At 39.8% G+C, this 229,911-nt stretch overlaps 3 protein-coding genes across 6 annotated transcripts; 2 read left to right on the forward strand and 1 right to left on the reverse strand.

Moving 5' to 3' along the window:
• The first annotated feature begins 6,427 nt into the window (after positions 1–6,427).
• On the forward strand, positions 6,428–144,825 carry ST8SIA1 (ST8 alpha-N-acetyl-neuraminide alpha-2,8-sialyltransferase 1). Of its 2 annotated transcripts, XM_084877253.1 has the most exons (5): positions 6,428–7,139; positions 58,682–58,826; positions 88,249–88,358; positions 96,396–96,488; positions 137,065–144,824. In XM_084877253.1, exons 1-5 carry the CDS (start codon positions 6,904–6,906, stop codon positions 137,549–137,551), a joined length of 1,071 nt encoding a protein of 356 aa, XP_084733379.1. In that variant the 5' UTR covers positions 6,428–6,903; the 3' UTR covers positions 137,552–144,824. The 2 variants fall into 2 exon arrangements, with proteins under 2 accessions (XP_084733379.1, XP_084733380.1); XM_084877254.1 differs by lacking the exon at positions 88,249–88,358 and having other exon boundaries at positions 7,018–7,139; positions 137,065–144,825.
• Positions 136,910–176,200, forward strand: LOC311619170 (sulfotransferase 6B1-like). 3 transcript variants are annotated; one of them, XM_084877260.1, is made up of 8 exons: positions 155,792–155,867; positions 156,265–156,298; positions 161,490–161,564; positions 164,061–164,245; positions 166,368–166,494; positions 171,762–171,856; positions 172,003–172,189; positions 175,316–176,200. In XM_084877260.1, the coding sequence occupies exons 2-8, from the start codon at positions 156,289–156,291 to the stop codon at positions 175,432–175,434; spliced, it is 798 nt and encodes a 265-aa protein (XP_084733386.1). In that variant the 5' UTR covers positions 155,792–155,867; positions 156,265–156,288; the 3' UTR covers positions 175,435–176,200. The 3 variants fall into 3 exon arrangements, with proteins under 3 accessions (XP_084733385.1, XP_084733386.1, XP_084733384.1); XM_084877259.1 differs by lacking the exons at positions 155,792–155,867; positions 156,265–156,298 and adding an exon at positions 136,910–137,035; XM_084877258.1 differs by lacking the exons at positions 155,792–155,867; positions 156,265–156,298 and having other exon boundaries at positions 161,297–161,564.
• A 14,437-nt stretch (positions 176,201–190,637) lies between these two features.
• On the reverse strand, positions 190,638–206,755 carry CMAS (cytidine monophosphate N-acetylneuraminic acid synthetase). The gene is made up of 8 exons (XM_084877898.1): positions 206,395–206,755; positions 201,833–201,975; positions 201,529–201,684; positions 196,695–196,828; positions 194,977–195,071; positions 194,428–194,599; positions 193,559–193,712; positions 190,638–191,240 (listed from the first exon to the last, which is right to left on the reverse strand). The coding sequence occupies exons 1-8, from the start codon at positions 206,652–206,654 to the stop codon at positions 191,050–191,052; spliced, it is 1,305 nt and encodes a 434-aa protein (XP_084734024.1). The 5' UTR covers positions 206,655–206,755; the 3' UTR covers positions 190,638–191,049.
• Between the last annotated feature and the right edge of the window lie 23,156 nt (positions 206,756–229,911).

Here is a 229,911-nt window from a genome sequence, read left to right on the forward strand (position 1 = left end):
ACGAGTAGAAAGAGTAATAATGTGTAGACAGATGGCCTTTTATTGGTATATAATTGGTGCCTACCCTTAAGTGTAAAAGCTGAGGAGGCAAATCATGCAAATCTAACATGCAGATAATAAAACAAAGTAAGACTCCAAATTCATTATGTTGCAATAGTTCTAGAAGCACTGCTAAAAGAGGTTCATAGATATTGGCATGAAATCACTAGGAGAAAGACCACCATGGCCTCCAATGGTGTGGGGGGAAAGAAATATACAGAAGAAACCCTCAAAGATGGGATCTGAAGATGGGGGAGATCTGAAGTATAGGCAGAGGAAGGGAGACACAATTTCAAATGAAGAAGCTTACATAAGTGGAGCAAGCAAAAGAAAGGTAGGGACATGGGTGGAATGACTTGGTTGGAGGCACTTGTTTGCACGGGGATGTATGACTGAGCATAAAGATTGGTAAAATTGTGGTACATCCTGCTTGCTAAGCTATGGATTTTAGATACACATATGAAGGTAATTAGGAGTCCTTATTTAAGTGCAGGATAGTATGATTAAAAGAGTTTATTATAAAGAAAAATATGTCAGTGGTACACAAGATGTATGAGTGAAAAGACTATGGGCTAGGACTATGTTAGGAGACCAAAAGAAATCAGAAGCAGAATTGAGATGGTAACAAAAAGGGAAGATTAGATTCTAAAGACATGCAGAGAATTGGCAGAATTTAGCCAATTGGAATAAATGCTTCCTTCTCTCTACCCCAAACCTAGGGACCTGGGATTTTTAAAGTTTAAAGTAAAGATGAATATTTTAATAAAGTTAATCAATTCTTTTTAGTGTAAAAAGATTAACACACTTTTACGAATTCCTCTCTGAATATGTGGGAAGAACAATACCCCAAGCCCCTTCAATTCTGTGGCTTAGGGTTACTCTGTAAGGGACCCATCCATTTGTAAAAGGTTTTTCTCAAGGTATTTTTAGACAGACCTTGATAAAGAATAAAATGATGTAAAGTGTTTAACCTCTATCTGCCTCAAATTGCTCCTTTGAAAAATTGGCATAACAACACATGTCCCAGAGCACTTCTGGGGGATTAGATGAGTTAGAAGATGCTAAGTGTTAGACTTTGTGTCTCAGTAAGTTTTAGCTTTCCTCCTCCTACTCTTCCTCCTTTTTATACTTCATGCATCTGAAGAAGCCTTTTGGGAAATCATGGAACTGTTACTATACTCCAAAGGACTCATTTCCTTCCCAACATACTTTGCTAACACTATATATTTTCAAAATGATTAACTATTCACAAAATTTTGATATTCTAACCAGACCATGAACAGACTCCTTGGATCACCTCAAAAATACACAGAAAATGATGGGGAATAATATTTCCTTTTTTACACCATTGATTATGTCTTCCCTCATTCAGTATTTTATTCTCTTACCTTCTGTGGCACCTTACTCTCTGGGTTTTTATTCCACCTCTGAGGCCTTTTTTCAACTCTTTTGCACATGAATTTTCTTATATCTGGCCAACTGTATGCTGGGTATGCATAACTCCGTCCTGACCACTGTCCTCTCCTTCCTGTGTTTTCCTTCACTAAACAATTTCATCGATGTCACCCACCACCTACAGGCCCATAATTTCCAAATATACACAGGTGTCTCAAAGATATATACACACTTTAACAGCTGATAGCTCCACTCTGACAATGAAATGTATTTTAATAAACACTGCCTTTATAATTTTTCAAAGTGTGCGTATACATGTTTGGGGACACCCTATATATTATGCCCAAACCTCTCCTCCGAGTTCCAGATACAAATAGCTCCCTGCTGAGGTGACATTTCTACCTGAAAGCCTCAGAAGCCCCTCAAAATTGTGTGTGTCCCATTCACTTGGTCATTTTCTGGTGTTCTCTCTCAACATTTCAATAAAAGGTGATGCTTCTCCTCTCTTCTCCCTGGCTTCAGTGCTGTGGTGGTTCTATCTCTCACACCAGCTTTCATTACAACTCTGATATCACAAATTCACTGCCCATCAAGTTTACTTATGTAATAAAGTAACTCTGTACATTATGTTTACTAGTTCAGTAAATAAACATTTATAGAGTTTTAAGTTATATAGTTCCTAATACACTGCTGGTAGGAATGCAGGCTGGTGCAGCCATTATGGAAAACAGTATGATGCTTCCTAAAAAATTAAATATGGATCTGCCATTTGATCTAGTGATCCCACTCCTAGGAGTAGATCCAATCAGAAGGAATATATGCACCCCTATGTTCATAGTAGTGCTAAGCTCAGGAAACAGCCCTAGTGCTTATCAGTAGATGAATAAATAAAAAAGCTGTGGTACTTTTAGACCATGGAATACCATGCAGCAGTGAAAACGAAGGATCTGTTACCCTTTGAGACAGCATGGAAGGACCTGGAGAATATTTTGCTAAGCGAAATAGCCAGTCAGAGAAAGACAAGTATCACATGGTCTCACTCATCTGTTGAATCTAATAAACAAAATAAACTGATGGAAAAAAAATAGATCCAGAGACATAGAAGCATGGAACAGACTGTGGGATCTCAGAGGGAAAGAGGGATTGCGTGGGTGAGTGGAAAGTGATCAGCCAAAGAGCTTGTATACATATATGCCTAACCCATGAACACAGACAATAGTTGGTGAAGGCCTCGGGGGGGCGCTGATGTGGGCTAGAAAGGATCAAATGGGAGAGGAAAAGGGGGACATCTGTAATACTTTCAATAATAAAAATTGAAAAAAATTTTTAGGTTGTTTAACTCCTGAGCAAACCCCGTATGTATACTCAGATGCAGAAGTATAAAACAATACATAAATTGTCTACTAGAAGTTATATAAACCATATAGCTAAATATTTTATTTAAAACATTAAACTGTGGGAGTGTATACTTTTTCTTAAACAGTGCTGTTTTAGTAATAGCCTGCATAAATTTGAGGCCTTCAAATATATCAAGCAAACAATCAAGCAACTATTATTTGTTGAATTACATATGCGCATAAGTCCAAATTGGAAGCTGGAGGAATATGAATAAAATGTAGAATATTGTTTCTGCTCTTCCCTTAGATTTGTAGGCATGTCATGTGGAGTCCTCATTTAGGGAAAAAAAAAAAAAAAGCAAAAAAAAAAAAAAAAAAGCACAGTCTTGTTCATTTGAAATAAGAGACCAAATACTTTTCCTGCCCAGTTGATGAGATAAAATTACATATGAACAATGCTAGTAACATAACATACCTAAATGCTTTATCAACTGTCAGACCAGCAAATACTATTGACATTCAGAACAAAGGTCAAAGGGAATAGAAGCAGAATCCACAAACACTTATTGCGTTCCTATCCCATAAAGCCTGTGCTTTTCTTGGTTTGGGAACACATGGAGAGAGAGATGCCTAGCTAGTTGGGCTGGTTTTGAATGATGCACTGGATTTGTCTGGAGGGAGAAAAATCATCCCATGAAAGGAAGAAGGTGTACCACCAAACAGTGACAAAAGGGGACTTTGTCCTTGAAGGGGACAGGCAATGGCTTGACTGGATTCGGTGAGCATGCTAAGGAACAGCAGGAAGGAGGTTGGATTTTAGGGTGGGGCAAGAATCCACAAGAGTAAAGGAATTTTAGTTTTCAGAAACAGCACTTTCCATCACAGAAGTCTCTCGGTTTAAGACATGACTTTGATGTATTTTTATAATTTTTAATGGGGAAACATTTACATAGCCCCTTAATAACTGCAATATGTCTTACTTTTGGTTGTGATATTTGTTGTTTACTCTGCAGGTGCCCCTTGAACTTGGAGAAGAAAAGAAAAATATTGGGGTGGTTTGTGTTTTATTCAAATTATAGGAATAAAGGAGGCAGATGGTTTATCCATAGCCCTGGCAACTAGGCAAAAGGTTTCCCATGTCTCTGACTCCCTTCTATGTCCAGAGCAGAAGAGGTTGGGTTTGTTACTAGGACTTTTCAGGACTTCAGGTGATCTTCATTTCATTTCATTTCTTTTCTTTCTTTCTTTCTTTCTTTCTTTCTTTCTTTCTTTCTTTTCTTTTCTTTTCTTTCTTTCTTTTTTTTTTGCCGTATGGTAAGTCTATGTCTAAGGTTTTATTAAAAAAATTTCTTTATTGATTAAGGTATCACATAATTGTCCTCACCCCCCATTCCCATCCCAAGCCCTTCCCATGTGTGCCCACCCCCTGTTGTCCATGACCACTGGTTAGGCTTATATTCATGCACACAAGTCCTTTGGTTGATCTCTCCCCTTTGCCCCCACCCTCCCCTACCTTCCCTCTGAGGTTTGACAGTCTGATCGCTGCTTCTCTGTTTCCAGGTCTGTTTCTGTACATCAATTTATGTTGTTCATTATTTCCCCTAGATGCGTTAGATCATGTGATACAAGGAGGTGATCTTCATTTCAAAGAATCTTTATTAGGTCCAACTGTGGCTAAGATATAATTTGGGAACTTCAGGATTTCCCCTCTCTAGTGATCTATCTCCATAAGAGAGATCTGTGGGCAGTGCTTCAGGTGGAGGGCCGTGGGTTGCATGGGAGGTGATAGTTCCCCCTTCCTCTCTTGGTTCTTAAGACTGGCCCACCAATTAAAATGACATAAGACAGATTAACAGGAGAGAAAAAAAAAAAATTAATACCCACAGGAATTCACATAAGCATGAGAATACAAAGGCAGCAAGGCAATAGGAGGCATATGTGTCATTCCGGACTAAGGAGAAGAAGACAGGGGTCACGGGAAGGTAAACTACTATCTGTGGTGGTAGCTCCTTCCTAAAGCCTGGTATCAGCCTCCCATCCTAAATTCTTGTAGCAGTTGGAAGGTTGAAAGTTCTTCACAGAGCTTTCTGGGCCTTAAAAATAACCAGTTTAAAATAATCAATATCACAAAGAGGCATATTTTATGGTTGCAAACTTCTGCTTTTCAGTGTCATGCGCCTGAGAGAGCATGGTAGTGTTGGAAGAATGAAACGAAGGTGTTTTTTTTTTTTGTTTGTTTGTTTTTTGTTGTTTTGGTAACTAACTTTCTTCAGTGGCACTTCTATGTGGTGAAAGATGCTGGGGAAAGAGAGCAGGCCGCACAGCGGTCAGTGCAGGTTGCACTGGGCGCTGCGCAAATGGACCTCAGGCCTCAGATTCTGGTTTCGCGATGACAAGCCAACCTGGCCCGTAGGCAGCCGCCTTTCTCCTTTGTCCTCCTTGCACACTTGGCGCCTGACAAGATGCTTAACCAAATGACATAAACAACCGCTAGGAGGTATCCGAACCGTGCATCGGCCGCCTAGGCAAGCGTACACCGCTAATGATGGGTCCCTCTGCTCCGCGGGTCCGGGCGGGCGGCACTTTTCCAAGGTGGCGATGAACTAGTGCGCGGGGTGAGAAAGACATCTGAAAACAAGGGACCTTCCATGCAAAAGTGGAGCTGACGGCCGCGCCTCCAAAGCATGGTCCCGTCGGGAGGGTGGTCTGCGGGCTCGGCCGCCAGCCGCCTGCACATCTGGATGCAGCAGAGCTCCCCCCTGCAGGGCGGCGGCGAGGCGGAGGGCCGCGATGTGCACGCACCTCCTCGCGCGCTCGCGCGGGCCCGGGAGCATCGGTGTGTGTCTGCGGGCACGCGCGTGCGCGCACGGTGGCCGGTTGTAGCTGCGGCTCCCGGACCCTAGTACCAGGGGTGGGGGCACCAGGGTGATAAATCTCCTCCGGCCTTCTCGCATCCCACTTCGGGTATATAGGCAACCAGGTAGAGAGAGGCCAGGGTGACAGTCCCTGCGTACCGGCTGCGTGTCCAAGGGCCAGGTTATCAGCCCGTCTCCGGCACACTGAGGAATATATATATATATACACACACACATACATATTTGGGGGGGTAGTGGTGTTTTTCATATATATATATATATATATATATATATATATATATATATATATATATATATATATATATATATATATATATATATATATATATATATATATATTTTGGGGGGAGATAGTGGTGTTTTTGTTTTTTATTGTTTGCCTCTATCTTCAGAGCGCAAGGGCAGGAGAGGGGCGCGCGCCCTAGCCGCGCATCGCGCATCCGAACGGGTCGGAGCAGGCAAATTGGCAGCGGGGGCGGGAGGGGACCTGGATTTCCACCAATCCCCGGGCGGAGTCCGGGCGCCGCGGAAGGCTGCGGCGGGCGCGCTGCTGAATTCACTGATGAGAGCGAGTTCTTTTCTTCCCGGGGAGGGGCGGGGAGCGGGGGTCCCGGCCAGCGGCGAGGCGGGGGAGCCCGGGGCTGGATAGGATAGCGGTCCCGGGCCGCCGCCGCCGTGGAAATTTCCAAGGACTCGGCGCGGCGCGGAGGAGAGCGCGCTGGGAGGGCGGGGGGCGAGGGGGCGCCGGCGGCGGCGGCGGCGGCGCAGCGGCCAGGAGGCGGGCAGAGGCGGCGGAGGCGCAGGAGCATCTCTCGGAAGGAAGGGGACGCGGCCACGGGGCCCGATGCCCGGGAGGGAGCCGCGCCGCCCCCCGGACCCGCGCCGCGGGCCACGGTGATGCTGCAGAGCCCGCGGGAGCCGCTCTCCGCGCGGGCGGAGGACCCAGCAGCGCCCGCCTTCTCCAGGGGGAAGCGACCATGATCGTGGCTCGTGACTTGCCGCCCGACCGCTTCCCCTAGAAAGAAATCCTTGAAAAAAAAAAAGTTGCATTAAAAAAAGAAAAGAAAAGAAAAGAAAATCCTTAAGCTCTGACCTTTGGGGCCGTGGGGGCCCGAAGAAGCGTCTGTGCAAGTGCAAGCAAGAAAGCCAAAGGTGTGTGTGCATGGGGGGCGCACTTCGCTCAGCGCTGTGCTGAGGCTCTGGTCGCCGCCCCCCTCCGCCCCTGCACCCCCCGCCCCCGGGACCCTGGGGCTGCGATGAGCCCCTGCGGGCGGGCCCGGCGGCACTCGTCCCGAGGGGCCATGGCTGTCCTGGCGTGCAAGTTCCCGCGGACCCGGCTGCCCGTGGGAGCCAGTGCCCTCTGCGTCGTGGTCCTCTGCTGGCTCTACATCTTCCCGGTCTACCGGCTGCCCAACGAGAAGGAGATCGTGCAGGCGGTGCTGCAGCAGGGCACAGCGTGGCGGAGGAACCAAACGGCGGCCAGACTTTTCAGGTAACTCCTGCCCTCCCGGCCCCTCCCCGGATGGTGTCCTTTCCTCCCAGGGCGCGGAGGAAGGGGTCACTGGCGAGGCCCGCCTCGCAGAGGCATCCCTCTCATCCCAGTCCTTTCTTCCTTCCTTCCCATCCCTAACCTTGGACCCTTGAGTCAGGAGCTCTGACCACCCTTGACCTCCAGAAATAGGCAGACACCTGCTTTGCCTGTACGCATTTCTGCCCAAGTCTGATGTGTAGTCTACGGTTTGGTGATACCTGGCGGGAAGGGGGGACCCGGGCGAACTTTGTGCCTTGCCCTTAATGGGAATTCCTCTCTTACGCTCTGCAGACATCTGAAGCTATAGAGAACTAGAAGCAGGTAGGCTCTGTTTTTAATGAGGTGAGGTGAATGGTTGGCAACAGAAATCACTGATTGAAGGAGTGGTGACCAAGGCTTGGGCAGTGCGAACATGCCCACGCAGCCAGGACCCCGTGACTTTGTGCAGCGTGCCTATCACAAACAGGGCACTTCCTGAGACCCTACTAAGAGCCGGGACTGTGTGATTTTGAATGGTAAAGTCTCAGTAACTTTCCAATAACAGCTATTACCCCCAGCTTACTAACCGCAAACTGAGTCTTGAGGACGATCTTTCTCCAAGGTCAGCTACCTTGGGAGTGTCCCTGCTGGGCACTTCATCACACAAGCTCTACAGCTCCCAGATCTTTCTCTGGGCTTAGCCTGGGGAAGCCTTCTGAAGGACGGGAGATTGCTTTAGGGAGTGGCTTGACCTCAGAAAACAGACCGAAGAAAAAACTAACAAATTATAACCAGATTGGATACCAGAACTCTGAGGATCCCTCAGAGGTTGTAGTTTTCCTTCCGTGCTGGGGATTGCAGTTTAAGAGTCTAAAAATAAGTTCTTGGCAACAGGGGCTGCCTGTGGATTGGAGGGAAGACAGGACTGCTTTCCACTTCCCTTCCGTTCCCCAAAGCATGCTGGAGGACACAGGGGTGCCCCCCCCCCCGCCACCCCCCCCCCCCCCCCCCCCGCAGGTGCCCCTTTCACCTTCAGTCCCCTGGGCTGAGGATGCTGTAACTAGCACTTCCGCTGACTGTTGTGGTCTGGATGGGGAGTGCTTTCCTCTGCTCCGAGCAGGACCTTTCAGGCAGTTCATGGGCAGGTGAGAGCCAATTTAAACATTTGTCACAACTGTGCCAAATGTTCAGAAACATCTATAAATTTTTTTTTTTAAAAGCACTTTAAAAATATACGGTTTCCTCCCTCATCTCAGGCCTGGTTTTGGAAAGAAGGTCAAAGAATTAGGCAATTCTTTCAGGGAAGGCTGTCAAGTTCTCCTTTACACTGGGAAGGGGAGACTTTTTTTCTCTTCTCTGTTTAGACTTCATTAAGTTTAAAATCACGCCTCTCCCTTAAAAGGGTATGAGGATTTATCTTCCTTCACCTCCACAGTATTGATTGTTGGGCTCAAGAGCACTCAAAGGGATAGCACCCAGCAATTCTTTTCTCTAAAGATAGAAAGCCTTTCATGTAATATAAGGAAATGAGGTAAGAGCATCTCATTGGTTTGCAATGAAAGAGTGCATTTTTTTTTGGGGGGGGGGGAGGTGTAGGGGGAGGAATAATGAAGCTCCATTAGAGAATAGATTTCTTTTGGAAAACATAATCAAGTGGAAAATACTTCATATTCTGAGACACACAGGCTGATAGTTTTCTTAGACACATTTGCCCCTTGCTATCTGTAGCCTGGAGTAATCTTTGGTTGTTTGGGTGTCATTTGGTCTTGTCTCTACGTGCAGAGAATCACTTACTGAAATGCATACACCGTACAAACTGCCTAAACACGTATCCCTCCAAGATAGTGCTGTAAAATGGTGTAAGGGGCACCACTCCTTATTGAAAAGCATGTGTGCTTCAGAGGAGAAGCCTGGATTTTTAGACTGACCATGCCATGATTAGATAAACAGCAGAGGGTCTTTGTTAAGTTACTCTATCTCTTGGAGTCTCAGTTTCCTTATTTATAAATGAAATAATAACATACCTAGTTGGTATAAGGTTTAAATAAAAAAATCAACCCTGATGATAAATAGCAGTCCATAGTGCTATAATTTTTATAAATTATATAAATGTTATATGTTACAGCTTAAATAAAAACAGCTTGCCAGCCTATATGAATTTGGAATATTTCACCTGCCAAATTTGTAAAGAAACTCTATTGGTCCATATTCTACCCACACTCCCTTCCACCCCTTACATTTAAGTGAATAAGCAGGTACAAGGAGTTTTAAACAATAGTAAAAGTATCATGGTTTAAGTTAAATTGTTTTTTACTCTCACGTTTGCGAAAATCCATTGTGTGTGCATGTGCATGTGCATGTGTGTGCGTGCGTGCGTGCGTGTGTGTGTGTATTTTACCACCTGGATTTTTAGTATGCAAGTAGTAGTGTATGTTTTCTAAATATTAGACAGAATGTTAGAGGTGGTTTCTGTGCACCCAGTTCTTGCCTTGCTTGTAGGAAGGAATTCAAACAAGAGACAGTACCAAATAGCAGCAAAGCATGCAAGAGTTTACTTGAAAGAAAAAGAAATACACCGAGACATACACAGGGCAGGTTAGCTGGTTGACGCAGAACCAAGTGCCCTGCTCCTTTGAACATTTAAAATTTTATACCCTGGAGTTGGATTGTGGAAAAAGAAAAGAAAAACACCTTCTCAGGTTTCAAAGCTACCTCGATGTTACTCTCTGTTAGAGGAGGTTTCCAGTCTTCGGCTTCCTCACTCTTGGGTGTGCGTAGCATAACTCTTCATGCTTGTGTAAGCACCTCCCGTGCCTTCCCCTTGATTTTAGCCACCTATCCCCATTCATGCCCGTCTAGCTACTAACATACTAACATTCCGCCCTTCGACTGATATCGGTCAAATTCGTTTGGGAAGTTGAGGGACGGTAGTCTGGCTTCTGACTCTACTTCCGCTGAATTGGACATGGAGCTGTGTTGGCTCGCTGTCCCTTGCTCTGTCTGGGGTGGCTAGATTGGGGTGGAGGGCCAGTGCCCTGTAGCCCGGTCCAATGGATTTTGATGTATGAGCTGATAGCCTTATTGATGTATTGCCTGTATCTGGGAGGGAAGAAAAGTTGTTAGTTTGTTCATTATGCAGGGACCGAAGGTGCAGAGAAGTATGAGAGTTATTAGTCGATCTAACAAGGGTAAGAACCAAGTTAAATTGGGAAATGCCTGCTTAATTGTATTCCACATAGTGTCTTTCATGCCTTCTAGATTAAAATCCCCTAGCCAAGCGGCATGTTTTAAAATGGCCTGAGCGGTCTGCTTCAATTTGGCCAGTTGTATTCATGTAAAAACAGCACGGAGTGTTTGCTGGGGTACATACCCTTCCTTGGGAAGCTAATAAGTAATCTATGTGGTTATCAGTGACCATCTTGGCTATTGAACTTATTGATTGGAATAATTATCCTAAGTCTCTGCCATTAGTAGTAGCAATCGTGGTCATTGAAGCAGGGATATTTTAGGCTGGTACAGCACTGTAGGTAATGCTCCCTGCTAGCCTAATTAGGCTTCCAATTAAGGCTGCTAGGCCCAGAACGAGTAAATCTCTGGCCCTTTCGCACCTTCTGTGAGGACAATAATTCTGAACAGCTTCTCTGGGGATGTGGTGTAGCCTGTTGTCCCTGTTCCTGTGTCTGTAGACGGATTCATGTATTGTTGAGCTATTCCACTTTGGGGTGTTTGTCCTAGGAACCTAAGTCCTTTGGGTAAGCAAAGACATCCATCAGCATCATTAGGTTTGTGGGGTCTAGGGAGATATGACTTAATCAATTAGTGATTGATGGCAATGCTGATGTATTACATCCAGGGTAGTGTCTTCTTGCTCTTCCCTTAGATGGGAAAAGAATGGCTCTGCTGTAGTTTTGTATAGTCTGTATCTGAAAAGTTGTATTGCAGGTACTAGAGCTATTTAGGGATTGGAAGGTACCGTTAGTACCATTTGGTTCTGCTTTAACAAGGGATCCGTTGCAAATACCTGCTGATGTGTGTGTGTGTGCGTGCTTGTGTGCCATTTTTATAACAGCAGGTAGCACTTAGGGTTGTGCTACAATTCTAGGAAGTTTTGTTTTCTGTCTGAGAATTTTAAAGTGAGGCCATCCTGGTCACAATGAAAAACACCTCTGTCTGCCCGATGGGAGAAATTCTTGTTAAGCTTTGCATAGAATATGGTGGTCAAGGGTTGAAAAATCTAAGGTGTTACAGTAAGTTTTGGAGTAATTAAAAAAGTTGGGTTGTGCTTAGACAAGTTAACCTGATGGGGTCCATGGGATAGGATAAGAATTAGCCAGGAGTCCCACTGGAGCATGGTCAATCCTTGTTCTGTGGCAGATCCAACAGACTTCAGTTATATTGGGAGCCTGTAAAGTTAGCCCTTGAGTAAAATAAGAAATAGCTCTTGTTTCTCCATTCTAGGCCTAGCACATGTGTAAAGGTTAGAGGTAATAATAGGAGTTTATTCATTGTGTATGATTATAGAAAACACCAAAACAAGTTTTAAATGGTGTGTCTGGAAGTGCACAGGCAAATGAGCAAATAAGGAGAAAAGTTATATAGAAGAGCGATTCTGAAAAAGGAGGCATTCCAAGACAACAAAAGAGCAAAAGACCAATCCAAAAGAATATTAAGAAATTTGTAAATAACAGTATAAATTGAGACGTGGGTGATTGGGGACTTCTACCTCATTGGTTTTCTACAGATCTTGAACAAGTCTGTTCAGCTTGTGTGTTGCCTGACAATGTTGGGAATATATGTGTGCGTTTTTTTAAAATTAATTTTTATTGTTGAGATTATTACAGAGTCTCCCCCCGCCCCCGCCTCCCCAGGTCCCACCCTGCCCAGGTCCCCACCTTGCCACCCTATTGTCTGTGTCCATAGGTAATGCATACATCCATATAAGATCTCTGTCTAATCTCTTCCCGCACTCCCCTCACCTCTTTCCCTCTGTTCCATTTCAGTCTGTTCCATTTCCATGCCCCTGATTGTATCTCATTCACCAGGTATTCTGTTCATCAGATTTTTTTAGATTCAATTTTTAATAGATATGTATTTGTTCCATATGGTGGGGTCTCTTTTCTGCATCCAGCACGGAAAGAGAGATGAACTGGTTCTGAATAGAGATGGCTGGGGATTGAGAAATAAAAGAAAAAAAGAAACAAGACACAGAGATAGAAGGAAAAAAGCTGGGACTGGGTGGGAGCACAGTCCTCTCTGATGGAGGGACAGGGACCCCAAGCCGATAGAGTAAGTTTATTTTATACTCTCAAATACCAGGAAGTTTCACCGAAAGTTAGGATCAAAGGAGTTTATTTGAATTCTTGAGGAGGACTGAGCATTCCTGGTACAAGCATTCCTGGTGCGAGGCTGGATATCAAAGTCCCACTACCCAACCCCTGGGCAAGGGTAAGAGTCAGTGCTGATAACATATCCGCTTTTTTGGTAAATGTGTATCCAAGATGTGGCTCTGCCTGTGACCTTGAATTCAGCTGACAATAATTTAAAGAATGCCCATGTGCCTTCCCAGGGGGCCTTCTGTATTGTTCATATATATTTTTTATCTTTTTCTTTTTCTTCTTCTTCCTCTTCTTAAAGAATACTCTTCAACATTTCATATAATACTGGTTTAGTGGTGATGAACTCCTTTACCTTTTTCTTGTCTGTGAAGCTCTTTATTTGACCTTCAATTCTATTTTATTGATTTTTTTTTTTTTTTTTTACAGAGAGGAAAGGAGAGAGATAGAGAGCTAGAAACGTCGATGAGAGAGAAACATCGACCAGCTGCCTCTTGCACACCCCCTACTGGGGATGTGCCCACAATCAATGTACATGCCCTTGACTGGAATCAAACCCGGGACCCTTCAGTCCACAGACCGATGCTCTACCGCTGGGCCAAACCGGTTTCGGCTGACCTTCAATTCTAAATGATAGCTTTTCTGGGTACAGTAATCTTGGCAGTAGGTTCTTGCTATTCATCACATTGAACATTTCTTGCCACTCCCTTCTGGCCTGCATAGTTTCTGTTGAGAAATCAGCTGACAGTTGTATGGGCACTCCCTTGTGGGTAACTAACTGCTTTTTTTCTTGCTGCTTTTAAGATTCTCTCTTTGTCTTTTGCTCTTGGCATTTTAATTATGATGTGTCTTGATGTGGTCATCTTTGGGTTCCTCTTGTTTGGGGTTCTTTTTGCTTCCTGGACTTAAAAGTCTATTTATTTTCATCAGGTAGGGGAAATTTTCTGTCATTATTTCTTCAAATTGGTTTTCAATAACTTGCTCTCTCTCTCTTCTTCTAGCACCCCCATAATTTGGATGTTGGTGTGCTTGAAATTATACAAGAGGCTTCTTATCTTCATATTTTTGGATTATTTTTTCTTTTTGCTCTTCTAGTTGGGTGTTTTTTTGCTTCATTATATTTCAAATCATTGATTTGATTCTTGGGATCCTCTAGTCTACTGTTGAATACCTGTATATTATTCTTTATGTCAGTGTATGCTTAATTTCTGACTGGTCCTTTTCCTTTTTTTTTTTTTTTTTTTTTTTTTTTTTGCATTCTCACTAAGATCTTTAAAAGTTTTACCACATCCCTTGAAGATTTCTAGAAGTAACCTTATAACTGTGGGTTTGAACTCTATATACAGTAATTTTCTTTCTTCTGTTTCTTTCATTCATGACATGTTTCTTTGTCTCTACATTTTGGCTGCTTCCCTGTGTTTGTTTCTATGTATTGGATAGAGCTGCTAAGTCTCCTTGAGTTGGCCTTGTGTAGTAGGTGTCTTATAGGGTCCAGTGGCTCAGTCTTCCCAATCACCTGAGTTGGACACTGTTGATGCACCTCTTTGTGGGCTGTGTGCACAATCTTGTAGTTGAGCCTTGATTGCTGTTGGTGTCACTGGGAAGAATTGACCTTCAGGCTAATTGGCTGTGAGGACCAGCTGCAACCACAATGAGAGAATTGCTGTGCAGGAGATACCCTTATGGAGCAGGAATTACTTCAGTGGGGCTTTGGTGCTTACTAAAGTCTGCCCATTGAGTGTGTCACTTTTGGATGTGAAGAGTTATAATCTGGTATGGTCTCACACTGACCACTGGGTATACTAGCTCTTGAGTCTCCAGGGAGGTGCAAAGTCAGCTGCTTCCTGGAGCCACTCAGTAGGAACTACAGAGAGATCTTTATATTTCTCCTCTATGTTTAGGGTTTGGAAGTAGCTAGATGAGACCCAGCAGTGATGCAAGGCAGGCTGGTGCTGGGTCTTGGGCCTTTAATTAATAGGTTTGGGGCTTCCTGACCCAGTTGCAGCTTGTTTGACAGATTTTTAGCCTGAGAAAGGACAGGCCATTCATATGCAAAAGCAACTATGCACAGCTTGGGTGGGGTTGTAAATTTGGTGGGGCAGGGTCTCAGTGAATCACCAGGGAGGAGCAAACAGAATGGGCTGCCAGTCAGTCCTGAAACCAGGGAGGTCCCTGCATGGAAACAGTGACAGCTGGGAGCACCTCCATCTGGAAGAAAGCCACCCCCAAGTTCCTGCCCTGATGCCAGATAGTCCAGTTTCTCCTCCTATGTGTCTGGCTTCCCCAGAGCCTCACCCAGCACTGGAGCTCAGAGGAAGCAGGAGCTTGTAAGTTCAGTTCATGGTGCTGGCCTTTTAAGATGAGCAGCTGGGTCTCCAGCACTCAGCCCTAATCCACACTGGTTTTTACAGCCTGTAGGGACTTCTTTTCCCAGCTCTGGGAGCCGGGACTGGGTATCTGATGTATGGCTGGGACCCCTTGTTCCTCTGGGCAGCCTCTTCAGAGGCGATCTCCCCTGTGATTAAAAAAGTGGCACCTATGCACACGTGGGTGCTGGGCCAGCCCTTCCATGCCTCCGTGCCTTCTACCAGTCTCAGTGTGCTTTCTTCTGTAGTTCTCTAGTTGTAACACTTCCATTCAGCCAGCTTTCCAGTGATTCTGTATTTTATCTGTAATTTTTTTCAATATTATTATTATTTTATTTCATTTTCATATACAAAAAAGATAAAACTTGAAATAGTTCTAGGTTTTTCTTTCTCTTCTGTTGGGGTGTGGCTGCTTCTTCACACGTGGCTGAGGGGGAGGAAGGGAGCTACATTCACATCGGTTTATTTGAGGACCCAGTGCAGAGTTCAAGCAGCAAAACTTCCTAAAATTACCACAGGAAAGAGGGACAGAGAGCCACTGCAAATGATTGAACTATGACACAATGTTCTTTCCAAAATGTCTTCATTTTGCAACTGTAATTACATGGATGTCTGCTTTAGGCCATTTTCTATGTGTGTGTGTGTATATGATATATTATATATATGTGTGCGTGTGTGTGTGTGTGTGTGTGTGTGTAACATATATATCAGCACACATTGAAACCCAGACAAGGTAACAGCAGCAAACTTTACTCTGTATACATAGATAGATATAGTTTTAAAAACATGATACTTCAGTACAACGTCTATTAATTCAGGAATACAAGCTATTTCTGTCCTACAAAATTTTAATGTTATAGCTATGAGGGTGAAAGTGACCTATTACATTTACATCTCACATATCCTGGTATACAAACAGTACTTAACCAAATTTGAGCCAAAAACTAGAAGTCTTTCGTTCTAGCACTTGAAGAGCTTCCTCGGTGCGAACAGCCTTAAGTCACAGACTAGTCACATTCCCGGAGTCTGCAATTACTGCTTTTAAAACTGCAAGGAACAGGTGAATCCAAACTTTTAATGACAGTGTTTTATCTACAAGTTAGATAACACAGCTCGGTAAGACTTCACTATCATCCTAAACCCCCCACACACATTCTCCACTAAGTTAGACAAGACTTAGGGTTTCCCTTCTCCTTACAGATAACGTACAAATTGAGAAGTCGCTGGTAAGACTGATATTGAAGATGGCAAATGAGAGGGGACACTTCTCTGGTTCCAAAACTGGTCCAGCAGATTTTGTGCCTCGCTGCTGTGTTCCTTTACGAGTCTGTGACCTGCAGGAGCTCTTTTCACAAGAATTGACATCAAACTCGATGGAAGTTAAGTATACAGTACTGCAGTATTTCCCAAAGTGTGGTACGCGTACCTCCAGGGGGGAAGAGTTTGGTGGGGGTTTGCCTTGCACCGGCATTTGGTGGGGCTATGCACTGCACCGTGCTTAGCTGCCCCTAATTCTATGTTCTCATGAGTACGAGGGGTACTCAGCGTTACGAAAATTATAGAAGGGGTACACATATGTCAAAAGTTTGGGAAACACTGCGAGTACTGTATAGTTACTCAGATTCAAGGACAAATGTGGAGAAACATTAATAGGTGAAAAATTCGGCCTCTGACGCTGCCCTTAAGATCACGTCAAATCCGTAAGCAGACTCTTGTACAGTTGAAAATGGCATCGTGTTGACTTGCGGCGTGGAACTGAAACCTAGAAATATGTTTCCAATCTGCAGTAACCCTCACCCTCAAATCTCAAATACCACTCAATGTCCTTTGCCTTTTTACGGAATTCTAGGGGGGGAGGGAACTTGGGGGGAAGCCACTGTCATTTTCACAACCCTCCCCCCTTTTATCTGTAATTTTGATGTGGTTGTGGGAGGCAGTGAGCACAGGCATTTGCCTACACCACCATCTTGGTTCTCAAGAAAACATGTTAAAAGTGGAATCTCATTAATGTCCTCAGGGAAGAATCCTTAGAACATCTCTGTCTTGTGATGTTTCCTTCTAGCTCTTTGGCAGATGCAACATAAACCCAATTTCTATAATACATGGAGAGACCCAAGAATGTAGATGCAGGAACGGGTCGGACAGGCCAGGCACATCAATTCATGGCACTTCCTATGGGCCAAAATAATATGCTGAGAATGTGGGCATGAGCAAGTCATAACTGCTAGCAGAGTTCTCAGGGCTCAATGTAACGGGTCAAAGTGTGCTGCTAGCAGAAGGGGCTCCCAGAGGCCATTACACCATTGGCCATCTCCATTCCTCTTATATGTCCCCTGCAGGCTGTCTAGAATAACTTTGGAGACCCTGAGTGCTGGAAGCCAGCCTTTATGTGAGCAAGTTTAAGTTTAATTACAAATGTGTTCTGAAGTCCCTATTAGGCCCTTACTTGTTGCAAGGAAGACCCTCCAATACCTACCCAGAAACCCTCAGTTGCCTGAGAGTGTCTGCTTTATATTTTTTTAAAAAAAGAAGAAGCAAAAGCAAAATAGCCCTCTTATCTTTGTGCCGGTTCATCACCAGGCACTCATAGTTACTTTTGTTTTCCTCTCACAGTCATTTCTCTTCGATTAACTGCAATTGCTGCCTCACCCTCTTGATTCTGGATAAGAAGCAAAAGCAGCCTTAACCAGTTTGGCTCAGTGGATGGAGTGTTGGCCTGTGGACTCCAGGGTCCCAGGTTTGATTCTGGTCAAGGGCATGTACCTTGGTTGCAGGCACATCCCCAGTAGGGGTTGTGCAGGAGGCATTGATTGATGTTTCTCTCCATTGATGTTTATAACTCTCTGTCCTCTCTCTTCCTCTCTGTAAAAAATCAACAAAATATATTTAAAAAAAAAAAGAAGAAGCAAAAGCAAAATAGCCCTCTTTCCAGCCTCCTGGCGAGAAGACTTACAATTTGCAAAATTTAAGTAATGGCCCTAGTATGTTAGAGGTGGTCTCTGCACCCCTGGTTCTTGCCTTGCTTATAGGAAGGAATTCTAACAAGAGACAGTACCAAATAGCAGCAAAGTATGCAAGAGTTTATTTGCAAGAAAAAGAAACACCCTCAGATATAGCTTAGCTGGCTGAAGCTAACAAAGTGCCCGCTTGTCTGGGCATTTGAAATTTTATATCCCAGCTCACAACTTGTTAAGTACTGACTTCTCAGAGGGTGACCTTGGCAAATCTCATAGGAGAGGGCAGCAAGAAAGTAACAAAGCTCTGAGAGTTTTGAACCAAATAGGGAATTTCCCTAACACCCTTAAAGAAAGTTTTGATACGACTCTTGTTGCTTTTGATTGAGTAATCACGTAGTGGGGAAATGCCAAACCAAAGGGACATTTGTCATTTTGGTCCTTATCCATTTCATTTGCTTTTCAGAAGAAAACTTCAGTTCAGAATTTGTGTTCAAGGCTTTCTTCTTGGTCCCTGATGTAGTAACAGCCACCACCACAAATTATTTGGCTCTTATTATTATGATGGCACTATGCTCAGTGCTTTAAATGTATTGAGCAATTTGATTCTCCTAAGAATCCTGTATAAGTGGAACATTATACATTTATAGATGAATATGCCCTGGTCCCCTGTCATCAAGGGATTTGCTGTAGGCATATGTTTGCAGTGAACTCACCAACTGGAAATAGGGCCACTAAAGAGAGGCAGCAGAGCCCTGCAAAAGATGTGAGGATCAAGGCGCTGTGAGAATGGTTGGAATTCTGACTGTATCCCTTTCTCGCTGTGTGATCATTGGTAAGTTCAATTCAGAGCTTCAGTTTTTCCCATGTGTAACATGGGGTGGGTAATCATTTCATACAGGTTTAAGAAATTACATGATAGTACCTAGAATGATGCTCACCAAATACCTGTTTGTTTGTTTATTTTTTATTTATTAAAATATTTTTATTGATTTTTTTTACAGAGAGGAAGGGAGAGAGATAGAGAGCCAGAAACATTGATGAGAGAGAAACATCGACCTGCTGCCTCCTGCACACCCCCTACTGGGGATGTGCCCACAACCAATGTACATGCCCTTGACCGGAATCGAACCTGGACCTTTCAGTCCGCAGGCTGACGCTCTATCCACTGAGCTAAACAGGTTTCGGCCATACCTCTGTTTACTATAAGGTAGTTGTAAGAATAGAAACACAAGCAAAGAGTTGGGTAAGTTTGTGGCACATGGCATTTCATTCTGTCAGAAGGAGGGAAGTAACAGAGGTGCTAGTGCTTGTACTAAGCCTTGAAGGCTGGTGAGATGGGGCGGAGGCAGGAGGTGGGGGCAGAAGGATGCTCCTGGCAGAGACAATAACAAAGGCCAAAGCAGGACGGGGTGGAAGAGCCTGGTGTGCAGCCTGTATGGACAGTGAGTAAGTGGCCTTCTGAGACTAGAGTAGGCAATGTAGACTGGTAGACTGGAAGGTAGGTGGAAGCCAGGTGAGAATCTCCGAATGGTCTTAAGGTTGGGTCAGGGTAAAGGGGGGTCAAATATATGGTAACAGAAGAAGATTTGAATTTGGGTGGTAAACACACAGTGCAATATAGATATGATATAGATGTGTGCACTTTTATTAACCAATATCACCTCAATAAATTTAATAAAAAAGTAAAAAACAAAACCAAAAAAATTACCAGTCCCTTACTTTATATGAGGCACTATGATAACCCATTAAATACATGATTTCATTAAAAAAAAAAAAAGAAATGAACAAATATCAAGTATCCAATGACACTGACTGTATGCCAGTGTTATTGGTTGGTTTGGGACAAGGGTAACACACCAAAGTACTTTGAATATCCTGTCTATTTACTGGCTGGTAACCATTACTCTGAGCAGCGGTGTTTTTCTTTCCTTTCCCATATTCTGAATGAAACACTAGTGCAAACAGTTCTAGACTTGTGTGGCTTCTTTTCTGTCCCTATTTTTGAATCTATGGATATCAGAAGCTTCAGGTATTTCCACAGTTGCCCTGCTGGACACAGAGGCAGACATCCTTAGTGCGAACATCTTTAACCTTGCCATGGAGGCAGGAGAGGCTCCTGCCACCGCTACTGTGCTTGCCTTTCCTGTGAGCCTGACTTCTGGGCTTCTGGCTGAGCAGCACTCCCCCTGTGGAAGTGCACTGACAACCAGGGGCAGCTTCTGTGTTGAGCGTCTATCCCCTGCTGGTCAGTGTGTGTCAAAATGACAGGTTGTTCTGCCATTTGTTCAATTTGCATATAACCCTTTTATTATATAGGACATGGATATATATATATATATATATATATATATATATATATATATGATGTAGGTTTTATAGTTGTGAAGTTGGGGAATTTGTGAAATTCACTTTAAAATTAATTAAGGAAAAGGATGGTTTAATAAGTTGTGATGCTTGAGAAAATAAGCTTTAATTATGCTGCAGATTTATAAATATGAAAATCTTCATTAACAGCAACCACAATGACAAAAACAAGTCATTAATATTTATTGGAATGTTTTCCTTCAAGGCCACATCTCCCGCTCTTTACCTAGCTAATTATTACTCTCTTTAACATGCAGAGTGGAGGTTAAGAGCAAAGGTTCCGAAGTTAGCTGTGCTGAAATCCTGATTCCACCACTGTGCTGTGTTCTTCAGCGAGAGAGCCTTTTGTTATCCATTTTCCGGTCTGTAAAATGTGGCTGCTTTTAGGATTGCTGTGCACATTAGAATAGATAATGAGTTAAAATGCTTAGCTCTGTTTCTGGCACATAATTAGAGCCCAACCCATGTTATCTTTCCCGCAGGCAGCATCCCTTACTCCTTTGTTGTCTACCACTTTTACCAGAGAAGATACCGGAACTATAATAGTGAACTTAATTCTTACTTTCTTGAAGTTTATTGGCTAATGAAGGGAGACATAATGAACAGAAAAATATACAAATATTAAATACCTGCTAGTGACAGGTGCATTTTTCATACTGCATCAAGAGTACTAGTTTGCCATCCCTTTCTGCTGATTCATTTAGATTCGCATTCCCAGATTCATTCAGAACTAAGCATAGTTCCTAAAGTTTTAAAAATTACTGCGTAGGGTACGTTTTAGGAAAGTTTGGGGCCAGATCGCCTGTCTGCCAGGCAACAAATGCTTAGTGAGGTTCGTCACTCTGCTTGGCCATGTGGGGAATCAAAGGAGTAAATGGCATCCTCTCTCTCTACGAGTTTTTTTAAAAACATATTTTTATTGAAAAAAACATATTTTACTTCAGAGAGAAAAGGAGAGAGAGAGAAACACACACACACACACACACACACACGTCAATAATGAGAGAGAATCATTGATCGGGTGTCTGCTGTACACCTTACATTGGAGATCAAGTCTGCAATCTGGGCATGTGCCCTGACCAAGAATCAAACTATGATTTCTTGATTCATAGGTCAGCACTCAACCACTGACCCATGCTAGCTGGGCCTTAAGAGTTCTTCAGAGCAGTGCTTCCTAGCCTCTGCACTATTAAGTCTCAGCACTACTAACACTTTAGGCTGGGTGATGCATTGTGAAGGGCTGTTCTGTACACTGGAAAATGTTTGGTAACATCTAAGTCCTCTGCCTACTGAGTTAAATAACCATACATGTCTCCAGGATTAGCAAAATGTCTCCTGGGGGGCAAAATTGCCCCTGGCCGAGAACCCCTGCTTTAGAGAAACATAACCAACCCATTTGAAAGGATTAAAAATCCCAGAAAATATCATGCAATTAAAAGACAAAACTGGAGACTACACACTGTAAGTGCTTGGACTGCAGGAAGGGGAGTGAATGAATTGTACTTTGGTAGATGGCCAGGCCTTGGTTAGGGAGGGGTAGGGAGAGGGATGCATTTAGAGAGATTTACTACTCTAAGCAGCTGTCTATATTGAAATCTGTGTGGCAGCTGGGGCGAGTCCTCATCAGTGCCCTCCTCAAACCCTGGCAAGAGGGGCCCATACTCTGTGCTCTAGTTTTTTTGGCCTCATTCTGCTGCTCCTGTGCTCTCCCCACTTCTTAAGAGGGCAAGGCAACTGTGAGGCTTTAAAAAAAAAAAAAATATATATATATATATATATATATATATATATATATATATTTTATATTATTGGGTTTTTACAGAGAGGAAAGGATAGGGATAGAGAGTTAGAAACATTGATGAGAGAGAATCATCGATCAGCTGCCTCTTGCACACCTCCCACTGGGGATGTGCCCGCAACCCAGGTACATGCCCTTGACAGGAATCGAACCCAGGACCTTTCAGTCCGCAGGCTGACGCTCTATCCACTGAGCCAAACCGGTTTCAGCCAGTGAGGCTTTTGTTGGCCCTGGAATTCCCTGCCCAAATGATCCAAGCCTGCCTGCCTGCATGGGGCATTTCCCCATCCCTCACCCTGAGTATGGCTTGCCCGCTGCTGTGGACACTCCTAGGCTCAAGGGGTGGGCAAGGAATGTCTCTTTGTGGGAAGTGAAGGCTGTGGAAGGAACTTCCACGTGGGATTGGGGAGTCACATGCACACTTGGGGTGTTCTTTCTCTCTGCGCTACCATGTCTAGTACTAAACTTCCTGGAGTTTGAGAAGCCTAAATATGAATGTGGCATTCCAGGTGTTATGCAGGTATATTTGGCCAGGGAAAAACATAGGGGGATGGAACACATTTTTTTATTTGTCTATTTGATTGTAACTAAAATATTTAGATACATTTGTACCTTTGTCCTTTGCCTTACAAATGGGAGTGGTGCTTTACAATTTGGGCACTTATTACTCTTCATTTTGGAGAGTAGGAAGGTTTAGGAAGCTAGTTGGATCAATTGAATAACCTATACCAATAAAAGGATAATATGCTAATTAGACCGGGCCAACCGGACATTTTCTGGACATCTGACATCCTTATGGACAAAGCCACGGTGGCGGAGGATGAGGCAGAGGAGGTCAGGGGCGATCAGGCTGGTGGGGGAGCAAGCAGTTAGGGGTAAGATCAGGTCGGCAATGGGGAGCAAGGTTAGGGGTGAGATCGGGCTGGCATGGGGGAGCAAGTAGGGGCAAGATCAGGCCCGTGCAGGGGAACAAGCAGTCAGGGGCATGATCAGGCCAGCATGGGGGAACAAGCAGTCAGGGGTGAGATCAGTACCGCAGGGGAGAGCTGTTAAGGGGCACTCAGGCTGGCAGGAGAGGTCAACTGGGGGCAATCAGGCCAGCAGGGGAGCGGTTAGTTGGCAATCAGGCTGGCAGGCAGAGGCAGTTAGGCACAATCAGGCAGGCAGGTAGAGGCGCTTGGACATCCCCTGAGGGGTCCCAGACTGGAGAGGGTACAGGCAGGGCTGAGGGACACCCCCCTTCTGTGCACAAATTTCATGCCCTGGACCTCTAGTTATATATGTTAGTGTAGAGTATGGCCAGTTTGTCTCTTGACAGAGTTGTGAGTCACCTTGGAAGTGATGCTGACTATACCAGTATATCATGAATGCAATCCCTTATGAGGGAGGTGATAGATATCCATTAAGAATTCTTCTCAGTTTGTCATTCCATTTTGGCTCTGTTGGGAGCTGTGTGCACCTTGGGCAAGTTGCTTAATCTCTCTATTTCATTTTGTCACCTGAAAAATGGCATACTATGCCAATCCACTTCCTAGGGTTATGATGAGGATTAAGTGAGATAATTAGCGTAGAATCCATAGCCATCTGCTTCTGACTGGGTGAGATGACAGGATGCTTCTTCCCACCTAAGAAGAGTTTGGACTTTTGGGTCTCAGAAAATCAGGTTTTGATCCTGGTTCTGTCGTTTGTTAACTTTGTGACCTTGAAAAATTTACTTGGCCTTTCTGATCCTTAGCTGTGGGTAGCATTACTTAGCTTTAGAGGATTAGGTGCTGAATAATTGCCAATTAGTAAGCCGTAATGATGAGCAAAGCTGCTTCCTGGGACCTATCCTAGGCCTATTACTTGTACCTTCAGTAATGGAACATGTAACAATGAAACGTGACCTTATGACACACTTTCTTTTTCCACAGTGGTAGCAATAAGGATGCTATAAAATGACCAGCAGAATTTTAAGGAAGAGAGCAGAGTCCAGCCATAAATCGCCTATTCGTTCATTCATTCGTCCAGATTTACTATGCCTATTATGTGCCAGCTAGGCTCTGGGATACAGTGATGAAAGTAGGACATGGTTCCTGATTTTATAAAATTTCCAGTCTGGTCTAGTGTCATTAATTAAGGCAGGAAGAAATGGAGTGATGTATTATAGTATACATTCCAAAGTTTACAGTTTGCCTGTTTCAGATGATTATGCTGAGTTTTGAAGCTATTGATTTTTTCCCTTTCTCTTGGACTGTCTGGTAGCTCTACCATTGTGTCAGAGGGAAGTAGCCAAGTCCATAAGAGCCGTGTCACTCCTTTAATTAGGTGTCAGGAGAAGCTGAAATGAACTCAGAGCTAAACGTGCTCCATTATCCAGGCTTAAGTAGCAGAGTGCACTTCCAGAGATTTCCAAGTGAGTGTAATGAGAAAGCACGTTTTAGGAAAAGTGCCTGTTTCAGTTACTGATGCAGTAGATATATACGTGATTTTGTGTTCCCTGTGCTTATTTGAAATTTTTATAGTGCTTATTATTTGTCTGATTTGGGAGGTAATAGTTACTAACTGTAGAAACATTTAACATGTAGATAAAGGGAGGGGGAAAAACCCTTCGTAATTTCAGCCCTCAGGAGTATTCATTGTGAACACTTTCTTTTGTGCAGTTTTGTTTGCTTATGCGTGTATTACTAAATTGTGTGTATTTTGTATATTTAGTTTTATATCCTCTTTTAGCCATTCAGTGTTATATCTTTAACATTTTCTCATATAGTTAAGTCACTTTTAACTTTTAAGTTTGTGATAAAATACAAATATTTATAGTGAATTTTAAAATGTTACTATATTGGAACAAATAAGGTCTTGTGAAAGATCCTTAAAAAGGATATTGAAATTAGATTTTTTTTTAATTAAAAAAATTATCCAATGTATTTGGTAAATACTGGACATAGGAAATCAAATAGCCTTTTAAAAGAGTTTTACTTTCTCAAAGTGGGGCATTTTAATAAGTGCAATTCTATTTCCATTTGTAAAAAAGACTGAAAATTAAACTGGTGTATATTTACACAATGGTAAATAAACATTGTTAATAGTTTGGTGTAGAGTCTTCCAGACCATTCCATGCCTCTGTGTGTATGTATAAAGCAAAATTATAATGAGTCCAACAGTACATTGTGAATAATTTTCTGGTAACAATATATGTATTCCTACATCATACTTTTTTAATGGCTGCAAGATTTTCCTTTGTTGGGATAGTTAATTATTTAACTAATTCACTATTACAAGCGAGTCATATGTTATAACCTCTCACCTTTATAAATACCCTGTTTCCCCGAAAATAAGACAGTGTCTTATATTAATTTTTTCTCCCAAAGTTGTGCTAGGTCTTATTTTCAGGGGATGTCTTATCTTTCCATGCGCTAGGTCTTATTTTCGGAGGATGTCTTATTTTCGGGGAAACATGGGTAGCTAGAGGCCTGGTTCATGAAAATTCATGCACTGAAGGGGGGAGTCCCGTTAGCCTGGCCTGCCCCCTCTCACAGTCTGAGAGCCCTCAGGGGTGGAGGAGACCCGGCGATCAGGGGAAAGCGATGCCCCATCACACCTCTGCTGCTGCCACTGCCGGCAGCGCAAGCCTGTGGGCATTGCCATCTTTGTGAGGGCGTGATGGTCAATTAGTATATTCCCTCTTTATTAGATAGGATGGTGTGATGAACATCTTTGTGTATACATCTTAAATGCTTATCTGTTTATTTTCTTAGTTTAAATTTCTAAAATTAGTTTCTTTTTAAAAAAATATATATTTTTTCTTGATTTCAGAGAGGAAGGGAGATAGAAACATCAATGACGAGAGAGAATCATTGATTGGCTGCCTCCTGCACACCCCCTACTGGGGATAGAGCCCACAACCCAGGCCTGTGCCCTGACTGGGAACCAAACTGTGACCTCCTGATTCATAGGTTGACGCTTAACCCCTGAGCCAGGGTGGCCAGGCTAAAATTAGTTTCTTGACAGTCACCCCCTTCTCCCCCCCAACCTCCTGCCACCAATGCTTAAATCTGGTTTCTTTGGTTATTATAGAAAATCTTTGACTTTGGCTCAGGGCAGATTTGAGGTTTCCTCTTTTTCAGTGTGAATAGTGATTATTGCATACAAGGCAAACATACAATGATTGTTAACATTACGGGTGAAATTCCCCTTAGGGAATTCTCAAGAGGCCAAAGCAACAGAAAGATTCCCAAGCAGCTGGATATGTACAGTGGCAGCCGCCCTCACTGAGAATGGAGGAAACCTAGCTGTGAGGAATGTACCTAGTCACTGGGACATATGCCTTCATCTGTCACGATTATCCTCTCTATTACCATGGTGTTTAATTGACATTTAAGAAGCAATGCCTTTATAGGACCATTTGCATCATTTTTCTAGGAATTCAGTAATTAAGTAAAAATGTAGTTTAAAAAGAAAACTGAACGTTTGCTTCATCATATGGTAGACATTTCAAGGAAAAAGAAACAGTCTTAAATAAAACAATTGCATTTTCTGACTCTGTTATTTTAAGAGTTGTTTTCCTGCCCTAGCTAGTTTGGCTCAGTGGATAGAGTGTTGGCCTGTGGACTGAAGGGTCCTGGGTTCCATTCCTGACACAGGCACATGTCCGGGTCGTGGGCTTGACCTCCCAGTGGGGGTGTGTGCAAGAGGCTGCCGATCAATGATTTTTTTCTCATGATTGATGTTTCTATCTCTCTCTTCCTCTCCCTTCCTCTTTGAAATCAATAAAAACATATTTTTTAAAAAAGAGTTATTTTTTTATTTACTGTAATTAAAAGTCTTGGGCTAAATTGTAACCACCTAGGTCAGTGGTCGGCAAACTCATTAGTCAACAAAGCCAAATATCAACAGTACAATGATTGAAATTGATTTTGAGAGCCAAATTTTTTAAACTTAAACTTCTTCTAATGCCACTTCTTCAAAATAGACTCATTCAGGCTGTGGTATTCTAATACCACTTCTTCAAAATAGATTCACTCTTCCGTGAAAAACTGGAAGAGCCACACTCAAGGGGTCAAAGAGCTGTATGTGAGACGCAGTTTGCCGAGCACTGACCTAGGTGGAGGGTGAGAGTGCGGTAAAGGCTCAAAAATCCCATGATGGTAGTTTGTTGGGTTGGTTTGTGTCCCTCTCCTCCCTTGCATCTGGCTTAGATCCTTCATCACAATCTTATTAAGTATTTAATAAGTATTTGCTATATGAATACAAATATTAGATTGTCTGAAAGGCCTATAGGCAGCTGTCTGAACACCTCTCAGGGGTAGTTTAATTTATTGCCTAATATTAAGACTCCATGCTATACATATTCATTTCCCATTCATTCATCCACTCCTCCATTCATTCTGTTCAGTGCCTTCTGCGTGCCAGGCACTGTTGCTAGGTGCTGCTGGCCAGGAGGACATGCCCTTGCCTCATAGAAAATGTAAGCACACAGCACACATTATTTATAAGAGCCGCAACAGTCTCCAAAAAGTCTCTCAACTCCTTTTTTATGGAGGAAAAACAAGCCAGAGTTTATCCTCAGTTTCAGGATTTCGCTGTGTATGTGTGCGTTTGGTGCAGCCCTGAGAGTCCCCAAGTGCCCCTGATCCTTTCAGCGTTTGGCCTACATCGTGACTGTGAGATGGAGGCCTTTGTTCAGTGGAGTGGGATAATATCTTTGGACTCGGGTTAACCTATGCAGCATGGGAAAGGTTAGAGAGAAAAGCCCTTTAAAGCACTGTTAAAAGTTACATGAGTCCGTGGGGGAAAGCAAAGCTCCATTACCAGTAGAATAAAAGAGACCAAAGGCAGGCCAGCCTGGATGGGGATTATTGCTGAGTTTGTAAGCAACAGGCCTCTACTCCACCAGCCCACCCGCCATAATACGGCAAAGAGCAGGAGCAGGAGCTCACCAGCAAGGGTAGGGGCGGGAGACAGGTCATGGACATTGTGGATTGGGGTAGAAACACCATGGCATGGTATTGTTTCCTAGTTACTGCTCCCGCTGTGCCTTGTCAGTCTGCTTCCCGTCCCCACCTCTACTCCAGTTTGCCGACTCTAAAGCAGTGGCTCCCACTGTGGGGACACACTCCCTACAGGGGGTCAAATTGATTTTTATTTTTAAAAATATATATTTTATTGATTTTTTACAGAGAGCAGGGAGAGGGATAGAGAGCTAGAAACATTGATCAGCTGCCTCCTGCACACCCCCCCTCCCCACGGGGATGTGCCTGCAACCAAGGTACATGCCCTTGACCAGAATTGAACCCAGGACCCTTCAGTCCGCAGGCCAACACTCTATCCAGAGTTTCGGCTCAAATTGATTTTTAAGGGGGGCAATTCAAGAATGAGTTATTAACAGTGAATTTTTTTTTGCATTTCTTATGGTTCTAGGGGCCTCATAAACAGTATATGGATATATATTGTGACATATTTATGCATTTCAGTTCTCTTATATGTTTTGAAACTTTATTTGCTATTTTTTCATATCACTTCTTATTTTTTAAAAACAATTTCTTAGCAATTTCTTCCTCAGTACTTCACCTGTACTTTCATTCTCTTATTTTTCTCTTTCATGGATGCCATGTTCTTTGGAAGCTTGTTTAGCCCAGCTTAATGGCTTTTTAGGCTTCCTCCATGTGAATAGTTCACTTTTCGAGTAGTAAGAATTATATGTCACAGAGGGGGCATCAGGATTTTAGAGATGCTTACGTGGGGCCTGGCCAGAAAAAGGTTGGGAACCACAGCTCTAAAGGATCTCTGATCAACTTTGTCAATTTGCATCCACCTTCATTTTGGGACAGTCTTATTCTGGTGTTTAGCTCAGTTTTCTTGATTTTAGAGCGCCATGAAAACTCTTGAGTCTGTTTGCTTTGGCACCACGTCAACCTCCAGCAGCTCTGAGAGGGCCTGTGAAGGGCATTCTGCGATGCAGAGCCCCATCCGTTTAGCGTTTAGCAGCTGCTGCTTCCCCACTGGGCAGCGAGGACCTGAACATTCCCAGTCCTTTCTTTTGGTGATTGAAGCCACTCAGGTGAACAGGGACAGGCTGTCCATGTCCTCTGAGAGCAGTCATTATTCTGTGTATTATATCCCCAGGACTTACTATTTTATACTGGATGTTGGTTAACTTTTTACCACCTTCACCCATATTATCTCCCATCCCCCCACCTCCGACAGCCACCAATCTGTTCTTTGTATCTATCAGTTCAGCTTTTTTCCATGTTTAAATTGGGTTGTTTTCTTATTGAAATTTAAGAGTTCTTTGCCTATTTTGGAGAATTATTTCTTTCATGGATTGTGCCTTTGATGTTATATCTAAAAAGTCATACTTAGCTCTGTCCCGTGTCGCTCAGCGGTGAAAGCATTGGCCCTCACACCACAGGTCACAGATTCGATTCCCACTCAAGGGCATATACCTGGGTTGCCCTCTCTGGTTGGGGCATGTGCGGGAGGCAGCCAATCATGTGTCTCACATAGATGTCTCTCTCTCCCCTCCCTTCCCCCCTTCCTTCCATTCTGTCTAAAAATCAATGGAAAAAGAATATCCTCGAGCAAGGATTAAAAACAAGAGCAAGGAAAAGTCATCCTTAAAAAGCCATCTATGTTTTTCTCTTTATTCTATCTTCTAGGACTTCTATAGTTTTTACATTTAAGTGTATGATCCACTTGAGTTAATTTTTGTGAAGGGTGTAAAGTTGATGCGTAGATTTATTTTGTGTGTATGGATACCCATTTGTTCCAGCACCATTTGATGAGAGAATAAGATAGTTCTATCTAATTGATAGGAAACTGAAACAAAAAGAGCTTAAAGGGCCTTGCTCAGGGTTATGCGGATAGGAAATGGTCTCTCTGGCTCTAAGGCTCATGAGCTCATGGGCTCTAGGCTCCTTACTGAGCTGGACTGCTCCTTTGCAGTAAGACTAACCTTGGCATTCAGGGCTTCAAGTTACAGCCTGGTATCTCTTTTTGCTGCAGTATAAGGAAATGATCTTAAATAGTTAAAGTTCAGTCTGCGAAGGTGAATTAACACTTGCTGAACATTCAAGGCTGTTTTAAGGGTCCTACAAATAAAGCTCTGAACTGAAGTCATGAGAAGGCTGTCTCTTCTCTTTCTGCCTCACATCTCTGATTCATCCCAGTGGCATAGTTTTCGTTGTTCCTCTCTCCCTTATCCAGCTGTCATGATTCACTTGCTAAATTCCCACTTATATTTGTGAGATGGATGCCAAGAAATGAAACAACTATGCTACAGTCAGGAGAACTGAAACCTGTGCAACTGTGAGAATCAGGAGTGGAATAGCCACCTGGGGGAGACTTTTTCTGTCCCTTGAAAAGGGAATTTATTCTTTCTCTTCTCTCCAGTGCTGAAATCCCTGGGGGTTTTCTTTTGTGGTCAGTTACCGTCTCTGAAATGGAATTCATGTGATAATATTTGAGTTATTCTGAAAGAGAATCTGGACATCAAATGTATAATTTCTGCTTTTAAAAAAAATTCTTTATTAAGGTAACACATTTTTATTGTGTTAAAACTTTATGAAAGTGTGTATCAAGCAAATATAAATATTCTTAATTTTATTTCTTAGAGGTAAACAATGTTAATGTTTTGGTGTGTATGCTTTCAGACATTTTCCTATTCAGTGTGTAACTTATTATCCAAACTGGGATACATGAGGTGAAATACTACCATGACTCCAGGGCACTAGGCATTAACTGGGACTATTTCAAATAATCCTCTTGCTGAATTTGAGTTTTTATATCTACATCTATGTAAACATCTAGATATACTCTCTATATATCTACTAGAGGCCCAGTGCATGAAGTGCTTGCACGGGAAGGGTCCCTAGGCCTGGCCAGCAATTGGGGTCGATAGGGGCCTTCTGGCTGCTGGCCAGGGCCTTCCTTCCTCTGGCTTTCAGCTGCAGGCCGGGCCTTCTTTGTTCCATGCCACCCCCTGGTGGTCAGAACACATCATAGCAAGAGATTGAACTCCAGGTCTCCCGGTTGAACTCCTGAGGGGACACTTTGTATACTAGCCATATTCACAAAAACCATACACTTACCTTTCTCCATCTCCTGTATCCATGTCATCCGTCCCTTTGAGTGTAGGCAGGATTCAGTGACTTACTTCTAGAGTAGAATGGAACCCTATGGAAGTGATGGTACCTCACTGCTGAGATTAGGTTATAGAGACCGTCGCTTCCATTTGGGGTGCTCTCTCTCTCTCTCTCTCTCTCTCTCTCTCTCTCTCTCTATATATATATATATATATATATATATATATATATACATATTATATATTGGATCCCTTGTTCTGAGTGAAGTCAGCTGCTATGTTGTGAGGAGTCTTAGGCAGTTTACGGAATGAGGTAAGGAATATGTGGTAAGGAACTGAGGTGTGGGGTCAGCAGTCAGCAGGGATCTGAAGCCAGAGGCAGCCAAGCAGGTGACCTGGCCAGGGGATCCTCTGGCTTTGGGCGGCTGTAGCCTCAGCTGACAACTGGTTTGCAACTTCCTGAGAGCCCCTGAGCCAGAGCCGTCCAGCTGAGACACTCCTGACCCTCAGAAACTCTGTGAGAAAATGGGCCTTGTTTGGAGCTGCTGCCTTTTGGAGTAATTTGTTATATCGTAACAAATAACACATATTTAATAAGTAATGAAATCATATAAAAAATTGTTTTTAACAACATCCTTCTTTTTCCACCCACAACATATCTGTCAGTAGCTATCCTGTTTTAGGTTGCACAACACAAAGCAATACTATCTCAAAAAAGATGGGGAGAATATAAAATTCCTTTTTAGGGTTGAACATTGTGTTTTTCTTTTCTTTTTTATTTTTAAAACAAGGATGATTTAACTAACATCCTAGAAATACGTTTTTCTTCTTCTGCAATTATCTCCACAGGAAACCTTCCTAAAGAGAACATTTCTGGGTCACGAAGCTACATGTTTCATTTTAGGTTGATATTTACAGATTGTCTTGCAACTGAAGTCATCTTCATTGTGACCAGCAGCCTGTTGGCTTTCCAGTGCTGAGTATTACTCATTTTAAAATGTTTTGCTAGTATATAGGTGAAAAAGGGAGAGGGAGATTGAAACATGAATGGTGAGAGAGACTGATCAGCCGCCTCCTGCACACGCCCCACCAGGACAAGCCTGCAACCTGGGCATGTGCCCCGAGTGGGAATTGAACTGTGACATCCCGGTTCATAGTTCATAAGTTGACAGTCAACCTTTGAGCCACACAGGCCAGCTGGACCTCTCTTCTTTTTTGATGCCCAAAGAGTCCTATATTTGTTAAAGGAGTATAGTTGTAGTTTGTTTTTTTGTCATATCTGTAGCAAATATTTTCCCCAGTTTGTCTTTTACTTTACTTACGTTTATTTTATTTTAATTTTTTTTTTGTATAAATAACCAGGCAATCACTTCATCAGTTTTTTTTTTCTTGATGGCTTTTGAACTTTTGTGTCATAATTCCTATGGCCAAAGATATTTTTATCTGATATTTTTATGATTTAACCTTTGGCATTTAAATTTCAGTTCTATCTGTGATTTATTGTAGTATAATTAGGTAGAGATTACATATTTCCCCTATTTGTTCTAACGTCATTATTCACAAGACCCAAACACTTACCTTCCTCCAGTGATTTGAAATGCCAAGTTCACCCATGCTAGATAATCCAATGTGTGTGTCTATTTTTGGAAGTCCCTTTTTTCTTCCAAAGCTTTGTCTTTTAGTTCTATTCTACAGCCATACTGTCTCAATTACTGTAGCTTTATAGTAAATTTTAATAGCTTATAATGCTATCTACTGTTCCTTTGTTATTATATATATATATATATATATATATATATATATATATATATATATATATTTGCTATTCTTTCATATTTTTCTCTTTGGTTCATTTTCAAGTTCAAATGATTCTTGTTGATATTTTATTGATCGATAGCCTATATAATAAAAGGGTAATATGCAAATTGACCCTTATGAAGGAACGAATGGGAACGACTGGGAATAACCTGTCAATATGATGCACACTGACCACCAGGGGGCAGACACTCAATGAAGGAGCTGCCCCCTGGTGGTCAGTATGCTCCCACAGGGGAGCTCCTCTCAGCCACAATCCAGGCTGACAACTGCGAGTGCAGTGGCAGTGGCCGGAGCCTCTCCCACCTTCTTGGCAGCTCTAAGGATGTCCGACTGTGGCAGGTGGACATCCCCCAAGAGCTCCCGGGCTGCCAGAGGGATGTCTGACTATCGGTTTAGGCCTGATCCCCTGGGGAACAGGCCTAAGCCAGCAGGTGGACATTCTCTGAGGGGTCCCAGACTGCGAGAAGGTGCAGGCCAGGCTGGGGGATCCCCCGAGTGCACAAATTTTCATGCACTAGGCCTCCAGTATTAGAAAATTGAGAACTTCTACCCAAGAATAAGACATGCTGACTTAGATATTCAAAACTAAACAGAATATTTAGATTTTGCTCAGATCCTACACACTCCTTTTTCTTTTTTGTTAATCTACATCTGAGATATCTTTTCCATTGCTTTTTAGAGAGAGTAGAAGGGAGGGAAGAAGGGTGTGTGTGGGGAGAAAGAGAGAGAGAGAGAGAGACAGAGAGAGAGAGAGAGAGAAACATTGATGTGCGAGAGACATATTGACCTGCTGTTTCCTGCATGCACCCCCAGTCTTAGGGGTCAGGAAACAAAGTGGCAGCCCAAATAGTGCCTTGACTGGTAAGAACACCAAGACCCTATGGTGTGTGGGCTAATGTCTTAACCATTGAGCTTGCTAGCCAGGGCTCTGCACACTTCTTATTGAGATTACTCTTAGATGTTTTATATGTTTTTGATGCTTCTATTTATACTAGAGGCCTGTTGCACAAAGATTCATGCAATAGACCTTCCTTCACCTGGCTGTCAGCACCAGTTTTTTTCTGGATCCGGGTGCTCAGGCCTTGGCTCTGGCCACCGCCTTCTGCCTTCTTTCAGGGTTCGGGCTTGAACCCCAGGGGCAGCGCTGTGGGGCGGGTGCTGCCGGGCCCCACACTACCATTTGAGATTGGGGCACAGCCGCCGCCCAGTCCCCTCAGTGAGGGGAGACAGGGTAGCGTGTGAGGGCCACCATCTTTGCTGGGTTAATTTGCATAGCTCCCCTGGTTGGCTGTGGGTATAATAAAGGAATGGTCAATTAGCATATTACTCTTTTACTAGATAGGATACCCAGTAGCATATTGTTTTCATAATTAGTTATGTAATTATTGTTTATATTTTGGAAAGTTATTTTTTATTTATAGCAAGTCACCTTATTTAAATTTCTTTTTAAAAATGTATTTTTTTTTATTGATTTCAGAGAGGAAGGGAGAAGGAGAGAGATATAGAAACATCAGTGATTAGGGAGAATCATTGATTGGCTGCCCCCTGCATGCCCCACACTGGGAATGGAGCCCACAACCCAGACATGTGCCCTTGGCCAGAATTGAACCCAGGACCCTTCAGTCCGAAGGCTGATGCTCTATCTACTGAGCCAAGCTGGCCAGGGCTTATTTAAATTTCTTAGAATGTTTTTTTTTTTTTGGTTCAGTTTATCCTCTTAAGTTTTCTAGTTTCACATGTATATTATATATCTTATAAATAATGATAATTTTTATTTTTTCTAGTATTTTGTGTTGTTTAAGGGGAATGCTTTTTTAAAAAATATATATTTTATTGATTTTTTACAGAGAGGAAGGGAGAGAGATAGAGAGCTAGAAACATCGATGAGAGAGAGTCCTCAATCAGCTGCCTCTTACACACCCCCCACTGGGGATATGCCCGCAATCAAGGTACATGACCCTGACCGGAATCGAACCCGGGACCCTTCAGTCTGCAGGCCGACACTCTATCCACTGAGCCAAACTGGTTTCGACAAGGGGAATGCTTTTATTAGTGCTGGGTTTCTTTCTCCTTCCTCTTCTCCTCTCTCTCCCTCTTCAGTTGAATCTTATTCCTCATCAAGTTTCCACTTTGACCCCGGGCAAGCTACTGACATAAGAAGAAATAAAGCTTAGAGAGTTAGTGATGAGAGCCAGGATGCAAACTCGGGAGTGTCTGACTTCAGGGCTCACACTCTAAGCACTCTCTCTTCTGGTCTCAAAAATGATTTTAGACACTTGCTTGTTTCCAGTATCTCTCTTCTTTTCCCTTGTCAGTTTGTTTATCTCCCTCCTCCCTTCCTTCCTCCTTCCCCTCTTTCTCTCCTTCTCTCTTTCTTGTTTTAAATTTATTTTTACCTTCCCATCTTCCCTTCTCCTCCCTTTTCCTTCTCCTCCTTCTTCTTTCCTCTCTTTCTTCCTCCTTCCCTTTCTCCCTCCCTATCCTCTATTTTTTCCTCTCCTTTTCTCCCGTCCACTCCACCTTCCTCCCCTCTGTTTGTCATTTATCGATTTTCTAAATCTAGTCACCCAACCTCATCCCAGAATGCATCATGTTTGAGTCATTGTGGTGGAAATCTACAATTGATATAATAGGCATCAGCTATACCATTATGGTGACTGGAAGGAGGTATGGTGGACCTCTGGCTTTAAGAACAACGGATTTCATCATGGAGCACATGTCTGTGAGGGGATTTTGTTGTTGAGGGCTTTCTGAATTGGTTGTTTGTTTGCCCTAACCACTTTCATCTCTCCCAAGTTATTCCAAGTTCTTAATTCCTTCACTACTTCAAGGACTCTTGCCGCATATTCTCCCCTTACCTTTCACCACCATATGTCTCCATTTAACGGGAAACACAGCTCACTGTGAGAGTCTTAAATCAAATGACTCTGATTTCTGGAAATGTCATTATTTTAGGAGGGAGCACAGGAGGGAGGGTAGGAAAATAGTTTAGATTTTTGTGGGGAGATGGAAAGCAAGAGGCAAAATAGAAGTTCTGTTGAGAAGACAAGAAACCAGTGATACGTTTAAAAAAACAGTGTGTGTTAATTCTACTATATTTTCTCCACATGATTCTTACATCGGAGAAAGATTGACTGCTTTAAACCAGGGCTTTTGTTAGTAAAGCACAAGTTTATCATAGGTGCTTGAAATGGGGATGGATGAGGAGTAGGAAAAATGACAAAAGTAGAAACATCTTACTTGCACATGATAAAATTTACAACTCTGCTTAGCGCAGGGGAGATAAAAAGAAAGCACAGTCCTTAACCTCCAGTGTTTGTACCCAATGAATCAAACAGCTGAGAAATGGCACTTGGGAATAGAGAGAGTGGTTAACTTGTTCCTAAAGGCTCAATGGTGTTGAATTGGCACATTCTGAACCTGGTGAAAGAGCATGAGAAATAGTTTTGGGGTTTCAGGTTAGTCCTGAATGGGTGGTTTGAGCAAAACATGCGAGGGTGAGAAACGAATGAAAACCTTGGACAGGGTGAGGTTTAATAGAAGTTTGAGAGTCATGGTAAGTTCTTGGGCACAGAAGTAACAATCATTGGTCCTGAGTCAGAATATGGGCTGTGCCAATTGTGCCAGTTATCATTTCATTAAAAAAATTTATTTCCAGTTGCTAGATGGGAATCTTCATGCATTCTCATAGATCTTTCATCAGTGTGGAATGGTCTTTAAGTGATCTTCAGTATATGCTTCAGTGAGTGAAAATCAGAGCTAGCACCAGGATGGCATAAATAGAGGAGGGGGTGAAAACCTGTGTCAAGAGACATACTGGCTGGCTTCCTTCTTTCTTGTAGATAACACGTGATAACTGTTTGAGAGCTCATTTATGACTATCTATCTACAATGAACGCTGGTACTCATGAGCAGGGAGGAGGCAAGGCTAGACCATCTCCACATTAGCCTCTTGGCCAATCCCTCTGTTCTCTCCCATTCTGCAGTGGATGCTGGTACACCAGGTGGGACTGAGCCTGTGGGGGTCTGGATGGATGGGAGAGGCAGGCTCCCTGACATACTTATCCCCTTCCTTTATCCCTCCTCAGATCAAACAACGCAATGCTTCTATGACCACAACATGCTTATTTCAAGTGTACCCCCTGCCCTGTAACACACCCAGACATAGGCACTCCTAGTGGAGCAAATACAACTGAAATATGTTTCCAATAGACAGACATTTTAAGGAAAGAAGATCTCCAAATTTGCAGTATGAACAAATACCAAGGTATAAATAGAGTATATCTGCTGGTGCCAGGTATTTGACCACTGAGTGGTCAGCCCATATGGCTAGAGACAGCTTCCTGCTGGCAACACATGCTCTTGGCTCCGTGGGCATTCCTGGCATATTCCAGACACAAAAGCACCTGTGCAAAAAGCTTACCATAAATTGATCTTGTGCCTACATTCATCACTATTGGTATAATTAAACGTATATTCCAAAGAGTCTCTTTTGTCGTTGAACATCAGGGGTATCTCACATAGTTCTCCGGGTTCACTGAAATAAGGTGACGTTTGCGGACAAGTGGTTACCCAAGCCGTTTGGCACATGCTGGAATCCTCTTGTTTCTCATTTTCAGCTCACTTGGAAATCGTTTCACTTTCTGTCCTTGCTGGTTTCTGTCTGGAAATAACTCTTCCAATATTTTTTCTGTGCTTCTTTTGTTTTCTTTGTTGACAAAACTCAAGTGTGTTTATATGGTGGCTTTAATATACTGAGTTTTCTTGGCCTCCTTAGTTCACCTATTTTTACTTTACATTAACAATGAATTTAGCCGAAACCGGTTTGGCTCAGTAGATAGAGCGTCGGTATGCGAACTGAAAGGTCCCAGGTTCGATTCCGGTCAAGGGCATGTACATTGGTTGCGGGCACATCCCCAGTAGGGGGTGTGCAGGAGGCAGCTGGTCAATGTTTCTCTCTCATCGATGTTTCTAGCTTTATATCCCTCTCCCTTCCTCTCTGTAAAAATTCAATAAAATATATTAAAAAAAAGAAATATTCACTATTATAAAAAATGAATTTAATAATAATGATAATGGCTAACTGAAAAGTGTGACAGGTTTGACGAAAAGGGATTTATATGTATGATCTTATTTAATGGTCTCTGCCAACCTATGAGGCAAATACTCTTTTATTTCTATTTTCTTTTTGAGAAAATGAGGCTTACAGAGTTTTATGAGACATACCCACACACATGTTGTAAGAAATAGGGGCAGAATGGAAATTTATGATGGTTTGTTTCCAAAGCCTACTAACTATGAGCTATTATTATACCAGCACATTTATGGATGATTCATAGTTGTACTGTGACTAACAAGAATATACCTCAAATTTAAGTTGTTCAAAAATTATTGCATAAAGTATTGGTACATCATACATCATCTGTACATACCAAAGGGTTAATTCAACAATGCACCAAAATACTAAAGGGTTTATTTTTTGCTAAATTAATAAAAATATAATATGGTATTCACGATTTAGCAAAGTTTTTTGAATTTGCCCATAAGGACTACTTCAAAGCTATTTAGGAATTCAAGTATCAAATTATTAAAAATTTGTTTTGGTAATTTCTGGTTGGTATATCAAATACAAGCATAGTCTACTTTTTAGTTAATTCAGCCACAACTAAAGTGATTTATATTTACACAAAGAACAGCAGCAATTAAAAATCACAGCCAAGTCCCCACAACACTGATGATGCACTGATAAAACACATCTTTCCTAACAATCATGGGAATTTTAAAATAACAAAAATGGGAATTTCAGGCACAGAGAAAGCATTGGTTTGCAGCCAAGTGTTGCATGGTAGCCAGGCTTCTCTGTAGAATGCTGAGCGAGAGTCCTCAGTAAACTCGAAAAATGTGGCCATTCTAGTATTTACATACGAAATCTTAATAATTCTTAAAAAATTACAGATTCTTAGGAGGTCGTCCTTTGTCACAAATAAAACTCAGAGTCTATGTGGAGACATGCATTTATCTACTAGAGATCAGTAAGTATCTTACTGTTTTCATCAATTCTAGGATCTGTTGGCTTAGCATCCTGACTGAAAGCGATGAGGCAAAAAGAGCAGGTGATGAGGTTTTAAAAGCTGGTTAGTTTATATATTTATTTAGAGGAGAGGGAGGGTCTTATTGATAGAGTAACCCTTTCCCTTCAGAGTATACACTAGAATTCACGGAGTAGCTCATCAACTCCGCTTCATTTTGATTTAAGCACCCATAAGTCTGGGAGGTGGGGTGATTGCCCCCATCAGCATTTTACATATAAGCACCAGAGAAAGAAAGTGGCTTGCCCAATAAAAAACTTTAGTTCTACACCCTTTCGAATGCCTCTCCCCTCCTTTAAATTTTTTTTTTCTTTTTTTACAGAGAGGAAGGGAGAAGGAGAGGGAGAGGGATAGAGAGTTAGAAACATCGATAAGAGTGTGCCCCCTGCACACTACCTACTGGGGATGTGCTGGCAACCAAAGCACATGCCCTTGACTGGAATCAAACCCAGGACCCTTCAGTCCACAGGCTGACCATTATCTATCCACTGAGCCAAACTAGTCAGGGCCTTCCCCTTCTTTTTGCCTACAGAACAGACTAAACTTCTTCACCAGCCATTTAGAGTCCTTCACAATCTGGTCTCTGACTACTTTCTGAATGTAATCTCCTTTTAAACGATTGCATACTTGTTTGCCAGGTGTATCCTTCCTTCTAACCATGCCAACTACTTGTGGCTTTATTGCTTGTATTCAGGACTTGCCAAATTTATGATTTTATGGGTTAGAAAATTACCAAATGGACAACCGGTTCATTAAAAACTTTATAAGTGGACATCCAAATGTGGAAAGGACATCATCTTGGGGGGGGGGGGGAGGGGGGCGGGGGGAAAGGCTGCTCATTAACATAAAATTTGAAAGCCTCACTCATTGCCTGTATTTTCCTCTTTTTGCCACAGACTGATGAAAAAAGTTGTTCTGGACTGGCATTGGCATTGCGGTGTGTGGGGACTTTGTGTTTTTGCACACACGGTTTTCTCTGATGGGAATTCTTCTCTTTCCTCAGGCCACTAGCCTTTGGCCAGTCTGACTGAAATCCTCTGAGTCCTTCAAGTCTCAATTTACACGTTGATCTTAGGAGATCTTTTCCCATCTCCAATCACCTGTTCTCTCTCACCCTACCCAGCCCTCCAGTTACCACTTCTCGGTGGTCTGTGCATCCTCTCCCATACACCAGTCACTGTCCAGGGTTATATGCTGCTCTCTCTAGCCAGAGGCCACGAGATTCTAGAAGACAGAGAATGCATCTTATTTACCCTCACCCTCAGAGTTTCACATATGTCTTTTGCACATACTCAGTGCACAATAATAGATTTATTATTTAATAGATGAATGAGGGAATGAGTGAATGAACAAAGGAGCGCGTAAATACTTGGGTGCTCTCTATGCTTTGTTTGTGTCTCGTATGTCCTCTCTGACCTGCAGTTTGAAGCACAGACAATTTATTCAAACAAACACACTCACTGAATTGAGTTAATTTATGAGCTTTGACCTCCTCGTTTCTTCTATTTTTCCTTGTCAGGGAAAACTAATTACGTTCTCCATTATCAGAGTGTCTGGGAACAGTCTGCAGCTGCTGTCTGAAAAGCTTCCACGGACAATATGCTTCTCTCGGCTCTTCTGGTCAGCTTGCGTTTTCCTTCTAGTCTGTTCGCTTTTGGTTCACCATGTTGATTTTCACATTTTTATTTATTTTTGAGGCAGAAGGGATGTGAAGACATGCTAAAAAGTACATATGAAGAATAATCAGCATTTTCCGGTAGTCTGATCTTTCTAAATACACAGAAGCATATTTGCTTTTTTGTTGCTTTTTAAAAACATATACACATTATAAAAATATATTTTTATTGATTTCAGAGAGATAGGGAAGAGGGAGAGAGAGACAGAAACATCAGTGAGGAGAGAAAAATCATTGATCGGCTGCCTCCTGCATGCCCACACTTGGGATCAAGCCTGCAACCCGGGTATGTGCCCTTACCTGGAATTGAACCATGATCTCCTGGTTTGTAGGTCGATGCACAACCACTGCGCTATGCTGAGCAGACAGTATAGACATTTTATCTTTTGCCTTTAAAATGAAGTTGTCAAAACATCTTATCTGGAGAGGATAGCCACAGCTTCTCATGAGAGTCAGTGGTGATAAGAGCACCCTCACTTGGGGAGATGATATGAATTATGGGGTTGAACATTTTCCCAGACAGCTATGACTCATGTCACCCCACTGACTTTTGCTCAGTCACCAGGGGACATGCTTTATTGCCTGTCTTACAGAGATGTCCCCTGCAGACATAGATTGCTGAGAGCTTTTCTCTAAGGTTGTACAGCCACAAGAAAACAACCCAGGCACGCTTCAGTCTGGGCTTGGGTCTACATCTTAGAAGAAACATGAATCCCTCTTCTTGAAGTTCTTTCTTTGCCTTCTGTAGTCTTCTCTCTTATTATGACACTAACCTGGTTTTTATAGCGTCAGAATAATAATCACCACAACTCCTTAGGAGCACTAAGTACGAGTTGTGCTGCCTCTTATTTACAATGCTTTCATTTGCTATCAACTAATGTGGTCCCCATTTTACAAGCGAAAAAGCTGAAAACCAGATGTTCAGTGGTTTGGTGAATGCCACGCAGCAGTAAGTGGAGGAGTGAAAGCCACGTGACCCAAAGCCTCTGCTCTTTCCATTAGATTACCACATGTGTCAAACACAAGGCCTGCGGGCCAAATCCAGCCCGCCAGGCCTTGCAATGTGGCCCGCACCGCGCTGTCATCACTGCACTCTGCTGTCAGTTTATGACATTGTTAGTTTATGACTGTTCAGTAAACCATTCGGCCCGCGATTTAGGCTGGATTTTAGATTTTGGCCCCTTCTCTGATTGAGTTCGACACCCCTAGATTAGACCATGCTGCCGCTCTTATCAGGCAACCTCCATCACAGCTCTGCAGTTTTGTGCTTCTGATTAACTCCTGTAAAGATAAAAGTGTCCGATTCACAGGGTTGGGCTGAGAACAAAATGGGGTAATATATATGAAAGAGCCTGGCACGGTGTCTGTGCATAGCAAGAAATGACTATTTTTCTTAATTTCTTCCTTTTCCTCGGTGTCTTCCTTTTACGACTGACTCAACCCTCCCCTCCCCCCCCCCCCCCCCCCCCAATTTTAGACATCTCCTCATGGTCCATCGAGGTCTGTTCTGTTTTTGGATCTCTTCAAGAGACAGTATTAGTGTTAATCCTTACTTGAAAATATTTTCCCATTGAATTTTAAAGAGAGTGGAAGGGAGGGGGAGAGACACACAGAGAGAAATATCAATGTGAGAGAGACACATCAATTGGTTGCCTCCTGCATGCACCCTGACCAGGGCCGTGGATTGAGCCTGCAACTGAGGTACATGCCCTTGACCAGGAATCAAACTTGGGACCCTCGGTCCACTGAGCCAGACTGGCTAGGGCTTTATCCATTTATTGACACACTCCTAGGCTGCTTCCATATAATGCCTTCTGTAAATAGCTCTGCATGAACATAGGGGTGCCAGTATCTTTTCAACTTAGTATCTTCACTTCTTTGGGTATATAACTGCATCATAAGGTAGTTTTGTTTTAAAACTTTTGGGGGATCCCCATACTGTTTTTTCCCCCCATAGCAGCTGCACCAGTTTACATTCCCACTAACAGCGTTAGGGCACCCTTCGCTCCTCATCCTCATCACCTCTTGTTATTTCTTGTCTTTTTGGTGATATCATCTTGACAGATGGGAGGTGATAGCTCATTGTGGTTTTGATTGGCATTTTTCTGATGTTTGTGATGTTGAGCATCTTTTCATATGTCTTATGGCTAACTGTATATCTTCTTTGGAGAAATGTCTATTCAGATCCTCTGCCCATTTTTAATCAGATTGTTGTTGAGTTGTATAAGTTCATTACAAATTCTGGACATTAACCCTTATCGGATACATCATATGCAAATAACTTCTTTTCAGTAAGTTGCCTGTTATGTTTTAAAACCAGAAAACATTATTGGAAAGTCACAAGTAAAGAAATTAAACTGGGGAAGGATAATATCACCTGGCATCTGATTTTCTGACTCCTTTTAAAAGACTAATAAGATTGTAAGAGAGGCATATACACAGGAATGAACTTGTAAGAATGGAGGGAATGGAAATGAGACAATAGCCGGCAAAAGACATCAATAATATTTTAGGAGATGAAAAGCAGATGGCCAGTGATTTCTCAGTAGGAGAGTACATAAATCTAAAACTTCGAGTGCTTGCAGCAGGGAAAGCCAGCAAGAAGGAAGGCAGTGTTTGTTGCAAAATTTCTGAAAGACTCAGCAATTAGAGGTGAGTGCTAATGAGACTGAAAACAGGAAAATTGGTTAGAAGCGCTCCGAATCTTCCCCTCTCTGCAGACACAAGGAGTTGCCTTTGCCGCCTGCTGTTAGAAGCTTGAGATGAAACAGAGAGACTCTGGACCTGGGACATCAGCTGAAAACAGGGGAATTAAGAGAAATGTTGTATTCTGAGGAGTAAGGCCTAAGTCCTCCCCCTCCTCCCCCGTGCACGCACACGCGCGCGCGCACACACACACCACTCTATTTTCAGTTAGCTCTCAGAATGTTGTGACTAGGTTTATACCTTATCAAGACAGTGGAAGGTTCCTCTCTGGGGAACCTGACTAATGCAAGAGAAAAGGCCGTGGATCCTTCAGTGAAAGGGCGGAGTCCTGGGGGATCACACTCTGATGAGGCCCAGCAGTAGGTTAATCACTACTCCAGCATAAAGAGCTTTCATTCAGCTGTTTAGTACCTCATTCCTCAATGTAAACGGACAGCTGTGGATCTGTAAATATTTCTAGGAAGCCTCTAACAGAGACCAAAACAAACCAACAGAAAAGGCACACACAAAACAGACAATGCAGGAAGGAGAAGAATACCTCACAAACGCTATCATTGTGATTTTCACTAGAAAGCATATTGCATTCATTCACAAAGGCTAGGAAGCTATGAAAATAAAACTTTTTTGAAGATACAAGAGACCTTTCTGATTTTATAAGTGTGGGAATGGAAATTAAAAGGTCAATAGATGGATTTGTAAAACAATGCTTAGGAAGTAACTCCCCCAAAGTAGAAAAGGAAAAGAAAGAGGGGAAAAATGGAAAAAAAAGTTTGGTTAGTAGGAATTTTATAAAGAGAAAAATTAAAGAAGGGGAGGCTAGAATTTATTAAAAAAAAATAATAGAAGGCTGTTTGCAGAACCAAAGGACTTGTCTCTTCATTGTAAGAGACCACCAGCTGTCCAGCACAGTGAGTGCAAAAAGACCTCTCCAAGGCTTATCATTATGAAATGTCAGAATCCTTAATTTAAGATTTTAGAAACTGTCTAAGGTAAAAACTGATTATAATCAAATGATTAGATTTAAGAGTGAAGCCGGATTTGTCAACAGAAACACTGCAAGTTAGAAAACAATGGACAATGCCTTCAGAAACCTAGAAAAATTATTTCTAAACTAAAATTTTGTGCTCAGCCAAATATTTAAGACTCAAAACATGTACTGTGCTTGCACCCCTTCTTAAAAAAAAGAAATAGAGTATATGCTACACCTGAATAAGTAAGTACCAAATAAAGACAAAAAGTGGATAGAGGAAATGAGGCAATACAATTCAGAAAAGGGGTGAAGGCAAGTTCCATGATGACAGGTGTGTACCGAGGCTAGCAGTAAAGCAGCCCACCTTAGAGCAGTAGGTCAGAAGGATCTGGAAAAGAAATTGAGCTGACATTACTTGATGTGTTTGATTGCACTGAGAAAATTTTAGAGTTCTTTGAAGGAGTAGAAGGGGAATTATTGAAAAGTACATGACAAATGAAACAAATGAAAAAAGACAGTAACTAACTCCAGGAACAGCGAATTTTAGAAAGGCTACATATTGTACAGTGATAGTACACTGTATGACTCGGCTATTAAATAATACTTATAGAGACTTACCCTATATCCTATATAATAAAAGTATAGTATGCAAATTGTCCCCTCAACCAGGAGGTCATCTGGGAGTTCGACCAGGGGGTGGAGCCAGCTGGGGGGAAGAAGGGAAGCCCCGACCAGGAGCCAGCAGCCAGCAGCTAGGGATCCCACCGGGCCTCTAGTCCTATTATAGAATAATTGCTTTAGCTAAAAGTTTTTATGTGATTCTGTAGGGAGTGTGGCGTGCAGAAAAGTCTGTTCATGTCTGTTTGGGGTAGGATGAAAGTGATATCTTTACCTTTCATAGCAGTAAGTTGTAAGATAGTACAAAAATTGGAAAATCAAAACAGTACTATTGAGACCTTAGTCAGAAATAAGAAAGCCATTGATTGCCTTTTTGTTCCAGACAAGTGGGTCAGAATATAAAGGGAAGTTTTGTTTGTTGCTGTATAAGAGTTTAAACTCAGTACCTGTTTTACTTTGCTAAACATAAAAAGGGAATCAAAGATAGTGTGAACACCATTAGTATTTACTCTTTAATTCAGCAAATACTCATAAAAATTTATCCCAGTAAAATAATCACGATGTGTTCACAAATCTAAGCATGAGAGTGTTTACCCGAGAGTTATTTATAGCATCTCTAAATCATAAACAGATGACATTCCCACTTCAAGGGTGCAAGCACTGAGCCTGTCGTGTTTACTGCTGTTCTTCAGTTTCTAGAATTGTAAAAAAGACATGCTACATGTGCGATAAATATTTGTATTAATGACAAAAGAAAATATACACAAAACAATAATAATAATAATACAAAAGAGGAGAGGACTAGCAGTCCATGGATTTGAGCCTGAGGTAATTTTATAAATATACTGTATTTACCTCTGAACTCCCTGACGACTCAGACCAGAGGAATACTTATAGAATGGGTCAGAATAATTTTCATTGGTTGATAAGTAGAAGTGTACATTTCTATGTAATTATAAAACATTTTCCTGTCACTCATTCAAGGAAGAACTTATCATGCAGATAAATAAGACTGTGGATACTTATACATTATCTTCAACTTCATTTTTATGGAAAACTGAACGGTATTCTTCATGTAGCTGTTTATTTCACTGACCCTCAAGAAAAGCATAATTTTATAGTGTAACTTGGTGAAGGTGTTTCACTAGTATGGTTAGTTAATTCAGAGACTTTTCAACTTTTATATAGGTTACAGTTTCAAAAGTTGTTTTTAAGTCTAAAATCACCCAAATAATTTTTAAACTTGCTTTCCCCAATACATTTTTATTAAATCAATCATGAGTCTGTCCTTTGAAAGCATGCTATTCTGCTCTCTGTTTCATAGCCAATTAGATAAATTTCCCCAAATCGTTAGGTTTTGTCTACATTGAGGCAGCTAAGCACTTCCCTTGATCTCAGATGTTGGGAGGGATTCCTCCTCATTAGGAACTCCATGAACATTTGCTCAGTCCCCTCTGATGGGCAGACTCAGAGGGACCTTAAAGTAAGGGAAGCACCTGTAGCTCACTCTATATTTTTATCAGCGGTACGTGTACTATCTCCTTTCAATTTTTTCATAATGCCTGTCATTACCCTGAATTACTGTTGGGTTAATAGGCATTTGACAAGTATGCTTTTTCTTCGGCAGTAAACTCAACATGTTTGTACTTCTCCCAGTCTTGTTAGTCTCTGAGCACTGCAGCCATCCTTGTAGGTTTATCTGGTTTCTAGTTTTTAGCCTCTTCTAATCCTTTATTGACAAACTAAAATATTACCCATTTAATCTGTCATTTTCTTTCTTTCTTGCATATTGTTTCTTTATTCACTCTTGTGTCAAATGACTCATTCCATCCACCCTTGTAAGATCCTTAATTTTCTCAAAGCTTTTAGTTTTGAAAATTCATCTCTATTTTTGTTTCAAAGCCGATGCTTCTCTGTAACGGTTGCTGTCAACTCTCTCAATAACTCTTCACTTTTCTGTCACGATGGGGGTCAATGATATTGATAAAACAATTCAAAGCCAAGTACAAACGTAGCAAACATAGCAAGGAGGTGAGGGATGCTGCCTGGTTGTTTTCACATGTTGGTGGTAAGCTGAGTTGACATACTTGACTTGAAGAACAGCTCTGTTCTCATCCATGAAAAGTTCATAGGATGGACATTTAAGAATGCAATTTGCTGACTTGCTCATGGTTTGAGTTGATATAAAGAAAGAATGTAAAGAATCTAACTCCTAGGAGGAAATCAGCTAAACACATTCCTCTCTCCTAAATACCCATTCCTTTAACCACACATTTAATGGAAACTAGATTATAGTCCATTAAGGGTTGTTGACAACTTGAAATGCTGATATTCTGTTCTGAGTAAAGAGAGAACCATATGTTTTAGACAAGCAGGTGGCACAGTTACTATTCTGTTAAGGAAATTGAGAATTTCTGGCTTGTGTTGTCACACAGAATCCCTTCCTGTGGAAATGGGTCATAACGCAGAGCCAAAATCTTTCTCAGAAAATAATTCTGAATCTGTTCAAATACTGGAACAGCTACAGAAATACCAATCGTCTGTACCGTAAATCATGAAAGAGGCAGTCGGGGTCTGAAAAATATTTGGGATGAATGCCCCAGTCTAGCATCTATCTGGTAGGCAGTGGAGCTGAGCCAAATCCAAGGAGCTTGACTCCTGGACTTCACCTTCTACACTTGACCACTCCCCTGTTCATCTCATGTTCATTGGCTCGGCTCCCTATTTTAGAAACATCTGTGTTATTTGGAAAACTCATAAAGCAGTTTCTATAACCATTGTCTCCTCCTTTTATTTGCTTTTCCTTCCACTAACGTCTGCTCATCCTCCCCAGAAATCACCTAAGACCATGGTGCCCTTAGAACAAGAAAGATGTTCCTGAAGAGGGTGCTTCGTTTTGATGCATAATGTCTTGGCCCCCTACTGCTATTCAGGAGCACCGTTGATTATAATGACATAAAGAAATCCTGCTGCATCCCACCCTGCTGTGTAAACTTGTGTGTTGGAGAAACAACTCACTCGTAAATCAATGTAATTTGTAATTTTTGGAGTATCTGCCACTTGGGCACAAGTTTAAAACTTAGTGGAGTATGGGGGTTTACTCATCAGTATGGACTGATGCTTCAGATCTGTATCTCATTTTCAGGACGTCATGTTCTCACAGATGACTGACTGCCCAACTATTTCTCTCAGTGGATGCACCTGCCTCGTCCCCATGCTCCTACCTGAGCCTCCCGAAGTGAATTTGTTACATTCCCTCAAACCTGTGTGTTAGATTCAGGCCACTGAAAACATACCATTCAACTTCGGTATATCCATTTATACTCGTTCTAGTGTGATCCTGTGAATAGACCAAGAGAGAAGTAATTTTATTCTTAAAGATTAAACAAACATAACTGAACATTTTTTTTTATTGTCTTTCGAATTCTTTCATTCTCCAAAAGAGAAAAAAAATCCAAAAAGAGTTTGTATGGTGGGTTTTCTCAACCTGTGTATGATGCTAAATGATTATGAAGGGAGTCAAGATTAGAGAGCCTAATAGAATAAAATTGCTCTGATGAAAGGAGATGTGATGGAGAGAGGGCGGGTTTGGGGATGGTTAGAGAAAATGATAGAATTGTGTCCAGAGCAGAGACAGATGTTCACTGGGAAATTTTATGAAGTTTCTGCCAAGTTTCCCCATTACAACTTCAGTGAAATCCAAATGACTTTCTGTGGTTTTGGAGCTGGATTTATTCCTGAGGGCCTGCGGATGCTGCCACAAGTAGGTTGGTGATGAGTGCCGATTTTATTCCTTCCCTTGGAGTCAAACCAGCCCTCATGATCCAGCAACACATCACCCCACACTCTCTTCACTCCAATTGCCTGGTTTCCTGAAAGTTCTTTCAATGTTTGCTCTTGCTCCACCTGAATGCTCTTCTCCCAGATAGCCATGCGGCTTACTTCCTCACCTCCTCTGATCTCTCCTAAATGTCCCTTACCCAGTGAGGTCTGACTTAGCCCCCATTGAAACTATACGCTTACCCTCTAGCCCACATCCTTTATTTATCTTGTTTATCTGACTTCTCCATTAGAATTTAAAAGAGCAAGGCATTCCCTATCCCTCTCCTACTCCCCCATCCTAGTGCCTAGTACAGCCCTGGACATATAGAGAGTGCTGGTTTTACTCAGTGGATAGAGCGTCAACCTGTGGACTGAAGGGTCCTGGGTTTGATTCCAGTCAAGAGCACATGCCAGGTAGTGGGCTCAATCCCCATTATGGGGCATGTAGGAGACAGCCAGTCAATGATTCTCATCATTGATGTTTCTCTCTCTCCCTCTCCCTTCCTCTCAATAACAATATATTTAAGAAAGAAAGTGTGCAATAAATATTGGTTGAGTGAATCAAATAGTGAGTGGTAACTAAAACAGCAAATGTGATTCTCAAGGATAATAATAGAATTTTTCTAGCTACACAGACAAGTGAGCATAAACAAGATGACTGAAGATAGGTATTCATTGAACTATTTCCTAGAAACATTTATGTTCTTTAATTAAAGTAAGCATGTACGCTTGTGAAGTATATTTCAAAATAAATATGTATGAGGGAAAACAAGATCATCCTTGAAGTACGGGAGTTATGTTCTAAAGAGTTCTCCTTTCAGTCTACTCGGCCTCTTTGGAGAAATGCAGAATATACCTGGCATTGATCTACCTTTCTTTGGAACACTTTTCCTTTATTACGCAGTCACTTCAATGTGATAAATAAAATGCTGCCAAGTAAAAAGATTACCTGCTATCTTCTTGAGTAGTACATAAGAGCTACTTTTCTCTGTATTTTTTAGTCCTGGCACATTATCCAGAAGATTAATCTTTGAAAAGACTTTTTACCTGTAGAAAACATTATTTTAACCAATAATTCTCTCTTCACCATTCCAGAGAATTTTGTGGAAAATGAGGTGAAATCAAATAAGTCAGTCAAAGAAGGACAAATATCTTATGATTTTACTTATATGTGGACTCTAAAGGATGAAATAAACAAACAAAATAGAAACAGGCTCATGGACACAGAAATCAAACTGATGGTTGCCAGAGAGAGGGGGATGGGGTACTGGGTGAAAAAGATGAGGGAATTAAGAAGTACAAATTGCATTTACAAAATAGTCAGGGATGTAAAATCCAGTGTAGGGCATGTAGTCAGTAATACTGTAATTACTATATGGTGTCAGGTGGGTGCTTGGAATATTGGGGAGACACGTTGTAAAGTATATGATTGTGGAACCACTATGCTGCACGCCTGAAGTTAATACAAAATAATATTGAATGTAAACTGCATTGAAAAATAAAATAAAAATTAAGTTAGATGAATACAAAACTCTCCCCTATTTTGAGTGTATATTTTGAATCTCTTAGGTCAGTGATGTAAACCATTTGTCCCCACTGCCTCACCACGAGCAAGCCTAGTGCTTGTTGGCTTCAGGGTGAATTCTGAAAGTACTTGCTGTAAATCCTGGACCCTCAGTCAACAGTGACTGCTGGTCTTCAAACTTCTTTCAAAACTGATCATTTAAGACCAAGGTTTCTTTAAGTCAGGGTAAAATAACTTTGTGATGGCCCACTCTTTACCTTTCACCATCTCTTGTCCCAAGTCAGCCATTTAGAGTATGAAACTGCTCTGATTTCTTTGTAGGCCACCACATTCTTCACTTAAAGAAAAGCCCCCTCTTATTGGATGCCAACTGTTTAGCTTTTACTATTAAAAGAGTAAACATAGAATCTATCATCCAAATGACATATTTGGGAATGGAAGAGGGTAGCTATTTTAAAAATCATATGTAGTAAAATAATAATAACTTAGAGTTCTGTGAGGCAAGCAGAGTTATATGGTTCCTAACTACTAAAGAGAAGGAAATGAATGCTTATGAAGACCATGTAATGTGCTTAGGGGCTTTATATGTATTATTGTCTCAATTTAAAAACCATCTCTGATGTGGAATGTGGGACCATTTTCAGCAATAAATCTGAAGCTCTGTGACATTAACTCAAGAAGTTAACATGTAATAGTCTAAAAAGGAATTTTAGGAACTCTACTCAGGACAGTTTACAATGACTATTGATTTGGCTATTTGGAGGAAGTGCATTAGATACACATTTGGCCAAAAGCCAAAGGTTAAAATCAATACTTGATGGAAATGATATATTAATGGAATAGAAAGAAGTTTTTGGAGATGAGATTCAATCTGAAACCTTATCAAACATTGGAAAGCCAGATTTTGAAGGTTTGACACTTCGGTGAAGGGAACAATTTATCAGCACCCTCAGCTGGTGGACTGCTCCTGAGGTCCCTGTGTTGCAGGTCTGCGATCTAATGGATGCTTGCTTTAGTCAGGCTAAGGTTTAATACACCGTATAAGGAACTTGGGACTCACCAGGCAGCAAATCCAAAAAATCCTGGGTCTGCTTCTACTGGAAATGTTTACTAGTCTGTGGCAATTATTTTGACAATCTTTTGGGGTTTTTTGGTCTCCATAGGCTAGAACTATAAGGAATTGACTTCTTCAATTTGAATTTTGAATAGTGAGAACAAAATGTGCATTGAGATCCTCTTGTTTCTCTAATGTTTTCTTCCTTCTTTCCTACTTGTTATTTATTTGTTCAACCAGCATTTATTAAATTTCTGTTCAGTGTATCAGACACCATTTCAGGAGGTGGGGATCCAGTGGTGAGCAGAAGACAAAAGTCCCTCTCCTCATGGAGTTTATATTCTGGGACTTGGGGAGACAGATAATAAGCAAAACTATAAATTAAACATAGAACATATAAACAGTGTTCAGTGCTGTAGAGAAGAATAAAGAAGATAAGAGGGCTAACAGGCATTAGTGTTAAGACTGGGTCACGATGATTTCTCGTGATATTTTTAAGAGCTTTTTTTTTTTTCCTCATGAATTTTTTAGGGGCAAATGTGACATTTAACTTTTAATTCCTCATAACAAGATATGAAGAGTTCCCAACTAGGACATTCCCCTGCCGAACATCTCATTATCTTAATAGAATTAAATAACTGAAAATTAAATATAGTTTTTAAAGGTTATTTTCTTTAATATTTTGATAGCTAGTACATCAAATAATTCTGTAACTGTTATCTGCCTTGTATTATTTTTTTAAATGTTAAAAACATACCGGTAATTGGCAGAAAAATATAGTATCTTTCCTAAGGTTATCTATCTTCCATTCTCTCTCTCTCACTCTCACTCTTGCTCTTTCTCTTTCTCTCCCTCTCTTCTGAACTGAATTTACTTTATTTATTTAGTGAATAATTACAATGTACCACCTATGTATAATAGGACGTAGAGGCAGGCACAGTTCTAAGAACTTTACTCATAGTTGTCCGGGATAGCAACGTGGGAGCGAGGAGACACCTGGAAGGGAATGAGGGAGGACAGGAGACGCGGAGAAATGGAGGCAAGACAGGGTTCTGATCAAGCCTCAAATTTTATTGTTAAAGCTGCAATATATATATATATATATATATATATATATATATATATATATATACACACACACACACACACACACACACACACACACACACACAACACACACACACAGGCTGCAGGGCAAACTATGGGAGGGAGAATCAGGGAGGGGACGTTGTAGGGATCTTCTGGAGCAGGATGTGTCATTAAGCGATAAGTTATCCTTAGCTTCTGGCCAAGCCGCAGGGCACCACGTGATCTCTGCTAGGAGGAACTAGAAACTTAATTCCAAGATGGAGTTGTATTTTCTAAGACGGAGTTGCTTGTATCAACTCTGATGGCTCCCAACACATAGTCTCTTCACAATCCTATGAAGTAAGTTAACCATCTCAAGGATGAGGGCTTGAGAGAGGTTAAGGAGCTTGCTCCAGTGTGCATACTAATAAATGAGACAGCCAAGTTTCAAACCCAGGCAGTGTGGCTCCAGGGTCCATGCTCTTAATCAGGATGCTACATTACCCAATATTTTTCCTTGGCTAGGCACATGGGGCAGAATCTACTACTAATTGAGTTGGCAAGGTTCATCAACTTGGCCTTTCCTTTCAAAAGATGTTTATAGCTTTTGTTAGTATTGCCATTTTAACAATATTAGTTTTTCTCATCTGTGAACCTGGGATACTTTTCCATTTATTTGTGTCTTCTTTGGTATTTTTTCATTAGTGTCTTGTCACTTTTAGAGTAAAGATCTTTTACCTCCTTAGTTAAATTTATTTGTATTTAATTGTTTTTTATGCTATTGTAATTGAGATCCATTTTTCTCCCCAGAAAATTTGTTGTTAATGTAATACTACTGATTTTTTGTGTTAATTTTGTAGTCTACAACTCTAGTGAATTCACTGAGTAGACCTACTGGTTTTTTTGGTTGAGTCTTTAGGGTGTTATTGATGTCAAAATCATGCCATCTGCAAATAGATGTTTTTACTTCTTTCTAATTCTGATACATTTTATTTCTTTTCCCTCCCTGATTGCTTTGGCTAAGACTTCTAGAACTATGTTGAGGAAGAGTGGTAAGAGTGGGAACTCTTTTCTTTTTTTTTTTTTTCTTCTTTTTTTTTTAAATTAATCTTTATTGTTCATATTGTTACAAAGGTTCCTCATTTCTTCCCCCCTCCACCAGGTTCCCACCCCACCCTCCGCCCCCTCCCCATCCCCCATTGTCCTCATCCATAGGTGCAGTTTATGTTCAGTCTCTTCCTCCCTCCCTTTCCGCGATAGTAAATCTCTTTTCAGATAGTAAATCAGTTACTTAGCATTTTCTCATATCAATAATACCACCACATGCCCAATGATACATTTCACACAAAAGACATTTCCAAATAGGTTAACCAGCCTCATCCAGGCCCCACCCAAGGCACTCACAGATCAACACCCCAGCCCTATACTAACTCAACACATCCAGATCTAAGCCTTCATCACTTGATTCAGCAGACCCTCAAGTTCCCACAAAAGTTTCCAGCCATGTCTGAGAGGCAGCCGTGGGGCAGGGGCAGGTGAGGAGCAAGCTGTTCCGGGCCTGGCTGCTCCGGGTCTGGCCTCTGTTGCTCTGGTTCATTCCACAACCAGCTGCTCCAGGTCTGGTCACCGCCGCTCCCGACCTAGTTGCTCTGGACCTGGCTGCTGCTGCTCTGGGCCTGGCCGCACCCGACCCGGCTGCTCCGGGCCTGGCCGCTCCCAGCCTGGCAGCCGCTGCTCCGGGCCTGGCCGCACCCGACCCGGCTGCTCCGGGCCTGGCCGCTCCAGGCCTGGCAGCCGCTGCTCCGGGCCTGGCCGCACAAGACCCGGCTGCTCCGGGCCTGGCCGCTCCCAGCCTGGCAGTCGCTGCTCCGGGCCTGGCCGCTCCCAGCCTGGCAGCCGCTGCTCCGGGCCTGGCCGCACCAGACCCGGCTGCTCCGGACCTGGCTGCTCCCAGCCTGGCAACCTCTGCTTTGGGCTTGGCCGCACCAGACCCGGCTGTTCCAGGCCTGGCCGCTCCCAGCCTGGCAGCTGCTGCTCCGGGCCTGGCTGCACCAGACCCGGCTGCTCCGGACCTGGCTGCTCCCAGCCTGGCAGCTGCTGCTCCGGGCCTGGCCGCACCCGACCCGGCTGCTCCGGGCCTGGCCGCTCCCAGCCTGGCAGCCGCTGCTCTGGGCCTGGCCGCTCCCAGCCTGGCAGGCGCTGCTCCGGGCCTGGCCGCACCAGACCCGGCTGCTCTGGGCCCAGCTACCCCAGGCCCGGCCGCTCCGAGTCTGGTCGCTCCCAGCCTGGATGCTCTGGGCTTGGCAACTGCTGTTCTGGGCCTGGCTGCTCCCAACCCGGCTGCTCTGGGCCCGGCCACTCCGGGCCTGGGTATTCCTGGACTGGCCACCCTGGGCTTGGCTGCCTCCGCCTCAGGCCTGGCTGCCACTGCTCCAGGTCTGGCTGCTCTAGTGCTGGCTATTGTTGCTCTGGTTCTGGCTGCTGCTGCTCTGGGGCCTGGCCGTTGCTGCTCCGGGCCCGGTTGCCACTGCTTTGTGCCTGGGCACTCTAGGCCTGGCCGCCACTGTTCCAACATTCTGTCTTTTTTTTTTTTTTTTATTTTAAAAATGCATTTATGTTGCAATGTTGGCTGGTGAGTTGAGTTCTGACTTAGTCTTTGATTTTTCAAGATCTTCTTTGTATTCTTTCTTAAGTAATTTTACTATCTTTTGCTCTCACTTGATTTCTTCACATTGAGAACTATGGTTTCTTCCTCCTTGTCCTGGGAGCTCAGCAGGTTGGCCTGTGGCACCCCTTTGTTCTCCGCGGGCTCCCGCGCTGCTCCAGCCTGTTGCCGGGGTCGGTGCCACCCAGGAAGCAGTCCAAGGCCTTGGCTCCGTTGCCCGCACTCAGAGGTCGAAGGCTCAGGGGCACTCCCCCCCCCCCCCCCCCGGGGGCCCCGGCGCCCGGCTCCCTGCCGGCGCCCGGCTGGCTGGTGTCCGGCAGGGGCTCCTGCTCCCTGTCGCATTCCTCCAGTCTGGAGCTTTTTTTTTTTCTCCTTCCCGCTAGGGGAGTCTAGGATCAGAGTCAACAGACTGTCCTCTGCGCACAGTGTGCGCGACTCTGGGGGCTTCGCTTTTCGCCACTCCCCTGGGATTCCGCCTCACAGCCCCATCTCTCCCTGCCGGAGCCTGGGTCCCCAGGGTCTGGTCCAGGACTGGTGTTCAGAGCAGTCTGGACTGAGGCTCAGCGCCGCCGGAGGCTTTGTTTCTTCCCGCTAGGGTAATCCAGCATCAGAGTCAACATTCAGTCCTCTGCGCGCAATGTGCGAGTGACTCCGGAGGCCCTGCTTTTCGCTGCTCGCTTGGGATTCCGCCCCACAGCCCCGTCTCCCCCGCCGGAGCCTGGGTCCCCAGGGTCTGGCTCATAACTGGGGCTCAGCGCTGCCGGTTCAGGGGGTTTAGCCCAGGCTGGGGGTTTTATTTCCTTCCTGCTAGGGAACGCCAGGCAGCACCCAACCCTCTCCTCCTCTCTGGCCTCTCCGCGACCTCTCCGCGAGCGCGTGCGTGCGAGCGTGCAGCATGTCTCCGTACCTTAGGCTTTTTTTCAGCTCCTCTGATTTTCCTTCTGGTTTTCTCTTTCCTTCTTGTAGAATTTTCAGTCAGTCGACTACCTGTAGCTCTGGGCGATGTCCACTCTACATTTTAGTTGTATTCCATTGAAATTGTTGTGTGCTGCTGCTGTTAGGTGTCTACCCGAGCAGCCATCTTGGATCCTCTCTCGGGAACTCTTTTCTTGTTCCTGATTTTAGAAAAAGGGCTTTCAACTTTTCACCATTGAGTATGGTGTTAGCTGTGGACTTGTCATGTGTGGCCTTTATTATGTTGAGATATGTTTCTTTTATGCCTGATTTTTAAAGAGTTTTTATGTTGAATGGATATTGAATGTTGTTGAGTGCTTTTTTGTGTCTGTGGAGATGACTGTATATATTTTTTCCTTTCATTCTAGTCAATATGTAACACATTGATTGATTTGCATATGTTGAAACATCCCTGTATCCTAGGAAACATCCTACTTGACCATGGTGTGTGATCCTTTTAATGCATGGCTGAATTTGGTTTGATGGTATTTTATTGAGAAATTTTGCAACTGCATTCATTTGGGAATTGAGCCTGTACTTTTCTTTTTTAACAGTAGAGTCTTTTTCTGGTTTTGGCATCAGGATAATTCTGGCCTCATTTTATGAGTTTGAGAGTGTTCCCTCCTCATTGATTTTTTGGGAAGAGTTTGAGAAGGATTGGTGTCTATTTGTATTTAAATATTTGGCAAATTCACCAGTGAAGCCATCTGTTCCTAAGTTTTTCTTTGGGAGGTTTTTGATTACTTTTTTAATCTCATTACTAGTAATTGATCTATTTTGATTTTCTGTTTTTTCTTGATTCAGTCTTAGTAAATTGTGTGTTTCTAAGAATTTTTCTATTTCTTCTAGATTATCCAGTTTGTTAGCATATGGTTGTTTTTTGATCCTTTGATTTATGTGGTATCAGTTGTAATGTTTCATTTTTCATTTATACTTGGTTGGTTTTCCTCCTCCTTCCCTCTTGGTTACTCTGGCGAAGGGTTGTCAATTTTGTTTATCCTTTTAAATAACCACACCTTAATTTGGTTGATATTTTCTATTGTTTTTGTTGTTGTTGTTGTTGTTCTCTATTATATTTATTTCTGCTCTAATCTTTATTATTTTCTTTCTTCTGCCAACTTTGGGCTCACTTTGTTCTTCTTGTTCTAGTTGTTTATGGTGTAGAGTTAGGTTGTTTATTTGAGGTGTTTCTTGTGTCTTCATGTAGGCATTTATTGCTATGAATTTGCCTTTTAAAACTGCCTTTGCTACATCCCACAAGTTCTGGTATGTTGTGTTTCCATTTTTGTTTGTATTCATAAATTGTTTTACTTCCTCTTTAATTTCTTTGATCCAATGATTGTACAAGAGAGTGTTGTTTAATTTCCATGGATTTATGAATTTTCTAGTTTTCCTCTTATTGATTCCTAGTTTCATGCCATTGTGGTCTGAGAAGATACTTAGTATATTTCAGTCTTCTTGAATTTGCTAAGACTTGTTTTGTGTCCTAACACTGAATCATTTTATTCATCTCTACAATGAGGTTGAGGTTATATAATAACAACAACATGTATTGAACTTTTACTCTGTTTTCCACATGTATATTCTCAGAAACAGTCTCTGAAGCCCGTTCTGAAGCCCAGTAGCATTCCCCAGGTAAGGAGTTAGTGAATGGCAGAGCCAGGATTTGAACCCAGCACTCTACATTACTGTTTCCTTTCAACTCTAAACTTCTGTACCATAGGCAGCTACAATGTCTGAGTGAGCATGTCTGGGTGGGGTTGCCATTCTGAAGGTTCATGTTAGCAGGTCCTCTCAGAGGTGTCACTGGAGAATTAAACTCTTTTACTCAGGAAAGCTGAGTGAGTTAATGGAATTAGTTTCTGACAAAATTTTTGATTAGAGGAGAATATAAAGACTTGCCTATAGAACAGTATCAGGGCTTACATTGGAAGGACAGGCAGAGGATCAGCCTGCACAAAGGGTGAGGTGACTCCGGAGACACTGGTGTTCCAGGCACTAAGGGAGGGAGGAGACCTTTGCAGAGGTCAGGGTGCTCAATTGTGTTGAATACTGCTGAGAGTTCAGACAAAATTCGAACCGACAAACCCCAGGAGATCTATCAGTAGAAGGCCGGCTGCTTCCCTAGTGTCTGAAATCACATCAGTCATCTCATTTTGTTTCTATTTAAAAAGGTTTCCCAGGAGTTATCCTTTAATCTTGTCCACAGACGGGGAATTCACCCTCTTTTGGACCCCCGTGTGCATTTCCTGCTCCACATGGCTCATGGAAAGTCCCTTGTCACTGAACTTAACTACCTGAGAGTTAAACCACCGTAGAAATGCTTTTCTGCTGCTGCTGAATATCTCTAGTCTCCACAGTTAGCCACCTTCTGCAACTGGATGTTTAAATCAATCAATAACTCTGCAGTTGTGATGATGCTTTTTGCCTTTGGACGTATTTCACCTGCCTCTGAGAGCTGATGTATTTTTTCTTAAACTTCTTTTTATTATAAAAAATTCCAGTCATGCATTCTGGTGGCTGGAAGAGTGAATTAATAGTAGTCTAATCACCCTGGAGACACAGATGCTTTTGTGAGTTGGCACTGAGGTAAGACTGCACATCTCTGTGGGGATGACAAATGAATGAGTCTGCTGCTCACTTAACCCGGTGTTCTTTTCTCTCTCTATTTTCTCTCCTAGGAAACAGATGGAAGACTGCTGTGACCCCGCCCATCTCTTCGCTATGACTAAAATGAATTCCCCCATGGGGACGAGCATGTGGTATGATGGGGAATTTTTATACTCCTTCACCGTCGACAATTCAACTTATTCTCTCTTCCCCCAGGTTAGTATAGAGTTTGTTGCCTCCCAATATAGTCTTTTACATGTCTTGATTTTATAGGGAAGGTGTAATTGAATTTGCCTATCTAATCAGGTATATTTTTCATCTTTTCTTAATTTTAAATGTTTTCTTATAGTTGTTATTTTTGTGTGTGGGAAGGAATCACATGGTATTTTGATGCAAGAGCAGAGTAGGATACTATAGAGTAACATGTTCTCTTCTGATTTGAGTGATATGAGTCTGAAGGAAGAAGAGAATGAAAGTAAGAAAGGGAGTTGTGGTATTTCAGAGTTGTGAGGTCGGCTGTAATATGGTTTCAAAGATGTGTAGTATTGGAATGCTGTTTTCGGGTTGATGTTGCTCTCAGGGAGTAGGGACCATAGGGTCAGAAGTTTGCTTCTTAGAGCTCTTGAACCTTCACCCTGTTGTTAGGCTTACTGCTGTGGAAGTAGAGGAGTGGTGGATAAGGGAGAGAGAGAATCTGACCACACTCGAAGTGGTCTAAAACAAGCTCTGCCTATTTAATGTTCTTCTTCTTGGTTTCTTGAGCATTGAAATTAAATGTTTTACTAAATTATATCTATGTAGCCAGTGGGGGGAAAGGAAATCTTTTTGGGGAGCCCTTGTTGGAGAGAGAGTGGATCTTAGGTGAAATGGCCATCAGGGAGAAACGGAGAAATAAATCTTGGCCTCTCCAAGTCTTCTAACTACTCTTGGTTTGGCCAGTATGGTTATGCAGAAGGAGCAGTCATGGTCAGAGTTGGAAAATGGGACTGAATCTCTCATGTATCTGTATTAACAGCAAAGCGTCTTCAAAGGGAGGGGATCCTGTGAACTTGAGGCACAGGCTCTGCTGGATCCAAAGCCACTCTTTGTGAAATAGAGTGGCTATTTCGTCCTTAGGTGTTTCGGTTTACTTTAATGATATGATTTTAGAGTGTAATGATGTTTTATTTTTCAGTAAGAAATAGGAGGTTTGACCATTGCTAGCATCTGTGTGCTCTCTCCCCTCTTCGTTTACCCTTGGGAGGCTTTCTAGTGTCAAAGGAAAGGATTAAGAGTCATAACCACAGGCTGTCCTTGAAACTAATAGACATGTGAAATGTAATTTAAAAAGAAGAGTTATAAAACTTGGGGTTGAGTTTTGTCTCCATCTCTTACTAAGTAAATGTCTTGCTGAGTCACCTAACTCTTCTGAGACTCAGCTTTCTTATCTGTACAATGGGGAGAGGAGCCCCTGTCCCAGCACCTCTCAGACTCGTGGTCAGGATTAATGTAAATAATTTATGTGCATATGCTTTGTACACTGCAAAGCATTGTGTAAATGTTGGGTATTCATGCTGTTCTGGTTCATATATTGCATCATCGGATGAGGGAATGGAGACTATAATTATATTAGTCAAGGTTTAGGCAAGGAACAGAAATCTTCCTAGCTATTTTTGCAGAAAGTTATTTCATATGGAGAATTAGGCACTTAAAAAATCATTAGGAGAATAAAGATGTGGGAGTCACGAGTCAAGGTGTGGCTCCTGAAATTGCTTAGTTCAAGAACCTGATGCCCTAACTTTGGGTTAGGAGTTAGAAAACACCAGCTGCTGTTGCCATTCCTGTGGCCCAAATTGCCTCCAACAGAAATGGGGTCAGGTTGATGGGTTCTAACTCACTCCCTGCTTTCAAATCTCCCTCAAGGGCATCTGATGGGTAAGATGAATTTGCATCTGGAATAGCAGTTGCTTAGCAGTCCAGGAGAGGCAGTTTTAAAGGAAGCTTCAGCAGGGAGCTAGGAAAAGGGTGGAATAGAGGACAAACAAGCCAATCCACAGTATCCCCTGTTCATAACCCGGTATCAACTGGCTATGAAATGAAGAGGAATAAGGAAGCAATTGCGTTAACAGCTCATCAAATAGAATTAAAGGAGGAAAAGAATTAAAGAAGTCCAAAGTAGGCTTTGTGTACATGAAGGCTTCTGAACCAACTCCACGCTGGAAAGCAGATTTGAAGAAAAGACGGTTAAAGAAATAGAAACTAGTCTCCCATCTTATCTGTCAGTTGCAGCCGTAGGATAGTAGGAAACATTTCCTTTGTAAAGTGCGTGCACAGAATTCTGTGCCTCTTTGTGCCAGTAAAACCATTTCTTCTTTACTTAATTGAATTTTATTTTCCATCACCATTTCTTAATGATAAAAAAAATGCTTTTTTCTTAGAAAGCAGAAGTTATGACATCACTGTGTGTGCTTGCTTTCAATACAGTGAACCAGTTCAATGAGTAGATTTTTAAAATAGTTGTGTGTATTTTTCTGCTGAGATTCTAAAAGGACTAATTTATAGAAATCCTGGAAAATCATTTTGCATCATCAGAAAAAAATGGTATATACTCTCAGCACGTTATTATTTCTTAGAGAAATATTTCTAGTTTGTTATCAAGAAGCTAAGTAGCCAGTTCATTGATGTGTTTTCTTCATGTTCCCTGTGGGAAGGAAGTTGTATGTATGCCCATCAGATAGAAAGGCAGGTGAGTGGGCGAGGCTCAGCGTTGTCAGTTGAACAAAGTGTCCCTTCTTGCTACGAGTTTCAGCAAAATCGTGCCATATCACTCATTCTCTAAATCAGATGTATAATTTTATAGTACACCTTTAATTATATATTTAAATGTATTTATTTTAATTATATGTTACACTTTTCCCCTAAATGCTCAGTATATATTAGCCATCATCATTATTGTTTTTATTGCTTTGCCTACATTTATCCACTGTTGTTGTTATTGTTGCCAACATGCAGTACAAGATGCTCTATGGGCTGTGGAAAGTTAGCAGGTGCTGAATCAGTGCTGGAGGGGCCAGGAGGGTCCCACTGAGATGATGTGCACTTGGAGATGCTGCACTGAATCTCCAGAGTTGCATTTAGTAGCTCTTATTTGGATCTCTCATGACTTCCCATAACTTTGTTACTAAACTTAGTCAATTCTGCCTCATATGAATTTATCTATGTTAACAACATACGATGGTTTTCTTAAAAATCCTTCTCTGCTGATCTCCATACCTCTTGTGAGCTTTTGAGAAACAAGAACAACTTTTCATTTCTAAGCCTAATGCAGTGCTTCCCACTGAAATAGATGTTCATTTCCAGGGGCTCATGTTTGCCAAGGGCTCTTTTTCATGGCCTGCCTGGGCTGGACACACTACACAAGAGGCCAAGCAGGACAAACAGATGCAGTTGTTTCCAAGAGGGTCTATCTTTTGATGAAATCCTATATAATAAAGAGCTAATATGCAAATGGTCTTCATGCCCTCACTCCATCACACTATAACTGCTCAGACACTCAACACTGAGGAGAGAGGAATGGGACCAGCCAGGCAAAAATGAGCGCGATAGAGAGGAATGGGGGCCAGCCAGTCTGCAGCCTGAGAGAGAGACAAGTCTCCCACCTTATGGTCTCAGACACCAGCGGCTGTGTCTGCGGCCCGGGAGAGGGACTAGCTTTCTGCCCCATGGTCCCAGGTGCCTGCAGCTGCGGCTCCAGCAAAGCTGCTTGCCCACGGTCCCTTGTGGCTGTGGCCAGCCTGGGTGAAGCTGGCCTGTATCCTGGGTGCCTGTGGCTGGCAAGAGGGAGGGAAGCCCAGGTCCTGGGTGCCTCCGACTGGCCAGAGGAGGGAAACCTGGATCTCGGGTGCAGGGTGAGGCACAGGCAGTTAAGCGTGATCAGGCTAGCAGGAGAGCAGTTAGGGATAATCAGGCAGGCAGGCAGGCAGGCGAGTAGTTAGGAGCCAGCTGTCCTGGATTGCAAGAGGCAGTCAGATATCCCCCGAGGGGTCCAGATTGGAGAAGGTGCAGGCTGGGCTGATGCCCCCTCACCCCCACCTCATGCACCAGGCCTCTAGTATTTGTTGAATATTATTAGGCATGAGGGCAGAATTTTAACCCTCAAATAGGTTTTCTAGAGTATTTTGTGTTTGTTTGGGGGGGTGAGGGAGGGGAAAAATGTGATGATCTTTCTACTTTGAGACTCTCCCCATCCCCTGGGATGGGATCAGCTCCTTCCTCTTTTGCTAAAAACAGTCCCTTTTAAGCCTGCATGGTCTCATGTTTGTAGATATTTCTGAATAAATGGTATTTGACCTAAAACATTTATACTCAGAAAGAGCATAAATTATCTTAGAAATGAGTGCGGGAGGAGCAGGAATGTTAGGAACCACAAGAGAGCTGATATAATTTGAAAAATATTTCCTTTTGGTGTAATAAAAACACAGTTGGCTCATCATTCTCTTACATTTTGCTGAATAATCATGTGATATAAATCATAAACTAGCAATTTTTTTTATCAGAATAGCTATCTAAGGCCATGTATAAAGAATCACAAAACATCATTTAATGCATCCCAAATGGACACTCACTTCCAGCTCTTCTGGTTGCTATAGCTCCCTGATATATTCCATTTAGCCTGGACCCACAGTGCTCTTGGCCCTTAAAAACCAAGCAGGAACGTTTCAAAGTAGTTTTTGTTGAAGTGATTTTGTTATAATGAAAATACATATTTTCTCCCCTTCACAGTGATGTGCTCTCTAGAATCCTTTCACCTCCTGCATATATACCTGAATCACACAGCAATTTTTTTTTTCCCCTAAGGAAATTTGGATCATCTATATAATAAAAGCCTAAGCAACCATTATGGCAGAATGACCAGAATGACCAGTTGTTATGATGTGCACTGACCACCAGGGGCAGATGATCAACACAGGAGCTGCCCCCTGGTGATGAGGGCACTTCTACAGGGAGAGCAGCCACTCAGCCAGAAGCAGGGCTCACAGCTAAAGAGTGTAGCAGTGGTTGCGGGAGCCTCTCTGCAGCAGTGCTAAGGAGCCATGAGCCGAGCCATAAGGAGCAAGGAGGCGAGCAGTAAGGAGTGAGGGATCTTGGATTGTGAGAGGGATGTCTGACTGCCGACAGTTGAACATCCCCTGAGGGGCCCAGATTCCAAGAGGGTGCAGGCCAGGCTGAGGTCTCCCTCCAGTGCACAAATTTCATACACTGGGCTTCCAGTACTATATAGTCTCTACAGCATTTGGTAGCTTGCATTTTAACTTATTGATATTATTGAAATCATCTTCCCAAACAAATACCTTTTTTGATTAGAAGGAAATTAATGGGACTAAGGTTTGTTAAAGATTGTTAACGTATTATCTTTATAACTGTGTGTTAGGTTCACGCTGTCAAGTTAATATTTAGCTGCTTTATAACAGACACCTGACACAGGGGCTTGACAAATAGTTGCTTATTTATCTCAATAATGAAGGAGGATTTGAGAAGTTCAACACTGGACAATAGCTACATGGTGCCATCAAGCTCCCAGGCTCCTGGTTTGCTGCTCAAACGTCCTTAGCTAATGGCCAAGGAACCTCCCGTGTAGGTGAGGATTCCAGTAGGAAGAGGAAGGACACAGAAGAGGAAATTACCTTAGAATTGGTGATGTGTCATTGGCCAGGACTGAATCACACGGTACGTCAAGCTGCAGGAGAGGCTGGGACTTTCAATATTTCAGCTTTAGGCAAATGCACTATGTGTGTTGACATGTACTATCCGCCTCAGTTTCTTCACATGTTACTCTATCTGTACAACAACTCTGTGTGGTTATCAATATTGTTTTCATTACATGGATGAAACTGAGACTGAAAAGGGTTCAATAACTTATTGAAGATTTTAGGGTAGGAAGGTAGAAGGGCTGGGATATAAAACGTGAACTGTCTGATTTCAAAACAGTTATCGTTACTATTTTTTTAAGAAGACATGGGTTCTAGTAGATCCATTGCTTATTTTTATCAATCAGTCACCTTGAAACCATTTTAAGGTTTTTCACCTTTCTTATATGAATACTCTCAGAAGAAATTTCTTTTGTAGATATTTGAGAGGAAAAAAGAGTAGATAGGCAGGTTAGAGAGTCCTATATGGCATTATAGTTTCCTTAGTTTGACTTTGAGCTCCCTAAGTGGTTCACATTTAAAGGACAAATAAGACCAGTTACATTTTGATTTCTGTAATAGAGAATTCCAGGTTTTCAAAGGAAAGTATATTATCCTTTGCTCACTGTTTCTGTATTATAGGAGTCCAGAACGGGTTTCACTACCACTATATAATTCAGGTCATTTACTCTATCATTTTTGGCCAGATGCGAACATTAGAGGAAAATGCAGAGAACAGAGTCTAAAGATCTGGGTTTTAGACCTGAACTTTCTATGATGACGTGTAGGATTCCAGATAAGCCACATAACTGTTTTCAGCCTGAATGAGTATAGAGTATAAAGATACAAATGAGTATAGAGAATATTTGCATCTATTCGAGTCAATTCACTTTTTTTTTCTTCTTCCCATTGGCTTCTAGTCTTTTTTTTTTTTTTTTTTTATCACAAGACAGCATGATATTCTTGATATCCCTCGTGGCCTGACTAGTCATACCCTGTAATCTGCAGGGTTGAAAAGTTCTGTGCAGACTTGCCCAACTGATGGAGGAAGAGTGGGGTGGGAATGAGACAGAGGAGTGAATTTAGCTGTACAGGCTAAAAGGAAGTCCAGTCAGTCACCAGAAAGGGTATGTATGTTCTCACCACAGGCCACCGTTGGCAGTAACCAGAAGATAATAAGGTCTAACAGGATGTGCCAATAGTGTGCACAACTCAGAAATGAGGCGTGGGGAAGGATGGAGCTATACCCAATTTAAGCAGCAATTGACTTCAGATTCCTACCCACTAGCCTGATGGTTCTAACAGCTGACCGCCTCTGGGAGTGACTGGTCAGAAGAAGGCAGGGCCCTCCCTTCTAGAGGCTTGGAACTGATCAAGTCACAGCCTCAAGGGAACAAAGTGGAGGTCCCCAGCATTGGGGTTAAAATTAAGGACTGTTTTTGAGAACAAGGCTGAAGCCAAGTTCTAGAAGGGCCTCCTGGAGCTATGTTTTAAAAATAAGACAGAAGCCAGATTATCAGAGCCTCACCTCAAAACCAGGGCTAGAAGAACGCAGGTGTCATTGGGGGGTGAATCCCACAGCTTCGGATGATTCCCTAAATCATTCCCTAAATCATTCCCCTGAAGCCAGGATTGACCCACACTTCCCAGGGCTCGAGCTGGACCCAAGTTTGCCCCAGATTTGGGCTCAGGATGTATATAGAGGTTGAGAATTCGGCCTGATGAAGTGGAGTGTCTTAGACAAAAGCAGTAGGTTCTTACCCTCTCCTGTGACTAGCTCGGTGGAGACGGACAGTACGGAGAGAGCAGAAGCTAACGAAAGAAAGAATCTGTGCAAAGTTAAATGACACAATAGGTTAGCGGCTTTGTCAGAAAGATAGAATAAGCGTCGTGGAGAAATTTAGGATAGATGGGGTGTGGATCAAGATCTGCTGACCATAATGGAAACAATTGGCCCTGCCTTCTTCTGACCAGTACTTTTTGAGGATAACCAGCATTTTGTGCTCTGAAAACTATAAAAATGCATAGGATTTTTTCTTGCTAAATTCTATTTTTCCTGCCTAGACTCAGAGTTTTAACTTTTTGCTAAGAAAAAAAAAAAGTGCTGAGAAAAAGGCAATTGCAAATTAAATTATTATTTTTATTTATTTATTTATTTAACTTATTTATTTATTTATTTATTTATTTATTTATTTGTACCTAGGTGGTCTGCTATTACTAAAGCACTGGCTAACAGCTCCTTATAAATATAAAATATACATCATCTGATTATTTCACTTAAAATTTTCTCTTCCCAGCATTCAATCTACTCTGAGTTTATATACATTTGGGGTCTAATCTATTCCAATGATAGTATATTCGCAAAGTATTGTCAATTCTGGACCCATAACTTCTGAATTTCTTTTTGTTGTTGTTGTTTTGTTTTGTTTTGTTATAGCCTGACAGACTCTGTAATACGCCAAGTCAGTAAGAACTGACGTGTAACTACAGTTTACAGGTACTTCCAGATGCCTGAGATGGGATTGTTGGAGGGTTTATTTAAACTCAAAGGCCAGTGAGTGATATTTATGAATTCAGGAGAAAATATAAGAATTTTTTTAAATGTATCTTTATTGTTGGAAAGTATTACAGATAAAATGTAGTACGTATACATGAGCCATAACACTTAGTTAAATAGAAAAATCTACAACATAAAATCAGAGTTGAAATTAAAAGTAAAATAAGGATTTATACATCAGAAATTTCCTTTCATATTTGTTAGAGTTATTGACCAAATGAATATATTGTGCTGCCAGCAAAACCATGCTTCCCTAAAATCCTGATGAGTCTTTATAAAACAAATGTTCAACCATTCATTCATCCATCAAGTATTTATTGCGTAGCCACTAATGTGTGCTAGGAACCGGGCTGATTTCTGGGGGAGTAGGGGTGAGTGAAAACAGACCCAGTCCCCTTTCCCATTTTTCCCATTGGGTACTGTCTTCAATGTCCCCCGCTGCCAATATTGTCGTTATAAAAACCTGTTCATTTAAATTCTCGTAAGTCACTTCTCACTATTGCTTATGCAACCAAGAGCAGTGGCCAAACAGCACACACACCACGTCTGCTGGAGCGGTACTCCCTGGAGAAAACTCATGGAAAAGGACGAGTAGCAAGCAGCAGGTACTCTGTAGCTTTTTCATGGTTAGAAATGATAATTCTAGATCTAGACTCCAGGAGAGGGATCCTGAAATTGGGTTGGGCTTTTGAAGGATACACCAACTCCTCCGCCAACATAATTCAAAGGCTGTGATTTGATAGTACTAAAATATGGCAGAGCCTTGGCTTCAGCCTGGCTTATTAGCGTTTCTTTACCATTGCCTTTGCAATGACTCTTTCAAAGGACAGTGACCCCTTACTTAGAAATCTATAATAGTCTTTTATTGACCTTCGTGTGTCTAATCTTGTGTCCACATTGCAGTCCGAGTTATTGTTTTAAAATGCAAATGAGAGCCTTAGCTGGTTTGGCTCAGTGGATGGAGCGTCAGCCTTCAGACTGAAGGGTCCCAGGTTTGATTCTGGTCAAGGGCACATGCCCTGGTTCCAGGTTCAATCCCCAGTATGGGGAGTGTAGGAAGCAGCTGGTCCATTATTGAGGTTCCTTTCTTTCCCTTCCTCTCTGAAATAAAAAATACATATATTTTAAAAATGTAAATGAGGTTATGCCATCACTTTGCTTGAAACTCTTGATTTGCTTCCCACTGGTTTCAGGATAAGACAAACTTCTTAAGGCCCATAAGGCTCTGCTGGGTCTGATCCCTGTTTGTGGCTCCACCATTAGCTTCCACAGTGTTCCCTCTGGCTTTCTTCACTTTCCCTTGCTGGTTTTCTTTCAGCTCCCGAAAGAAAACCTCTGTTTCTGTGGGACTAATCAATATATTGTTCTTTACCCAGGAAGACTTGTCTCCTTTTACTTCATTTATGGTAATCCTTCAGGCCCTGTTTGAAGAATCATCTCCTCAGTTGGGCTTTCCTCACAGCACTGTACTTTCCATTTGCAATTTGTACTCAGTTGTTTAAGTACTTAATTCCGAGTTCTCTCTCTCCCTAGCTGGGACAGTGTTTAATTTGGGGGGAATTGGGAGCTATAGGATCTCAGTTATTATTCAGTGAATTTTAGTGGAATGAATGACCTACTGACTGACTGAATGAATGAATGGAACTGCTTGTTTTTGCTATATAAAATCACCAGTTGTGCCGAAACCGGTTTGGCCTAGTGGATAGAGCATCGATCTGCGGACTGAAAGGTCCCAGGTTCGATTTCAGTCAAGGGCATGTACCTTGGTTGCGGGCACATCCCCAGTGGGGGGTGTGCAAGAGGCAGCTGATCGATGATTCTCTCTCATCGATGTTTCTACCGTAACTCTCTATCCCTTTCTCTTCCTCTCTGTAAAAAAAAAAAAAAAATCAATAAAATATATTAAAAAACAAAACAAACAAACAAACAAACAAAAAAAAACACAGTGTGTTTGCTTTAAAAAAAATCACAAGGGTAATCCTGTTAGGACTACCTCCCCTCCCCAGCCAATATTTTGGTATAAATATAGACTTAGAAGCTGACTGGCGTGGCTCAGTGGTTGCAGGACAACCTATGAACTACCGTGTTTCCCCGAAAATAAGACCTAGCGCAACTTTGGGAGAAAAGATTAATATAAGACACTGTCTTATTTTCGGGGAAACAGGGTAGGAGGTCACAATTAGATTCCCAGTCAGGGCACATGTGTGGATTGTGGACTCCATCCCCAGTGGGGACATGTAGGAGGTAGCCAATCAATGGTTCTCTCTCATCATTGATGTTTCTCTCTTTCCCTCTCCCTTCCTCTCTGAAATCAATAAAAATATATTTAAAAAAATAAATATATAGAGATACTTGGAGCTCATTGTCAGAGAGTGGAGGGGGAAATCTCTACATTGGAAGCAGCCCACTTGGTCAAATGGGGTTACAATGAGCTCTTTTTGTTACCACATCTGTGTCTTGCCCCGGTGCGGTTATTTATCAATACAGGGTTTCTGGTGTTGCAATGAAATCAACCTTACAAGTCATCACGATGGAGAAATTGCTTCCCTTTCTGAAGATTTAAAATCACTGTCAGAGATGTCAACTTGGCCAGTCTCTGCCCTCTGTTCAACCAGAACTTAATGGCAGAAACAGTGATAGAATCAAAGAGGGGATGACTCTCGAGTCTCCTCCCTGTCACGAAGTGGCACTCCCTTATCCCCCCACCTCCCTATCAAGGCCTTGATGCATTCTTCGATCTCCTAACCATGAGATATTCCTGCACCATTTCCCCCCTGAATTTGTGGGATTTGCATTATAAACCACAGTCTTTCAAATGAACGTACTGCTTCCTCATTTATTTTCAAGTCATCCTGGCTTGGCTGCTGACTTGATTTTCTAGTTTGTAGCACTTTGGAGCCAGGATGTTTAGTAAGCAAGCCAACCAATGCCTTCCGAATAACCTCTTGCCAGAGACAGTAATAATTTTTTAACCCTTTGGAACTCTTACCAGGAAAAGGATTTCAGCCAGAATGACACTAGGTTTGTGTGTAGTGTGGGAAGTTAGAACAATCATCCTTTAACTTGAAAACTCTGTGACTTTTCTGGAACTTGAAGAAAGGACATGAATAAAGTAATCCTCTAAGACTTGTTTGTCATATTGTAATCACATTCCATGGAAACAGCCTGGAAACAGAATGCTCTGCAAAATCCAGAAGGAAGAATGTAACATATCAAAAACTAAAAGCAAATAACAGTCATCAAATTCTGAAGGTATGTTGTGATTTCATTGTTGACCTTTTGCGTTATGAACCACTAGAGGTATGGGAGGATTTAGAAGATAATTTGGGTTTAGGGAAATGACTCAGCAGGAAGAATTTATAGGATGTGAGGCTGATGAAATGAGCTCTAGGAAACCTTAGGGAGAAAGGCAAACTATTATCATATTAATAAAAATAGTGGCAATAAAATGTCATAGATAATGTCGTGTCTTTAAAAAGCTGGTGCCTGCGGGGAATACAAGTTCTGTTAAAAAACAAAATTCAGCCCTGGCTGGTTTGGCTCAGCTAATTGAGCCTCGGCCTACTGACTGAAGGGTCCCCGATTCCATTCTGATCAAGGACAGGCACCTCAGTTGCATTCTCTTCTCACATCAATGGTTTCGATGGTTTTCTTTGTCCTCCCTCTCCCTTCCACTGTCTCTTAAAAAAAAAAAAAAAAAAAAAAAAAAAAAAAAAATCAATGGAAAAATATTCTCAGGTGGGGATTAACAACAACAAAAATTCAACTTGCTGAAACCAGTTTGGCTCAGTGGATAGAGCATTGGCCTACGGACTCAAGGGTCCCAGGTTCGACTCCGGTCAATGGCATGTACCTTGGTTGCAGGCACATCCCCAGTGGGGAGGCAACTGATCGATGTTTCTAACTCTCTATCCCTCTCTCTTCCTCTCTGTAAAAAATCAGTAAAACATATTTTTAAAAATTCAACTGAGTAAATTTGAAGGTCTAAGTGACTTTATTAAGCAACTCATGAGTCGGCATTCCTTCTAGCAAGTAGAAGGGCACTTTGATGGGTTGAACAAAATGGAAATGTTTTATAGGAAGGAAGGTATGGCCGAGGAGTTACTAGTTACTAGCAAAAGAAAAGACAAGATTATTTTAGACCAGGGCATCTTTTTTATTTTTCTTTGGGGGGAGTAAGGGCGGGAAGGGGCGGGGACAGCAGAGGCTTCATCATGCAGATGACCTTACTAGTGTTGATTAGGAAATTTCAGATCGCCACACCTCATATTCCTGGGATCGTTTGAAAGTACATTAGTTTTGGTTTGCTATCATGGAGCAAAACACTCCATTTGGGCCTGTTATTTCTTTGTTAACAGTTGTATTATGTTTAGTATAATTGAAAGGAAATCATTCTAGCCTCGAAAATCACCTTGTCAATGCACATTTCTCTTTCTCTCCCTGTGGCAGTCAAGGGGTGTGTGAGCCAGCTACATGGTCCATCGAAGCCACTGCTGACCAAACAGTGAAAGCTGCATTTAGTTGAGAATCCGATTAACAAGTGCAAAAAAGGAAAAAGGAAATGTGTGTATCTCTGGGAAAGGCAGACACCATGAAACTGTCCCGTAGCCTGGGAGGGTGGAAGGATGCCGCAACTGCAAGAGAGACGGGGCGGCATTGAAGAGCGGTTGCAAGTGAATAGGGCAAGTAAATAGGAAAAAATACATTTTAAGGAAGTTTCAAAGATGTTTCAAGTTGCTAACTATGATTCTGTATTAATATAAGCTGCCAAAACTGGTCTCTGATTTAGCACAAAGTTTTCACAAGAAAGAAAATAAAAAGAATGAGTAGAAATCAGTTTGGCTCAGTGGATAGAGCATCAGCCTGCGGACTCAAGGGTCCCGGGTTCGATTCCGGTCAAGGGCACGTACCTTGGTTGCGGGCACATCCCCGGTAGAGGGTGTGCAAGAGGCAGCTGATCGATGATTCTCTCTCATCGATGTTTCTAACTCTCTATCCCTTTCTCTTCCTCTCTGTGAAAAATCAATAATATTATATATTATAAAAAAGCAATAATATATATATTGCTTACAACTTCTATAAAAGCTTATTGATTGAAATATTTCTATTTAGAAGAAAAATTATATTGAACACATTTTTTGTTCTAACTCAGTGTTTTTATTTTAAATTAGAAATAGCAGATTAAGTTGATTTAAATAAATGACTTCCATTTCTAAAAATGTAGCCTTTTAGGTAAAATGTCTAAGAAGTATTAATGCAAATAAAATATATTAGAGAAAAATCTACTGAAGAGTGGTTTAATTATGTTTTCTTAAAATTTGATTAGATTTTGTGAAAACACTCTAGAGAGCTATAGGTTGCCAAAAACTCAATGTGCTTTGCATGCGTTACCTGATAATTCAACATAAAGGCTGGTATTATTTTCTCCATTTTATGTGTAGAACCTGAGGCTGAGAGATGTTAAATGACCTGCTCAGATCTCCCAGCTAGAAACTGGTTCCACGCTGGGATTCCAAGCTGAGCCAGGGTTTGAATGCAGGCCCGTTGAAGCCAAACTGTGGATTTAACCACTTAAACTGTCTTGCCCTTTCCTCTCAGATTATGTAACACACCACTGAGTGATTACAGCGCAGTAGAGTCTCTGCCCTCATATATCTGAAATAGCTATCATAGACTATAAGGAGATTCCCATTGTGTGTTTTGTTTTTTATGGGGATGGATATTTGCTCTGCTGCCAAAATTTATTGATATGATCCAGGTTGTTTCCAGGTAGTCAGAGGAAGAAGCTGGGAGGTAGGTGCTCTCAGGCACACTGGTGCCAATGAACCCGGTATAGTTTTTCTGGTTGAGTCATAGCAGTGTGTATCAAAAGCCTTCCATATGTGCTTATGATCTGTCTCAGTAATTCCACATCTAAGGATTTTTCTTTAGAAATTAGTTGGACAAATGCTCAAGGTGATGTGTATCAGGTCAGTGACAGTGTGAGGAATTCTCTGTGGAATATGTTAGAGATGGCAATCTTGTTGAAAGGTGGTGTTGCTCTAGCCCAGTGGTCGGCCAACTCATTAGTCAACAGAGCCAAATATCAACAGTACAACGATTGACATTTCTTTTGAGAGCCAAATTTTTTAAACTTAAACTTCTTCTAACACCACTTCTTCAAAATAAACTTGCCCAGGCTGTGGTATTTTGTGGAAGAGCCACACTCAAGGGACCAAAGAGCTGCATGTGGCTCGCGAGCTGCAGTTTGCCTAGCCAGTTTGGCTCAGTGGATAAGAGCATTGGCCTATGGACTGAAGGGATCCAGTTTCGATTCCAGTCAAGGGCATGTACCTCTGTTGCAGGCTCAATCGCTGGTCCTGGTCAGGGTGCATGCGGGAGGCAATCAGTTGATGTCTCTCACATCCATGTTTCTTTCTCTCCCCCCCTTTCTTCCACTCTCTCCAAAAAAAAAACCAAACATAAAACAAATAAAACAATGGATAAATATTCTTGGGTGAAAATTAACAAAAGAACCCTAAACAAACAAAATAGAAAGGCAGTATTGAGGAAGCTCTTGCACAGTGCTTTGCATAAAATGAAGCAAACTGCATTGTTCATGCCCAATGAGGAAGTGGAGTGGACTGATCCCTCCTTCCCCTTCAAACTCCCTGGATTAACCATAATCCGAAGATGTCTATAGCAGTGTGCTTTCTCATAGTGAAAAAATGGAGAACCACTTAAAATAGTCACCGTAAGGATTTGGTTAAACAGGGAACCACCTATTGAATCAAATAGTATGCTGATATTAAAAAAACATGATTAAAAGGTGTCTGTGCCTCATAGTCAATAAAAATGCATGTTGCAATATCATGGATAAAGTGATCCCATTTTGTGGAGAAAACAAAATGTTTAGGATAAGAGGCCTCAGCCACAAAGGGCTTAGAAATCAGTATGGGTAATATTGGAATATTCATTAATGTTATTTTGAACTGAAATTAGGAATGCTTTTCAATGACCCCTTGATCTGGTCTCTTAGAATCCTGAATTTTTCACAAACAGCCTTATGAAAGGATCTATTATTTAATTTGGGCCTGGCAAGGAGAAGAGAGTCTTTCTAAATCTTCAGCTAAACATTCCCTAAAGCATGTAATTTTCTTATATGCTTTTGAATAATGGAAGATTTACACTCATCTCTAATCTTCCATTCTGAATTAGTCTGCCAGGGTCCTGCCTGGGTTCTGGAATAAAAGATGCAAACTGGTAACAAGCAAGCACAAACTGGCCCTCAGATATATTTTGAGGGCTCCTATTGTTTTTAAAAAATCATTTGAACTATATTTGCCAATATTAAAAACTAGGAGATTTCACATAAAAATCTCTGTTTTGAGTATCACTTGGAAAGAAAAACCAGAATGTGTAGCAGCTCTGGATCCCATGCCTACCAACAGGGTATGAGCAGTTCCTGATCTTTTTGATTTGCTCATGTGTCCTTTCTTTCTTTTTTAAAAAAATTATATATTTTATTGATTTTTTTACAGAGAGGAAAGGCGAGGGAGAGAGAGAAACATCGATGAGAGAGAAACATGGATCAGCTGCCTTCTGCACACCCCATACTGGGGATGTGCCTGCAACCAAGGTACATGCTCCTTGACTGGAATCAAACCTGGGACCCTTGAGTCCGCAGGCTGATGCTCTATTCACTGAGCCAAACTGATTAGGGCTCATGTGTCCTTTCTTAACCACAGTTTTTAGCACTTCCTGTTGTCTTCCTTCCACTCACTTATGCTCTCTGCCTGTATTCTGTAGGTATTTGATTTTGCAACTCTTGTGTTCTAGTCTCTTTTAGCTCAGTTATGTATCCTTAATCTTCAGATCAGTGGTCTGAAAAAGTTTACAGATTTGCTCTATTTGCTTATATCCCTGGCATTTCTGGACTAATCAATTAATCTATCAATGAAAACATCTATGTACTTACTGTGGCCATAATACATAATAATTGAGGACATTAAGAGTTATTGGACATGGTTTATACCCTTGAGCAGCTAAGTCTCCCTTTGTGGGTGCTGGACACATACATAAAATGGTAGCTAGCAAATGGTACCAAATGTAAGTGCTTATAGTATCTGGTTAGAGGGAGTGACAGTAGAGCTGTAGGTTTTTTGTGTGTGGCAATGGCAGGATTGAGGATGCTGATCCCAGAAGATGAGATTGGTCAGGGAAAGTTCTTGGAAAGGGAGGACCTTGGGTTGCATTCGAGAGTTGGCAGGACCTGTGGGTCACAAACTTTACCATGCCCATGAATTATGTAGGGGAGCTTGAGTGTCCTGAGCTCTTCCTAGAGTCTGTTACAAGAGAGTTGAATGGGACCAGGAATATGAATCTTTAATATGCATCTCAGAGTGATTTTGATCTACGTGGGTATAGTATGCAAAAAGGGGCGAAGATAGTCCAAGCAGGTAGGGTGAAATAGGTAAAGTGCCAGTGTGAGTGTAAGATTTAAAGGCTATAAAATCCAGCTGATTGGAGGCTCGTACGGGGAGTCCTAGGAAACCATTAAGGGGGCAGTGCTGGAAGACAGGGCTGGTGGGCCGACACCAAGGGCCAGATAGTCTCAAAGAGAATATTCTCTGCTTGATTCCTTCATTTTAAAATAGAATGGTTACGTGAGAGACAACACTTTATGTTTGTGTCTTAATTTAATAGTTAATTAACAGGCGGTTTATCCTGGTCCTATTAATTCAGGTTTTTAATCAGTTAAATCGAATTAACAATTTAACAATATTCTGCTTTATTGTGTAATTTCACACTGTTTATAGCTGAAAACAATATATATAGTTAAATTTATTTTTATTGTTTAAAATATTACAGATATTTCTTTTCCCCCCTCCTCCATTGACCACCTCTGTCCTGCACCTAACCCCACCCCCCACCCCCACCCCACCCCAACCTCCAGGCCTTCATCACACTATTGTCTGTGCCCATGGGTTATGCATAGATGCATATAAATTGTTTGGTTAATCTCTCCCCACTCACCCACCCACCCCTGCCTTCCCTGTGATATATCTTAATTCATAATTACATTTTAGTGGAACAAATCTTAAGCTGGGAGGTCATGGATTTTGCCCCAACACCTCATGTAGTTGGTTGTCACTCAGTAAATATCTATCAAATGTTCTTAACTGAAATCTGCTTAATGTTTGTAGTTCTTCATTTCTTGGGGGTGGGGGGAGTTTGATTAAATGAGTGGTTTTCTGCCCCATTAAATCCCTTCAGAGTCTAAGTATCACTTTCAGAAATAAGGGGGAGTCCAAGAGATTAGGGAGGAGCACCCACCTTCTACCTCAAATAGCATCTTCTCATCTGTTTTCCTATTTTTATTGATTAATGGATTTTTCTGTATATGCTCTTGACTTCCATTGCTAAACAAACAAAATAACACCAACGATAATAGGTTTGAAAGTCTCTGAAGTATTGAGGAAATGATTTGATTGAATTTCACCTATACTTACAAGTCACAGGGCACAGCTTAATATGTAATTCTCATGACTTATTAAGCATAAGTGAATTTTAATGTTTCTCTGATCTGTTTCAATTTTTTGAGCACTCCTTGTAGGGGACATGGAGAACTGGTAAGTGATCTTACTGAACACAATACTTGCAGACACTTTACAGATCTTAAGAGTGAAAAATAATTTGGTAGACAAACAATGGAGTTGGGAAAGTAAGGGGAAGAAGGGTAGGAGTTATTATAGCAGCCTCCACAAAAGTAGGGAGACAAAAGGTTCAGATTGTGTTGGAGTAAACACAGGTAAATAAAATGATGTAGAGGGAATATTGGGTGTGAGCACAGATAATGTGTTATTAGAAAAGAATGAGCAGGGAGGTTAGAGTGTTGGTGTGTCCTGGGTGCCTCAAAGACGATTGTAACCTTTTTTTTTCCCCTCTGTGGAAAGGAGTAAGCATGGTACATTTTACACATTTTTTGTAGGTTGAGTGACTTGTACTAGCTTTTGTTTATTTAAAGACTAGAGGCCTAGTGCACAAAATTCATGCACGGGAATGTGTGTCCCTCACCCTCTCCAATCTGTGACATCCCTCCTATAATCCAGGAATGCTGGCTCCCAACTGCTCACCTGCCTGCCTGCCTGATTGCCTCTAACCGCTTCTGCCTGCCAGCCTATTCACCTCCTAACCACTCCCCTACCAGTCTGATCGATGCCTAATTGCTCCCCTGCTGGCCCAATTGCCCCAACTGCCCTCCCCTGCAGGCCTGATATGCCCTCCCTTGCCAGCCTGGTCACACCTAACTGCCCTCCTCTGCAGGCCAGGTACCCCTAACTGTCCTCCTCTGCAGGCCTGGTCACTCCCAATTATCTTTCCTTGCAGCCCTGGTCACCTCTAACTGCCTTCCCCTGCTGGCCTGGTTGCCCCCAACTGCCCTCTTCTGCATGCTTGGTCCCACCAACTGCCCTCTTCTGTAGGCCCATTTGCCCCTAACTGCTCTCCCTTGCTGGCCCAGTCACCCCTAACTGCCCTCCCCTGAAGACCTGATTGTCCCCAACTGCCCTCCTTTGCAGGCCTGGTCCCTCCCAACTGTCCTCCCTGTAGGCCTGGTCTTTCCTAACTGCCCTCACATGCAGGCCCCCCCAATTTCCCTCCCCTGCTGGCCATTTTGTGGTGACATCTTGTGTCCAAATGGGGGTGGCCATCTTGTGTGTTGGAATGATGGTCAATTTGCATATTACTCTTCTATTAGATAGGATTTATTGAGGGATAATTGGTGTATGAAGAACTGCACGTATTTAATCTGTTCATTTTATGTGTTTGGACATTTACAAACACCTGTGATACCATCATTGTTACATTTTAGAAGAATAGCTGGTATATGGGAGTGAAGGATGGATGATAGGCAAGAAGTAGAAGCCAACTAAGTTGTATGCCATTTTTCTAAAATACAAGGTGGGGCAAAAGTAAGTTTATAGTTATTCATATAGAAAATAATACAAGAATGAAATATATATTTCACATACTCACAACTGTAAACCTTCTTGTTTAAAAAACCCTGTATTTGCATTGAAGATAGACTCAGGAGAACGGAAGAGCCTCTATAAGATCGATGTTAGTATACTATTGAGAGATGAGAAAAAAGGACTCCAAGATCTCTGGGCTGTATTGCTAAGAACATATTGGTCCAGTAAAAATAAAAATAGCCGTTATTGATCACTTACCTTGTGCCAGACGGAGCTCATTTAATCCTCACAACAACTATGTGGTGGGTGCCGTCAGTACAAATGAGAAGGCTAAGCCACTAAGGTTACATGAGTTGCTGGTGGTCATGGAGGAAAGATAAGTCGGCGGAGCTCTGATGCAGGCAGCCAGGCAGGCAGGCTCCAGGCTAGTCTTCTTCAACAGGAAGATGCACGGTATCTGCAGAAAATGATCCCCGGTAGCATTTCCATCTCTGGGGTTGAGAATGCAAAGTCTAGCAGTGTCATGAGGCTTAGTCCCTGCTGATATTATAGCTATTTTTTTGTTCCCCTACTAAGAATGACTGGCTGCCACTTTTGAAATGTGCATGTTCTTCCTTTTCATTTCACAAACAAACAGCCTGCTGTTTGGAGGTCTTGAAATGTGGCTAACCTCTGGCCTAACGTATAGTCCTTACTGTCCGGGCATTCATAGGTCAGAAATAACATCGGTAACAAATTTTAATTAACCGGTAATGGATTATGCAATCCTATATAATAAAGAGCTAATTATTATAGCTCTTTATTATTCTAGAAGGTCATTCCAGACCTTCTAGAATAACCAGTGGGCAGGAGTGGGGCTGTAGCCAGGGTGGCCGGGGTGTGAGACCTATCCTTGCACCAATTTTGTGCATCGGGCCTCTAGTGTTTAATAAATCTGCTGAATAGTCATATGAACTGTTGTTTTATTTGACTTCCAGAGGTTATATACAGAATAACAGATTATGTATGCAAAAGTCACAATACTCGTCTTGTTATTTTTATAATGGATTGAGAAATAATGTTAATAGGGAAATACTACCCATTATATGAATATTCACATCATTCAATTTTCAGAGATGCATCCTGTGTACAAAGAATATTAATGCTGCACTTATCCTTTCAAAATCCCAATTTTATTAGCGGGATGTGGAATGCAAATCTAAGTAGCAGTGTTCGGGAAATTTGTTTTCATGTATTTGAAAAGCAGTCAAATTTTCTTTGAATGGTAGGGATGTGCAAATATTATATAATTAGTACTTATAAATATATCTCCCCAGGCAAAGTTTGGGGTAATTTTGTTAAGAGTTCAATAGTATCTGTAATGAGAAGCATTTGTCTCTTAAGTAAATTGCTTACTGGATATTTTCACCATAAAAATGCTTATACATACAAAGGAAGAAAAGCAGCTGAAATTTTAATTTGGACTTCCAAGGGGCTAGTTCAGTGACCAAGAAAGCAAGTACATATTTACGTACTTACTGGAAAGGACTAAATCTGCGTTTGATCCAGCTGCATCTTGACATTATGTTGCCTGTTTAGCTGGGTGCCATGCCTACTAGGAATTTTCTTGTGGGAAGTTACCAATCCTTCATTGAAATAATAACGTGAGGCTCAGAGACAAAGAGATGTGCATCTGAGGAATATTGTCAAAGAGTTGGGGGCTTAATTGATACACTGGCTCTAATGTAAGTAGGTCCTTGAGTGGGCATTGCAATTAAATATGTCAAGGAGGCCATAATTAGATGGGTGGCTGAATGAGGTAATTACATTCATAAGAGGGGGGCTGTAATTAGATGTGAGGCAGGGGGTGTATCTAGATGCCTAGGTTGACGATATAATTACCATATGGGCAAGAAATTAAATTATGTGTGTGGGTGGGGCATAATTATGTGTGGGAGTCCCTGTGGATATGTGGGGGAGGGTACATAGAAATGAGTGGGTTGAAGTGCAATTGGATGCGTGAGGTCATGTTCTTATGCACCAAAACTTGAGATTTCCATCAATAAGGGCAAGCATGTGTTTGACATTGTGACTAATGACAGCTGGCATGTAGCGACAGCTTTTCAGGCCACTCTGAAAGGCTGCAAATCAAAATCTCTGCTTTTCCATTAAGACTTGAGACCCACGTCTAACATGACATTGATCCCTCTCCTTAATAGTGGCACTTGATAGCGTTCTAAATATTGAATGGCATGGTAATTTTGCTAGCTGTAAAACACAACTGCGTGTCAATGAAGACTTACTCCCTCTCCCTGTCAGAGAGAAGAATTTGGAGGATGTAGTAGGGCAAAACAAACAAAAACAAAGAATTTGCCTTTGGATTGTGAAATGTGAAAATCACAGTGCCAACACTTCTAGCTAAGAGGTGAAGTTACATCTGTAACAAAATTAGCAAAATTTAGCTTGAAAGCCTCACTTTAAAAAAAAGGTGATGAAACGATGTTTATTCGGAAGTATTTATGGCATTTCTCCTTTTCCTCCAAGAATAAAAGCACCAAGGCATGAAATGTAGATTAGATGTTAAACAAGAGCAGGGAGTGGTAGAAGGAAGGTAGAGGAAGAAGAACCTAGAACAAGGTAGGTGAAAAAGTTATTCAGCGCATCTGAGAAATAGACATTGAATCAGTGAAGTATGGTGAATTCTACTTGATGTAATCTGATAACTTTAAAACACAGAGTTCTTTGTTGTCATCTTCAAAAAGCAAGAGAGAATTTAAAAATGCTTAGATGAGTTCTTGGAATTAAAGATACTGAGTTGGCCACCAGTTTGCTTACTCTGATTCAGACTATTGTTCAGTTCTCATAAAGTGGTGTGCCTTAGCACCTCCTCCCATCTGCTCAGGACTGCGATGGTTTCTAGAAGACGGTCACTATGGATAGAATCATAGTGGGCTGCTTCTGGAGTTTCAAAACTTTTTGGCTTCCTTGTGCTCCCAAAAAGCTTAGATTTAAGGTTGCTTTTATAACTTGGATGCAAGGACATTATAGCCTGCCTCATAATCTCTGCTCTTATTCTATATAACATTATTCATTATTTGTTTCTGATTTTGTATGAATGCATGATGCTAATTTTTTGCATCGTAGACATACCTCAAAGGTATTGTCTTTCTTTTTTAATTTAAAAAATATTTTTCATTAATTCAAGAGAGGGAGAGGGAGAGATAGAAACTTCAATGATGACAGAGAATCATTGATCGGCTGTTTCCAGCATGCCACACACCGGGAAATAACCAGGAATCAAATTGTGACCTTGTGGTTCATAGGTTGACACTCAACCACTGAACCATGCTGACTGGGCAAAGGTGTCATCTTTCAAAGACTATTATAACTTTTTTTTTTTAATCAGAGCTGCTTTTGTGGAAATGATGCGTATTGCTGTGAATATAGTTATTATGTCATTGTTTAACCCAATTCTCTGTCTATTAAGTGGTTTCCATTTTCCTTTTTCTCCTTGCACCTCCTAACTTCTCCCCTTCCCCCAAGGCAAGCTCAAACTCTTAGCACAGTTAGTGATTGATGGCGGTGAACTCAGTTGCTTCGAGGGGCAGTGTAATCATTCAAGACATCTAGTTATGTCTGCGGGGTGGGAGATGAGCAGGCATGATTGTGCTGGTGGTGAGGTCACTGCCTCTTAGTGCTGTGTTGTCTTGTCTCTGGCTTTGGAAATGACTCTGTTAAATAATACTTCATTCACTTAATTATAGTAAACATTCTGGGATGCTCAGGAATTACTTATATATGGCACACAGAAAACGAGGTTTAAATTCTTTAGGTATTAATAATATTCTTCCTAAAGTCATACAATCAATCAGAAATGTTTTTGCAGTTGGGTTTGTCTCCAAAAAAGTCTTCTAGCCTATAACAAGTCCTTTTACCTTCATTCACACCACAAAACAAGAAGGGCCCTAATTTATATTCATTCATGCCATAAAGGATTAAAGGCTCTAATTTTTGTTTGTCTTATTTTAACCTTCCCAAGGGTATCTATTAGAATAGAAATTTCAACTACTTTCCTTATGTCTAAAAACTTCTGAGCTGAGATCTGTGTCACTTCCTCAGAGATATTCCTTAACCCTGCTACACTCTGCCCTTTTCTATCATATTTGTTAAATCCCGCCTTTCCTGTTAAAATGTGAGCTCACAAGTAGGGTACATGTCTATTTTGTTCACCGGCCTATTTCCAGGATCCATAACAGCTCCTGGTCCTTAAAAGGTGACCAACAAATAGTTGTTGAATGTATAGGAAAGTTAGGCATGAGGGCTATTTAAGAGGCACAGGCAGTGTAGTCTGTGGATGATGATATGGATAAGAAGTACCTCAGAAGCAAGAATCTGAATGGCTTTATTAATTAGTGGTGAGACTCAGATTTTTTGTTTAAGTTTGGGAACTAAATTATACATTCATTATGAAATTAAGGAAGTGCCATATTGCTGAAAGTCTATTAGATGCTCAACATTAATCTGCTGATTAAATAATTGACTTACTGAGCAAATTGTTATAGGTGAAAACATTTGGATAAAGATCCATAAGATGAATTAGTGTTCAAGCAGTATTTTTAGCTCATTGCTATAGTCAATATGCCTAATTCATTCTTTCATTTAGAGCAGAATTTTCTAAGGTTAGCAGGGAAAGTGTACTATATTCTTAGATCCAATATATATTTTCTTACATGGATGCATGAAATACATTTGAAAAGAAGGATGGAGTGTTTTAATAAAAGTACTCCTTGCCAAAATCATAATATTCATGTGGAAATGGGTGATCAAAAGTTCTTCCTATGTAGTATATCCCAAAAGGAGAACACCTTGTTCATACATTATTCTGGTAAACATTGACCATTGTCAAGTTGAGATATGGTATGTTCTAAAATAGAATAATGATATTATCTCAATCAGTTTAAATAAGTCCACAGTGTTTTCTTAATTAAATTTTTTCTTTTAGCGATCTCTTATTGTCCACTGGTGTATTACCAATGCCCGGAAGAGTGCATGCAGGCACTCAAGAAATATTTATTGAAATGAAATTGCTTGTGTGAGGGCTAGCAATTGATCAAATGAAGCAGCAAACAAACATTGCCAGAAAAAAGTCAGAAATGGCTTTTGTTTTTCTGGGCTTTTGTTGGAGGGCTTACAAATATTTTTTATAGTTCATAGTTTATTGATTTAACAGTTAAATGTTCTGCTAATAAAATTATTCTAGTTGTTAAGACAGAGTTAAATAAATCACTATTTTACCCATGGATTTTACGTATTTCATGGCTTGAATGAGTCAGTAAAATTTGCTGGAAGGAAGAAAGGGATGAGAGAAGTGAAGGAAGATCAGTGGATGATGATGATGCCAGTGGCTTTGAGATTTGCCTTACGTACATCATCCTATATAATAAGAGGCTAATATGCAAATTGACTGAATGGCAAAACTACTGGGCACTATGATGTGCACTAACCACCAGGGGGCAGACGCTCAATACAGGAGCTGCCCCCTGGTAGTCAGTGCGCTCCCACAGGGGGAGTGCTGCTCAGCCAGAAGCCCTGAGCTGGGCTCACTGCTGTTGAGTGCAGCTGCCGTGGCAGGAGCCTCTCCCACCTTCGCAGTAGTCAGACATCTCCCCTCCCCTTCACCGAGGGCTCCCAGCTGAGCTGAGAGACACCCCTCCAGTGCACAAATTTTGTGCACGGGGCTTCTAGTCTCATATAATCTCATGAAATCATATGTGATTTTATCTCCTTTTAGAGACAGGAAATAGAATGCCAAAGGGTCTGACAGCCTGCCCCACATTCCCCCACCTGGAAGTCAGGGGGATTGTTTGTACTCAGGTGTATGCTGCTGTTGCTGCTGCTTTCCAGATCTTGTTCTGGGCCCAGATTCTTGTCTGGAAACTAGGGATTGCCAGTCAGTCTGGTTCTGGAAGCTCTCTAACAACAAAGAGGGGGCTTTAGGTTAGGTTTTACAAAGCAGACTAAGAATTAGTTGAGGATGAGTGATCCCCACTTTTCAAATAAACAATAGTATATTAAAATAGATGTGCAAATATACATGTATAACTCACTGAACTCAGATCAGTCTTCTGTCCTCACTACTGAACCTAACCTGTCCTTATTAAGGTTGCCAGTGACCTCCATGTTGCTAAATCCAGTGGCAAGTTTTAGCTGTTTTTTTACTTAAACTGTCAGTAGCATTTGATGCAATTTTCCTCCTTCCCTCTTGATATATCCTATCTAATAAAGAGGGAATATGCTAATTGACCATCACACCCTCAAAAAGATGGTGGTGCCCACAGCCAATAAGGAGGGAATATGCTAATTGATTACCATGCCCTCAAAGATGGTGGCACCCACAGCCACATGATGGCGGCGCCCAGTCTCCTCAGCCCTGGTGGGGTGGCAGGCATGCAGCACAGCTGGGCTCGCCTTGCGTGCCTGTCTCCAGAGTCTCCAGTCCCCTTAGGCCCTCAGCCCCACAAGGCTGGCCCAAGGCACAAGCAAGTTTCGGATATTGGCTGCCCAGCCACCCAAGACCAGCCCCAGGTGTAGGCAAGCCTTGGATGGTGGCTGCCCAGCAGCCCAGTGTTTCCTGAGACTCAGATAACCAGGGCCAGCTGAGGCTGTGGCAGCAGCAGCAGCAGCAGCAGCAGCAGCAGCAGCTGTGTGATGGGGACATCACCTTCCCCTGATCGCTGGGTCACCTCCCACCCCTGAGGGCTCCTGGACTATGAGAGGAGGCACATCAAGCTGAGGGACTCTCCCTCTAGTGCATGAATTTTTCATGCACCGGGCCTTTAGTGTGTGTGTGTGTGTGTGTGTGTGTGTGTGTGTGTGTCTTAAACCTGGATTTTAAGACACCACACTTTATTTCTGTTATTTCTCCAATTCCATTGGTCACTCTTCCTGAATCTTCTTTACTGATCTCTCGTCATTCTCCTGAGGAGTGCCCCAGGATCCATCCAGATCTTAGACCTCTTCTCTTCTCTGTCTACATCCATTCACCAGCTGGTCTCCTAACTTTTTATCTATAGAGAAGACTAGTTTTCTAACTGAATTGTGAAATATCCAATTGCCCACTTGACATTGCCACTTACATGTCTAATGGGCATCTCACACTTGACATAATTAAAATTAAGGTCCAGATCATTCTCTTAAAACCTGCTCCTCTCATAATCTTTCATATCTCAGTCAATGGCAAGTCCATCTTGACAGTTGTTCAAGCCAAAAACCTTGGCATGAGTCTTGATTTCTCTCTTTTTCTCTTACCCTGTTTCCACTGCATCAGCTCTTCTTCCCAAATATCTCCAGAATCTGCTTACTTCTCACTACCCTGCTGCTGTCACCCCAGTCCAAACCACCAAAATCTTTAGTCTTTTGTTACACGAGACTCCTAACTGGTCTCTTTCTTTATGCCCGTGACATCCTAAAGCCTGTTCACACAGCAGCAAGTGATGGTCCCAAAATATGGAATACTGTTATTCTTTTGCTCACCATTCAGTGACTTGATTCTCATGCTTCATAATGGATAAATATGTAAATTGTCTGTTACTCCATAACAGTTAGTAGGCCGAGCTTGTAGCAGGCTCAGGTGGGCGGGCCACAGCATCTGGGGGATGTGAGCCTGTGGCCTCTATTCTATCTAATAAAAGAGTAATATGCAGATTGACCATCACTGCAACACACAAGATGGCTGTCCCCATGTGGTCAAAGATTCTGCCCCCAGGGGAGGGCAGTTGAGAGGGACCAGACATGCAAGGGAGGGCTGTGGGGGTGATCAACCTTGCAGGGGAGGGCAGTTAGGGGTGACCAGGTCAGCAGAGGAGGGAAGTTTGGGGTAAACAGGCTGGCAGAGGAGCAGTTAAACTGCATGGGAGAGGTTAGGGGGTGATCAGGCTGGCAGGCAGAAGCAGTTAGGGGCAATCAGGAAGGCAGGCAGGCAAGCAGCTGGGAGCAAGCAGTCCTGGATTGTGAGAGGAATGTCCGACTGCCCATTTAGGCTCGATCCCAGTGGACATCCCTCAAGGGGTCCCAGATTGGAGAGGGTGCAGGCTGGACTGAGGGACACCCCCTCCCCACCCCGTGCACAAATTTCGTGCACTAGGCCTCTAGTTCTTAGAATAAAATTCTAAGTTTTTACCATACCCTACAAAGCCCTACAGAATTTGTTCCCCAACCTCTTCACCAGTTAATTCTCTGATCTCCTCTTCTACTTCTGTCTCCCTTGCTTACTCATCACCAGACACAATGGGCTTCTTGGTTGTCTACACCAGTGGTTCCCACCCATACTGGTAAGGTTCACTCCTCATCTCCTTTTAGGATTTGCTTACATGGCTCCTTTGAGTTCTTCCCCAACCACCTGTTTAAATTGCAGTTCCTCTTCAAAAGCATGTCCTGGTCCTCTAATGCCAATGATTTCTTTCCCTCCACGGTCCATGCCACCACCTGGCATACTGTTCATTTTACTCATTTATCTTTCTGTATCATCCATTTGCCACTAGAATATAAGCTCCAGTGGAACAGTGATTATCACTTTCCTGTCACCCAGGACAATTCCTGAAATCACAGGCACTTAGAAAATCCTTGTGCAATAAAGAAATAGCTATCTTGAACAAAAAGACACAAATCTATATCTAACAATTTGTAGATCTAACTAATGTGTTTTGAGTGTTGGTTTCAAACCCTCCTCTCAGGAGTCACTGAGAAAAGTACCCCAGATTACCCTAGGTATGTGAGAGAGCTGGCCTCTCCCATTTCTCCTCTGTGTATCCAGCTCTGGAGTCCCCTGCACTGGTCTTTGTTGTGTTCATGGAGGGAATTCTTAATTCTGCGGGCAAATGCTTAGACTTTACACTTTGAGCATTGTATTGTTTTAAAATATATTTTTATCGGTTTCAGAGGGGAAGGTAGAGGGAGAGAAAGATAGAGACAATGATGAAAGAGAATCATTGATTGACTGCCCCCTGCACGCTCTACACGGGGGATGGAGCCCACAGCCTGGGCATGTGTCCTGACTGGGAATTGAACCATGACCTCCTGGTTCATAGGCAATGCTCAACCACTGAGCCATGTCTGCTGGGCTGAGTACTGTATCTTTATTAACTGTATATCCATAGCTCTGATTGTTCCTTTTACATCCTAGAAGCCAGGGAAGGGAAACTGTCTTCTTGTGCTGGGTCTGGAGCCTACCTCAACTACCAATAAGCACAAAGATGTCTCTAAATATTTTCTTGTTTATTTTATGCCTAGGCAAGACCTTTATAGTATACATTTATGTATTTATTCCATTTGTTCTTTTGGTATATAACCCATATTATTTACTTCAGATTCATCCAGGATGGCCTACTTAATATCACTATTGCTGTTTTATGTGTCAGTTATATATAGTAAGGTCTCCCAAAGAACTCCCATCATTATGCATTGTTTCAGCCAGCAGGAAATTCTGTATCTGGTCGTTCTTGCTGATCTAGCTAAAAGAGACTGCAATGACGCATTTCACTTCCAAGGGCTATTGCTGGGTTTGGATATTCCCTGGTACTATTAATAGTGCTGCAGGGAACACTCAGGTACAGTGAACATTTTTTTTTCCCCCAGTCCATGTTTGCAGAAAGAAAGTCACATGCTGTCTGGTTCAGTTACAAGTAACTTGCCCCTCGGTGCCTCCTAAGTTCTATTAATAAACAGACCCGCTCAGAGCGATCAGTTGCTCATAAACACAGCACTGGCTCTCAGCATACTTTTGTGCCTTTGTTTATGCTGCTTTCCCTGCATGGCCAAACCGCTTATCCTTTAAGATTCGTCTTGAGTGAGAACCCTTTTCCCCTGAGTCGACGTAGCCGAAATGCCTTCTTGTCCTTCTCTAGGATTCTCCACAATATTTGGAGCTTGCTTCTCTCTCCTACAGCAATTTCAGCGTTATCTTAGAGTCTGCTGCCGAAGTATATATGTCATACTCCACTGACGTCACGAACTGTGAATCCCGAGGCATATGACTTTTGTATCTTTGTATCAGTCAGCAACAATCAGCACAGTAAATGCTCAGCAACTTTTGTTGAATGATTATGACCAATTACATGAATGAATGAAATTGCATTCAATTGGGGGAGCATAATTCATTTGCATTTGTTCCCGGCTTATTGCCTTAAAAAAATATGTCTGTGTGTAGCTTGGATTTTCCCTTTTTCCTCAGCAGACACTATGTGCATGGCCAATTTGATGCAGGGGGAACAAAAAAGGAAAATATACTGCAGATAGTTGTTTTTTTTTTAATTTTAAAGGAACAGGCTAGTTTGTTCAACAAACTTCTTGCATCTTTCTTTTTACATGTTCCCTTCGCTCTGCCCAAACTTCGGTCAAATTCCTCCAAAGGGTCTGCTGTAAACAATGATGTTGTGAGTAGTTGTGTGTTCTCTGCAGTGAAAAACCGCCTTGTTTTCTGTTGCTAGGCAACCCCATTCCAGCTGCCCTTGAAGAAATGTGCGGTGGTGGGAAATGGTGGGATTCTGAAGAAGAGTGGCTGTGGCCGTCAAATAGATGAAGCAAATTTTGTCATGCGGTAAGACAGAGCACCCACAGCGTGGCCCTTGCCTTTTCTCTCCTCCCCGCCCCCTCCCACAAGCCCTGGGGTCTTTGGAATCTAGTCGTTTGTGATTAATCAGTTGTAGTTGCTCTTTAGCTTCTCTTCAAGTCCATACACAAGCGAGTTCACAAGAGCAGTGTGTGCCCCAGAAAGTACAAAGCTGAGAAAGTTTCAGAGGTCCTGACAGACCCCCCAGAGTGGGAGCAGGCAGATTTCATTTTAGATTACACAGTCGGGTGCCTAAAACTTTAAAAATTGTTCTGAAGACTAACTCTGCATGCATAAATATTTTAATGTATTCATGTCATTCTATACCATTTTTCTCTGCTTTTCACAAAAGCATCTGTAAGTAGCAGGTGGGATTTGAAGAGGGATTTGGTCTGAGGAGGAAAACGGGGGGAAGGCGAGGGGATAAATTTGGAGCAAGGAGTAAGCTTGGAATAAAGGACTGAGCAGCGTAGTGATGTGAGCATTGCTTTCAGCAGAAAACGGGAGGCTTCTGGAGCGCGAGTAACGGAATCGCTGAGGCACATCCCGCCAAGGGTACAGACCACCACACTGTCCTGGCACCAACCTGTACAGTCGGGTGATTTTGACCAGAGTGAGGACAGCAAGTGATTGGATTGACACAGTTGGGATTGTCTGAATGAAAGGAAAGAGGGACAGAGAGTGACAGCATGGAGGGTCCTGGCTGGAAAGCGTGTGAAAGTGACATACTTAGAGTCTGGGCTGAATAGGAAGGGGGGACATAAAGGAGAAAGGAAGGGAGGAGCCAGATGGGGCCAAATGATAGGATCATTCAGAGCCTGGTGGGGGGTGTGGCCAGGATGAGGGAGAGGTGGAATGTAAGAGCTGAAGCCAAAGAATGGCCTGATGGAGTGTATGAATTTGGAGCTCACCTTCTCCTGGGATGCTCAGATGTGTTGTAGAAAAAGGAGACATTTGTTATTGTAAAAAATGAAGGCACTCAGAGGGTGGAAAGCTGAGCAAAGGAAGGAAGTGGATGTGGTATTTGTGTTTATTTTGAAGGATAATGGGTAATGGTCTGAATAGGAAAAGGTAGCCAAGAGACCACCACACCACCTCTGAGCTAGGCAGAGTAGGGGAGAGGAAAGACTCTTTGGGAGTGTTTCAGGAGAAGCCATATTTGTGGGCAGGACCCGATTTCCTCCCGGAGAACGAGAGTTGCGCGTCTGGAGAAACTTAATCTCAACGGTGAAGCCTGCAGCAGAACGGGGAAATCTCCTATAGCCATGTTTCCTCCAGGCAGATGTCCTGCCACCGTTTTTCCAGGGTAGAACTGCATTTTTCTCTCCACTGCAATCATTATTATTACTTGGGCAATATATGCAAACAATAGGAACGTGGAGAAGATACAAATATAGTTCTCTTCATTCACGTCAATATGACTTCTGTTTATGGGGTACCTTAGCCGGGTCTGGAAATGGTATGATGAACCGTTCTATCATGGGCTTAGAACCTGGAGGCATGCTGGTGCTCTGGTGGGGGTAATTCAGAGATAGACAGGGTGGGGCTGGGGGGCTAGGGGAGAGAGGTTTAGAGAGAGCTGGGACTTTCTGAGGAAGAGCCATCCCATCCTGGGCACTCGAGCAGCCTTTTGGGAGACTTCACTGTGGGGAAGACACCACGGGCTGTGGCAGTGTCCTGAGTCATGAGAGTATCCCCGGGGTGGGGAGTGGGGTGGGCTGTAGACCTATTTAGGATGTAGGAGTGGAAACAGTCGTCTGGAGAGCAGAGAGAGAACAGAGACCCCGGGTCAGGTTCAAGTACTCACTTCGGTATGCTGGCATTCAGGAGAGGCTGAGAAGCCAGTGAGGAAAACAGAGAGGTGGAGGGCAGGCCCTTGCCACAAACTAGCTGTGTAATCTCCAGCAGGTCTTTTTTCTTTGGCTGGGCCTCGGCTCTCTAATGTATTTGAAGAAGTGGAAGCAGACAATTCCTCAAGCCTTACCACTGTAGGAACTCCCAATCCTGTCTGTGATTGTAGGAGTATTGTGTATTGTAACACAGTTCATGGAGTCGTTTAAACCTTCAAATTGCTCCCAATTATAAATTAATTTGCTCTTTCCAAAGACCATGTAAGGAAGAAAGAATGGATCATATTATACTCACAGATTCAGGAAAGTTAAGTGGTTTCAAGAAGTCTTAATGCGATGTAGAAGGAGGCAGTGCAATCAATGTCTTTCTATATTCTCAAGTGCATGTGTGTCACTATGTTTAGGAAGATGAATATTTTAAAGGTTACATCTCTATCCCTCTCACTTTCTCTCTGTAAAAAAATTCAATAAAATATATATAAAAAAATAAATGGTCCAAGTTTAAATAAAATAAAAAGAACATAGTACATCTGTTTCTAGACTATAAGGTATCTGAATAGTTACAGTTACAGTTACAGTTATGGCCTTACCTGTTCACAGTAATATACCAAAGAACAGTTGAAAATGTCTTTTAGGATGGGAGTATAGCAATGCTGTAATTTTCTTTGGTTAGACATTTTCAAATACATCTCATGCCAAAAACTAATTTCCCATTTTTCAAAGTGAACATTGGCTCTATAACCAAAAATAAGACTTTAAAAAACAATATTATAGAATAAAATTTATCTGAAAGGTCTGCAAGACAGAGATAAGAGAGAAATTGGGTGGTTCAGGGATACATAATTGTGATGCCTTTGAATATGCTAAAATGTGCGTGTTTTGCATACTTATGTACATAAAGTTTAAAAAGTGATTTATCCACTGTTTGGCTCAGTGGATAAAGCGTCGGCCTCTGGACCAAAGGGTCCAGGGTTTGATTCCCGGCTAAGGGCACATACCTTGGTTGCAGGCTCTTCCCTGGCCCAGGCCCTGGTCGGGGCTCATGCAGGAGGCAAACAATTTATGTGTTTCTCTCACAATGATGTTTCTCTCTGTCTTCCACTCTCCCTGAAAATCAATGGAAAAATATCCTTGGGTGAGGATTAACTAAAAAAAAAAAAGTGCTTTTAGCATCTTTCTTAAAGGTTGAAGTCATTTTGATTTTTGCCAAGGACATGTTTTCATTTTTGTTTGTTTAGACTGACTTCTTGCTGTGAAAGATGAGTTTGTTGGTCCAGCCACACTGGCATGAACCCGCAATTCTGAAAATTCTGAGGCTCCTCTGTACCAGTTAGTAAATTCCAGCCAGCCACTGGACTCTCCCAGGCCTCTCCCTCTCTCCTGGCTGCCCCATCCCACCCAGGACCAACCCCAAACCTCATCTCTCCGGGACCCAGAGCTACAGGGGAAGGGCTTCTGGTCCCTCTCCTAGGCACCTTCCACAGGCACCACTTCGCCCCAAGCAGCTTAGTTTCCATCTGGTTTATATAATGACCCTCAGGTAAGGCTTTGTTTACAGAAAGGATTCCTTGTCAAAACCTGTGCTCAAGGTCAGCCCTCAGGCCCTTGCAAGTTTGCATTAGTCCAGGATTTCTGAGAATGAAGGCCTTTCTCCCAAACACTCAAGCTCCTTATGAAGTCAAGTGCAGGTCTGCATCCTGGTGTAATTACCTTGCATCCAAATAGGCAACAAACACAGGCTGTGGGTATGGAGGCGACACCTGAGCCGGCTCCAAATCAGATGAGGCAGAAGGTGCTGGAGCCCAGGCTCAAGTGGAGGCAGCTGGAAGGGAGTGGGCTTTGCTCTGTGCCCAGCCCTGTGCCTTGCGCTCAGGGTCCAGACCCCCTCCAATCCTATGAGAGGTGTGTCCTTTGCTCCTTTTCTTCCTCCCTCATTTCCTTGCTTCTGGATTTACTGAGCACCTGACTGCGCCAGGGGCTGGGGTACAAAGGCAAAGCTAGCATCCCCAAGGGTGGTGAGAGGGTCATCCAGAAAACAGCTGTGATTGGGGTGGGTGCAGGGTGAGCCCCACGTGACTCAGGGAAGGTTCTCCGGTGGAGTTAAAGCTGAGCTGGGATTTGAAGGATGAGGAAGGGCATTCAAGGTGGAGGGAACTGCATGTGCGAAGGCAAGGAGGCAGGAAACAGCCTGCCTGGTCTGGGAACTGTGGGAGGGTGATGTAGCCCAGATCCAGGAAATCTGCTCGGTGAGGTTGGGGTCCCAGAACCCACTACCTGGACCCTCTGCCTCCCGGACCTCCTTTGCTGAAGAGGCCCCGCCTACCTGCACAAAAGGAGGCTTGGAAGCTGGAGAGGAGTGAGGAAGGAGGGGCCAGCTGGTGTGTATTTTTGGATTGCTTCTCAGAAATCCCCTCCTCCTTCTCCCCTCTCCCTCCCCCCTCTCTTCTTTTCCTTTCCTCATCTTCCCCTCTCCTCCCCTTGCCCCTCCCCTCCTCCTCCCTCCTTCTCTCCCTTTCTTCTCTTCCTCTGACACCATGGCAGCTGGGGGAACCGCCTGTGAGCTGGGCTGAGTTGAGGGGGAGGTGGGCTGGGGGTAGAGACCTCTGCTCCTCCTCTCTGAGCCTCAGTTTTGGCATCTAGAATATGGGCATGACAACCCAGTTGCTGGCTCCTTTCAGCCCAAGTGCTCAAGGAAGAGGAAGCCCAGGCTGGACTCATTAGGGGGAAGGCCTGGGAGGTCAGGTCAGGGCGGGGCAGGGAGTACCCTGCGTCATCCTGCAGCTGGGGGCTTGGCAAGGTGGTGAGGAGTCACATAGCCTGCATGTCCCACCAAGCAGCCTGCCCTGGTGTGCCCACTGCACTGTCACTCTCCCGGGGGAGCGGGAGACAGGGCGGGGCACAGACACACGGATGGATCTCCCTGTGAGCCCTGCAGTGAGCAGTCTAGGGGGTCTCCCCTGCTGGGCACAGGGCTCAGCTGTTCCCAGAACCCGGTCAAAGCCCCAAAAGGAGGGGCAAGGAGGGGTCTAGTTCCTGGGGCTGCTGCTCGGATGACTACAGACGGGCCTACACAAACAGGAACACGTGCTTGCCCCGTTCTGGGGCTGGAATCTGAGATCAGGGTGTCTGGGGCTGTGCTCCCTGGGAGGGCTCCAGGGGAGGGTCCTTCCTGCCTCTTCAGTTTCTGGGGGCTCCTGGCCGCTTCCCTTCAATCTTCACATGGCCCCTCTTCCGTCCTCACGTGACTTCTTGTGCCGTAGGATTTTTTTTTTTAATTTAAAGATTCCTCGCCACCCTATTCCTCACCCATCTCCACTCCCCAATTCAAATAATATTCCATTTTTCATCAGTTCTATGATCACATCTTTTAGGTTCGTGAGCCAAGTTGCTAAGAGACTTAAGCCAGTGTTTTTCAACCTTTTTTGGGCAAAGGCACACTTGTTTCATGAAAAAAATCACGAGGCACACCATTAGAAAATGTTAAAAAATTTAACTCTGTGCCTATATTGACTATATATAAAGTAATTCTCTTGAATAGGAATCAAATAAACACAAAGAAAGTATTTTATAATTACTTTATTATGAAATATTAAGTAAACAAAATAGTGAAAAATTATAAAATTCTTGTCTTGTCTGCACCTACGGCACACTAGTGTGCCGCGGAACAGCGGTTGAAAAACGCTGACTTAAGCCATTAATGTCTGTTAATTGTGACGGCAAGCAATAGCCAATTTTGAAACACTTTTACACAATTATGCCTTATTAGAAACAATTTGTCTGTCTTAAATGTGCCTTTTATGTAATGATCAGTTTAGGAGTTGAGCAACTAAAATTATAATGTGCTTTTTCTGAGAAAGGAGCTACAGGGAGGTGTCAGAGACATTGCACTTGAAGAGAAAGTTGTCCCAGAACTGTGGTCGGCAAATTGCGGCTCGCGAGCCACATGCGGCTCTTTGGCCCCTTGAGTGTGGATCTTCCACAAAATACCACAGCCTGGGCAAGTCTATTTTGAAGTAGTCTTAGAAGAAGTTTAAAAAAATTGGCTCTCAAAAGAAATTTCAATCGTTGTACTATTGATATTTGTCTCTGTTGACTAATGAGTTTGCCTACCACTGTCCCAGAAGAACTTAAAGCAGATATTCACACGAAAATATAATTTCATTATTTTACAGGAATGCATTTATAAAAGGTTATCCTTATTGCTTTAAGCATTTCCCTCTGCTGTAGGATTTGGCAGTTGGTACCTTCAAGTGTCTCTTGAGCGTTTACCCTATGGTAGGAGGTATGAAGGAACCTAGACATCTGAGGCATGGATCCACCCACAGGGAGCACACAGAAAAACAAAGTATTTGCTTCCTTTCATAACGACAAGGCAGGTTGACAGCACTCTTCAGCAATATTCAGATTTGCTAGTTTTAATGTAAACTGGTTGATTTTCAAATGGTATGAAGGACCATCAAGATCAAAGCTTCTTCAAGAGACAAATGTCCAGATTTTAGCCTGGGTTTGCAAAGATCAATTAAATCACAAGCCCACAGTCAGCCCACTGCCGGATGAACCCGGTTGCTAATGTATAAGCTCACTCCCTCAGAAGGGTCCTCAGATACCATGTGGGATGTCATGTGACTGCTAGGCTGGAGATGCTTCAAGAGCAGGCTCTGTGACTCGGGCTTCCCCCCGGGTTCCCACAGTGTTTGTTCTCAGGGGACACTCAGAAGTCACTGACCAGCTGACTAATCTGTGGGTAGCTGCCACAGAAACCAGTATCTCATAACCAAAGAGCAGATGAAAGGAAGACTCTAAATCAATGGAGACAGGTTTCCACCTAAGATGCCCTGATGTGGGAGGAGTCACAGGGTAAGTAAGAGACAACACCAAAGGAACTTGAGCTGATCAGCTGAGTGGATACCCAGAAAATTCCATGTCCTGGGGAAAATTTGTTTGGGAAAAATGTATTAGTTGGGGAACTGCAGAGACATTCATATTTGTAAGACCTGTTACCTACAAACAAACAATGCTTTAGTTTGTTGAAGTAATAAAAGTTAGTGATGCCCTAATGTTGTAGAAGTCAGGTTAAAGATATGGGTAGATAGGAGAAACTAGGACACAGTAATAAAATAAAACCTCGTGGAAACTAGATTCATTTGAGATTGTCATAAGTAATAGATGTGTATTTAATTACATTGACATGCTATTTCTGATTGGTGATATTTTTGAGCTTTTACTATGTGTGGGACATAAAGGCAGGGGCTGTTTATATATTCTTCCTTTTAATCTTAACAACAACCTTATTGGAAAGGAAGACACCATCTTTACTTGTCTAAAGGGGAAACTGAGTCCAGGCAGATGAATTAACTAGTCTAATTTCCCACTGGCAGAAAGCCATGGGATTTGGATTTGTAATTGCCATATTTTCCTCTGTACACATTCATAAAACATGGCCACGCAAAGCAAACCAGAGTGGTGTATGTGTGTGTGTGTGTGTGTGTGTGTGTGAGAGAGAGAGAGAGAGAGAGAGAGAGAGAGAGAGAGAGAGAGAGTTATTTCCATCACCAGGAAAACATACTCTTTTCCTTGGCTGACCTGGGATGGTGGAGAATCATTTCATTTCTCTAGGTGACAGATCACTATGACTTCATCAATAGTCAACCCATACATTGGTCACGTACACAAAAGGGGGACCTGCATTGATTTAGCACATTATAATGGTCCATTCAAGGCAGGTTTTGCCCTGAATGTACTATTATAATTTAGAATTTGGGAAAAACACAAACAAATACAACTCCTCCCGGTCTCTTGAGGTTGAGAGGTATGCAGAGTACAGTGTAGGCTCTGTGTCCTCTCCTGTCCCACACTCCTGAGCTGCAATTTCAGGTCTAACGCTCCCTGTCCTCCCACTTCAAAAATATTTTGAGTGGAATAAATTTATTCCAGTTATTTCTCTTTCCTTTCATAGATCATTTACTTCTGCAGCTGATGTTTTCTTTCTTCTAAAACAGGATTCGTTTTTATGACAGTGTTTTGAAGGTGCTGATAGTCATGATGTCCATTAAAAGGGAGAGGTGATAAAAGTTATTTGTGAATTGAGCTAGACTTAGTAAAAGTCCTGTTTGTTGTGATAACTGACAGTGAAGATGGGTAAACCATTCTAAAATGTTTGTTTTTGTTTCCCTAGATGCAATCTTCCTCCCTTGTCAAGTGAATACACTAAAGATGTTGGATCCAAAAGTCATCTAGTGACAGCTAACCCCAGCATAATTCGGCAAAGGTAAGCATTTATGACTTCCGTTGGTGAGGAACTAGAGAGGAAGGCTTTTAAAGCATCAAACATCTAAAGACAGTGAGCATAACTCAGTTTAAGGAAACAAAGGAGGACACCATCTGGACAGGCAGGAAGGATGAAGAAGGGAATTGTAAATAAACTAGCCAGGATTGTGGGAATCCAAACACCATCTCATGCTTCTGCTGGGATTCTGTTTCTTGCCTTCAGAGAGGGTAAAAATAACATGAGGACCCATTGTTTTGCCCAAAGAAGCAACACAATATCCTGCTTACTCATTACTACTACTTTCCAATTTGTTAGCTTCAGTCCCAACTCATTGATTGGCATTGATTGTTGAACTGAATTAACGTCGGTTTTAGTAAGAATAAAGATAAATGGTCAATCTAATGCATATGTGTGCATAAAAATAACAATATTGTCAGAATGTATAGGAGTGTATGATGATATTATATCCATCAGATATGGGAAAACAGAATGGAAAATTCTTGCTCTAGTGTTGATTCCAGAAATCTTGGCAACTGCCGTAGGAACTTTTGTGTCAGTCTCTAGTTGATGAAGCCCATCAGTAGGCTGTTTCTCCAAGGACTGTTCATTGTGGAGAATGACTCGATCTCTGTGAAAAGAGGAGTCAGACTTGCCTTTAGACTCTCTTGTGTAGCTAGCAATTCAGAGTGAAATATCCAGACATCTGGGCTCTGGTGCTTGTCATCTAAGGAGGTCCTCTGCAAGTGGCCAGCACTTGTGTGTCACTGTTTAAACACTGTTGCATTACTTGTTTTGGTTCTTAAGTAAGTATTCTCCTAAAATAGAAGTCTAGAAATACAACATAATTTTTAATTTTGAGGGATATTGTGAAATTACCCTTCCAAAATGTACCATTTACTTCCTCTTCAGTCAACGGGTAAAACTGCCTCTTTCCTAATCCTAATTATGTATTGTTAACCTTTACATTTTTGCCAGTTTGTTGGGTGAAAAATGGTACATTATTTACTTACTTAATATGTATTTTTCTGAATACAAGAAGGGCTGAGTGGGCATTGGCTATTAGCACTTCTGTGAATTGCCTATTTGTATTTCTTGTTTATTTGTGCTTTTAAAAATATTTTTTCATTTGATTTAGAGGAACTTTATAAGATAGATATTAAATCTTTGTTTGCTACTATGTAACATGTTTTCTCCTAGTCTGTCACATATCTTTTAACTTATGTCCTATCAGAGCTTAACATTTTTTGTATAATTTAACATTTTTCTTTATGGTTTCTTTTTATTAAAAAAAAAAAAATCTTTCCTTGGATGATCTTTCATATCAACATCTCCTCCAATGAGAAAATATTATATTGCATTTATCTAGTAAATTTATAGTTTCATTTTTCATATTTAATAAATTTAGTCCATGTGAATATATTTTTATAACAATAATTTTATTGTTTTCAACAAAGACTTGTTCATTATCAGAATTTAAAACAAAAGAGAAAAATACAAAGAAGGTAAACAACAAATCATCCTAACCCAGTCCATATGAAAATAATGGTAATTAATATCAGGTAATTTTTTTTCAGATATTTTATATGTGCTTCAGAACTTTGAAGTTATTGTTTTGTTATCTTCTTAAGTTCTAGTGTTGCCAATCAAAAGTCTAATAGAAATATATTTTTTTGTTCGAGGGAAATCTTTTCTATCTCCACTGATAACTTTTTTAAAAAATTTATTTTTATCATTTAAATTCAGACAGTTTACTAACATTTATCTCAGAATAGGTCTTTTTAAATTCATGTTGCTTAGCACATTAATGAGAGATTCTTTTAGTTGGGTGACTTGAGAATTTAGTGGTAAAGATTCTATACGCTAAGATGACTTGGGTTTACTCCCTGTTCACCCACTTAGGGACTGTGTGAGCATGGCTAAGTTACTTACCACTGTCTCCATCAGCTTCCTCTTTTGTAAGGCAGGGATAATACTTTTATTATAGTGAATTACACTGCATATGTATATATATGTATGTGTATAAATACATAGGGCATCCCCCAAAATGTAAATACATACTTTGAATAAATATAAAGTCTGTGTGGATATTAAAATACATTTTATTTTCAAAATTGAGCTATCAGCCGTTAAAGTGTAAGTACATTTTTTGGGCCCACCCTATCTGTGTATGTGCATATATACCTATATATTTTAATTATATATAATGCTTAGAACAGTGCCTGGTATGCTGTAAGCACTATATAAGTGTTACCGTGTTTCCCCGAAAATAAGACCTAGCGCGTGGAAAGATAAGACATCCCCTGAAAATAAGACCTAGCGCAACTTTGGGAGAAAAAATTAATATAAGACACTGTCTTATTTTCGGGGAAACAGGGTAGCTATCATTAGTGTTACCTCTGAACATTCTCTCTGAGATTTGGAAATATGGAAGCATGGAACAATTAGTTTTTAAAATGTCACCAAAGCCCTGACTGGTGTGGCTCAGTTGGTTGGGTGTTGTCCTGTGCACGGAAAGATTGCCAGTTTGATTCCTGGTCAGGGCACCTGCCCAAGACTGTGGGCTCAATCCTGGTAGGCAGCTGATCGATGTTATGCTCTTACAGTGATGTTTATATCTCTCTTTCCCCTTCTCTCTTCTTCTCTCTCTAAAAATCAATAAACTGGTCTTTAAAAATATGTCACTGAAAATAAAAAATGACAGTCAGCTTTGTAAATCAATAAATTAAATGACCAAAGATTAGCTTGATTCTTACTTTTGAGGGTGATTTGTTTTTGATGTAGCTAATGTAGGAGAAAATAAAGCATCACTCTCTTAAAGTTTAATTATTGACTCGTATTCAATTCTTGAATGTGTTTGTTTATTTGTTTGTTTGTTATTTTTCATGGGGGTCTGATCAGAAATGATTATAACAAAATTATAATTATAACAAATATTATAACAAATGATTATAACAAATCACCTGTGATGATGGTGTCTCTTTACTTCAATTAAGCATGCTGGGGTTTTGGGGACCCTAAGGATGTGTAGTTTTTAAATTTGGGATGAGTTTGTCCCAGGTTCAAGAGAATGAACAAAAAGGCAAGAGAACTTACAGAAGTATTTTTTACAAATAATTACAGATACAGAAGAAGTTCCCCCAAAAGTATGGGAAGTTCCTAAGTACTCTTCATTCAGTTTTCCCGCAATAGAAACATCTAGCATCACCATAATATATTACTTTAACTATTATTTTGATTTGGGAATAACTTTTAAGAGGGAATAAATGTTCTTGTGAAGTGAAATGAGACATCCAAAGGTAAAAGATTCATATTTCCCTAAAATATTTGGAGTTGAGGGGAACTTTAAAAGGAAAGTGAACAAGAATATTTAAAGCAACATTTAGAGAAAGATGAAGGGACAGAGAAGGAGAGAGAGAGATTGTATTATTGATAAAAATTATGAAAACTACAAGAGAAAGGATAGGGTAAACAATGCTTAAGAGGAAAAATAAACCTGTTAAGACTTATGTTCAACATAAACAATTAATACAAGGCAAGCAAGACTCATTATGATTACAAATCATTATAATTAATCATTTAGTCAGCATATCCATGTGCTAGATTATGTGCTACTTACACACATTGCAGCATTTACTCCTCAAAACAATTCCAGTAGGTAGAATATTTTAAATATGTATTGACAGAAAAAGGAAATGTGATGTGGTAAGTTTAGTCACCTGCTCCTATTCACAGTTGCTAGCAATCATTCTGGGACTTCACCCAGACATAGCTCAATCCAAAACCCATGCTCCTAATCAGTGACCATTATTACTCCAGGTGATCTTTCCAGGTGATTTATGCATTGTACAAGGAAACAACTGCGTTTTCATAAGTGACAAGTTATTTTGGAAAGTGAAAATTTTTTCACTTAAATAATGTATTCAATGTAGCAAGGTATTTGGATTAAAAATCAAAATGAATATAAATATTGTATTTTGTGAAATAAGGAAATGATATACCATTACAATAGCATCAAGTAATATAATGTACTTAAACAAAAAAGCAATAATTCTATGAAAATATTTTAGAATTTTATTGAGACATTTCAGACAACCTGACTACATGTATGGATATACCATGCCCATGACTAAAAGACTCAGTAATGTAAAGGCATCAATCCTATCCAAATTGGTCTATAGATTCATTGAAATTCCAATAACAACCTCAATACTGCTGTGTGTATGTAACTTGACAAGTTGAAATGCAGAGCCAAGAATATCAAAGAAGCTCTTGAAGAAAAATTGGTGGAAAAGTTGCTCTATCAGATATTATAATCCAGGACCTATATATATATATATATAGCTATTATAATTAAGACAATGTGATATTGGTACAGAGATAAACAAACTGATCAGTTAGACAGAACAGGAGCCCCTTAGATCCACAAACATAGAGAGACTCTTTTTTTTTTTAATATATATTTTATTGATTTTACACAGAGAGGAATTGAGAGGAACAGAGAGTTAGAAACATCGATGAGAGAGAAGCATCAACCAGCTGCCTCTTGCACAACCCCCACTGGGGATGTGCCCGCAACCAAGGTACATGCCCTTGACCGGAATCGAACCCGGGACCCTTCAGTTCACTGAGCCAAACCGGTCCCAGCCATAGAGACTCTTAATATATTGTATGACAGAGGTAATATTGTAGATCAATGAGAAAAGGAAAAAAAATTCAAAATGGTGTTAAGACAGTTAGGTATCTATTTGGAACAAATGAAATTATATTTTTCAAAATATAATTATCAAAGCATTGTTTCTAGATGGTGGAGACCTGACCTTGAAAAGCAAAACAAGAATCTTGTAGAAAACAGCACAGGTCTTGTAATTTCTTAAGTAAATAGTGCTAATTGAAAGGAAAAGACTGTTTAAGTTTGATTTATTAAAATAAGGAACTTTCATTCATAAGAAGACATTTTAAAAGCAGAGCAAGTACAACCACATTATAGAAGAAGATAACTAATGAAGGACTTAAATTTAGAATATATGAATAACTCTTTTATATTTAATTTAGAAAGAAATTAATATGAAAAACAGAAATCCCAATAAAATATGTCAGAACCAGACTTCAAAACACTAGTCTAACTAACAAGTAAATGAATGAATATATATTCAAACTCATTAATATTCAGACAAATGTAAATAAATATTCTAATGAGGCATTATTCCATATCCATCAGGTTGGCAGCAATTGTTTCAGCTGTTGGTGAGGATGTGAAGCAACAGACAGTATCATATATGCTAGTTGGAGTGAATATAGTTACAACCACTTTGGAATGCATTTTAACATTATCTAGTGGAGTTAAAGATGTACATACCCCATACCTTAGCAGTTCCATTCCTAGAAATATACCCTAGAGAAAAACAACAGTAACTATAAGAAGAAGTGCATAATAATTGTTTATAGTAGTTAAAATCTAAAATAATTATGACACTTGCCAGTGTGGCTCAGGTTTTGGAGTGTCATCCCACTCACGGTTCAATTCCCAGGCAGGGCACATGCCTGGATTGAGGTTCCGTCCTGTTTGGGGCATGTATGAAAGGCAACCAATTGATGTTTCTCCCTCTGTGTCACTCTCACTCTCCCTTTCTCTAAAGTCAGGGAGCATATTCTTGAGTGAGGATTTAAACAAACAAACAAACAAACAAAATAGTTGATTCTCCTGCTGTGCATTAGTGATAGAATGAATAAATAGGAAAATGTTTACCTAACAGAATACTTTATAGCAATGAACTACACAACTACCCATAATAAAATGGATGAAATTCACAAACCTAATGTTGAGAGAAAAAAGAAGTGAGTCATACAAAATACAGTAGAACTTCATATAAAGGTAAAAATAAAACTAACAGTATGGGGTAGGGACACATACAGAGCAAGTAAAACTGTGAAGAACAGCAGTGGTCTTTCCAAAAGGAAAGAGAGTACTGGACTGGGCAAGTTTTTTATTCAAGTCTTGTACAATCTTCTCTCAAAGCTGTTCAAACCCAAGATGTCGGCAGTGTCTTGCATTTTCATGTGACTGAAAATTAAACTCATTGGGCAAAGCTGTGCAGTGGAAATGCAAAGTACCACTAATTTTTAGCTGTCTTCCAAAGCCTTGATTCTTATTTAAAAAATTCCACTGAGATTTATAAGCACTATGAGTTTCCATTACAAAATTCTCTTTAAAAATATCAGTATCAAGATCAAACAGGCTTTCCCAGCCGGGTGGTTCAGTGGTTGAACGTTGACCTACGAGGTCATGGTTCGATTCCCAGTCAGGGCACATGCCTGGGTTGCGGGCTCGATCCCCAATGGGTTCTTGTAGGAGGCAGCCAATTGATGTTTCTATCTCATCAAAGTTTCTATCTCCTTATCCTTTCCTTTCCCCTCTCTCTAAAATAAATAAAAACATGTTTAAAAAAAGATAAAACAGGCTTGAGAAAAATTAAATATATATGAGGCCATATGAATGGTACAAAAAATAAGGTTAGAGAACTTAATATTTGTTGATGAATTTAACTGAAATTACTATCTCTTTTGTTAGGATGCTTGTTTCAATGCATTCTTTTTTGAAAATCAGCTATATTGAGGTATAATTGATATTCAAAAAAAACTGTACATGTTTAATATATACACTTTGATGAATTTGGGCTTATGCATATATCTGTGATAATGTAATCACAATTAAGCTAATAAATATATCCATCACCTCCAAAAGTTTCCTTGTACCCTTGTTTGTGTGTATGTGTATGTGGTGTGGTAACAACACTTAACATGAGGTATATCATCTCAGTAAGTTGTTATTCAATGGGTGTAAAATGTGTTCTTCCTGACAGTGCCCAGACACTAGGATGCCAGTGACACAGAGAAAAGGTTCTGATTGCATTTTTATGGGCTGGGAGGAGAGAGGCTGTTCTAATATAGCTGCAGAGTTCTCTGTTGGATGTTCAATCACTGTTGTCCTCTTCCTTTCTTCACTGGAGTTTGCAGGTGGATGGCAGCAAGGATCTATGCATAAAGCTACACTTTATCAACATACCAACTAACCTAATGGGCTTTAAACATTTTTGTTCAAATATGCCTTACAAGAATGTTTTAAATCCATCTTTATTTCATTGATCATTTTTAAATCACCTGATTTTTTTGGATACAAAGATAAATTGCTGTCAAGAATGCATGTTCAGGGCATTAAATACATACTATCACATCTGAGAAATACAGATTTAACTCTTCTGATGTTCCATATCCTCATGGCAATGTCAGTAATCTTTGTCTAATTGATTCAGTAAATAGACTTTGTGTCAGGAAAGGCAGACTACTTTTTAATTCAATTACATGCTAAAATGTAACCCCAGAGAATCATCTCATTTATGAACTCTAATTATTGACTCTATAAATAAAGTAAGAAAATTGACAAGAGTTGGTCCCCTGAATAAAATAAGGCACAGTCTCTTTCTGTTTCTTTTCTTTTTTATTTTTTTAAAAATATATTTTATTGATTTTTTTACAGAGAGGAAGAGAGAGGGACAGAGAGTTAGAAACATCAATGAGAGAGAAACATTGATCAGCTGCCTCCTGCACACCGCCCACCGGGGATGTGCCCGCAACCAAGGTACATGCCCTTGACTGGAATCGAACCTGGGACCCTTCAGTCCCAGAACGACGCTCTATCCACTGAGCCAAACCAGTTTCGGCTGTTTCTTATTTTTTTTAAAGATGTTTTTGCTTTCTCTCAGGGACACTGCCTTAGGAGCTGTGTATCTGGGAAATATTTTTTTTTTTTTTGGCTTGGTGGTCTGATGGTTTTTACACTCTGGGGAAATGCACCCCTGTAGTATTTGGGATAATAAGAGGTATGCTTTATTTTGTAAAGTGGAAAAGGTAAAATTATGAAAGCAGAGTTTGGAAAAGAGAAAGCTGATTAGATGGTCAGATTAGTCCCCAGCATATGATTTAGAAAAGTATCTAAAGAAAAGTGGAAGATTTGGAAATTCCTCAGGGAAGAGGGAGATTAAGATTCAAGTGTCACAAGAACCAAGATGCAGAAACACTCATTCAACTCATACCTTTTGAAATCTCTCTGGAACAGGGAATACAAAGTTGGGTAAAACATGACTCACACACTAGGTACACTCAGCAGACATTGCCAAGGTCTTGGGGTATACCTAAGAGGCTTTAGGGCTTCTTTGAACCCCTTCTATGATTTATGCAAAATTTTCATGGTGTGCATGTAAGCATCTTTAATTATACAAAAAAGGCTTAAAGTTGATTGGTCCAGACTGAGTCATTCTATGATAACATGATCTAAAAGAAGAAAACAGAGTTCTCAAAGCTTATTTCTCACCAAAACTGGTTTGGCTCAGTAGACAGAGCATTGTCCTACAGACTGAAAGGTCCTGGGTTCGATTCCAGTCAAGGGCATGTACCTTAGTTGCGGGCACATCCCCAATTGGGGGATGTGCAAAAGGCAGCTGATCGATGATTCTCTCTCATTGACGTTTCTAACTCTCTATCCCTCTCTCTTCCTCTCTGTAAAAAATCAATAAAATATATTTTTAAATAAAGCTTATTTCTCAATTTGCAATAGAGTTGAAACCTCAGTAGCCATTTTTCATATTATAGCAGTTCTATACCTATTTGGGCAAATGATTGAAAAAAAGATAAAAACTTGAACTAAGTTGACCTATCATGACATTAAGAATTCATTTTTAAATATGAAGGCTCTAACTTGGGAAAGATTGTTATTTGCAGCCACTAAAACAAAGCAGCAGGATTCTGAATGTGTGTGTGTTTCTATATAGGCATATTAGAGAAAATACTATGGGTGTGACAGCTTGGGGTAAGAATCTCTTACCTGTGCCCTTGAGGTCCCAGCAAGTTTTTTGGCACACAGGACATGCACAGTATATTTTTATGGAATGAATAAGTAAATAGATATATTTTAAAATCTCCAAACCGAATTTCTGGTTTAATTTGTCTTATAAAAGGAAATTCAATGATTTATTTTATTTTATTTTTTTGGTGTCAGTTAAAATGCATTTCGTATTTTAAGCTGAGGAGATGAATGTTTTAGTAATAGATATTTCAAAACAGTATTAGTGGAATGCTTAGCAGGGAAAACTTGATTATTTAAAAAAAAAAAAAAAAAAAAAGGTTGACATGAATTGGGAAATAAAAAAGCTCTCAGAACAAATGCAGTATAAATCATGGCGGAGTTAGCCTTTTAAGATTTAAGCCTGTAGCTTTTGATTCACTGGGTGAACGATACGAGACCCTGATACTTGTTTGAGGTTTCTAGTATCCAGGAGAGCCTGAATAGTCTTTCTCATACAAGTGGAAGAGATTTATCCCATAGCTATTGCCTCTATTTACTATGGGCAATTGGGAATGTGGACATATTACCAGGAAAAACAGTGGTTTATTTTGTGTATTTTTTATTTTATTATTTATTTTATTTTTTTCTTAATTAAAATTTTTAAATGTTGACACTATTGCAGCTGTCCCACATTTTCTTCCCCTTCCCCTTGGTCCATCTCACCGACCCCTCCCACCCCCTCCCTTTGTCTTCACCACACTATTGTCCCTGTCCTTGGGGTCTGCATATGTTCTTTAGCTAACCACTTCACATTCTTATCCAAGTCACCCCTGCCCCCCCCCCCCCCACCGCCAGTCTGTTCCATGTTCCTGGTTCCATTTTGTTCGTCAGTTTATTTTGTTCATTAGATCCCACATATTAGTGAGATCAATGGTATTTGTCTTTCTCTGACTGGCTTTTTTTTTTTTTTGGTTAGCATAATACTCTCCAGGTCCATGTATGCTATTGCAAAGAGTAAGAGTTCCATGCTAAAGGTCACAAATCATCAGAGAGATGCAAATTAAAACCACAATGAGATATCACCTCACACCTGTCAGAATGGCTGTCATCAATAAATCAACAAACAAGTGCTGGTGAGGATGTGGAGAAAAGGGAACCCTAGTGCACTATTGGTGAGAATACAGATTGGTACAGCCACTGTGAAAAAACAGTATGGAGTTTCCTCAAAAAATTAAAAATGGAACTGCCTTTTGACCCAGTGATATCACTTCTGGGAATATATCCTAAGAATCCCAAAACACAAATCAAAGAATATATGCACCCCTATGTTCATAGCAGCATTATTTATAACTAGAGACCAGGTGCACAAATTCGTGCACAGATGGGGTCCAACCAGCCTTGCCTCCAATTGAGGTGAGGGTGGGGGGCGATCAGGGGAGCAGCCACGGATGGTTGGCTGGCTCCGCCCCCTAGCCAAATTCCTCATTGAGTGGACAATTTGCATATTAGTCTTTTATTATATAGGATAGCCAAGATCTGGAAATAGCCCAAGTTCCCATCAGCAGATGAGTGTGTGCTTTTAAAAAAAATAATTTGAATATTAAGGAAAATAATTTGGATCCAAAGATTATAGCAGTTTGTCTTTAAAATTCTGTATGACTCACATCTCAGCTTATGTTTCTAAAACTTCCATATCTACTCTGCCAGCTGACTCTTTTCAGACTTGGAGCATCTTATCAGTGTTTGCATTAAGGCTTGGCATCCATTGATAGTCTTCTGTCTAACACCTGCCATAATATAAGGGAATTCAGAGGTGGATGCTAAAACTGGAACTAAAAAGAGTAAGTAGAAGAGAGAGAGAAGGGATACTTCTAAAAGGATATAGATCTGTGTGGAGTTTGTGTCTGAGATGCAATATTGCTCAGTGGTGGAGGTCTTGGTTTTAAAGAGATTTATGTTCAAATTCTAGTGCCACTGCACAATGTTGTATTGGTTGTTTAACCTCCCACCTGTCAATTGAGAATAAAATTATTTACCTTGAGGGTTGTCAAGAGATATAAATAAAATAATGTGGCTGCATCCAGTAAAACTACTCTGATTGATATTCAGAATGGCTACTCACGAAAATTGTTCTGTTGGAATACATTTTGTTCTTGGCTAATGCATTTTTAAATCCATTAGTTGGATCATCAAATTTAGGAAATCTCCATAACTTCTCCAAACAAAAACAAACAAACAAAAACACTGCCACAAAACAGAAAATCATTGATTTAAAACCAGACCAAGCACTGTGAACTATACAATTTGGATATCAAAGATGAGAACAGGAGACCATGTTACCATATTAATGGGTGTTTCATATTAAGCCATGATAAGGGACCTAATGTGGTCTCAGGTCATTAGCAGCCCCTAGTTCCCAGTAGAAGAAAACACATTTTTTCTAAGCTCTTGGAATTCCCTTATAGCACTTTCAAACAAATACAAGCTCATAAGCAAACACTGAAGTTCAAACAAACCATCAATATTGAGTGTCCTCAGAGACAAAAAGCAAACAAAAAGTTACATTTGCAAATGCCTAAGAATGTATTGGAATTATCAGATGTAGTATATAACTAAGAATAAAACCATTATAAAAATAATAAGTTTCCCTAACTGGTTTGGCTCAGTGGATAGAGTGGCCTGCAGACTGAAGGGGCCAAGGTTCGATTCCGGTCAAGGGCATGTACCTTAGTTGTGGGCACATCCCCAATCAGGGGTGTGCAGGAGGCAGCTGATCAATGTTTCTCTCTCATCGATGTTTCTAACTCTACCCTCTCCCATCCTTTTTGTAAAAAATCAATAAAATATATTCTTTAAAAATAAGTCAATAAGAGAACATCAAAATTACTAGTAACTATGATAGATAATTTTGAAAAAGAACTTCTGGTAATGAAAATTGTAGTTGTTTAAATCAGTACACAATGATTATATATAACTGAAGAGAGAATTGGTAAACTGAAAGATAAGCAAATAATTTTCCAGATAAAAGAATATAAAAAATATGAAGATAAGCTAAAAACATATCAATAGAATGAGAAGGACTACATTAAATTATAATTGGGGGATTATAAAATAGAGGTAAAAGTTGAGACTTATTCAGAATTGAAGAACAATGTAATCCATAATTACAACAGAAAATATAAAACATAAATACATTTTTAAAAATGGCAGACCTAAACCATGTTAGTAAAATTAAAGAAAGTAAAACACAGAGAAACCAAGATGGCGGCAAAGGTTAACAACTAAACTGTTGCCTCACACAACAATTTCAAAACTACAACTAAAAGACAAAACGTCTATCACCCAGAATCATGGGAAAGCTGGCTGAATGGAGGTCTTATGATTAGAAGAAAAGAGAAAGGAGCACAAATGCTGAAAAGCTGAAGTACGGAGGCATGTAAATCGGGCTGGTGGTGGGTGACTGGGCGCATGGCTTTTTTTCAATCCAAAGGGAAACAAGCTCCTGATCACTTTGAAATCCAGTTTCTTGGGTCACTCAGGGGGACCTACGGGAAGAAGCTGGACTGTCGGCCATCGGGTCCAAAAGTGAGGGTGACTTTTTTGCAGAGGTGCACGCAGCAATCATTGTTTACTGTGCTGGAGCGTGGGATGCGGGGACTTGGAAATGCAGAAAGGCAGAGAAGGCTGACAGCAGCCATTGCTGTTTGCCATGCCCTAGCCTAGTGAAGCCCTGAGGCCCTGCCCCACCCTGAGACCCCACCCCACACATTCTACAAACCCGCCCAGGCTCCACACAGGGGCTTTGCATATAAGTGGCCTTTCCTGGGGCAGCTTAAGGAAATAAACTGTAGCTCCAGTCAGACTACTCCAAAACTGCCAAATCCCAAGCAAAGAGGAGAAAACTGTAGTTCTTGCTATAGCTCCTGCTGGGTGGCCTCAGACAGTAGCTGACCTGCACCCCATTGGAGATCTAGAAACTAGTGTATCTAGTGGTCGGTGTGAGACAACACCAGATTTCAACTACTCTCATAAGGGTCAGATTCAAGAGTCAGACTCAGTGAACACCAAAGCCCTACTGGAACAAGTCCTGCCCCATAAACATGTCTCCAGCACAGCAATTCTTCCATTATAGACTCAGTGGGTCCTCACAGCCAATTGGCCTGGAAATCAATTCCTCTCAGTGATATCAACAACAATCAAGACTTAACTACAACAAGGCTGTACACACAGTCCACTAAGGGGTGCACCAAGAGTATCCACCTCAGGTAACTGGAGAGGCTGACCCAGCACACAAAGCTACCTTACCAACTCAGGGAAACAGTGAAAATGAGGAGAAAAGGAAACAGATCACAAACGAAAGAAATGGAGGAGAACAAATGACTGGACATAGAGTTGAAAACCATGGTTATAAGGTTTTTCAAGAATTTCATTGAAAAGGCGGATAAATTTAATGAGACCCTTGAGGATATGAAATAGGACCATCTAGAAATTAAACATACACTGACTGAAATAAAAAATATTATACAGAGACCCAACAACAGACTAGAGGAACGCAAGAATCAAATCAAAGATTTGGAATACAAAGAGGCAAATGACACTCCTCTGGAGAAGCAAGAAGAGAAGAGAATCCAGAAACTTGAAGATAGTGTAAGAAGCCTCTGGGACAACTTCAAGCATACTAACATCAGAATTATGGAAGTGCCAGAAGAAGAGAGAGAACAAGGCACTGAAAATCTATTTAAAGAAATAATGACCGAAAACTTACCGCATCTGGTGAAAGAAATAGACTTACAAGTCCAGGAAGTGCAGAGAACCCTAAACAAAAGAAATCCAAAGAGGACCACACCAAGACACATCATAATTAAAATGCCCAGGGCAAAAGACAAAGAGAATCTTACAAGCAGCAAGAGAAAGTTAATTACCTTCAAGGGAGCACCCATACAATTATCAGCTGATTAACAGAAACTATGCAGGCCGGATGGCAGTGGCAAGAAATATTCAAAGTGATGAATAGCAAGAACCTACAACCAAGATTACTCTACCCAGCAAAGTTATCATTTAGAATTGAAGGTCAGATAAAGAGCTTCACAGATAAGAAAAAGCTAAAGGAATTCATCACCACCAAACCAGTATTATATGAAATGCTGAAAGGTATTCTTTAAGAAGAGGAAAAAGAAGAAAAAAGTAAAGATAAAAATTATGAACAACAAATACATATCTATCAGTAAGTGAATCTTAAAGTCAAGTGAATTAAAAATCTGAGGAACAGAATAAACCGGTGAATATAATAGAATCAAGGGCATAGAATGGGAGTGGATGGATAATTCTCAGGGGAAAGGGGTATCTGTGGGGGGGTATGGGAAGAGACTGGACAAAAATCATACACCTATGGATAAGGACAGCAAGGGGGAGGTAAGGGCAGAGGGTGGGGTGGGAACCCGGTGGAGGGGAAATATGGGGGGGAAAAGGAGAAACAATTGTAATAATCTGAACAATAAAGATTTATTTAATTTTTTAAAAAAAGAAAGTAAAATGCTGTTAAAAACAGCCAGAGAGAAAAAACATCATTTGCAAAAGATTGATAATTAGACTAAAAGCAGATACCTTCCAACAATAATATTGATAGTGAAAAAAATATTTTAAAAGTGCTAATATATAAGAAACTAGCAACATAGAAACACATACTCAGCAAATTCCTTTAAAAATAAAAAAAAAAATTCTTTAAAAAATACGTAGAGATTATTTATCATCAATAGACATTCACTGAAAGAAATTCTAAAGAATGTATATCCAGGGGGAAAAAATTACTGCAGAAGGAAAACCTAAGATGCAAAGAAATCACTAAGCAAATAAATCTAAACAAACCTCATCTATTTAAAAGAATAAGAGGAGATAAGAAAGCAAGAAGGGCTGGAAAAGGGAGAAGTGGTGAAGGATTAGGAAAGAAATCTTTGAAACCCTAGGCAAGTTTGTTAGAAAATAACTCGAAATCAATTGTAAATTATTTTTTCATAAATTATGAGTTCTGAGATTATTTCCCCTTGATATACCTCTCACCATTTTCTCTCTTCAAATTTCCAATAAATCTGTGCATTTTTGTATATGGTATCTATGTGTGAGCACTTGCATATAAATGGTGAAGTGACTTTTTCATCTGAGATCAGCATGGGTTTGTGCTGTGAATAATGGCACCTCCTGGGGAGAAAGGGCCTTGAAAATGTAACCTTCCTGGGATCTTCAGAGCCGTCTTCCTGGCAAGTGCTTCATTTGTACTGACTGCATGAACTTTTTGGAATGTAGGCGCTCTCTTGATTCACAAAAAGATTTTGTTACTTGTGCCCCAGCTTAACTGTGGGAGTCAACATTACAAGTGAAGCCCGAAACTCGCTAATTATCTTACTAAACTCCTTATGTGCTCAGAGTTTCTTCGGGCAAGATGGTAGGCGCCCATCTGTGAACGCTTCCATTTCACACAGTTCATTGTGGTTCAGTGATTTCAGATTGTTCAGCTACTAATGAGCTTTCCTAATATCCTCAGAAGCAATAACAGGATATGAATAATTATTAGTATGTATATGAATGTTTCTGTAGTCTGAAAATTAAATCGTTAAGTTCATATGTGTAAGCAATTTTACTGGCGAATATGAGCCAAGTTGAGTAAACAGAATATAGTTTTAGAAATCATTAATTATAATTGTTTTGGTTGTGTACTGGTTAATCGGTTATATGTTCTTACTGAAAAATGTTTGCTTTCCAACTTGAAATATAGGAATGTCTGTAGAGAACAGACATTATATTATAGAGAAATGTAGATACATGGCCTCTGTAAGTTCTGTTACTAAACTGCTTTAATTTGTTTAATAGGAAGATTTTTTTGGAAGGCAGGAAGGGGTGGGAAAAGATTACCCAAAGAACTTACTTATATGCATGTATGCATAACCCATGGACACAGACAATAATGTGGTGAAGGTTTGGGGGATGGAGAGGGTCAATGGGGAAAATGGGGACATATGTAATAGTTTCAACAATACAGATAACATTTTTTTAAAATTAGAATTTTAGTATTTGGCTGGCCTCTAATATCCATTTTAGCTTAAGTTCTCACTGTTATCTTTTATATCTGTAACAACCAACATAACAAAAATCAGAGTCTTGATATAAGTGATTGACAAGGGTAGAATATAAATTGATGAGAAGATAGCATATTTGATCAATACAATTGCAAGTACTTAGGAATGGAAAGGCAAAAGGAAGGGATGCCTACAAGATAAAATTACATATTTTATTGATTATGAGATATACAGTTTTCATATTTAGCATCTTTAAGACTGACCTGCCTTTTACAGCTTCTGTTGACCAAAGGGAAGCTGAGGCATGGTTGGTGCTGCCTGAGCGAAGATGACCTTGTTCATAGCTGCTCCTGTATTGTCATCTCAATTGAGGTTTGTGCATCATTGGTTCTGTACATACTGAGTTTGATAGGCATTTAAAATATCTCCAAAAAGATGCCAAAACTAAAATAATAAATGTGTAATATGCTACTTAGAGCAGACAGCCTTCCAGTCATGCTTCCGTCCTTCTAGAGCAGGGGTCTTCAAACTACGGCCCGCGGGCCACATGCAGCCCCCAGGGGAGTCTGATCCTGCCCGCCAGGTTTTTTGGGCAGTGAGCGCAGCCAAGGTGTTACAGTAGGAATTAGTAGTTCATATAGTCCGGCCCTCCAGCTCTCTGAGGGACCGTGATCTGGCCCCCACTTTAAAATGTTTGAGGACCCCTGTTCTAGAGGAAGCGGGGGCTACAAGGAAAGCCCAGGTCCTGGGTGTCTGCCAGCCGCCTCAGGGAAGCCCGGGTCCTGGGTGCCAGAGGGAAGCTGGTGCTGGCAGCGGGGGAAGGAAGGCCTACTCTTGCATGAATTTCTTGCATTGGGCCTCTAGGTGCATATAAAGAAAGAGATGGAAACAGAGCAATGGGAGGCCAATTTGATTTATAAGAAAATTATTATTTCAGAGAAATGATGGAAGCATTCTGTATTTTCTTAATAAGCAACAAAATAGGAAGAAAATACCCATAAGTAGATGAAGCTATATTAGAAATAGATACTAAAATGTGTGCAGAATAATTGTCTATAGCACATGCCAAATAATGTAAGTGAAAGCAGAAAAAGCCTGTTTCTTAGAATGGATGAAAGAAATGCCAGAACAAGAGGTAAGTGCAAGATTATCCATGACACTATTGTAAAAACATTGATTCATAGTTCTATTGGCTGTTTTCTTTTTATGTGTGTGTGTTACTGGAAAATAATATGATGTCATCTTAGATTTGATTGAATATGATTTATTTTAAATAAAAAATACCTGCCAATTACTTGTAAAGAAAAATGATTAGTTAGAAAAGAACAGGCTGAGTGGTATGGCTCAGTGATTGAGCATCAACTTATGAACAAGGAGGTCACGGTTCAATTCCTGGACAGGGCATAGGCCTGGGTTGCTGGCTCGATCCCCAATTGGGGGTGTACAGGAGGCAGCTGATCCTCTCTCATCGTTGATGTTTCTATCTTTCCCTCTCCCTTTTCCTCTGAAATCAATAAAAATATATTTTAAAAAAGAGAAAAGAGCCAAAACCGGTTTGGTTCAGTGGTAGAGCGTTGGTCTGCGGACTGAAAGGTCCTGGGTTCGATTCCGGTCAAGGGCATGTACCTTGGTTGTGGGCACATCCCCAGTGGGGGGTGTGCAAGAGGCAGCTGGTCAATGTTCCTCTCTCATCGACGTTTCTAGCTCTCTATCTCTCTCCCTTCCTCTCTGTAAAAAATCATTAAAATATATATTTAAAAAAAGAGAGAGAAAAGAATAAATGTTTGTAGGAACAGAGAATGAAAACAATAAGCATTTTATAACCTTTAGGTACATAGAACTGACGCATGGAGAGGCAAGTAATGCAGGTGGTAGCATTATCCTGATTTTTTGGTGAAACGTTAGTGATAGACAAGGTAAAATTTACCTGGTAAATGACTTGCTTCAATCAGATATTAACTGGCAGAACTTTCTTGAACCTAGGTCTTTGGACTCCTTTTTAGGAAAGTAGTTGAAGAGAAACCAGCAAGGGGTTATGGTTGGAATCATGGCTTAGCCGTGTCTCACTGGGAGAGAAGAGAAAATTCAAGAGGCCAAGACTGAGTTTACCACTTAGAAAGGAAAGGGAAGATTTGTTGATTTAAAAATAGATGGGGAAATCACTATCTTGGAGAATCCAAGATGGCTGCTCGGGTAGGCAACTAGCCGCAGCCACACACAACAATTTCAATAAAATACAATACAACTAAAATATAAAATGGACATTACCCAGAACTACAAGAAAGTCGACTGACTGGAAATCCTACAACAAGAAGCAAGGAGAAAACCAGAAGGAAGCGCGGAGGAGCTGTAAAAGCCTAAGGTACGGAGACATGCAGCACGCGGAGAGGACGGAGCTGGAGAGGAGGGAGGCTGAGTGCCTGGCTGGCGTTCCCAAGCGGGAAGCAGAGAAAAGCTCCGATTGTGCTGGGCCCAGCTCCAACTGCTCTGAACCCCAATTCTAGGCCAGACCCCGGGGACCCAGGCTCAAACAGAGGGAGCTGGGCTGTAAGCCGGAACCCCAGGGAACGGCGAGAGGAGGTCCCGGAGGCGCGCACAGTGCGCGCAGAGAAGGGCTGGCCGGCTGTGCCGCGGGATTGCCCTGACGGGAAGGAGACAGGGGCTCCAGACTGCTCTGAACGCCACCTCCAACTCCACTTCCAACTGAACTGAACCCCAATACCGGACTCATTGGGGGAGAGCATAGACAGTTTGGCAGCAGGCGAAAATCGAGGGCACCTTTCTCTCAGAGGCGCTTGCAACAAGTACTGAAGGACCCTGAGTCGCATAGGGCGGGGCTGACGGAAGCCAAGGCTGTAGGCTCCAACCTGAAACCCCGCCCCATCAGGAAAGCTGCCTGCGAAAATGCCTAAACCAAATAGATCACAAACGAAAGAAATGGAGGACAAAAAGCGACTGGATATAGAGTTCAAAACCACACTTATAAGGTTTTTCAAGAGTCTCCTAGAAAAGGCCGATAAAATAAATGAGACCTATGAGGATATGAAAAGGGATCAACAAGAAATGATAAGGGATCAACAAGAAATAAAGAATACATTGTCTGAAATAAAAAATATTTTACAGAGTCCTAAAAACAGAATAGAAGATCGCAAGAATCAAGTCAAAGATTTGGAACATAAAGAGCCAGAAGACACTCCTCTGCAGAAGCTAGAAGGCAAGAGAATCCAGAAAATTGAAGATGATGTAAGAAACCTCTGGGACAACTTCAAACGATCCAACATCAGAATTATGGGGGTCCCAGAGATGAAAGAGAGCAAGATATCGAAAACATACTGAAAGAAATAGTGACAGAAAACTTCCCCCACCTGGTGAAAGAATTGGACTTACAAGTCCAGGAAGCACACAGAACTCCAAATAAAAGGAATCCAAAGAGGACCACATCAAGACAAATCATAATTAAGATTCCAAGAGCAAAAGACAAAGAGAGAATATTAAAAGCAGCAAGAGCTAAGCAGGTAGTTACCTATAAAGGAACACCTATACGATTGTCAGCTGATTTCTCAACAGAAACCATGCATGCCAGACGGGAATGGCAAGAAATATTCAAGGTGATGAATAGTAAGAACCTACAGCCAAAGATAATCTATCCAGCAAAGCTATCACTCAGATTCGAAGGCCAAATAAAGAGCTTCACTAATAAAAAAAAAAGCTAAAGGAGTTCATCACCACCAAACCAGAATTATATGAATTGCTGAAGGGGGTTCTTTCAGAAGAGAAAGTAAATAAAGGTAAAAATTATGAACAACAAATACGTAACTATCAACAAGTGAATCTAAAAACCAAGGAAACTAAAAAAAAAATCTGAGGAACAATATTAACTGTTGAATATAATAGAATCAGAGGTATGGAAGGGGAGTGAACTGATGATTCTTGGGGAAAAGGGGAGAGGGAGATGTGGGAAGAGACTGAACATAAATTGTGCACCTATGGATGAGGACAATGTGGGGTGGGGAAAGGACAGAGGGTGGGGTGAGAACGGGGGGGAAAGTAACATTTGTAATAATATGAACAATAAAAATTTATTTAAAAAAAAATAGATGGGGAAACTCTTGAAGAGGCAAACAAGAGTGATTTTATATTATTGCATAATCATTAATTCCATTTTATACAGTATTACATATTAATGAATTTAAATAAATACTATCTATGTTCTGATGACTCCTAAATTTGTCCTCCATCTAGTATTGGGTCGGCAGCTAAGTAATTGCGGATTTTTTAAAGAAAATCAAAGACAATTTTTTCATGGAACTAAATAACTTTATTCTTTAATGTATTGCCCATTTTGATCAGTGACCTTTTGCCATCTTTCAGGCAGCATCATAATCCCACGTCCAAAAAACTTCTGTTTTTTATTAGCAAAAAACTGAATCAGGTACGATTTGACATCATCATCATTATTGAAATTTTTACCATTCAAGGAGTTTTGTAAAGATCGAAACAAAAAGTAATCAGATGGTGCAAGGTCAGGACTATATGGTGGATGTGGCAAAACATCCCAACCAAGCTCCATTAATTTTTGCCGAGTGACCAAAGATGTGTGTGGCCTTGCATTGTCATGATGGAATACAACACCTTTTCGATTTGTCAATTCGGGCCACTTTTCTTCAACTGCATTGTTTAATTTCATTAGTTGTTCAATGTAGACATCAGAATTGATCGTTCGGTTGGGTGGTAAGAGTTCAAAGTAGACAATTCCTTTGTAATCCCACCAAACTGATAACAAAACCTTCTTTTGATGAATATTAGCTTTTGATGTTGTTTGAGTTGGTTCACCTGGCCTGCTCCACGATCTTTTCCGCTTGATATTGTTGTAAACAACCCATTTTTCATCGCCAGTTATCAGTCGTTTTAAAAATGGATCATTTTCATTAAGTTTCTTTAGCAAATCGCAGCTGCTAATGCGTTGCGTTAACTGTGATTCTTTCAGTTCGTGAGGAACCCATGTATCGAGTTTTTGAACATAGCCAAGTTGTTTTAAGTGATTTTCAATGCATGTATGTGATACATGAAGCTTCTCTGCAATCTCACGTGTTGTACTGTGACAGTCCGAATTGATTATTGCTTTGATTAGGGCGTCATCAACTTCAACTGGACGACCAGAGCGTCTTTCATCTTTGAGTGAAAAATTACCAGAACGAAATTTGGCAAACCAATTTTGACACTGCCGTTCTTTTAAGGCTTCGTCACCATAAACAGCACATAACTTTTTATGAGCTTGTGATGCGTTTTTCCCTTGCGGAAATAAAAAAGCAAAATATGACGAAAATGTTCCTTTTGATTTTCCATTTTTCAACGAACGCCAAACAAAAACTACAAAACAGATCAAAAAACTTTTTTTACTGATTAACAGCTGAATAGCCAACTATCAAATACAAAATGTGTTTTACATTTGTACTACGTCTGCAAACCTAAAAATTCAACTGAAGCCATATATGTGTGAAACCCGCAATTACTTAGTTGCCGACCCAATATCTATTTCCAGACTCATATATCCAACCCTCAGCTTGGCTAACCTATTTGGATACCTAATGTGAGTATCAAACTAAAACTAATCAGAAGTCTTAATCTTCCCCCACCCCCAACTCCCTGCCCTCTTTCCCATCTCAATAAATGGCAACTCCATTTTCTAGTTGCTCAATTCAAAAATTTTCCAGGTCCCCTTGACTTATCTCTCTTTTAAAAATATTTTATTGATTTGATTTTTTTACAAATCAATGAAATATTGATTTGTAAAAGGGAGGGAGGGAGAGGGTAGAGAGTTAGAAACATCGATGAGAGAGAAACATTGATCAGCTGCCTCCTACACACCCCCCATTGGGGATATGCCCACAACCAGGGTACATACCCTTGACTGGAATCGAATCTATGACCTTCAGTCCACAGGCCGACGCTCTGTTCACAGAGCCAAACCAGTTAGGGCTCCTTGATTTATCTCTTTCTCTCACACTTCACATTTGATTAGCTCCACTGCCAAATGATTATGAACCTACTTTCAAACATTGTAACTATTTCTCATCTCCACCACTACCTAGGTCCAAGCCTCCTTCTGTGATTGCAGTTGTCTCCCAACAAAATTTTATGCTTCCACCACTTATGCAGAAACCTTGACTGTTTTAGAGGTGGGGACTGGGAGTCATTTTAGGTGAAGAATTGGACAGGAATCTTTAGTGTTATTTAGAACACACCAATTTATATGGCCATTTAATCTAGGGCTGGTTATCCTGCTGCCAAAGATTATCAGTCACTTTTGGAAAACTAATGGGAAACAGCCCCCAGTGTCTGTATTATAAAGTCCCATAGAGTATAGATTCAGAAGTCTACTGCTCTCCTCTAAGACCAGAAGCTCTTAAAAGGGTGTCTCTATTTGGGTTACACCTCATTCTCACAAATCTGTGAAACAGAAAGGCTGCATTTTTTAGAATATTTGCTAAATAATAACCTGTGGCTGATATTACTAAACAGCACAGAAGACAGAGTTTCCGTAACACTAATTCTCATTGGGTAAAAAGGTTTCCTGGTGAAAAGCACTTGTTATTTTGCGAGAGCTTTCGGTTTTATTTGTTTAAGCATTGTTCTTTTTAAAAAAATTTTTTTAAATTGATTTCAGAGAAGAAGGGAGAGGGAGAGAGAGAAAGATTAATGATGAGAGAGAATCATTGATCGACTGCCTCCTACATGCCCCACACAGGGGATTGAGACTACAACCCAGGCTTGTTGCTCTGACCAGGAATTGAACCATGACCCCCTGGTTTGTAGGTTGATGCTCAAACCCTGAGCCACACCAGCTGGGCTGCTCTTATTATTAAATGTTTGCAAATAGAGATGTAATAGAAGACTGACAATGGTGATTATTAGTACGTATATTATTTGACCTCTGCTGCATTTAATACTGTTATTTCATGCTTCCCTGAAATTCTTTTCTTGAGTCACACCTCTTTGTCTTATTTATTCTTAGCTTCCTTTGCTGAATTTTTTTTAAATCTACCCCCTTACTGTTGCTGTTCTCCAGTGTTGCCTCTGCTCTCTTCTTTTGTCACTATAGTTGCCTTCCCTTGGGGAAAACATCTTTTAGCTTTCTCACTCAGCCATTAGCATCATCCCCGGCCTTGCTTCTCTGTGCTGCAGACAGTTATCTGTCTTCTGGCTGTCTCCATGTAGACTCCCCACAGGCACACATTGTGTCTCCGAAGTGAATTAATGATCTTTGTCATCAAACCTTCCTTGTCCCAGGAGTCCCTATCGCAGTTATGAGCACCATCCATCAAATCACTGAGGTGGCTGGCTTTTGAGTCATCTTTGTAACTCCCCACTTTATCATCTACATCTACTTAACTACAAAGCCCTATCAAAGTTACTTTCATATTATTTATTAACTTTGTATTATCTCCACTACTGTTGCCTTTATGGTAGTCATAAAAATCTTTTGCCAGGGCTCAAATAGTGTCCAAAAATCTTCCTTCAATTGGATTTTCCCCCTATAATACGGATTTGTCTTCTAAAAACCAAATTAAAATTTGTCACTGGCTCCCCATTACTTTCTAACTGAGGTATCAGCTTATCATCCCACATTCTCTCATTTGCCTCAAATGCCAGCATCACTCTTCACTCCTCAAGACCATGCTCACCAACACCTCTGCATACATGCAGTGCCCTTGGCCTAGAGTGTTGCCCTCCGTATCTCTTACATGACTTAGCCGTGACTCTGTCTTTTTCATCTTTTTATTCCCAGCACCTTCCAGAGTGTTTGACACAGAGTGAGTCTTCAGCAAGTAGCTGGGTTAATATATGTCATTCTGATGAAATGTTTTATTCTAACTTTTATACATGGACCAAAATACTTATAAGAGAAATGAAAAATAAGGAGAAAAGGAAGTTGAATGCTAAAATCTTCAAGAAATTTTTACTAACTGCAGTGAGGAGAGAGTTGAGAGTCATAATTTTGAACTAAGCCTGCTGAACAAGAATAGCATAGAAATCTCAGAAGAAGATGGGGAAAGGCTGTGACTCAACCCCATTCTACCCATGGGCAAAGAAACACAGAAAATGCCCAGGTTGTGTGAACTAGTCTTAGTTTGAAGTCATTGCCCTTCCTTCATCAGTTTCTCTCTTTCTTCATTCACTTGGAAACCACCCTTCACAAAACATAATATGCATGGGTAGAGAGTGACAGGTAGAGGCAGTAGCACTTTGCAGGCTAAATTGTTTGAAAGCTGGAAAATGTTCAATAAGGGAAGATGAAGATGAGAGGAAGAGCCCTAAGAATAGTGTTGGTGGAGGTAAAATTTTTACTTTTATCTCTGACTGGAGAAGAACTGAAGCCTACATATGACTCCCTAGCAGTCAGCCATCAGGCTAGTTGGAGTGGAAGATCCTCCCTTAGTCCAGCAGAAACATGAGGTAAATGTTTGCCAGACATCAGAAACTAAGGCTCTGGGCTCAGCCCTTTAGTATTCTGTCTAGGTCTAAATCCAAAAAAGAAAATGTGCAACACCTAAATGATTAGTAAAGATGGATAAGAGGCTACCATTCAGCCATGTAGCCACATATTGTTTTGGATCAGTGTGTGTGTGTGTGTGTTTACTATTTAAGAAAAATTAAAACATATGCATTTGGGCCTAGTTGGTGTGGTTTAGTAGTTGAGCATTGACATGTGAACCAGTAGGTATGGTTTGATTCACAATCAGGGAACATGCTCAGATTGCAGGCCCAATCCCCAGTAGGGGGCATGCAGGAGGCAGCCGACCAATGATTCTCTCTTATCATTGATGTTTCTGTCTCTCTCCCATTCTCTCTTCCTCTCTGAAAGCAATAACACACACACACACACACACACACACACACACACACACAGAGAGAGTATAGATCCTACAAAACATTTTGCAATACAAGGAAAAGTAACTTAAAGACTCAGAGGAAAAACACAAATAAAAATTCTTTTCCAGAGGGAATAGAAGAAAATCTTTCAAAGCCTTCGCTTTATGTACTTAATACAAATTGACCCACAGGGTGCCAGAAATGTTTAGAACAACAGAGAATGAGTTGAAAGTGGAGAGGCAAAGGGAGATGACTGAGAGCAGGCAGAACTACAAAGAGAGTAATACTTAAAGAGAGCAATACATTCCTCATCAGATGCAGCAAAGAGCAGAGTTAGAGTGCAGAAAACAAACTTTGTAATATTTCAACTTTATAAATGTAGAGCAATAAAAAAAGAGGTACATGACAAGAAACAAGATGGAGGAAAAACAAAGGAGAGTCAATGTATATCTTACAACTTCTCTGAAAAATTTTAAAAAAGAATAAAAAATAAGTAATCAGCAGGCCCAATCAGGAAAGAAAGGCTTAGAAAATATCTTTCTCAGATACCCTTCTTGAATGACTTATGATATATTCTATGAATATATGCATTAGAGCTGTGTACCAAATTACTCAAGATTAAGTAATTTGCTTTTTAAAGACCTAATAGTAAATTTAAAAGCAATTTAAAGTGTAGGGATCACAGTATGATGATTATAGAAGGAAAAAGAGGATAAAGGGGATCAATGGTGATAGAAGGAGACTTGACTTAGGGTGGTGAACATATAGTATAATATACAGATGATGTATTACAGAACTGTACACATGAAACCTATGTAATTTTATTAACCAGTCACCTGAATAAATTCAATTAAAATATAATTATAAATATGTAAAAATGTAGGGAATTAACAGTAGTAAATATTTTAAACCCAGTTTAGGAGTGGAGAGTAAAGCCGTTACTTGTAGTTTGCCCACTTCTATGGTTGAAGTACATTGTCACTGTGGCCAACTTCCAGCTGCCAAGGTGAAGTCCTTGTGGAGTTGGAGAGAAATGTGCACCATCGAGTCTCACAAGCCCTCTCTTTAAGGAGCAAGCTTCGGGTAGTTCACAATTTGAGAAAAACAATTTAAAATTTTTATCTCATACTGTGTTACAAAAATCAACTGTGTACTAATTATATTCGTTCCTTAGAGTCACCATAAGAAATTACCACAAACAGCCGAAACCGGTTTGGCTCAGTGGTAGAGTGTTGGTCTGTGGACTGAAAGGTCCCAGTTTCGATTCCGGTCAAGGGCATGTACATTGGGTGCGGGCACATCCCTGGTAGGGGGTGTGCAAAAGGCAGCTGGTTGATGTTTCTCCCTCATCGATGTTTCTAGCTTTCTATCTCTCTCCCTTCCTCTCTGTAAAAAATCAATAATTTTTTTTTTTAATAAATTACCACAAACAGGGAGGTTTAAACTAGCAGAAATGTTAAGTCTGGAGGCTAGCCAACTGAAATCAAGGTAGAGTGGAGGGCATGCTTTCTCTGAGGTTCTAGGGACAGATCCTTATCTCTTCTTAGCTTCTGGAGGTGGCCAGCAATCCTTGGCATTCCTTGGATTACAGACTCATCACTCCAATCCTCTTTACCTTCATTGTCACCTGGTGTTTCCTCTGATTGCACCTGTCTGTTTCCTTATAAAGATGCCAGCCATTGGATGAGAGCCCATATAATCTGCTATGACCTAATTTTAATGATTTACATAAAAAAGGCCTTAATGCAAACTAGATTATATTTTGAAGTTCTGGGTAGAGAGGATTTATAGAAGACACCCTTCAGACCAGTATAAGGATTAACACATAATATGTAAAACACAAAAACAAAAAATAGCATCAATGTGAATTCTTATGTGTCTAAGGATAGAACACTTTCTACTGGAAGAATTCACAAAAGGTGATGTATGTATTTCACATTAAATATATTTTAAATTCATTCTTGTCAGTAATATCATCTAAATTTAAAAACTCCAACCATAATGTAGAAAAAAGAACATCAGATATACAAAAGTAGCATATATAAATAGATAAGAAAAATATTTCAGTCTGAGGAAAAATTGGACATAGAAGTAACAAAATCATGAAGAAATAAATACAGACAGCTTACGAAATTTGTAAGTATTCAGCTATACTAATAAAGCACAATTACATTAAAACAACAGCAAACTATTTTTAACTAATAAAGAGTATGCAAAAATAAAGAGAAAAGATAACAATGATGGTGAACATTGTCATGGGAGAATAATGGGAGAATAAATAAGTACAACCTTTCTTCTAGAAAAACAAAAGAATTGACATGTATCAAGAACCTTAAAAACGTTCCTACCTTTTGAATTTGTAATAACAGATCTAAAAGTCAAACCTAAAGAGATAATCTTGAGATCAATGAAGCACAGAAATGAAAAATTGGTATTAAAGAATTAGGTATTATCTTGAACTATTAGAAACACTCTATTGTTGAGCATTTATTGCAGAGAATGTAATCCATTCTAGTTCGTTTTAGCATAAAGGGATTTGTTTAAGTGGGTTTTAGAGTTGGTGGGAGGGAGAAGAAACGCTGAGGGATCAGACATCAATTCCTAGAGCCACACAGCAGACGCTGAGGCAGTCAGTGGAGTGCAGAATCAGGCAGCCGCCTGCCATGCTGGGAAGCCGCAGCTCCTGCTGCTCGCTCCAGATTCACGCTCTGGCTTTGAAAACAGGCCCCTGGTCTCTCCTTATTTAATTCAGTTCAGATTTCAAGACACACAGTTACATCTCAGGCTGAAACTTGCCACACCACTGGAAGCCTCCCTGTAAAGAGTTCAGGAAGCGCAGTTAGCTTTCCAGTTTCTGGGGAGAGCACGTCACAGAGAGAGGTGGAAATGGACATTGTGGGAGCCCATCCCTGCATTTGCCACACCCCAAACATCCAAAAATAGGAAATGCATTTGATGGCTTTAAACGACTTTGTAGATGCTTTTGATTTAGCTGTTTACTTAAGGAGCATGAGATGGAAGCATATGTAATGCATGATCTCAACTGTGTGAAAAATATATAGGGGACAAAACAATGTGGAGAAATGTGCCAGTGCACATGAAACTAAGGGAGATTTTCTTTCTCATAAGTATACCTTTTCTACAGTGATCTTAAATTAACTGTAGAATCCTCATTTCCCATGAAAACAAGCAAATTCATGTTTGATAAATAAATGCAAGAATTAGTGACATAAACAGAAAATAAGTACCCATTACTATTTGTTCTGCTGTTTTAGGGTTTAAAGAAATCCAGGAAAAGCTTTCTCATTTACCTCTAAACTTGGCTTTTTCACAGTAGCCTTGAGTTGTGGCTGCTGAGATAATAGTATAGGTAGCACAGTTTAGCCATTTAGATATGCATTTAGGTTTTGTGTATATGTGTGTGTCTTAGGCAATATATAGATAAATATATATAAATATCAATCTATAATGTTCATATGTATAACATGCAAATATATAATTTTGTATAAATATAGCTATATATAAATACATATTATATGTAAATACATAATATTTATGTTAAATTATATGACTAGTATATTAGTTAGTGTTCTCCAGAGAAACAGAACCAAAAAGAGATATACAGGTAAATAGACAGACTGAATGACAAAACAATTGATTTGTTATAAGGAATTAATTATGGAGGATAGGAAGTCCCACCATCTACGGTCTGCAAGGGGGACCCAGGAAAGCTGGTGGGCTAGTTCCAATATGAGCCTGAAGGACTGAGAACCAAGAAAACCATGGTGTAAGTTTTAGCCCAGATCCAGAGGCCTGAGAACTGAGAGTGTAAATTATGGTCCGAAAGCAGAAGACTGGTATCCCAGCTCAAGTAGGCAGGTAGAGGGAGTGAATTCTCACTTTCTCTGATGTTTTGTTCTATTCAGATACTCAAGAGATTGGACAATACATATCCACAGTGGGAGGGCCATCTTTCTTACCCAGTCCACCATACAATGCTAATTTCATCTGGAAACGTCCTCATAGACACACCCAGAAATACTGTTTACCCAAATATCTGGGCACCTGTGACTTAGTCAAGTTGACACTGAAAATTAACCATCATAACTACACAGAGTCTTAAGTTAATGTTAATATATAAAGAAACTAATTTTATTTATTAATCATAATTATAAATCAATAAGTAAAATAATTGCTTGTAAAGCAAAATGAAACCCAGAAATGCAGTATGTATATATGGTCTTTTCAAAGTTAACTGGCGATATTATATACTTTGCGTTCTCATAGAATGCTGCTTTTAATTAAAATTCCATTGGTAGTTTGGAGTGAATAATTTTTATTGTTTAGCAACTTTGACAAATTTCACTCATTGTTCAGTGTCTTTTCTCTTCCTTAGATATTAGAGATTTTCTTTTTGGAAAATTAGCAATTTTCTAATTTAAATCATTTCCTGGAATAAAACTATCTTAGTAGAGCGAACGTTATTCCCCCCTCCCCCCTATAATTATTCCTTGTGAGGCAGCTTTTATTGCTAAACAGCTTTCTGGACCACGCTTTCCAACTTAGCATATGACCGAGCATGTGACTTTCCTCAGCTATTCTGGGGGAATGACTTAACTGCCCCACCATATTACAAGACACCCTTGCAAGGTGATGCCAAAAAGGTATAGACTATCATATGCAACTAAAAATAACCCAATAGATAGAAATAAACTCTTTTCCTTAATTCATCTTCATATATTTGGCCTCCTATCCTAATACCTAATGGTTATAGGGCATGCTGTTAAGAAGGTTCTAATATATGCACTGTTTTTCATTTGTTTGTTTTTTTACTTTTCCATTTTTGAACAGTGAGCAAAGAATGGTGTTATTAACCATATTTTAGAGAGATAGGAGAATGACTGCTGTGTATATGTAACATAAACTGTGTTACTCAAAATACTTTTTAGTATAGGCAGACAGTGATGGAAGACAGATAGAAATGGAAAAAATTGCCATGTGCCTTGCATCTAATGTAGGTGTAAGTAGGGAAAATGGTTTACTTTAAAAGCTGATGTAATCTACTTGGATCACAACCTGAAATGGAAATAGATGCTCTGTGTTCAACAACTGTAATATAATTAACTCTTGGGCTCTGTTTTTACCTAGCCACAGGATCAACAGCTTTGCAGTCTCCTGAGGTTTGTTAGGGGGTGTTTGCAGTTCACGACTTGAGAGAACTGGAGGTGAAATGAAATGAGTGTATGATTAGTCCTTGAAGTTGAAGAGAACAAGCGAGACACATCTCACCTCCTTCTTTGCTATTTTCTTCCCTTTGTCGTTTCCCTCTCCATCTTTGTTCAGTGCGACAGAAAATAATGGGATCAGTGATTGGGAGGAAAGGGATTTTTGTTCCTTTTCTCTCTTTGTAGCTCAGTCTCTGTGTCACACAAGCTTCTGATTGCCTGATTTTGTCTTCCCTTTTTTTTCTTCTTTTTAAATTCACATTCTCTTCCTTTTGTTCCTTTATTTTCTATTGTCGTGTTCTCTGTCTCTTTTCCTTTTCCTTTCCATCTGTCCCCACTCCTCCTTTTTCCCAGGTGATGGGATAAATTGGAGAGTTAGGGCAGTAATAGTGTGATGAGCAGGTTGGGTGTCTGAAAGAGCCAAGCAGCTCAGGCGAGTCCGTCTAGGTTCTGGGAGGTAAATTAAATATGGCTGAAGGGATTTCCCAGGTGTAGGCTTGAGATGGTATCTCCAGTATATGATCTAGCCTGCATGTGATATTTTGGGAACCATGACATTTCCACACTTCCAGTAGAAGATACAAAAACACTGAAAGTGCCAGTGGAGAAGCAGGGCCCCAAGGTTGGGGAAAGCAGCCATGAGTTACTGAGACAAGAGAGGGAGCCACTGACTGCAGCAGTGGTAGCCAACTTGGTGTCCAGAAGAACCAGAGGTACCAGCCACACAGTTCATGGACAGCAGTGCTGGACCCCAAGGACAAGACAAGATCAACCACATTAGAGACAACCTAAGGGTCGGCCATTTCTAGGAGGAGCCAGAAGGTGAGGAGCAGGAGAGAGCTCCTGAGAGGGAAAACCAGCTCTGGTGGAGTTTCCATTTTAAATAGATGTGCTATTTACCCCAAAGACTGTTTTACTTAAAAGACACTGCATTGCTTTTAATTGACAAATGTAAGATGTTTTTGTTGTTGTTGTTGTTGTTTTTTCGTGCTATTAGCAAGCATGGGAGCACCAGAATAAGATGAAGGCACTGTAAGGTAGAAAAAATGCTAGCCTTTTCAAATGGGAGTTGTGTATAAATTTCAATCCTACTACTAGGTGTGTGTGTGTGTGTGTGTGTGTGTGTGTGTGTGTGTAAGATAAAATCAGTATGTTAATAGAGGTCAATGCTGAATGGTAGAATTGGGAGATTATTGATTTATTTTTCCTTCTCTCTCTCATATTTAATATATATTTTTTGAATAACTACTATATGCCAAACAAACTTCTTTGTGCTGATCTTTATGTTTCAGTTGCTCTATATTTGTACAAGTACAATATTTTGCTTTTGTAAAGAGAAAATTATAATTCAGTGTTATTTAAAAATTATCCAGTTCTCTCATTGTGGTATTTGAATGAATCATATGTCACCATGTGAGTTATAAACTAGACCTTGGAGTTGACCTTCTGCTCTTGAGTATGTGCTTTTGAGGTTGGTTAATTGTAAATTCAAGGTTTTCAGGAATCATTTTGTAGAACTTTTATAGAGCTTAATTCTCATGCAAACCTTCTCAATCATCATTTGAGGCTTATCATGTTGTGATTATGTGCAAACTGGCATTCTGACTTGATCTTCAGAAGTAGAGTACATTTGCCAGTTAGCATGATACCCTTGTACTCAAATGGTCATACCCAAAATGGGTTTAGGAGCTTCGTGTGAAAGTCAAAGGCAAGTCTAGCAGTTGATTCTGTTCTTGAGGTAATGATCTCTCTGTACCAAACCAAATACAAGGGGTTTCTGTGCAGGTAGATCATGGACACCCTAATAGGCCATGGAAGCCTGCACACACACACATGCCAACTATATCCTGCCTAGAAAGTGTTTTTTTTAAATTGTTTACTTATAACTTGCATCCTTGGAGATAATGTTTATTTCTGTAGAATTCTTTAAGAATTTCTTCCTCATCACTTGTTTTTTCACAAAGGAGAGGAATGGTGATGATGATGATGGTGGTGATGAAGATGATGGTGGTGACGTTTTAGATGAAAGCCAAAAATTATAAGACTTCTTATGTGCCAAGCACTGTTCTAAGTGCAGCAGCACACATATGAAGTCATTCAGTGCTCACAACAACTCTGTAAGTAGGTGCTCTTAATACCTCTGAGTTTTTTCAGATGAGAAAATTGGGGCATAAAGAGATGAAGTAACTTGCTGGAGTTTGTAGTTTGCTTGTGGAAGAGGCTGAACATACAGTCTTCTCAAAGTACCTTCTCTGTTATTGAAAGCCACATTTTGAGACCATCATGTATGGTATATTAGAAAATTTTGTAAGATATGTGGAAAAATCAATGGGCTTCTAATACGCAATCTGTTTTTTAAAATACAAGGTGATAGCTTTTGTCAACATTGACATAATTTTTTTAAACTTAAAGATTGAAATTCACAGATTAGAATATACCTCACTTAATTTTATTTCTCACAAGGAATTAATATATGATTTTAAAGTTTAGTATGCCTTAAGTTCATATTTAAATTTAGGAAAGTAAGAATAATTGCTATTTTGAGAACCTCAAAAGTGAGAAACCATAAAAAAAACACCTATCAGAAAAACAAGCATAACTTCATTTGTCCTGGAAAAAATAAAATTAAAAATCATATGTAATCCTTGGATGTTTGTCAAAAATTACCATATTCTGTTTACAAGAAAATGAACTAGTATCTAGTGAGAGATTTATATTTCAGAGTGCTATTCAGTTTCTAATTACCCATTTTCTGGTTAAAGGCAAAGAAATAGTTTGCATAAAAACCATGGAAAGAAAATGTTGCTTTACAAACAAGAAGGCAATCAAAAGTGTCTCATATTATCTTATTATTCCTAAAAAAATCATTTTTTGTTTTTTCCTGTGGCATATTTTGAAATGAAATGCATTTTATGAAAAATTACAATGATGTTTAGAAACTCACCCATTCCTTTATGCATTTATTCATTTCACAGTGAATGTCTTTACTGTATTAGGTATATTGTTATGCTTAGCAAACACAAAGATAAAGGACATTAGTTTTTTCTGAAGGAACTCAGTAAATGAGCCATAAAAATTAAAGAGATAATTATATTCAGTTCATACTTATCCATCTCTGAAAGGATTGTCTCAAGTTCTTATCCTCTTAGAAGCATCCCAGTTTAGTTTGGAATGCCCATCCTATAAATATTTTAAAAGTTTGCACTCTTAGGACGTATATTAACGTGAACTGTGTATGAATGGAATAGTCTGGTATGATGTGTGTGGTTTTTTTGCAGTCTGGTAAAATATTCTCCTGTGGAAGAAATACTCCCACAGGATAAGAAGGTACAGAGGAGGAAAGATTTGTAAATCAACACAAAATTAATGTTCATTGACAGAGGAAAAGGAAGCAACAGCTGTGTAAACAAACATCTGTGCAAAGACAGAAAAATAACAGTGAGCAGCCATGAACACGGCAAATGGTCTAAAATATGAGAAAAGCGAGTAAATAATATGAGGAAATGAGTTATACCACTGGAACTTACTGAAAGCTTTGAACAGGAAGAGTACATTATAAGGGAAGTGTTCAAATATGAGTTATTGTAGAGGAAAAATTAGAAAATTATTTTATGTAAAAGTGAACTTTAAAAACGAAATACACTTAAAAGATGAATTAACTTGCACGTTTGTGAATCTTTTGTAAATGTGCTTTATATGATACAAGCAACAATATAATAATATTAAAAAATTAAGGCCTAGCCGAAACCGGTTTGGCTCAATGGATAGAGTGTCGGCTTGGGGACTGAAAGGTGGTCCCAGGTTCGATTCCGGTCAAGGGCATGTACCTTGGTTGCAGGCACATCCCCAGTAGGGGGTGTGCAAGAGGCAGCTGATCGATGACTCTCTCTCATCGATGTTTCTAATTCTCTATCTCTCTCCCTTCCTCTCTGTACAAAATCAATAAAAATATATTTTTTTAAAAAAAATTAAGGCCTAGAGAATTTGGCTCAGTTGGCCTGTGGACTGAAGGGTCCTGGGTTCAATTCCTGTCAAGGGCATATGCCCGGGTTGCGGGCTTGATCCCTAGTAGGGGATGCTCAGGGAGCAGCCGACCAATGATTCTCTCTCATCATTAATGTTTCTAGCTCTCTCTCCCTCTTCCTTCCTCTCTGAAGTCAACAAAAATATATTTTTTTTAATGTAAAAGAATAAAATTACCACATGTTCCTAATTTATTGTGTTGAAAAGAGTAAACTCAAAACTCACAATTATTTTGCTTTGTATTTATGTGACTACTAAGGTGCCTGACTTTTCAAAGGGAAATATTTAATAACACAAGTAACTCATAAATGTATTCACCTTCTAAAAAATGAAACCATTCCAGGTGAAGCTAAAGTTTCCCTTGACCAATTAAGCCAAAGAACATAAATGCAAAATCCATGGACACAGACAACATGGTAATGGTCTGAGGGAAGTCCGAACCAGGGTTGGGTGGATGGGGGCAAAATGGGAAAAATAGGGACATCTGTAATAGTGTCAACAATAAAAATAAAGACAAATAAATAAATAAAGCTTCCCTTGGCCCTTTACCCCTCCCCCATACTTACTATTCCCACAGGTTGGCATTATTTTCAGCTTAATGTGAATCCTAACATTTCCCCATGTATTTATAATACATACATATGTGTTACTATAGAAAATATATACTAGTTATCTTTATCTGGTGTGATAATCCACTATACAAATTGCAGTAGTAATTATGGAATTTCTTTGTTTTTCATAGAACATCTTGCCTTGGAAATATTTCCACTTCAATACAAATAGAGCTGTCTTATTAAAACAACTGCTTTGTATCCAGAGTCTGGATACAACTGTCTGGATACAACTGTTTTACTATTCCCTTCCTGATAGACTTCTAGGTTGCTTCTGATTTTCTGCATCCTTCAGCAAACATTTGTGCATCTTTTCTTGGTGCCATGTGCCCAGTGCCCTTTCTGGTGCTGTGGATTGAGCAGCAAATAAAGCAAAGATCTCCCTGCGGACATTCAAGAAGACACAAACAATGCACATGTACTAAAATGTCATGTAGTGATAGGGACTGTGAAGAACTGCAGCAAAGGTGAGAGAGGAGGTGGGTGGCCAGAAGAGGCTTCTCGGAGGGCTTTCTTTTGAGTCCAGCCCGATGAGAAGTGAGGGAGGTTGCTCTGTAAATAGCAAGGGTACCAGGTGAGAAACGGAAGTGCTGGGTCAGGAGGTGTGTGGATTAAAAGTGCCAAATCACCTTTGGAACTGTCTGTGACAATTCATACTCCTGTTTGAAGCACGGAAGTACCCATTTCTCCCATTTTTTCTAATAATTATTGACATGCTTCTTAATTTTTTACCAATTTGATGTGTGGAAAACTGTTCCTTTGCTGTACTTTTAATTGGTATAAATTTCATGCTTGTGATTTTGCATATTTTATTTTTATTTTTTTATTTTATTATTATTTTTTAATATATTTTATTGATTTTTCACAGAGAGGAAGAGAGAGGGATAGATAGTTAGAAACATCGATGAGAGAGAATCATCGACCAGCTGCCTCTTGCACACCCCCTACTGGGGATGTGCCCGCAACCAAGGTACATGCCCTCAACCGGAATCAAACCCGGGACCTTTCAATCCACAAGCCGACGCTCTATCCACTGAGCCAAACCGGTCCCGTTGGCATATTTTATTTTTATTTATTTAATTTATTTTTTTTCCAGTGTCAATTTTAAAAACAATCTTTAGTGTTGAAAATATTACATAGGTTTTTTTTCCCCCCTACCCCCGACAATAAACCTCTTCCAGCCCACTCCCATCCTCCTTACCCCTCAGGCACTCACCACCCCATTGTCTGTATCCATGAGTTATGTATATATGCATACAAGTTCATTGGTTGATCTCTTCCCACCAGCCTCCCCTGCCTTTTGTTTGAGATTCAACAATCATGTTGTATATATTGGCTCTTTGAATGTGCTCATCTCTGACTTGGCAGTTCTAAATTTATAATGTATCTTTGTTTTATTATGTATTTCTAAAATATGATTGCTGTTGTGTAAAGAAGCTATGATGTGTTGTTGTTTTTTTAAGACTATGTTTTTAGAGCACTTTTCGGTTTGCAGCAAAATTGAGAGAAGAAAGTACAAAGATTTCCCATATACCTCATACCCACATGTGCACAGCCTCTGCCATTACCAGTCTCCACATCAGAGTGGTACATTTGTTATAATTGATGAACCTACATCAGCACATTATAATCACCCGAAATCCCTAGTTTACAGTACATTATGGGTCACTCTTGGTGTTGTACATATTGTTGGTTTGGACAAGTATATAATGACATATTTCCATCATTATGGTATCATGTAATTTCTTTTCACTGCCATAAAAACCCTCTGTGCTCCCCACCTATTCATTTTATTATTCCCTTCCAACCGTGGGTAACCACTGATTTTTATAGTCTCCATAGTTTTACCTTTTCCAGAATGTCATTAAGTTGGAATCATGCAGTATGTGGCCTTTTCAGATTGACTTCTTTAACTTAGTAATATGCATTTAATATTTCTCCCTGTCTTGTCGTGGCTTGATAGGTCATTTCTTTTTAGTGCTGAGCTATCCATTGTATGATTTAATAGTTTTTCTATCCATTCACCTACTAAAGGACATCTTGGTTGCTCCAAGTTTTGGCACTTATGAATATGCTTGTGCAGGTTTCTTTGTGGATATACATTTTCAACACCTTTGGGTATACCAAGAATTGTGATTGCTAGATTGCATGGTAAAGTCTAATTTTGTAAGAAACCACCAAACTGCCTTTCAAAGTGGCTGTACCATTTTTAAAAAATATATTTTATTGATTTTTTACAGAGAGGAGGAGAGAGGGATAGAGAGCTAGAAACGTCAATGAGAGAGAAATATCAACCAGCTGCCTCTTGCACACCCCCTACCGAGGATGTGCCCGCAACCAATGTATATGCCCTTGACCAGAATCGAACCTGGGACCTTTCAGTCCGCAGACCGACACTCTACTACTGAGCCAAACAGATTTCAGCATGGCTGTACCATTTTGCATTCCCATCACAATGAATGATGAACCCTGGCTGGGTTTGCTCAGTGGATAGAGCATTGGCCCATGGACTGAAGGGTCCTATGTTCAATTCTAGTCAAGGACACATGTCCAGGTTATACCTCAATCCCAAGTAGGGGTGGGGTGGGGCTTCAGGAAGCAGCCAATCAATGATTCTCTCTCATCATGGTTTCTATCTCTCTTCCTCTCCCTACTTTTCTGAAATCAATAAAAATATATTTAGAAAAAAATAATAAATGATGAGCAACAAGGGACTTATATATGCAAAAAATATAACTGGAATGGTACACATACAGGAATGACTGGAGCATAGGATGAAGTCATGAAGAGTAACTGAGTTATGAGGCTGGAAAGATAAGCTGGACACCACTCTTACAATTCTGATTTAATTTTATAATAATTTGGTAAAGTTCAAAACCATTTCTGTTAAACTCTTGATTAGGATAACATTAAATATAACAAGTATGCCATAAATAGTTATTAAGTTGCATTAAATAATTGACTTAATGTTATTTATTGAAAAATGAAGTAGATAAAAGTAATACAATACAATGTATAGTATGGTCTGGCTTTTAAACAATAGTAATAAAATTAAGAGTATAGTAAATCCAAGATGTGTGTTCCTTTTCAAAGTTAAAACTCAAGGAAGGAAGACTACCCTCTTTAAGAATAATCAGTCAGCTTTAAGACAGGGAACAGAAAATCAATTGCCTTGATTATACTGGAGCTGTCTCTAATTCACCTTCGTATGTGGTCCACTACAAAAATAGGGAAAGTTCCATCAGCCAGCAGAGCCCTGTGGAATAGGAGTCACTTGGCGCAGCAATAAGGAATGAGTTGTTTAAGGAAACAAAAGGGAACAACTGGAAGAATACTAACTGCTCTGGAATGTTGCTGGTGGAATGAGACCTAGAATGTAACTCTGAGAACAGAATGGACATTGGAAGAATTTTCTCTTATAAGGTCCAATAGTGTTTGAAAGACAGAAGGGGGTAATTCAGTACAGGTGGAGAAATTGGAAGTTTTAAAGAGGGGAAACCCACTTTGAACAAGAGTTCTTTAGAAAATGAATGTGAAATAGCTTGTTCCATGACACAGTGGGGAAGACGGAGCACTTCTTCTTCTTAGAATTGCAACAAGGATAATATCCTATATAATAAAAGGCTAATATGCAAATTGGCTGAACAGTGGAACAACTGGTTGCTATGATGCGCATTGACCACCAAGGGACAGATGCTCAACTCGGGAGCTACCCCCTGGTGGTCAGTGTGCTCCCACAGGGGGAACACTGCTCAGCCAGAAGCCAACCTCCTGGCTGGTGAGCACAGAAGTGGTGGCAGGAGCTTCCCTTGCTTCCACAGCAGCACTAAGGATGTCTGACTGATGGCTCCAGGACTGCGAGAAGGCACAGACTGGCCTGAGGGACCCCCCAAGTGCACAAATTTTGTGCACCAGACCTCTAGTTGAAGATATAAAGAAAGCGGTGTTGAGGAATAGATGCAGAGAACTAGACAAATTATGTTAATGGCTTTGATCTTCTAAATAAGTATATCCCCTGGACACTTATATAACAATCACTGGGGAGTGCTGGATAAAAATTTATCTCCCTGGACAGCTCTCATCAGAAAGTGACATCACATCATTCCAACTATAGTTTGAGAACCACTGTTCAAACTAAGTAGAATACTGTCTGCAGTGTGTGTCTACATTATTGAGAAAGAATTACTGTTTAGGAGGAGAGATAGGGATGGGCAATTAAGAAGGATGAAAGATTGCCTGGGCAATATGGCTCAATGGTTGAGCCTCGACCTATGAACTAGGATATCACGGTTCGATTATTGGTCAAGGCACATGCCCCAGTTGCAATGCCTTGTAGAGGTAGTGCAGGAGGCAACCAATCAATGATTCTCTCTGATCATTGATGTTTCTATCACTCCTCTCTCTTCCTCTCTTAAATCAATAAAAAACATTTTTAAAAAGGATGAAAAATTTGATATTTTCTAAGCAGAGCCTATTTGGAAGTTGGGAAATGGAAATTTCTGCTAGAGAAGCTAGCTCAGCTCCAAAACATGGTTCAATGGGCTTCCCTGACTTCTTCTATGGTACAGTGATTCCACCTAAAAATGCTGTGATCTCTTCTCTATTTGTCAGAGCCCAGGAAATATTGCTAAAGCAGGCTGCCGAATCAAGGACATGAAGAAAACTCGAGCAATTTTCCTTCCTTTGGGCTTGAGAAACACCCCTTTCATGGCAGGCAAGGTTAATAACACTGGTTGCTGCATAACATCCTGTGGATTTGTGTATTCATAACTTTGGTTTCACATAATTATGATGTCAGGCCAGCCTCCTTCTGCTAGCTGTGGCTCAGTTCCATTCTCAGATGCTGCTGCTCCTTCTGCACATAACCTGAGAGTGGCTCCCCTTCCTGTGGAAGAAAACGAAGGTTGCAAGGCCCTAGCCTACTTCATTGTCTTTCTTTGTTTTCACTTGAGCTACTCCAGCAACTTCTTAACTGGTCTTTAGTTCACCAGCCTCTTCCTTCTCCAGAACACCTTCTCAACTGCCAGAGTTACCTTTCTTGACATGGACTGACCACTAATCAAATGATGAGATATTTTGTAACCCAAATAGTAAATCCTGTAAGTACTTACTGCTGTGAAGACTCCCCAAGGCCACAGAATGAAGTCCAAACAAAGGAGAGATGCACAAGTTTTTTGCCACATGCCTCATCCGTCACCACAGCCTCCGTCAATTCCAGCCTTGCTTGGTACAGGAGCACTGAATCCTCATCATTGTTTTAGTACACTCTATACCCTTGTCAGTGACCAAAGTGTCCAAAAGATTGTGTCATTAAATTTTTAATTCTTCTGACACATAGGATGCATACCATAAATTTTAGGTGCACATAGTTGACCTTTCACTTCATATAACCCAAAATTAAAGAAAATAGGAAAGAAGTGTTCTTTGGTGCAAGCAACATGGGCAACTCTTAGCATCATTTTATAACAAGTTTTTTAATGTAATATTATAGTTATAAAATAGCATTGATTGATCTGAATACTTGCAGAATCATAGAATTTCAAAATGAAGAAGCATTTTAGAAGACGTTCCTTTGATTTGCAGATGTGGAATCAGTCCTGTGCTGAGGTCAGACCACACAAATAGCTTTTATCAAAATCTATTCAATAACCAAAACCTTTTCAATTCATGGGTATTAAACCATCCTTACATTCCAGGCAAATGAAATGTGGAAGAGAACAAAATGTGCAATTCACTTTAGTTAAGAGAATATCTCATTAAGGACTCTCAAACTGAGTCTAGATTGCTGAGATGGGGGAAAGCCAAGCTACATGATGAGAGATAATTGGAAGTTCAAGGATATATGAGCAATCAAGTCCATCAGAAGAGCAGCAGAGTGGGTGTTGATTAATGTCTTTTCTCCAGGGTAATTGAGCCTCTTTTTCTCTTTAATAGGTTTCAGAACCTTCTGTGGTCCAGAAAGACATTTGTGGACAACATGAAAATTTATAACCACAGCTACATCTATATGCCTGCTTTTTCTATGAAGACAGGAACAGAGCCTTCCCTCCGGGTTTATTATACACTGTCAGATGTTGGTGCCAATCAAACAGTGCTCTTTGCTAACCCAAACTTTCTGCGTAGCATTGGGAAGTTCTGGAAAAGTAGGGGAATTCATGCCAAACGGCTGTCCACAGGACTCTTTCTGGTGAGCGCAGCCCTGGGTCTCTGTGAGGAGGTGGCCATCTATGGCTTCTGGCCCTTCTCTGTGAACATGCATGAGCAGCCCATCAGCCACCACTACTATGATAACGTCTTGCCCTTTTCTGGCTTTCATGCCATGCCGGAGGAATTTCTCCAACTCTGGTACCTTCATAAAGTTGGTGCACTGAGAATGCAGCTGGACCCGTGTGAGGATACCTCCCTACAGCCCACTTCCTAGGGACAGTGGGAAAAGGAAGAACTAATATTCACTCTGAAATAAAGCATATGCGCGCGCACACACACACACACACACACACACACACACAACTAAACAAAGCTCATTTCCATGAATCCACATGACTGGTATTTCAAAAATCTGTAACAAGTATTGGAGAGTTCCAAATGTATTATGTACCTACCCAGCACACCCTGATATAAGACAAATCAGCTTACTGGTTACTGCTCATAAAGCTTATACCAGCATGAGATGAAAACCTTACCCCCAAATGCTTGCCACAATTGAACAGAATTGTTTTACTCATTCTGACTCTCTCCAACATATTGTGAGTGGATCCTGTGTTGAGTATGATCATATTAGGTAGATTCATACAAGTAAAGGGGTGTGAATTAGTAGCTATCTATTCTCATAGTCACAGGTAGGACTATTTTGAAAGCCAAACTCTTGACAGACTACAAGCAGCCAGATGTGTTTACATATAAGAGAAAGGTAAAGGAAGCCTTTTATTATCTTTGTTCTTTGAGATGCCTTATTCTAAAAGGAGATGCTAGAAATCACTATCTTTATTTTTTTAAGTATCACCAAAATTTAGGTAAATTGTGCCAAAAATTTGTTTTATATTTTAATGGTAGAAATTCAGTACACAATATAGATGAAAACAGGTGGCATTTTAGGTAGGTTAATATAAAAGTTATTAGGATAATAATGGCATTGGGAAATTACATCATTGAAACAGGTAACTTCTAAATAAGATTGAATATCAAGGTTATTATAGAAATCATCAGTTGAAATGTGAGTGGTTGATAAAACATAGATTATTCTGAATCTCAGAAAGTTAAAAATTTTAGAGTATTGTTTCTGTGCAGAACTGATTTGCTATTTTTATGCTATATGGCAGGAAAAATGTAGTAAGAATGTACTATTGAGTGAGCTGTATTAAATATGTGCTATACATGCAATCCTGAATATAGTTCCCCTTTTGAGCTGTTGTTATTATTTAATAATTACCTTTAAAAAGAATAAATTTAACCTATACACTTATTCAGAAAGATAAAAGGGCTAACGAAAAACACATAGAAATGTTAATAAAATATGTCATTCAAATTAGTGTTTAATTGTTAAAATTGTTAAAATGTAATTAATGTGTCCCATAAAGCCAGTGAATCACAGTTCCATTGAAAGTACTATCTAGAAATGTTTCATCTTGTTTTGATTCCTGGGATAGATTTGTGCAATAGATTTGTACAATGTTTAATTATAAATTTGTGGTTTCTGAAAGGCAAGACCGATCCCAAACTCATAACATTTACTTGGACCATTGCTTCTCAAATGGGGTGATTTTCCTCCTCCATCTGGTGGCATTTGGCAATGTCTGGAGACATTTTTGATTGTCATGATTTGGAGAGAGCTACTGGCATCTAGTGGGTAGAGGCCAGGAATCCTGCTTAACACTCATGATGCACAGGTCAGATTTTCCACTAGAAAGAATCATGCAGTCTAAAATGTCAGTAGTGCCAAGGATGAAAAGCCCTAGATTAGACCAAAACATTTTGATGGTTCCATAGTGTTTTCACTTAGGGATACATACACCTGCTCATGTCATTGAAAGTGTGGTGACAAGTTAATGGGAATATTTTCTTAGAGTAGATTAAAGTTTGGCCTTACTTTAGAGGTATGCCATACATATTTCTGTGATTAGTTAGATGTATCTAAACCTAAGCTTGTGAGTATATGTGCTTATGTGTGTGTGTGTGTGCATGTATGTGTAGACTAAACTTGTGCATCTGTCATTTTAAAATACACGTGCTCCCAAGTAAGGATGTCTCTAGAATTATCTTACAGAATACTCTGGAATTCTCTATTACTATGAAGAAATTGAATTCTAAACTCTCCTTATTTTGTTTTTCTGAAATTGAGGACTTTAGAATTGTGCCTCACACTTTGCCAAATTTAGCCAATTACATTTTTATATTACTGGCTCTTAAGATTCATCTAAAAAGATATTCAAGTTATGGTAGACACATTCAATAAAAAAGTATTTAATCACTTTTAATGCATCTGCCAAAAGAAGGCATTACTACTTCTAAGTTTTAAAGTTATTTAGTGAAAAATTAGGTGGCTCCAAAAGGGCAAAAGAAAGGGTGAAAAAACTGAAAATAAGTTCCGGATGAGACTTTTTATTAGCTATAATTTGAGAATTACGTTGAGGCTGATGATCATGAATGAGGATGATCTCTGTTTAATTTTTATTGCACTTCATAAAATTAAGATAGGTGAAAGATTAAGTCATTACATAGAGAAAATAATTTTTTTAATTTTAACTTTTTATTTTTATTGAATTTATTGGGATGACACTAGTGAATAAGTTTATATGTTTGAGATGTACAATTCTATAATACATCATCTATATATTGTATTGTGTGTTCACCATTCTAAGTCAAGTATCCTCCCATCATCAATTATCTCCCCCATTCCCTCTCCTACCTCCCCGTCTGATAATCACATACTTTGTGCATATGAGTTGGGATTAAGAAAAAAAAAGCAAAATAATTTTATATGAAAGATTTTTATATCAAGAGGACATTAGACATGACAAGCTCTATATAGAATATTTGACCAACAGTTTATATGACACTATGCATCTAACCTGAAATTAGCACAAGAAGTTGAAGAGTGCTTCCTGGATTTTGTTTCTGTTTAGTTCACTTTTAGCTATTTTAACAAAGGCAAATGATCTAGATGATCCTGAATGGCAGATGTTCAGTCAATCTATGTTTGGCTTTGTGGTGTCTCATTCCCTTCTTTTGGCTAAGAAGTTTGTTTAAGTTAAATATAAATTACACCTAAAGCAAAGGACAACATGGCTTAAAAGTCTACTTGGGCCACCTGGTGTGGCTCAGTGGTTGAGTGTCAACCCAGAAACCAAGAGGTCACGGTTTGATTCCCATTCAGGGCACATGCCTGGGTTGCAGGCTTAATTCTCAGTGTGGGATGTGCAAGAGGCAGCCCATCAATGATGTTCCTCTCTCTCTCATTGATGTTTCTATCTCCCAATCCCCTTACCTCCCTCTGAAAATTAATAAAAGCATATTTTGTAAGTCTACTTGGAAAATAACTGAAGAATTCCTAGAATTCTAAATTTACCCAAAATATTTTTAATTAGTCAAAATATTCATAGGAGTATTACAGATCATTTCAAATGGAAATGATATCAATAACATTCCTTTTGTCAGCAATGATGGTAGTTGTATACTATGCACAGCCTCTTATTTCTTTGTGTGGAAAACTGATGACCTGTCATTTTAATTGGTATATTTAAAAATATGGACTTGGTGAAAATGTTTAACTGAGAAATCTTGTTAGGAGCAACCTAAGAGGAAGAAATGTCACAGCCCATTTAAAATTTTATAAAACTCTTATTGTGTGTTGAATGAAAAATTTCTCACCAGAACCAGGGAGCATACCTGTTCTATTATGTTTGCAGAGTTCCAGTGATCAAAGCTATAAAGATTTTTGTGGGAACTTGAGGACAAGTGTGTGGAGAAGTAAGGGCTGAGTGCAAAACTGTGCTTTGTCTTTCTTCATCTTCCAGTGTAATTAGAGGTTGACTCTCTGAGTATATGACTCCTGGTGGGTACGTGTCAGGGCTGGAAGTGGGTAAATCACTCCCGGCACCTTCAACTTCGGTCAAGCTTCTAACACAGTCAGCAGGAACTATAAATATGACCAGCAGTTTTGACAACTTCAGTCCACTGTGTGCCAGGCAGTGGATGAAGCAAGTGGAAGGAGGAGACAAAAGGTCAAGCTTTCAGGAGACAAAGGGTCAGAGAAGTCTCTGTGCTTGACCTTGGCTTTCAAGCACCACCTTCCTCTGTCCAATCCCATGGCCTCACTGTCGAGAGGAGCTAGTAGCCTTGTGACTAGAGAGCTGGTGTGGAAATTTGCTGAGAAGCTTAAAATGTTACACTGTCTTATACAAGGTATTCTTTTTTTGTTGCTGTTAATTTCCCCCCCTTAAACGTGTGCTCTCTAAATTTGGGTGTCTTGTGACAGAGTTCTAGTCACCCTGACCTAATTATGGCCCTGCCAGTGATTATTAAAAGTGGAGCTCCCCTAAACCCCCACTTTCAGATGGATTTTCTGAGTCTTTGAAGATTGGGAGATGGTAATATTCCACCAGTTCCTACAGAGCCTCTTTTAAAGCCCTGGAGATTAACCCAGAAAAATCCAGAAGCCAAGAATGTCTGTTTATAAACTCCAAAATGTGAGGGCATATAATACTGAGGTTGAATAAGTAGATTTCGGAAAAACATATGAATCTACAATTGCCATAACCTTTGCCCTTCCTATCTTAAGAAAATGGTAACTATTGGCATTACCCTCATCCTATTCTTGTCCTTTGAATTTTTACATGCATCTTAGAGGTGAGAGATTGAAGCACGTGCATGAATGGAAAGCTCATTCAAACACAACACCACCTCTGCTTGCCGTTACCATAGGAAAATATACGGTTATGTTTCCTTCTAAGTTTCTTCCTTCTGGCGCCTGCATTTCTGATTTATTCTATCTCTAACGAATAAGTAATAAGTAACTTATTATAAATTGGCTTATAATACCTTTGAGCATTTGTGTGATAGCCAAAGACTATAACTCTATAACTTTTTTAAAGGAAAAAAAAAGATGAATTATATTTTGTTGATGCTTACTCATTTACCTACCTCCTCTGTGTTCCTATTGATCCAGGACTTTGTGGTGAAACTCTTTCTGATTTTGCTTTCCTTTTGAAGTTGTGGGATATAACCAATGTTGCAGAGCTGTCTAGGAGTTTTATAAAATAATACCCCAGTATATTGATCATATCTCTTTCTGCTTTTATGTAATTCGATTTTCTCCAGATATTTGCCACTTTAAAAGCACATGCTTCACACGATACCGACAGATAGCTACAAGATGTGATTTTATCCAGGGTATAGAAAAATTCAGGACTCAGATATGTCTGGTTTTCTCTGCACAGCAAGAGAAATGGATACTTATAATGCTAAAAAGAGTATAACCAGAATGAAAAAAAGGAATATAAAATCAGGGTTTTAATTGTGAAGGAGGATTAGAAGGGATCTTACTAGTAGAAGGATCTTACTAAGCAGAGAGCACAGAGGCTTTTGTCCTTCAGTGCAGTTTCCAAAATAGAACTTTTTCAAACATTTTAAAGGAAACGTACTGTCATGCAGTTGTTGTGACTAACGACGAAAGATGCTGGAGGAAGCAGTGTGAGAGCCAGACTGTGAGGCCCATAGGGAAGAAAACAGAAGACGGGGACCTGTTTGCTTCCTAGGACCATCACAGTTTATAGCTTCCCCACTTCTGGCCTCTCTCCAGCTGTGCTCTCCTTGGTGTTTGAGCCTAGACATGCCAACACTCCCATGTTCACATTCCTCTTTCATTTCCACTGTGACACATACTTCTGAAATAAGATTATTATTTAGATCTCTGTCATGATAAGGGAGCAATAGGAGGAAATTGACACCTTGATACCTGGTTGCATGGCCATCTGATGCTGTGCATAGTGAGTTTAAAATCTCTATAGTCCCCTGCTCCCACTATTACTTCAGTAATAGGCCTTTATATTCATCATTATGTAAGGAAATGTAGATGGATTTTCTCCCTTACGTTCTTGTGTACATACACGTACACACCCACTTTGCATTATGTATGCCCATTGAAAAGAGAAAGATGGTTGACTTGGTGGGGGGGTGGCGGAGGGTACCTTCACTTTTTCTGGCTTGGCTCCCAATTTCTTATCTATTTTCTTCATGTACTCCAGTCACTTTTAAGATGTAACCATGTCTGTTCCAAGTTGTATCTTTGCCATCAGCAAGAACTCTCACGAATGTAGTGAATGTGACTTTTATATAAATACACCATATAGTATTTAGGCCTTGAAGACCTCTGATAACAGTGTGTACATATCCTTTCTTGAAGCTATAGAACCTTCTCATTGAGAGCTATAGGTGATAGTTACAAGAGGATGCAGAGATATAGGTGATAATTACAAGAGGATGCAGAGATTAATAATGTTTTCTCCAGTGAATCCTAACATTCTTGGAAGCAAAGAATCAATTGGCTTTTGTTCCTCATTCATTCGTCAGTACTCATTCTTTGGGCTTTCTTGTTGGTAGGTTGGTATAGATATTCCTTCATAATATACAGGATTGATAATTTGGGATGATTGATGGCTATAGGGGTACATCAGACTGAGAGATGCTAGCAGGAAGTCAGAACAGACAAGGGTAGCTCCATTGCAACGCTTGCTTAATTTTTAAAAAGTCTGGAATATTCTAGAACTCTAGTTACCATATAGCATAGTTGTCTGAAAAGCTTTGAAAAAGAAAGTTTCTCTAAGCTCTCTAATTCAATGATTGCACATTAAACATTATTCCACAGGTGTGCAAGCTGTTTTTTCAAGAGCAAATCTGCAGAGGCTAGAGGTAAGAGGCAAAGAGAAAAGTTCCTCTCCTTTCTCTAACAGTATATAGGCTGACTACCAGTCGATGGATACATTTATTCTGTAAAAGGGTTTAGCTTAGAATATGAAATGAAATCACCCTTGAAGTGTACATGGAAATACTTCTTTATAATGAAGCCACAGTCTGCTGGCAGGAGGTGTAGGGAAAATCAGTACTCTTCATTCCTTCTTTCTCACGTAAAATAGAGCAGGTAAGAAAAAAACTTTAATTGGTACTTTTTATAGTTTGACTTAAAAAACACACACACACAGTACCTATCTCTGTTGGTTCTGCTTGAGCTATTTCTTTCCACAGACTCTAAAGCAATGTCATAGGAGGAGGTCTGCTGTAAAAACATGTCTTTTCCTTTGGTGTGTTCATTATAATTATGGCTGGTAGTGAGAAGGTTCACTAAGTTTCAATTTCTCTACCTCCCTTACTTGGAGAAAATCTGGAAATGTAACCTGTGAATAAAATATTTTTTAAAATACTTTGTGAAGTCTTTTTATTTCCCTGAAGTGAATGGGTAATCCTATTTCTTTTTCTATTCCTCCTTTATTTCATATCCATATCAGCTAAACTGATTTTATTCTTTTCTTCTGGATGAAAACTCATGCTGCTTAGTGAGAAAAATTACTTTAGAAATACAGAATTATAGATGCCATAAATAGAACATAAGAGCACTACTGGTACCTCTTACATGGCTGAAAGAAACTATCTATTAGGCAAATTAAAATAGAAAGAATTGAACATTTATTTAATATGACATGTACTCGAGCCTACTTTTTATAGCAATAAAATGTTTCCCATATGCAATGAATCAATATCTGTATGTGTGTCCTAGAGGTACTTTAATAAGTTCCTAATAAGATTTAAAACATTTAGATTCCCTTTCTGCTCACATGGGTGACTTTGACAAACCCAAGTGTACCTTCTTGACTGAATTACTTAGATAATTGCCTCAAACTCCCATTTTCCTTGGACTCTAGTGGCCCAATTCTGCCAGACACTTTCTCAGAGGGAGGACATCAGGAAGAGTGACCTTGGTCCATTTTTTATCATACATGTCTCCTCAGATATTGATCAAGATGTTTATGCAGATATTATTAGTTCTTTGATTTTATTCTCACATAACAGCCTTTTGGGCTACAGCTATTTTAGGACAGGACATTCTATTACCTAATGTTAAAACTTCATTATGTTAAATCTGAATCATTTGGGAGGGGAAACACAGCTCTAGTATAAATGTAGATATCCTAATCTATTCTCAGACCATATAAGGGAAACATATTTAACTTGTTTTTAACAACTATCATTAAGTTAAAAAAAAATCTAAATATTGCTGAGTCCTGATGTTCTGCTTTGTTTCGATTTAAGCATTCAAAAACAGATATTAAGAATCCAAAGGCATTAATTACTCAAGAATTCCTAAACCTTAAAGGATGGTAATTATAAGTCACAGACTATATTTTTACTTGAAAACTGATTATTTTGGATACACAGATTCTTGATGAAATGAAGAACTAAACATACAGGCTGATTGAGTTGAATCTTGATCAGGAGTCCAAGGATGAAGTAGAGGCTATATCTAATTACATTTAACATTTGTAATTCTAAGATATATTATCTTGTTTTGGAGATTTTGAAAATATGAGGAAACAAGTCCTTTGTTATTTCTTTCATATAGAATGAAAGCTATTTCTTTCCTTCTCAAGAGTTAGTTTCCAGACATGAATTTTAAAAACCTCAATATATGGGAACTTTTTCATAATAAACAATGCAACCAAAAGCTATATTACAAACGGCTTATTGGTCTTGCTCAGCCGGCTCAGCTCAGTGGTTGAATGATGACCTATGAACCAAGAGGTTATTGTTTGACCTCCATATCTGCCACTGTGTATAGAAGTCCATCGAGAAAGTGGTGGAATGTTTGATGCGTTGAGAGATCAAGAGTGGTTATCATAGAGCATATAGCAATTTCTCGCTGAAATGCATTTATTCTGGATTTGCCTTTCTCGTCCTCAACTCTTCTGCCAGTATCACCATCTATGAAGTTACAGAATGACTTCTTTACCATGTTGTGATCATATTATTACATGCAACATACTTTTGACCAAGGAACACATTTTATAGAAAGGACCTATGCTTATGGAATTAACAAGTCTTGTTTTTTATCATATCCTGTAAAGCATTCATTTTCAATGGGAGTGATATTGTCTCCACAAGAAAAACAATGGTTTTAGGAGGGGAAACATCTTAGACATTATAATGATATCTAAGATTTAAAAGTTTCATTTCGGGCAAGGATAGGGGAATAGCGAGAAAAAAGGTACACAAATGGGTGAAATTTAAGAAAGAATAAGTTGAATAAAACATTTTTAATATGGTAAGTTAGCAGTTAGGCTTAGTGGCTTAATCAGATTCAGGTTAAGATAACTTCCTAAGTGGTGTTCTTTAATTTGGCAATTTTAAATTCAGAATTGACAGAGTGAACAGCTTGTGTACAATAGAGATTTGGGTTTTTAAAACTCCAATTTGAAGGAATAAATGACACCAAAAGGAACTAAATTTGTGGTTTCTTCATTCCCTGGACATCATTAATAGAGGAAGCGTGATTCTATAAAATGACTAAATAATCTCGCAGGCTTGGTCAGATCTTCTCAAGTCCACCAACTAGGAAATTCAAATACCATAGATACTCCTTCACTCATGTTCTCATTCACTCAGTTATTTAATTCATTGAATAAGCAGTTTTGAAGCTAGGGGCTCTGTATTTGAACAGGCCTTTGGAAGCCTAGAAACATATTCAAAGGATCACATGTTTTTTTGGTAAAATTTAAATGAGATTTTAACCACAACTGGTTAATGACTGTGTCTCTTTCACTCTATCGTCCCCTGTGTCATACTCTCCTTGTGTTCAGTAGTGATGAAGTGGTCACAGGCACTTTTAGGATCTGGCCAAGGGAAATTGAGATGGAAGACCTATTTAGTGAGGGCTTCCTAGGAGGGGAAAAAAGTGAGAGATGCTGATCTAAACGCAGCTGCCTCACAGGAAGTTGGCAGGGTCTCATTTAGGAGGTTGCGGTACATTCTTACAAAATGTGGTATATGTTTCAGACAGTGACCAATTTCTCTCATTATGATATCTCTGGGGACCAAGGGATGAAAGTAGAAGAGACTTCCACAAATTAGGATATTTGTGCTTTTGTTGTTGTTTAATTCAAAATATTTTTAAATTACCTTGTGATTCTTTTTTAACCCATCTTTCTAGAAGTTTGTTAATTTTCAAATATAGAGTGTCTCCCCAGGAAGTATTCAGACAATGTATGTAGATTCTGATACATTTTGAAAATGAAATGTGTCTTAAATTCTGCCTTTATAATTATTCAAAGTGTATATACATTTTGGGGGACACCCTGTGTACAAAGGTGATTCTCATCTTTTTATCTTTCTTTTTTAAAAATTCTCATCTTTTTAGATTTAGATTCTCATCTTTAGATTCTCATCTTTTTATTTTTATTTTTTAAAAATATTTTCTAATTGATTTCAAAGAGGAACAGAGAGGGAGAGACAGAATCATCAATGATGAGAGAGAATCATTGATTGGCTGCCTCCTGTGTGCCACCCTTTGGGGATCAAGCCTGTAACCCAGGCATGTGCCCTGACCTGGAATTGAACCATGACCTCTTGGTTCATAGGTCACACTCAATCCAGCTGGGATTTTTATCTCTTTCTAATATAATTCTGTCATGATCAGAAAATATACTATCATTTTAATTTTTTTAATTTATTGAAACTAGTTTCATGGCCCAGCTTCGATGAGTACTTCAAAAGGATGTACATTCTACAGTTGTCGGCAGCAGGGTATTGAACATGTATATCCTCACTAACATTTTATCTATTCTTCTATCAATTCCAGAAAAAAAAGTCTCCTAGTATTATATTTCCATCTCTCCTTTAATTCTATAAACTTTAGATTTATGTACTTTGCAATTCTGTTATAAATTACATACACCAAGACGTCTGACTTTATGCCAAATAACTATGTGTGGTCCTTCATGCCCATCCACAGGCAATTTGACTGGCAGGCCTCATGGGGAAGGATTTGTACACAGCCAATGCGTTGGTTTTCTGGAGTGAATTGCAATCGAGGACTCAGGACCACCTGGTTCAGCCATTCTCATATGCATGCCTACATTCCTAGCCCAACACTTTCATTTGAAGTATCAGAGGTCTCAGCTAAGGCACTTTACTCCGACTTAGTACCTTTCACTCCCAGCCCTTCCCTCTCACCTTCCTCCTGATCCACGCATCCATACAGATGCAGGATCCTTTTTTTTTTTAGGCCTCCTGGGCAGGGAGAAGATTTCCCCATCTACTCATCTACTCTGCATCTACCTGGCTCTCACCCAGTGCCATTCCATGAGAAAAAACACATCCCTGTTTCTTCAAATTTTATTTTTAAATTACAGTTTACATTCAATATTATTCTGTATTTGTTTCAGGTGTTCAGCAGTGTGGTTAGACAATCCTATACTTTACAAAGTGTTCCCTACCTGGCACTGTGCACAGTTATTACAATATTAATGACTATATTCCCTAACCTGTACTTCACATCTTTGTGACGTGTGTGTGTGTGTGTGTTTATTGATTTGAGAGAGAGAAAGAGAGAGAGAGAGAGAGAGAGAGAGAGAGAGAGAGAGAGAGAAACATCGATTTATTATTTCACTTATTTATTCAGTCATTGGTTGCTTCTTGTTTGTGCCCTGACCGGAGATGGATCCTGCAACCTTGCCATATGAGTATGATGGTCCAACCTACATGGCTAGGGCCTTCGTTACTATTTTGTAACTATCAATTTGTACTTTTAAATCCCTTCACTTTCTTACCCAACCCCCTGTGCTCTAGCACCCATCAGTCTGTATCTATGAGTCTGTTTCAATGTTCTTTGTCTATTTTGTTTTTTAGTGGTGCCTGATTTTGCTTCTTGCTTGCAATATCACAATAAGTGAATAAGGCTTGATTGTTACCTTAAATTTGGCTCATTGTCCTAATTGACCACATCAACACTTGATTGCTTGAAATACACACTTATGACATATTTTCTTCACGAATTGACCATTTTATTAACATTTATGAGAATGTAAATATTGTAATATAAATAAATATTAAGACAAATACATAAAATTCCCCTTTAGAAAAATCTACTTTGTCTGACATTAATAAAAAAGAAATCCATGAGATTTCTTCTTATTATTTTCATGATATATCTTTTTTCAATTTTTAAAATTTTATTTTTGAAATGCATTTCTTATAAACTCAACTATGCCGGCCCCCTAATCTCAAACTTCCAGGCTACCCAATGGCATTTTTGGAGATCTCATTCTTAGGTTTCATATTTAGGCTTAACATTAAATATATGGAGATAATTGTCCTGTCATCAGTAATTATGCAAGTTATCATAGTGACATGCTGATTTTTATCATTTGCACTCACTATCATGATCACTTTAACACCTTTAACATTGTCAAGATAATTTTGAGGATGTTTTTGCCTTAGAGTTTCACCAGAATTTTCCACTTACCATCATTACTGTTTCTATTTTTTTCTCAAATGAATCATGTATCATTGCAAGTAAACAGCTTCTATTCTAAATTGTCAGGAAGGTGCTGACAAATTAACATCTTATTGGCAGTCTTGCACAATGCATGAATAGATTACATCAGTTTGTCATTGCTCTGAAGTTTCTTTTATCTATTCAGAAGGGCAGATGCAAATTTTCCTCCCTCTGGTTACATTGCTTGACACCTGATAAGTAATCTTTTTGCAGGAATCTCAGTAATAGAATATAATACAGCTCTATCAATTTATATGTATCTTAGTTGTTTCGCAGCACAATCTTGAATTCTCCCCCAAAAAGAATCAGTTTATACTAACTAATTTATATCCCACAATTTCTTGCCGTTTTGCATAGACAATAGTTTTATGTCTTAATGCCAAAGTATAGCTCTCTCTATATGTATATGTACACACATGTATATCTACATATGTAGATATGTTTCTATTAAGACTAGAGGCCCGATGCATGAAATTCATGCAAGTATAGGCCCTCACAGCCCCTGCTGCCTCATGGCCCCATGGCCCCACCCTCCTCCCACTGGTTATTCTGGAAGGTCATTCCCCCTTCCAGTCAAATTAGCATATTAGCTCTTTATTATATAGGATACCTCAGATGGCACGTAAAGTTTATAGAAATGGTATAAACAATGCCCATAACTCAACTGATGCTAGATTAGAGATTGAGAAGTGTTACAACTGAGTTTGCACACATGTAGGCAATGACAACTGTCATGATTACTGCAGAACTGAGTATGATAGTAAGGGGCATCAATTGTAAAGTGAAGTTTGATGGTCCAGCCAGCATGGCTCAGCGGTTGAGCACTGACCTATGAACCAAGAGGTCATGGTTCAATTCTTGGTCAGGCGGGTTGCAGGCTCGATCACCAGTGTGGGGAATGCAGGAGGCAGCCAATCAATGATTCTCTGTCATCATTGATTCTTCCTCTCTGAAATCAAGAAAATAATCTATAATAATAAAAGAGCAATATGCTAATTAGACCGGACATCCTTCCTGACAAAGCCTGGGTGGAGGGAAGCAAGCCTGGGTCCTGAGTGCCAGAGGGAAGCCTACGCTTGCACTTTTCATGCATCGGGCTTCTAGTATATATATTTTTTAGTAGAAGTCCAATGCAGTTTGACTAAAAGATGCAGTTTAACTTCAGGAATGTTAAAATGTGAAAAGGTGTGTCTTACAGTCAATGACACACTTTATAATCCATCACTGGGGTGAAAGGAAAGGCTTTTTGGAAGGAGGCTTACACACAAGTCAGTCGTGAAGAGTTAATGAGTTCTAAGATTCTAAAACTGATCTTTCCCCCCTGAAGAGGAAATCTGGGAGGTGATAAAAGAAAAGGATCTTGAATAAAAGGAGTGATTCAGAGAACTGTTAGTTCTTGTTTATCCAGGCTCTTTCAGATAGCTGTTTTTGCTCACTAGGGGGCTCTAAAACACAACATGTCAAGTGAAAATATTGATCACCTGCTTTTTCCTTTTTAAATGTCATTTTCTCGACAAATATTTATTGAGCGTAAATTTGTAAGCTTATACTGTTCTTTGTGAGGAATATAAAAATTATTATGAGCTGTTCTCAGCCTATAAAAGATTTATGACCTGGTACAGGAGATAAATCAGGTATAAAGATTAAAATAAAGGGAGGCATAAAACAAGTGTTGGGAAACTAGAACAAAGAATTCTAAAAATTCCAGAGTAGTGACTCTTTTCTGAGATCAGTGCAAACTTTCTTTGATTTGGGGGGGGAAATTGAACATTTCCCTAATGAAGTGGCCAGGCCCTATCTTTCAGGGGATCCTCCTGACTGGGGTTTATAGGAGGGGTAAGAGCAGAAGCAGCCACCTCTTACAAGTGCCCTGGAGGGTAGCCAGGACATATGCTTATTCCACACCACAGCACTGCTGGCTTTTCTCTCATCTTCCTCTCTCCCTTCTTCCCTTTTTTTCACAGAGTTCCCTTCTTTCTTTGTCTTTTTTCTTGGGATGTTCCAGACCATCATGATCTGGCAATGACTCTTATGTGTAGTCTTAGTCTTGCCGCTGGCCTTCTGGACTAAAGAAGTTGCCCACCCCAGTCCCACGGTAAATTCTGCGACACGTTTTTCTGCCCAGGAAATCACTGTGGCTATCAACACCCTCACTAAAATTACTGCGTGTGTATTTTCCAATGATGCCAAAATAACAATAGAATGTTCATACCCCTCTGAATTAGGGAGGCAACTTGGCAAAGCAGGAAAAGAAACAGGGCTACAGAAATCCTGACCTCTTTCCTTTACCATCACAAATATAGATTTTTGCCCACTTTCTGCCCAGGCTATATCCTGGTCTTTCTGAGCCCCTAGCCCACTCACAGGTACAGTCTTTGGGACATTTCAGTCTTTCCCAATAGTCCAAGGACTCTACTCAGTTCCAGGATCCCAAGGCAAAAAAAATTCTCGTTCTCATTTTTACTTTCCTTCTTAATAGAGAAACAGCAATGTGAAGATTATTGTTTATTTATTTAAAGTTATTAGTTTAAAAGAATCATCAAACTTAAAAGTTATAAAAATTGCACTCTTGAATTACCTTTACTCAGAGCCATACATAATGGATATTTTGCAATATTTGGTTTATTTCTCTAATAATTATTGATGAAACATTTATTTGAAAGTTATAGCACCATAATCCTTTACTCCCAAATGCTTCAATGCATATTTCCTAACAAAGATATTTTCCTGCATAGCCATAGTATAATAATAATTTCAGATATTTAATGTTGACATAATATTATCTAATATAAGCTCATATTCAAATTCTATCAATTACCCCATTAATATTATTTTTTATTTTTCTATTAGAGTTGATATTCTATATTATTTTACATTAGTTTCATGTGTATAGCATAGTGGTTAGACAATTATATAAATTTACAAAGTGCCATTAATATTCTTTCTAACTTTTTTTTTTTTAGTCCTGTCCTAGATTCTCCAATCTAGAATCACAGATTGCATTTAATTGTCACATCTCTTTAGTCTCTTTCATTCTGGAACGATTTCTCATCTATCTTGATCTTTAACATTGAAATTTTTTAAAGAGTTGAGGTCAATTGGAAGTCTCTAAATTTGATTTTATCTTATATCTCCACATGATTAGATTCAGTTAATGCATTTTTGGCAGGAATTCTGTATATTATGATAACATTACATCAGGAGGCATAAGATTCCCCTTCTTAGAAAGAGAACCACCTTTTTATTCCCCAATCTATATGAGTACCTCAGCCTCACCAACAGAGTGTGTTGTCAAGGTTTTTGATTTGCTGCCAATGCGATAGGTGAAAAATTGCATCTTAATATTGTGTTCTTTTAATTACCTTATTGAAGTAGAACTCAAAAACAATAACATGAATTCATTTTAAGTGCACAGTGTGATGAGTTTTGACAAACCAGATAAGACAGTCTATTTATATCATTCTAAAACATCTCCTATTCCCCTTTTCTGTAAATTCTTCCAAATCCTGGCCCAGGAAACCACTGAAATGCTTTCTAACACTATAGGCTAGGTTTGTGTAATCTAGCACTTCGTATAAATGGAATCATATGGTATGTGCACATTTGTGCCTAGAAAGAAGAGGATACCATATGCTGGTATATATAGGGTAGACTATAAAAAGACAATTAGATGTATTAGTTTTTTGGTTTTTTAAAAAATATATTTTTATTGATTTCAGAGAAGGAAGAAGAGGGAGAGAGAGATAGAAACATCAATTATCAATGATGAGAGAGAACCATTGATTGCTGCCTTCTCTGACTGGGAATCGAACTATAACTCCTGGTTCATAGGTCGTTATGAACCACTGAGCCATGCTGGCTTGGCAGATGTATTAGTTTTAATATGATCCTATTTGTATGCACAACCTAGATGGCCTTTACATACATAGATTATAAATAAAACTGAATTCCTCTAATTTTAAATAAAATATACTCTCCATTCTAATTTTTCTTATTGTTCTTACTATGACAGTCTACTAAGCCCTTAAAAAATGGCAGAATTTAAAATGAGAATAAAAAAAGGCAGACTTGTACTATGTATAGGAGTCTCATTTTTATGAGTTTTAACCTTAGTATCAAATAACTTTTCATAAACGTAATGTGACAAGGATTCTGTATCTTCCAAAGAATTTCCTCTCCATTTTAGTAAAAACTTCCCATACCATCTTAGCTTTTTCCTTTTTCAAAGCTCATGAGAAAACAATGAAACTTGACAGCTTTGATTCTTTTGTTAGCACCAACTTCATTAGGTGTCAGTGCTGCTTTTAGCAATCCTTCACAGTGGGCGTGAGCAAGGTGTACAAACTGAGCGATGCAATAAAGCAGGATCTGCTTGATTGAAACATCTAATACTCTCTCCCAACTCAGTCCCAACACTACTTCATATTCATAGCTGTGCTTTTCCATAGCCATGAATCAATATGTGTGTGAGATTCAAAAGAAGAAAAGCAATTAATTTTCAGTACCAGAGAGAAACACTCACAGTCCGGGTATAAAATAGTTTCCAAAACCGAATCTCATTTGCCTAAGGTATATCTCTGAATCAAGAGCTAAATGAAGAAATAAAGTCCTGATATTAAAAGTCTGTAATGTTTTGGTTGAGTCTGCCTTTTGACATGGTACTTTTTTTTGGTTGGTAGAAATGGCACACAGAAGGGCATGAGGCAGAAGATGGAAGTGGCAGATACGGAGGGTGGAGAAAATAGTCCATATTTAGCCACTGAGAGGACAAACAAAAATAAAATACTTCTGCAAGAAAGACGCCAAAATAATTACATGCTATTCCCAATAGTTTTGCATTATGAAGACTACTAAACAATTTTATAACTAAAAAAAAAATCTAACAACTTACAAAGATAAGTAATTCATTAGATAATTTCAGTAACAATATCCAAGACCCACCTTATATTGAACACACACACACACACACACACACACACACACACACACACATTAAATAGCCAAAAGTGTTACATAGATCCCCAATGGCCAGGTTTTGGAATTGAAAATTTTTCCTCACTAATTTTAACAGCTTCATTGAGGTGTCATTGGAATGCAATAAACTGCCTGGATTTAAAGTGCACAGTCATCATTTGTACACACCTGTGACGTCATCACCACTGTCAGTATAGTGAGCATATCATCACACCCAAGAGATTCCTGGTACCACTTCGTAATTCTCTTTCCTGCTTCTCCCCGCCTCCTTCCCAGCCCTAGGAAACCACTCTTCTGTCATTACAGACAAGTTTACACTCTTTAGAACTTCCTATAAATAAAATCACACACTACGTATTCTTGTTTTCTGGCTTTTTTTTTTAACCAGCTAAACTATTTTGAGATTCATCCATGTAGTTGAATGTATCAATTGTTCATTCCTTTGTGTGTGTGTGTGTGTGTGTGTGTGTGTGTGTGTGTGTGTGTGTGAACATTATTCTATCATATTCCATAAACTATTTATCTATTTACTGGATGGTCTGGATGGTGGACTTTTTTTTTTTTTTTTTTTTGGTTTCTTTTATCACAGCTCAACTTGCTATGAGCTTTTCTGTACCAGCCTTTGTGTGAATTATTGTTTTCATTTCTCACACCGAAGAGTGGGATGGCTGGATCATGTAGCAGGGATATGTTTAACATTTAAGCTATCCTTAACATTATTCCTTTTTTATTTTCCCTCCTGTGGTTATGAGAGTTCTAATTCCTTTACATTCTCACTAAAACTGAGTATGGATGGTCTTTTTAATTTTAGCTGTTTAGATTTAGTCATTTAATAAAAAATATGTGGTAGTGTCTTTAGGATAAACTATCATTGCCCAATGTCCAATGTCTTGAATAACATTGTCTTTATATCTTCATATATACAGGGTGTCCCCAAAAATACATACACACTTTAACAGCTGATCAAAAATACATACGCACTTTAACAACTGATAGTTCAATTTTGAAAATGAAACGTATTTTAGTAAACACTGCCTTTGTAATAATTCAAAGTATGTGTATACATTTTGGGGAGACACTCTAATTTTTTATTGTTTTGTTTTTTAGTTGTTTCAAATTAGGATGTAAGCCAGCTCCCCATTACTTCTTCTTTGCCAAAAACCTCACTCAATATATAGCAAAGGCGAGGAAACACTCCATGAGAGAAAAATAAAACAATGAGGTAAACAAATTAAAAAACAAATTTTCACTCACTAACACTGCATTTTAATCATGGCTATATATATACATATTTGTGTTCAGCTGAGAATTTGCTCTCCTGGTGAGAACAATTTAACAGAATCAGAGCTCTCTTAGCAAATTCTTTAATATCTGTATTTTTGGCCTGAGGTGATATTCTTTCCACTTGCTTCTATAATACACGCTTTTGCTCTCAGTGAGGACCAATGAAACCTTCCCTGACCATTCAAACTAAAGTAGCCGCCCTGTTCTATTTTGCATCACCATGGGTTTGCTTTTGCTATTTTATGTATCATTACTAGATATTTTCTTGTTGATTTTTTAAAAAAATTATCTATCTCCCTGAACCATGAAATCATGTCCCTGTCTGTCTTATTCAGAGTCTATTTCCTGTAGCCAGAAGAATGGCCCATGGTAAGTGTTCAATAAAGTATGTTAAAAGAGTATTTTCTAGTTCTGGCCTTGGAGCCACTATTCCTTCATTTAAAAAAAAAAAAAAAAAAGTGTTCTAAAAGGAAAATAAATATATGAACATATTAGTATCACAACATTGCTACATGTTCACTTATATCTACTGTGGATAAAAAAAAGGGGGGGGGAGGTTTCTACTGAAAGTAACCTCAAAGAATGATCTGAGCATAAATTTCTAACTGGGCAGGGTGTGGGGTAGCCATGCACCAGGCACATAACATTTTAGGGAAAAGTGTGAAGCAAGCCCTGCCCTTTGTTCTGGTGTATCTGAGTTACAATGCCTTTGAAATGCCAGAAGTAACCCTCCTGAAATGCAAACCACCCTCAGGAGAGCACCTCATTTTGTTAAATATTCTGTAATCCAATCCCTCATCCCTGCCTTGCTTTAGCTCACTTTCATGTAACTTTTTTTTAAAAATTCCCTCCTAATTCCAAGTACATGAAACAAAGGAAAAATTGCAAATTGTGGTCCTGGAAGCATTTGAAATCTTGCTTCCCAATAATTGACGTCAGTTTTAGCTCAAATAAACTATTAACAAAAATTCCCTACAAGTTTAGACATTTCTTAAGTTGACACACTGACACTGCACTCTTTATGACTTTATTGTTGGCATTACCTATGAACCTTTCCTGATATTACCTTCTTATCTGATTTTTTTTTCCCCATGCTGATTTTCATTCTTATTTTTTCACATTTCCTGTTCTGGAATCTGTTTTATCCAGGCACTTAAAGTTACCATAAAGAAAAAAAAGAGCCGAAACCGGTTTGGCTCAGCGGTAGAGCATCGGTCTGCGGACTGAAGGGTCCCGGGTTCGATTCCAGTCAAGGGCATGTACATTGGTTGCGGGCTGCTGGTCGATGTTTCTCTCTCATTGACGTTTCTAGCTCTCTGTCTCTCTCCCTTCCTCTCTGTAAAAAATCAATAAAATATATTAAGAAAGAAAGAAAGAAAGAAAGAAAGAAAGAAAGAAAGAAAGAAAGAAAGAAAGAAAGAAAGAAAGACTACATGGAAAAAATACCTTCTTTCCTTGAGTTTATTATTTTTATAAAAAATGCTGCACATCATGTTGGGATATTTTTCTTTACACCCCACATCCTGATGCCACATTCCAAGCATTCTTTTGTCACAGTCCTATATATTTGACTTCCTACTCTGTTCAAGCCCAGCTTTTTGAAAGGTGCCTTAACTGGGCTTCAAATGAGAACAGCTGAGCCCAATAACATTATAAAACCAGGAGATAGCATACATTATTAAAACACTAATTTTAGGAGTGGTGTGTTATTCAGAAAATAGATAGTGAAAAAGAAATTGGTACTGTATATAAGGTGTTTTTGTAACAAAACCCTAAAATGTTTTAGCAAAAAAAAAAGGGGAGAGGGATTCTATGGAAATTACAAGGTGATCTGATCATAAATTCTTAATTGGGCAGGTCATGGGTGGGCAGTCATGCTTTAGGCATATAATTTCATTAGTAAAGATTCATCTTTGTCTTAAGGAAGCCCTGTCCATTGTGTCTGTGCATCCAGGTGAACACACCTTTGACACATCCTAACCAATCTCAAGATAATATATAATCTTAATTGTCCTGTAATACCTTTTCCTACCTCTATGTTATCTTCCTAGTTCTCTTCTTAATTTCAAATGCATAAAAGAAGCTGCAATACTGTTATTCTCTAGAGTAGGGGTGTCGAACTCAATCAGAGAAGGGGCCAAAATCTAAAATCCAGCCTAAATCGCGGGCCGAATGGTTTACTGAACAGTCATAAACTGACAATGTCATAAACTGACAGCGGAGTGCAGTGATGACAGCGCGGTGCGGGCCACATTGCAAGGCCTGGCGGGCTGGATTTGGCCCGCGGGCCTTGTGTTTGACACATGTACTCTAGAGCATTTGAGATCCTGCTATTCATCATGGGTCATCAGTTTGCATCCAGTAAGCTCATAAAATACAGGTTTGGACATTTTTATGTTGACACAGGTAAGAATGACTTTGAGACTGGATGTGAGGAGAAGCTTGACAGGCCAGGAGGAAACTTTGCAAACTCTTTTGTTTTTATACTAATTTTTAAAATATGTTTTTATTGATTATAAGAGAGAGAGAGAGAGAGAGAGAGAGAGAGAGAGAGAGAGAGAGAGAGAGAGAGAGAGAAATACATTGATGTGAGAGAGAAACATCGATTGGCTGTCTTCCGTACTCACCCTTACCAGTAATTAAACCTCTTGGTATATGCCATAACATGAAATCTAACTGGAAACCTTCTGGTGCCTAATAAAATGAGTCACACAGACCATGGGAGAACTTTTCAAACTCTTAATGGTCATTGAGAAGGTGATTATTGGAGGCCGGATGAAAAGGGGTGTGAGTTATGTATGGGAGAGCAATTAGCAACACCAGCCCTTGAGTAAGTATGGAAAATGGGAAGAGTACTAAACAAACGTGGCTTTGCTAAGGAGATTTTCAGGCAGAATGTTGAAAATGAGAACTGACCTCTCCTAGTGCCCATAAACAAAAAGAGAAGAAGAAAGAGTTTGATAAAGAAGGAACTGTTGAGTTTTGTATTAGAATTTGGTGGAAATAGGGTCCAAGACAGTTTTTTCTAGCTAGCAAAAGGTTCTCAAAATAAGAAATGGCCCCAGAACAAAGATCATATGCATGGCACTTCCAGCAAAACATGGTGTCAGGGTAAAGATGAAGTCGAGGGTGTGGCCATAAGATCCTTTATTGACATATCAGAAAGATTATAATATGTTTGGGCCTCATAAGACCTCATAGGCAGGCAATAGGCTTTTAAGAATACTAAGGCATGTCTGTCAGATCTTATCTGCTAGACCTGTGGTCGGCAAACTGCAGCTCATGAGCCACATGCAGCTCTTTGGCCCCTTGAGTGTAGCTCTTCCACAAATACCACAGCCTGAGTGAGTCTATTTTGAAGAAGTGGCATTAGAAGAAGTTAAAAAATGTGGCTCTCAAAAGAAATTTTAATCATTGTACTGTTGATATTTGGCTCTGTTGGCTAATGAGTTGCTGACCACTGTGCTAGATGAAAAGTTTCTAAGAATCTCAAAGCATCATCTTAAAGCTCCCTGATCTTCTTCCAAAGGAGACTATGTCCTATCCTGAAGCTATTTATGGATGTGGCTTTTGTCTCATAGAGGGAGCACCAATAATATTCACAGAAAACCTATACCATTTTTTAAAGAGCATTATGTTGGGAAAAAAGAAACAAATAAGAAAATAAAACAAAACCCAAACCAACCATACAAACAAACAAACAAAAACAACCACTCACTTATTTGGACTTAAATGTTTCTAAAATACAGAAATACATTTTATTCTCATGTATAAACCTCATAATTCAGCAACCAAACTCAATTTACACATTCATTCTAATTATTTTTATTTTTTTAATCCTCATCTGAGGATTTTTTCCATTGATTTTTAGAGAGAGTGGAAGGGAGAGGGAAAGAGAGAGAAACACTGATGTGAGAGAGACACATTGATTGGTTGTCTCCAGCATGCCTCAGACCAGAGCTGGGAGCCTGCAACTGAGGTACGTGCCCTTAACGGGAATTGAACCCAGGACCCTTCAGTTCACAGGCCAATGCTCTATCCACTGAGCAAAACCAGCTAGAGCCATTCTAATTATTTTTAGATTCTTTGGAATTTTCTATGCTGTCAGCATAAGAAATGTCCAAGCCTGTAGAGTCTTTTTATAAATATTTATTTGAGTCAAACAAAGGATACACCTGGAAGGAAGACCTCAGCAGACCGAGACAAATGTTTCTGAGAATAGCAGTTTCTTTTATGCATTTGACATTAAGGAGTTAAAGTAGGGATGTTCACACCTAGGTGGAAGGAAGTAACAGAATACTTATTATGTGCTCTTGTGGGGTGATTATGCTTATTTCAAAGGTGTGTTCATATAGATGCACAAAAACAATGGGCAGGGTTTGCTTAAGACAAAGATAAATCTTTTACTAAAACAGTATATGTCTGGGGCATGACTGCCTACCATGACTTGCCTAGTCAGGGATTTCTGATCAGATCATCCTGTGAGGTTACTTCCCATGAAACCTCTTTTTTTGTCCACAATATGTAATCATTCTAAATTTCATTTCTGCCACTAGTAGGTATGTCTTTCTTCTTCAGTTATTACTTATATGGTAGACCTCTACTTTTTTCGTGCTCAATTAAGATGCTGATCATTTCTTTGTTGGTAAATATGTGTGTGTGTATATATATATATATATATATATATATATATATATATATATATATTTTTTTTTTTTTTAATGGCTAGACAGAAAAAAGAAGAAAAAAAGACTGAACTGTGGTTCACCGAAGAAAATGGGTACTTCATTGCCATATCTAATTGAATCCAGATCATATTAGTGACAAAAACTAAGAATGACTCAGACTAGTTTTTTAATCCATCAAAAACTTCCTGTGTGCATCATAGCTGTATATGTCTCTTTTCTGGCATGAGTTTCCTGATTCTCAGGTTGTCTTTTGTTCCTGTAAGGTTTATGTTAGTCACAGATTTGTCTGCCAATTCCTAGAAGAATTTATCTGTCTTCTCATTCTATTCCCGAAATGCAGTGCTAGCTACTTCCTCTAGTGTTAATATTAACAAGAAGTTCAATTTTCCCAATCATTTCCACAGTGATATAATCTATGATAGCCACTAAAAGTCTTTCCTTATTTAGGCCAAGAGATTTAATTAAGGTCATTCCCCTAAATGACTACATTTTAGTAGGTTAAAAAACTGTGCATGTAAATTACTCTTAGAGACAAATGGAGGAAATATTTGGTCATCTATGTTATCAGTGAAATTCAGATAACATCATTTTCACAGTAAACCATAAACTGTTTCGGTTATGGTTTAAAAGTTACACCTGTGAAAATTGCAAAAGGTATATATATGGTTCTCCAGTTGGAATAGCAGCTCAGTAATTCTAAGGTTACATTGCTACTGAGCTAGGATAATCAAGGCCCATACTTGCTCTGTGCCTTGTGTAGAGTTAGTGTTTAGCGAGTAACTTGTGCTTGATTTGATGAAAGATGTCCTCCCGGAACCAGCCAGGAGTGCTTCATAAATTCAAGGAGACCCTCTTTTCTACTTTGTCTTCAGAAGAACTTCTGAATTCCCTGGATTCTTTCCACGCAAGAGAAGATGATGTGTTTCTGGTGTCCTACCCAAAATCTGGTAAAGTCTATTTTAATATATTTTGTAAATGTAGGAATACAATAATAATTATAAATACAATAATGGTTTTTATGAAACATTTGCTTTTTTAGAATTTTCCATAAGAAATTAAAATGTCCTAAATGCATAGTCTAATGAAAAAGTTTGACAATAGAGAGGCAAAAAAAAAAAAAAAAAAAAAAAAATGCTTCGAAAAAATTCAACTGGAGAAAATAGAGCATCACTACACTCTTGTTTCTATTTTATTCATGAAGATGAAGACATATAAATGTTGACCTATATAATAAGCATGATATCTATGATGTTATAAAATTACCTTTCTACTTGGTACCAGGCATGGTGACAATGTTTGCTCCTTTTATAGTTAATAATTAATTTATAAATATTATTTTTCTGGGTTAATAATTACCATAAATGCTTTTACTATTAAAGTTATGCCATGCCATTTAAATTAATAATATATTACTAGGATATTTAATATCTAACTGCCTGTTGCTATGTCCAGAATAGTGGCTGGGTGTGGATGAGCAAATACCTGCTCTCCTGGATTCAGCAAGTAAGAGCCAAGCTCCCTTTGAGCTGGGTGTGTACTAAATCCTTCACTGGATTGTAAGTCAGGCCCTAGAAACCCTTCCTTTGGATGATGCAGAGCTCACACAGGGATGTTTTTGAGAATATCTATAAACCATATATTTATATATCTTTTATTGGAAAATATTGCTGCAAATGGAAATTAAATTATTGCCTTCAGAGTACTTCAGTATTCTCCCTATACAAAGGGTTGCTCTGTGAATAAATACATCTTAAAATGATATATTAGTTTAGAAAGTAATTAGTGATACTTGTAAGATTCTTGGAACAGGTGGTTAATTTATACCATACATAAACAACCACATGTGGGACTTCCACTGTACATACTGGTGCCCATAAATTGACATCTTCCCACCGGCTGCTAGGTGGTCTCTTTAAACACCACAAAACTGTGTGGTCTTTCTTCTTCATTAGAAGGAATCAATTTATTTTGTTAAAATAATACGATTTTCACTACTATATGAGTCACATTTATCTGAATGCTATATGTTTAAATTTAAAATATATACCCCTACCAGTGTGGCTCAGTGGTTGAGTGTCAACCTATGAACCAGGAGGTCATGTTTTGATTCCCGGTTAAGGCACCTGTCCAGGTTACAGGCTTAATCTCTCTCTCTTTTCCATCCTTTCTGAAAGCAATAAAAATATAATGAAAAAAATAAATTTAAAATATATAATGCAAATAAAAGTTCTATTTCTCCTATGAATATTTATTTATCTGTAAAATTGTAATGAGATAAATGGAAACTAAGGCAGATTTAAATTCTTCAGGAACATTGCTTTCAAATTAGCAAAAATCCTCCCCACCCAAATTTCTACTTCCCTGCTTCCACATACAGTGTCTACCCAAGCATGTCAAACTCGCAGCAAGCCGTGAATTTGACATTTTTGGTCTACACCATTGGAACACATCTACATTTACTTTATGTTAACACTACAGGCCTGATGCACAAAATTTGTGGCCCGGCCCACTGGTCATTCCGGAAGGTCATTCTACTGCCCGGTCTAATTAGCATATTAGCTCTTTATTATATAGGATAAAGTGGTATTCCTTCCAGACTTTGAGGTAGCAGACTTGCATCTCTATGATTTTTAAAAAATATATTTTATTGATTTTTTACAGAGAGGAAGAGAGAGGGATAGAGAGTTAGAAACATCAATCAGAGAGAAACATCAATTAGCTGCCTCCTCTACACCCACTACTGGGGATGTGCCCGCAACCAAGGTACATGCCCTTGACCGGAATCAAACCTGTGACCTTTCAGTCCGCAGGCCGACGCTCTCTGTCCACTGAACCAAACCGGTTTCAGCTCTATGATTTTTTAATATATCATTTGTTCATTGTTCTGATGCTTTGTTTGCACAATTATTTTGCATTTACACACAAACAAAAGTAAGACCAACTGTCTCTCTTCAAGGAGGAAATGGGAAGATAGACATAAATACAAGCAATGGCGAGTATACTCTAGGGTCTGTTACTTTGGAGAGACTTGAAGGGTGAGCAATTATTCCAGGGTTGTGGGGACTCAGGAGACAGTTTATAAAAGAACAAGATGCATGTGCTTATAGGACTAATAGGAATTATGTGTAGAAAGATTTTTGTATTTGTGAATTAGAGAAGGTGTTAGAGGTGAGTGGTAGCATTAAAAGAGTATTTCAAGCTGAGGAAACAGCATACACAGTTCTCATATAGCTTCATGTTTCAAAATGTGAGTTTTTCCCTATATAATGAATTAACATCTTAAGTATTTCAACAGGTTTCAATGGGTGTCAAGAGGTAAAACTAACTAGCATAATAAAACTAGTGCATTCATTGCCTTTATAACCTACTTCTAATTTTCTAAATTCATTTCACCAAGAGGGCCATTTAATTAAAAGTGAGTTTTATTTTATTTTTATGTGAAGGCACACACTGGATTGCAAAAGTCATTGAGAATATTCCCAACGCTGAAATTACTCTAACATCTCCAATTGAATTGGGAGACATTTCTAAATTTGAAGAGCTAAAAATGTGTTGTAAGAGAAGAGTCATTCCCACTCATTTGAGCTATAACATGCTACCAGTGGATGTTAAACAAAAGCAATGCAAGGTAAGTTCAATGGTGAAGGGCAGGAGCCTGGGAATACCACAAAACTGAGCTTGGGTTCCTGCTCTGCCACTTTCCAGCTCTGTGACCTTGGAAAACTGCTGATGCTCTCTAAGCCTTAGTTTCTTCATTTGATACAGGAATAATGGTATCAGTCTCACACAGTAATGTACAAATTAAATAAGACAATGCATGTATAGGTCTGACCACAGTATCTGGTTTATATAAATTTTTTTAATGATCTGTCGGTAATGAACTATAGTTACACTAGACAATGTCTTATTCCATTCTATATTTGATTTTAATCTTTTTACTTTAAATATTGATGTCTAGGAAAAGAAAAATTGCCTTAATTTTATTTTAATTACTTTAGTACTAATTACTTTAGTATTTATATAGGAAGGGAATAAAAATATTGTATATAAAAATAGTTACCTCAAGCTATTTTAAAATAAAGTTACCACATTGTTATTATTTTAAAAGTTAACTATAATTTAAAAGAATATTTTGTACTTTCATATATTTCATATTCTAATTTTTGTTTTCATGGAGAAATGCTTATGGAATAAGATTAAATATAAGACATGTTTTAAACACCTGTATACTGAATAATCTCAATTTAATTAAAATATACATATACACATAAAAAAGATCTAGATGTAAATATAACAACATGTCAAGTGGTTTTCTATGATATGACATTACAGTTGGATTTTATTTTCTTTACAAATGTCTACATAAGGAGCATTTTTTAAATTCTGTTTTGATCAGAAAAATAAATTTGAAAAGCAAAGGCAAGATATATGTGTTTATTGTAACAAGATCCCAGTACTGAAGCCTCTTTAGACAATGTCAGCCATATTCCAAAAATAGCGAAAATTACCCAGCAGTCAATGAGCACAAACCAAAAAGCTCTTCCTACGATTATAGCTCTATGACCACAATGCACCTATGCACACCATCTCTTCTTTTGCTCAAAGAAAAGTAAATACAGTCAACTGGAGGCAAATGGGATAGTTTGTCTGTATTCCCAGCAAATCTATCAGAACAGGTGACGGTGTACCTAACTTGATTACACTTTCACTCAACCGAGCATTTTCATTTTAGACAGTCTTTGAGAGAGAGAGAGAAAGAGAGAGAGAGAGAGAGAGAGAGAGAGAGAGAGAGAGAGAGAGAGAGAGAGAGAGAGATGGGGGATAATGAGCCAGGTGAGCTCCATAACCCTTACTCAAAGCAATGCAATAACACTCATAACAAATGCCTACTAGAGATGGAGCTGTGTTTTGTAAACACATCCCAAAAATAAGAGAAGTGGGCATTTTACTTTTCATAAGCGAAGAAACTGAAGCTCAGAAAGGTTAGGGTGCTTCTTTAAACAACTACACTAACGGTACAGCCTCTAGGTACAGCCCTTTTCTTTTTACCTCTTCTGGGGACTGAGACTCTGGTTGCCCCTGGTCTCCCCAGAAAATGAGCTGCCTCTGTTGCTGATGGCCTAGCCCAGTGGTCGGCAAACTCATTAGTCAACAGAGCCAAATACCAACAGTACAACGATTGAAATTTCTTTTGAGAGCCAAATTTTTAAACTTAAACTTTTTCTGATGCCACTTCTTCAAAATAGACTCACCCAGGCCGTGGTATTATATTTTGTGGAAGAGCCACCACTCAAGGGGCTAAAGAGCCGCATGTGGCTTTGGAGCTGCAGTTTGCCGACCAGGGGCCTAGCCCTACGGGACCAGCTGGACAACCTTCACCTGGTTGATGAGCTGGCAGCATCCCCTGCTGGTTCAGATGCACATTAAGGGTTGAGAAACACTGCCCGGAGTCTATGTTTAATAATTAGCTGAGGCTGTTAAAAAAATCGTGCCTGTCATGGTTAAGTTTCGCTTCTACTTTATTTTTTTTTCTTTTTAAACATATTTTTATTTAAACATTTTTTAAAATAGTTTATATTTAATATTATTTTGTATTAGTTTAAGATGCACAGCATAGTAGTTAGACAATCCTATACTTTACCAAGTGTTCACCTTATATTTCCAGTACCGGCTCTTACTTTCTTTTAGAAAATGTTTAGTGGTTGGGCTATTTTCACCCCAAAAAAAATAAATTGATTTTCTTTTAACAGATTATCTACATTGTTAGGAATCCAAAAGACACAGCTGTTTCTCTGTTCCATTACTACAGAGATAACCCTAACCTCCCCGGCATTGAAACCTGGGCTGCATTTTTAGAGCTGTTCCTGAAAGGAAATGGTAAATATGACAATGGTTTTTCACTCATAATATACAGTGAACTTTTCTGCTCAGAATGAAAGCATTTTCTAAAAGTTTAAATGGATTCCAACGTCTACTTTCAGAAGTACTCTTTGAATAGATGATTTGTTTGCTTCCAAGCAATTCTTTCTCATTGTGCTTCTTCACAGTCTTTCTTATCATCCATGGATAGTACATATTAACAATTTATTAGTCTTAATCCTGGTCAAGAATCTCTCTTTTTTTAAAATATATATGATCCGTCATTTCACTAATGGGGTATAGCTGAGACCTAGACAGGTTGCCCAAACTGTCCTTACTGGTATACAGTATATACCTGCTGGATAATAAAGCAACACAAACAATGCAACCCGAAAAGAACCCTCAGATTCTCCAAATAAAACAAATGTAGAAGAATTAGCCATACTGGCCTTTAGTTTTATAAAAAGTAACAGGAAGTAATTTGTCCTGAAAACACCACAATGATACGTCATTTGATTGAGCTGCGTAGCATATGTTGGTCCTGCTAACTTTTGGGCCTGCATGACCTCTGCATTTATTCAATTTTTCTTGTGAATAAATTCAGTGGTGTCTGGAGCTCTTAAAAAACAAAACAAACAAACCAAAACCAAAAACAAAACCCCTTCTAAATTCCTAAGGTATATTCAGCAAAAATAATATAGCAAGACAATACAGAATTTAAAAGAGACATGATTCTGAAATGGTGTGTGTCCAGAAGTTTTTCTCTCTTATTGGGCTTCGCATAGATCTTGTTAATTTCACTCTTTTACAAGGTAATTGTTATGCTCTTGTTTGTTAATTTGAAAGAGGCCACAGCAAGTGTGACCTTAACAATAAGTACATTGCAATAAATATAGATATGAACTTTAGTAAATGAAATATACTATTCTCATACGATTTCAACTCTATTCCCTCATTTAATGGCACGCATCTCTTAGAATCACAGTTTCAGGGATGACAGGTACACTAAAGGTCATCTGTTTAAAATACCCAACGTTTGAATCACCTTTATAATATCTCCAAGTATTGTAGAGCCTAAGCTTGAACCACTTAACCTGGACAATAGGTTCCCACTCCACACTCCTGTTCCAAAGGAACACTGTCATCTTGGTACTTCCAAAATGTTGGGGGGAAAATTCTTACCATATGATGCAGACACTGAGCTAAGTGCTACGCAAACATGATCTCTTTTCATCCTCACTAGACCACGTGAGGTAAATGTTATTACATCTTACAGGTGAGGAAAATGCAGACCTCGGGAGGCCAAATAACGTGCCCAGAGATGCGTAACTAATAAGGAGTAGGGCCGAGATTTAAATTCAGATGTCAGCTCCAAAATCTTTGCTCTTACCACTGTGCCATAACTCATCCAACCCAATCATTAATTCCTCTTCCACATGTTAGTCTTCTAAATATTTGAAGATATTTAACATGCCTCACTCTACCTTTTTTCCATTTTTGGAATAAGCAGAGTTTAAATACATAAATTAGTTTTTTAAAACAGATCTTGAGCCTGCTTTTTCTCAAGAAGAAAAAAAGTTGTGTTTGTCTCCCGTTATTACACACTGTGGCTCACTCTTCCTCCCTCACCACTGCATGAGCTCTGATTTGGCATTCTCTGTAATTTTTCAGTGCCTCGGGGTATGGTCTAACTGATTCTGTTAGAGAGGTTATTTTTCTGTAAATGTAGACACAGAGCACTGGCCAGTGTGTTAAGTGGTTAGAGTGTCAGCCCATGCACCGAAGGGTCTCGGGTTTGATTCTGGGTCAAAGACCTAAATTGCAGGTTCGATCCTGGTCCCAGTTGGGGTAAATGCAGGAGGCAACCAGTCAATGTGTCTCTTTCACATCAATGTTTCTCTTGTGTGCCTCTCCCCTGCCCTTCCACTCTCTCTAAAAGTCAATGGAAAAATATCCTCAGGTGAGAATTAACAAACAAAAAGATAAAGATAGTGACACATTTATCTAATCACCTAATTTGTCTTTCACACAGTTTAAAAATCCACGTTAGGTTTTCAAATTAAACAATAACTATAAATTATATCATGGAGATATCATGGCAGATTAATAGTTCAATGAAACATGTATTAGCATTTGCCCTTTATTCCCTGTAGTCACCTCTCCAGTTTTATATTAGAATTCTTTGTTTCCTAGGCCACTTCAGCCCAGTGAGTTTTGTTTTCTGCCTGATTATCTATCATCAGAATGCTTCCTAGAAACTAAACACTAAAGTGATCTTTATAACTGATTGTAAGAGTGGGGCGAAGAGGGTTTGCAGAAATTTATGGGAGTTTTGAAACAGCTGAAGAATAGGAGAATGTGTTAATGCAGGACAAATCAGTTTGCCAGGCAGCCTTGGGGCCCTTGAGACTGGAAAATGAATCTGCAGTGGTGTAAATACAGAATGGTATAAATTTCTTTAGCAGAACTCAGAAGTAGTAGGTGAGGTGGAAAGGAGGTGAAGTGTTTTGATCCAATACTGACTGTTTCTTGGATGATTAAAATAACCTATAAGGGGGCAAAGAAATGCAGGTATTGATGAGAAAATTGGTGAGGGGATATACAAAGGAAAGAAAGTAAAGAGAGAAAGGGAGTTAAACAGTAAGAGGAAAGTATTACAGCAACTATCTAATAAAGTTGCTACAGTTGGTAGTGTGGGAACCCCTTTCACGTCCCATGTGGTTCAGGGTTCCAGTTCAGGGTTCGGGATCTGGAGAAGGCTGCACACAAATGAAAAGAGACTAGAAAAGTATTAATTTGGTGATACTGGGGACCAGGCAGGAGCCCACTTCTAGTGAGAGGACTCCAACCTGCTCTGGCCTTGCTATCCCTTTTATGGGAAACACCCAAAGCCTTTAGGCAGGAATTTCCAATAACATAAATTTACATAAAACAAACAGAGGTGGAGGCTGCTTCAGCTAACAATGTTACAACTAAGCAGTGAGCGAACTAGCTCTGACCTTCCAGAGCAATGAAGGTTGTTGACAAAGATCAGTTTCCGATAAGTAAGACCTGAGATACCATAGAAGACTATATTCAAAAACCAGAGTCTTCCGGGGGTGTAATGGAGAGATCAGGTCAATTTCTGGCTGAAACCGGGATGTAGAGGTGCTAGAATCAAAGGAGTTGTTAAAGGATCCTGGATTGTCTAGGAGGGAGGAATTCTGGAAGTCCCAAGAAAACAGAGACTGCGGACTAGCTCTCCAGGTCCTAAGATACATGAATTGTTTGAGGAAGAGCAACTTGTATTCAAGGCCACTGAAGAGGAGCCGGTAATTTGTGGATAGCAGAAGGAAAGCCATCCAGGCATATGTTAATTAAGGCCAGGAGGTGATGGAATGATTTTGCAATTAAGTGAAAGATAAGGAGAAAAGTATTTCCCCTAAAAGCAAGATTTCAAATCTCAATTTTGAAAGCTATATTTTCTTTAAAGCTATAGGTCTACTCACAACCTGATCAATGAGGGTTCTGATTTAAAAATCAACACAAACTGTAATTTCCTTCACTCATGAGAAAGGCCCAGGCAGACAATTTCTTTAGATTCTTTTGGCTAGTTTGAGTTCTTTTGGAATAAGGGAGAGTAGAAATGAATTAGTCAATAATAGAACAGCTGGCTCTCAAATTATGATCAGGCTAGGATCCAAAGGTTTCTTCTTAAATCTATTTTGGATATCTTAGAATACATTTTCTACTGAATAACCATAATGGGTAGATCAATTACCCCATCACCACCCTGCCCATCCCACCCAGTGTGATTTTTAGTCTCTATCCCTGCCTAGCATTGAGCCATAGAAGCATGGGCTCCCCCAGACCCTATTGAGGGCTCCACATTATCAACGCTAGGCAGGGATATTACCCACAAGGGCTGGGCTGTGGCTGCTGGTGGGAATCAGAGAGGTCAGTTAAGACTGTGAGGTAGTCTGGCAAACTAGGGACTAGTTAACTTCCTAAATTTGTGTGAGAGGCATATCAGTTTCCCTCCTAATGAACTCTAAGGTGATCATTATAACCAGGTGATCATTATAAGAGCACATGTGTTTGTGCTTGGGAAAATGTTGATAATTCTTAGAAGATAAACCCTTACGAGTGACACAGTCATTTGGGTAATTCTAAGACAAAGTATTAGGTAAGGCACTGAAATAGCAGTGAGATTGCTGATAACCAAAAACTGGATCTGGACAGCTCTCCTAAGACCAGTTCTGATTATACAGCCCTAGGGTCCTGAGTCTGATAGCACAGTAGTCCCTTGTTTCAAAAATCTGTTCTAGTTATTTTCTTGCCCTTTGCTTCCTCGGGAGCTAAAGTAATGAAAAATTGCTCTTAGTTTGGAGTTAATTTTACTTTTAATTATTCAAAGCTTTAATGTTCAAACTGTACTAGTATATAGCTCAGTGTCTCGCTTAATAAATGTTTTTTATTAAAATAAATCAATAGTCAGCAGATCTTCAAGGAAATCACTAGTAGAGTAGTTTTTTTTTTTATGACTGGGGTACTAGCTAGTATTAAATCTTTGCATGAACAAGAATGCTGGAAAGATGTATATTAAATTATTGTTTTATGCTTTAGATTGTCAAGCTAGTCATTTTGTGTGTGCGCGTGCTGATAAGTTGCTCACTGTTTGCTTTTAATAATCACAACTAAAGAGGTTACTCTGCATGATAGTATTTTTCTTTTAAGCCCTGGAGATTTTTGAGTCTGTCAAATTAACAAAACATTAAAGAGACAATATAAACTACTTACAAATCCCTAAGTCTGTAATTCTCAACCTTGAACTAAGATACCTGATAGAATTATGGGTGGTGGTGGTGGGGGGGGTGGGGGGGGAGTTTATAACCTTTTCTGCTGAGAACTTACAATTATGAAAAGCATGTCACATTACAGAAAGAAGGTGACAAATTCTCGCTGTTTCTCTGTCTCCCAAGATTTAGAATAGTTATCAGAACACACTTATTGGGAAAATGTGTATCTGTATTTCTGTTGTCACTTTTCCTGATGATAAAGAAAGTTATTAAAAATGAGGAAAAACCCCACACCACTTTATTAAAAGGTGTCCCTATCCTGCTTCATTTCACAATATTGTGTTTAGTTGAAACAATAGTAAAACTGAGCTCTTCTAAGGAAAACATTTTCATTCTCGTGTCTAAGATGTATGAGCCTTGCTTTGACAACTTTGCAGAAGTGGGAAGGCCCCAGGGACCCAAAGCCATAATTTTTAATATTAACACAGCAATTCACTTTTCTTCCAGTTGTGTATGGATCCTGGTTTGATCACATTTTAAGCTGGGAAGACCACAAAAATGATAAAAACGTTCTCTTTATCTTCTATGAAGAAATGAAGAAAGTAAGTCTTTCCTAACATTTCAACAATCAAAATATAAGTCAAATTCAGCTAATACAGGATCTCAATCTATGAATTCTGTTTTAAGGTTTGAGAAAATGAATTTAGTGTTTTGACAAATAACACTTATATATTTGCTTATTGCTCAGGATCTTTTTAAAAGCATAAAGAAAATAACGACTTTCCTTGGTATCAATGTGAGTGAAAGTGAAATTAATCACATTGCTTCGAAATCATCATTCAAGGAAATGAAAAATAATGCAGCCAAAGAAAACTGTGATCCAAATAAGACCATCTGTGCCCTCACATCGAATAAGAACCTGGTATTTAGGAAAGGTAAGTCAGAATGGGCTGTGGTGCTTTGCCTGGGGCTTATGTTTGGAAGAATTTGGAAAAGGATGCATGAAGGAAGGTGAAGTGAGCAGAGGGGAGAGAAGCAGAAAGATTGGAGGGACCATGGTAAAGAGGATGATGAGAAATGAAGTTCTGATGGCTACTGGAGTTCAGTGCTACTGCTGACATCTTTCATCACTGCCCTTTCAACACTGATTGATTAGCTAATTCTCAGTATTCTCACATCTTATCATGCAAACTTGAGAACTTTTACTCTAATGATAATAGAGTTAATCTCTGACCTGGCCATGCGTGTCATCCTAGCAGGTATTTTCAGGTGAAACCATATCAACAAAATTGTGGCTGATAACATTCATTGGAATGCATTTAAGTTCTACCTAAAAGTGGTTTCTTTATCTTATACCTAACAAAGCACAGAAGGTTGCTAGTAGAAAATCCTCACTAATACTAGTCACCCTGAGCACCAAGTGGTAAATTTGAACTATGTGAGGATCTAAACAAAGGATGTAAGGATGTTTGCTGGATTTGGGCGGTGTGTGTGTGTGTGTGTGTGTGTGTGTGTGTGTGTATGTGTGCGCGCGCACAGAGGATCCATTCTCTGAAAATAAGAGTTTCAAAGAAGCTACCGAAGTCGTTGATTCTGAATCAGTGGCAAAGGGAGATAATCCTCATTTTGCAAAGGAGAATTTGTGCCTGCAGCTGTCTTTACCTTAAACTCAGAAATAGAGCTGATATTCTAGGAAATGACTATGGGGCCAGGATAAAGTGACAAGCAAGGTTAGTCCTCATAAATGTCAGAAGTTTGAGGGCTCTGACATACTAAAATATAGAGGGAGAATTATAGGTATGGAAAGGTGTATGGGCAGGATGTATGTAGCAATGTTGCTTATAACAGTGAAAACCTAGAATGTACTTAAAAGCTCACTAATCAGAAACTGTTAAACATATTAAGTCACATACATTTAGGGATTTCCTATGGAGTCATGAAAACTATAGAGTCAAAATAACTAGCATTTGCTAAGTGCTTTGCTACGTGCCAGATACACATACCTGTCTGGATTTTGAAAGCAAACTTTTGAAAGTGGTATTCATATTATTCACACTTTATTGAGACACCAAACACCTGAATAATTTGTCCGAAGACACACAACTAGAGTCAAGACTTGAATCCTAACAAAAGTTACTCTCCCTAACTTTCATTGTTGGCATATAAATACTAACATGGGAAGATTATAAAGTATAATAAGTAGAGGAAACTGGAGTTATAATTGTGTGACTTAAAATGTGGTTTATATGCATTTCTATATTTGCAAAGAACATCTGGAAGGATGCATGCCAACCAATTTGTTAGTGATGTTAGCTGAATACATTTCCTTGATTTGTTATCTTATTTTGCTTATATGTAATTCCTCTAACCTACATATATAGCTACAATTTTATTTTTTAAAAGAATTAAAAAAAAAAGTCAGAGTGAAAGAATAAATCAGAAACCAAGCAAACAAAAGTCAGGTCGAAAGAAAGAAGGCAGCAGTGGGGAGCTTTAGAAGCAGTGTCATGATGCCATTTCCTGACTCTGGGATCTTCCCCCTGATACTTTCTTTTATTTCATACAGAAGAGTTCCACTTTACTTCTTTTTAAACTTAGTCTTTTGGATGAGGAATCAATACCAAACATTTCTTAAGTTGTAATATAAATAAATTTCTTTGCTGTACGTGACATTGTCTGACATTCAATCAAACCACAGGTTTTACTGAGCATCTACTTTATAGTCAGCACTGGATTCAGGACTTCAGGAATACACATGAACAATACATCACAGACCATAACTCAAAAGAGTTTATAAACTAGTTGGAAAAATATATACTAGAGAATGACTTATGACTGTCTGCAATGGGGGGCAGTGCCCCAGTGCACCTAGACCCAGGGATGAAGTGTAGGGCCAGAAGTAACAAAAGACCAGGGTGGGCAAGATCTAGGGGTGGGGTTTGGCCAGTGTGCCTAATGGATGTGAGAAGGGCAGTTCTGATGCTGTGCCAAGGCTGAGAGGGTGACTCGAAAGAACAGAAGAGGCCGATAGACTGCGTGAAGTACAGTTGTCCCTTGAATAACATGGGTTCAACTGCGCAGGTCCACTTATACACATATTTTTTTTTTCAATCAATACTGTAAATGTATTTTCTCTTCCTTATGATTTTCTTAATAACATTTTCTTTTCTCAACCTTACTTTATTGAAATAATATAGTATATAATGTATATAATAAACAAAATGTGTGTTAATCAATTGTTTATATTATGAGTAAGGCTTCATCAGTAGACTCTTGGTCGTTAAGTTTTGGAGAACCAAAAGATATATGATACATGAATTTTTGACTGGGGAGAGGGTGGATGCTTCTAATCCTTGCAGTGTTCAAGAATCAACTGTATTTATCTTATTTCAAGTCTCTGTTATCATTATTGTAAGATAAATTTCCTCAAAATGAGACCAATTACCCACCCCTGTGATGTGTTATCAGCACAGCTATTGCTCTGGAGGTGTACAGACAGGGAAATAAGTGAAGCATCATTCCATCCACTGTATGCCTTAGGCTTTGATTAGGTTTAGGTGAGATAATTTTTGCCTGCTATCATAAAACTTAAGACATTTGTGTATTTTTTAAATATGTTTTTTTAAAATTGATTTCAGAGAAGAAAGGAGAGGGGGAGAGAGAGATAGAAACATCAGTGATAATAGATAATCATTGATTGGCTGCTTCTGGCATGCCCTCACCACTGGGGATCAAGCCCTGACCAGGAATTGAACTGTGACCTCCGAGTTCATAGGTCAATGCTCAACCACTGAACTACACTGGCTGGGCACGTTTGTGTATTTTTAATCTTCATTTTTTTTAAAGAAAAAGAAATAACTTTTTAAACTCTACAAATTGACATGCAATATTACTAAAGAAATTATAAACAACAGATAAGCAAATGAAAAGAATAATTTCCCTATCATCTTATCACCAAGAGGCGAAACTGTCCACATTTCATTATAAATCTGACATTTTTTCTTTTGTGACTACTATACATTTAAATTGGTTCTTGTCTGATACATTTCCAATTTTTCCAGGAGCTGTGGGTGATTGGATAAACTACTTTACTTCAAAGCAGAGGAGAGTATTTGATGAACTATTCACAGAGAAAATGAAACACAGCGAACTAGCAAGACACTTTGAAGATTACTCTTAATATAAATGGAAAATGAAACCAATTTCCATTTTATGCAATACAATGCTCGTGGAATACATAAATATTTTTTACCAATGTGGAAAGCAGATATTTCCTTCAATGAGAAACAAACACTTTATGAATGTGTCAAAAGTGCCATGTGTGAGAGATTGTTATTATCATATTTTATAGTAGCAGAGAATTATTAAGAAAAGGAAGCATATACTTTTTGAATAGCTAAATTATATGTCTGCTTTCAGTATACTTATATAGCAAGGAGATTACTGTTATTCAGAGAGCGTATTACTGTAGGTGTTCTATAAACTACATTAATGTACAACAAAAGAAGTGAGGGATTGTCTAAAAACAACCAGTGTATGAAAAGAATCTATTTTCTGGCTGTTTGGACCAGCATGACCTCTAGACACACATTTTTAATTCAAAGCTCCCTGGTGCCCATGTGGAAATGTTTTCTAGTGTCAGAGCAATGACAAACATCATCTACTAAAGTGAAAACACCAAATAGGTCAATTATATCAGATGACCACAATCTGGTATTTTGGTGAAATGAAGAATGAAAAGATACCCTTTTACACTAAATTAACACTGGTGTGTCTTTCCAATATGTACCTTATCTTGTAAAGTCATTCAAATTACAAAATTTCTTATTTTCCAGTTTTGAAAAGTAGAATTTTCCTGAAGTTATTATTGTTTTTACAATATTTTGAATATGTATTCTTTCTCCTAGTAGCATTTCTAGCATTAATCAAAACTCTCCTGTCATGACTATTATATATTGGTTATGAACATCTGTGCCATATTGTTTACATCTGTGCCATAGTACCTAACTCAAGGCTAATGGGAAATCAAAATGTATATTGTATATGACTTTAAGTTATGAAACCAAAACAATGAGTTGAGTTAATTCAGCCAAACACCAATGTATTGTGAACCTTATTTTTAATAACACATCTGTTGGAGGTTTTTGTACCAAGTTTATCACAATTCAGCCAGTATTAGATCTTCATGAATCTTCTATATATACATATTTGTTACAAATAAAATGTATTTCTGTTAACTTAATGCAATTTATGTGTTTTTATTTTTCTCTTTTTTATAAAATTAACATATACAGAGATTTAAAAAGACACCTACCTTCCCCAAATACATGAGGCTAGTGAGTGAGAACGGCAACCAGAAGTTGGAGCTAAAATCACACTTAACCTTCCCTGAGGTTGATGTGCAGAGAATGAGAAAGCAGTCAGAGTCAGGTGAAGGGGATCTGATGAGACTGGCAAGTGAAGACAATGACTGTTGTGCCAAAGGCATCCCATGAGGCTCTATCACCTTCTCACGAGATTAAAATGATCATTGAGCTTAAAAGAACGGAAACAAGACTTTATTTGATGGCATTTTATATTTTAGATCTGTAAGGTATCTTTTGGGTCATTGTAATCCAATGTTGACAGGAAATTGCTTAAGGTCAACAATCCAAAGGTATAACTAAGAGCCTTAGTTTCCAGACTATTATCAATTTAAAAAAAAATTGTATCTATATGTACAGCAGCATTACTCACACAACCCAAGTGTCCATCAATAAATTAATGGATAAACAAAATATAGTATATACAAACAATGGAATATTATCCAGCCTTAAAAAGGAAGGAAATTCTGACACATACTACAACATGGATAAACCTTGAGAACATTATGCTTAGTGAAGCCAATTACTAAAGGAAAAATAATATATGGTTCCACTTATAAGAGGTATCTAGAGTAGTCAAATCCATAGAAACAGAAAGTAGAATGCAGCTGGGGAAAGGGAAATTTAGGGAGTTGGTTAATAAGTATAGCATTTCAGTTTTGCAAGATGAAGTTCTGAAGACTGGTTGCACAACAATGTGAATATACTTGATGCTACTGAATGTACAACTAAAAATGAAAGGTGGTAATAAATGCATATATATATATATATATATATATATATATATATATATTTCAGCCTCTTCTATGCATTAGTGTAGATGATAGGGACACATTAATTTGAGAGAATCCCTTTTTTCAAGAAGCTTCCATCCTAGTGAGGGTAAATATATAATTTTAATAACAATTTTTAATAAAGAAAACATCTGAGATACGGAAGGCATCATATGTGCTATAAAGAAGATAATAAGCCCAGCTGGGCATGGCTCAGTGGTTGAACATTGACCCAAGAACCAAGATATCACCTGTTCAATTTCAGGTTAGGACACATGTCCAGGTTGAGGGCTCAATCTCCAGTGCGGGGTGTGCAGGAGGCAGCCGATTGATGATTCTCTCTCATCATTGATGTTTCTATCTCTTTCTCCTTTTCCCTTCCTCTCTAAAATAATATATATATATATATATATATATATATATATATATATATATATATATATTTTTTTTTTTTTTTTTTTTTTAAGAAGATAGGATAAGGTAATGTCGTAGATAGTGACTACAGGCTGCCTTAGCTGGGCCATTGGGCCGAGGACTCTTAGGAGGTGACATAAGAGATTCAATGCCATTGATGAATCAGGCTCCTGGACTTGGAGACATAAAAGGAATTTGGCTTCCATGCTAGTGGGGGAGATTTCCCATGAGTGAGACATTCTGACACTTTCATAAGATCACTCTGACCACTAGATGGAGAATGGCTCTAATGTAGGAGAGGGGCATGAGAACTATATAAATCAACTAAAGTCAAATAAAGGGGCTTGCTACGTGCTGCCTGACAGAACTTGGCTGACCTCTGAGATGCAAGAAGACCACGAAGAGTCCCCAGACAAAGAAAATTCCTGCAAAGATTCATTAATAGCTACTCAGCCAGACCTCATCTTTTACTCATTCCATAAAGGGAAAACAGACCACAAGATATACCTTGAAAAGGTTAAAGTTAACCCCAATGGTGTTTGTTTCCCCATTCTATTTTCCCGTAACATCACTTTTCTGTAGAAACTACAAACAGATAAAAGCTTGACCTCTAGAGGTTGCAGTCTCTTCCTTCTCTTGTGAGGAGAGTCCGTTACTCTGTCTATGGAGTGGCTTTTTCTGATTGTTCTCTCTGCTTGATAAAACATGCTTTCCACTTTAACCCTTCGTTTGGCTCCTACCTTAAATTCTGTCCTGCGTGAAACCAAGAGCCCTAGGCTTGAATGATCTTCCCCTAGGACTTGCCCCTCGGGCATCAGACCTAGGGATTATGGGAGAAGGCATGGCTATATGGCTGTTACATTGTTGTAGGTGAGAGAGGAAGGGCACACAAACAGTGGTTGTAGCAGTGGAAATGCTGAGACACGGCCAATTTCAGGATATTTTATGAATCTTGAGCCAGCTAACCTATCAGTACAGGAGTGAGAGACAGAAAGGAACAAATGAAGCCTAGATTTCTGACTAATTAATTGAAAATCTGAAGGTACCATTTATTTAGATGTGAAGCTTGATAGAATGATTTTAATGGTGGTAGTGGTGGTGTGACTATGGATCAAGACTTATGCTATGGCCATGCTGTTTGAAATGTCTACCTAGACACTGGGTAATTGGTTGGATAGAAGAATCCCTCTGATGACTGCTGTGTTGTTCCCTGGAACCCCTTAGGAGGGTTCAAGAAGGTCGGGGTGAGTGGTGATGGGAGATTGAGGAAGTTTGGATTTATAGAGCACTATGGAAATGAATATCCCTATGATGACGGGAATTGCTGAGACATTAATGTGTTGCAGATTAATTGCCTGGATATCCACGCCCTGCTGGGCTTTCCCCTTTTCAAAGGTAAGTTCTGTCTCTTCACCTGAACTCTGACCTACCACATTGCTTTTGCACTTCCTTAAAGGTGCAAAACCACTGGCATGCATTTCCTCACTCCCACTATTCCCCTGATGAGTCTTCTGTTTCTTTTTTTTTTTTTTTAATTTCTTTATTGATTAAGGTATCACATATTTGTCCTCAACCCCCCATTCCAATCCCCCCCCCCCTATTGTCCTTGGCCATTGGTTAGACTCATATGTATGCACATAAGTCCTTTGGTTGATCTCTCCCTTTTATCTCCACCCTCCCTTTGAGGTCCAACAGTCTGATCCATAGCTCCTTATCTCTGGGTCTGTCCTTGTTCATCAGTCTATGTTGTTCACCAGTTTCCCTAGATGAGTGAGATCATGTCCTACTGGAAATATACTTATAAGAATAAAAAGTGAGACAAGCAATAATCATTATGCTGAAAGGCATATGAATCAGTCTGTAGTGAGCTTCTTTCTGGGCCACCAGTTCTTTTGAGACCCAATTTCAATGTCATGTGTACATGTCAGCAATGATATTTTAGTTCTGGATGGTGGGCAAATGGTGGTAATGCAGGTCCAACCCTCTCTGGTTTGGTCCTGGGCAAACTGCAGTGGAGTCTTCTGTTTCTTATTTTTCACTCTTCTTCCTCCTTAGTTTCTCTGGCCTCTCTATAGTCAATAAGTAACTGCTAAATCCTAATGATTCTTTTAAGGTTTGTGCCTTAAAGGCAATTCACCCTATAAGCAGTTTCACACCAGCTCAGTGAAAACCTGCTCTGATGCTCCTTTCTCTTGCCCCCATTATTCTATCTCTTCCACCCCCCCCCCCACCATTGACTCTTCACTTGTATTTTGCTTCCCACACTTAACTATTAGAATCTTGTATTTCTATATAAATGTCTGTCTCCTATTCCAGTGTGTAAGGTATCCTTCACCATGCCTGGCCCAGGACAGCACTCATAAGACTAGATGCTTTACAAATCCTGGGTGTGAACTGAGTTCATGGATCAGTTTAATTGCATGTCTCCCAGAAGACTCAGTTCTAATACTAATCACCCACCACCATGATCCTATTCTCGTATTCTCCTATTGTTTCATGTCTGCATTAATCAATTATTGTTTAACCTAATCACTTACTCCCTCTATTATTATTCAACTGGTTCACATTATGCAAGTCTTTCCTTTCCAATTTTACTGTAGACTTAAATGAAGAGCTTGTAGAAAGCTTCTTCAGTGACTGAGGCAGTGTATTGCCCTCAGAAATTGTTCCACGAGGGTGTGTTAAGTGGAATAATGAATTAGTGAATCGATGATTTAAAGAATGAATGAACAGTCCTGGCTGGTGTGGCTCAGTTAGTTGAAGGTCATCTCATGTACGGAGAGGTTGTGTGTATGATTCCTGGTCAGGGAATATGCCCAAGTTTCAGCCTTGATCCTCAGTAGGGGGACCACAGGAAGCAGCTGATGATGTTTCTCTCTCTTTCTCTCTTCCTTCTTCTCTCTCTAACATCAATAAAAACTTTTTCTGAACACCTTCCTGTCTACCAGCTCAGTTTCCTGGTCCTGTAGGCTTGAATGCATAGAGTCATGTTTTATTGTTTGTCCTCTGCCCCACTTTTCAAATCCAACCAGAGAAAAATACTATTGATTCTTACATTTCAATAACTTTTAATCCATAATGAAAGATGTTATCAATCTTCTTTCAGACATAAAGATATACAAAAATCAATTATAACTAATAAGAATTGTCTGTAGTTACCACCTGTAGGGTAAATAATGTGGGTGTTCATCTTCTTTCAGACATAAAGATAAGCAAAGATGAATTATAAATGATAAGAATAGCTTGTAGCTACCACCTGTAGGGTAAATAATGTGGTTCTTCATATAATATGTATGTGCTTTTAACCTTTCTCTTTTAAAAATGTCTCCTTGTATTATATAAGACTATAAAATAGAAATACTTTTTGTCTTCAGCAACATCTATGTAAGAAACATTCAAATTGCAAAGAATTTTTGTGAGACTATTTGAGCCAAAGTGTTTACAATTGCCGGGGGGAAAAATCTCAACAGATTGAGATAATGCTCCTGAGAATGGCAGTTTTGCACCTTATTTTATACATTACAATCAAAAGAGGAGATGTATGTGGGTTGCATGAAATCCATTGCCGATAGATTAGGGAGGCGGGAGAAAGCCAACGGGGGAAACCTCTGGGACTGGATAAAAAATAAAGTGGTAGTCACACACTTCTTTGACTTAGGTGGTAGGATAGTTAGCAGTCAACAGTAAACTCAATGACAACGAGGGGATTTGTGGTCTCCACAGAAAGGTGCCTTTTCCAGGGGTCTGGAAAAAGGAAAATTACTTTGACATTCCAATAATATGTCATCAAAGATGCAAAAAGACAATAGACAGACTCAGTTAAGGTAAAGATTGACTTTTGTCAGGAAAGATACTGGCCTAATACATGACTACCCACCATAAGCTGCTTTTAGTTAAAAGAGTTTTCATTTCAGACATCCTTTGTGGTTACTGTAGGTCTCTGAGTTTGCAAGGCCGCCATGCAGGCCTTCTCTGAGCTTGTCAGGTTAGCAGGTGGCCCCTTTTCATCCACACAAGCTCATTCACTCATTTATAAAACATTAATTCATGTTAGGTCATTGAAAATCAGTGTCAAAGAAGAACAATACAGCATTTAAATGATATTCACATTGTTTTATTTAATTATACAGTAGTATGATAAAAGAATTGTTGATCGTTCTAAGCGCACAGGTACAGACCTAGATGGAATTTTGTAAGGAGTTAGCAAATTAGGAAGTAGGAAAAGACCCTGTAACAACTCTGCACGGAGCTCTTGAACAAAGTAAATAAGGAGACATCAATCCACCCACCCCTTCCCCCATATCCAGTGCCAATTAGGAAAACTAGTTACAGATATACACTGTGGGCACCTCATTTAGACAGTTTGAATTATTACCCTCACGAAGAGTGAGGAGCATAATCTCACGCTCTTACTACACAGATCTGGGCAAGTAAATTTGGGCCATTTTTTTGTTTTGTTTATTTGCAATATAACCATTCATAATTTAAAGTCTTTGTGACTATTGGTATACAGCTATGAGGATTTACTAATCCTTAACTGTTCATTAGCTGTATTGTCATTATCCCTTGGATAAAAAGGGAAATCTCAAACTATAATTGATAATAAGAGCACAAATCTGGGTCAATCTATGTCTGTGATATACTAGTATATGTATGTATAAAATATATTTAATTTTAATTTTTAAAATTAAATTAACAAAAACATGTGCCCATTTTATTTTTTATTAAATTTATTGGTTGATGTTGGTTTACCTGATAATTTTAAATATTAAAATTATATAGGTTTCAGCCCTGCCAGGTGGCTCAGGAGGTCATGGATGGATTTCCAGTCAGGGCACTGCCTGGGTTTCAGGCTCAATCCCCATTGTGGGATGTGCAGGAGGCAGCTACTGTAACTAATGATCCTCTCTCATCATTGATGTTTCTGTCTCTCTTTCCCTCCCCCTCCCTCTCTGAAATAAGTAAAAATATATTTTAAAGAATTAGATGGGTTTCAGATGTACATTCTACAATATAATACATCATCTGTATATTGTATTGGGTGTTCAGCACCCCAAGTTGTATATTTAAATTTCTAAAAATATGAGTCTGTTCAATTCAAATGTGCTATTTATTTCAATGGTTTATATTAATTTATGGTATCAAAATTGCTCTAATAAATATGAGAAAATGTAGGTCTTTAGGTGTTCTCTACTCTTTAGATTGTGCCTTCACTTTGTGAAAGTTTCACAGAACCAGGATCTGTATGAGTGATAGCTGAAGGGAGATACAGGCAGGTGGGGCGGGCAAAATGCTCTGGTGATAATTAGCTAGATTTTAGGGCAAGAGGGTATGTTTCCGAGTAATTGGCCCGAAGAGAATTTTAATTAAAATAAATTGGAGTGATCAGCTCCATTTTCTGCGAGGTGCATGCAGTTGAGCTGGAAAATGATCTAGAGAAGTGTGTTCCCTCCAGACAGAAATATTTAAAATCATCAGGTAAACAGGCAAATTAATCATATTAATATTAATTTTGTTCCAGGAGGCAGTTTCTATAGCCATTCCAATCAACGTCTCATTTCATTCTTCTCCCCCTTGCATAAAGATCAAGGGAACCCTGCTTTGCGAGAGCTCGGCCTCTGATTTCCAGCTGAGGGTATGAGGCTTCGGTAGCCAGCGGGGTGAAGTAGAGTTTCTCCCCAGAGATTCATGAAACCTCAGTACGAGTGAGTTCCTTGAGGCGGGAGGGTGAGGAGGCCGCGTGACAGGCGTGTCACGGTGTTTCTTCTATGGTGCCAATTAAACAAAGGGCCGGCTGTTCCAGGAAGGGCAATTCACAAGTGCGCTCCTGGGGCCTCTTTGTTATCTCTGCGCCCGAGGACAGCAGTCCGATGGCTCCAGGAAGCTCCTGGCTTCCATCAGACGCGATGGCTTTCTAATGTGAGGCCCAGGCTTGGGTCTCCGCTGTGAAAGGGAAATGCTGAAGTTCAAAAGAGAACCTGGGTAGCAGTCATGTTTGGTCTGTAAAATGAGGAGTGTGTAAAAAAGACCCCTGAGGGCCCATCCAGGTTAGCACCTTTCCTTGCCTCCCTGGGGGATAATCTCCCTAAGAACTGGGACCATGAGGAGTATGGGTGTGGGAGAGGACAGAAGGAACTAGGCATAGAGATGGCATGTCCCGGCCACATGGGGTCCTGTCTTTACCCCGATTTGCTTCTCTGTTGTTCTCCCTCTGTCAGTACTCCAGGCTTTCTGCTAAGCAAGCACCAAAAGTTTTCACTGAGGAGGATTAGTTCACTATTTTTGCAGCAAGAGGATTGGGAACCCCATAGAATAGACTTCAGGTACTGAACCAGACCCTGAAAACACCAATGACCAAACCAAAGGGGTTGCCTCTTCAGAGTTTACGCTCGTAAGTGGGGGGGTGATTATTAAACAAGAAAAGTGCAGTGACAGATCTCTATAGGTCTGAATCTCAGTGTGTGGGGTTCGGGATACGGAATGGGAGCTGCAAGGGTTGCAATTGGGAGGCAGGGGTCTCTCACCAAGGATGGAGATGCATAATGTGCAGCTGTTCTGGTGGAAGGTACCCAGAGTGCCCACAGAGCCAACTGTGTTTTGCAAAACACAATTCTCTGCCATGTGGGCCAGGTATGAGGAGAAAGAAACTTAGGCTGAGTGAATCCTCTGGCCTGGTTCCTGAGAGAGCCCTTTCCTCAATTTCTGACATGGGCTTCAAGACTCTCTGGACCCGGAGTCTGGAAAATGAGCCATCTTCAATAATAAAAGCGTAATATGCTAATTAGATCAGAGGTCTTTTTGGACAACCTTCCAGACAAAACCAGGTCTGTGTGGGAAGTCAGGGTCCCTGGTGCCAGAGGAAAGCGAGTGCTGGCAGCCAGCGGAAGGCCTACTCTTGCATGAATTTCGTGCATTGGGCCTCTAGTATTTAACATTACAGATAAGGGTCTTAATCTAACCTTTATTTCCTTCTCATTATCTTGGCATTCTTTCCCCTGCTCTGCCTGTTTTTTTTAAAAAAAACAAAAACAGTTTCTCAAAGTGTACTTTACATAACTGCATGCAAATCACCTTTAAGTTACTTGTTATAGATTCCATGTGAGAACTATTGCTCAGAAACAGGAGATCCTGACTCTGGCTGCATATGAGAATCACCTGAAAACAGCACCTTTGTAAAAACACCAATTCTCTGGGCCCTAAGCCAGATCTTCTGATTTGATTGGTCTGGGTTGGCTCCAGGCACCTGTGTGATTTTAACCCCCACTCCCCTGCCTCCCACCCAGTGACCCGAGTATGCAGTCGGGGTTGAGAGTCCCTGAGTTAGAGGAAGCTTCCAAGGATGAACAGGTGTGTGTCCAGAGGAATGAGGACTGGGAGGGACTAGACCACTGAGGCCTGCTGGTAATCAGGAAGGTCTCCCATGCACAGGTAGTGTCTACTAAGTGGATATGGAGTGCTTCCTGAACCTAGATTCCTTCCCTGTTATACTTCATGAGGCCCATCCTCCTTCCCTGGGTCTCCCCACTTGTCTCCACTACTAAAGGATTCCCAAAATTTAGTGTGCATAAAAGTCAAAATTTTACTAAACTTACTAACATGCAGATTCCCAGAGGTTCTGATTCAGTGTTTCTGGGATGCGACTGGACTCTACATATCAAACAAGTATTATATTTAAGGATGATTCTGTATCATTCTGATGGTGATCGAGAGACCACCAAACTCTGAAAATTCTGCCTAGGCTTTCACCAAAAGTATAATCAGCTAGGGAATGTTCTCTGTTTCAAATTCTGGCTCTGCCATCTCATATCCGATCTTGAGGATACTAACTTCTCTGTACCTCGATTTCTCCACTTGTAAAATGAAGGAAAAGTACTTACTTTATATAGGTTCTGAGGATTGAAAGAAGTTAAGACAGGTCATTTCTATGGCCTGAGGTAACCAGGTGACGGAACTGGGTAGCTTTGGGGAGATAGCTCTCTATTTAGTTGAATTTGGTCCTCTAATAAGGCAGTAGTACAACTGTTTCCCCAGTGTCATTCAGCCTTACTCTCCTACCCCATTTCCCCACCTACTCAAGGGCTACCACAATCACTGTTAGAATAAACTTTATTTCTATGCGATTTATTGTGAAAAACAAAATACCCAAAACTGAACTTGTGCTTTATGTTTAGTGTATAAAAGTTGAACAATAAAAATATGTTTTTAAATTTTATTAGACTCAGTTATTTCCAATCAGCAGGCCTAAAAATCCATCTTCCTAAAAACTAGATCCATGATGACACCCAGTGGACAAAATGTTAACCACTGAGATTTTAAAAAACGTGTTTTCCCAAGCACACAAATACTTAACATTGCATCAACTTTATCTTTACAGTTTGAGAACAATTCAAATAAAGCATGAAATAGTCCTGCATGAGGAATTTCATCAACAAAATGTGGACAAGCCAAAACCCTTTAGTACTGTTTTCAGTAGTACTCCTTCCACAACCAGTTCAGACAGAGAAGAGTACCAGGTCATCAAAGGTGACATTCTAGCAAAAATTTTTAAATTTGGAGAAAGCTATTTATAACAACGTGTGGTAAATAAACACAAAGACTGTTAAGATTTCACAGTAGTCACACTTGGTCCTTTAAACAATCTATACTAATAAAAGGGTAATATGTTAATTAGACCAGACATCTTCTGGGCGACCTTCTGGATGTCCTTCTGAACAAAGCCACAGTGTTGGGGCCAAGACAGAGGCAGTTAGAGGTGATCAGGCTGGCAGGGGAGAGCAGTTAAGGGGATCAAGCTGGCAGGGGAGGGGAGTTAGGGTCGATCAGGTCAGCAGAGGAGCTGTTAGGGGATGATCAGGCCAGCAGGCAGAGGCAGTTAGGGGCAAACAGGCTGGCAGGCAAAGGCAATTAGGGGTGATCAGGCCAGCAGGCAGAAGAGGTGGTTAGGGGCAATCAGGCAGGCAGGCAGAAGAGTGGTTAGGAGCCAGCAGTCCCAGATTGCGAGAGGGATGTCAGACTGCTGATCTAGGCTCAATCCAGCAAGGGTCCTGGATTGGAGAGGGTGCAGGCTGGGGTGAGGGACACCCACAAATTTTGTTCACAGGACCTCTAGTTAGGAAACAATAAATAATTCAGGTAATGATCAAAGCAGACATAGAATGTTGGGGAACCAGCTAGATTTGTAAGAAATATTAATCATGCTCAGTTAACCATGGTTGTTTTATTCTGATTAAAGAAGGTACATTCTAACCTGGCTGGCAGCCTCACTCAGGACCTGGAAGTTTAGCCCTTCCTTCCCATTTGGAACTGCCTATTACCATGGAAAGATTAACAACTTTGTTACAGAAACCAGAATTGCCAGCCCATTGAAGATCCCCAGACCTTGCATATCACTAAGCACTTTGAGAATCCCAAGCCCTCTGCTTACCTGTTAACTGTCCATTTGGCATACCCTTTGGCTATTTCCTTTGTAAACCAGCCCCCGCATATCTCTAAGCCCTTTGAAGACCCCAGCTCTTTTGCATATCTGTACTGCCCATTTGCTCTTTTGCCTACTTTCCCATGTAATCTTTGTTCTTCTACCAATATAAGCAGAGGGCTTATGCTTGGGTGCAGAGCAGATTTTTGTGGATGACCTGCTGCTCTCCCATACTGCCGGCAATATTTGAAAAATGCTCGTATGTGATTCAACCCCGTCTCTGCTGAATTGGTTCCAGTAGTGACAGGCAGCACAGACCCATTGTTGTCCAGTAGCAGTAACAGTCATTACTTTATCAGACAGGCACAGGATCTATTCTTTTGTAGATTCATTCATTTACTCAAGAAATATTTCCTTGTTTCCCAGATTACGAAGTAAACTCAGAGGGAGATTAGTGTCCAATGGAGTTCATCTAACCTACTTATGTCTCCTCCTTTAATGGTAATTTATGAAAATAGGTGAAAAACTGCCATTCTGCAGAGTATTACCTCAATGTTTGTGAGTTTGGCTCAAATAAACACAAAAATTCTTTATGGGTTTGAATGTTTCTTACATTAATAATCTGGATCTGATGACTGCGCTCTCTCTTTCAATTTTTATTATTTTTAAAATATATATTTTTATTGATTTCAGAGAGGAAGAGAGGGGAGGAGATAAAAACATCAATGGTGAGGATCACTGATCAGCTGCTTCTTGCACGCTTGCTACTAGGGATCGAGCCCACAATTTGGGCATATGCCTTTGACTGGAATCAAATCCAGGACACTTCAGTCTTCAGGCCAACACTCTTATTCAGTGAGCCAAACCAGGTAAAGCTTATTTCTCTCTTAAGACTGATTTCTCTTGCCTTTTGATGTGCTTTATAACTTTTTTATTGTTGTTGAAACTCAGATATGTTGTTGGGTAGTAGGTACCAAGACAAAATGATCTTTAGTGTTAATTCACTAATCTTACTGGGAGTTGGGCTGTATTTGTTTCTTCTACCAGAGACTTCAAATTCCCTGAGTCCTTATTTTTTACTTTAAGGACTTTTGGGACTTACTTTTGTATTGCCTCAGTAAAAGTTTGTGCTCTGTAGCCTTTCAGCTGTATACCACTGTTACTGTCCTGGCAAAATACTGGCGTGGTGCATGGTGTGAAAGAGAAGCCTAAGACTTAGTCTTTCACTGGGCTTGTCCTGGGAGTATGGCCTTCACTAGCGTTTCTTGAGGGACAGCTTTCTACCCCCTGCTCCTACTTTCTTTCCTGACTGCAGCATTCCCAATCTATTTCCTTGGTGTCCTCTCCTTTCTGTCGACTAGGGAGTTTTTTCTCTCCTTCAGGTGAGAGGAAGGCTGGAGTGGACTAGAGCAGAGTTCCCTTCTCCCAATTGGGTAAGTTTTCAGTATTGCCTGCTGGAGAGACGTCCTTCTTATTGGAGAGTAGGCCTCTGCTCGAAGAATCTGGGAGAGTTTCACAATGGTTATTCTCTTCCTGTCAGGACCACCAGGGAAATTTCCTCCAATCTTCAGATCCATCTTGAGAGAACCTGCTGGCATTTCTGGAGGGAAGACTCCCCGGCCCCCCATGACTGTGGCCTTTAGGAGTTTCTTGCTCTCATATTAGTTCTCATACTCAATCTCTACCAATTCACCAAAATTATTAGTTAAGTGTTGATTAGCTATGCCACCTAGCAGCTTTTGCTCCAGGTAAACAAGTGTCAGGTGTGGTACCTCTCTGGATATACCTGTCTCTTCCGATTTGGAGTGGTTGCTTGCCCTCTGACTTCAGTTCAGAAAAGTTATTAAGTTTTAGCTTTTCCAGTTTTTCTTGTTTTTAAGAAGGGATTGGCAACTTCTAAGTTCTTTACATATCAGAGCTGATACTAAAATGCAGTATTAGGAAAACAGGAAATAGGAGTCACAATGAGGACTTAACTCTCTTCTTGTACTTGGCTTTGGATCACTGAAATGAAACAAGGACTCCAGTATAATCTATACTATGCACAGTATTTATTTTGGGAGGTATTTTGGCGAGAGCTTTTTGAGGAACGAGTGATTTATGTATTGGTTAAAGGTAGGACTCGAGAATAGGAGGCATTGTAGGAGAATTACACAGAATAACTCAAGGGACCCTCAGGATCAGTAGGAGCCAAGCTGGAAATATTAGATTGTGGCCAGAGTATGTTTGGGCTGAGGAATATTTTACCACATTCTGTGGTCAGCCTGGAGTCACTAAAAGATTTTGTAAGGATAGCATCAAATGTGGAGAATTAAACCTAATGATAACATTGGATAAACTGAATGAAGCATGCTCAAGATTTGGTGTCTGACTAGAGATGAAAAGGAAAAATAGTGAAAGATTGTGATGTCTCAATGATAAAATCAGACATTTAAGAGTGAAGTCCAGGAGTCTGGAGCACGAAGAGTTTGAAATGCAACCAGAACTCACAGCAGATATTAGATTTTGGAGGCATCAGCATGGAGGCTACAGAATAAAGATGTGGTCTCTGGGAAGAACTGGGGTTAGAACCTTTGTGATACGTACATTTAAGGGAGAGGAGAAAATAGTCAGCAGTGGAAAGATGGGAGTAAAACCAGGACAAGATGTTAAGATTAAGATAAAAGATAATCCTTTTTTTCCAATGTCTGTCTGGCTTATAGGGGGCAGATTCTGAACTGTATAAATCTAGGTGTGACAAAGGAAAACAGCTTCCAGTATAGCTTGGCCTGAACAAATTACTTTTTGCCAAAGTTTTACATGAAATGTTTTTTAGTCGAAATAGATGCAAATGGCCCTGGATGGCTTGGCTCAGTAGATAGAGCATCAGCCTGCGGAATGAAGGGTCCTGGGTTCGATTCTGGCCAAGGGCACATGCCTGGGTTGCAGGCTAAATCTTAATGGGGGGCGTGCAGGAGGTGGCCAATTGATGATTCTCTCTCATCACTGATGTTTCTATCTCTCTCTCCTTCTCCCTTCCTCTCTGAAACCAATAAAGAAATATATTATTTAAAAAAAGAGAAAAAAAGAAATAGATTCAAATGTCCCATAGAAAATGGTTAGTGTTTATTAGGTAAATGTCCATATTTATGAGATAATATCCAATTCTTAGAATCTAACTAGGTAAGAGAGTAATTTGTGGTCACTATAAAATTGTGATGAGAGCTAAATTTAGTATACATAATTACCATGCCCTCAAGGTAACTGCAAGCCATCTTCATAACATTTCTTCAGATTATCTGCACTATGTATATGTGCTATAATCAGGAGTTATACACCTCATATTTAGTGGTTTGTTTCTCACATTCATTACATGGTTAGTGTTTAAAGGAAATCAGAGCATGTTCAGTAAATTTTCTTTTCTAGAGCAACAAGGCAATTTTCATCAAGTCTGTGAAATGTATTTTTTTAATTAATAGAAGAGCATGTCTTACCAGATACACTGTCCCCAAATAAATAAAATAGCATAAAAAGCACACAAACACACAGTTTTACAGGGTACAATACAAAGTCAATTTTGATCATGTTCTTACTTGCATTTACTAAAAATGTGAGACTGTAAATCAATCTCTAAATAATTATCTTGCATAAAGAGAAAAGTACAGCACAATTATTTCACAGTAGGTTTTGGAGAGACAATTTGAGAAGACTTTGCTTTAAAAGATATGAAGATATATCACAAATCAAGTCACATGTCTATAACATTAAAACATGGGATTGTACTTAATCAAAAACAAAAGTAAAATAGCTGAAGAAGACTGTATACTCCCCCCCACACATTACACTAACTTCTATTTTTGGCAGGAGTTAACAACCTTTTCCATTAGTAGGAAAATGTGCTCTGCAAACTCTCGGAGGGCACCACGGCCACCATTACACTTGCAAATGTACCCGACAGCCTTCTGGGCTGTGGAACAGGCATCAGCAGGAACAGCACTTAGGCCCACTTTCTTCAGGCACTCCTCATCGGACACTTCATTTCCTATCGCAGAAAAGAAACACTGGTTGACCATGAGACAAAGAATATTCTTTCCAAATGATGCAAACAGCAAACAATAAGTAATTCTAGTAAGTTTAGTGGCCTAAATCGCTGCATACATCACAGCTTAGATGGAACAAAAATATGTTAAAGAACTTGTTCTTATGGAATAATTATCAATGTTTTAGATAATTTATCAATGTTTTTTCTCTATTTCCTGCCACCTTGCTTTTTTGGAGGGGATAAAGAAACCCCAGATATATTTTACCCCAAAAACTTTTTAGCATTTATCTATGATATATATACCGTATATATTTTTTTAAAGTGACATAATATCATCAAACTAACAAAATCAACAATTTCTTAATATCACCTAATAATTCAAATATTCTCAGTTGTCTCAAAATTGTTTTAGTTGATTTATGTGAATCAGAAACCAAAAAGGCTCCACATATTACATTTTGTTGATATGTATTTTTTCTTTTATTTATATGTATTTTTTTTAATGTTTTTATTGATTTTTTTAGAAGGAGAAGAAGGGAGAGGGATAGAGTGTAGAAACTTCAATGAGAGAGGAACATAATTGATTGGCGGCCTCCTGCAAGGCCCCTATTAGGAACTGAACCTGCAACTTGGGCATGGGCCCTAACTGGTAACCAAATTCTTGGGTCAATGCTCAACCACTAAGTCAATCCATGGGCTGTTGTTGATATATATCATAAGTCTCTTTTAATTGTAATAGTTCTGATTTGAATAACACTTATTTGTTGAAAAATCACCATTACAACCTTGCCTTGATTCTTCTCAACCCCCCCGTTTTTTGACAGAATGAATTTCAGAAGCTCCCAGTACCTTAGATTCACCATTCTGAGTATATCTACTACTTTGCTACAGAGCAAAAACAAACAATAAAATGCCATTTAAGGGTCTGTTTTATATTTTCCTACATTTATCTACTGAAAATTTTCTCCTATTGGTAAATGTACTGAAATTTAAATTTTCACTGAAAGATGATTAAAATTAGGATATTTCTTCATATTATCCATCCCTCAAATTAAGCTTTACTAAATTTTACTTATAAAAGTGTCAATATTTTAAGGGACACATTGTTATATATTTATGTGGTCCATACAAAACTGCTCTTTTTAAATAAAAAATTTGGAGTTCATTCTCTATTTTCCCAATTTTCTAACTACTATTTTTTAGTTTTTTCTTATAAGTGAAGGCAAACATATTCAAAATCATCCTAATTACCACCATTTATGAACAGTCATTACATTTTGGTATATATTATAAATTGGAAAACTAAGGTTTAGAGAAGCTTGCTTAGGGTCACACAGATAATAAATAAGTATAGCTGGGATTTTGTTCTCTTCTTACAAAACCTGGATCATTTTCTATCAAAGGTTCTATAGTATTTTTCTCCATACAATTTGTACATGCAGTTCAAAGGCTATTCCTGAATCTCCAGATCATATGCTTCCAAAGCATTCTGTGATGCTTCTGAGGCCCATATTAGCCCTGTAAATACTTATTTCATACATGGCTTATAGCTATTATATATAATAACTTGACATTGTTAGCCATTATTATTTAAAATATTGACATCATTAGACTGTAAGCTCTGTAACTATTAAGTCCCAGGAACCAGTTCAAAGTCTGCATACAGTAAACATGTAATAAATATATTTGCTTAATACTAACGTGAAAAACTTGTGAGATCTGACCATTGTTTGTAATGGTTGCATAGTATTCAATTTTACAGATATTTTATTTTTGTAGAATATTTAGGTCATTTATTTTTTCTCTATTATTGCCACATTTGTCCAATTTCTTTCCTGGAATTGGAATTTTGGGGTCAAAACTATGTACATTTAAAACAAATTAAAAAAAAGATGTACATATAATAATAGCTAAAAATATTCAAAGTGTTCTATTTATAATTAGGAATCTGCTAAATGCTTTACCCACTTTATGTAACTGGTAATAGACCAATGACAATAGGTACTTTTAACAGTTCCAATTTATAGATGAGGAAAACTAGGCTTTCCTTACCAAAATTGGCTTCAAGGTTGTGGTCTGACTCCACAGCAAGTGTTGGTAATCATTTCTCTGGCTATACTTGGTAAATATTATTAAAGTGACCTCCAGGAGGGCTGTCTGAATTTAATACTTTTGTCGGTAGTGTAGGAGAGTTTCTGTTTCTTTATAATCATGCTAATTGTGGGAATTTTCTTTCTTGTTTTTTTATTTCTTAAAAAAAAAATAAAAAAATAAAAATCCTGATTCGTTTTATTATGGCTGAATAAAAAGATACCAACCAAGATATGCCACTTCTTTCCAGCACAGGCCCATTTCTTTCCTCCATTCATCTACAACTGCTAGCTTGTCTGGTACATTGACTTCCATTTTGCAATCCAGTTTTAAGGAAGAGAGTGTCTGCTTTGAACAGGCCCTTTCTGAGATTAATCTCACCTTTTAAAAAAGGACAAAAGGAGAAAATAAGAGAAACAGAAATCTTTCAGAATAAGATAACGCCTTGGTAAACAATACAAATCACAACTGAGTAGTCCTTTGACCTTTTGAAGGACAAATTCTACTATGTCTAAGTAGACCTGTAAAGGTGAAAGACCGTTTTCTACGATGGAAAGGATTCTACCTACAAGCAAGAAAAGTGCAACATACACGGTCTGAAGCTAATTTAAGAGTCTCCTATAATTCAATTTATCCAAAGAAAAGTCTATAATATATCTCTTGTGCTGCTTAGAAACACATAAGAGTTCTAATCAATTATGAGAAATCATCTTAAAATACACATTAATATTAAGCTATTGTGAATTAAAATTTTTAATCATAAGAATAAGCTACATTTTAAAGTCTATAAGATATTTGTTTTATTTTTAAACACTGACATTTTTTATTAAATCTTTCTGGTTGCAAGATCCTTTAGCAACTAAAAAGCATCTATATGAAAATAATACGTTCATACTTATTAAATAAACATTTACTTGTTGGTTCACATTTTGCTCATCTACAATTAAGTAGTATGAAAATTTTCTAGGCACATGAAGGCTAAATTTCAGATATTTTAATAGATGATATAAAAAAATGTATATTTCATTTCCCTTACATATTCCTTGACCCTGAATCATAATCTTGAAAAAACAATGCTGTATTCAGGGGCACATACCTCAATACCACTTTTCTTTAATAAACTTATGCCAATAGCATCTTTTACATCATAAGATATTATTTCTTTTTGGTCTCCTGATACATAAATGTGGCCATTGGTGAGACATCCATCAATACTGCAAACCAAAAGTTTTATCTCCTTAAACTTCTCTTTGCCAAAATAGCCATATCTAAAAGAAACCAAATAGACCTTTGAATATAAGTGCAATACTTACTAGTCACTATCTCTCATCTGGCTAATGCCAGGAAATTTAACCCATTCCCATCCAATTATTCAGAAGTACCCTTCATATTTACTTCACAAATACACTTAAACTTACAGCGGAGAATAAGTAGTGTGGTCTAAGTGGACTATGTGTTTCTCAACGTATTGAAAATGTCATCTAAAGGAATAGTTTATGTATATGTCCTTCCTCATATGAGCAAATGAATTACACAGATCCTTAGATGGAGTATCACAAATCAGTGTTCATACATATGATAAACATATCTACTAACAATAATGTTATAGAGTCTTGTGCAAAGGCTAGATAAGTCTTGTTTTTACCTTAATACTCGTTGTTCTGCAATAGGCCAATCAATATCCACATCTATGTCCACACTGTGCTCAGCACGCATTTCATAGTAGGCCATTTTCCCACCCTAAACAGTACAAATGCCATGAGTGCTGGTTTTTACATGCATTTACATATATCGAAAGTTTCTAATGCAGAACAATGAATTCATTTCTACAGTATTGAGAAAAACGAATAACACAATAATATTAGTGACATATAACAAATCCCTTTTTTTGAGGGAAAAGCTTATATTTTTGTTTCCTATATATTCAAACTACATAAAACAAATAACTTTTATATTTTTCTTTTATTTTCTTTTAACTTTAACATTTTTCAATTTTTATCTACACAGTGCAAGTTCTCATTTTCCTTTGGATAGATTACTTTATGATTGCAAAAATCGAAAATAATACCCATCCTCATTTTCTAACCACAGGAATTTTCTGTTCTGGCAATCTCTCTCATCATTCAAAGGTAGTAGAAATGTTTTCAGAATTTGTTCCTATTTAAAACTAAGGAGCAAAATAGGAAAGGAAAAAATAACTAGAGTATCTAGCGTACAGAATTATCTTAGATCCCTGTGCTCCAGATGGGAGTGAGCAATACTATCTGATTCAAATGTGCACTAAGATAGGGATGATTTACTGATCCCGAGATATGGGGGCAAGAATTGCAAGTCTCTTCACAAATTATGATGAAAGATTTTATTTTTCTTCACACTTCAGGGAAGGTCAAATCAGTTTGGGACGGTGGTATCTCTATCTGTAAAACTGAATTTTTCTTAACACTCAAACTTAACACTCAAACAGCCTACAGTTTGCCTAAACACTGACCAGAAGTTTGGAAAAATATTTTTCCCTCAGAGCATGAGTCACATTAGAATTTCTACTATAGAGAGTGGAGTTTTAGTGTTTTATTAAATGCTATTTTTGAGTAATGTAAGGATCTGAATCCAAATCCCGACAATACCATTTACTGCTTGTTTTTGCCTTAAGCCAATTATTTCATTTTTCAAATCTATCATTTCTTCCTCTGAAAAACTGGGCTTGGGATGTCCACTTTATTCTGTTGCTATGCAGATTACAAGAGATATCCTATGTAGTATTTCATATAGTCCTTGGTAAGTGCTGAATAAGTAATAGCTATAACTAAAATGAAAAAATAGCATATGATACAACCATGTAGGCTCTAAAGATGAGAGAAACACCCAACCTCCTTATTTTAAAATAAGGGCAAGAACAGATAAAACAATATATTTAAGATTACATAAATATATAAACTATAACTCGATTTTCCTGATGCCCAGGTTGGTGCTGTTTCACCTTTACTGTATACTTTTTTGTTTATTTCTTTTTAAAGCAACAGAAGTTATTCAACTGTACAACTACAACCTGACAGTAACACAACCATAAATTAAAGTTTTGAATGTAATAATATGAATACCAGGACATGCAAAGAACATTCAATATTTGATTCATTTCTAATTATAATATTTTAGTTGCAGAATTCCTTGCATATTTACTGGATGGATTCCAAAGAGTAGTTTGGGGTAAGCCTACAGGATAAATGCTGAGATAATAAATCTTGAGTTATGCCTTTCCTCTAGGAGTTGATATTTTTCACTATGAACTGTGCCATACCTCTTCCCTAAAACTCAAAAGCATACCACAAAAGGGTTTAAAAGGTTTTATAAAATGAAGGCACAAACCTGTAAGTAACCCATGTCTATCAAATGTCTCTTAGCAAAATAAAATGAGCCATTTTCATATAACTCTCCATCCCAATCTTGTCGACGAGGTCGTTTAGCTGGATTCAAATTCAGAGGTTCAGTCACTTCACGAACTAAAAGCAAAAAGCTATATTAAGTCCGCATTGCTTTGAATCCATTTAGTAATTTTTTAAAAAGCATAGAAATGAACTCAAGAATGTAGAATATTTCTGTATCTAGATAAATATTTAAGAAGATTTAAATAAAATCTGAAATAATTCTGATGACTTATCTTTGTTTTCTAATAATAGAAAGATAAAGTATTTCACAGTAGAATTCTGCATAATTAATATTTTAATGTGTTTATATAAATATAATGCTTTGGGAGGACATTAGGGAAACCTCAAAGTTGTCAAAAAACAGATTGGCCATAAAATACCAATATTCAATAACTGACCCCTTTAAACTATTTATCATTATTTATTTCTATAGAAATACAATGTATGCATTATTCATCTAATGTGGTTAAGAAATGACAGTCATAGAATTATTATAGAAAAGTGAAGATTTCCCTATTAAATTACTTAAACTTTTATAGTGACAAAAATGTTTATATAATGTACTATGAGTTCTTACCAGTGGTTAAAAAAGAAACTAATCATAATAATAAATAGCATTTATTATTTTTCTTGGTAATGAAGGCTCAGCAATATCAACATCAATTATCATAACACAATATAATAAACTAGAGGCCCAGTGCATGAATTCATGCATGGGTGGGGTCCCTCAGCCTGGCCGGCGATTGGGGCCAATGGGGGCTGCAGAGGTTGGCCAGGGGAGGGGCCACAGGAGGTTCCAGTTGGGGCCATTCAGCTGGGGGGAGGGGGCAGGCGCCACAGAAGGTTGACCCAGGGCCCCCATCCATGGGGAGGGACCACGGGAGATTGGCCGGCCGGGGGAAGGAACCACAGGAGGTCGGCCAGCCATGGGAAATTGGCTGTGGGAGCACAATGACCACCAGGGGGCAGCTCCTATGCTGAGTGTCTTCCCCCTGGTGGTCAGTGTGCATCACAGCGACCAGTCGTTCGGTCTCTTAGGCTTTTATGTATATAGATGACACCCTTAGTACTAGAAAATAGGAATTCCTTTGCCTTTTCACTTAGTTTTTCCTAAATTGTGTTTGTGGATGTGTACAGGTATGTATACACTTATGCTGTGTGTGTGTGTTTAGTAACTGGTAATTCCTCAGAATCTTTCTTCACTTTTTGTTGTCACTTCTGTATATAGAGGCTTCTAGGAATAATCTCTACATACTTCCCTAACAAAACCATCCTCTACTCAACTCCAACCCAATGTTTGATATAATTAGGAAAAATACTCAGCAAACATATATTGAGTATGTGGTATAGTTTTATAGGCACTGGATACACAACAGTGAACATAACTCCTACTCTCATGGAGTGTGCATTCTAGTGGCGGAGATAAACAATCTATACTAATAAAAGGATAATATGCTAATTAGACCAGGTCAACCGGCCATCTACCAGATGTTCGACTTCCTTCCAGACAAAGCCATAGTAGTAAGAGCCGAGGCAGAGGCAGTTAGGGGTGATCAGGCCAGCAGGGGAGGGAAATTGGGGGAGACCAGGCTGGCAGGCAGAGGCAGTTGGGGGCAAGATCAGGCCAGCAGGAGAGGGCAGTTAGGGGCGATCAGGCAGGCAGACAGGCAGAAAGGTTAGGGGTGATCAGGCTGGCAGGGGACAAGGTAGGGATGATCAGGCCAGCAGGGGGGCAAGGTAGGGGCAATCAGACAGAGGGGTTAGGGGCGATCAGGCAGGCTGGTAGATGAGTGGTTAGGAGCTAGTCATCCCAGATTGAGAGTGGAATGCCTGACTACTGGTTTAAACCAGCAGTCAGATATCCTCCGAAGGGTCCCAGATTGAAGAGGGTATTTTGTGCATCCAGCTTCTAGTAAGCAAATAAACAAGATAATTCAAGTGGTACTTTGAAGAAAAGAGAGGGACAAGTCTTTCCTATAGGATCAGTGGCTGAATTTCCACTGGAGTTATTTGCTCAGTCTGAGAAAGAGGTAAGAAAAGATCAAGCTTGGCATAAGCAGAGGATCTTAGCTGGAATAAGGAGAAACCAGAATTTTAATAGTTTCAACACTGCCCAACTCCTAATTAGAGCAAAGTGATTAGCCCCTTATCCTATCAGCCTGATAGAAGAAAATAATATATATTCCAGTCTGTATGTCTGGCAAATGATAAAATATGACACATATAAAGAAGCAGAAATACATGACTCCTAATCAGAAAAAAAGTCACAGGAACAGAACTATAAATGATCCAGATGTTACAGTCAACGATTTTCATATAACTATCATGGAGATCTTAAAGAAATTTTAAAAAATATATTTTTTTAAAAGAATGAAGTGTTCTCCCTCCCTGAGCATACCAGTGTCTCCCCCCATGGTCCTACAAGTCTGGTCACTTTTACCTTCCTCACTTCTAAGCTCTAAGGGCCCTTCCCTTGCCTCTACTAGCATAACTTGTTTCTTTCTTTCTTTTTTTTCTTTAATATATTTCTATTCATTTTATTTTTATTCATTTTTTACAGAGAGGAAGAGAGAGGGATAGAGAAGTTAGAAACATCAATGAGAGAGAATCATCGATCAGCTGCCTCCTACATACCTCCTACCGGGGATGTGCCCCCAACCAAGGTACATGCCCTTGACCAGAATCAAACCTGGGACCTTTCAGTCCGCAGACCAACGCTCTATCCACTGAGCCAAACCGGTTTTGGCCATAACATGTTTCTTAAGCCCATTTCTTCTACCAATCACTTTTAGCTCTGTGTGATTTTCTAAATAAATTAGAGGCTCAGTGTATAAAATTTGTGCACAGGTAGACCTAGACCTGGCCAGAGATCAGGGATGATTGGGACCTTACTTCCCCACGCTGCTGGCCAGGGCCTTCCTTCCCCTGGCTGCCAGGCAGGGCATCCCTTCATTTCACACCACCTCCTGGTGGTCAGCACACGTCATAGCAAGTGATCAACCTCCCAGTCGGTCAAACTCCTGGTTGGTCGAACTCGCAAAGGGACAATTTGCAAATTAGCCTTTATTATATAGGATGTTCTCTTATAGTTTGAAAAAAAAGAATAAGGATAAAAAGATGGAATATCTCAACAGAGAATGGAGTCTCTAAAAAATAACTTAAAGGTATATTCTATAATAGGAAAACACACAGTTCCTGAAATAATTCACTGGACAGAATTTAGAGTGCACTAGACAAGTTAGAAGAAATAATACATGAGCTGGAACATAAGTCAATCGAAATTACTCAAAATAAAGCACAAAGAAAAATAAACAATGCAGAACAGACGATGAGAGACATGTGAACACTATAAAATTGTTTAAAATCCATTTAAATTGGAGTCCCAGAAAAAAAAAGGAGATAGGAAATGTGGCTGAAGAAATATTTGAAGAGAATTTTTGAAAACCGATGACATATATCAATCCATAGATATGAAAAGTTCAGGGAACTCCAAACAGGGTGAACACAAAGAACACCACAGCAATACATATTAGAGTCAAACTATAGAAACTAAAGATAAAGAGGAAATCTTAAAAGTAGCCTGAAGAAAATCATATTCAGAGAAACAATGGTCAGATTTACAGCTGATTTCTTTCTTTTTTTTTAATATATTTTTTAATTGATTTTTTTACAGAGAGGAAGGGAGAGGGATAGTGAGCTAGAAACATTGATGAGAGAGAAACATTGACAAGCTGCCTCCTGCACACCCACTACCAGGGATGTGCCCGCAACCAATGTACATGGCCTTGACTGGAATCGAACCTGGGACCTTTCAGTCTGCAGACCGATGCTCTATCCACTGAGCCAAACCGGTTTCAGCTACAGCTGATTTCTTATAAGAAACAATGGATGGCAGAAGATAATGGAATAACATGCTAAAGATACATCTTCAAAAGAATAACATTTTAAGTTACACTTATGTTAGAGACAATTAGGCCAGCTTTTCTACACTCAACGAAAGGCACATAACAGAAATCACAATGCCTTTCTTCAAGTACGTTATATTTACCTATTTGTTGGTGATTCTATTCTTTATTACATATTTTGCTAGTTTATCTGGCTAGAAATCAGGCTCTACCTAAACACTATGGAACTCTTCTTACATAAAAGAGTAACATATTTTGGGAAATTACACAATTCATTCTTGAGTTCCTCTAAAACTCTTTGGTGGATGCTTCCTATTCCCACAATTCTATATGATTTATATAGAGTTTATCAAACATGTCTAGAACAAAAATAAAAGTACTTGATCTAGAAAAATATGTCAATCTGAAAAGGCAAATAAAGTGTTAAAATGTTTCTTTGTAAAAATAAAGCAAAGAATTAATTTTGGCTCACTGTCTTCCCTCAGTAATCACAAGATTGAGAACTGATTAGAAATGTCATTACCTACTAGGGTTAAGAATCATGTTTTCCTTTTTTTAAATATATTTTATTGATTTTTTACAGAGAGGAAGAGAGTGTTAGAAACATCCATGAGAGAGAAACATCAATCAGCTGCCTCCTGCACACCCCCTACTGGAGATATGCCAGCAACCAAGGTACATGCCCTTGACCGGAATAGAACCCCAGACCCTTCAGTCCACAGGCCTCTATCTACTGAGCCAAACCGGTTTCAGCAAGAATATTTTCTTTTCCTGCTCCTTTTTACTCTCTTCACTCCTAAAGAATATTTGCATATGAAAAACGGATTCTCCATAAAATGAGCTAAAATAAAGAGTGACATAACAAATTACCTCCTTTCTGAATTTCACTCCATCGAAATTGATGGCGCCTCACAACAGAGAAAACAGAATCATATCCTTCTTCTCGAATCATTTCTGCAACTTTTTGAAGGTCAGTAGGATGTAAACATGGAGAAGTAGCTTGAATATTACCTACAATGTCAACCTCTTTAAAAAGACAAAACAAAAGGACATCAGAATAAAGTTCTCTGCAAGACAGTAATCTTAAATGCAAATGATAAAACAAGTCTTGTAAACTGACTGATAAGCAAGTTATAAATCACATAACATTTTGAATATACTATTAAACTCATACCATTGTGATAACTAAGAAATTCTACGATGGCATCTAATGAGGTAGAGCTGTCTTTTGAAACTTCAGAACTTCTTCGATGAACTTGTGCACCAAATTGTTTGGCCACATTCTCAATTTCATCATGGTCCGTTGAAACCCACACACTGTAGAGACATTAAAAAGAACAAATACATAAAACTAAATCACGAAATCATTACAGATAAAAAGGAACTCTAAAACCCTAAAATACAGCTTATATTATGTTAGAATAGTTTTTGTTTCATGAAAATAATGTTACAGATACAAAGTACTATAATTTTTTTTAAATACAGTATTTAAAATATAAGCAGTACTTTCATTTATTTATTTATATATTTTAAACAGCATTTTTAAATATCTAAGTAAATGTCCTATATATGTTTATATTTATACATAGAAATATTTCTACTATAATACATACAACATATATTGTGATTTATATAAACTAGAGGCCTGGGGCACGAAATTTGTGCACTGGTGGAGAGGTGTCCCTCAGCCCAGCCTGCACCCTCTCCAATCTAAAATGCTTAAAAGATAAATTTAAAAAAAAATAGAGATTCTGGAAGAGGTTTGTTTGCTTGTTTTTCTTCTTTAAACCCTTTATCATTCATTCATTACTTCATTCATGAAATATTTACTAAGTCATAGTTTGTTTCAGGCACTAGGCACTTGTCTGGACACTGGGGATACACAGACCATTTTTTTGAGAAACTCTGGGCCTATCATAGAGACAGAGTCCAACATAGTAATAATCTCCCAAAGACTCAATTTTCAGTAAAATAGAGGTGATGATAATTACCTCAAATGGTTCTTACAAGGATTAACTATAAACCACAACTCAGAATGAACATTAAATAAATGTTTTCTTTTCAAAATAATAAAATACAAATGGTAATTTAAAAACATCTACAGTCTCATTTAATCCTTATACTGACTCTGTTGGAAGGAAAACTGGAGTTCTGCTTTCAGACCATCAAAGGTTCAAATGTCTAATTTGTATTTATAATATTAGGCGATGGCATTGGGGATATGAAAGTAACATCCAATACGTACACATAAATCTAAAGATCATCATCTATTGTTCAAGGATCTAAGTAAGTCGATAATTTCCTTTGATGTAGAGGAATCAGATGAGGAAAGGCAAAGGAGAAAGAATGAGCAAGTGAACAAAGAGGCTTAACAAAATTTAAAATCAAATTTAGAGTAAATGTCAAAGACTAAATGCCAATGGCTTTATTCTCACATGAAATCATATTACATCTAACAGGAAAAGCAGGAATATCAACAGTGGTGCCTATTCAAGTTATTTCAAATCATATGCTGCCATTTTAAAGAGAACACAAGATAAGCCTTTCATTAGTCATAAGTCCACAACCTAGAAATGCATATTTTTCACCAGTATGCTAGGCAATATTTTTAATAATCAATTTATTCTAAGGTATACTTATACTTTTGAAAATCAAACTTTTACAAACTCAGCTGTAATGGTAACTTTTTATTAGATGCATAAATAAAATTATCTCAGTATTTATCTTGACTGCTTACTACCCAAGTTTAGTAGCTTTTTTTTTTTTTTTTTTTATAAAATATTTTATTGATTTTTTACAGAGAGGAAGAGAGCGGGATAGAGAGTTAGAAACATCAATGAGAGAGAATCATCGATCAGCTGCCTCCTGCACATCCCCTACTGGGGATGTGCCCTCAACTAAGGTACATGCCCTTGATGGGAATCAAACCTGGGACCTTTCAGTCCGCAGACCGACGCTCTATCCACTGAGCCAAAACAGTTTCGGCCCACGTTAGTAGCTTTTAAAATATTGCTAGCTTAGCCTGGCTGGGGTGGCTCAGTGGCTGGGCGTTGACCCAACCTATGAAACAGGAGGTCAAGGTTCAATTCCCAGTCAGGGTTGTGGGCTCTGATCCACTGTGCAAGAGGCACCTGATCAATGATTCTCTCATCATTGATGTTTCCCTCCCTCCTCTCTGAAATCAATAAATAAAATAAAATAAAATAAAATAAAATAAAATAAAATAAAATAAAATAAAATAAAATACTGCTAGCTTTGATTCTGTGCAGGCCAGGAAAATATGCCTCATCTGAGTCAAATCATTATTTTGAACAAATAATCTCCTGAAAAACACAAATCAGGCAGATTTTCTTCCTGGGGTAAATATTTGTTGAAGAAAGGAAGTAGAGGGCTGCTCCAAATTCCAACTGCAGCTTCAGAATAAGTCCATTAAATTAAAATGAGCACATTTTAATTGAGGTTCTGATCTATAAAGCATTCCAGAGTGAGAAAGGTAGTATCTGCTCACAAGAAGCTTTTCACTTAGGAGAGCAGGGGTCATTCCAGGACAAATTTGGCTCAAAAGAATGTTAGAATTAAAAACACTTTGAAGATAATGATAACTTTCCAATTTTACCAGTAAGGAAACTGGCCATGGAAGAGATGAAGACTGTAGAAACCTTCAATACAAGGAGAAAATGTCAAGGATAGATCACACACTATTATATATATACGCCAGGCACTATTCTAAGGGTTGCAAAAATTGTATCTCATTTAATTCCCTCAGAAAGCCCAGGAGATACACTTAAGCCCATTCTGAAGATGATAACACAGAGGCACAGGGACAATATTAGATGACTTACCCATATTTGCAATTAATACACCCTTACACTTTGACTCCAGGGTAGATCAGCAAAAACCAACCAGCCAACAAACAGGAAAGAAACTAGAATAAGTGTTTACTAGCTAGGAGGGGAACAGTGAGGTTCAGCTCCAGGTTTTTGCCCCTCGGTGGCTGGTGATGCTAACAGAAAATGCCCAGGTAGAAGCAGTGCGAGCTGCAACCTGGGCACATGTGCCCTGACAGGGGAACTGGCAACCTTTCAGTGCAGAGAGGATGCCCCACAAGCTGAGGCCCACCAGCCAGGGCTCCATCTGTAATTTTGATTTCTAGTTCATTTCACAAAAATGGGATTTTATTACATCTCTGCTGCCTGAATGCACTTTATCTCAGCCCTTATTTTTCAGTGTAAGGAGGTAAAATCGTTCAAACGCGGGCTTGTGGACTTCACAAGGAAAGAACCATGTCACACTCACCCTGGATGTATTTATTCTCTTGGATTAGAGAGCAGAAATTAAGGCTCAGTAAATATTTGCTGAATTGGACTAAACCCCCACGTCTTTCCCTATCTGTCCTTTGCACACTTCCTGTTGCACTACTGTTATCTTCTGGGTGCCACCTCTGTCCACCCAGGCTTCCTTCGGGTTAACACACTGAAGGAATTAGTACACCGATACCTGGATATAAAAGTGGGTAATTAACCCGCCTCAAAGACAGCCATCTCTTTAAAAACCAAGACCCCAACATCCAAAGGTCAAAACAATTTACTCTCCCCAATAACACACTCAAATACAATTAGGTTGAAGTTGCTATGTGCACGTGTTCTTGGCACAGACTTCTATCTCCCATCATTTATGAATGACATCAGCTTGTAACTCCTACGGCATATGGCAACCTCTCTCTCTCTATGTGATGAACAATAAAACTGTCCTCGGGGCAGCCCAGGTTCCAAAGGTATGATAAAACCATTTAACAGCACATAAAACAGCCAGCTGTTCGCTCTCCCACTGTCTCCCACCTGCCAAGGAATGCGGGGAGCCCTGGATTGTGCTGACTCACAGGCAGATAGCTTTGAGCATTTTTTCAAAGGTCAGGGAAGGTTCTCCAGGCTGAGCTGGAAATGAGAAAGCCTTTGCGCGCGCGCGCGCGCGTGCGCGCGCGCGCACACACACACACACACACACACACACCCCTCCATTCGGGAACCTGACGCCTCCCTGATCCACCAGCACACACACACACACACACACACACACACACCTCCATTCGGGAACCTGACACCTCCCTGATCCACCAGCAAGCAGCACCCAGTGGCTATCAGACGCGGGCAGCAGTGGCGCCCCATGGCCTCCGCTTAGGAGTCCACCGGTCATCGCAGGAGTGGCCTCCTCTCCCCGGGGAGGTGGCAGGAACGGAGGAAGGCGGTTAAGAGGAAATGTCCCCATGTAGAGGTGGCATTCTCGAGGGCGGGGTCAGGATCTGTCCCAGGGCATGATTATCAGCGGCTACAGAACAAGGAATAAGCTGGAGCCCGTTCTTCCAGGGCTCTCAGCCGGGGCCCAGACACCCCAGGTGCCGCACATCCCTTCCAGGAGCGAGCGCCCCCCAGAACCCCCGCTGCTCCTCTGCGGCCCCCGCTGCCGCCCCGCCGCCCCTGCTGCTCCTCTGCGGCCCCCGCCCCCCGCTGCTCCCCCCCCCCCGGCCCCCGCTGCTCCTCCGCGGCCCCCGCTGCTCCCCCGCGGCCCCCGCCCCCCGCTGCTCCTCCGCGGGCCCCCCCCCCCTGCTCCTCCGCGGCCTCCCCTGCTCCCCCCCGCCCCCCGCTGCTCCCCCGCTCCCCCCGCTGCTCCCCCGCCGCCCCCGCTGCTTCCCCCGGTCCGCGCTGCTCCCCCGCGGCCCCCGCCCCCCGCCGTGCGTACCTCTGGAAGACCCCCGAGTCCAGGGCCGCACGCAGGACCCAGCCGATGAGCGGGACCCCCGCCAGGTGCTTGATGTTCTTCAAAGGGATGCCCTTGCTGCCGCCGCGGGCCAGGACTAAGGCCGCCAGGTGCGGGGGCTTCTCCACGCTCCGGCCCGGGCCGCCGCGGGAGTTGCGCTGCAGCTTCGGAGGCCGCCCCCGGGACGGCCGCCCCCGCGGGTTGGACACGGTGGTGGCGGCCCCCTTCTCCACCGAGTCCATCTTCCTCCCACGCCTACTCCTCCCCAGCTTCTCCACATCCGGGAGCTCTTCTCTCACCACCTCAGCTCGGCGCCCAACGCCGGATCTCCCCGCCTCCGCGCTCTCCGGGTGGCTGTTCCTGGCCCCGCCCCCGGGCACGCCCCGCCTGTTTGCGGAGCACGCTGGGAATTGTAGTCCGTAGGTCTCTCTCTCTCTCTCTCTCTCTCTCTCTCTCTCTCTCTCTCTCTCTCTCTCTCTCTCTCTCTCTCTCTCTCTCTCTCTCTCTCTCTCTCTCTCTCTCTCTCTCTCTCTCTCTCTCTCTCTCTCTCTCTCTCTCTCTCTCTCAACATAGATTATTGATCTAAAGAACTTACCCACTGAAGAATTATGTTAGAGCCCTCACTGGTTTGAAGGGTTCCAGTTTCAATTCTTATCAAGGGCACATGCTGGGGTTGCAGGCTTGATCCCCATAGGGGGCATGCCTGAGGCAGCCAACCAATGATTCTCTGATCATTGATGCTTCTATCTCTCTTTCCCTCTCCTTTCCTCTCTGAAATCAATAAAAATGTATTTTTTAAAAAAGAAGAATTGTCGTCTTTCCCACTGCATACCCTGATGCACCCTAAGAGGAATCAATTTTATATTTAAAATTATATTTTAAATGTATATCTTTCTGCTATGCTCCTGTGACTCATTGCTTCCAAGGTATTATTCGAATGTCACCCTCAATCCAACATTTTAACAACTCAACTCTCAATATGGGCTCAAACTGCTTCTACCTGGGCATTTTCTATTAACATCACCAGTCACCTAGCAATAAAAACCTGGAGGTCAACCTGACTATTCTCCCCCTAGCTAATAAACACCTATTCTAGTTTTTTTCATGTTTGTTTGGTTTGGGATTTTTGGTGTTTTTGTTTGTTTGTTTGTTTGTTAATGTTTTGTCCGTTAAAAATCTTTCCTTTTAGGAGTTGTTTCTTACCTTACCTGGTAGGGCTTTTACTCACATCCTCTGCATTGTAACAGAAGGTGTGTAACCCAAGCTGGTCAATCTAAATACCTCATCTTCCTGAACACAGCTGTGGTCTAGGAACAGGCATATGATCAAGCAGAGCCCATTGGAGTCCTTCCCAGAGATCCTTGGAAAGAAAGGATCTTTCTCTTGCTGAGCTTTTGGGTACTTGGAGTCTTATAAACCTGAATCCTCAGAGCAGGATAAGGGAAGGGGGGTTGGGGGTTTGCTGTTCTGAAATGGGCTGGCAGACTGATGTCCACACAGACGAAAGCAGGACCAGGATACACAGAGAGAAAAGAGAAAGAGCCCCAGTGGCATCCTTCAAACATCTTGATTACTGACCTAACGATCAGTAGTCTTTCACCACTTCTGCAAGCCTGTATCTGGAAATAGAGAATTTTCTTGTCTGCCCTATGTGGAGACTAATACATCCAGAAGCAACGCAAAGTACAATAGTAGTATTGCTTTCCCTTCTCAAGGTGAGTAAAAAGACCTTTGTGCTTCTCAGATCTTGACCCTTTCTGAAAGAGACAGAATAAACCTTTACTGTTTGGGTCCTGGGACCAGCACTGAAAACTTTCAATCTCTTTGCTTGTGAAGTAGAGAATAGCTCAGCCCTTCCTTGGAGTGCTTTTAGGAGAAAAAGCTGTGCTCCTCTTGGATATGAGAAAGGATGGCCATAAACAAACATCAGTGCAGTGCCTGAAGAAGGGGGCCAGACTCCCGGAGCCATCCCAAAACTGCAGGCCCAGTGGTCAGTTTGCCCACACACTGGCTCCTTGCATGGGACCTTTACAGATACTGTGCTTCAGAAACACCAGCACTGAGTTTTTGTTAACCATGTGAGAAGGACATCTGCTTCTTACATCCCAGAAACTCTCATCTCCTTTGCACCCCAATAACAAACTTAGTTCCCACTTATAAAGTTGACATTCTCCACAGTAATTCCCTAGAAGCTCATAAACATTAATGGACCATAGAAACCCCAGAAGTTTGACTCTTGGTGCGTAGTGGTGTCCTCCAAGTTGGGGACAGAGCAAGTGGCACCACCGTTTCTTATCAAAGGAGGTTACGGCAATCTGAGTAAATGCTATGAGACTGGACTCCTCCAAGAGAGGGTCTGTTCCTTCTTTTTAATTGCGTCCAGAACAGAGTGTAGGTCACTGTGAGTGCTCAGTAAATGTCAGTGAGTTGCATTTCATATTACTTTTCTAGTCTCTGCCCACACATACTTTTGAACATAATAGTTGCAACCTTCTGATAATAAAGCATTTTGTATTCTTTGTATTGTTACAGTACAACTTTGGTTAGAGCTGACAACTGGCTATCCCAAGCTTGAGAAAGGAGAGAGGAAGAGAGGGAGAGTGTGTGTGTGTGTGTGTGTGTGTGTGTCTGAGAGAGAGAGAGAGAGAGAGAGAGAGAGAGAGAGAGAGAGAGAGAGAGAGAGGGAGAAAATGGTTCTTCTAATTAAATGGAAGATGATTCTTCTAATTCAATATATGGCACAGAAAATTTTGAAAAATATTTTTTCAATAAAATTAGAATATACTCATTTGATATATTTTCTTCTTTCTAGTCAATGGTTATAAAGTTTAAGTTAAGCAAGATGAATGAACTTTACAAATTTGCTATACAACATTGTACCTATGGCTAACATTAGTGTATTGTACACTTTAACGTTTAAGACAGTAGATCTCATGTTGTGTTCTTTCAAAATAAAATAAAGATTAAAGAGAAAGAGTAAGTGATAGAGAATTACTGTGCAGGAAGAGGAAATGTTTGCCTGTCTTCGGATTACTTTGGAGGGATAAAAATAAACCACTCTTAAAGCAAATATTCAACTCATTCTTCCTTTAAAGATGTGTTAAGTCTTGCTACCAAAGAATCATTCATTCATATTTATAGTAAAAAGTGCCTTTATATTACATCTTGTTTTATGATTCCATATATGAACAAATGCAGTAGCCAGAGGAATCCTTTTATTCATCCATTTGCACACATTTATTGCATTCCACTGCCAGGCCCGGTGCTACACTTTAGGAATTCCAAAGCAAGATGAGCAAGACAGAGCTCAGAGTTCTGAAGGGGAGACAGGCAAACCTCAGTAGAGTGTGGTTTGTGATGTGATAGAATTTATGTGTGCTGAGGCAAGCAAGCACCAGGGGGGAAGTATTTAGGCTAGAATAAGATTTTTTTCTGGCTTTTCAGATGCCTCTCCGAGAAATGTGGGTCCTCATATAACTGGAGAAAATGGGACCCCACAAGAGGGGGATTGGCCTTTTATTACCATCCTTTTACTACGACCAATCTCTTAAATTGAAAGCATCACACTCCCGCTTATTCCGTAAAACTTCAAGCCACAGTTGACCTTCCGGCATCAGTTTTTTAGACCCATAAGTCAACCTGGGTTGACTGCAAACAATTCCTTCTCATGCTTTTTAACACCAAGGAGCGCATGAGTATAATAACAAGCTTGGAAATGGCTCCAGACCCAGGCCCCAACAGGGACACAAACAGATGGGCCAGGGACACTCTCCCAGATGTGGAATCCAGATGAGACCCGAATTCAGAGGATGGGAGGGTCAAGTTAGAGAGATATTGGCTGGCCTTCCTCTAGGGCTCTGGGCTGGGTCCGAGAAGGCCACTAATATGGCTAAGACCTCTGAGGTTTTCCAGAGGCCTCATGAAAATCCGGCAGCCTTTTATGAGAGACTCTGTGAAGCATATTGAGTTTACACTCCTTTTGACCCAGAGGCCTCATAGAATCAAACTATGGTCAATGCAGCCTTCATTAGTCAGGCTTAGCCAGACATAAGGAGAAAGCTATGTCTTTGCAGGAAACCTGCTACTGAACTGCTAGAGATAGCTAACAAGGTTTTCATTAATCAAAAAAAAAGCGGCTAAAAAGAAGGCTGAGAGAAACTAAAAAGGAAAGTGAATCTGATTGCTGTGGCTGCTAAAGAAGCTAGCTCCCAGAAAAGGAAAGGGAGACAGCAAGGAGCCACGTCAGGAAAAGGAAGGATGGATCTGAAACAGGACCAGTGTGCCTATTGCAAAGAATTAGGACACTGGGAGAATGGATGTCTGAGCCGCCAGAAGAAGCATTTCAAAGTCTTTCAACTTATTGTTAAAAGTTGTTTAAAATTACATCAACAAATCAACAAACGACAAGTGTTGGCGAGGTTGCGAAGAAAAAGGAACCCTTGTGCACTGCTGGTGGGAACGCAGACTGGTGCAACCACTGTGGAGAACAGTATGGAGTTTCCTCAAAAAACTGAAAATGGAACTCCCATTTGACCCAGTAATCCCACTTCTAGGAATATATCCCAAGAAACTAGAAACACCAATCAGAAAGGATATATGCACCCCTATGTTCATAGCAGCACAATCTACAATAGCCAGAATCTGGAAACAGCCTAGGTGCCCGTCAGCAGATGATTGGATCAAAAAACTTTGGTACATCTACACAATGGAATACTATGCTGCCATAAGAAAGAAGGAATTCTCATCATTTGCAGCTACCTGGATGGAATTGGAGAACATCATGCTGAGTGAAATAAACCAGTCAATGAAAGAGAAATACCACATGGTCTCACTCATTTATGGATATTAAAAAACATTATAAACTGACAAACCAAAAGATACATATAAAGACAGTAAAGCAACAAGCAGACTGTAAAATTACAGCGGGGAGATCTGGGGGAGATAAGAGATCAACTGAAGGACTTGCATACATGCATATAAGTACAACCAATGGACACAAAACTCTGGGGAGGGAGGGTATGTATGGGAGGGGGGGCAATGTTAAAATATGTACACAGATAATAATTTAATAAATAAATAAATAAATAAATAAATAAATAAAAGGAAAAAAAAGTTGTTTAAAATTACTTGAACTTGATAGACCATAATTTATTTAGCAATTTCTTATTGCTGAATATTTTAATGCAAGGTAAATAATCCCTGATAACTTTGTGCATAAATTTGTAATGACATAGGCAAAAGCTCCTGGGACAGATTTCTATAAATGAAATTGCTATATTGCAATGTAGTAGTTATCTTCCTTTGACTCCAAATTAAGATTCAATGCCATCAGAATGTGTTGGCAACTGTTACTATTCATGTATAAGTTATCTCTTGATGCATAATACATTACCCTAAAATTTGGCAGCTTCAAACAACAATATCTTACAGTTTCTAAGGGTCAGAGGGTAACTTAGATGGATGGTTCTGGCTAGGGTTTTTCGTGAGGTTTCATCCTGTTCCAAAGTGGGACCCCAATTATCTCAGGGCTTGACTGTAGCTGGAGAATCCGATTCCAAGATGGCTTACCCAAATGGCTGTTGGCAGTCTGTTCCTTGCTGGCCATTGGCCAGGGGCCTCAGCTCTTTACCCCATGGATCTCTCTATGGGGCCGCTCACAGTATGGCAGCTCGTGTCCCCAAAACAGGTGATTCAATAAAAAGTGGAAAACAAGATAACCAAGATGAAAGCTCAGTACCTCTTACACAGTCTCTGAAGTCACATACTGTCACTTTCATTTCATTTTTTTTAAAATTTGTATCAGGATACATGATTTTAAAAAGCATGGCTATGTTTAATGCTAGAAAACTTATTCCAATAAAACAGGTTGGAAAGAAGCTGTAGAAAAGAAAGCTGCATGGAACAAGTAAGAGAAGGGTTATTGCAGGGAACTGCTCCAGTGGAAGTTCAAACCATCTGCCAGATTTGAAGGACTCTCTGGATCCTTATCTGCCTCTCCCTACCAAACTCTTGAGAAGAAGGCGGAAAAAAAGGGAGGTGCCTCAGAACTACTTAGCTCAGAGCCAGCAGTGCTTTCAACTACCTCAGTCTTTGAACTCCAGGGGGAGTTGGTAAGGTGAGGTCTGAAGGCGGCAGAGCTCTCATGGTATTAAAAACATCTGATAAAGTTCTGTCCACAGTGAAAGAATTCCTGAGCAAAATATCAGGTCTTTCCAGGCACACACAACCATTGTCCTGTGACTGGCATGAGACAGGATAGAAGAAAAGTTGGAGGGAAGCATGAATACTGTAACTGCCAAGGGAGCCATCCTCTGCTACGGACCATGCCAAGGCGGCTCAGGAAGCACTCAGGACTTGGTGCTCCCTAAAACTATGGGACAAAATAATAAAAATAAAATAAAATAAAATAAAACTATGGGACGGGTCCCTAAGAGACTAGATTTAAGGCCAACAAAACCAAGTTTGAAACATTCTTTAACTCCTGTTCAAAGGCTTTTGCCTGGACCTGAAAGGAAAATGCTTCTGGAACAATACTCTGCTAAGCAGTAAATTGAAAATGCCCATTTTGATGATGTTAACAGAGAGAGGTGTATTCATAATTATATTTAACACTGATTGAGACCTTGTGTGCCTTCTACACAGCTGAGTCTTTACAGACATTATTTTGTTTCATTCTCATGACAACCCAAATCACTTAACACCGTGGTCAGCGAATTGTGGCTCTCGAGCCTCATGCGGCTCTTTGCCCCTTGAGTGTGGCTCTTCCACAAAATACCATGGCCTGGGCGCGTCTATTTTGAAGAAGTGGTGTTAGAAGGAGTTTGAGTTTAAAAAATTTGGCTCTAAAAAGAAATTTCGATCATTGTACTGTTGATATTTGGCTCTGTTGACTAATGAATTTGCTGACCACTGATTTAACACATCCCCAATTGCAGATAAGATACCTTAGCTCTCCAAGTAACTTTCATTCCTGTTCAAAGTCCCACTGCTGGCAAGTGGTCAAGGTGAGATTTGAATGCAGAGTCTCAAGCTCTATAAACTGGATTCTAAACTCCTGTGCTCTGAGGGTTGAATGATTTTGTAGTTAAATGCTGGCTTGATTGGGAGGAGAAAGAACAAAGAGCACCAGATTCAGAATGGATAGGATCTAGTACCAGGTGTTCCTGTAGCATGTTCAGTTGTCTCATGTAGATGGGATTCTTGGGCAAGATGGTGGAACAGCCATGGAAACCATGAAACCTTAGGAGTGAGCTAGTGCTGCTCATATCAGGTGGCCTCATGAACCACTACCCATTAGGGGGCTGAAAGAGAAATCCCTGCACTTGCTGTAGAGGCACTAAGTCTGATTAGGGTGGGAAGCAGGTATTCCAAAAGGAGCCATCTAGCTAGGCCACACAGGAGTGTAATCCTGACAAGAGGATAAAGAGGGTGGTTCATCTAATCAGATTGTTGTTCCCAGATGATTCTTGAGCAGAATACAGCTGCTGGTCCCAGGCCACAAAGGTCCAGCCCCATTTCTGCAGGAGTCTGCAGTGGGGAAAAGGAGGCTATAGACCACATGTGTCAAACACAAGACCCGCGGGCCAAATCCAGCCCGCCAGGCCTTGCAATGTGGCCCGCACCGCGCTGTCATCACTGCACTCCGCTGTCAGTTTATGACATTGTCAGTTTATGACTGTTCAGTAAACCATTCGGCCCGCGATTTAGGCTGGATTTTAGATTTTGGCCCCTTCTCTGATTGAGTTCGACACCCCTACTATAGACAGAGGTGAATGAGCTATAAAGATGTCACAAAGTTACCCAGTGCCCTGATCATGTGCACTACTCTTGCTCCGTGTGGGCATGGCAGCATTGCTCCTTTCAAGTGTATGGGAGTCTGTGACGCTGGGAGGAGGGAAGACCAGAAATACCAGAGCGCCCCAGTGAATACACTGCATTTCTCCAACTGCAGCAATGATGTGCGGATGGGGTGCAGAAGATCTTTGCCTGGGATTGAAACATTCTAGAAGACAGACTGTCTCCTGCACATGCTTTGTGCTCAATGGTCTATGTATTCAGATCTTCCCTTTATCACTTACTATTTGTTTGACCTTGAGAAATTAGCCTCTGTGAGTCTAAATTTTCTCATCTATGTCATAGATATAATCATTGCCACATTATAAGATTGTTTTTGAGAATAGGTGACAATGTATTAAAAGCATTTAACAGAGAGCATAACACAGAAGGGTCTGGTAGTGGAGTTATTGAAATATTTATGTGTTAGAGAAGAAAATGTGAATTTATGAGCTGGCCCAGTGTTTCATATTTCATAAGAAGATATCTGAGCCTTCTTTTAAAAGCACAATGCCCTGAGAGGCTCTGGATAGAAAAGTTGAAATTTTGGGTAGAAAAGGCAAAGAGCACGGCCTGGATGAACTGGAGTTGGAGCATTTTTTAAGGTGTTTGTTGTGCTTTGCTGTGCTCTAAACACCTTCTGTGTCTTTCTGTCTCCAGCTAGAGTCAGCTACCCTCACAGCTTCTGTTAGGGCTCCGGGTATGGGTTAGAGACGTGCAGGCTTCAGGGCCTGTCTAGCTTCAGGGCCTGTCTAGCATGTGGGAAAGAGTGGTACAGAGAGATAGAATGCACAAGATATGAGATGCAGAGTGAGATTGGGAATGCTGCCAAAGCAAGAAATCAGAAGTAGGAATGAGCAGGAGAAATGAGAGCCTACCCAGAGTCTTTGAGTAACTACATCACAGTAAGGGAGTTTGAGCAAATTTTCTTCAAATCTTGAAGTACAAGATACCAAGGAAGGTTCAAGGGCTTTGAGGACTTATTTTTTTTTTAATATATACAATATTTTTATTGATTTCAGAGAGGAAGAGAGAGGGAGAGAGAGAGATAATCATCAATGATGAAGATTATTGAGGGGCTGCCTCTTGCATACCCCCTTCTGGGAATCAAGCCCAAAACCAGGGCCTGTGCCCTGACCTGGAATTGAACTGTGACCTCCTGGTTCATAGGTTGATGCTAAACCACTGAGAAAAACCAGCAAGACACTTTGAGGACTTAAAAAAAGTGATACCTGTGTTACAATTATTCTCAGTTTTATTCCAAACTTAATCACATTGGTGAATTGCTAATAAAAAGTGGTGATGGGTCTTGAAGTACTCAGTTATCTTTGTTGTCATAAAGGTATTTAAAGAAAATCTTTATAGTTGAGATTATTACAGATGTGCCTCTTTTTCCTCACCATTGCTCCCCTCCACCCAATGCAGCTCCAGGTCTTTGCCACCCTATAGTCTGTGTTAGTAGGTAATGCATATATGCATATAAGGTCTTCGTTTAATCTCTTCCCACCCTCCCACCCCCACTTCCCCTGAGTTCCTGCCCCAATGCCAGACAATCAATTCCCCAAAGTCTCCCGCTGGTGCCAGAGCTCAGAGGAAGCAGGACCTTGTAAGTTCAGTTTGTGGTGCTGGCCTTTTAAGAGGAACAGCTGGGTCTTCAGTAGCCTCTGTGTCACTGAGCCCAAATCTGCACTGGTTTTTACAGCCTGTAGTTCTTACTGCCTGAAGGGACTTCTTTTCCCAGTTCTGGGACCCTGGGCTGGGGGTCTGCTGTGGGGTGGGACTCCTTGCTCCTCCAGATGGCCTCTGCAGAGACAATCTCCCTTCTGATTAAAAAAAAAAAAAAAAAAAAAGTGGCCTCTGAACCTCCTATCAATCTCAGTGTGCTTTCATCTTTACTTCAGTAACTGTAGGATTTCCATTCAGCCAGCTTTTCAGCAGTTCTGGATGATAGTTGTTCTCCATTTCAGCTGTAACTTTGATGTGGTTGTGGAAGGCGGCAAGTACAGGGGTTTACCTGTGCCGCCATGTTCAAATCTTCCTGGCATTTGTGTTTTGCTGATGGAGGATACAGAGCAGGCTGAATAGCAGCTCCCCAAAGATGACTAAATCCTAATTCCTAGAACCCGTGAATATGTTACGTGGTAAAAGGAGCTTTGCAGCTGTAATTAAGTTAAGTGCCTTAAGATGAAATTGCCTGGAGTATTCAGGTGGCACCAATATAACCAATAAGAGTCTTTATCAGAGGAAGGCAGTTGTTTCAGAATCAGAAAGAGAAGCAGTAAGAATAGAAGCAGAGGCCAGAGGAGAGAGAAGATACTGAACTGCTGTCTTTGAAGACAGAGGAAGGGGCCACAGGCCAAGGTAAGCAGGCAGCCTCCAGAACCCGGAAAAGGCAAGGAAACAATTCTCCCTTAGAGCCTGCAGAAGGAACCATGCCTGCAGAAGCCTTTATGGATCCCAATGAAACTAATTTTGGACTTCTGACCTCAAGAACTTTAAGATAATTCAAGCCGTTTCAAGCCACCATATCTGAAGTATATCATCAGTAATGGTAACTAACACATAGGGTGAGGTTTGAGTATTTGGGCAAGAGCAGGAAGGCAGAGGGACAGTGTGGTGTCTGTTGGCATCTGGTCCTGTGAAAAGAAGAGGGTAGATGGCAGGGGAAGAAGAGTTTTGAGGGGTGAGGGCAGAGGCAGCAATGCTTAGGGCTCTGGATGAGACAGTATGACACAGAGCAGGAAACAGGAGAGCTAGCGCTGCTCTAAGGCTAAGAGGATGCTGCTGGATTTGTTAGTAGCCATTCTGGGCAGAGTAGAGGGAAGCTTCAGAGTCTATGATGGGTTAGGGGTTGGAGGAGACAGGGCCAGGAGAACCAGCAGTGGGTTAGGACTTGTATGTAGAAATATTAGACATCCCGAAATTGAAAGCCTTGAGGGACACTGATGGAAGGATAAGTTGTTACAAGTGCAGGAAAAGCCAGATGATTTGAATTATTATCGTTTCTCTTCCTTCATGTAAAAGGCCTGAAGAAACTAGGGTAACAGCAGTTTTAAGAATCTTGACCCATATAGTCAAACTTCTTTCTAGGATTTAATTACACTGCTTCCAGGGATGGATGCAAGGCACTACAGAGGTCTTTTGAAGGTGAAATGTATTGAGACTACAAATTTAAAGGGTGCTAGTATATTCTGATCACTAGATGGTCCCATTTCTATGGGCTGGAGAATTTGTTTAATGACTCTCAAGGGATTGAAATACATTAAATGTTTGTTTTGAGTTCAGTAACCTCAGTACTTGGTGTGCTCTGGGTATAATTAAAAAAGAAAAAGGTTTATAAAGTTATATTAATACAAGAGCTTTTCTTTTTTCATTCCTGTTTATGTACAAGTGTTTGGTCAACTGCACCATGAACCCTGTCTTCTTATCTATGCCATCAAATGGTTCTGTGTTCCCTAGCACCACAGACGTGGAGGAGAAAAGGGGAATGGCACTGAAATTCTCCTTTTTCGAAGATCTATTTTCTTCTTCCTTTTGCTAACGAGGGGATGACAGATAGAATATGCAAGGAGTTAACTCTGTTTTTCACTCTATATGTTACTGGCCATAATATATAGGGTCAAAAAATGTATGCACATACTTTGAATAAAGACAATGTTTACTACTAGTAAAACACATTTATTTTCAAAATTGAGCTATCAGCTGTTAAAGTGTGTACACATTTTTTGAGGATACCCTGTATTTATATAGCTATTTACCTTGCCATTCAAGAAACATTTATTGAAGGCCTATTCTGAGCAGAATAAATTTTCTAAGTATTTATGGTAGGTGATATAAATAATAGTTTAAAAATCCCCACAAAAACCACACAGCTCCAATTGGAAAGAACCTTAACATTTAATGGAGAAGAACAGATATTTAAATTATTGACTATGACATGTGGGGAATAAAATGTGCAGTGTAAACTTTCTTCAATCTTTATGCATTCAGTCTTTTCATGAATTTATTTTCACATGTGATACATTGGCACTTCCTTTTACTAAGGTAGTGAAAGGAATAATATTATTACTAGAAAAACATGCTTAGTTCTAACAACTGACACAATTAAATCTTGAAACAGCCATTTTAAACTCACCATCCATATCTTTAAATATAAAGAGAAATGACAAATATCTATAAAATTGATCTTAAATACATTAAAAAATTCAGAAAATAGGGAAAATAGAGAATTTTATAGTACCCAAAGAAAAATAAGTGGAAATAAATAAATGAAAGCTATTATAGTGTGATACTATTTTGAAAATACTGGTAATGTTTGAAAAATACTGACATATTCTCCCTAATACTTGATTGTCCTTACCATGGGTTTGGCAAACGATTTTTTATCCTAAGTTCAGGTGCTGATATTTGAGATAAAAGTCTACTGTTTATTGTTTAAACTTTGGCAGCCACTAAATAACCTCCACACACCACCTCTACTCATATATTAATGTCTGCATCCTGAAGATTATTTTAAACCAGATACTTTATCAGGCTATTTCATGATGTTGATTGTTCTGAAACCAATTTCCCTGAAAGTATTTATCTTCTAATATTTCAGGAAAGTTTTCTTGAATATAGCTCCAAATATATATTGTTATTTTATTGAAGTTTTACTTAGCCCCGACCGGTTTGGCTCAGTGAAGTTTTATTTTAGGTACAAATTTCAAGGATGTATATGTTGCCTGTCTCTGACTACCAATCCATTTCTATTATTTTTTTCTCATCATTTTAACTCTTTTAAAAAAATATTTGTATTGATTTCAAAGAGGAAGGGGGGATAAAGAGATAGAAACATCACTGATGAGAATCAGCGATTGGCTGCCTCCTGTATGCCCCTACTGGGGATTGAGCCTGTAAACTAGACATGTGCCCTGACTGGGATCGAACATTGACCTCCTGGTTCATAGGTTGATCTCAACCACTGAGCCATGCTGGCTGGGTTCATCATTTTAAGTCTTCATTTTCATTTCATTTTGTGGGCTCACCTTATTTTGTTATGTCCCTCAGTGTGTTTTCAGCAGTATCTATATTTCTCTCTGCTTCTTCCAACTCACTTTTGTTCTTTGAATGATTTTCTGTTTCTCTTTTCTGATTTCTCATAAAATATTTGTTGAGCGTCTAGATCTCTGTTCCTTATTCTTGTTTCTTACAGGCAATTGCTTATTTAATATTTTATTTACATTAAATATTAGGAGATAATTTTTATTTTCTCCTTGATGACATTCTACTCAGCATCCCTAACTTGTCAGTTGGTTTTCCTGTCTCCTCCTCCTTCTCCTTCTCCTTCCCCTCCTCCTCCTCCTCCTCCTCCTCCTCCTCCTCCTCCTCTTTTTTCTTCCCCTTCCCCTTCCCCTCCCCCTCCCCCTCCCCCTCCCCCTCCCCCTCCCCCTCCCCCTCCCCCTCCCCCTCCCCCTCCTTCTCCTTCTCCCTCTCTCCCTCCCCCTCCCCCTCCCCCTCCCCCTCCCTCTCCTTCTCCTTCTCCTTCTCCTTCTCCTTCTCCTTCTCCTTCTCCTTCTCCTTCTCCTTCTCCTTCTCCTTCTCCTTCTCCTTCTCCTTCTCCTTCTCCTTCTCCTTCTCCTTCTCCTTCTCCTTCTCCTTCTCCTTCTTCTTCTCCTTCTTCTTCTTCTTCTTCTTCTTCTCCTTCTCCTTCCTCTTTTTCTCCTGCTCAGATATTTGCATGAATCCTGAACAGATTTCCTTCTCATTGATGAGACAGGTCATTTTCTCTAGCTATTTGCTGGAATTTGGGAAGCAAGAGAGGACCCAGGCTTTGTGGCAGAATAGCTGGATAAGCAATTTGTGTGTGTGTGTGTGTGTGTGTGCTTAACAAGCTTACCTCTCTCTTCCACTGCTTCAGACACAGGCTGCTTCATCAGAAACCACCCCTTTGTGTGAGTCCTCTCCTGGCTTTGCCTACACCAATATTTGGAACCTAACTGAATTCCTGCTGTTAACGCACGTTCCTTTTTCCTACTCTTGCAGATTAGGGATATAGGATTTACACCTTAGGGTATGTACCTCTGTTTCAGGAAATGTACTTTTATTCTGGATCTTTAGAGCTATCCAGTTTTTTTTTTTTTTTTGCTTTTTTTTTTTGTGTGAGCATTTGCCTATTTGATCCCCCTTGCTTTTGAAAGCCCTTTCACCTATTTTGTGGTTTGGCATTTAACTGTCTTCTAGTTTTGCCAAAAACAACTTTAGTGTTTCTGAGTCCCTTTTGCTTCTTTTCTTTTGGATGACTTCCAGGGAGAGAAGGCAGAAATGCCAACTCTATGCCATTACTTTGGAACAAGATATTTCTATCTTAAATTCGGACATTTTGTTCCCTTGTTCTTTTTTTTTCTTTTTTCTTTCTCTTCCCTCCTCACTTCATATTCTTGTTTGTAATTTATCTGTCCTCACAATTTCTTCTGAGTAAATTACTATTAAATTTTCATCATTATCCTTAGTTCTTCTCTTTGATTATTTTCCCCCTGCCTATTGTCAGCTTCACATGGATATTACTAAGAAGCTTCCAGTATTATTGTCCTTCTCCATACTGTTTATATTCCTGATATTGGTCAATGGCACCACAACTTTCTCATGTGTCTAGCAAAAAATCCTAGAATCATATTTGTGCCTTTTTTTGTTCATTCTGTATTCAAGATATCTCCTGCTTTAGCTTCCCCATTTTATTTTCACTGATATCACCCTAGCCTGGACTGGACTAGCCTGAACTGGATACTGCAGACTTTTATTCTTGGTTGTCTTATCCAAAGCCAGTTCAGCTCCATATTGAGCCAGAATTAACTTAGTTAAGTACATCTGATTATGCTATTCCTTTCCTCAAAATGGTTCACCAGCAAAAGCAGAATTATCTCTTTAACCTTTCATAGATTGACATCTGAACTCCCGACCAACATAAAATTATTAGTTGTTTTATAAAAATACTCTTCATTCCTTTATTACCATAACTTTGCTTATCTTTTTACCTGGTAGGTCTATTTTTTCATCTTCAGTTGCTGATGTCTTGGCTAACTTTCAAGGTTCTGCTTATGAGGCACTTTCAAAGCACCTATTTGCATTTAGTAATCACTCCTTTCCCTACACTTGTTAATTGTTTTTTGTACCCAGGTGTTTGTCACACACATTACTGTGTGTCTCACAGGTGTTTGCCTTCCCCATTATTCTATGAGTTCCTGGAGCACAAAAGCCAGGTCTTTTTCAGCTTATATTATCCACTTCGCATAACATAGGTCCCTGCAGAGTGGGCACCATTCCTTGATTTAAATTTAAATTTAAATAAGCTATGTTAACAGGTATTTGTGGTCCATCCTAGTGCCTATATATATATGTCATATATGATTATATATTTTATTAGAGGCCCAATGAATAAAATCTGTGCAAGGGTAGGCCCTCACAGCCCCAGCTGCCTCGGCCTTTGCAGTGCTCCCCCCAACCTCCCCCCCAACCTCCCAGCTGCAGCCTTGGCCCTCGCAGACCTGGCTTTGTCTGGAAGGTTGTCGGATGGTCAATCTCCTGTTTGTCCTACTTAGCATATTAGTTCTTTATTATATAGGATGTATAATACTATCTATAATAATAAAAGCATAATATGCAAATTGACAGAACAGCCGAACAGCAGACCGACCATCTGGACGACCATGCTATGACACGCACTGGTGCCAGGCCAGCCAAGGTGAGTGTAACACAATTGATTGGGGGGCTAGGCCATAGCCCCATGATTGCCCCACAGAGGGAGGCCCAGGCCACCTGCCATGGGGAGATTGATTGGGGGGGGGGCGTGAGGGAGGGGCTCTAGGGAAATGGGGAAATGGGGGTGAGTAGTGGTGGACGAGGATAGCACCAGGCCAAGGTGGATGCAGGTGGGGGGTTGGGCTGTGAAGCTGGGGCCGTGAGGCCAGGGCTGCGAAGCCAATAGCTGGGGAAAGGAAGGCCTACCCTTGCATGAATTTCATGCATCAGGCCTCTAGTAATTTAATAATTTTTAATTTCTCCTTCAATTCTACTTTATTTGGTAAAACTCTGAAACTAACAGCCAACTCACATCTCTCCACCTTCTTCTCTCTGAAGAAGGCAGTTCCCCAGAGACAAAAGGGATGTGGCTTGGGGGCCATCCACCATCTCCTGGTTTTATGGTTTGGCAGGCCATGGGTTGGTGGTCAAGCCTCCAGGTACAAAGGTCTCAGAGACAATAGAGACAGTAAAAGAAAGTTCTCACTTCAAAGATAATGAAATCCTCTCTCCCCTCTTCCCTAATACCCATAATGTCCTCACACCCCCAAACTCAATAAAAAGATAGTAAAAGGAAATGCATGAGTGTGTAACACACTCATACACACACAGCTTCCTTTCAGCTACAAAATTCCTTCCTGGAAGGACATGGGCAGCACCCATTGTCTCTTACTTGAATTATTGCAATAGCTTTCTAATATCCACTGGATATTAGAAATTATTGCAATAGCTTTTTATTTATTTATTTATTTTAAATATATTTTGTTGATTTTGTACAGAGAGGAAGGGAGAGAGATAGAGAGTTAGAAACATCGATGAGAAAGAGTCATCGATCAGTTGCCTCTTGCACACCCCCTACTGGGGATATGTCTGCAACCAAGGTACATGCCCTTGACCGGAATCAAACCCGGGTCCCTTCAGTCCCCAAGCCGACACTCTATCCATTGAGCTAAACCGGTTTCAGCTGCAATAGCTTTTTAATATCCACTTGGTGGTCCAGGATGATGGCTTGAATCATGGATTAGTGTTGTCACCTAGAATGTCTGATGTGCCGGAGGGGATTACTGATAACAAAAAAGATAACGATATTTACTTTATCTTAATTTGCCAGTATGCTGTGATTTTACTACCAAACAGTAGATGGCACTCTAAGTATGTACTCATCAGATGACTAATTTTTAATAAATTCCAACATGTAACTTATATTATTTAATATTTGAAATTGTAGTATCTAATGTCAAAAAGGAACAGATCATTGCCTAAGGTCTAGAGATATATTTCTGATATATTCAGAATTTCTATTTAAAGTTTATTTGAAATTCTATTAGTTGTAACTTCTAAGGGACTTGGTACAGGTAAAGATGATGCTACTGGTACAAAGTCTAGACTTTTTCTTCTTTTTTAAAATTCTCACCAGAGGATATTTTCCCATTAATTTTAGAGAGAGTGGAAACAAGAGGGAGAGACAGAGAAACATTGATGTGAGAGAAACACATCCATTGGCTCCTCCTGCATGAGCCCCAATCAGGGAGAAGTCTGCAACCAAAGAATGATTCCTTGACCGGAATCGAACCTGGGACCCTTCAGTCTGGAGGCCAATGTTCTATCCACTGAGCCAAATCCGCGGGAGCTATACTTTTACATTTTAAGTCAGGATGGTGAATAATTTAGTGGATTAATCATTCCAGTGTTAGATTATCTAAAACACAGACTGAGCATATTCCTTAGCTACTAACAAATGGACTACCTTCCCCCCCCCCGCACCCCGTTTTACAAAGACTTTAATAACTTAGAAATCAAAGCAATCTTAATGTCAAAATCAGAACTTTGTTGGTCTTCCTTAACTTATATGACAATATATATTCTTTTACTTTGAAATTTTTTACGGAGTGTTTGCAAAGTTACCAATGGTCTCCATGTTGCTAACTTCAATCTTTATTCTTAGGTCTCCCTTTGTTTGACATGTCAGCAGCATTACACATAGCTGGTCACTCTTCTCTTCTGAAAACTCCCTTTTGCTTGGCTTTTAGGACACCACACCTATTGGTTTTTCCTTCTCCCTCACTGGCTATTTCTTTTTTCACTTCTCCTTAATTTTCTAATTTTTTTAATGTTGTAGTCCCAACATTGGTTAACCTCTCTTTCTTATTGTTCTCATTGATATAATTATAATACCAGTTTTAAATATAAGTAAAATATCCACATTTTAAGTGTCAGCCAAAGATTCAAGTGTGTAAAAGAAACTGCTGGATTATTTCAAGGCTAACCTGATGTAGAGGAAGAGTAGTGATTGCGAATACTGTTATATTTAATTTCCACAAAATCATGGCATGTGTTATTGTAGGTTTGGTGTACCATCTGAATGCAGTTATTATCTCTATGGTGACAATATTTAAATATATATTTGGATCTTTAGTTTAGACCTCCTCTCTTTCTGACATGTATTCAACCATTTACCTGGCAATTTTCCTTTAATATCTAATAAAAATATCAAATATGCCCAAATGTTCTTCCCACCTCCAAACCTCCTCTGCCATAGTCTCATTTATTTCAGTTGATGGCCAAAAATATTAAAAGAATCCTTGACTCCTCCTATTTCCAACCTGTCATTAAGTCTTGTTGACATCTCTAACTTCAACATATACCAAAATCTGATCATCTCTTACCACTTCCACTCTTACCACCCTGGAGTAATCATTGTCTCTCACTTGAATTATTGCAATAGCTTTCTAATCTCCACTCTGCAGCCTCACAGTCTATTTCCAGCAGAGCAGCCACAGTGGTCCTCTTAACATGTGAGTCAGTTTGTTCCTCTTCTGCCCCAATTGCTGCAGTGACTCCACATATCACTGCGAATAAAGCAAAGTCCTTACAATAAACTACAAGGTCAATAAGATCCGCCCTCACTTCATCTATGTGGTCATCTATCAGTACTCTATGTCTCTCTCATTCCATTCCAGCCATACTGCCCTCTTTGCTTTACCTCAAACATAGCAAATGCATGCCTATCTCGGGGGATTTGCACTGGCCATCCCTTTGCCTGAAAGTTTCTTCCTTTAATATTTACATGGCTTTCTCTCTTATCTCCTTGCTGTCTTCACGTCTCACACTGAGGAGTATATTGAGAGTCCTATTTATAATTTCAAACTTTGTCCTTGGCCCCAGCAGCCTATCTATCTTACCGGACTCTATTTTTTTTCCAAAGCACAAATCACCTTTGATGTAACATTTATTGTTATTTATTTCCTGCACTAAAATACAAACCTTAGATCAGTAGAGATTATTGACTTTTTGGATAATTTCTCTATAATTCTTAGAACAGTGCCTGGCATATTGTAGGTAATTAATAAATATTTGTTAAATGATGACTGAGTAAGTGAATGAATTGTAAGAGGGGTAGTGCACAATAATCTTTTCAGTATTTAATTTTCACTTAGAAACTGTCACTCATTTTGAAGCATGGTTTGCTGTTATAATAGTTTCCCCCCCCGCTTTTAAATCTGATGAAACAATGGTGGACTCACTAGCATGAAATTCCAAAATATGTAGCAGCAGGCCTAGTTCAAAATATACCTCACATAATTTAAGGTCTATAAATAGTTACCTAATGTTGGAGAAATTTTTACTATCTTGAGTTACCTAGTAAGGAAGGACAATGACTTTAATGTATGTAGTCACTTTATGCCATTCACATATACATTAGTATTTACTCTTTGTAACTCAGTGAGGTAGGTATATTCCAAATACTGCTGACTTAGAGGTGTTGGCTAGGGAAGGTAAAATTTCTTTTTTTTTTTTTTAAAGACTTTCCCCCAATATATATATATATATATATATATATATATATATATATATATATATATATATATATTTTATTTTGTTGATTTCAGAGAGGAAGGGAGAGGGAGAGAGAGGTAGAAGTATCAATGATGAGAGAGTATCTTTGATTGGCTGCCACCTGCATGTCCCCCACTGGGGATCAAGCCTGAAACCTGGACATGTTCCCTGATCAGGAATCAAACCATGACCTGATTCACAGGTCAACACTCAACCACTGAGCCCTGTCAGCTGGGCAAGATAAAATTGCTTGACTAACAGCACAACTAGCTGGTAGTATAGCTGGGATTCAAACTTAGTTTTGGCTCCTAATTCATGGTCTTTTCATGATACTCACTACCCCACCTCCTCTTTAAAAATGTTTAAGGGGAGGCCTGGCCGGTGTAGCTCAGTGGTTGAGTATTGACCTATGAACCAGACCTATGAACCAGAAGGTCAGGGCTCAATTCCCAGTCAGCACACATGTCCAGGTTGTGGCTCAATATCCAGTGTGGTGTGTGCAGGAGGCAGTTGATCCTTGATTCTCTCTCATCATTGATGTTTCTATTCTCTCCCTTCCTCTCTGAAATAAATTAAAACATTTAAAAAAAATAATAGGAAAAATTTAAGGGGAAATGTACATAGATACGTGTGTATGTATATATGTATGTATGTATGTACTGTATTAAAACCAGATATATTAAAAATCAGATAGTTCAGTGATTCTTGAACATGTAAAGCCCAGAAGTGACTCAGTTTCTGGACTCACCTCTAATTCCAGTCTGGTCCATGATGAATTTGATTTTATTTGATTTTAATTTAGATAAAAATAAATTAAGAAGAAACACTAGTGTTAGGTCCCTTTACACATACCCTAAATCTGTATAAGTTGAGGTTGAATATTTCTTTTTAAAAATATATATATATATTTTATTAATTTTTTACAGAGAGGAAAGGAGAGGGATAGAGAGTTAGAAACATTGATGAGAGAGAATCATCGATCAGCTGCCTCTTGCACACCCCATACTGGGGATGTGCCCGCAACCCAGGTACATGCCCTTGACTGGAATTGTACCCGGGACCTTTCAGTCTGCAGGCTGACGCTCTATCAACTGAGCCAAACCGGTTTCGGCGAGGTTGAATATTTCAAGTCACATCACACACGGAACCCTTTAGTCTTTTTATAAAGGACAAATCGTTTAATCTATACATGAAAATTATCTTGATAAGGATACAGTCAATTTGGCTACTTTGACCACTGGAACAACCACTCTTGATTTTATTTTGATTCCCATAAAAATTTAACCTATCTCTTGACCTAAATTCGGATGGGAAAATAATGCTGGAACAAAATGCTTCTATCTGAAGTAGAGTGTTTTTCCGGTCCCAGACCCTGCTAATAATGACGCAAAGGGCAAAGCCCAAGGCGAAGGTCACATGCTCCCACAGCTGCTCCCACACCTGGACCTCTGGAGACCGCCGATGATCAGATGGAGCCCAAGTGCTCCCCTCACCCGTTTTGTAGAAATAAACATCAGGAAGTGCTCTTCCCCTGATGCTTAAGCTATAGCTTGGAGTCACAGAAAGTTCTTTCCTCTCTCATGCCCCACTGTGAGCAGAGTGACTTTTTAGGTCTGGGATGTTTCACGTCACTTTTATTTTGAGATCCCATGTCTGGAGACAGCTGGGGAGTGTTAATGAGCAGGCCACAGTGCTCAGGTCTGCACGTCCACTTTCCTCAGTTCAGAACAAGGGAAACATCCTGGGATGTGGTTCTCACAACACAAAGGAGACACTGGAGCCTTGCGGTGACCCTCAGTGGGAGAGGAGCTATTTTTCAACTTGGCTTGGGACCAAGTGCTGGAAAAGGTGAAGCCATTGATTACATATTACTTCTTGGAGCCAAAAAAGTAGAAATTATACAAACACACAAGAACACTTAATATATTTTTCCCACATTCTGTCCCTCCCCTAGATACATTGTTTAAATTTGAGCAGTGGTACAAAAGATCCCAAGGGAAAGACACTTCCCACGTGAAAAGCTTCCTTGCTTATAAGAGCTTTAGTCCAATTCTCTGGTGGCTGAAGAGCTGATTTAAGGCTATAATTTAACCACAGAAATCCTTACATGTCATTATTTGAAATAAGGGAAGGAACAGAAGAATAAATCCCACATCTCTATAAGTTCATTAAAGATTGCCCTGTGTGGTGTTGAGTTTAGCATTATCTTTATGCCATACATGCCTACACAAAGTCCAGGGGACAAGAGAAAAGTAAGGAGGACTGAGATGTGCTATATTACAGTCAGATCAACAGTCACATATTCAGACTCACGTTCTAGTAACTAAGCTAGCTGTTGACGATCCAAAGGTCGTCAGTCCTTGCCACATTCTTTACAATCTAAGAAGAAATAATGGGCTAGAATTTAAAGACTATACCTCACCAACCAGCAGCAAGAATCAAACTTAGAGCAGGTAGATGTGATGAATTACCCTTCAATCCCTTTAGCACAGGAATACTACCCTTTTGGGCCACTGTGAATCACAGGGCTGAAATGAATTAGCAATTTCAGCTAATGAACTAGCTGGATCAATGAACCACCCAAAGTAAATTGAAATAGAGAAGCAGTCTACCTAGCTCCATGAGATAACCTTTGTTGTTATGTAACTTTATTATACTCCTATGAAATTGAAGGTATGCTCCCTTTTAAACAGAAAAATATTTGATTTGGAGTGTGGATGAAAATAGAAAGGCTCAAGGAGGTATTCTGTTTTTTTGATACATGTTTTAATCATTATACTATCATAGTCCTGTAGTGTCCTACAACCAGCATATCTCTAAGAATGAAAAAGATCTGATTCTTTTATGCTATTAGGACTCACTTTACATAAAGTTTTAAGAGCTATTTTTTGAGTTACAGACTTCACCTTATAGCAAAGCCTATTGAGAAAGGTATTGACCATTACTTTATGCCAGATCTATGTCAAGTGCTTGTCCATATATCATCTTATCTACTCTTTGGAGCAACTCTTTAAAGAAACTAATATTATTCCTGCCACTCAGGGGGAAAAAAATAGAAATTAACTAACTTGCCAAGGTTACTCATCAACTAAATGGTGGCACTGGGACTCAGAGACAAAATGTTATAAATAGTAACCAAATATGATGATATAAAAAAAAAGTGCTCCAATGTTTAAAATTTGATCACAAATGTAATCTGTTATTAAAAAGCATTTTTTGCTTTATCTGTAATTGCTACTTGAGAATATCTTTGTGTTTTCTAGAGTAGCCTTGAATTTCCCAAAGCCTTAACTCCACTTGAAAAGAGCATTTTATCAGTATACTAATTAAAGTCAAACACTTCTCTCTTTTTTTTTTCTTTTTCTTTTTTTTAATATATTTTATTGATTTTTTTTGACCCCCTCCCTCCCTCCCACACATCCCCTCCCTCCCCAGAGTTTTGTGTCCATTGGTTGCACTTATATGCATGTATACAAGTCCTTCGGTTGATCTATTATCTCCCCCAGATCTTCCTCCCGTCCCCGCTGTAACTTGACAGTCTACTTGTTGATATAGTGTCTCTATATCTATCTTATGGTTCATCAGTTTATAATGTTCTTTATTATCCACAAATGAGTGAGGTCATGTGGTGTTTCTCTTTCATTGATTGGCTTATTTCACTCAGCATGATGTTCTCCAATTCCATTCAGGATGCTGCAAATGATGAGAAATCCTTCTTTTTTATGGCAGCATAGTATTCCATTGTGTAGATGTACCATGGTTTTTGGATCCAATCATCTGCTGACGGACACTTAGGCTGTTTCCAAATTCTGGCTATTGTAGATTGTGCTGCTATGAACATAGGGGTGCATATATCCTTTCTGATTGGTGTTTCTAGTTTCTTGGGATATATTCCTAGAAGTGGGATTACTGGGTCAAATGGGAGTTCCATTTTCAGTTTTTTGAGGAAACTCCACACTGTTCTCCACAGTGGTTGCACCAGTCTACATTCCCACCAGCAGTGCACGAGGGTTCCTTTTTCTCCGCAACCTCGCCAACACTTGTCGTTTGTTG

The sequence above is a fragment of the Pipistrellus hanaki genome (genome assembly GCF_964339955.1).
Source record: "Pipistrellus hanaki genome assembly, chromosome: 3".
Lineage (NCBI taxonomy): Eukaryota > Metazoa > Chordata > Mammalia > Chiroptera > Vespertilionidae > Pipistrellus > Pipistrellus hanaki.

Coding starts and splice junctions, on each gene's coding strand:
- ST8SIA1 (XM_084877253.1), top strand. CDS start 6,904: ATGAGCCCCTGCGGGCGGGCCCGGCGGCACTCGTCCCGAGGGGCCATG. Junction 7,140..58,681: donor ACGGCGGCCAGACTTTTCAG/GTAACTCCTGCC, acceptor TTTCTCTCCTAG/GAAACAGATGGAAGACTGCT. Junction 58,827..88,248: donor CTTATTCTCTCTTCCCCCAG/GTTAGTATAGAG, acceptor TTCTGTTGCTAG/GCAACCCCATTCCAGCTGCC.
- LOC311619170 (XM_084877258.1), top strand. CDS start 161,420: ATGTCCTCCCGGAACCAGCCAGGAGTGCTTCATAAATTCAAGGAGACC. Junction 161,565..164,060: donor GGTGTCCTACCCAAAATCTG/GTAAAGTCTATT, acceptor TTTTATGTGAAG/GCACACACTGGATTGCAAAA. Junction 172,190..175,315: donor GAACCTGGTATTTAGGAAAG/GTAAGTCAGAAT, acceptor CAATTTTTCCAG/GAGCTGTGGGTGATTGGATA.
- CMAS (XM_084877898.1), bottom strand. CDS start 206,654: ATGGACTCGGTGGAGAAGGGGGCCGCCACCACCGTGTCCAACCCGCGG. Junction 196,829..201,528: donor GAGTGAAATTCAGAAAGGAG/GTAATTTGTTAT, acceptor TTTTGCTTTTAG/TTCGTGAAGTGACTGAACCT. Junction 195,072..196,694: donor TAGACATGGGTTACTTACAG/GTTTGTGCCTTC, acceptor TGTACTGTTTAG/GGTGGGAAAATGGCCTACTA.